Source organism: Pelodiscus sinensis, chromosome 3, assembly GCF_049634645.1.
Source record: "Pelodiscus sinensis isolate JC-2024 chromosome 3, ASM4963464v1, whole genome shotgun sequence".
Lineage (NCBI taxonomy): Eukaryota > Metazoa > Chordata > Testudines > Trionychidae > Pelodiscus > Pelodiscus sinensis.
In genome coordinates, this window is record NC_134713.1 from 8,232,785 (window position 1) to 8,486,018 (window position 253,234).

General features: G+C 49.3%; 5 protein-coding genes across 13 annotated transcripts; 4 read left to right on the forward strand and 1 right to left on the reverse strand.

Annotated features, from left to right (window-relative positions):
- The first annotated feature begins 15,211 nt into the window (after nucleotides 1-15,211).
- Nucleotides 15,212-38,710, forward strand: XKR5 (XK related 5). 3 transcript variants are annotated; one of them, XR_012902468.1, is made up of 8 exons: nucleotides 15,212-15,331; nucleotides 16,889-17,072; nucleotides 20,791-20,972; nucleotides 23,143-23,352; nucleotides 24,021-24,190; nucleotides 24,962-25,073; nucleotides 27,085-30,915; nucleotides 32,746-38,710. XR_012902468.1 is itself a non-coding variant. In XM_075923328.1 (7 exons), the coding sequence occupies exons 1-7, from the start codon at nucleotides 15,274-15,276 to the stop codon at nucleotides 28,386-28,388; spliced, it is 2,220 nt and encodes a 739-aa protein (XP_075779443.1). In that variant the 5' UTR covers nucleotides 15,212-15,273; the 3' UTR covers nucleotides 28,389-38,706. The 3 variants fall into 3 exon arrangements, 2 of the variants coding, with proteins under 2 accessions (XP_075779443.1, XP_075779444.1); XM_075923328.1 differs by having other exon boundaries at nucleotides 27,085-38,706; XM_075923329.1 differs by having other exon boundaries at nucleotides 15,269-15,399; nucleotides 27,085-38,707.
- Nucleotides 38,711-50,838: 12,128 nt separating this feature from the next.
- Nucleotides 50,839-105,687, forward strand: TRAM2 (translocation associated membrane protein 2). 3 transcript variants are annotated; one of them, XM_006137043.4, is made up of 11 exons: nucleotides 50,839-51,038; nucleotides 83,773-83,836; nucleotides 89,548-89,657; nucleotides 89,944-90,060; nucleotides 94,647-94,705; nucleotides 96,158-96,242; nucleotides 96,666-96,736; nucleotides 97,578-97,682; nucleotides 99,189-99,332; nucleotides 100,832-100,998; nucleotides 101,369-105,687. In XM_006137043.4, the coding sequence occupies exons 1-11, from the start codon at nucleotides 50,919-50,921 to the stop codon at nucleotides 101,440-101,442; spliced, it is 1,116 nt and encodes a 371-aa protein (XP_006137105.2). In that variant the 5' UTR covers nucleotides 50,839-50,918; the 3' UTR covers nucleotides 101,443-105,687. The 3 variants fall into 3 exon arrangements, with proteins under 3 accessions (XP_006137105.2, XP_075779451.1, XP_075779452.1); XM_075923336.1 differs by lacking the exon at nucleotides 50,839-51,038 and adding an exon at nucleotides 71,522-71,543; XM_075923337.1 differs by lacking the exons at nucleotides 50,839-51,038; nucleotides 83,773-83,836 and adding an exon at nucleotides 86,625-87,292.
- Nucleotides 105,688-106,202: 515 nt separating this feature from the next.
- On the reverse strand, nucleotides 106,203-177,478 carry PAQR8 (progestin and adipoQ receptor family member 8). Of its 5 annotated transcripts, none has more exons than XM_075923330.1 (11): nucleotides 172,803-172,965; nucleotides 123,769-123,990; nucleotides 121,513-121,800; nucleotides 119,317-119,466; nucleotides 118,330-118,522; nucleotides 117,518-117,738; nucleotides 114,037-114,177; nucleotides 111,773-111,986; nucleotides 110,706-110,853; nucleotides 108,126-108,339; nucleotides 106,203-107,116 (listed from the first exon to the last, which is right to left on the reverse strand). In XM_075923330.1, the coding sequence occupies exons 1-11, from the start codon at nucleotides 172,908-172,910 to the stop codon at nucleotides 107,045-107,047; spliced, it is 1,971 nt and encodes a 656-aa protein (XP_075779445.1). In that variant the 5' UTR covers nucleotides 172,911-172,965; the 3' UTR covers nucleotides 106,203-107,044. The 5 variants fall into 5 exon arrangements, with proteins under 5 accessions (XP_075779445.1, XP_075779446.1, XP_075779447.1 ...); XM_075923331.1 differs by lacking the exon at nucleotides 172,803-172,965 and adding an exon at nucleotides 126,396-126,536; XM_075923332.1 differs by lacking the exon at nucleotides 108,126-108,339 and having other exon boundaries at nucleotides 172,803-172,970.
- Nucleotides 177,479-192,615: 15,137 nt separating this feature from the next.
- MCM3 (minichromosome maintenance complex component 3) lies at nucleotides 192,616-212,714 on the forward strand. The gene is made up of 17 exons (XM_075923338.1): nucleotides 192,616-192,812; nucleotides 194,281-194,393; nucleotides 196,332-196,540; nucleotides 197,639-197,769; nucleotides 198,820-199,058; nucleotides 199,834-199,942; nucleotides 201,029-201,182; nucleotides 201,281-201,412; nucleotides 202,014-202,222; nucleotides 203,066-203,240; nucleotides 204,091-204,217; nucleotides 204,754-204,904; nucleotides 205,608-205,748; nucleotides 206,701-206,798; nucleotides 207,960-208,054; nucleotides 208,966-209,041; nucleotides 210,600-212,714. Exons 1-17 carry the CDS (start codon nucleotides 192,729-192,731, stop codon nucleotides 210,796-210,798), a joined length of 2,442 nt encoding a protein of 813 aa, XP_075779453.1. The 5' UTR covers nucleotides 192,616-192,728; the 3' UTR covers nucleotides 210,799-212,714.
- Nucleotides 212,715-239,177: 26,463 nt separating this feature from the next.
- On the forward strand, nucleotides 239,178-241,927 carry LOC102463706 (interleukin-17F). Its single transcript, XM_006137045.3, has 2 exons — nucleotides 239,178-239,709; nucleotides 241,487-241,927. Exons 1-2 carry the CDS (start codon nucleotides 239,411-239,413, stop codon nucleotides 241,722-241,724), a joined length of 537 nt encoding a protein of 178 aa, XP_006137107.1. The 5' UTR covers nucleotides 239,178-239,410; the 3' UTR covers nucleotides 241,725-241,927.
- Nucleotides 241,928-253,234: the final 11,307 nt, after the last annotated feature.

The window sequence follows — 253,234 nt, forward strand, 5'->3', positions numbered from 1 at the left end:
TGAGGCCAATCGGCTTTAAGGTCAAAGGCCTGATTCTCCTCCCTCTTACACTGACCAGCCTACAACAGGTGTAACTTTACAGAATCCATTGTCGTTACACGGGTTTAAAACTGGGGTAAGTGAGATCAAAAGCAAACACATGATTGTCCATAAAGAGAAAAGAACAATTTTACAAAAGGAAAAGGTTTTAGCCACATTTGGACCCACCTGGAAACTGAGCTCTGCCATTGGACTGTGCATCAGAAATGTCAGGCAATTTCTTTTGATGTGGGGGTGGAAGGTCTACCCAGGGCTGGCCTTACCATGAGATGAACTGAGGCGGCCGCCTCAGGTGCCAGACTGTGTGTGTGTGTGGGGGGGGAACACCACGAGGACCCAGAGTGTAGAAAATTGTGTCTGCTGCTGGTGCATATGTATTCTCACTGCTCTAGTTGCATGGAGATGGTGGAGTGCTGTGCTGGAGGAAGGAGGGCACAGGAGACATAACAGGCAGGCAGGAGAAAAGAGGGTATGGGGGCGTCATTTGAGCTCCCTGCCTTGGGTGCCAAAGTGTTGTGGGCCAGCCCTGGGTCTACCCCCTTAATTAATTAGGAAACCCCATTTTTATAATGGAGATTGCCCATTTCCTAGAACTGGAAGGGACCTTGAAAGATCATTGAGTCCAATCCCCTGTCTTCACAGCAGGACCAAGTACCATCCCTGATGAATTTTTGTCCTAAATGGCCTCCACAAGGATTAAACTCACAATCCTGAGTTTAGCAGGCCAATGCTCAAACCACTGAGCTATCCCTCCCCCCTAAACTGGGTTTATTGCCATGTCACTGAAGGTCAGCAGGTGGCACTCTGAGACAGCAGGTTCATGCTTGCCATCCTCGAGAGGTGCAAAGACAGATCCTTCCACCATGCCTGGCTTGTATTTCCACCTTACCTGTAGCAGCCCGGTACACCAAGAAGAAAAAAACAAGGAGCAGGTGGAGAATCCTCATAGCTGAAAGCTCTAAGGAGGCAGCACACTTGAGTGAGAGAAGGAGAGACTCTGTGTTTATAAAGTCCTGTTGGTTGTGACCTGTGGAGATGAGGAAATCTGACATATTAGGGTGCATTGCCAGCAGATCTAGAGAAGTGATTCATTCCCTTTATTCGGCATTGGTGAGGCCACATCTGGGCTACGTCTACACTGGCATGATTTTCCGAAAATGCTTTTAACGGAAAAGTTTTCCGGTAAAAGCATTTTCGGAAAAGCGTGTCTAGATTGGCAAGATGCTTTTCCGCAAAAGCACTTTTTGCGGAAAAGCGTCCGTGGCCAATCTAGACGCGGTTTTCCGCAAAAAAGCCCCGATCGCTTTTTTACGATCCGGGCTTTTTTGCGGAAAACAGTACTATGCTGTCTACACTGGCCCTTTTGCGCAAAAGTCTTTCGGAAAAAGACTTTTGCCCGAACAGGAGCAGCATAGTATTTCCGGAAAAACACTGATGATTTTACATGAGATCGTCAGTGCTTTCTTGGAAATTCAAGCGGCCAGTGTAGACAGCTGGCAAGTTTTTCCGCAAAAGCAGATGATTTTGCAGAAAAACTTGCCAGTCTAGACACAGCCCTGGAGTATTGCATCCAATTCTGGACCCCCCATTACAGAAAGGATGTGGACGCTTTGGAGAAAGTCCAGTGGAGGGCAACAAAAATGATTAGGGGGCTGGAGCACATGACATATGATATATGAGGAGAGGCAGAGGGAATTGGGCTTATTTAGTCTGCAGAAAAGTGAGGGGGGGGGATTTATAGCAGCCTTCAGTTACCTGAAGGGTGTTTCCAAAGAGGATGGAGAGGCTGTTCTGAGTGGTGACAGATGACAGAACGAGAAGCAACGGTCTCATGTTGCAGAGGGGGAGGTAGAAAAAACTATTTCACTAGGAGGGTGGTGAAGCACTGGAATGGATTACCTAGGGTGGTGGTAGAATCTCCATTCCTAGAGATTTTTAAGGCCTTGCTTGATAAAGCCCTGGCTTGATTGATTTAGTTGGGGGTTGGTCCTGCTTTGGGCAGGAGTCTGGACTCGATGATTCCTGAGATCTCTTCTAACCCTATGAAAAGTTGTTTGTATGAGTGTGTTAATGCTACTGTCCATCTTTCTATATACAGGCTTGGAGAAATAACAAAGATCAAGGACCACCGCCAAGCATGAGTTGATTTCTAAAAGCTTTGACAGTTTCCCTGATGAATTGAGACTTTATTTAACCAGCCCTTTTTTTTCCCCTCACGTGCAAGGTTTAGGTTAGGAATCTTTTTTCAAATATGTGTCCTGGGCAATGCCTGTTTTACCCGGACTGTGGGTATGTGTGTGGTATATAATTTTAAAATGACATTGAAAGCAAAATAACAAGACCACACACACAGAGCTACAGCCTCTGCTTGCATAAACTGGCACACGGTCTTGGCAAGTTGTGGAAAAAGGATTCCTGACAGCCTGTTGCTTACATGGGAAACTCGACTAACCAGATTCCTATAGCTTCAGGGGGTAGCTGAGTTAGTCTGTACAGAAAAAAACAACAAATGGTCTGGTACCACTTTATAGACTAACAAAACATGTAGGTGTATCATGAGCTTTTGTGGGCAAAGCCCACTTCTGCAGATGACCGGAGTGTTGGATGTCCAGGACCAAAATAAATAGGGGAGAAGGACGGGGGGGATGAAAGAAAGGAAAATGGGGGGAGAACAGGAAAAGGCAGTGGGTAAAAAATATATCAAGGGAAAGCCAAGAGTATAAGCACCTAAAGAATAGATAGTCAAAGGGGGCAATTTCCTTCTTCCACCCCCCTTCCCATCTCCCCTATTTATTTTGGACCTAGATATCCAACACTCCGGTCATCTGAAGAAGTGGGCTGTGCCCACAAAAGCTCATGATACACCTACATATGTTGTTAGTCTATAAAGAGCTACCAGACTATTTGTTGTTTTTTTCATTTTACCTGTACAAACTAAGACAGCTACCCCCTGCATATTTTGACAACAATTGTGTGGAATATTTTGTCACTGTTGTCATCTAGTGGTGATCTTTATGTTGGCCACTCTAATTTTGTAGGTTTATAATCCAGTGAGTTAGTTGAGACAGAGGCAATCCCTTCTTGTGTCGCTGGGAAGAACCTAGCATGCTGCAAACAAATAATAATCAGCCGACTGCACAGATGGCTCAAATCAGCATAGCTCCGTTGACTTCCACTTACGCCGGCTAAGAATCCGGCCCTAATGAGACACTGCAGCATTTAAAAGGAAGTCAAATATATTATTGAATGCAACACAAAATATCCATGTTCATTTTTTCAATAAATCCTTCTGGGTTTTAACTCAACTGCCGCTGTGGCTTCAGTCTGCTATGCTGGAGAAGTATAGAGTTCAGGTCAAGCTCACTATGGCACACATAGGGCATGGGTGATAGGATGAAGTATCATAACTAGCCATAACAGGGTGGAGTGCATCTCTGTGCAGAAGGTTTAAGAGAGATGTAGCTGGTGCCTAGACCTCTGCACAGAGGTGAGCTTCCTCCCCATGGATCGGGAATCCCTGTGCAAGTGTTCCGTACCGTTATCATCCCTGCTAAATCGGGGCTTTTGCTGCTGACCCAGGGGTGGGGACGCAGCGGCAGGTTCTAACACGGCGTCACAGCCAGGGCCTGATGTCACAGGGACCCGGCGGTGGAGGTTCCATGGCAGTTTGAGGCAGCCGGGAACGGCAGGCCATCCTGCCCCATGAAAGAGGCTGCTGACAAAAGCTCAAACAGACAGGGCCGTGGGTGCAATATTGCTGTGTGACTGCCGCTGCCCAACGCAGTGCAGCCTGTGCTCCGGTGAGTGCCTCTTGCTGCTGGATCCCCTGGAGACCCCCCCAAAAAATCTTGGGTCCTGTTAGACTGGACTTGGGGTAAAGGAACCAGGGAAAGGGGATCTGATGTTAATGAGATGAAGCCAAACAAAGAGGGGTGAATAGGAAAAAACCATTAGGCATGCCCCATCACTATGTTTCCCCTTTGAACCTCCACAATATCTTCCTTTCACCCTGCTTCGACCCCAAGTGCCCTGCTGGCTCCTTCAAAAAGCCCTAAACCTGTTTTGTGAAATAAATAAAACACATGTATTAGAAGATATAGAAGGATCTGTGGCTTACGCCTCCGCCCAAATGACGGTACATAAAACATGAAACCTGCGGAGGAAGGCTGGCCTGTAGATAAGACACAGAGACTAAATGTCTACACTGCAGTGAAAAGACCCCTAACTCCTGATTCTCAGAGCCTGGGTCAGTTAGGGTGTGTCTACACTGCACCCTTACCTTGAAGGAAGCTACCCAACCTGTGCTGCACAAATTGCATAGCTTATTTTCAGGTGATTTCGAAATAAAGCACTATTCCGACAAGTCCCTTAACCCTTGTGGGATATTTCGAAATAATGGGCTTGTTTAAAGATGCGGAATAACTATTTTGGGATACTTCTGGTATCCTGAAATAGCACTGCTGTCTAGACGTAGCCTTAAAGGGGATTGAGGGGTTCAGGGTGATGATCTAAATATAGTAGTGTAGACATTCAGATTTGGGGTGGTGTCTGGGCTGTGATCCCTTCCCCCACTTCCAAAGCCTGAGCTGCAACATCTACACTGCTGTATTTAGCATGGTTGTGCAAGCCCTATGTGCCTGAGGATGCTGACTTCAGAGACTTGCCATCACAGATTGTGGAGGTACTTGCTAGATGATACCCGGGGGAGTTGTGGGGGAGGAGGTTCAATTACCTTCTCTGTCATTCCCTGTGCAAACTACCTTTTGTTTCATCTTGTGTATTTGGAGATTAAGCTCTTTGGGGGCAAGGATTGCCTCTGTCCGGCTATGCCTACACAGCTGCATTATTTCAAAATAACACAGTATGCAACTGCACTGCCAGCCTTTGTTTCAAAACAATGGCGAACTGGAGGACTTCTTACTCCAAGTCCTGTAACCCTCATTTTCATCAGATGAGTTGGAGTGGAAATAACAGAAGCCAAGTTATATAGAAATATATAACAGCAAAAGCAGTTACCTGCCCTCACCTCTGATTGCCAGAAGCTGGGAAGGGGTGACAGGATGAATCACTCAATGGTTGACTGTTGTGTTCATTCCCTCTGAAACACCTGGCATTGGCTACTGCCAGAAGATAAGATAGTGGGCTAGTTGGACCTTTGGTCTAACCCAGTCTGGCCATTCAGCTGTTCTTACATAGACCTCTGCTGTAACCCATTGAACCCACTCCCGGCTCCCAAAGCTGGGATAGAACCCAGGAGTTCTGAGAGGGTCTCTCTCTCTCGCTCTCTCTGGGTATGCCTAGACTACAGGCTTTTGTCGACAGAAGTTTTACTGACAGAAGTTTTATTTTGTTGACAAAGGTTCTGTTGACAAAGAGCATCTAGACTACATCCAGTTCTGTCGACGAAGCAAGCCGCTTTCTCGACATGACAGTGTAGATGCAAAGGACAGTGTAGATGCAATAACGCCTTCTGTCGACAGAACTCTGTTGACAAAAGGCGTTATTCCTCGTAGAATGAGATTTACAGCCGTCGACAAAACTGCTGAGTTCTGTCGACGTTATGTCGACAGAACTCAGCGGCAGTGTAGAAGCAGGTATAGTTTTGTCAACAAAAGTCCACTTTTGTCAACAAAACCCTATAGTCTAGACACACCCTCTCTCTGCAGTTAGTAACCAAGTAAGGCTATCTATTAACATTCCCAGAAGCTTCAGGAGGTAGTCGAGTTAGTCTGTACAGAATAAACTTAAAAAACAACAAAAGGTCTGGTAGCACTTTATAGACTAACCAAACATGTTGGTGGTATCATGAGCTTTCATGGGCATAGCCCACTTATTTACATAACCAGAGTTATGAGGTTAGGCTGTTCAGACCCAAAATAAATAGGGTGGGGGGAGGAAACAAGGAGCAGAGGGAATGAAAATATCAAAGGGAAAAACAAGTAGGAAGAGCTGGTGCCTATAAGCACCTGAAGATTGGATAGTCCATTGTCCAGATTGAGGAGATGATCAGAGTGAGAACTGAATTTGTGGATGAATTGTAATTCCAGTGCCTCCCCGTGTATTTGACTAGAGGAGAACTGGTTTGTGACAGGACAGCCACCTGGAGATCTTTTAAAGAGTGATTGGGTACAATGGATGGCTGGGACATGCCCAACCTAACATTCAATGAAGGTCCCAACAGCTCTCTGTGTGGATTCTTGTTTTAGTTCCCTTTGATCCTTATCTTTTCGTTCCCCCTGCTCCTTGTTTCCTGCTCCCTTCTTTTTTTCCTCCCCCTCCCCTCCTTCTCCCTTCCCTCTATTTATTTTGGGTCTGCACATTCTAAATTCATAACTCTGGTCATCTGAAGAAGTGGGCTGTGCCTACGAAAGCTCATGATACCATCTGCATGTTTTGTTAGTCTATAAAGTGCTACCAGGCCTTTTGTTGTTTTTCAAGTTTATTAACTTTTTAACAATGTGCCTTAAGCGACTTGCCAAAAGAAGTCAGAATGTAATATGAGAGCTGAGTGGGTCTAATATTTATTTGACTTTTTTTTATATAGGGGTTAGATATAGAACTTCTGTCAATTAACAGATAAATTATCTGCCACGAAACGGTCTCGCATGATATTCTTATTGATAAACTAGGCAAATATAACTTAGATAGGGCCACGATAAGGTGGGTGCATAATTGGCTGGATAACCGTAGTCAGAGAGTTGTTGTTAACGGTTCTAAATCCTGCTGGAAAGGGATAACAAGTGGAGTTCCTCAAGGGTCTGTTTTGGGACCCGTACTGTTCAATATCTTCATCAATGATGTAGATATTGGGATCGAGAGTACACTTATTAAGTTTGCAGATGATACCAAACTGGGTGGGGTTGCGACTTCTTTGGAGGATAGGGACATAATTCAAAATGACCTTAGCAAGTTAGAGAAATGGTCAGAGGTAAACAGGATGAGGTTTAATAAAGAGAAATGCAAAGTGCTCCACTTAGGAAGGAACAATCAGTTCCATACATACAAGATGGGAAGCGACTGTCTAGGAAGGAGCATGGCGGAAAGGGATCTAGGGGTCATAGTGGATCACAAGTTGAATATGAGTCAACAGTGTGATGCTGTTGCAAAAAAAGCAAATATGATTCTAGGTTGTATCAACAGGTGTGTTGTAAGCAAAACTCGTGAAGTCATTCTGCCGCTCTACTCTGCACTAGTTAGGCCTCAGCTGGAGTACTGTGTCCAGTTCTGGGCGCCACATTTCAAGAAAGATGTGGAGAAATTGGAAAGGGTACAGAGAAGAGCGACAAGAATGATTAAAGATTTAGAGAACATGACCTATGAAGCCAGGCTTCATGAACTGGGCTTGTTTAGTTTGGAAAAAAGAAGATTAAGGGGGGACATGATAGCGGTTTTCAAATATCTAAAAGGGTGTCACAAGGAGGAAGGAGAAAATTTGTTCCTCTTGGTTACTGAGGACAGGACAAGGAGTAATGGGCTTAAAGTGCAGCAGGGGAGGTTTAGATTGGACATTAGGAAAAAATTTCTAACTGTCAGGGTGGTCAAATATTGGAATAAATTGCCAAGGGAGGTGGTGGAATCGCCCTCTCTGGAGATATTTAAGAACAGGTTAGATAGACATCTGTCAGGGATGGTGTAGACGGAGCTTGGTCCTGCCTTGAGGGCGGGGGGCTGGACTCGATGACCTCTCGAGGTCCCTTCCAGTCCTATTATTCTATGATTCTATGATTCTATGAAACTAGAGTTTTCACATGCCTAAGTAGCCCCTGGAACAGGGATGGGCAATAATTTTTGACAGGGGGCCACCCCAAGTTCTTGGAAAGTGGTAGAGGGCCGCACTCTTCTATGATATTAATGGAAGAGATGCGGGGTCTGGGATGGAGGTTGGATGCAGAAGGAAGCTTGGGGTAGGTGATTGGGGTGCAGGAGGGAGACTGGGGTCTGGGAGGGAGTTTGGGTGAAGAAGACAGTTGTGACCTAGGGCAGGGGAGTGGAGGGCAGGGGGTAGGAATGTGGCCTAGCGTAGATGGGGACTTTGATCTGGGGCAGGAGATTGGGGTGTCAGATCTGAGAGGGGATATGGGTGCAGAAGGAGGGCAGAGGGTTTGGGTATTGAGTGGGGGGCAGAAGGTTGGGGAAGGGAGGAGCTGGGGGAAGGGAGGAGTTGGGGTGCCAGAAGCGGGCTCTGGCCAGGAGACTTAAGAACCAGCAGCCAACCCATCCTGCCTGCCTGCAGAGCTAAGGCTTGCAGAGCATAAAACGTTTCCTTGCCAGCTAGACTGCCTGCCTGGACATGTGCCTGTGTGAATAACTGAGCTGAGGAGAGGGGACATGATTCTTCTTGGCTGCCTGTAATTCAAACAGGCAGCTCCCATTGGTCAGTTTCTGGACAGAAATCAGCCAGTGGGATTGTACTGGGACAGGGGCAGTTCTTGAAGCTTTTCCACCTCCCCTCTAGTTCTGAAACAGAAACGAGGCCTGGCAGCCGCATTTCTGAGCAGTGTGCAAGGCTGCAAGGCAAGCAGGGGAGCCTGCCTGGGACTCCCCGCTACCTCCACAGGCCGGATCCAGCCCAGATCTGGCCCACGGGATGTATTTTGCCCAGACCTGCCCTGGAATCATGGTTAAAGTTATCCTCCCACCCCTGCCATCAAAATCTGAAATGGTGCTGGAAGGGAGTGTGTGCGTGTGCGCTCTCAACGTTATTATACTACAGAATCTCCAGTTCATTCCACCTTTGCTTCTCTTCTCTCTAGTGAGGTGCCCGTCCCAGCAGAACTGCAGCCACCATGAAGGTCCTTTACCTTCTTTTTCTTGTTCTTTTCTTCTTCCGAGGCGCTTCAGGTAAGAAGGAACATGTCTTAGGACTGATGAAGAGCAGGGAGAAAGAGAACAATAAAATAATGATCCATCAAGGAACTGAATCCTGATCCTACACAAACCAATGGACGAGTTCTCCGCTGCCTGGCACCTTGGGCAGCGTTTACGCGACTGAGCCATGGGCATCGGAGACTACTATTTGTTGATCTAGGGCAGCGTTTCCCTCAGTAACAGTCCTTAGAAAAAAAATACCGGTCCTCAGAAAAAGTTTCATGCATGATTCTTGGGAGAGAGCCCACCACTGGGCGTGCTCCCAGGCAGCGGGGATAGATCCGGTGGGCACTAGGACCCAAGGAAAAGGCTGGGCGCCTTGTGCACTGACGCAGAACACCCAGCACCGGACGCAGCAGAGGGAGCCGGCACCAGCTGATAAAGCAAACGGGATTGGGTCCGGGGGTGGGGAGGCAGAACAACCCACCGGACAGGTAGGACCAGCGACATGCCCCGGGGCAGGGTGCAGCCCGCGGATTCTCCCACGAACGCAGGCGCGACTGGGGGAGAGGACACGGGACTACTCACCAGACCTCCAGGGCCCATACGAGCCAAGTCACCTGGCAGGCCTGAGAGGGACCTTCTAACCCAACCAGTCCCAAATGGGGATGAAGTAGATACCTCAGGGTTGGGGTCGGGAAACTGTTGGCACTGGGGGCTTTGGGAGGACCAAAACCAATGTATTTGCATATTCATCATTTGCTTAATGAATATGCAAATTAAAGTTACCAGTCCTCCAAAAGCTTATGAATGGGTTTACTGGTCCCCAGTATCAAAAAGATTGGGAACCACTGATCTAGGGAATTCTGATTTGTGGGCATTTTATACTCACTTTTCAGCAGTTCAAATTACTCCACAAAATGCCAGGTAATAGAGAATCAGGCTTATGTTAGCTCCTCAGCTAACATTTATTGGTTTGGCTCCATCAGCGTGAATGGAAATATACCAGCTTACCCATTTGAAGTTCTGTCCCAAATTATTTTTATCATGATTAAACCATGGGTAGATCGCAACTCACCAGCCGGGTTGGGTGAACCAGTTTGGCTAAATAACCTACCCACCCCTTCTCCCTAGGCCGATGGTCACAGCGCCTGTGCAATGGAAAAAGAGGATGTGGAAGGATTCAATGACAGGGAGTTAACTCCTTATGAAGTGGATGCAAGCAAATTAACAAATAGTACATGATCAGTGTTCCCTGTGAGCTGGGCTCTTGTGTGGCCGCTCAGGAGAGATTCTAATGCCCCCCCAGCTGATTAGCAGAATGCCCACTACTAGGTTTGTGTTGTTTTTCTTGTGGTGCACATTCAAACACACGTTGGTGCGCATAACAAAATTTATTCTACACACGGATGGAAAAGATTAGAGGGAACATTGAACATGATGGGTAGATGGCTTTAACTAGACATCCAGGTTAATCACCTAGGTTCCTCCCCGCTAGCTCCAGCCTTATCTTTATTAGCCCTAGCCCTGCCCCCTTTATTCTCATAAGAACTCCTCTGGAAAGGCCCATGTCCTTTATCCTTACAGAGTTTGAGTTTTGAATTTTTCCTTGTGTCTCTTTGCTTCCCTTATCCATTTTCTACAGTTCCTAACTTCTGATTTATATTCATTACTGTCCATTTCTCCTTCCTTCCATCTGGTATATGTTATTTTATAGCTGCTTTAATTTTCCCTCTAAAGCATGCTCTCTCTTTAACCAATATGGCCTTTCTTGATTGTGGTATTATGGCTTTATGGGCCCCTTATAAAATATTCTGAAATAATTCCCAATTATCATCAACATTTTTTCTGATTAAATTCTTCCTCCCAGCTGAATGGCTCATAGCTATGTTCATCTTTTTGAAACATGTCCTTTCAAAGGACCAAGTATATTTATTACTGGTCTGGACTTTGTTCAATTTACACATCATAAATGGAATCCCCTAAGTTACCATTCATTTTTAATTCTGTGGTCACTGAGCTGTCAAGATATTAAGAATATTAAGAGTCCATGCCTAACCCTGCCTTCCACCAAGCCTTCTCCTCCTCAAAATGGAGTATCCTTGTGGCCAGCCAGGGACCAGTTTCCTAATTCTCGACACATGTTCTGCCTCCCCAACTGAGAGTTAATATCGATGAGATGAGAATTCTGACACACGTGTTTCCATTCACAGGCACAGGACGATGCAGGAGACTGAATGGCGTGTGCCGACACACCCTGTGCCACCACATCGAAACATACGTTGGCCGATGCCATCACGGGATGGGAAACTGCTGTATTAATGATGACGATGATCTAAAGCAGAAACTGTAGAGGCCCTGCTGATGCGGGAAGCAAAGAAAAAGCAGAGGAGCAGTCCCAAGCAATGCTGGTGATTCTGTGCTTCCATTGTGCAGCAGGGTCAAAGCCTGGTGTTTCATTGTTCCTTTAATAAATGATCGTTCTATTAAGTATGCACTGGTATTTACCATGCCATGCTCTTCTAGGACAAAAGTTCAAGATCTGGGGGAGGAGGGTCTATAATTCTCTGGGGTTTGCAAAGAGGTGCCAGAAATTTCATCCAACCTCCCCTTCCCATACTAGTAAGGAGCAGGGTCTCAGCTAGATCCTAGCTAGATTGGAGAGAGGGCTAAGGAGATGTGTGTGACTCACTACCCAGAAAGGAAGGAGACTCCAGGGGTTAGGACTCTCACATGCCTTGGTTCACATAACAAAATTCATTCTGCACATGGAAGGAAAACACTAGAGGGCTTTGGGCTGCAGGTGGGGGAGAGAAATCTCTTCCAAAGCCTAGAAGCTGCCAGGGACCATGGAGAGGAGCCCTCCCCACCAGTTCCAACACTGCCATGGTCAGGAGAAAGCGGCCCCTCCTCGCTGATAAGATAAGCCTCAGCCCTACTCTCCTGCCCCACCTTGTGCCCCCCTCCCAGCTCTGAGCATCCTCCTGCACCCCAAACCCTCATCTCCAACCCCACCCCAAAGCCCACACCTGAAGGCCAGAGCCTTTGCCCCCCTCCTCCATACTAACCCCCCAGTCTTGAGTCCCTCTCCAATCCTGATACCCCCTTTCTGCCCCCCAAGGGACAACATGGACTGGTGAGCAGCTGTGACCCCTCAGTTCTCCAACCTGGGTGGTTTTTGTACATTGCTTTGCCGTGAGGGCGACTGCTCCTGGCCTGCTCTCCCACAGCCTCCAGTGTGCAAATTATTCCCTGCCAGGTTAGAAAGCAGCCCGAAGCCAGCGACTCCTGAATTATATTGCAGAGCGACCCCAGCAAATTCCCAGTCCCCTCTAATGTTTCCCATCCCTCAGCAGAATGAATTTTCTTATGTGCTCCAGTCTGGAGGAGACGTGCGACACGGAGGTGGAGTGTGACACATCACTTTCACGTTGGTGCACGTTACAAAATTCACGTGGCGGGAGTGAGGCCAAGGGGTTCTGAGTGTGGGAAAGTGTTCATTTTCATGTTGTTCCCTTTTTTGAACTTAAATGCTACTGTGGTGGCCTTCTTTGGTATTCTCCCCCCCCCCCCCCCCCACACACACACAAGGGTATTACATTTAACTACATTACGGTCGCTATAGTCAAGTGGTTCAGCTATATTCACCTCTTGGACCAGATCCTGTGCTCCGCTTAGTACTAAATCAATAATTGCCTTTCCCTTAAGAGTTCCAGGACTAGCAGCCCAAAGGAGCTGATTTGATCCCTTCTTTAATTATGGGACCATCAGTCATGGTACTTACTGCACTGCTGGAAGACACTATGGTGATGAGTGTAGTATAAGCAACTGTACAGACAGACCAAAGGAAAAAGCAACTCAACTCCTTGGTCTATTTCACCCCTGCTGGCAGTTTGGGACTCCATGCTTGCTTGTTGGCCAGGGGGGAATCCTGGGCGAATGAACAATCAAGAATATCCATCCATGTTTTAGACAATGATATAAAGAGCACCAATCTGTGATGGGTTGCAAGTGATTTGGAGGATAGGTTCAGAGGGGAGCCATGTTAGTCTGTATCTGGAAAAACTTAAAAAACAATGAATAGTCTAGTAGCACCTTAAAGACTAACAATCATGAGCTTTTGTGGTTATAACTCACTTCTTCAGATGACTGGAGTATTAAAAGTCCAGATCCAAGAATAAAAAAGGGAAGGGGTGGTGGGAAAGAGGAAAAAAAGAGAATAAAGATAGTGAATAGATTAAGCTTTTGAAGTAGTTACAAGAGGCTGATAAGAACAATTAGCACCTCCATTGTTTGGTTGGTTGGTTAAGTCATTCGGATGTGGAAGGTAGTGTGCAAGCCAGCCCATATCTCTGTTCATTCCGTTCTGATAAGAATTAAACTTGTAAATGAAGTTAAATTACAATCCTTCCCTGTGTATTTGGCTTGTGGAATTGGCCTGAACCAACACAGTGACTTGGAGATCCATTTTTTTTTGGAGGATAGAACTGAAAATGTCTGGATAAACAGGAGAAATTGGTGAATTAAATAGGATGAAATTCCATACAGACAAATACAAAGTACTACACTTAGGAACACAGGTGTTGGCTTCCTTTGTTCCCTAGGGCTATGTCTACACTACAGAGTTTTTGCACTCCCTCTCCTCCAAATTAAAAAAAAATCTCTAGTTTACTATTTTTTATTTATCTTTCCTTCAAGAAAAATCAACAAATATTATTAATTAGTACAGTAATGTAACAAAAATATATTTTCACTAATATTAGGAACATATCTTACATAGCTATTTTAAAAAATAACAATAAAATGTGATTCTTAACAAACAATAGTATATAAAACATATAATACATTACAAAACAATTCTAATACTTGTTATAAAGTTACTTTATGCACCTTTAGCGTGGCAAACTCATCAGTCATATCATTGAAATTTATTCTTTGGGATATTTTATGCTCAATAGAAAGAACTGATAGGCTTGATAACTTTGCTGGCCAATACTAGAATGTAAGTAATTTTTTGTAAGCTTTAGCTTACTGAAGCTTTGCTCATTGCTAACCATAGTTACTGGGAAAGCAAAGCATTTCCTAAGAGCAACTGATACATTTAGACATTACTCTACCAAGGAGTAGTCATATAATAATTATAAAAACTTAAAAAACAACAAATAGTCTAGTTGCACCTTAAAGACTAACAAAACATGTAGATGGTATCATGAGCTTTCGTGGGCACAGCCCATTTCTTCAGATGACTGGAGTAGCATCTGAAGAAGTGGCTTTTGCCCATGAAAGCTCACGATACCATCTACATGTTTTATTAATCTTTAAAGTGCTACTAGACTATTGGTTGTGTTTTAAGTTTTTCCTGTTACCAACCAACTCGGCTACCCCCTGAAGATAATAATTGTAGCATATTAAAATAAATTTGTAGTATATTAAAATTCAATGTGCGCTCACTGAAAAACTACTGCGTCCAATGTGAACTGGTTTCTGCATTCAACGTCGGTAATGCTGTAGACTCTCAACATGCCTAACGCTCCATAATAACTTTACAGTGGTCTCCAACCTTTTTAAGCACAAGATCACTTTTGGAATTTAAGTCAGTCCAAGATCTACCTCAAACCCAAATACCTGCTCCGCCCCTTCACCAAGGCTCCTCCCTCGTCACTCTGTGAAGGTGGGGTACAGGGTACAGAGTCAGAGTGACATCAATGCCCCTGCCTCTGTCTCCCCAACTCTGAACAAGCAGGAGGCTCTGAGGGGCAGCTCTGAGCAAGAGCAGCAGGGTAATGCAGGGAGGGGCAGCTAAATGCAGGCTCTTGATAGCCTCCCAGCCAAACCAGTCAGGATCACCTCTCAGAGGCTCCAAACTCTACTGGTAGATCCTGATTTACTGGTGGGTGACCCCTGATGTAAACGCAGCTTAAAGTGAAGCCTGACACCTTTCAGGAAAATGTGTCTACAGAGACTGGAGGAGCCTTTGGGCACATTCCTGCTCCGTTTAGTGTCAGGCTGGCGCACACTGGGACTTAGGTTAGCACTTGTCGGGCTCTTTACTTTGGCTGCTTATTGTTTGAACTTCTTGCATCTTTGCACCCCTGTTTATGATGCGCGCCCCGCTTGCCCCACCCTCCTTCCAAGGCTCCCCCTCTGATCCATGCACACAGGCTGGCTCCCCTGAGATGAATCCCCCCCCCTCCCTGCAGGAGGCTCACATTGCCTTTGCAGGGGCCAGGCAGCCCCACCAATGCACCCGCGCCTGCCGGTGCAAACTTGCGCAGCGTGGCGCGGGCGGGAGGCAAAGGCGGCGCGCGGCGCCAGCTGGCCCTTTAAGGGGTGGGCGGCGCGCGGCCGGGGCGGAGTCCTGCAGCCGGCTCCGTGTCTGGGCTGAGCCGCCGCCAGGCTCGCGCTGCCCTCGGGGGAAGGAGGAGGATGCGCGTGGCCTTCGCGGGACTCGGGTTCCTGCTGCTGGCGGCGGAGCAGAGCGCGCGTGAGTCTGCCAGGCGCGTGCCTGCCTTGCAGCCTCCCCCCGCGCGCCTGCACAGCGGCTGCCTGGAGGTGCGCCGCGCCGTGCACCCACCGCAGCTGCCTCCCCGCCCTGCAGCCTGCGCGCCGGGCTGCGCCCCTAGTGCGTGCAACTCGAGGGGGTGCAGCTCCCTCCGCCTCTCCCCCCCATGCAGCGCTGCCTGAAACTGAGCTGCGGGGGCAGCTGTGCCCGGTCCTGCCCCGCCGCCGGCTGGTTTGCACTGAGCAGTATTGGGGGGGCGGGCCGGGCTGAGCCGCTGCAAGGCGTGGGGATCGGGGCTGGCTCCCTCCCCGCGGAGCTGGACGGTGGGAAGAGCTGGTGGAGCGCGCCTAATTGTTTTTAAAATCCTTAACCCCTTGCGCGCCGGGCTTCTGGTGCTGCTGCCGCCTCCTCTGTCTGCGCCCTAGAGCAGCGGGGCTGGAACAATTCGTGTGAAACCACTTCAAATCGGGGGAGGGGGTGCTGTATCCCCCCCAGCTCCCCATTGCACATGGGAGAAGCGTCACCCTGTGCTGGGCGGGCTGATGCCCCTGGTTCAGGACTGCTGGCTGGGGAGGTTCCCAGACGCCCCTTCCTTCCCCCACTTACCCTCAGCTCATTTGCTGAGTTTTGTGGGTTAAAATGTGGTTTTGGTGCAGACCAGTCCCTACAGTCCTGGACTTGAGCAAGCCCAGAGTTTGGGACATTAGGATCTGGATTGGCCCGAGCCATTCCTGGGGATCTTGTGAGCTATTCTAGACCAGTGTTTCTCAAAGTGGTCCTCAGCCACTCTGAGAAACCTCGTAACTGGTTGCTCTGGGGTATTTATTTACCAGCTCTGCAGCCAAGGAGCCTCCTGGCTCCCGTTGGCTCAGTTTCACCATTTTCAGCCAAGGGGAGCTGCAGGAAGCAGCTTAGGCCAAGCATGAGTGCTTTAGGACCAGTCAACTTTACAACGCCTTGCCCCAGCCATTGGAAAGAAATACTCTTGTTCTCTGTTGTGTGTCCCTGTTATATGGCACAAGGTCTCTAAGATATTCACTAAGTCCAGGTCTTTATTGCAAAACCACCTCCCTTAGGTCAAATTTATAAGCGGAGCATCCACACTATCAGGCCACTTATTTCAAAATCTGTACTCCTGCTTTTTTTCGGGGAATAACGCTAATTTCAGAATAGTTATTTTGAAATAGCAGTAGTGTGGACGCTCCAGTGCTGCTATTTCGAAATAATTGCTCCCCAGAGTAATTCAAACGAATTACTCCCCAGTGCTTCCTGGGGCTCTAAGTCCACATTAACGGAGCCCCGCCCCCGGGTGCCCAGCGCATGAGTGGCCCCGCCCCCGGGTGCCCGGCAGCCCCAAAAGTTTGGGGATCACTGGTCTAGGGAGTTTTGCCCAGGCATAAGACATGTGGGAGAGAGAGTGACAGGGTTTGGGGGCAAATGTGATTTTGGGCCAGAAAAGTTGGTTGCACTGTTACGCCAAGGGGAAGAGGTCCCAGGTGTGTCATCGCTGATTGTATTGTTTGTTTTCCCTTTTTTCAGGGGTGTGCACCATCGTCCATTATCTTCTCTCTGGCCGGTATCTCTGGTGCTGGTTGACCATTGCCATACTTCTACCTAACTATGTAGCGCAGTTCCTCAGCGTCCTGTGGTTCCGGGCAGATGGGCATAAAAACTGCTGTTTGCTGGTGATGGTGCATATGCTGCAGCTGGGGATTTGGAAGCGGTGAGAAAACAACTCCTAGCCTTTGAAGAATTAGGAGGTTTGGGGTCTGACCTTATGGAAATACTTTACACGCAGTTTTCATATAATGTGGCAAAGAGAATTACTGGGATTATTTTAGATGTCTCTTTCTGCAGTGTAGGATCAGGATTTTCCTATGGTACGCTGAGATTTCAAGCCACAGAACTATGTGTAAACACTTTTTTGTAGAAAGTTGCTAGCTTACTTTCTAATTTACAGTAGAACCCTGATGTAATGGGCATTGGTCTCATGAATGACTGGTTATCTGAATCACTGTGCTGCCACTGTATGTGACTGATTCTTTAACCAACACTGAATTGTAGAAATGTCGGGCTGAAAGAGACCTCAGGAAACCTTCCAGTCCAGCTCACGGAACTGAGACAGGACCAAATAGGCCTACACTGTCTCTCACAGGTGTTTGTCCAACCTGTTCTTTAAAAGGTCCAATAGCAGGGATTCCACAACCTCCCTTAGAAGTCTATTCCAGGTCTTAATTACCCTTATAATTAAAATTTTCCTAATATCTAACCTAAATCTTCCTTGCTGAAAATAAAGCCCATGACATGTTGCCCTACCTTAAGTGGACCAAGAAAACAATTGATCACCATCCTCTTTATAACATCCCTTTACATATATGAAGACAGTCGGTTTTCCCCTGGAGTCGTCTTTCCAAAAGATTAAACAAACCCAGTTATCTTAGCTTTTCCTCATAGGTGAGGACATTATATTTCAGCTGAGATGTTACCAGTGCTGAGCAGAGAGGGAATTACCTCCTCATATTGACTCACTCATTTTGTGATGAGAGGGATGTAAAAAAAGTTTTTAAAAAGTGACCATATAACTGTTAAAAATCGAAAGTCTTTTTAAATTCTAACGATCCTGTCCTCCACAATCCTTGTAACCCTTCCCATGTTGGTGTCATCTGCATACTGTATAAGCATGTTCCCCATTCCACTACCCCAGACAGTCCTGGGTCCAGTCCTATTCAATAGTGAGACCCATAGAACCCTACTAGAAATGGCCTCTTCTTTTGACTGCAAATTATGATCACTACTCTTTGAGTGCAACTTTTCAACCAGTTGTGCACCCTCCTCATAGTAATTTAATCTAAACCACATTTCCTAGGTTTCAAAAAATTAAGATACTTGGTCGCAAAGATAAGATACGGTTGGTTCTCTCAAAGAAATCAAGCATACTGTATCTAGTTTAGGGATGTAAAATCCCATTTAGTTAGTTAATCAGTTAAATGTTATGTTTAACCAGTTAATTAAATGGGGACAGGTGGTAGAATCACCCAGGGCCTGACAGGTCTGCAGCAGTCCCCTGCCAGTGGCAGGCTGTAGACAGGGGGCTGCTCCGTGGTACCAGTTACTTGTTAACATCCCTAATCTAGTTACCATCGTTCATTATGTAAACTGTCTCTGAGTGCTTAACGAGTTCTCCTATGCACCACACCTACTGTAATCTTGAGTCTTCAGTTTTATTAACTCAATCTCCCAGAAAATAGGGCTAATCAGATAGGAGTTTTCCTATGTGGAGGAAGATGGGACCTGAGAGTAATATGACAGGAAAGCTGACATGTTCTGGCACTTGGGTGACATGCAAAGACACATCACTCCCTTAATGCTGTTGTTCATCTCGAGTGGTCCAGTATTATGAGACTACAGCCTCTCTCTGACTTACGAACCGGTTACGGACCAAGCAATTGGTCGTAACTCAATTTTTTCATAAGTCGGACCCCATAGAGTTACACACGACCGCACTGTTCGTAAGCGCGGATCGCGTTCATAACTTGGGGTCCACCATTTACGACCGTTTCGGTCGTAACTGCAAACGGTCATAAGTCGACCGTTCGCAACTCGGGGATCGGCTGTACTTGAGACAGCTTCTCTTTTTACAGGCAGTGGGGAATAAAGTCCTAGGGACTATCCATTATTCTTGTTGGAAGGAAGGCTTATTTGTCTGGAGGTTTTTTTGTTTGTTTGTTTTTTCTTTTTGTTTGTTTTTTGTTTTGTTCTAAAAATCCTTCTGATCTTATCCAGATTAAATTGAGAGGAGGGGAAGGGAAGTGGAAGATGCTTGATCAATGCTCGCAAAACTTTTTTGCACTTTATAGCATTAATCAGGAGTTACGTATAGGGACTTTTTAAATTCAATAATGTTTCCTCTTTTGGTTTGTGAAGCTCTTCTCTTGCTGTAAAGTGTACAATAGCACTATTCTACATGGATATCTCAAAGGACACATTGCGCTTCTCTTAAAGCAATTAGTCACTGTCAGACGTTTGAAACTGAAAGCTATCTCTATAACGGAATGTCTTATCTCTGCCCTTGAGCGCATACGGTTACATTTAATAATGCTAGCAGATGATTGGGGAGAAACTGTCACAGATTTCTTTTCAGACCAGGGTGGACTTTTTATCTCATCTGAGCTCCTGCATAGCACAGCCCCAGGAATCTCACCTGGCAATTCCAGCTGCTTGCTCATGCAGTTGAAGTAGGGCACTACCTGACAAATGACATCTAGCAGGGTGTGAAAGAAGATAGTGGAAGCAGCACTTGTTGGAGCTGTTTTCCAGCTAGACTAGACAAAGCACTGGAGAAAAAATTCCAGGGACTTTGCTGCACACTGCTAGAAGAATGGACTAAATGACCAAACAACATCTGTCTTACAACTACTTCATCTAGGGGGCTGATTACAAATATTCCGTTTTGTAATGCAAGGACCTAACCAGGGTCGCAGACCATACAAAAGCCTTGGAAAGGTCAGAATTTGGGGGCACTGTTAACAGTGACATTAGGATTATGTGAAAACAGCGTGGTGTACATACAGTGTTGCACCATTTTAACTGCATTAGTTTAATGTCTGACCTAGCGTTGTAACAGCAGCATTTTTGTATCTAGACAAGGCCTTGGTGAAACACAGTTGTAGAGTTGGCTGGTCTTAGTGTTGAGGAATTAGGGCTCTGTAATTGCACCCATTGTATGAACTTTTGCAAAACATGCTGTGGGAGGAAATATCATTGGACTTGTCAGGTTTTGCACTGTCATTGCATGATGGCCCTGAAGGGGTTATTAGTTTCTTTGGCACTCCTAATCCAGTATGTCTGTGAGGAATGTCTATATATGCCTGAAGTATAAAAGTAAACTGCCTTTGGCTAAGGGCCCATCTGCTAAGTGGCTGTATTTACTGTGTGCATAGGGTTTATTGCAAAACCCCAGTACCTACCTTAAGTAAACACCTGTAAAAGATTACAGGCTGTGAAATAAATTACATGGCTAGCTATCTGAGACAAGTCATTGATTAAAATTGTTTCAGTGTTAATGGCTTAGCTACAGTTATAGTGAACTTGATAATATAGTGGAGGTGGAGAGAGAGAGAGAGAAATAACTTGAGTTGTTTGTTTAGCATTAATAACATGCTAACTGCTTTACACAGAAGCATAAAGTCAAGGGGCCTGATTTTTTTTTTTCTGCTATGGATAGTAATTTAAATAGCATGGATCAAGATATTATCACTATACAAGGGGAAATGGCTGCCAGAGATTGAAGGGCCTGATTCTCCTCTGGATTACACCTGTGTACCTCAGAAGGTGCTGCTGAAAGCAGTCGAGTTCCACTGTAAAGAGGGTGGAAGTATGATCAGAATCAGGCACAGGTCCTTTGCCCCACATCGCCCTGATCACGGTTTTTGCTCTTTCAGGCACTGGGACACTCTGTGGACAGCTGCAAAAGCTAGAGGAAGCTCCATTGCTGGAGATCTCCTCATGCAGCAGGGTGACCTGTCAGTTCTGCGGCTCCTGGAAGCCCTGCTGCAGACTTTGCCCCACCTGTTGCTCCAGAGCTACGTTTTTGTAGCAGTGGAACCGACTGGCCTTGTCCCAGGTAAGTAGGGAGTCTTTAAATCTAGAGAAGGATGGTGATGTATATATGTGGTGGGTCCTTGCAGTGTTCCCTGTAAATTGAGCGCTTGGGCAGCCACCCAGGAGAGATTCAAACACTGCCCAGCTGATCAGCAGAGAGCTTACAGCCAGCAGCATGTGTTTCTCTGGTCATGCACATCTGCACGTCTCAGTGCACACAACAAAATTTATTCTGCACAAAGAAAAATTGGAGGGAACATTGGACCCTTGTTCTCTAATGTAGCCAGGAGTGGACTCTCTGGGTGAAGGACCATATTGCAGATGGACTGGAAAACAACATATTCAGAACTGTGTTTTTGGAAAAAAGCATCTTGAGCATCTTAGCAGCAAAAGGGGGTGTGTCTCCCTCTGTCTCCGGAGTTCTCCATCTTTTCCCAACCATTTTCTTGTGATCCCACATGGTGGCTGTGTCTTTTTCCAAGGGAGAACACCCAGAGTGTGCCTGCCTCTCTCCTTAGGACTGTCCCTGTGCTCAGCAGCCAGTTCATGCCAGCGCAGAGAGACTGGGAATCTAACTTGGGTTCTGTGCGTGGGCAAGTCAGAGGACAGTTGTGAAGCCCAGGGTTGTCTCCTCTCTGGAGGAAATAATCGCTAGGTTTGTGGGAGGGCTGATGACTCAAGGACTGGGCATTATAGACTTTTCGCCATTTTAGATGGAGTATCCTGTTCATCTCCTGTGATGGACATAGAACCTCTGTCCCTGTACAGAAGGGACATTCCTGCTCCCAGGCAGGGTTGAATCTGGCTCAGGTGCATGATGATAGCCTACCAAAAATCTCGGCAAGATAAAATTAGTGTTCTCGGCTGTTGGAGAGAAATCACTGTGCCTGACAGTAAGGGGCAGACTTACAAGAGAAGCCAAGGACTGAATGTGGGAGAAGAATGAATAACTATGGTGATTAACACTCTAGACCTGGACCTCTCTGATTGCTTTATAAAAGAGGTGATGAGTCAGATCTGTATTGCAAATAGGAAAACTGAGGCACAGAAACACAGTGAGTTGCCAGAGGTCTCCCTGCAATTCATTACTAGAAAGACCCAGCAAAAGGAAATGGTGGTTCCCCCAGACTAGGGGCTGGGAGGATGAGCTAAATTTGCCCTGCTGCTGCCTTTGCTATCCTTACCATATGTGCGTGTGGGAACAGAAGATTTAGCTGTCCAGGGCTATCAGTGCCACAAGTGCTAGGTGTTCCTCTTTCACTCACCTAAGGTTTTCCATAGATTTTTTTCTCATCAGTTACTGTGTGTAATGAAATGTGCTTTGGGGAAAGATTGCAACTGCATGTCGTATCTTTGGGAGCCATTGCATTAAATCAATGAATGGTTTCTGTGTGATTCATTGACTGTCAGGGCAAGTTGCTGAGAACAAACAGCTCTGGGAGGTTCCACCCACTGGGAACCAGGGGGGTTGCATCAGCTGGCTCAGGCTGAGTTTTCCAGACATTAGGGAACAAAGAAAGTGTGTCTTGGTGTACGAGAATGGGTCATAGGCTTCTTTCTGATCAGTAAAGGGCAAGGACTTGCTGTCCAATGGAAAGACTGGCTGAGAGAGCCATGTAAGATGGATGGAGGACCTTGGGTATGTATCATGTGTCTTTAAATGTATTTTTTTGTATTTTCTTTGCAGTGCTTTTACCTTAAGAATAAATGTACTTGCTCAGAAGGAGTTGGGTGGTAAGGGAGGGCAATAAACTGTTCCTCACCCTTGGAGGGAAAGCAACGCCCAGGCTGTTGGCCCAAGCAAGCCAGACTACCTGTCTCAGTTTTGGAACTGTACGTCCTAAAACCCCAACTCAGAAAGGAGTGGGCAGACAAGTGATGGCTGGAGGCCTGAGTAGGCACCCCTGGATTGGGTGGAGAGATGCAGGTGCAGTTCACCAGCACTGGTGTAGTTCTAGTGTAAGTAGACTAGGAAAGGGTGCTTGATGCACATGTGTGTATTGGCAGGAAAACACTTGTCAGTGGATTGATGAAAGGAGAGAAAGTGGGGTGAGGGTTTGGTGGAGCACCGGCAGGCAGAGGAACATGTGGTAAAGTGCTCCAGCTGGAATGAAAACTGCCTCTGCAGTGAAATACAGGTGCCGTGGATTTCTGACATCTCATGAATAACGTCCCTCCTGTTTCCTTTGTAGGCGTGAGTGCTGGACTGTCCTTACTCTCCCTTGCCTGGTCTTTGGTCTCCTATAGCCGCTTTACAGGCCTGATGAAACCCGGTCATCTCTACATGCCAGCGGCTGCCCTCCTGTGCCAGTTGCTGTGGAGGACAGGAATGCTGGGAACGAGGGTCATGGCCCTGGTGCTGTTTGCCAGAGTCTACCCTGTCTGGGTGTTTGTGGCAGCAGGTAAGATGACACTTCCTGTGCACACTTGTGCAGTCTGCTGTGTCGCCTGTTGTGAAAGGACACTAGGTGGCGCGCGTCTGTTTCTCTCACAGAGGAGAGAGATCCTTGCACTGCAAAGAAAGACCCATGAGGCTGAGTCTCAGAACCTGGGTCGGTAAATTCGGGGTACGGGGCTAAAAATAGGATAGACGGTCCCATTTGGGATGGCGATTGGACTCTGCAAGCTTCCCTCCTCGCTGGGTTTCAGAGCCCAGGCTCCAGCCCAAGCTGTAGTGCCTGCACAGATCTTAGCCCCGCAAGCACAAGTCTGTGACTTAGGCTCTGGGTCTCAGTGCTGAAGGCTTTTCGCTGCAGCGTAGACGTACCCTTGCTGTCGGTGAATCCAGGGCTCGTCTGTTCTTCTCAGTAAATGCAGAGCTCGTGAACAGTGTTGGCTTGCGGGTTGCAATTCCTCTCCCATCCAGGATTGGTCCAGCACAGGGAAAGGTTTCCTTGTGGACGTGATGTAAGGAAGAGAGTCTGTTCTTTTGCACATCGATCCCAGCGACGGTCTGACTTCTCCATCCACACCCAGGGTTTTTTGGCCCTGAGGCGTGAGAGTTGCTAGCTTCCCCCTCAGCTCATCATGGCCGCTAACTTGCTGTTTGTTCTCTGCCTTCCCCGCCTAGGTGCGCACTGGCTAGTGATGTCCTTCTGGCTGGTGTCTCAGCAAACCGACATCATTGCAAGCTCCTGCCACTGGAGGCTGTTCAACTGCCTAGTGGGAGCTGTGTACGTCTTCTGCTACATTAACTTCCAGGCTGGCCCCTCCAAGTACAGAGTGGCTGTGTTTTATGTGGTAAGTGACTGGTCTCTTCTTGGCTTGTATAGTCACAGTCGCTCACAATTTAAAAAAATTAGGAACTAATCTAATTGCAAGACGAGTGCAGTATGGGCCATGGCTGATTCTGTAAGTCCTACAATGTACCACATAGTCTGGCCATAATACACAGTAATAGGGGCTTAGAGCAGTGACCTTCATCTAATGCTCCAGGTGAGCCATTTCCCTATCTCCTACATCTCACAGCAGTGCTCCTGGGGTGGCACTTACTTCCTGACCCTTATGCTCAGTCTCTGCCCGGAGGCATGAGAGTGGGCTGTGCTTATTTTAGCCTGCATAGCTGCATTTATACATTGGCAACATCATTTCTACTTGAAAAATCCTGCTACAGTAAGCGGCATGAATCCACTTTTCTAGCGTCAAAGAGGTTATAAATATTTAAGTTAACTTAGTGCTCATGAAAGGTGCAGTTTGGCAGCCCTGGGAGGCTACTTCTGGGCTGAACCTGTTGGATGAGATGCTCGGGCACACAATGGTGCTATTCAAACTTGTAATCTGTTTTCACAAGCAAAGAGCCATGTTTCATTTCTATTCAAACCCTACATGAGGGGAGGCGGCCAGACTGACAGCAGGAGCTCGAAGCATGATAGCAAGTGAGAATAAAGTCAGTAGGTAAAGCTTAGAACTTATTCACATGTGTCATTTAACTCCCTCCCCAATAGGAGCCGTGTCTAAACCAGTTTGTGTTCATGCAGCTCTGGTGACAGCCATCTTTCCTTTGCCCTGCAGATAATGCTAATAGAGAACATCTTCCTTTTGGTGTTGGCCACAGACCTCCTGCAGGGGGTGCTGTGGGACAGCCTGTTTCTGGCAGGGGCTGTGATGTCTGGATTCCTGATTGGTAAGATCTATTGCTTTCTCATGCTGTGAATCAGAAGGTGCTTGTGTTAATTGCCACTGGGTGGATTCAAACCTGGGACCTCAGGAGCTTAGTATAGGAGCCTCAACAGCTTGACTATAAAGCCAGCTGGCTCTCAGCTTAGGCTGTAGAGCTCACCTGTTCTTATTTCTCACTGTACGTGGTCTAAGTGCCACTACTTGGGACAGTAAACCACACTAAGTGTGCAGGTTACACTTGGATACTGTGCTGATGAGAGCACTGCAAGAACCTGCCTAGATCATAGTGTTGCCAACTTTCACAAACTATGGTGAGGAAATTGTGTGTGTGTGTGTGTGTGTGTGTGTGTGTGTGTGTGTGTCTTTTTTTTTCCTCCTCTTCTCCCCCCCCCCCCCCCAAAAAAAAAAAAAGCTCTGGTTCCCAGGCCCTGTTGGGTCTAGAATGTGGCACGGTGGGATGCTGGATCTCTGATACTTCCTTGGTGCTGCCCAGGTGAGATGGGCAAAGCACCATCTCTCTGAGCTTGAAAGGAAGTTCTGTCAGAGCTCCGGCTTCCAGCCTGCTTCTGACCCTTCTTCCCTCCCTTCTTCCACCTGCGGGAGGCTGCTGACTCCCAATTCGCAAGGGCTGGGAGCTGGCTGAAGCAGCCACGGGCAGGGGACTGCTCCCAGGTAACAGTTAACCACTGCCCAGTGCGCATCACCCATTCACGTCCCTAGCAGTGACTGTGGGATTCTACCCAGGGTAGGGTAGAGACAGAACAGAGCTGGGGAGCAGCTGCTGATGGGTTGACTGGATTTCTCTTCCTGAGGCTATGGCTCCATAGTAGTGAACAATTAATGCATCTGCTCCCCTACCAGCCGCCATGGGCAGGAGCCTCTGGCTCTCCTTGTATCCACTCCTTCGTGGTGTGTGCGCGCGCGCGCACACACACACACACACACACGTACGTTGTGGTCTGGAACTGAGCAGATCCTGGGCCTTTTTTCCAGAGAAGTCTCCTTTGGGTGTGTCTATTCCTGGGCAGACAAGGAGCTGTTCTGCTAAAGGAGCTCTCTGACGCTGTGCAGTCACAGCACAGCTAATGCACCGTTCCTTCCAGCAGCTTGTGTGCTGAATGCCCTTTCCAGACACATAAGCCTGGACCCCAGCAGCTCCCATTCTTCACCGGCCTCTAACACGGCCTGTCTGCATGCAGAGCCCTGCAGAGTGTGAGGCACCCAGCTCTCTTTCCCGCCTCCCAGGGGCTGGGCCCTGATCCTGATGCAGACCCCTTTCTGGGCTGGCATTAGGCATGGTGGAAATTCTTATTTTTAAGCTGCTATTCCACCCTCCGCACCCTGTCTTCCTACATCCTGTGCTAACCACAAGCTCTCATCCTCAATCTGCCAGTGACAAAGCATGTTGGCGCCTAATAAAATGAGGAACGCCATGCAGCACCACAGGAAGGCTGGGACGCTGCGAGAGTTATCGAAGCCGTTGGGTATGATTTCTTTTTTTAAAAGTCATGAGTCAGCACCCAGGCATAATTTCCACTGGCAAGAAGGAAGTCTGTATAGAATTGAATGGTAAATATGGGCCTGCAAATGACTGGTGTCCCTTCTGATTAGTGGTGACGGTGCACAGATGCTGAGCTCTGCTCAACTCTCCTATTGGATCCTCATCTTAGGTTGCCCCAGCATATCACCTCCCAGTATTTAGGGGCTGCTTCTCTGCACTTGGACCCATCAAATGACTGGTCCAAGCAAGTAGAATTGATGCTCCCAGAAGCATTCTTCCTATACGTGCTGTGCAATCAGATTGCATCCAACCACTCTCTGATGCAGTTTTGGTTGCATCCCTTACATACCCAATTGAAAATGCTTAAATTGCAACACAGGCCTTACCTTGACACCTGTCTCAGTGGTACCCCTGCTTAGACACCGAACTACATCGATATTCCTAACTCTCATGTGATAGGCAACAATGAAGTGTTGGCAAAAGCATCACCTTATTCCTCTTTGCTTTCTTGCAGGCTCTGCAGCTCTGGTCATCTATTATAGCCTGCTGCACCCCAAATCCACAGAGATCTGGCAGAGTTTCCTGAAGAAGTCTTGCAGCATCGCGGCTGCAAAGGACAACGGGACAGAAGGATCCACTTTCCGGCCTGTAAGCAAAGCTGGGGGGAGCTTTGGAGTTTCCAGGCATGGGGACGTAGCATCTCTGAAGGCAGACGTCTCCGAGGTGGTGCATGCTGGGCCTGCTTCTGGAGCACCCAGTGAGACCTCACTCGGAGAGCACAACGGTCTTACTGCTGTGACGGATACCTGGGCGAACCATCATCACTGGCTATTGGTAAGGCTAGCCTTGAAAACTGGGGATGTGTCCAAGATCAACGCGGCCTTTGGAGACGGCGGCCTTGGGGAGCTGTATCCTGCAGGCTGGGTGGAAAGCCAACACTGCAGTGCCATGCTTGGGCCGAGGACCAAACCTGGGTTTTCTTCCACGGGGAAATGCCCTGAAACGTCGGCAGCCAGAGCAGCGGGACAGAGGCTTCAGGCAGAAGAGTCCGGCAGTGGACAAAGCCTGAGCAGGAAGGAGACTACTTACGTCACACTCACAAGCAGCAGCCGCAATGTGGTCTCAGTAAGCACACCGCCCACTGGGCCAGAGGAGCACAGGCCAACAGCAAAAGCCTCCCACCGCACCGGCTTGACGAGCAAGTGTGAAGCAGAGGCGGACAAAGCGGGGGGCGTGTTGGCTCCTCTTGCTCGAAAGAGCAGTGCCAATGGCAGCTCTGACTTGGAAACTATCATGGAGCCCCCAGAAGGGACTGCTCAGAGGCAGGGGAGCGCCACTCTATATTTCAGTGCCAATGCAGAGAGCGCGGCCTCTCGGAATGGAGGCGGGGGAGCCGCCAGCTGGGTGACTGACGGCCTTGTGGAGGACAGCAGCCTGGGGCCTTCACCAGACGACATTGTGAGTAAAGGAGGGGGCTTCTCCCTCGCCGTGGCCAATATCAGTCCAATCCTGGGCATGGGCGCTCATGGCTGTCTGCAGAGCGGTCCGTCCCTCTGCTGCACCCCTCAGTGCAGTGCGCTGAGTTTATCGGAGGAGACCTCGGCGCTCGCTGAGCAGTCGGGAGCCCGGAGGACGCGGGGCCGCCATTGGAACACCGCATCCATTGGGACTTGGGTGGCTGCGGTGAAGAGGCGACTGAGACCAGCTGAGGAGCCTTGCTACACGTCCACCCCCAAGGCTGATCCCTCCAGGCAGGACTGCTGGCTGAGGGAGGCAAAGGAGAGAACGAAACCGGCAGGGTTGATGGAGCAATTGTAACGGAGTGAGCGCACAGCTGGGGCCGGGAACTTGGTGTCCAATCCAGTTCTCTGATGTACTCTTATGCCTCCACAGCAGCGTACAGCTCCGGTTCTTATCTGTCTGGAGCTCTGACCTTTTCCTCCTGCTGGGAGTGTGCGGCTAGACCCCTCCTTCCTGCAGCACATACTGTGTCAGGCAGAGGAGCTCTCCAGTTGTGTGTTGTCTCTTAGCACTCCTGCTAGAGTTCAGCTGCCTGTGAACTGGCCGTGCTCTTCTCCGGTCTACCGCCACGACGGCGGGCATTGCACTGAACATTGCAAGCCGCAGAGCCTGCTTTCAGTATCAATGACTGGCTTAAGAGAGGTTGTACCACCAGTACTTGGTTAGGTTTGGGGGTCGGTGCGTGGGTGGGTGGCTGCCTGGTGGGTATTAGAGATGTAAAACTTCTAAAAATATTAACCGTGTAACCGATGACAATTTAAATCGGTTACACAGTTAAACAAGCAGCCCCACAGGCTGCTGGCCCGGCAGGATCCTGGCCGCACCAGCCCCCACCGACCTCATACTCCCGCGGGCCTCCAGCATTGCCAGCTTTCATCCCTCTGAGCCTCCAGCACAGCTGGCACCTGCAGCCTGCTGGCAGCCCACGGGAGTTTAACCATTAACTAAGGATGTTAAATAGCGACTAATTGACTAATCGAATAGTCGATGTATTTTTGCATTGATTAGTCGATAGGGTGATTCTGCCTGGCGAGGGCGAAAGGCGAAAGCGCTGCCTGGGGCTGGGAATCAGCTGGGGACTCCAGTTGATCCTGGACTCCCTGTGGCGCTGCCACATTGAAATGCCGTGGGTGGCCTGACACCGAACTTTCCATGGTGTTTCAAAGCCGCAGTGCCACGTGGAGCCCAGGATCAGCGGGAGAGTCCCCCGCTGGCCCTGGGCTGCATACGGCATTTAAAAGCGGCAGCACTGCATGGAGCCCAGGATCTGGCTTCAGGCAGTGCTGCCTCCTTGAAGTCTTCGCCCCCCCCAACCTCCTCCTCCCCCTTTTGCTGCCTCTTTCTGATAGAGGCAACAAGCGTGGGGGAAGCAACTAGTCCTGCACATCCCTACCACTAACCAGAACAGATAGGCATCAGCTTGTTGCTTAATTGGTGAACCGGTTAAACTTTCTCATCCCTAGCAGGGATGCTGCGTTATGACAGGCATTCCCTGGAGTGGGCAAGGGACTGTCCATCTCAGGTGACTGTCAACGGGCTACAAAATCTCCCACTTCTCTGGCACAAGAGCATTTCCAGCCCATGATTCTCAGCCACTCCTACAGCTTAAAAGTGCAGCAAAGCAAAAATGCAAACCTCTTTCTAATGCATTAACTACTTGGGAAAGGAGGGGTGAGGTGAAGGAAAACTGGCAGAGCACGCTCAGAACGCCAGCGGTGTGATAACTGCCAGAGACCCTGGTTCTGGGTCTAGCACTGGAGTAGTGCTGCAGACATAGGAAGGTGAACGGTTCTCTCCTCTAGGAGGGCCTAGCTCTGTTGTCTGCAGCACAGGGAAGATGCTGAGCTTTTTAGAGTAACCTTACTAAGCAACTAACGCAATGGTGCCTCTTACATATTTGTGATATCTTGAAACTTGGCCATTGGTGGCTCTTGCAGAGAGGTATTTCCCCGGCTGCTTGCTTCTCCCCAGCTTAGGGGAACAGCTGCTATTTTGGTGGCCAAGTGGCTTGTGTATTTGAACCTCTGCCCAAAGCAGGAGTCTCTCTTCCAGGACAAACATGAGTTCAAAGCAAAACACAAGTATCTTCCCTTCTATGGAGGGTCTGACCAATCCCTGCTGCAGGATTCAGGCCGTTCACCCCCACTTCCAGGTGGCACCATGAAGGAGCTCAGCTGCTCTTTCTACTGGGGCCCCTAGGGTATGTCTACACTGCAGCTGGGTTAGACTCCCAATCTGGGTAGGCAGACTTATCCTAGTTTGGCTGGAGCAAGGGCACTAGAAAAAGCAGTGTGGATGTTGTGGTGCTGGTGGAGACTGTGGGCTTGTCTTCACTAAGGGCTGGATCAACGGGCAATGATCCATCCAGCAGGGGTTGATTTTTCGCATCTAGTATCGATAACAATGTTAACGGTTACCCGATAAGTATCCCCTTTAGCAGGTGATGTTCACTGGTAACCAGTTAAGGAGGCCTGGAAGGGCTGGAGCAGCCCCTACCTGATACGGACAGGGTCTGTTCCAGCCCAGCTGGTCCCACTGCTCTACCCGGTGGGCAGGGTTGCTCCAACCAAGTCCACCATGTACGGTGCAGATGGCCCGGCTGGAGCAGCCTCCCACAGCGCAGTGTGGCAGGCCTGGCTGAGCTGGAGTGGCCCCCTGCCCGTGGGTTCCCAGTTAAATGGAGTGTTTAACCGGTTTAAATGGAACGTTAACTTTTTAAGCAGAATTTTACATCCCTAGTGTAGACACAACAGAGGGATAATCGCCGGGCGCTGTCCTGTCCACTCTGGCACGCTACCAAAACAAGCATGAGCGGACTCGATGGGTGAGTGAGCAATCGACTTCCCGCGGCAAAGGCCCTGCAGTTTGCAGACCTCAGTGCGTCAGCTGAAGCTGAAGCTGCCTGTAGACAAGCAAGGGCGCCATTTCGGGAGGGCAGCAGCTGCGCGCTCCAGGGCGTAGCTTTTCATCCCGTGCCCCAGATGCTAAGGGTGTGAAGGGAAAACGCTTGCATTCCATGCGTGCCTCTCGCACCTGGCTGGTAAAGGGAGTTTGCCTTATATAGTCCTGCTCCCCCGTTCCCACCAGGGCTGACTTCCAGCTTGTTTACGTGAACCCTGGGGGCGGGAATGCTGCCTTTAAAGGGGCTGAGTCCTGAAGCAGGGCTGGCTGGACCTATGCATGCCCATACGGACGCACTGCAGTATGGCTGGGAGGCTGCTGAGTGAGCCATTGACTCGGCACACACAATGGGTAGCGTGCCAGTCCCCAGTGCGCACATGGGTAACTCAGGGTGACTAAATGGCCTCTTCTCCCCACCCCCCATGTCTGTGCTATGTCTGAGCAGTCCACTAAAGCAGATGGTTCATCAGTCCCAGACAGTGACTCCAGGCCAGCAGGAACACAAAGCAGGATGGAATGGAGTTGAGCATTTCTTAAACAATGTTTGGAGTCATTTCATTCAAGCCCAGACAAATTTGTTTTCTTCCTCCTGTAACAAGAGAAGCGAAGCCACACTGGTATTTGAACAGTAACTGACTCCTATTGACTGCACCTGGCAGAATTGTCCTGCTGTGCCGCTAGCATGGCCTGCCGCCAGGCATCTGTCAATAACCCCATCAGCTCGGCAGAGGAAGAACGAGGAGGAGGAGGAGAGCCGTGCTCTACGCACTGGGCGAGCAATCAGCACAAGCTCCCTTCCCTGTTTTGATTGAGTGTTAACTGCTGGGGCATGCCTACTTGGGCATGTTTCACAAGACGGATTTTCATGTGTTTAACTAACAGTTGGGTGCTAATGTCACACTGAAATTAGTTTCCAATTTAACTAACTCTGAATTTGTATTTTGCTGACCATAAAATAGCATTTGGGATGTGCTCTGTATGGAAAGAGAGTTGTAGTGAGTTCTAATAGCCCTGCCCTCTACCCCAGCACGTTTATTATGAGGGCACAGTAGTGGCTTCATTCTTCAGCTTTTATTAAGGTTTTTATCTTTGACAGTATCTCAGACTGCTGCTATTAAAAACCCTGAGAAGTTTCAAATACTGTCTGAATTCATGGATGTGTTGTATTAACCGATTGGGCGCTCAGCGGTCAAAATATACCTCCTCCCAACAATGTAATTTGGGCAGCTCTGTCTTACCTTTGGGACCAAACCGCTGTGTAGCTTTACACCAAACGGCTAACGTTGGCTCTGATGCACATGCGCTAAAGTTCTGTTTCTGTTGTAGAAAAGGAGAAAAAAGTTATTTGTTCCTTAACACAAAGGAGTTGCACCTAGAATAGCCATTAGGAAAAGCTATTTCCCTAGGAGGGCGGTGAAGCACTGGGATGGGTTCCCCAGAAGGTGGTGGAATCTCCATCCCTACAGGTTTTTAAGTCTCAGCTTGACAAAGCCCTGGCTGGGTTGATTTAGTTGGGATTGGTCCTGCTTTGGGCAGCCGGCCATGACCTCCTGAGGTCTCTTCCAGCTCTGTGATTCTATGGAAGCTCCCTGCCTTGGTTCCGTCTGTCTTAATTCTGTTTAGAGCAGGCTCAAAAGCCAGAATCGCATTTTGAGACAATCTCAGGTTTTAGCCTCCACTTTAGGGTTGTCTGGTTTTGACATGGGCTGATTGGGTTTATGGTGTTCTACAAAACAACTTTCTTCTGTTTTAGAAATTCAGCAGTTCTTACAAGGCCGTTTCATGCCAGAAAAGGAAATGCCAAAGCGACCATGTTTGAACAGCTCAGCCAGGGTCACCTCAATGAGGAGAAAGAGAAGATTTCAAAGGCAGCTTTCCAGCTTCACACACCTTCCCCCCACCCCCACCCAGAACGGCTAATGAAATGGAGCAGCAATGGAAATGGCTGTGGCTGCAGGAGATGTGCCTAGGGAAACATGGCAGATCAGCTCAGTGGTTAGACCACTTGCATGGACTGGGGCTTGAGAGTTGGGTTCAGTTCTCTGCCACAGACTTTTTGTGTGACCTTAGGCAACTCACTTAGTGTCTCAGTTCCTCATCTGTAAATGGAATCTACCTCACGGGTTTGGGGAGGATAGATACCTTAGAAAAGTGCTTAGATACTCAAGTAAAGGGGGCCAGATGAGTACCTTAACAGAGCCAGCAGGGATGCGAACGGGTAACCCATGTGGGCTGGGAGCCAGCAGCTTCGTGCAGGGAGGGAGAGGCTGCTGGTTTCCCGCCCATGCAGGCTCACATGGGGTGGAAGTGGTGAGGAGGGAGAGCTGCTGGCTCTCAACCCACAAGCCCGCATGGGCTGGGAGCTGGCAGCCCTTCTCCCACCCCTTCCTGCCCCCCTGCTTCCACTTCCGCCCAGTGTGAGCCTGCTGACTCCCAGCCCACAAGCTTGTGCAGGCTGGAAGCCGGCAGCACACCCGCCTCTGCTGCTTCTGCTCCTTCCCCCATAGGCTTCCAGGGTGGGGGAGGGCTGCTCCCGCCCAGCGGGCTGGAACGGCCGCCTGCCCGCCTCCATGTAATCAGTTCACTGGTTAAACTAAATATTTAACCTGCTAACTACTTAAATGGGATTTTACTTCCCTGATTGCCAGAGGCCTGTGTTCCTCCCTGGGTGGGGAGCATTTTGCTGTAGTAGCAGGCAAAGCCAGTGTGGGTGCCTACAGCCAATGTGAAGGGAGCTTGGAGGTCAGCAAGGGGTAGGAAGGTGAGTGGGAACCTGTGGAAGTCACGTAGCCCTATTAGATTCCCATTTACATTGCTAGCGTATCTATTGCGTGGTGAGGATCCATCCTGTGCTTAAAACCCCTCCTGAAACGTGCAATCCAGTGAGTGTGTAACAATGCATGTGAGATCTGCTGTATTCCGAGCACAGCTGGACCTTCTATCAAAAGGCAAAGCCACAGTGTGTTGCAACGTTAACCATCCTCAGCTAGACCAGAGCCAGACATGCTGGAGGTAAGCTGGATTCTAGCTTTGTGCTGCTGTCTCTAAATAATGCAGCAGTGGATTAACTTTCTATGCAATGACTGCTGGACACCCTAGAGGGAGTTAATGCATAGGAGCCAATTTCATCCCAGCAGGGGGACTCTGAACCAGTGTTTACACCTTAGATCAGAATGTCCTGGCTTTCCTAGATAAGTCAATGCATTTTGTTTCAGCTTCATATATAGCTCCCTGTACCATAATGTCTGCCTTATGCTCTTTTAAGTATTTTTCTACACATCACTGCGCGGCAGGAGAGCACGGTGTCCCATGTTACAAGTGGGACACTGAGAGGTTACGTGACTTGACTAAGGTCACACATGCAGTCTGTGACAGAGCATGGATTCTGCTTTGTGTCAGGCTGGATTTCACTTCACCGGCATGTTGCTCCTTGGGAGGCTTTCAAAGGAACAGGTGGGAACTAGAGGCCCATCTCCCTCTGACTTGCAATAGGAGTGGGCTTCTTTGAAAATTCCCCCCCCCCCCCTTTTATTATGTCTTTGTATAACGGTAACATAGAAAGATCCCGTAGGGGTGTGCTTGGTGCTGTACAAATGTTGATTTAAAAGACCATCTGTCCCAAAGAACTTGCTGTCTAGGTTTCTGGCAAGTAAACCCAGGACTCGGGAAGGTGGAGGATGCTCATGAAGCTTAATCAGCCTGGTTTTAAAAGGGTGAAATGTTCAGCTGGGGGAAGCAAAATCCACCCCCTCCCCAGGCTGCAGCCTGGTCAGTTGGTAGGTTGGAGCTGAGGATGCAGCCCGTCTGTTGCACTAGTGTGGGAGCCCTGGGTCAGCTGGATCCTCTGAGAATTACAGCAAGAGCTCCTTGGAGCAGGGATTTTGCATGGTGTTGGTGCCAAATAAAAAGCTTCGCCCCTCTTCCCCCACACCAGCTCATGTGGGGCTAACATGGAGCCTGCTTTAACAGACCACCTGTCCACATGTTTCACCCACTGCCCCCTCTCTGCTGGGGGGCAAAAGTGGGACTTACATAGCACATGAAGGTCTTGCCTGAATCTTGCATCCCAGGGTAAATCTCATACTTAAATGGAATAAATACGGATAGTGAGCTGGAAAAGTAACAGGACCAGGCTTGTCTTCCTAGGTGTGCAGGGAACTCTCCCATTCATGAGCAGGGGTGAGTTGTCCCCTGTGGCTTAGTGTCCCCAGGATCATGGCTGTGTCACCGGTAAAGTGTTCAGTGCAATGTCACGGCTTCTCAAAGGAAACCTATACTGACCTTGCTGCAGTCTGTTTTGGAGTCTCATTGAAAGCCAGGCTGCCACATGAGATCTAAGTTTACACTTAGGCTTAAAGTGCAGCAGGGGAGGTTTAGATTGGACATTAGGAAAAAATTCCTAACTGTCAGGGTGGTCAAATATTGGAATAAATTGCCAAGGGAGGTGGTGGAATCTCCCTCTCTGGAGATATTTAAGAACAGGTTAGATAGACATCTGTCAGGGATGGTGTAGGTGGAGCTTGGTCCTGCCTTGAGGGCGGGGGGCTGGACTCGATGACCTCTCGAGGTCCCTTCCAGTCCTATTATTCTATGATTCTATGACTTCCCAGTCTTGTGCAAGAACATATGCAAATGAGACACAGCCTCATTTGCATATGTTCTTGCACAAGACTGGGCAGTGTAGACGTACCCCAGGGCTTTTCTTTTTCTGCCGGGTTGCTGGATATCAAAGGAAGCGTAAACACTTGTCGGCACTCCTGAGCAAAACCATGCTACGGAGGAGTTTGGTTTTCGGAAATGCCCTTTCTGCGTTGCTAGGGAGTTGCTGATGTCTCGGGTGTCGTCATCCATGCAGGCACCCAGCCGGCCCCATTTTGCAATTTCTTATCCCCCCGCCTGTTGCTTGTTACTGTGAAATGAATGGGGCCGCCTCTCAGTAGCATGCATTAGGTACTAACACCGTCCTCTCTGCTCATAGTAAGTAGCCCCCAATTTGGCTCTAGGCAGCAGTGCTTGCACAATTACACCGGCAGAAGGATCTCTTCATATCAACTGAACAGCCCCATGCACGTAGGGGATGGCAGCTTTGAAGGGGTGCTGCTGGCCTCTTCGGCCCAACCCCATTATACAGCTTCGTTGGAGCATGGCACTGCAGGGATGCTACAGCCAAGGCAGGGGAACCCAAATAAGGATGCTAAATCCCTTTTCATTGGTTAACCACTATGTTTAACCAATTAAAGAGGGGTGGGCAGGAAGCCACGGTTGGGCTGGAGTGGCCACCTCCCCCTACAGATGGGCTGCTCCGGACGGTCAGAGCAGCCCCTCCCTCGGGTGGGCTTGGTAGGGCTGGAGCAGCCCCGTGGCACAGTGGGTGGAAGCTGCTCCAGCCCCAACCGGTGAACTGGAGCCAGTAAGTCTCACCCGTTAAGGGGAAGGCTAAATGGTTAACCATTTACATCCCTATTCCTGAGCTAACTTTAATCCAGGTAGCTAGAGTGTGGGGGCAGCAGCAACAAGAACCAGGCTTGGGATCCTGGCGACTTCCTTGCATGGCTAGCTTGTGCCGAAGCGCATGCTGCTGCTGCTTTAATGCTAGCTCAGGTGTGTCCTCTCAGGTTGCACCTTTTGCTTGCAGTGGGGACATACCCTGTGCACAGCTGGCTTTGAATCAAGCTCTTGGAACCTAACTGCGCCATTTGAATTTAGGTCTGTCTGGATCTGGATTATAGAATCACCCAACACTAGAACTGGAAGGGTCCTCAAGAGGTCATCAAGTCCAGTCCCCTGCCCCTGTGGCAGAACCAAGCACCATCTAGACTATCCCTGATAGATGTCTATCCAACCTGCTCTTAAATATCTCCAGTGATAGAGATTCCACAACCTCCCTAGGCAATTTATTCCAGTGTTTAACCACCCTGACAGGAAGTTTTTTCCTAATGGCCAGCTTAAACCTCCCTTGCTGCAATTTAAGCCCATTGCTTCTTGTCTTATCCTCAGAGGCCATTTTTCTCCTTCCTCTTTGTAACACCCATTTATATGTGTGGTGATAGCCTTGTCATGCCTCAGGGCCCAGTGTGACTAGGCTCTGCACAAACAGAGCAAGAAAGCCAGTCCCTATATATTCACTCTGAAGGCCAGGTTTGGGCAGGATGATTTCCCAGCAGCGTATATGTACGTAGAGAAGTGGGGGTTGGAATTATCTTTTGGGCACAAAACGTTTTGTCTGTTCCTGACATTAATTGTTGTCTGTTGAAATCTATTAATCTGAAGGCGGTTTTAGCTTCTGTACATGCGGCTAGAGATCGCAGTAGGCACATGTTATAAACTGGACAAACAAGCAAGCTGCCTGCTGATCATCTTCCTATTTTGTCTCCGCATTGATTTTCTCCCACTGAAAAGTCTAAATGCAGCATGCCTTCCAGCCTAACAAAGGATGCATTGGATCCTAAAATCGCCAAACCAGTCCTCCTGACCCCTGGTGAATTTAAAGGAACAGGGTTGCTTTACAAACTGGGGGGTCTGATTTAATAGGTGGTCCTGCCCACTTCAGTAGGGGTTGGAGGTGCTCATTGCTTCTGGAGTTAGCCTCCTAAATTCCTTTTTGCAATTGCTGCTAGGGGCTTGTCTTAGAGTAATGGCACATGCTACAGCCTCATTGCTTTGCAGCCAGCCACTTCTGTATGGGGAGGGCTGGGGGTGCGGGCCAAGGCCTATAACAGGGGTGGGGAACCTAAGCCCTGGGAGCCAGAGGCGGCCCTTAGCTTGCCTGGAGCTGACCCCTGAGGCTTGGGGTTGTCCCCCCCAACATTGGGGAGCCTGCACTGGCACTCCTGCACCCCTGCTGCCCTACCACAGAGCTGAAGCACATATCTACTAGGTTAGGCCCCCTAGGCTCTGGTGGGGGAGGGCAATGTGGGGAGTGTTTCTTCTCAGGCGGGGGCCACGTGCATGATGGGACGGGGGGTTGGATTTTGGTTTGCTTCCCACTTGTGCGCGGCCCCTGACTGATTTTTTCTGTGGGTCAGCAGCCCCCAACCCAAAAAAGGTTCCCCGCCCCTGGTCCATCGCTCTCATCCTGGTTCTGATACACACAAAAACCCTTCTTGGGTCACAGAGTGGTGGTAAGGGAAAGATTTTTCATGCTGCCTTCTCTAGCCGTGAGAAGAAGCCGTTGTTCAAAGTCCCGAAGTGGAGCTGTTACAAAGCCTGAGCTCCGGCTACAGGGCAGGAGCTTGCCCTGGAATATGATACCATCCCACTCCTATGAACAGATGGGAGCCGAGGAAGGGAGGAGGTAGCCTCCGGGTAATGTGTACACAGGGCGATATGCCTAACACCTGCAGTCAGGGTGTGTTGTACCCTCACCTTTGAAACCTAGCGCTGGTAACTTCCTAACTGCCAGGGTGGTTAAACACGAATAAATTGCCCAGAGAGGTTGTGGGACCTCCAGCACTAGAGATAATTAAGAGCAGGTTGGATAGACCTCTATCAAGAATGATGGTGCTTGGTCCTGCTCTGGGTGCAGGGGACTGAATGCAATGATCTCTCAAGGTCCCTTCTAGTTCTAGGAGTCTATGATAAGGTTATGATGAAATTCTACATACTCACTGGATTCTGGAGTTATGGTGTCCCACTCCTGCATATGGGAATGTCTCCAGGCCCTGATTTGCTGGTTCTAAGGAGGTGGATGTCTCCTACCTTACTGCAGGGCTGTGTCTAAACTGCATCCCTTTTTCGTAAAAGAGATGCAAATTAGACACATCGCAATTGCAAATGAAGAGATGCAAATTAGACATATCGCAATTGCAAATTTAAATCTCCCCTGCTTCATTAGCATAAAAAGGGCTGCCGCTTTTTTTCGGCACGGAGCTTTGCCGGAAAAAAGCGCCAGTCTAGACGCGGATCTTTCGGAAAATAAAGCCTTTTCCAAAAGATCCCTTATCCCTCTTAAAATGAGTGCTCTTAAAATGAGGGATAAGGGATCTTTCGGAAAAGGCTTTATTTTCCGAAAGATCCGCGTCTAGACTGGCGCTTTTTTCCGGCAAAGCTCCGTGCCAAAAAAAGCGGCAGCCATTTTTATGCTAATGAAGTGGGGGAGATTTAAATCCCCGCTTCATTTGCAATTGCGATATGTCTAATTTGCATCCCTTTTACGAAAAAGGGATGCAGTCTAGATACAGCCCCGTTGATTATGGATTTTATGCCATTTTAAATATCCTGGTGCTCCGACTTGGTAAATCTAAGCACTAGGCTCTTGCATCGATGGCAATGAAACCAAAGGAAGACGTTGCCTACCCAAACAGACATGGGTGGCCTTTCCCACGCTCCATCCCATGTCAGGCTTCCTCCTACAGTGCTTGGTCCTGCCATGATAGCAGGAGACTGGATTCAGCTTCTTGAGGTCCGTTCTAGTGTTCTATGATTCTACCTGTGTGCAACAGGCTGCTCTGGGGCTGAAGAGGGGGGAGGAGGCCAGGGGTCAAGTCTAGGGGTATGTCTACACTGCAACATTTTTCCGAAAAAACTTCACTTATATTCACACTGCAATCGTATTCTTTCCAAAAAAAATCAAAAGAACAGAAGGGTTTTTCTGACATTGGTAAACCTCTTTCTACGAGGAAGGAGCCTTTTTGCAAAGGAGCTCTTTTGGAAAATGGCATGTGTTGATGGGGAAAAGGAGTTCTTTTGAAAGGAGAGGAAAGAGGAAAAAGCACAGGTGCCCTGGTGCCCATTCCATCCATAGTAATCACAGCTTAAATGCAAAAGAGTGTCCATTCAGTGTGGATGCTATCTTTTGAAAAAAAAATCACTTTTTCAATGCGCTTTGGCAGTGTGGATGCTCTTTTTTGGAAGATCTCTTCCGGAAAAGCTTCTTCTGAAAGAAGCCTGCAGTCTCTAACATAGCCTGGCAGCACAGCCTACGCTTCCTGCCCTTCCGACGCTCCTTTGCAGGCTTATCCAGTCACTGAGTCCTCTGCTGGGACTTTCAACAAGGAGACAGTACAGTAGAATCCTCTTACCCAACACACACTGGCAATCCACTCTATGGAAACAACCGATCCACAGCTGGGGCTAACCCGCATCACGCCAGCTGGCAGCTCCCCTATAAGCAGGGGTTCTGTAGAAACGGGATTTGCGCATTTCAGTTCAGTTAAACAATGTGGCACTTTCATTCTGCTCCTCTCTAGCCCAGTAAAGCAGAGACGGACTGAGGCCCTCTCCCCAAAAAGCAAAGGTGGTTCTTCCAGTGCTTGCTCATGTTACTCCAAGTAGGTATGTGCAGGCCGTATGCACAGTTGCTGGAAGACTTTTTTTTTCCCCTGGCAGTACCTGTCGGGTCAGTCCAACTGTCCCCTGGAGTCATGCCTCTATAGTGCCACATATAGGGCGCTGCCAACCTATTGTCCCTGCAGTTCTTTACTGCCTGTGAGGGTCCTTGCAACTGCATCTCTCTCTTGCTTTGGCAAGCAATCCCCTAGTGGACACTCCTGTTTCTCGTCTATACATAGTTAGAATAGGTGGATAAGGGCTTGTCTTCACTATGCTGGAGCAATCGAGCCACTGGCCATCGATTTATATCTGCTCAGACATGATAAATCGATATCCGAGCGCTTTCCCATGGATGCCGGTATTCCATCAGGATGAGAAGAGCAGATTAGATCGATGGCGGGGGTTAGTGTAGACTAGACCTCAGTTTTAATGTAGTGTTTGGGGGTGTCCCCACACTATCATGTCCTTTTCTCTGGAACTGAGAAAGACCCTTCCCACATTCCCCTCACCAGAGCTGGGGGGGGGCCAGGCTAGTAGATTTTGTGTGACCCATGGGGGGACAGCAGAGGCACCAAAATGCCAGTGCGGGCTCCCCAATGCTAGGGGAAGCCCCAAGGATTGGATCCAGGCAAGCTGAGGGCTGCGTCTAGTCCCTGGGCCTTAGGTTCCCTACCCCTGGTTTAAACTGTGGGGTTTGCCAAAAACCTATGTGCAAAAGTGTCCCTACCCCACACGCATCTCAGCTGCATCTAGACTGGCATGATTTTGCAGAAATACTTTTAACGGAAAAATGTTTCCGTTAAAAGTATTTCCGCAAAAGAGCGTCTAAGATTGGCACGGGTGCTTTTGCGCAAGAAGTGCTTTTGCTCAAAAGCATCTGTGCCCAGTATAGACGCGCTTTTGCCCAGGAAAGCTCCGATGGCCATTTTAGCCATCGGGCTTTCTTGCGCAAAAAATCAAGGTGCCTGTCTACACTGGCCCTCTTGTGCAAATATTCTTGCACAAGAGGGCTTATCTCTGAGCGGGAACGTCAAAGTATTTGTGCAAGAAGCACTGAATTCTTACATTAGAACGTCAGTGCTCTTGCACAAATTCAAGCGGCCAGTGTAGACAGCTGGCAAGTTTTTGCACAAAATCTTGCCAGTCTAGATGCACCCCTCCTGTTCAAAGTACCTGGGAAAATCCCCCCAAACGGACTATTGCAAGAACTGAAAGGGGTTTTGTCCCAGAACTACAAAAGAAAGGGCGTTCAGGTGGAAGCTGCTTCTCACGGAGTCAGCCTTCCGTCCTTGTCCAGTGCTGAGCCCGGTGGAATCGGCTCCCAGCACCTCGGCGTGGGGCATACCGCTCCAGGGGAGCTGCAGCACTGAGGAAGGACTCTGGGGCGAGTCCGCAGGGAGTGCAGCAACTCAGCTCCGTTTCTGCTCCCCAGCGCTGCACAAGAAATGGGAGAGAGGGCGGCACTCGCCCACTCGGAGAGGGGCTGAGCATTAATGGAGGCAAGGCCAGGCCATTTAGTGCCTTTTAAGCCTGAGACAGCACTGTCAACTCCGGGCCATCTTGTAGTTTCCCCTGCAAGGGAGGGCCATGTAGAGGATTTGGAGCTCCACTTCACTCCAGAGACTTTTGAGGCAGCTAGGAGTCTCACAGCACTGACCCGGGGGGCTATGTACAACAACCCATCCTTGCATGGGACTGTCAGCTGGTGCTTTGGAGACTAATGCAGCTCCCCTTTGAGCTCCTAGCGACAGGCTTGCTCCTCTACCTTTTGTGGGAGGTAGCATTCCTGGCAGTGATATTTTCAGACAGGAGAGGGTCTGAATTTAAGGTCCTGATATCTGAGCCTCCCTACGTGGTTTTCTATAAGGACAAAGTCCCACTACTGCCTCAACAAGCCTTTCCTCCAAAGGCAGCCTCATAATGTCACGTGAACCAGGATGCGTTTCTTGCAGTTTTCTACCCTAAGCCACGTGCCAACAGCTGGGAGCACAAGCTCCATTCTCTGAATGTTGGACCGGCGTTGGCTTTTTATATCGAAAGGACAAAACCATTTTGAAAATCTTTACCTCAGTAGCAGACAGGAGGAACAGGTCTTGGGGACCTGTGTCATTCCCAAGAATTTCATCCTGGATCACAGCCTGATTCTGCGCATGCTAGTGTAACCACCTGCAGGTGGATTTGAACCTGGGACCTTAGTATAAGAACCTCTACTAGGTGAGCTACAAAACCAGCTGGCTCGCAGCTTAGGCTGTAGAGCTCACTCATTCTTATCTCTCACCGTAAGTGGTCTAAGGGCCACTATATAGGACAGTGAACCATGCCCACTAGGTGTGCGGGTTACACTATGACTTGGCAGAGGGATTAGTCGCCGCACTGACCGCTGTTCCACCACAAGGGTCATTCTTAGCCACATTCCTGGCACAAGTCCCAATAGAGGAGCTCTGCAGGGCTGCAACATGGTTGTCAATCCACACCTTCACCTCATGCTGGGCCATTACTCAGTAGGCTGGGCACGATGCCACCTTTGACAGATTGGTGCTTCAATCTGCAGATCCATAAACTCCTGCTAGGGACTGCTTGGGAGTCACCTGCTTGGAATTAAAGGCGATACGAGCAAGCATGGAGGAAGAAAAGACGGTTACCTGGCTTTCATAACAGTTGTTCTTCAAGATGTGTTGCTCATGTCCATTTCAAGCCTTAACCACCTACCCCTCTGTCGGAGCCAGCCAGCAAGAAGGTACAGAAGATGCCGGTCGGGAGGGGCCTATATGCAGTGCCATGAAGGTGTGACTCCAGAGGGTGCTTGGACTGACCCAACAGTTGGTGCTGCTAGGGAAAAAGCCTTGGTCTGGTGTGCCAATGTTCGAACACCTTTTCAGTTTCGGAAAAACAGATTTCAAAAATCAGTGTTTATTAAGGGGCTTGATTTTTATCAACCAAAAAATGATCCGAGGAATTTTCGTGAAAACAGAAAAGCTGCAATTTTTTCGGTCTTTCCCAGGAACACTGATTGGTGTTTTTCAGCTAGCTCTGTCATTCATATGCATATTGCTGAGTACTCCCAATGTCTGGGCAGAGCTGGGGGGTTTTCCTGGGCTCACCTCTAGCTAGAACAGAGCGTCACCATATGCAAGTTCACTCTAAGCAGCTTCCACTCCATAGCAAGGAGGACACGTGTCCATAGGACTGGCCTGGATTGTCTTAGGTTTCTGAATAGTCCTGAGTCTGATTCACGTTCATTTGCTCCCTTCTATGCTTTCCCCAACCTTGTAACAGTGAGCGAATAACAGCCCTCTGGTTTCTTGGCGGCAGTTTCATTCCACTTTTAAAAAAAAAAGTTTAATGTTTTTGGCCGTTGGAAAGAAAACCCACCGCAACGGCTTTTCTTTTAAACAGCAAACTCTGCCCAGCTCCATATAGGGTCTGGCTCACACGCCATAGCCCAGGAATGCTGACTCTAACAGTGCAGCTGATTCGCCGGCTGACTCCCCTGCGAGTCCTTTCCGCCCACACTCCAGTTCCTATCCCCAGGCTGAGAGCAAAACATCAGCGATGGCCCCTAATCATAGGCCTGATCCTGGGAAACAAACCTGAGTTGAGGCATCTCAGATCCGGTCAGGATCTGGGTCTTGAGTCTCCTCTCATGTATTCCAGCATAACTCCGTGGACTTAGGGAGAGTCGGTCTTGTTCTGCAGATGTCAATGATTAGAAAATCAGTCCCTCCAGCCAGGTGCCTGTGGCTTCTCCTGTGAATCTGGGACACTAACAATTAGGGTGTATCTGACGGCCTGTTCTCGGACTCTCGTCAGCCTGTCTTGGATGGATGAGAGAAGAAATAAGGGCTGCATTAATGGGTCCATGTAGCCCATTATCCTGACTCTGCCAGTGCCAGATGCTTCAGGGAAAATGTACAAAACCAAGCAATATTAGAATGGTCCACCCCCTGTCTTCCTCTCCCATCTTCTGGTAGTCAGAGGTTTAGGGCCATCCCAAGCATGAAGTTACATCCCTGATTATCGTGGCTCATGGATATTGCTGGATTGATCTTCCATGAACTCAAGTTCTTTTTAGCCAAAAATATAACTGGGTTCAGTCCCATTATCCCATGGCTATGAGTTCCACAGGTTTATTGTGTGTGTCATGAAAAAATATTCCCGCTTGTTTCCCCTGCTCTAGGTTTTATACATGTTTTCCTGATACCCGCTCTAGACACCCCCCCTTTGTTAATTTAACCCCCCTCCCCCCATTACAACCCTTAGGGTCTGACCTACCAGTTCCTCTCCTCCTGTGATGGTGGCATCCTTCAGAATAGAGTGGCCTCCAGCCCCTCCGTTAGCAGTCACCTCGACACATTATTTTATTGTTTAGACTTACCTCCTACATTGGTCTCTCCAGCCGCCTCCATTTTTTCCTCTCTCTTTTCTAAGCAATGTCCAATCTGTCACTACCTTTCTGGCAAGGGAACTGCATCTTCCTGGCTGTTTGGACAGCCCTGTGTGGATTGCATGCCTGCATGGGGCTACTAGGCACTAACACAGCCCAGGTAACACATAGTGATACAGAATAGAACACAGTGGCTTGGGTGTGGCCAAGCAGGAGCTGATCAGGAAGGAACCATCAACTGTCTGCTTCACGGTGTGATGCTTGTGAGCATGTAGCCCCATCCCATGTAGCCAGGGATCTTTTACCAGGTCACATGTTTAATTCACTGCTGTCTACTTAAGGTACCCAGGTGATCCTCATTCCCATAGTATCTGAGCACCTCACCGTCTCTACTGTAGAACACCTACAAGTAGAAGAAGGGAATTGCAATTTCCCCCATTTAACAGATGGGGAACTGAGGCCCACTGCAGCTAAGTGACTTGTCCAGTGTCACACAGGAAGTCTGTGGCAGAGAACAGACTTGAATACAGGTCTCCCAAGTCCTACGCTAGTTCCGAGGATCCCTTTAGTCTGGTCTTTCTCAGCACTTGTGCTTCCCTAGTTTCTCCTTCCTACTGAGTCGAGGCATATCAACCTATCACCTCCTGTCTGACTAGTGTACCTGGAGCTCAAGCCTTTGTTACTAAGTCAGATGTCAGAGGTTAGCTCTTGATCCAAAGCCCACTACCGTCAATGGAAAGATTCCCATTGACTTCAGCGGGCTTCGCATTTGGCTCTTAAGATCAGGCTCTGAGCAGTATTGTAGCTATGCTGCTGTAGTGCAGACATGCATCGTGACAAAAGGTTTATCCCTCGCTGTAGAAAATCTATCCCCTGGAAAGGCAGTAACCAGCTTGAGCTAAGAATTCTTCTGTCAATCTCATTGAGTCTACAGAGGGGGTTATGTTGGGCATGACACTTTTCAGCACCCTGAGCAAGGTAGCTAGATTGACCTAAGTTTTAGGTGTAGACCAGGCCTTAGTGAAAGAAGTTTTGCTTTTCTCAGTTGTTTACTCTGAGCAGCATCTAGTGGTCTAAACAACACTAGGGCTGTGTCTACACTGGCCACTTATTCCGGAAAATCAGCTGCTTTTCCAAAATAACTTGCCAGCTGTCTACACTGGCCCCTTGAATTTCCGGAAAAGCACTGACGATCTACTGTAAAATCATCAGTGCTTTTCCGGAAAAACTATGCTGCTCCCGTTCGGGCAAAAGTCCTTTTCTGGAAAACTGTTCTGGAAAAGGGCCAGTGTAGACAGCACAGATTTCTTTTCCGCAAAAAAGCCCCGATCGCGAAAATGACGATCGGGGCTTTTTTGCGGAAAAGCGCATCTACATTGGCACAGATGCTTTTCCGGAAAAAGTGCTTTTCCAGAAAAGCATCCTGCCAATGTAGACGCGCTTTTTCCGGAAATACTTATAATGGAAAACTGTTCCGTTTTAAGCATTTCCGGAAAATCATGCCAGTGTAGACGTAGCCTAGGGGTTTTGTGTAGGAGAAAGTGCACACAGTGGCACCAGTTACTCAGGACCTTCCTAAGAGGGTTGCCTATGGGTGAGTCTACACGGCACCCTAAACTTGAAATAATATACATGCAATCTTATCTCAAACCTATTTCGAAATAGCTTATTTTGAAATTTGGCACCACATCTACACAGCACCAATTTTCAAAATCATAGAATCATAGAGCTGGAAGAGACCTCAGGAGGTCATCAAGTCCAGCCGCCTGCCCAAGGCAGGACCAAATCAACCCAGTCAGGGCTTTGTCAAGCCGAGACTTAAAAACCTCTAGGGATGGAGATTCCACCACCTCCCTAGAGAACCCATCCCAGTGCTTCCCCACCCTCCTAGGGAAATAGTTTTTCCTAATATCCAACCTAGACCTCCCCCACTGTAACTTGAGACCGTTGCACCTTTTTCTGCCATCTGTCACCACTGAGAACAGCCTCTCTCCATCCTCTTTGGAACCTCCCTTCAGGAAGTTGAAGGCTGCTCTCAAATCCCCCCTCACTCTTCTCTTCTGCAGACTAAACAAACCCAAATCCCTCAGCCTCTCCTCATAGGTCCTGCGCTCCAGCCTCTTAATCATTCGGGTCGCCCTCTGCTGGACCCTCTCCAATGCGTCCACAACCTTTCTATAGCGGGGACCCAGATCTGGATGCAGTACTCCAAATGTGGCCTCACCGGAGCCAAATAAAAGGGAATAATCACTTCTCTGAATCTGCTGGCAATGCTTCTCCTAATGCAACCTAATATGCCATTAGCCTTCTTGGCTACAAGGACACACTGTTGACTCATATCCAGCTTCTCATCCACTGTAATCCCCAGGTCCTTTTCTGCAGAACTGCTACTTAGCCATTCAGTCCCCAGCCTGCAGCAATGCTTGGGATTCTTCCGTCCCAAGTGCAGGACTCTACACTTGTCCTTGCTGAACCTCATCAGATTTCTTTTGGCTCAATCCTCTAATCTGTCCAGGTCACTCTGGACCCTATCGCTGCCCTCCAGCGTATCTAATGTGCTATTTCAAGCCATCCCTTAATCCTCGTGCAACGAGGATTACCAGGATGGTGAAATAGCAAACCCATTTTTTCTGGTATTCCGAAATAGCCGTGCAGTGTAGACGTGCCCTACTTGATTGGAACTTAAGGCCAGGAATCTATTCCCCGAGCTGTGTCTGGCTGGAGTGACTCTTAGAGCTCCAAGTGGCCAGTTTGAAACAGTGCAGCTCCTTCAAACGGGCTGGAGCTGTCAGTCCTTCATCCTTCTAACTGTCCTGGGACAGACGGGACCAGACCCTCCGCTGGTGTCAATCGGCATAGCTCCACTAAAGCCAATGAAGTGATGCTAGCTCACACCTGCCGAGGATTTGACCCAGTGTGTTTTAATGTATAGGTCTGTGAGATAACACCTTGAAAACAAAGTCTCTGTGTATTGTCAGCTTTTCTACTTGTAGTCATCTCTGTCTTCTACAGCAGTGGTTCTCAAAGGGTGGTCCAGGACAATCTTGCAGGTGGGCTGTGGGCTCAGAGCTTACTCCTCCCCTCCCACACAGCAGGAAGCCTGTGCTGGCACTGCAGCCCTGCACACACACCCCTGCAAAGTTGGCTTCCCACTGCAAGTGAGGGTGGGGAAGCCCCAAGCCTCATGGGCCAGATCCAGCTCGCAGGGGGAGGAAGTGGCTCCATATGCTGTCACTCCCTCTCCCCTCCCCAACCCACCCCCAGCTGGGGAAATGCCAGCACAGGAAACTGCACACCTGGAGGCTTTCCCCGCTGCTCCCATTGGGCAGGATCCTGGCTAGACCCCCACCTCAAGCACCCTCCTGCACCCAACCTCCCACCCAAACTCCCCAACCTTAGCCTGCTCCTGCACCCTACCTCCTGCACAGATCATCACCCTCATTTCACTCCTGCACCCAACTCCCAGCCACACCCTGCACCCCAACCCCATCCTGCACCCATTTTGTCATCATGGGTGGTTAGCTGGTCGTCCGTGGAAAGGTTTGTGTTGGGCAGGATGGGCCGCAGGCCAAAAAGTTTGAAATGCCACTGTTCTACAGATAGTGGCTAAGCAGCAGTTCGGCAGAAAAGGACCTGGGGATTACAATGGATGAGAAGCTGGATATGAGTCAACAGTGTGTCCTTGTAGCCAAGAAGGCTAATGGCATATTAGGTTGCATTAGGAGGAGCATTGCCAGCAGATCTAGAGAAGTGATTATTCCTCTTTATTCAGTTCTGGTGAGGCCACATCTGGAGTATTGTATCCAGTTCTGGGCCCCCCACTACAGAAAGGATGTGGACACATTGGAGAGGGTCTAGCAGAGGGCAACCAAAATGATGAGGGGGCTGGAGCACATGACTTATGAGGAGAGGCTGAGGGATTTGGGCTTTAGTCTGCAGAAGAGAAGAGTGAGGGGGGATTTGACAGCAGCCTTTAACTACTACCTGAAGGGAGGTTCCAAAGAGGACAGAGAAATACTGTTCTCAGAAGTGACTGAGGAGCAATGGTCTCAAATTGCAGTGGGGGAGGTGTAGGTTGGATATTAGGAAAAACTATTTCACTAGGAGGGTGGTGAAGCACTGGAATGGGTTCCCTAGGGAAGAGGTGGAACCTCCATCCCTAGAGGTTCGACAAAGGCCTGTCTGAGTTGATTTAGTTGGGGTTGGTCCTGCTTTGGGCAAGGGATTGGACCTGATGACCTTCTGAGGTCTCTTCCAGCTCTCTGGCACCTTAGAGACTAACAAAAATATATATGATATCATGAGCTCATCCAAAGAAGTGAGTTTTGTCCATGAAAGCTCATGATACTCTCTCTCTGTATATATGTATATTGTTAAGTCTTTAAGGTGCCACAAGACTACTCCTTGTTTTTAAAGTTACAGACTAACACAGCTACCCCTCTGAGACTTCTACAGATCTCTCCAATGACAGCATGACTTCAAGCTCATCTGCAAGGTCCCGCCCTGTCCACACTCAAGTTCCTCTTAAACTGGGGTTCTCAACCAGGGGATATGTGTACCCTTGGGGGTATGCAAAGGTCTCCCAAAGATCTTTAATTCATCTAAATATTTGCCTAGGTTTACAGCAGGCTACATAGAAAGCAATAGTGAAGTCGGTACAAACTAAAATGTCATACAGGCAAAATGAGAAAGTAAGGATTTTTTCAGGGGGGCTGTGTCTACACTGGGCCACTTATTCCGGAAAAGCAGCCGCTTTTCTGGAATAAGCTGCGAGCTGTCTACACTGGCCCCTTGAATTTCCGGAAAAGCACTGACAATCTACTGTAAGAAATCAGCTGCTTTTCCAGAAAAACTATGCTGATCCCACTTGGGCAAAAGTCCTTTTTCCAGAAAACTGTTCCGGAAAAGGGCCAGTGTAGACAGCCCAGTAGTCTTTTCTGCAAAAAAGCCCCGATCCCGAAAATGACGATGTAGACGCTCTTTTTCCAGAAATACGTATAACGGAAAACTGTTCCATTTTAAGCATTTCCGGAAAAAGGTGCCAGTGTAGACGTAGCCTAATACTGGGGACACATTTGTATTTTTATGTCTGACTTTGTAAGTCAGGTGAAACTTGGGGATTGAGAACCGCTGCTTTCAAAGAATTTCAGAGGGGCAGCCAAGTTACTCTGTAACTGGAAAAACTTAAAAAAACAACAAATAGTCTTGCAGCACTTTAGAGACTAACAAAACATGTAGATGGTATCATGACTTTTCATGGGCACCACTCAATAATTCCAGTCATCTGAAGAAGTGGGTGGTGCCCACAAAAGCTCCTGATGCCATCTACATGTTTTGTTAGTCTCTAAGGTGCTGGAGGACTATTTGTTGTTTTTAAAGTTTTTTTTCCAAGTACAGATCAACATGGCTACCTCTGAAACTTTTGCTTTCAAAGATGCGCTTTTGCCTTGCAGATTATAGTGAACTGACTTAACTTGTATGTAAATTGCCTATTGTTGATCCTCTCCCCTAACCTGTCAGCTTGTCAGTCTGTCCTTAGACAAGACCTTTAGACAGAGGCCTGTCTCCAGTGTTTGGAAAGTGCCTCAGACTTTGGGAGCGTGCCATCAATAAAAAAGAAGGGAGATGTATGAGCCTAGGGTACTTCACTGAAGAGTCCTTATTCTCGCTTGTCCTCTTTCTGCCTGGCTGCTGCTCTCCACCCCAGAAGCAGCTGCATTTGCGTGCTGCTCTGTGTGTAACTTGTGAAGCATTTTGAATCCCGGAGTCTGAAAGACGTTCAGAATGGGCTGCCTTCAGTAAGTGACCGAGCCTCCATGAGCAAGGGCTGCAGAAGTTGGTACGGTGTATTTCAAAGACTTCGGGAGTCAGTATAAAGAAGGCTTAGGAGGGAGGGGAAATAGGGTTTAGGAGGCAGTACAGCCTAGGGGCTACAGCGCTAGTTTACAACGCTGGAGACCTTGGTTCTGTTCCCAGCGCTTACCCCCCACCCCCTTTGCCGGCTGCTCCGTGCCTCAGTTTCCCCGCCTGTCCAGAGGGAGCTGGGTGGGGTGGTGTTGAACAGGACAGCGAGGGAGACGCCGAGAAGGGGCGGGGGGAGGCGATAGCGCGGCAGGGGGGAGCCAGGAGCCGGCTGCGGGGAGCCGGGCAGGGACGGGTTAAGCGGGCGGGGGCGGTCGGCCGGCGCAGGCGCTGCCGAAGTTGTCCGGGCTCCGGGCCGGCAGAAGTTTGCGGCGCTGGGCGGAGGCAGCGGCGGGCGCTCCGCTCCGGCCATGGCCTTCCGCCGGCGGGCCAAGAGCCACCCGCTCTTCAGCCAGGAGTTCCTGATCCACAACCACGCGGACATCGGCTTCTGCCTGGTGCTGTGCGTGCTCATCGCGCTCATGTTCGAGGTGAGAGCTCGGGGCCCCCCATTGCACATTGCACCCCATTGCACCCCGAGCCTGTGCACCCTGCTGCGCCCCTTCCCGCAGATGCACTCCTGGGGGGTGGAGCACTGCCCTGCTGCACCCCCTCCAATGGACTGTACTGCCCTCCGCCCTTTGGGGGGCCCCTCTGCAGCCCCCCCCCGTGCAATGCACCCCGAGGTTGGAGTTGGAGTCCCAGCGTAACTCCTTCCCACCAGCCTTGTGGAAGTCTCCGGGGGATCCTTCCCTCGCCAGTGGAAGCAGGCGCCAGCCTGCCCCCCTGGAGAGAGTGTGCCCTGGCAAGGCGTGTATGGGGAAGAAGGTGAGAAGGTGACCCCCACCTGGGGAAGGAGCCCCAGTGAACCTCCCACTCTGGCACTATCCCCACTGTGCCTATCTAGGGGAACGCAGTGCTCTGAGGCGCCCACCATCCTCCCCCCCCCCTTTGTGGGTTAGTGTCACTCCCCCAACACTGCATTTCATTTCCTTCCCCCTTTCATTTGCCAGGGATCCTTCCCATTTTTCCTGTCCTCTCCCACCCCCATATGCAGTCATCACCCTCCCTTCTCCCCCCCCCCCAGCTTCTTTTCCCCTCTTCCACACTCTCAGCTGCTTCCCCACTCTCTGTCCACACCAACAACTTGGGCTCCCCAACTTCCAGTCTCCCCCGTACATCCTTCCCCTTCCCTAGTGCTGTCTCCGTCTGCTCCTCTGGTTTGCAGTCTCCTTCCCTCCAGCCCCTTTCACACCCGGACCAGTGCCCACCAGGGACAAGATTTCTCTCTGGCCTCTAACTGCTGCCTTCCCTGGGTCTGGCTGAGTGTAGGTGGGTCTCGGGGGACACTGACTAGCCACTGTCAGGGCGTGGCGGTCCTCGTGGGACCTCTGGCCATGGTAGGATAATACTGCTGTGCCAGGAGGTTGGCAGAGTGGCATACCTCAGTCTCTGAGCTAGCATGATGATTGCCTTGCACTCTTCTAGTGGAGGATGCAGGGACAAGTGTTGGGGGAGTGTCTGCCTTTGCCAGAGTTTCGGGGAGGGGGTCAGCTGGCTCTGCTTTCCCTGGGGTTTGGGAATGAGCCATCAGATGCCATTGGTTTGTGCCCCAGAAGTTAGGGAAGCTGATAAGCGAGGAGGAGTTCTTCCCAATCTGCTCCGTTGTGTGTGGCCTGCGGAGAAGAGGGGTGGCTTTAAGGCAGGGAAGGTGTGATTGGCGGGGAGGGGATCACACAGTTTGGGGTTGGGCAGGAGACTCCTGCAGTATCGTGTCATGCTGTGGTTAGCGGGAGGGGTGGCAGTGATCCTGACACCTCCCTAGCTAAGCCGGGTGGACTAGGTCATTCCTTGGCTGGGAGACCTCTGAGCGGCTGCTAGCAGTGGTGATGGCAAGTCTGTGGCAATCTAGTGTCTAGCCTGATCCAGGGCTCCTGGATTCCCCCCTCTTTCAGGCCCATTGTGGCTGTGGATGCAAAGGTGAGGTGCATAACTGAGAAACCGACTGCTCCTGGCCATCTGTGACCTGTGGTACTTCCATCCTGGATAGGCTGTTGATCTTGGGGTGTTACGTTTATCTAGATTTTCCCCCTCCATTAAGTTCTGGGCTCTGTCACAGGGATCAGATTAAAAATCCTTAAAAAAAAAAAATCCCTTAGCTAGGTTACTGCTGGTACCTTTGATTACATATAAAAATCCACTCTTGGCCATTCACGCAGCTTCCTCTGAGTTTCCTGCAGCTTGGACTCCTTCCTTCTGCATTTCTTTACAGCCCCCTTTTCCTCTCTGGATTCTGGGGTGCCAGCACCCTGTTGCAGTGTTTGGGGTGCAAACTCTGCAGAGGCATATGTAAATCCAGATCAGAGTGAGGATTTTTAAAAGGAAATGGAAACATTTCTATAAATACAGTTCATTTAAAGAAGAAAAAAACAGCTTTGCCTGCTGGGGGAAGGGCAGTGTGGGTGGAGCGTGTCTGCCCTGTCCCTTTGCCTGGGAAGGGCTGCTCATGGTGGGCTGGCTGCCCCTTCTCTATACCCATGGACTAGGGCTGCCATCTCTTAGGTACAAAGACCCTGCAACCCGGCGGATGGTCCTGAGTGCGTTAGGCATGGCCAGCTGGCCAGTGTTTGGAGCCACCCTGTTGGATATCCAGGACAGCTCCCTCAAACAGGCACAATTCTGGGAGAATCTGGCCCGTTAGGCAAGGCTACTGTCAGGACACCAACACCTCCTTTTGCCAGGCCACACTGTCCTAGTGCCCGTCTCCCCAGCCTTCGGGCATCTCCCCCTCCACCAACCCCTGTGAGTGCAGCTTGGGGAGGGGAGTTATTTATCAACCTCCTCCCCCCTGCACATTTGATAGCAGTCCGACCCCTGGTAGGGAGAAGCAGCAAAACTTTTCGCCTCTCCCAAGCCTGACACCAGGGCTCTTCCTCCCTGCCTGTGCCTAGGGAAGAGAGAAGATTTCTTGCAGCCCCAGCGCTTTGCACAGAAATGTCAGGAATGTGGAGCTCTCCCGCCCCCCCCCCCCCCTTCCCAGCTTTCTCCTCTCTTTCCTCTCCTCTTTCAGGGGAGGAGACGGGACAGGGAAGGGGCTGAGGAACAACTCAGCCCTTCAGGCTTGCTCCAGAGGTGGAGTCTGGCCAGCCTGGTACCTGGGGGGGGGGTGTTTCTGAACTGCCTGTGTCTGATAGCACCCTGCCTCTCCCACCTCCCAGCCGAGTGCCACGTTTCAGCGTAAATAGAGATGAGACGGAAGGGGGGGGGCAGACTTTTCCCCAGCAAATCGGAGAAGGGGAAAATCCATTTCCTTAACTTAAAAAAAAATAAAAAAGACAGTTTCTCCCTCCCTTTCATTGAAATGCACTGAATGAACAAGTCATTTTCAGTGCTAAACTCTTAAAGTCTCTAAAGGGAGGTAGGGGGGGAGGGGAGGACGGGGAGGGGGGGAGGAGGAAACATCTAAATTAGAGCCAGGAAGGCCAGCTGGCTGGGGTATAAATTCCAAAACTACATGCAAATGCTGCAGAGTTGGGCACGCCGGCTGCAAGTTGCATAGTTGTACTTTGAAAACAAAAGGAAACAACTGATGACTTTTGAACTAGAGGGGGGAGGTTGTTTCCCACTAACACTGCGGGCGGGTTTGCCCTTTGCTGTTGCTGGTGGCAACTTTACCAAACTTTCCTTCTTTGTGTGTCTCCCCTAGCACTTTTGGCGAATTAACTTTGCCAGGGTGGGTAGCGCTATGTTGACGGGAGAGCATCTCCCCATGCGATTCTCCTTGGAGGTGATTTAATTAAATTATGTCCATTGGCATAGAGCAGCTCCGGGGGGCGGGAGAGGGTGTGTTGGGGAATTGTAGTGGCACAGCCACTTTGCTACAGCCATGTTGCTGTAAGTTCTCTAGTATAGATGTGGCCGTAACCGCAGGGCAGCGAGCAAAACAAACTCATATGGGCTCTCTTTAGAAAAAGCTGACTGCATGTTTTTCCCAGATGGAAGGTGTCTACTTGACAGCCCTACTGAAGTGATTTGTCTACACTGGTGGTGTCATTCATCTCCCACCCTTGCAGCTACACTAGTCAGGATCCTGATGTTGACAGGACCCTGTTGCCATCCAAACCTCAGGAGGGAAATTGTTAGGAAAACCTAAATGACTTGGGTGCTTTTGGGAGACAAGATGAATGAGGGTGTATTTCCCTCCCCTAAATTCTGACTTCCGGAGGGACAGTCTCCACTCACTGATATTTGCTTTATGTGACCAACTCTGGAAAGCTTTCCAGGGGTGATGTACCCAGATACTTGATTGCTAATATTCAAACAGTATCGTAAAATGTGCTCACCTAAGTCTCAGTTGTTGCTGATTATATACTATGGGTATCATATAAAAATAATGGGGAGTCCTGTGGTACCTTAGAGACTAAAAGATTTATTCGGATATAAACTTTCGTGGATAAAAGATGAAGTGGGTTTTACCCATGAAAGCTTATATCCTAATAAATCTGTTAGTCTCTAAGGCTGTGTCCAGACTCAGGGGTTTTCGAAAAAACCTCACCTGCGTCTAGACTGCAGCCGCGTTCTTTCGAAATTAAATTGAAAGAACGCGGCTTTTCTTTCGATGGCGGTAAACCTCATTTCACGAGGAAGAACACCTTCTTTCGAAAGTTCCTCTTTCGAAAGAAGGCGTTCTTCAATGTAAATAGGGCTTCTTCGAAAGAGAGCATCCAGACTCACTGGATGCTTTCTTTCGAAAAAGCAAGCCGCTTTTTCGAAAGTTCAACGTGCAGTCTAGACACTCTCTTTCGAAAGAGGCTTGCAGTCTAGACATAGCCTAAGAAGATGCCACAGGTTTCCTCATTCTTGCAGATACAGAATAACGTGGCTATCCCTCTGTGACTTATGTATATCATAGGACTCTTAAGTAAAACTTTTTTTGTAGATAATTGAAGCATGACAGCCAGATGTATAGAAACTTTTTCTCAACCTGTGTACTATGTACACTTTAGCTTCAGTCTTTTTTTTTTTTAAATCTGTTATTGGCCCAACTTCTCTTGGTGAGAGAGACAAGCTTTTGAACTATACGCCCTCCTCTTCAGGTCTGGGTAAGGTACTCTGAGAATCACAGCTAAATACATAGTATGAGAGGCCTTTTGAGCTCCTTTATAGTCTTGGCATTCACAGCATCCACTGGCAAAGAGTTCCACAGGTTGACGGTGTGTTGTGTGAGGAAGTACTGTGCATATTACAGTACAGGTTGGACCTCCCTGGTCCAGCAGCGTTGGAACCCGACTGGTCCTGAACAAGAGGATTTGCTGAATCAAGGGAAGTCTCCTGCCACCAGCCCCCAAGTCGATTGCCTACTGCTGGCAGGCTGCCCCAGCAGGCACCCTGCCTTGCCTCCTCCTCCATCCCCCCCCAACCTGTCTGGGCTGCTTGCCTAGCTGCTGCCAGCTTCCTGGGCATCACAGGCTTGGCTCCTCCCACAGGGCTCCGGCCCCACTTGCTGTGGGCTGCCATGGGACTCCAGCCCAGCCCTGTGCTCCCAGGGGCTGCCAGGGGGCTCTGGTCCAAGCCCCACACTGCACAGGCCTGCTGCAGGGCTGTGGCCCCGTGCTTCTGGGGGCTGCCGTGGGGCTTCTTCCCCATACCAACGCAGGTTGCTGGGCTGCCATTGGGCTCCGGCCTGGCCCCACGCTCCCAAGGGCTTCCACGGGGCCCCGGTCCCAGCCCCACTCTCCAGGGGTCTGCTCCAGCGTTGCTGGGGATTGCCAGGAGAATCCCGTCCCTCCCTGCATTCCCAGGAACTGCCGTGGGGCTCCGGCACAGGCTGATGGGGGACTCTGGCCTGGCTCCATGCTTTTGCGGGCTGTGGGGGGCTCTGGCCCCAGTCCCGTGCTTCCTCCAGCTGAGCTGACGACCCTGTTTTCCCCAGCCCCAGCTGTCCCTCCTGCCCTTAGGCTCCTGGGCTGTCTGGTCCAGGAGTACGGCTGTTGCTGGACCAGAGAATGCCGGTTTTCGGAGATACAGCGTGCCAATACAAGATGGAACAGATTGTGTAGCATCAGTGGTTAGCCCATATTCTAAGGGACCATTCGAGTTGAAGTAACCTGTTTACACATCAGCTGTCATAGCTCCAGAAACGGGGTTGGTGGGTTACACGTCACTGGAATCCATCGCAGATCCACCTATAACCCCATGGCCTGTCCCAGTGACTTCACTCTCCTGGTCTCCTTTCACTTCTTCTCTTTAACGTCTCCCATCATACCGCTGCTTTTCACAGTACAAGCAGGAGCCCTTGGGCTATGTCCGCATGTACCAGCAATGTGTAATCCCGTTTAATTAACTGGTTAACCATTGGGGGTGGGCAGGCTGGAGCGGTGCCTCCATTAAGGATGGGGTCTGGTCCGGCTGGGATGGAGCACCCACCTGCCGGTTAACCATAACCTGTAAGTACCTTACCGGGTGATGCATACCAGTTAACCAGTCACATTCCTAGTAGGGATGTGAATGGGTAACCAGTTAACTGGATACTCGGTAGCATCACCTTTCCTGGATGGTGCTTACCAGGTACTGGTTAACCGGTCGGTGCCCCACCAGTGGCATCCTGCTTAGTTGGTTAAACATTAACATTGAACTGATTAATATGGATTTTGCCTCCCTAGCGCATACAGCAGCATGCAGAGTACAGGCAGTGTGAGTATCAAATGTCACAATGAAAGGCTCCAGCAAGGGAGCTGCTAGGGACTTCCCCACGGTGGGGAAAGGCTGTGGCAGCAGGGAAAAATGTCTGGCAGTGGGAAAAAATAGCAGTGTGGGCGTGGGAGGCGCTGGGTGTGTGGTTAGACACCCTGGAGGTTCAGGCTTAGGCCGTGTCTCGCCATCTCCGCTCCTGTTTATAGTCCTGCTCACTGGAAGTGCGGAGTCAGTATTCTGCACGCTGCCGTAAGTGTAAATGTACTTGCAGAAAGTCATTTCTTAGCCCCGACTGCCTCGCCGTCTCCCTTGTACTCTTCGCGTCTGCCCCTTGAATGCACCATCCACAGATGGCACCTTCGTTTCTGCTCTTGCAGCCGGGATCCCCTGGCTCTCCATGGCTTGCTGGGCGTTGTTCCTGCCTGCCCGCACCCCCACTTGACTGCCTCTCCTTGAGCAATCTCATCAATCATTTTGCGGCCATGACTTCTCTACACTCCTGAACTGCCTCCCTCGCGCCTGCCCTGCATCTTAGGCTGTCTCTGACACTTCCAGTGTGTCTTGCTGTCACGGTGCACTTAGCGTGGCTAAGTGTGTTTGATCTCTTTCCAGACCCCTCTCTGTTCCTCTCCTCCTCCCCCCCACCCCCAGCCTTGATAATCGCCATTGCTCTGACCTGCAACCCAGGTATCCCCGTGAGGCCTGTTTTCCATGCTCACCCCATACAAGCATGGCCTGCCCCTTGCTGCTCCATAGCCCTTCTAAGATTTGGCCTATGGCTGCTAGAGTTGGAAATTGATTGCATGGTGGAGTCTCTTCACCAGGGAACGGGTGATTGCAGACTGTGGGGTCTGTGGGCCAGGCCTTAGACCTTCCTGAGGCTGGTGGGGCCTGTGGTGGAGCTCACAGAGCACCCCTTGCAGGATAGGCTGTAGTGATGGAGCTCAGCTCAAAGCACAGAATCTCAAGCTTTCTCCTAGGCGGCACTTCCCCATGTCATGTGGCTAGGCACGGGCTCAGGGATGGGCCACCTAGGCTAGTGAGTGGGCTGCATGAATGGTCCCCTTTATCTCTGTGGGTTGCAAGGTTGTCGTCACTAAGACGGTCTCCTGGGACAGGTAGTTTTGCTCACTGCACCTGCAGACCTAGGTGTAAGAGGCAGGGGAAGGCATTGGCTTCCCAAACTGCCAGCCCGGCCCCGCCCACACTCTGCCCTCCAGAATGGCCGACTGCTGCCCCTCAGCTCCCGCCCTCCCCTGTGCTCCAGGGCCATTTGCCACTTGCCCTTCCAATGGCTCTGGGGGGGCTGGGGAGGCTGGGGCTGCATACTGCCTGCCCTCCCCATGCTCTGGGGGGGGCACTGGGGAGGCTGGGGCTGCATACTGCCTGCCCTCCCCATGCTCTGGGGGGGGGGCACTGGGGAGGCTGGGGCTGCATACTGCCTGCCCTCCCCATGCTCTGGGGGGGGGCACTGGGGAGGCTGGGGCTGCATACTGCCTGCCCTCCCCATGCTCTTGGGGCAGGGAGGCTGAGGCCATGGCATGCTATCCTGCCTCCCCATGGTGGGGATGGGGAGGCATTTTGGCTCCTATGGGGGTGGGTCCTAAGCAGAAATGGGGGTGGGGGGCCTCCCCCAGCTCTTCCTTCACCCCACCCCCCATGTTTGCAGGGTGGGCCCACTGAACCATAGCTAGAGCCCTGCAAACCCACAGGCATCCGCATCTGTGGATGCAGATATCCATGGACCATTTTGCAGATGCGGATACAAACTTGGTTTCTGGCAGGGCTGTAACCATCGCAGCATGTTGATTGGCTGCAGAGGGAGCACCCGGTGCTCACAGTCAAACTGGCGTGCAATGAGGACGCGGCTCACTTCACGTGCCCTGGCTTTAAATGCGTGTCGCTTTAGTCATAGTGGCAGCGGAAAAATACGACATGGACGGAAACCAGCAGAATCTAGCAACCCTGCGCATGGGCGGCAGTAAACCCAATGTCTGGGGGGGGGCCACACATAGACCCCCCGATGGGCTGCAGGTTGCTAATCGCTGCACCAGATGCTGCCCTCAACTGGTGAAAGGTTTGGTGTTCCTGCTGTCTGGCAATACAGACTGGAGGAAGTGGCAGAACCTGCTTTACAATAGACCATTTCCTGTGGGGAAGGTACTCTCCAGCCGGCTGTGAATGTGTAGCTGTGATTTAACCATTGCTTTCCAAAGCTGCAGGCCGCTCCCGCTCCTGACCTAGGCAGACGTTGGGGTGTGTGTGCGCCAGGGCCTGCGGAGTTGTCTGCTCGCAGTGGGTGAGCTTTCATCCAGCCGCAGTCCTCGTGCATCTCTAAAGCTTGCTGGGTAGCTATGTGCTGATTAGGCCTTAGCCCAAGTGTTGTGTCCAGTTTCCGGGCGCTGCCTTTGAGAACAGATGTGGACAAATTAGAGAAAGTCCATAGGGGAGCAACAAAAATGACTAAAGGTCTAGAAAACGTGGCCTGTGAGGGAAGACTGAAAAAAAAAATTGGGTATGTTTAGTCTGGAGAAGAATGAGAGGGGACATGATAGCGGTTTTCAAGTACATAAAAGCTTGTTCCAAGGAGGCGGGAGAAAAATTGTTCCCCTTAACCTATGAAGGTAGGACAAACGTAAGAACATAAGAACGACCATACTGGGTCAGACCAAAGGTCCATCCAGCCCAGTACCCTGTTTGCCAACAGTGGCCAATACCAGGTGTCCCAGAGGGAGTGAATTGAACAGGTAACGATCAAGCGATCTCTCTCCCGCCATCCATCTCCACCCTCTGACAAACAGAGGCTAGGGACACCATTCCTTACGCATACTGGCTAATAGCCATTAATGGACTTAACCTTCATTAATTTATCTGGTTCTCTTTTAAACCCCGTTCTAGTCCTAGCCTTCACAACCTCCCCAAGCAAGGAGTTCCACAGATTGACTATGCGCTGTGTGAAGAAGAACTTCCTTTTATTTGTTTTAAACCTGCTGCCCATTAGTCAACAAAAGCAACAGGCTTAAATAGCAGCAAGGAAGGCTTAGGTGGAAAAACTTCCTACCTGGCCTGTGTGGTTGAGCACTGGAATAAATTGCCTGTGGAGGTTGTGGAATCCCCATTGTTGTCTAAAAACAATGGTCTTAAAAACTTCCACATACCTGTGAGGTATGGTCTAGTTGATACATAGTCCTGCCTTGAGTGCAGAGGACTGAAGTAAATGGTCTCTCAAATTCCCTTCCACTTATATCATAAAATCATAAAATATTAGAACTGGAAGGGATTTTGAGAGGTCATCAAGTACAGTCCCTTGCCCTTGTGGCAGGACCAAATACTGTCTAGATCATGGGTTCCCAAACTCGGGGTCATGAAGAAATTCTGGGGGGAGGGAGGGGAGGCAACCCAACCCCTCCCCCCTCCATCAAGTTTTGCTGCCCTGGTCAGGTGTGTGGTTTTTTTTTTTTTTTGTTGTTCAACAAGTTTTGCTGTTGGGGGGGGACGGGACGTGTGAGGGTTTTTTAAAAATCAGAAAGGGGGCATGATGCTGAAAAGTTTGGGAACTGCTGGTCTAGATCATCCCTGACAGATGTCTGTCTAACTGCTCTTAAATATCTCCAGTGATGGAGATTCCACAACCTCCCCAGGCAACTTATTCCAGTGTTTGACCACCCTAAGACGTTAGGAAGTTTTTCCTGATGTCCAACGTAAACCTCCCTTGCTGCAATTTAAGCCACGACGCTGTGAACATGGTGGCTAATGCGACACTGAACAACTGTATAGCATTTTACACTTCTCATGTACCATAAATATCAACTTCTTCTTCAGGCCTAATCCTGCCATCCCTCTTCACACCCATAGCGTCTATTGACTTGAGTGGGAATTCTGTGTGCAGAGAGCACTTTGTAACTGGGCTCTGTGTTGGCAGAGCTTTTATCCTGTCGGACAGGGGGCAGTTTCTGAATGGAGACAAAAGACAGTGCAGTGGTTGGGTCACTAGCCTAGGACTTTGCAGACCTGAGCTCACATCCTTGTGTGATGACAAGGATGGTATAAGTCACTTAACCTTTCTGGGCTTCTGTTTTCCATCTAAAATGGGAATAATGGCACTTCCAGAAGGGTTGTGAGGATAAACACAATGAAGATTGAGACTCTTGGAGATGGGAGTCTTGTAAGTACTTTAATAGGCTGATGCCTTTGAAACAGGACTGAAACAATGCCAGTGCGACTGTTGCTTTATCTCAAGGAGATGGAATATGTGAATTAGTATAGGCTTCTCCATCTGTAGCTTCTAGGGTAAAGGCTAACAGGATGGAAAAACATTATTTTTTTAATTGAACCCAGTGTCCGTCTCCCGTTAATTCAAGCTGTGCTGGATTTTTCTACAGTTCCTGGGCTCTCCGGTAAACAGTCTAAATGGGATTCTACTTCTGACCTGTCGGGGTCACTGGAGGAAGCCACAGGACAGACCATGCTGTGAAAAGGCATACTTGCTCATCATATGTATAGTAGGCGAAGGGCATGTATGGGAGGCGAAGGGGGGGCGGGGCGGTGACGTGCAGCATGACAGCAGCTCCAGGCCCCGCCCCCTGGCCGTGAACGTCACCGCCCCGCCCCCTTTCGCCTCCGGCCATGGCACTCGGCTGACTTCTGCGCTGCTCAGGCAGGCTGCCGCGTGGGAGCACGTGGCGCAAGCGACTGTTTGGGCTCTGCAGCACCCCTTATGCAGCACGGTGAGTGCGGAGCCCAAACGGCCATTTGGGCTACCCGGTCCCCCAAGTGAGAGGCAGGAGGGGGAGGAGAAGAGAAAGAGAGAGAGGGGGAGGCACTAGAAGGAGGAGAGAGAGACAGAGCGAGAGATCGGAGGCTCAGAAGAGAAGACCAACGTGGAGGAGAGACCTTAAAATCCCGTCTTATGACGGGCTAATTGGCTGGTTCTAATAGAAAGTCTAAGTGACAGCAGAAAATCACTTCCATTATTGTACTGATTAAAATTACCCCATAGTTGCATTAAAATATGTTCTCCACACCCCAGATTGCTTCTGTTTCACTTGGCATTTTACAACCTGTGTTGTAGCAACAAATGAAACTTGAAAAGGACTTGGCTTGCGATGCTACGATATGGATGATTGCTATCACGAGTTTCTTGAACCTTTTCAAAGCTTGGCCAACTGGATACTCTTAATAATACAAACTCTTACATGGTGTTTTTCATCCTGAGCTCAACAGAGTGATTCACCAAGAAGGTTAGTAGCATTATCCATGTTTATCAGATGGGGAAACTGAGGCACAAAGCCGTGACGTGACTTGCTCAAGGTTGCCCAGCAGGCCAGTGGTGAAGCTGGGAATCAACTTCATATCTCCTAAGTCCCAGTCAAGGGCCTTCTCTGCTGTTTTGAGTAGGAATCTCAGTTAATCAGTCAACCAATTAAGCAGAATCCCACTACCGCGCCACTCTCCCTGCATGTGGGGCTACTGCTCCTGGCTCCCCTGTGCTTGGAGCTGCCCTCTCCCAGCAGAGGCCGTCAGCCCCAAGCTTAGGGGGGCTAGCTTCTGCTTTTGACCCACGCACACTAGGGATGCAAGAGAGTAATCAAGTACTCAACACCCGGTAAGCCAAAGCTTATTTGGTAGTGGAGTCGAGTACTCAACTACTCATCCCCCCCCCCCGCCCCCACTTGCTGCCTCTGTATCAGAGGCAGCAAGGCGGGTGGGGAAACAGGAGCTGGTGCTGCCCACAGAAGTGAGGGAAGGATTCTGCAAAGCAGCCTGGGCCTAGGCTAGCCACAGGCCGAGGCTGCTCCAGCAGCAGCCCTTTTCCGCAGGGGGTTCCAGCTCCTTGCTGGGACCTCCCGTGGACAGGGGCTGCTGGACCCAGCATAAGCTGCTCAGTCCTGGCTCGTGCCCGTCCGGGACTGCTGGGCTCTGCCTTTTGAATGTAGTAAGAGCCATGTGTCCCCTTATCGACTAATCGTGTTCTCAATATAAATTGTGTCGAGTACACGATTAGTCACTTACCCGCTTCTTAACATCCTTACCGCACAGGTTGGGCAGCCAGTTTCTGCTCCCAGTGGGTTGTGGGTGTGGCGCTGGTCCCAGGTACTGATTAGCATCCCTAGTTTGAAGGAGCTGCCAACATTTATAGTAATAAAATCACGCCGACTTGTGTTCAGATTCCTCTTTGTCTCAAACAGTTGAGACAGGCTGCACACTGGAGACTTGCAGCAATGCTACTCGGTATGTCCTGTACTCACCAGCGTTGGAAACAGCCCCTACCCCGCCTGATCCTGCCTTGAAAGCAGGGTGGTTTTAGTGAGTCAAAACCACAAGCACATCTGGATGCTAGGGTCACGAGCCATTCTGCACGGTGGGGGGAGAAATGACTCTGTTTTACCCAGTAAAGTTGCTACGCTTTTTCTTGTATTCTTGCTCCCATCTTTGTTTGGAACATCCACTGCCTCCATGGTTCTGAATCACGATCTCCCAAATACGGGGCTATCACACTGCCAAAGGGAGAAGGCTGACAAATAGCGCCTGTTTTCAGACTAATACTAAATATACTCTGCCCTATGATCACATCCTCCTTGTAAAGCTCTTAACACACCATACAAGCTGTAACGAACAAAGCCTCATCATAGCTGTCTGTAGCAGGGAAATGCCATCTGTGTTGGATGGGACAGGGGGACCGGAGAGATGAAGTTGCAGAGTTTAGAACCGGGATTAGAATTTAGATTGCCTAGTGTGCTGGAAATTTAAAAAGGGAAATGCATGGGAGATGAACTCTAGTATGCTAAAATAGACAGGTATATTTGGACAGTGAATCTACCAGATGCTAAAAAAACCCCAACAAACCCAACCTACTTTTTATCCTGTTGGAGTCCAGTTTACATGCAGATCCTATTCTGGTGTATCTGGAATGTACTTCAGCGGAACAGGTTTTTATTTTTGTTTCGAGGGGTGTTGGAGCACAACATTGTGTGGAAAACTTCCTAATGTATATTTTTAAATTGTTTGACAAACCCCCAGTATGAGCAGAAATATTTTAATGCTGTCAGGAGGCTCTGGAATGTCTGTCTTTGGAGGTTTTTAAGAACAGGTAAGATAAATTCTGGGTCATGGACAATCTAGATACTAGTTAGTCCTGCTTCCGTGCATGGGACTGGACTTGACCATGAAAGTTCCCTTCCGGTCTTACGTTCCTGTGATTTATTTCTAAGAAATCTTCCCAGGCAGGGCAAAGCCAGGTGTACGCATTTCAAAGTGTTGTAAACCAAATACGGTTGTCAAAATTCTATCCGCACAAAACTGAACACCCTAGCCCCGCCCTTTCTCTGAGGCCCCGCCCCCACTCACTACATTCCTCCTCCCTCATTGGCTCACTCTCCTCCAGCCTCACTCACTTTTCCCTGGACTGGGTAGGGGGTGTGGGAGACAGCAAAATCTGTAAATGGGGGTGCAGGCTCTGGAGTGGGGCTGGGGATGAGGTGCAGGGGGTGGGGCCTTGGGATTCGGAATGCAAGAGGGGCTGTGGGTTGATGTACGGGCAGCATGAGGGGTTTGGGGAAGTTCAGGGCAAGGTGTTGGGGTCCAAAGGGGTGAGGGGTTCGGATGCAGGAGGGGGCTTCGGACTGGGGCAGGAGGTTGAGGCTTGGGCTTACTGTGGGCAACTCCCTGTCAGTGGGGTTAAAACAGGCTGCCTGCCTGTCCTGGCTTCATGCTACGCCCCAGAAGTGGCCGGCAGGCCTAGCTCCTAGGTGGTGGAACTGAACAATAGGCGTGCAGACTTGGTGCTCAGGGTGGGGACAGCATGTGGAGCCTACGGCCCCTCCACCTAGGCGCTGGACCTGCTGGCTGCTTTTCGGGTGCAGTGCGGTGCCTCAGGACAAGTAGGGACTAATCTGCCTCAGTTCCGCAGCACCAATGACCGGACTCTGAGTCCTTTTTCGATTGGGTGTTCTGGTCGAAAACCAAACACCTGCTCACCCTAAAGCCAAAGCCTGTAACTTTGTGTTGGCTGTGGACAGGCACACACCTGAAAGTGAAACTACCCAGTTTCTGGCTAGAAACACGTGTAAGTTTCACTTTTGATTTTGCTGCATGACCTGCAAAATGCCAGCAGCTTAAACAATGAACTACATGAGGTCAGGATTTTTGATTGCCCAACTAAGACCAATTAAAGGGGCCACTTTTTTGCAGGCAGTAGAGCCTTTCATCATTGAAGGCGGGTCAGTAACAGGGGCCAGGAAATATTGATACATTGGGCTGTACGTGCCCTAGATCTCTTCTTAAGGGGGACAAGATCACCCCAGCATTTATATGGGATAAGGCGCTCCCACACTACGAATTATAGTGGCTTCATATACTCTGCAGTCATAAGTAAACAGGTGGACTGTGCATTGTGATTGTCTTCCAATACTTATCATATTTGTGCTTTGTTCCTTTGATTATTGGCCCCTGTTATTTCATTTCCTAGTATGTACACCTGGATTATGAGACTCCGTTGTGTGGTTGTTTCTGCAGTCTAGATGTGTCCCTCTGTTACGTGCATCTAGCATAACCCTTGGTAAGGGGGCCGCTTGCTAGAAAAGCCTTCCACAGCTTCTGTGTCCAATGCAACAAGCAAATGTTGCAACGAATCAAAACCTCACGAGGATATCAGGCAAGGAGAAAAATCCAGGAAGAAGAGAGCTACATCACTTGTGGCAAATAGAGCGCTCCCAATAATAAAGAAACATCATACTGGTAACAGAGGGACACATCTGCCCTGCAGAAACAGTCTCACCACAGTGAGTCTCAGAATCCAGGTGCATGTCCTAGGGGTCATGCTGAAGGGCTTAAAAATAGCAGTGTAGACATCCCTGTTCAGGCTCTGAGACTCACCCCCAGGTCTCCGCTCCTGTCCAAGTGGGAACATGACACTGCTGTTTGCAGCCCTGTAGCACAAGCTTGAGCTTCTGTGTGTAGCTCAGGGGTGGGAAATCGTTTTTGGGTCAGAGGCCACTGACCCACAGAAGAATCAGTCCGGGCTGCACACAAGTGAGGAGCAAAAAAAAAAAAAAAAAACCCCTTTGGGGGCCAGATCCAGGCAAGACGGGGACCACATCCAGCCCCCAAGCCCTTGTATAGATCTAGGCTCTGGGGCCTACTGCCACAGGCTTTTTTTGCAGCGTAGCTGTACCCCGAGTGGCTGTTGGGTGCCAGCGTAGTACTAGAATCGGAGATTTTAATGCCACGGGGGTAGGCTGTCCTAGGATCAAGTGTCAGTATCTCATTCACTGCCTAGCCTGGAGCAGATTCCTGTTTGAGGAGTTGGGTTTTAATGAAATGCTCTGCACTGTCTCCCATCTGGCTAGTAACTGGAGTAGGGCAGGCGGGCTGTAATTTCCAGTGCCTTTAGGAAGCTTTATTCTGGCTCCTGCTCTCCCTGACCCTTGCAAACAGTTCTGTGCAAACAGTAGCTCCAACCCCTCCCACCCGCTTGCTCATTACTCATTCCCCTCGTCGGACTGTGCTCCACGTCACCAGCTGGCATTGCACTCGATGGATTCCAAACGCCAGCTGGTGCCAGGGTATTTATGCAGGCAGCAGCAGAGCCTGGCCAACGGCCCGTAGCCACGTTGCTGCACAGCTTTGCCGAGAGAGCAAGGTGAAGGGGTTTTGGAGATGAGACGCCCATGCAGTTATTCAGGAGGGGTCAGGATTACTGCCGTGGTGTCCTCACAGGGCTCTGGCTCCCTCGATGATGGTAACCAGAAGGCTGCTTGCGTGTGTGCTCGCTGATGTGTGCTGTGTCGACTTGTGCACTTAGTCTCCACAGCAGACCCCGAGAGGGCCCCCAAAGACCACAAACCAGGTAAGGATCAAAAGTGCCCGGCCCGGTTTATTAAGCGAAGTCCTGTAAGAGTTGTCAGTAGACTCTACAGAACCACTACACAGATGTACTCCGTAACAATGGATTGACTGAAGCAGTGGGAAATTTCCATTGCCCTCTAGGTCAGTGTTCCCCAATTTTATTTGGCCACAGAACCCCTAGGGTTGCTGCGTTTCATCAAGCGCAGAAAAAAAAAAAAACCCCTGCCACCACAGCTCTGTCTCTTTAAGACGGGACGGGGGGAGTGCTGGCTCTTCGCGGAACCCCAGGGTTCCACGGAGCACCAACTGGGAAACACTGCTTTAGGTCATCCAAAGACTGTCCCCCCAAGACAAACAATTTACACATCACTCCCGACATTGTCCGATTGCCACCGTCTGACATCAGGTCACCACCCATCACCCTGTACCTCGTGGTTTGATCATATCAGCTTTAGCCATCATGCTGTCATTTCAGACCTTTTCCTAAACCTGGGTCTGTATCTGCGGGGAGTGGGTACCAAGGTCTTTTTTTAATGAGCTGGTGGTACCATGTGCTTTCCACTTAGGTCCAGTACCAATGACTGTTCTACACCTGGGCCTATTACCAATTAGTGTTTTGCACTCTCAGCCCTGTTCGTGCAAAAGTTCTGTGAGCAGGGGCCTGCCTCCTCTTGCTCTCAGCTCAGCTTTGCTTTATGTTAGCCATGTTTTGTCTGTTGTTAGCTAGACCTCAGGCCTCAAACCAGGCCTGTGCTACATAGGCTTACGTTTTAGGCTGTCATAGTGTCTCTGAGGGTATGTCTACGCTACAAAGTTAGTTCGAACTAACAGACGTTAGTTCGAACTAAGTTTCATAGGCGCTATACTAGCGCTCCGTTAGTTCGAACTTAATTCGAACTAACGGAGCGCTTAGTTCGAACTAGGTAATCCTCATTCCACGAGGATTAAGCCTAGTTTGAATTTACTAGTTCGCATTAAGGGCTGTGTAGACCCTTAATTTGAACTAGTGGGAGGCTAGCCCTCCCCAGGTTTCCCTGGTGGCCACTTTGGCCAACACCAGGGAAACTCTACTGTCTCCCTCCCGGTCCCGGACCCCTTAAAGGGACACGGGCTGGCTACGGTGCCCGTGCCAGGTGCAAGCCTGCCAGCACCCAGCCAGCAGACCCTGCACCTGGCAAGGATCAAGTCACCCACCCGATGCCCCCCAGCCCTCCCCCTCTTCCCGGGACCAGGCTGGCGGCTCCCGGGAGCTTGCCCGGGACCGCAATAGACGGGCACCCGCCTGGGCTAGTGCAGACATCGTGGACCTTGTCCACGATCTCCGCACTAGGCCCAGGAAAGTGGCCAGCTAGGGCAGGAGAGCTGCCTGGCCACCCGGGAGCAGGTGTGCATGAAAATCAAGGGGGTCCACTGAGACCCCCGACCCTGAGCCCTGAGCTTACAATGGCCGTCCTGGGTCAGACCAAAGGTCCATCTAGCCCAGTAGCCTGTCTGCCGACAGCGGCCAACCCTAGGGACCCTGGAGGGGATGGACCGAAGACAGTGACCAAGCCATTTGTCTCGTGCCATCCATCTCCAGCCTTCCACAAACCTTGGGCAGGGACACCACTCCTACCCCCTGGCTAATAGCACTCTATGGACCCAACCTCCATGACTTGATCTCACTTCCCTTTAAACTCTGTTCTAGTTCTAGCCTTCACAGCCTCCTGCAGCAAGGAGTTCCACAGGTTGACTCTTTGCTTTGTGAAGAAGAACTTTCTGTTACTACTTTGAAGCCTGCTACCCATTCCTTTCCTTTGGTGTCCTCTAGTCCTTCTTTATGGGAACTAATGAAGAACTTTTCTGTATGCACCCTCTCCACCCAACTCCTGCTTTTAGAGACCTCTATCCTGTCCCCCCTCCGTCTCCTCTTTTCTAAGCTGAAAAGTCCCAGTCTCTTTAGCCTCTCTTCATATGGGACCTGTTCCCAACCCCTGGTCATTGTAGTTGCCCTCCCCTCTCCCACCCTCTCTCTTCCCCTCTCCCACCTCCTTTTCCCAGTCTCCCCCAGTTTTGTTCAATAAAGACAGATTCCATTTTTGAACACAATTGTCCTTTATTTTGTACATCAAGAAAAGGGGCTAGGGAAGGGTAAGTGGAAGGAGGTGAGGGAGGAATGGGGTACGAGCCCCCGATGGGGAGGACTGGGCTGGCTCTGTGGGCTTCTGGGTGTGGAAGCTCTCCTGCAGCCCCCCAATTGCCCCCTCTCCCCAGATGGCAGCCTGCGGCAAATGCAGCCGGGCTGATGGCCGAGTGGTGTGATGTGCCCAGTGTGGGTACTCAGGGCATTCCAAGCCAGGACTGCTTTGCAAGCGGTACACCCCTGAGAACTGTCTGTCCGAGGTGGTGGTCGGGACCCTTTAAGCGCAGCCCTCGGCTAGCCCGAGACAGCATCTCCACGCTCTAAGTCCTCCTCTGATGCCCTGCCGGCACTGCTTCCGGCCATCCTTAACCTAGGATCAGGGTCCACTTAATGTGGACATGCTAGTTCGAATTAGCAAAACGCTAATTCGAACTAGTTTTTAGTTCTAGACGCGTTAGTTCGAATTAGCTTAGTTCGAATTAACTAATTCGAACTAAGTTAGTTCAAATTAGCGCTGTAGTGTAGACGTACCCTGAGGAAGGTGAAACTGGGCTTCTCTTCACGGTGTCTTTGATTTTCTCACTGTGGTCCCAGGCTGCGGGTGGTGGTGAAGGTTTAACATCTAGGGTCTGGTGGTAGCATCTGATAGGATTGCCAGGTGTCCAGTTTTTGCCCGGACAGTCCAGTAATTGCATTTTCTGTCTGGTTTAAAAAAAAACAAAACACAATTTTTTCCCTTCCTTGTTCAGAAATTTTTGTGAAGGCAACCCTAGCATCTGGAAGCCAAAAAGCTGTAGTTATAGGTGCTGCACAGACCTACAGCACATGACCGTCGCTGTCCTAAGGCACTGACAACCAAAGGGTGACATTTCCAAAGGAGTGTAAGCGACTGCAGACAGAGGAGTCTTCTGGCTCGGGTAGATGTGCTTGTGCTTGCTTTTGTAACTGCCACCAGATGGATTTGAACCTGGGATCTCTAGAGCTTAATATAGGAGCCTCTACCCTTTGAGCTAAAACCCAGCGGGCTCTCAGCCCATGCTGTAGAGGTCTCTTGGTCTTATCTGTTGCTGTGGTCTAAGTGCCACTGCATGGGACAGTGAACCTCACTAGGGCTACGTCTACACTACAGGCTTCTTGCACAAGAACTATTTTACACAAGAGTTCTTGTGCAAAAGGTCTTCCACAAGAGTGCATCCACACTGCCATGTGCTTTTGCGCAAGAGTGTCCATGGCAGCGTGGATGCTCTCTTGCACAAGAAAGCTCTCATGGCCATTTTAGCCATAGGACTTTCTTGCGCAAGAAACCCCTGTTGGCTGTCTACACTGCCTTCTTGTGGAAGAGCTCTTGCGCAAGAGGGCTTATTCCTCGTGGGGAGAGGAATAACTCTTGTGCAAGACGCCCTGTTTTCCGACGCTTTACTGTACATTGACTTGCGCAAGAACGTGCGTGCAATGTAGATGCTTTGCAAGTTTTTGCGCAAGAACAAGTGTTCTTGCGCAAAAAGCCTGCAGTGTAGACATAGCCTAGGTGTTTGGGTTACACTTTCATCAGGCGTGTGCACTCAAAACAGTAGCCATGATGGCAGGGGCAGGAGTATGTGGCACCAGGCAGCTACAGGGGTCGCTCGCCCCCACCTCAGCAGCAGGAGCCGGAGTGACCCAGCAGCCTGCTCTGTTCCACCCCGTCCCCTCCCAAACTGCCGCCGTAGTGAAGCCAAGCACAGAGGACTGGAGGTGTGTGGGAGAGAAGCAGGCTCCCTCTTGCCTCTGTGGTGTGTGTAGGAGGGATAGCAACTGCTGCTGCTGGCCTGCACCAGGTCCCCTGGTAATTCCCTGTCTCGAGGGACTTCAGGCAAGGAGCAGGATGGGGCGGAGCATGTGGAATGGGGCAAGGTGGGACCTGCAGTGGGTCCAAGGTCCATTACTGGCCCTGTTGCAGCATAAGACAGAAGGACCCGCGTCAGCATTACTGCCCTAAATCTCTTGAGCCCTCAGGCCACGTAACCGTTGCTGCCTTAGCCCTGGGAGTCTCAGTTCCCCAATGGCCTGCCACATCTGTTTCCAAACCTGGCTGGTCATGAGACTTCAGACATTTAAAGCGGAATCATTCTGATGACTAACAGGCTTTTGATTTCTTTCCACTTGGGTTCAGACGTGGGTTTTTAGTGCTTGCTAATTGCTGTCTTGATTTGCCAAAGCTGGTAGAAAAACAGTGCGGTGTGCCATCTGAAACTTGGAACCCTGCTTTGCAATAGCACGAATCATTAATGTGAGCCATTCGTGAGATTGTCAGCTAAAATCATGTTGGAATTGACCAGCGCTCTGGAGGAGAATGGTAAGGATGTTGTGGTATTAAGGTATGAAATCTTGCAACCAGCATGGCTGGGCAGCCTTTGGTGGTCAGCATGAGTGCTTTAGAACCAGTAAACTTTACAAAGCCTTGCAGCAGCAACTAGAAAGAAATACTCTTGGGCTACGTGTACACTGTTTTGCACAAGAGTTCTTGTGCAAAAGGTCTTCCACAAGAGCGCGTCCACATTGCCATGTGCTTTTGCGCAAGAGCGTCCATGGCAGTGTGGACGCTCTCTTCCGCAAGAAAGCTCTGATGGCCATTTTAGCTATAGGGGTTTCTTGCACAAGAAAATCATGTTGCCTGTCTACACTGCCCTCTTGTGGAAGAGCTCTTGCACAAGAAGGCTTATTCCTCATGGGAGAGGAGTAACTCTGCTGGAAGAAGCCCTGTTTTCCGACGCTGTACTGTAAATTTACTTGTGCAAGAATGCGTGTGCAGTGTAGACACCCGGCAAGTTTTTGCACAAGAACAGCTGTTCTTGCGCAAGCAGCCTGCAGTGTAGATGTAGCCTTGTTCTTTTCTGTGTGTCACTATTATGTGGCACAAGGTCTCTGAGATACTCACTAATCCTTGGTCTACACTTAAGGCTTTGTTTCAAAACAACCCTCCTTAGGTCGAATTAATAAGTGGAACATCCACACTTCTAAGCCCATTATTTTGAAATCTGTACTCCTGCTTTCCTCGAGGAATAATACTAATTTCAAAATTCGTTATTTCAAAATAGTGGTAGTGTGCCACTTTTTCAAAATAACTGCTCCCCAGTGCCTCTAAGTCAAGGTAGTATCCTTATTCACGGAGCCTGCCTCGGACTAATTTCAAGAATTCCCTGGAGTGAGGACACGCTCTTTTGATTTTGTAAAATCAGGAGTTATTAAATCAATTTTAGTTATTTCTAAATGGTTTCCTAATGTAGACATGCCGTAAGGGTTTGGATTGCAGGTGGGGGTGGAACACCGGTCACCTGAATTCTGTTTCTGTCTCTGCTGCTGATGTGCTGATCATGGGCAAATACTTCAGTTCCTTATCTGTAAAAAAGAAAGCGTATAGGGCTCTTCTTTATGAAACTGTTTCAGACCTACAGATTACAGCAGTATATGCGTCAACCTATCACTAGTTAGCATTACCTGTTAAATGTTTCATGTAGGGCTTTTTAGATCACAACTGAAATGCAGCCCCCTCTGGGGTGGAGTGTGGTTGCCGGGTGAACAATTGTCATGCTGCACATGCTCAGTAGTTGGGTGGGAGAGAAGGGAATGTTTGGCAAAGATGGTGGGCAAATCCCTTGCTTATATTAAGTGCTACCGGACCTTTAACATCCCCACAGAATCTTTGTTTTGTTAAGGCCTTGTGTGAAAGACCGATAGATGCAGTGTTTTATAGATTGCCATCATCTAAATGGCTCGGGCTAACCTTTACTAAATGCAGTTTCTGTCTGTTTGTGTTGAAGCCGACAATGCATTAAAAGTCTTTGTTTCTAGACATCTGCACTAGCCTGAGCAGGAGGGAAGCTAAATGGCTCCTGTGGGGGGTGGATAGAAAACCTGTGTGTTGCCATCTGCTTGGAAACAAATTTTCCAGTGTTCTAGGTTTTGAGTCTCTGATTTCAATCCAGGTGATGCTGCTTGTCACGTTATGATATCAAATCAATGATATACAAATCAAGTACTGGCTGCTAATACTGCACTCTGCAGTGAAGGTGGTCTTTGCAAACAGTGAATTCCACCTCTCCCACCCCTGTAAGGTAGGGTAAATGCTCCCATTTTGCAGATGGGGAAACTGATACACAGATAAGTGTCTTGCCCAAGTTCACTTTGTCAATAGCAAAGTTCTGAAAATAGAACCCTAGTGGCTTGATTTCTGGTGCTCTGCTTTTTCCAGCAATAATAATAGCTAGCTCTTGTACCGTACTTTTCATTAGTAAATCTCAACTCTGTGTACAAAGCAGCTCAGCAGGATTATCCCCATTTTACAGTTGGGGAAACTGAGGCACAGGGGCATGCGACTAATCCGACGTTGCCTAGCAGGCCAGTGGCAGAGCTCCTTGGTGTCCAGATTCCCGGATCATTGCTCCATCAACTAGACAATACTGCCTTTACATTAAATGGCATCACTGGTAACCGATATTTATTATCTGAATTGTCTAATCACCTTTGTATGTGTATCTGTGTCTAGTGGAGATGGAAAAAAAATAAGTGGTTTAGAAAACTTGGCTTATGCGGAAAGGTTAAACCTGGGCATGTTTAGCCTTAAGAAAAAAAGACCTGGGTGGGACTCAACAACAATCTTCAAATCTGGTATGGGCTGTGTAACACAATGTGTCTCCTCACCATGGCGCCTCCTGCTGGTCACTCTGGGAATTAGCTTCTTGGTGCTGAAGCACCCCCTTCTGGCTGGTGTTCCCCCCTGTCTCTGCACTCTGGGAACCCCCAGCCCCCTCTGCCCTCCTTGCCTCAGTGATCCACTGCCAGTCTTCATCTAGCCCCTTACCTCAGGGGCAAACTGCTGTGTGACGTGGCCACTCACCATCGGCAAAGGGGTGTGTGGACCTGCTGCCTTCTCCTATTCTGCCTGCTTCTCTGCAGCTTTAGGACACTCAGGCCTTGCTTTAGGCCCTGCAGCCTGGGAGCTTGCCTGGCCGTCCCCAGCTCTGCCTGCCTTTTCCCTAGTCCTGCTCTCACTACAGCCCTAGTACCCTCAGACCTTGTCTCAGGCTTTGCAGCCTGGGAGTGAGGTCCAGCAGGAGCTCCTCAGCTTTGCCTGCCTTTCCCCAGCACTTCCCTGTCTCAGGAAGCTTCCAGGTCCCTCCTATTCCCCAGCAAGAGTGTGACTGTCTCCCCGCAGCCAGGAGCCTTTATTTATACAGCCCTCAGCTGGGCCCTGAATGGCTCCTACCAGCCACAGCTGCACTCCTTCAGCCCTCTCCCAGGGTTGGGTTGTAACCCGTAAAGGGCCAGTGCAGGGCAGATGCTCCATCACGGGCTGTTTTCTGGAGGACTGTGATCATGAGTGTCCGTGTCCCCTGAGGGTTGGACAAGAAGCAACAGGCTTGATCTACAGCAAGAGAGACCGAGGTTCGATATTAGGAAAACGTTCTAACTCTAAGGTTTTGACTGTACGACATGGTGTTTAGCAATACAACTGTTGTGAAAGTCGGGCAGTGTAAAAATGCTGTTTGTCGGCACTTTTGTTGATAAAATGCTTCCACCCTCTATGAGCAGCATTCGTGTTGTCGATGGGAGAGTGCTCCTGCTGACACAGGAACATAAGAATGGCCATACTGGGTCAGACAAAGGTCCATCTAGCCCAGTATCCTGTCTGCCAATAGTGGCCGATACCACATGCCCGAGAGGGAATGATCAAAATGGGTAATCATCAAGTGATCCGTCCCAGCTTCTGGCAAACAGTGGTGAAGGACACCATGCCTGCCTATCCTGGCTAATAGCCACTGATGGGCCTATCTTCCATAAATGTATCTAGTTCTTTTTCTAACCTTGTTATAGTCTGGGCCTTTGCATCATTCTCTGGCAAGGAGTTCCACCTGTTGTGCAGTGTGTGACGAAATACTACCATTTGTATTAAGCCTGCTGCCTGTTGATTTCATTTGATGACTCCTAGATCTTGTGTTGAGATGTAAATAGCACTTCCTTATATACTTTCTCTACAGCAGCCATGATCTTATAGACCTCAGTCACCCCCCCCCCCCCCCCCCCCAGTCACCTCTTTTCCAAGCCCAAAAGTCCCAGTTTTATTAATCTTGCCTCCTATGGAAGCTATTCCATACTCCTAATTATTTTTGTTGACCTTTTCTGAACATTTTCTAATCTTGGGGTGACCGTGTCCTCATGCAGTGTTCAAGATGTGGATGTATCAAGAATTTGTATAGAAGCAATATCATATTTTCTGTCTTATTCTCTATCCCTTTCTAGTGATTCCCAACTTACTGTTTGCTTTTTTTTTTTTTTTTTTAAACTCCTGCTGCACATTGAATGGATGTTTTCAGAGAACTATCCAGAGTGATTCCAAGATCTTTTTTTTTTTTTTTTTTTTTGTGTTAACAGCTAATTTAGACCTCATCATTTTATACGTATAGTTGGGATTGCGTTTTCCAATTCAGGATGTTAACTAGCGGTTAATTGACTAGTCGAGTAGTCAATGGAATTCCTCCTTTCAAATGTACAAGAGCCCCTGCTGAGTCCCCCGCTGACCTCGGGCTCCATGCTTCACTGCTGCTTTGAAGTGCCATGCTGAACCGGAATCAGCTGGGGACCGTGGGTTTCGCGCGGCATTTCCCCAGAGCCTGGGCATTTCAAAGCGGCAGCGCCACACAGCTGATCCTGGGCTCAGCTGTGCAGCGCTGCTGCTTTCACTGTTCTTCTCTCTCCCCTCCCTCCGTCCCCCTTTGCTGCCTCTATCTTGAATAGGCTTCCAAGAGAGGCTGTGGAGTCTCCAAGGCTATGTCTAGACTGCAAGCCTCTTTCGAAAGAGCCTCTTTCGAAATAAAGCGTCTCAACTGCACGGAGAAATTTCGAAAAAGCGGCTTGCTTTTTCGAAAGAAAGCATCCAGTGAGTCTGGATGCTCTCTTTCGAAGAAGCCCTATTTACATTGAAGAACGCCTTCTTTCGAAAGAGGAACTTTCGAAAGAAGGCGTTCTTCCTCGTAAATTGAGGTTTACCACCATCAAAAGAAAAGCCGCGTTCTTTCGAATTAATTTCGAAAGAACGCGGCTTGAGTCTGGACGTAGGGGAAGTTTTTTCGAAAAAAGGCTACTTTTTTCGAAAAAACCCCTGAGTCTGGACACAGCCCAACACTGGAGGGTTTTCAGGACAGGTTAAACTTGTCTGGGGTGGTCGAAGTATACTTTGTCCTGCCTTAGTGCAATGGGCTGGGTATACAGAGTAGAAAATGGGCGACGGGCTGGTGGTAACCCGCTGCCGGACTGGCCCACGCATGACCTTTTTTTTTTGTTCCCCCATCTGATAGTGCTGCTGCGGCGGCAGCATTTGGTTGCTCCTTTGGCCCAGAGCAAAGGGGCAGCAACATTAAGTGCTGCTGGGCCCTAGTGGCAGGGTGGCCGATAGCGGAAAAGGGGGGCAAAAGGAGCAGCTGCCCCAGGGCTCCCAGCTGCTGCTGGGTGGGGGGGAAGGGCGTCTGCCCCCAGCACCACCTCTTCTGCCCGATGTCCTGCTCCTTCTTGGGGCCCAGAGCCACCCCCTTTTGCTAAAGAAGTTGGGCCCAGTGCAGTGTGCACCTGTAATTCCCGGCGTCTATCGCCCCTGAGTATATGGCCTTGTGAGATCCTTTCCTGCCCTACATTTCTATGACTCTGCATGTAAACTAGCCTTTCCAGGAACCACACAACGCTCCCACGCTTTTGTCTTTCCCATCTCAGCAACTTTGCACTCTCATCCTTTCCCGTTGTTGATTCTTAATTTAGGAATGGCTTGATGGGATCAGCCCCATACTGTCTAGCTCTGTATTCTGTCTGACATTGGCCGGTGCTAGATGATTCAAAGTAAGGTAAAATAAACTGCTATCATGAGCTACCCTGCTCCCAAAGAAAGGCTCTTCCTGGCCTCTGTTAGTCATAGCTCAGAGTATTTAGGAGGCTTTCTCTCCTCTTATATCCTCTTGGAGGAAAACATGAAGTCATCACTGATAAATTTGATGCAAAAGTTGAGGGCGTGGTCTGTGACCAGGCTAGCTCACTGACTCAGAGTGATCCGGAGCGCTTGCTAAACTGGACGCAAGCAAACAGTGTGCATTCTCAGTGGGTTTTTTTGCGACGATACTGCCCGATACGCAGTACCAGCACCTCCAGACGCAGTACCAGCACCTCCAGTCAGAGCTCAACAGCTTTTCCTCTGGAGTACTAGCATTTTTTTTTTTTTATTACAAAAAAAGCACTGGTTGTAATGCCGCAAAATGTGAATATATACTCCTGGGAACAAGGAATGCAGGCCGGGGTGGATCCAGCCCATCATGATGCTCTGGGCCACCAACGTCCCATGGCCTAGCAGGAGCCTCAGGTAGGCTCCCTGTCTGTTGCGCCCCACACATCACTCAAAAGCGGCCAGCTGCTGGGACCAGCCTGTGTGTTTTTGCAAAGTGCATGCCTCATATGGGGACCTGCCCTCAGCACAATCCTCACAGCTCCCATTGGCCAAAAACCAGCCAGTGGGAGCTGCTGGGGCCGTGCTTGTGGGCACAAACAGCACATGAAGTCCTCCCTACCCAAGGGGCATGAGGCGCAGAGATGTATGTGGCCCCAGCAGCTGTGCCTCCAGGCCAGAGCCTGCACCTGGCTCTTCAGCCCGTCCCTCCCCCTAACTCCCTGCCCCAGGTCACAACCCAAATCTTCTGAACTCCTCCTGCACCCCTGCCTCTGGTCACAATGCCCTCCCAGACCCTGCACCCCTTCCTATACCCTTCCACCAGTCAGCATCCTCTCCTCCACCCATACCCCTTCCCGGACCTTGAACCCCCTCCACCTCAATCTCTTTCCCCAAGTCACAACCCCCTCCTTCGGCCAAACTCTCCTAGATCCCCCAACCCCTCCTGCACCTCAAACTCCTCCCCCGAGCTCTCTTCTTGCACCCAACCTGCATCCCAGACCCTGCACCTCCTCCATTAACATAAAAGTGTGTGGCCTTGGACCACCTACCAAATTGTTGGAGAGGTCCCTCATCAAAGATTATTGCCCACCCCTGATGTAGGCCATGAGTACAGGATGGAGACACTGTCCTGGGGAGCAGGGGCTTTGAAAAAAACTTTAGTCATGGTGGGTAATTGGCTGAACATGAACTCCCAGTGCAGCACAGGGGCCTGGAGGGTTAATGTGGTCGGGAGACGCATAATCAGGGAAATCTTGAGTAGGACAAGAGATGTTATTTTACTCTGTATTTGGCATTAATGCAGCAGCTGCTGAAAGACTGTGTCCCGTTTAGGAAGAATCAGAAAACAGGACAATGTAGCACTTTAAAGACTAACAAGATGGTTTATTAGATGACGAGCTTTCGTGGGCCAGACCCACTTCCTCAGATCAAATAGTGGAAAAAAATTGTCACAACCATATATACCAAAGGATACAATTTAAAAACATGAACACATATGAAAAGGACAAATCAAATTTCAGAACAAAAGGAGGAGGGGGGGGGGAGGTAAATGTCTGTGAGCTAATGATATTAGAGGTGATAATTGGGGAAGCTATTTTTGTAATGGGTAAGGTAATTAGATTCTTTATTCAAACTCAGGTGTAAAGTGTCGAATTTAAGCATGATTGACAGTTTAGGAAGGGTGTTGATAAATTGGAGAGGGTTCAAAGAAGAGCCCCAAGAATGATAAAAGGAGAAGTAAATATGCCACATAGTGATAAATTGAGGGAGTACCATCTATTTAACTTACCAGAGAGAAAGTGTAGGTATGGTTTGATACCAGTCTGTAAATGCTGACATGGAGAACTAATATTTGACCATGAACTCCTCCATCTGGATAAATTGCGGCTGGAAAGATGTACGTTTTTAACGGTGAAGGGAGTTCACCATTGGAACAACTTACTGAGGGTCATGGTGGATTCTCCATCACTGGCGATTTTTAAATCCAGACTGGATGATTCTAGCAGCTCTTTGGGTGGTACTCTGTCAGGCATAGCTGTGGCATTATTGAGGCAATAGTATGGGTGGTTTGCAGTGGCACATTATTGCTCTTTCTCTAGGATGTGCAGTTTCCAAGTGGTTAGAGCACAGGACAGGGATTCAGGAAACCTGGGTTCTAGTCCACTAACTTGCTTTGCCCCACGGCTCTGCGCCTCAGTTTCCCCATCTGTAAAGTGGGGATGTGAAACTGCCCTCCTTTGCGGAATGCTTTGAGATCTCCCAGTAAGGGCAGGATGATGGTGGTAATAGGGCCATGGAGCTGAATTGCACTGCGGGGTCCCCGTAGTCTTGGGGAGAAGATAGAATTGGGTTGTTGTGACATAGGAAGCCTGGTGGGGGTGCAAACCATGGGCAGTTCATGAATGTGTCTAGCGTGCTGCAGAGTCAATCCGCACGAACCCTCCTGTGCAACATGAGGCTCAGGTCTGGTGAGATGCAAAACTCTGGGAAGTGCCAATATCTAGAGGTTTTCAGGGGAACTGACACTGCAGGCTCTTCCCCAGCCAGCCAGTGTGTCTGTGAAGTGGGAGCAGGAAAAATCCTGTAGCTGCTGTTTACTTTTATACTAAGCAGCTGGTTTATTTAGCCAGGCCTGTGTGCTTTAACCTTTAGCACTGTACATACGTAGGAACCTTACTCAAAGTGATCCAACTTTCAGAGGTACAGAGCTCCTACAGCTCCCACTGAAAGGTCCTGTATGGTAATTAAGCAATCGCTTAGAAGGGATCTTGGGAAGAATTGGGTTTTAAAGTGGGATTAAATTATTATCGTTATTATAATGATCTTGTACAGCACTTTTCATCTGTGGTTTTCAAAGTGTTTTCCAAAGGCAGGATGGTTATCCCTATTTTACAGATGGGGAAACTGAGGCAGAGGGAGGCTAAAGTGACTTGCCCACAGTGAGCCAGCTGGCCAGTTGCAGAGCCAGGATTGGAACCCAGTCCTCTGAATCCCAGTCTTTCTCCATGCGCTATGCCCTACCTAATAACTCAGTCACCTAGGTCTGAAATTCCTGCCTTAACCGCTCAGTGCCTCAGTTTCTCTGTCTCCTCACTTGAGTCACTGGAGCAGTTAGAGACCCTCGGAGAGAAGGTGATCAGTCAAGCGTGTGCTTCTAATCAACTCCACCTTCTGATGAGGTCCGTTGAAATGCAGCGATCTCAGCCCTGGCAGCCTGCCCACACTCTCTGGCGGGCTTTACTGTCATCCACGCCATGTATGGAAGGCACAAAGCGCGCGAAGTGCTCGCTGTCCCTGCTGATTGGCAGGCCTGGGTAGCTAGGCTACATTCCTCTTTATGCTCTGCCAATAGCCTTTGATCCCTGTGATCCAAACGGCTGGAGCCTGGGAAGTCAACGCTCTGTCTTAGCCACTGGGGAATTGCTTTGTTTAATGCTGCCTTCTCCCAGGCATGCCCACCTTTCGTGATCTCCAAGTCCAGCTCCAGAGTGTTTGTGGCCCAAGCTTTGCTACGGGAGCGTGCACTTGGGGGCCTGTTCCCGTCCCGTACGGGGCCGTGTCTCTGGGATTGTGTTTGGCTTCGTTTCCTGGCACGCGACGGCTCGAGTCCTGTTACGCTCAGCGTCAGCACCACTGCTGTCTCGCCTCCCACGAGGGCCATTGTTCTCATGGGCCCTGCTCGCCCGGGGGCAGCTGGATCCATTTTGTGGCTGAACGCCGATGAAAACGCAGCCGTCGCGTTTGGCTCTGAATGGAGTTAGTGAGGAGAGCTGCACCGAGGAACTGGAGGCTAATACTCGCCTACGTCTCCTTCCTCCTTCCCACCCCTCGAAGGACTTCACGCTCACCTCAGCTGCCGTGCGCACCCCTCCCCACCTGAGCTCCCAGTGCAAACCGCCGCCGTTCTGGTTCTGGGCCCAAGAGTCTAACCAACTCCACCTAAGTGCAGGCCAGGGATGTTGCTCCACAGACTTCTGCATTGGGCAGCCCTTGCTCATCCCCAGCCTCAGGAGTCCGAAGGCCTGAAGAGCAGCCAGCTGACCACGCCGGATTTCAAGGAGCAAAGAGGCCACGCACCGGTGCTCAGTGCACCCTCGGGGTTGCCATGCGCAGTACGGACACGTGATTTCGGAATCTTCTAGCCCAGCTATCCTGGAGGCTTTGCGAGCAGGATTGACTCAACCCTGACGTGCTTTCCAGGCTCGCAGCCCGGAACACGGACTTCGCCGGGTGGATCCGTAGATGTGTGCCAGCTGCAACGGCTTCGGTTTGGTTCCCAGAGCTGCTTTTCCTCCCCGCCCTGGGAGTCGAACGAGCATCTGCCGCTCTCCTGGCATGGCTAATCCCTGTGTCTGTCACCACCAGTAGGAGGGATTAGTGGGAAGAACTGCTGCGTAAATCTGCTCGCAGTCTGCAGCGCTTTGCCCCCAGCTCGGGGAGATGATTCTGGGGAGCCTGGGCATCCGTTTGGGAGCCAAAGCCAGCTAGCATGCTGTGCTGGCATCCCTGCTTGGGATGCTAGGAGCCGCTTATAACCAATTGGTTTTCAAAGTCAAACGCTATTTATAACGCCTTAGCTCTCTGTGGTTCCTCTCCTTTTTGTGGGGGGGAGAGGCTGAGGGGAGTGTCCCCGAGCCTAAGGTATTGTTTTATCACACTGTGACTAGAACTCCTGGCTTCTCCTCGCAAGACTGTCTGTGAAGCGTCCTTAGAACGAACTGATCTTGCGTGATGCAGCTTGAACCTCTCTAATCCAGAACTCTAGTCCGGAAACATCCGTTGCCCGCTGAGCATGGGTGTGGCCAAGGTTCCTGCACTCCCGTCAAGTTTAACAGCCACCTCAGTATTCTCAGTGTTCTGTGCTGATCTTTAGCTCTAATTTACCCCTAAATGTCTTCCAACAGCCCAATAAGCAGTGGCCCCCGAGCGGGATGGAAGCGTCGGTAATGGTGCTAGACAATATTGACCTCCCGTGGTCCGGAGCGTTCTCCGGTTTGGAACCGGTCAGGTCCTGAGGGTGCCGGACTAGATTGGCTCAACCTGTAAGAGTGCTCAGGGGTGGAGGGAACATGCTTCATTGCCCACAGAAGTCGGGCAGCATAATTTCCCCTTGCACCATGCTGCCCTGCTGGTGTGCCTCAACTCTGATTGTGAGGGATCTCCTCTAGGCAGTGAGTTGCAAAGGTTAACAAGGGTGATAATAGTGCTACCAGACTTCACCTGCAAAATAGTCCCTAGAGGTTGGACTGAACTTCTTACCTTACCCAGGACACCAGCAAACTGTACTCTCCTCCCACCTCCTCTCATAAATCAGCGTAGGGGCTGTTGGACTGAAAAGCGAGTAGACCAGCAGTTTTCAAATTTTTTTTCTCATGACCTAGTTGAAGCAACTCATTGATGCCTACTGTGACGGCGCGTTGGGGGTCCCCCGTCTCCTGCACCCTGAAATGGCACAAACAGACTGCACCAGCCGGTGGAATAGAGGAAGTTTATTGCCTTTCCAGGATACAGCACAGATGTAATCTGGTCACAGAGCTGGGCTAGGATGCCTCAGGCCCCCTTGAGATGGGGGAGACTGGGCCCCTAAACTCCAGCCCCTTTTCCCTAGGCTGTCTCCTCCATGCTCTCAGACAGCAACTAACTAACCTTCTTCCAGCCCTGCCCCCCAGCCAGGGCAGCATTCCACCTTCCTTTGTTCCTCTCCATGGGGGGTGTCTGGCCCTACTGGTTTGCATAGTGACTCATCCTGTTTCGCTGGGTTGTGGTACCCACGGCAGCCAGTGGGGGTTACCCCAGAGCCAGCAGCATAGAAACCAGCCAGGTACCCCCACTACGTCACACCTACGGCCCAGCATAATTTAACTGGAGTGTGGGCTCCAGGATGGGCCTGAGGATGAGAGCTGTAGGGTGTAGTAGGGGGCTCCAGCTTTGGGGGTATCAGGGCAGTGACAGGAGGGCAGCTAAAGCAGCTTCCTGCCTCTCCTGGCACCGCAGACCATGCTGCATCAGAAGCAGCCAGCAGTAGGTTCTCAGCCAATGGGAGTACCCCTGTGCGCTCTCCCTTCCCCCACAACGTAGGGGCCAGTCCTGTTGCGGCCCCTTCTGGGGTGCAGCACACTCTGCAGTGCCAGGACAGGCAAGTAGCTGCCTTAGCCCCCCCTGCTGGGCACCTGATCCCTCTGCAGCAATGAGACCCGGTGCCTGGCATTCCACCACCCTGTAGTAGGTCACCACCTGTAGTTTGAAAACCACCCTGTGTAGATGATCTGGACTTAACCAGCGTGCACTGCAACGTGTTTGGGGATGGGACATGGGAAGTTGCTGACAGGACTGGACTTTGTCTCCTGCACAGAGTTCCTTGTGATTGGTTACTGAGCAGTCGGCTTTGCATAGCAAAGGCAGCTGCCTGGGAAGAGGCAGAGGGATACAAACAGATGTCACTGGCTCTAAATGTGGGACTCTTTGAGCCATACAGAGCTGGGATTTCAGAGGGAGCTGTGTCGTGCTGATTGGGATATGGGTGGTGATGGGAATCTGTACCTGATTCATTGGAAATACAGTAATTCACTTTAACCAGGTGTGTTTTTGTTTTTAACAGGCGACCGCCAAGACTGCCTTCTTATTCATCTTACCTCAGTACAACATTAGTGTGCCTACAGCAGGTAAGAGCATCCACGCCGTTGCAGCAGCCCTGCATAAAATCTTCCACAGGATCACAGCAGACTCTGCTCTCATCCTCATTACTAAGCAACCACGGCTGAATGGGATAGACTCACATGCCACGCACATACGTGGCATGGGGGATAGTCTCCTAGTAAAAAGCTACTAAAATAATATTTTAGCAGTGAGGGGGTAGCTCAGTTACAGTTTATCGGGGCTGTTAATCCTCATGCATCAGGGCATAAACTTCCCACTAGCGGGGTCAGGAAGAACATTTCTGTCATCACACATGGGGTAGTAGTAATGCCTCTTCTATCTTTCTTCCCCAAAACCAGTTGCCTAAACTAGGCGGGCCCATCGCAGCATAATCTTCCCAAACTATCTTAACATTCAGACAAAAAATAATTTCCTGGTTCTTTTGCACAGGGTATTTTTATTGTCTGCTAAGGAGCATTTGGTGGAAACATTGTGTTGGACTGCATGGGCTATTGGCGTGGTCTAGTTTGGCAATTCCTATAGCCTTTCATTCTTGCTGTAGTCCATTGCTGGGTGCTGATTATTTTCAGGAATAACGGCATTGCGCAATAGGGTTTTTCTTGCGAAAGAAGGGACAATATAGACCGCTCCTTCTGGCGCAAGAGCCTCTTCTGCAAAAAATGGCAGCTCATTAGGTATGCAAATGAGGCTCGGTGAGATTCCATGCTTAGCCTCATTTGCATATTTCTGGCGCAAGAACCCGCCAATGTAGACATAGCCTGAGAGTGTGGGTATAACGAAGGGTAATGAGATGAAAGGGGAAACAGCAGATAATCTTGATTTCACACAGAAGACAACACTGGTAACCATTTTCTCTAGTAAACTAAGTACAAGTTATTAGCAAAGAAAAAGAATTAGAATTATTGAGAGGTTAAAATAAGTAAAACCCATTAAAGGTGAGTCAAAGTTTGTAAATCCAAAATAATAGTGGAGGTGTAATGACCTGGAAGTTTTTCATATGCCTCTCAGGGTTACCCATAGTAACTTTGGGGCTCTTAGTCTTGCTTCTGGAGTACTTCTTTGTGAGTGAGTGTTAGGCAAGTGTTTGCATCACAGCAGGGACTTTATCTTTGTGGACCAAATACAAAGTGAGTTTGTGACTTTCCATTGTCCGGCACAAGGAACCATGCTTTGGAATTAGCAATCTCACATTTCCAAGGCTTCAATTTTGTGTGATGGGTAAATCTAACATAATCACAATGTGATAGCCAGAAACAGTTCTTCATTACTTTTCATGAAGGTTACCCTTTCTAATTTTAAGACATTTTATTCTAGGGTTATCTAATTATCAGTATATATAATGTAACAAGATAGTGACAGGTTATAGGTAAGTGAAGACAATAACATGCTGAACTGTCAGTGTTACAGTGACATTGTCCACTTCTGTTAGAGCTCAAACACCCAATTTAGTCTACATAACATGAATTCTGCCTGTTTAAAAGATTAGCACCTCATTTTTAAAGATACTTAAGTATTGCTTTTCTCAGCATCATAGTGCCTATGTGATTTAGAAGCCTAAATATTTTTTCAAACGGGATTTAGGCACTTAGTCTAAGTCACACCAACTGCTTTTTAAAATCCCTTTAGGTTCATATCTGCGTATTACTGCACCTAAATCCTTTTGGAAATTTGGCCGTAAATTTCCATTGAAGATGTACAGATTGAAGCCAACAGCACAAATGATTTTAGAACATAAGAACTTAAAAATGGCCATAAAGAGTCAGACCATTATGCCCCATATCCTGTCTTCCAAGAGTGACCAGTGCCAGGTGCTTCAAAGGGAAAAAGAAGAGCAAGACAATTATCAACTGATTCTGCCTTTGTCATCCATTCCCGGCATTTGGCAATCAGAAGGTTAGGGTGACCCGGGGGTTGCATCTTTGACCATTTTGGCTAATAACCTTTGATTGGCCTATCCTCCATAACTTTCTCTAATTCTTTTTTGAACACAGTTAATACTTTAGGCCTTGACAATATCCTCTAGCAGTGAGTTCCACAGGTCGACTGTGCATCTCCTGAAAAAGTACTTGATTTTGTTTGTTCCACCTATTAGTTTCTCTGGGTGATCCCTGGTTCTTGTGTCATGTGAAGGGATAAATAACCCTTGCTCACTTTCTCCATTCATGATTTCATAGAGCTTTACATTGCCTCTTAGCTGTCTCTTTGCCAAGCTGAACAGGCCTAGTCTTTTTAGTCTCTCCTCAGAGAGAAGCTATTCTACATTTTTTTTTAAAGCATTTTTGTTGCTTTTTTCTGTACCTTTTCAATTTCTAATGTATCTTTTTAGAGTTGGGGCAAGAAGGGCTGCATGAAGTATTCAAAGTGTGGGTTTACCATGGATTTATATAATGGCATGATAATTACTAACTTATTATCTACACCTTTTCTAATAGCTCATTACTTTGTTAGCTTTTTTTAACTGCTGCTGCACATTGAATGAATGTTTTCAGAGAACTTTCCACAATTACTCCCAAAACTTTCTTCAGTAGCAATAGCTAAGTTAGATCCCATCATTTTGAATGTATAGTTTGGATTCTGTTTATTTTCCCATGTGCATTGCTTTTATTGATCCACACTGGATTTCATCCCCCACTGTTTGCCTAGTCACTCAGTTTGAGATCCCTTTGTCATCAGCTTAACAGCTATCTTGAGTAATTTTTGTGTCATCTGCCAACTTTGCTACCTCATGGTTTTACCCTTTTTTTCCAGATCATTTATGAAGATGTTGATCTGCGCTGGTCCCTATACAGATTCCTTAGGGACATGACTGATTGCCTCTCTCCATTATGAAAATGGACTTTTTATTCTTACTGTTTGTTTCCTGTCTTTTAGCTAGTTACTGATTCATGAGAGAACTTTCTCTCTTATTCCATGACAGCGTACTTTGCTTAAGACCCTTTGGTGAGAGAGCTTTCCAAAGGCTTTCTGAAAGTCCAAGTACACCGTATCCACTGGATCACCCTTGTCCACATGCTTGTGTTATTCCCTCAAAGAAGTCTAATAGATTGGTGAGGCATCATTTCCCTTTACAGAAGTCACATTGGCTTATCCCCAACAAATCATGTTAATTTCTGTCTGATAATTCTGTTCTTTACTATAGTTTCAAAATGTACAAGGTTCTGAACTTAGGCTTACCAGTCTGTAGCTTCTAGGCTGCTCTCTGGAGCCCTTTTTTAAAAATTGGGATTGCATTATCTAGCCTCTTGTCATCTGGTACAGAGGCTGATTAAATTGATACCTTACTTGTCACGGTTTGTAGTTCCGCAGTTTCATATTTGAATTCTTTCAGAACTCTTCAGTGACTGCTGTCTGGTTGTGGGGACTTACTACTGTTTAATTTATCAGCTTGTTTCAAAACCTCCTTTATTGACACCTCCGCATGGGACCGTTCCTCAAAGCATCACCTAAAAGGAATGGCTCAGGTATAGGAATCTCCCTGAGGTCTCTTCTAACCCTGTAATTCTATGATTTAGGAAAGGGCACTCACAAGCCCCAAGGTTGCTAAGCATCTCTCTTCAGCCAAGTACCAAAGCATGATTTCAACCCTTTTCTTTAATACTTTGCTCAGTTAGGGCCCCTCCCAAGTGGTAAATGCAGGTTGCATTAACCAATACTGCAAAACCTGAACTAGAAGCAGTGTTGTGCTTTTCTCAGCATGAACCTGTTCCTCGTTTGGGAGTGTTCCGCACTATCATGCTGTAGTCCTGGTCTTCCCTGCTGATATCACCCCACCCAACAGGAACCTTTCTCTCTAACGCTGCTTTGGCTTTTCAGCACGTTAAATCCCACCCTGCTGAGTCGTGCCCATTTAGTCGTGGGTCGCATCTCATCAGCTGTGCTGCCAGGCCGGCCTGGCTCTAAACCAGGTTTCTTAATCAATAATTCTTAATCAATAATTTTTTTGTATGTGGAACACCAAGTATTTTTTTATTAAGCAAAAAAAAAAAAAAAAAAAGTCGCCTGCCCCTTTAAGGGTGGCCTTTTTGAACTCTTCTCCACAGCACCTCCTGACGGATTTTTTTCTGTGGGTCAGCAGCCCCCGACTCATAAATGGTTCCCCACCCTTAATCTAGGCTGAAGGCCTTTTTGAAAGGACCCAAAAAGAACTAATGCATTGAAGGCACCTGGAGTTGGCAGGGGATAGAATGGATAGCCGCGGAGAGCAGGATGTGAATGGTCCCTCTGTTTAAAGACACAGCCTGAAGCTTTGCGAGGGTGTAGACTCTTGGACTTACTCCCACCTGCAAGTACGACAGCAACTGTATATGGCAAATTCTTTAATACAGAAAAACCAGATCCGTCCTGCCAAGTCCAGGTTTTATACCTCCTCCAAGTGCTGATTCTTCAGCTGGGCAGCAAGCCAGCCATGGTCCTCATGCCATGCTAACTGGGTTTGGCTTTTTGGGTACTCAGAAGAAATGGGCTTTGGCCCTGTCCAGCTGCTCCCTTCTCCCTATCCGGTATTGTGAGCTGGTGACTCTCTTGTGGGGTGAGTGTAAGTTTAGTGGGGGGAGCCTGTGCGTCCCAGTGGGCCGTGTACTCTACTTACTAGCCCGGGGTTTGGGATAAATCGCCAGCAGGGGTGGGAAGAGGGACACAGTCACTTGGACTCTGACTAGTAAGAAGTCACTTCTCTCCCGCTCTTTGAACTGTGACAATCGTGAGCTGTGGAATTAAAACCCTCCCTTTTCAGAGTCCCTTGTCAGGTGTTTCTGACTGTCATGTGGGTGGTATTCCAGAAAACCTACCCCAGTAGCTGGGGGGCCACTCTGTCACCCAGTACGTCCTGGTCACCCACATCTATAATCCCAGCATTCCCTGGGAGAGGCGGTTGGGTCACTCAGCCACATTCTTTCATGACTGTTGCAACCTCCGTTGTAAGACTGGGTGTGGCGCCCGCATCCCCCCCTGTTTGATGATACTTAAAATAACCGAAGGACCAGTCTGGTGCTGGCTGACTTGTGGCCCTCGTTACTATAGTAACTGAGCATCCTTTTTTGATCACTTTTAATGCATTTATCCACCAGCGCCCCCTGTGGCAGCTGCCACCACCCTGCAGCACAGCGCCCCCTAGCACCACACTGAGGTATTAGCGTTAGCATTGACTCAGAAGGGAGAGTGCACCCAAAACCCCAGGAAGGCCTGGGCGATCTAGTGCCCTCGGGTGTGTTTCTAGTCCCATGCGGACAAGGGCACCATTAACAGGGCCTCAGTGTGACATCTCTCAAAAGGAAGGGTGGCCCAGTGGTTAGGCTGCTTGTCTGGGACTCAGGCGGTGGGCTCACATACTGGCTCTGCCAGGCTTCCTGTGTGTCCTTAAGTCACTAGGTCGCTCTGTGCCTCAGTTTCCCCATCAGTACAATGGGGGATAAAAGCCCTGCCCTGCCTCCCAGGGTGTTATGAGAATAAATCCATTGAAGACTGAGGCTGTAGGGAGCTGTACCCTGCCTCAGCTGTGTGTCAATATGGGAGCAGCTTTCCCCGCTGCTGTCCATGCTGGCCCCAGATGAACACAGCCTTCCAGGCTTGGCATCCAGCTTCTTTTTTTAAAAAAAAAATCCACTTGATCTCCCTGCGTGCCTTTAAAACTCAGCCCTGCCCCCCTCTTCGGCCTCGGAAGCCAGTGGCCTCTCCAACCCCAACAGGTGCAATCCGGATGCTTGTGTGTCTTCCCCAGATGGCGAGCTAGTTCACTACCGCTATGGGCTAAAGGACTTGATCACCATCCTCTTCTACGTCTTCATAGCCATCATCCTGCATGCGGTGGTGCAGGACTACGTCCTGGATGTAAGTTCTGCTTCTGCCCTGAGGTAAAAGCCCTGGTGGGCCTCCAGTTAGAGAGTCCTCCGGCCTGTATGTCGACCCTTTGTGGCCACAGCTGGCCTCTGTGTGCTAGCTGCCCTTTATGAGCTGGTTAGTTTGATCGGGGGCGGGGAGGGCGGATGGGGGCGTGTTTCCAGGATTGACATGGTGACTCTCACTTCATGAGGAGGAAGGAGTGGGGGCATTGGAGGGCCAGGAGGGTGAATTGCCCGCCTTGTGGCTTACGTCCTCTTCTTTATTTTTCCTCTAGAAAATCAACAGGCGGCTCCATCTCTCCAAAGTCAAACACAGCAAGTTCAACGAATCAGGGCAGCTGGTAGCATTCCATCTCACCTCCATGATCTGGTGCTTATATGTAGTGGTGACGGTAAGCTATGGCAGAAGGCCCCGCCGAGACTCGGCATGGTCTGGTTCAGGCTTCCCCGTACAGAGCGTGGACTTAGACTGAAGGAGTCTGCAGCAGATACCTGCCCTCATGGGTACTTCAGCATTCCCTCTGCTGGATAAGCGGCGAGGAGTCCTGTGGCACCTTATAGACTAACTGAAGTGTAGGAGCATAAGCTTTCGTGGGCAAAGACCCACTTCGTCAGATGTGCATCTGACGAAGTGGGTCTTTGCCCACGAAAGCTTATGCTCCTACACTTCAGTTAGTCTATAAGGTGCCACAGGACTCCTCGCCGCTTCTGCAGATTAACACAGCTACCCCTCTGATCCTCTGCTGGATGATATCCGTGCATGCTGGTTTGATGCAGGCACTGCCCATGCTTTCATTGGTAGGAATCACTTCCAAGTTACTGCCTGTGAAAGGTCAGGCAACCAGACTCCAGAGCAGCACGTACAGTGGAGGGTTTTCCTGTCTCTGTACTGCTTGGCAAGCTGGACTTAGTCTCGGTCAGAATTAGGGGGTGGCGCAGCAGACAGGAAACTTCTGTGTCCATTTCACTGAGCTGAAAACAGAGGCTCGAATGAGTTCAATTTGAGAGTGAACCATGTAGTCACCGTGGCAGCCCCTGTGCTGTTTGTTTTGGTTTTAAATTTGATTGATTTGAAGCCGTCTCCGGACTCGAAGTTGTCACTGTGACCTGACTCTGAATTGACAAGGCAAAAAAATCATGATGATAACTACTTGGCTCTTCTCTAGCACTTTGTGTGCATTGGGAGCTAGTCCTAATGAAGCTGCGCTGTAGAAGCTGCTGTAGGGAGCGTTGGAGGAATCTTGGCACCGAAGGCAGGCTAAGAGACCGTTTGGGATGAGCACACGAGCTGGGTGTTTCTGCAAAACCTGTCCGTAGCAAGGCACTACTGCTGCCATTTAAACTGTCACTTGGATTCACAGTCGGAACTGAAGTGAATGGGACAATTCTTCCCTCTCAGCTCCCGTTTCAGGCTGCCAGCGGATTCAGGCAGACGTCAGCACGTCCGTTTACACATGGTTCACATTTTCAAGAGGGTGTGTGGGTTTTTTTTTTTTTTTTTTTTTTTTTTTTTTTTTTTTTTTTTCAAGCAGGAAAGCTAAAGATAGAGGGTAAAGATTTGCCATGGGCTACAATGGCACCGGTTCTATGGCTTAGATTCTGGAGCAGAGTTCTGTGACGGGGGAGACTCGGGCAAAACCCGTGATCGTGGAATTGGATAGTACACTGGGCCAAACTTTACAATCCCTTGGCAGCCTGCTCTCTCCCCCTCTCTGGGAAGCCTGTTGTTCAGGCTTTCTGCCCTGTGAGGCCCCTTTATTCAAGAGGAGAAGGCTGGAAATGTTCAACCAATCGAGAAGTCAACACATGGCGCTGTATAGCCAACAAAGCTACTGCAGGGAGCAGCCAGGGGTAGGGCTGTCTGAGTGCATTTTCGCAAGAGCAGGTCTCTTAACCCAGGTTACCAAAGCCCTGGAATGAGCAGCGAGAAGGGGATAAACTCTGCTAAACGCTGTTAAGGTTGCTGAACTCCAGGCGTCTCGGTGCCAATTGCTATTCCACTCACATTCTGATTCTGAGCCGGGGGAGCAGCATAACATAAAAGACTGGAGCTGCCAGGAGACGTCAACATTCATGGAAATGTAAACTGTGACTTTCCATTGAATTTGGACCAGTGTGCTGGGGGAGGGGCTACATAGGGCCACGCTATTGTACAAGCATGCTGTAAAATGTGGGTCTAAAGCATTAACCAGTGCCCCACATCCGTGTCCTCCTTGCAGCTCCTCCTCCCCCCCCCCATCCCAAATGAAGCTTATGTAATTTCAGCTTCAGTGCCCGAGAACATAAAACGCAGTGGACAAAAGTCAGGCAAGGCAAAAGTTAAGGATTTTCCTGGCAAAGCTCACTCAGCTGTGTGTGTAGAGGGGAGGTGTTTCTGGATTGCTCTTAAATACGTGCGTTAATACATGTGCCGTATCGAAAGCTTCATGCAAAGAATTGAAAGGGCGCTAACACTTACTGCAGTGAATTACCGCTTTACTAGCTGTCTTTAAAACTCTCACGTTCCCAGAGGCTGGAGTGCCCCAGTGCTGGATAGTAACTGGCCATTCACTGTCATAAATGACATGTGACATCATCCCATCTGTGAATAATCCAACCCTCCATCTACAGCGCCTGCCCCAGCATCCACGCACCCACGTCCATCCCAGCTGGCCAACAGCTGTGTGTCGTCTTCCCTGCTGACTCTTGTCCCAACTCCACATCCAGCATGGAATTAGCTGTGTCACTCTTGTTTGAGTGCTTCATTGCTGCAGTCTACTCGTTCCCCATTCCCCAGCACCATCCTGCGTCTGACAGCTCAGCTAACCAGGAATAGCAGGAGGGTGGACCGGGAGAAGCCCCTGCATCTGGACCCTCCTCCCCAGCTGGAGCACCGGAGGGCGAGGCAAGCCCCTGACCCCTCTCCCTGGCAGGAGCGGTGGTGGGTGGGGCAAGCTGCTGACCCCCTCCACCCCACGAGTGCCAGGTGGGGCAAGTCCCTGTGCCCCAACCTCATTTCTCCAGCAGGAGTGTGGGGTGGGATGGGGGAACTGCAGGTGGAAGAGGGGAAGGACCCCCATTTGCTTTGGCCCAGAGCCCCATAAAATTGTGATCTGCCTCTGCCTGGAGGAACTGAAATGGGCCCCCAGACAGTCCTCCTATTCCTGGAGCTAGCTGCTTGCTCCCACCCACTGCCGAATCTCAATACATCCCCCTCACTCCTCCTCCTATTCCTCTGCCTCCCCCACCCCTCATCTGCAGAGAGATTCCGCCCTCCTACCTCTGACTGGGGGCTGCAGCCTCCTCTGTAAACATCCCGCTGCTGCTGTGCCAGGAAGCCCGGAGGGGCGGGCCAGCTGACTGAAAGAGGCTTCTGAGCTGTCTAGCTCTGTGCTTTGTCCCCCAGCCAGCCCCTCTCTCTGCCCGCAGCTCAGGATCCAGGGCAGTTTTGCAAAGAAGATGCTGTCACTGAGGGCGAATCAGGCCCTGGCTGCATGTTTCGCCTCCGGATCCCAACTTCAGATTGGCACCGTATGGAATCAGCACCGTGATGTTGGTCTGCAGGGTGCTGGGATGTACCGCTAGTCTCCTGAGCTCTCCTGAAGGGAGGGGGAGTTGTTGGAAGAAGCCTTCCCTTTTGTTTGGGAGTGTGGCCTTGTCTACACCGCGAGAAAGCTCAGAATAGTTAATGTGCACCAGCCACTCTGCCCTAACTCACGGGGTAGACACTCTTACTCCGCACTAACAGAGCCTCGGTGCACTTCAGCTTAATACACTTCCAAAATGCCTGGTAGGAGTGTCCGAGTGAGGTAGCTAGAGCACTTGTAAAATCACACCCTAGCTTAGGGCACACTAGGTAAACCTAAGTCAATGTGGATTCCGTGCAAAGGTGCTGCATTAAACGAGCACTTAAGTTTGCAGAGCAAAGCACTGAAAATCAATCTGAGAATGTCCAAGTGCTGGTTTCCTGCACAGCCGTGATTATGTATGTGTATATTCGTGGCGCCTCGGAGCCACAGTCAAGGGCCGGGAATCCGGACCCCGCTGGGCGAGGCACTGTGCAAACACAGATGGAAAAGAGGGTCCCTGTCCCAAAGTGCTTACAGTCGAAGACAAGTGACTATGGATGGATACAGGCAGGGAGGGGAGCACAAGGAAACGCTGAGATAAAACTCCCCTTATGGGCTTATGATGAGTTTTAATTACAGGGTCATATCCTGTCCTGTTACTTCTGCCAGGCCATTCAGCGTGCTGTCTGGATGGTGTGTAATGTTAACAGGCAGAATTGAACTTGGGACTTCTGGAGCTTAGTGCGTGAGCCTCTACCACATGAGCTAAAAGCCAGCTGGCTCTTGGCTAAGACCTCTCTGCAAGTGGTCTCAGTCCCAGGAGGTAGAACAGTGCACCACATCTACAAGGTGTGTGGGTAACAGGTGCAGGGAGTAGCCAGGAGTGGGTTGGCCGAGTGCCCTTTATGGCTTGGTGGAATCAAAATGCATTTTCACTGGATCCCAAAAGGGCAAATGTGACCGTCCTTGAACTCCCAGTTTTCTGCCCTTTCCCACAGAGAGAGAAGCAGGGGAAGGAGGCGGCAACAGTTTCGTAGCAACAGAAAACACCCCCGGGTTCAAAACTGGCCTCTCTCTCTCTCTCTCTCTCTCTCTCTCTGCTTGATCTTTTTTCAGTTCCTTTCAGATAGAGAGCAGACCTGGAAGGGTGCAGCCTCATTGTGGGGGCAAAATTGTAGTCAGCTGTGAGAGCCTAGTCGAAAGGCATTGTTTTCACAACCTTACCGCTGGCCGTATGTCATGCTCTTCAGCTTGGGATAGAATAATTACAGCAGCTCTGAGAGGATCCAGCCTCCGGGCCCCTTGGTTTCTTGTTGTTTACATGGCATTAACAGGCGTGGCTGAAATTAGTGTTGAAGTGGGTAACCCAAAAACCAACAAGTGCTGATGGTTTCCTTTGCTGAGAACTTGCCTCTCCTCTTCTCTTGCAGGAAGGATACTTATCAGACCCGAGGAGCTGGTGGGAAAATTACCCTCATGTTTTTCTCCCGTAAGCCTGCTGTTCTTCACCGGACCACTTCCGTCCTCTTTTTAGGTTTATGGGAGGACGTAGCTTGGGAGCCAGTGTCATGTGAATGGGCAGCATTTATCCTTCTGTGTGTTTTCAAAGCACTGGTGACCCCGCTTCCCTCTCCCCTGCTGGGCTTGCCAGTCAACCCTGCTTTCTACCAAGGTCGCAGCGGAGAGAGGGAGACATTTGAATTCAAAGAGTGAGGGGGGCATTTTGTGATCAGCGTGTGGCTGCCCTTCTGGCCTGGAACTTGAGCGGCCTGGGTTCGATCCCCAATGACTTTGGGCAAGTCATGTTACTGCTCTGTGCCTCAGTTTCCCATCTGTGAAATGAGGGGTGGTAATTCTTGTCTCCTCGTAGGGATGCTGGAATAATGACTTTGGGAAGGTGTGTGAGGCCCAGGCAGAAAGAGGGTGCTCCAGTCAGTGAATAGCCAATATCTGGTAACACGGGGCTCAGAAATTCAGGGGTGATCTGTACCCTCATTAGGAGGCTAAGTGGGGCAGAGGAGTTGGGGACCTGCCCAGCCAGGCAGGGGCAAAGCTGGACTTAGAAGTTACAAGGTTCCTGGCTCCCACTCCCGTGCTGAATCCCCTGTATGAGCTCTGTGGAGTTGCATGCGGGAATCCCTGGGTGGAATTTCCTGGCCTGTGCTACACAAGAGGTCGGCCCAGGAGACCACAATGGCCCTTCTAGCCTTGAAATCTGTGATTTTAGATTGTTCTAGCCCAGGAATCCTGGATCCGGTGAATGATTAAACCTGGATATTTGGCTCTTCCTTCCTAGATGCACACTCTGCGAGTGGGGTACCCCGTTCCTAATGTGAGCTGCAAAACAGTTGGGAGAGGAGTGCTCTGTAATGCAGCACAAATGGCATTCGTGCCAAATTCATAGTGCGTCTCAGTCAGCCAGACTTACCAGCAAACACCCAATGTTGCATTTTGGTTGCTGGCAAATTCTTCTCTCTTGTCCCGGGGGTGCCGCATCGATTATCTCTTGAAAAGCAGTAACCTCGGTACCTCTTTGCCTGAGGCTTTAGGCCAGATGCGTCTTTCCCAATCCTCAAAGAAGAGATTAAAAACCCGACCTTCATCTCCCCGATTGTCTGGGACCAGCTGCTCCTTGCAGGCTCTCTGGCTTGGCCCAAGGCATCCTTATCCCCGGGAAAATCAGCAGGGGACATGCCTCCTCCAGAGTTAATCTGAGTTAATTGGTGTAGGAGATCAGGCAGCATTCTCTTCCCCTCCCCCTGTCTGTACACCAGCTGGGACTGGGGTAGCTAGTTTGATTTCCAGGGGTCCTCTCTGGGCATGTGCTTTCTGCTCAGAGGAGGTGATGCCCTGTGGCAGGCCATGGTGGGGGAATATTTACACACAGTCTGGAGCTTGGTTTGCCCTCCACGCTTTCACCCGTCCTGTCCTTGCATTTCAGGTTCCAAGTGAAGTTTTTCTATCTTTGCCAGCTAGCATACTGGCTGCATGCGCTTCCCGAGCTGTACTTCCAGAAGGTGCGCAAGGTGAGTGCCCCCCGGCCATGCTGCAAGCTTTGCAAAGGGGGTCTTGTCTGGTGGACCCACCGCCGGTGGATTAGCAGTAGCTTTGAGAAGCAGAATGCCAGAGATGGCTGCGTATGTGGAACTTGGGGAGGATTGTGAGGCCAATGAAAGCCCCAGCAGCTTCATGTGCCCTTTCGACGTACCATCAGCGAGCTTGGAAGCTGGCATAGGGGTCCCTGCCATTACGTTGCCTTTACATTTGACCAATGAGGTGGAATCTTCACAGCCATGGGATGACTTGGCATGTCAATGGGGAACGCTCCACAAAATCCGCAGGAGCAGGGAGAGCCCTGGACTTCCTGTCATGCTTCGCTGCTCTATGTTGTGCACCACTCCGTCGGCCATGTGAAGAAGCTTAATGTGAAATCTTTGTTCCCTTGCCAGGAGGAGATTCCTCGTCAGCTGAAGTACATCAGCCTCTACCTGCTGCACATAGCTGCGGCATACCTCTTAAAGTGAGTCTTCCACACTTGCTCTACGGAGCCTACCAAGGTTCTCGGCAGCTGGAATAATGGGAAAATCCTGGTTTTCAGCAGGCGGGTGCTCGGTGCTTGCTGAAGATCAAGTCCCTGGAAGGGCGCTTGGGTTGGGCAGCCAAAATCATGAGGCATTCCAAAAATCTTGGCCCACACGCTGAGAGCTAAGTAAAGGTGATTTATGAGCCAACGATCAAGGCAACTGTTGATTAGCAGAACTGCCAGCTACACTGTGTTATTGAAGCCAACAGGTTCCAAATAGGAGAATAGCTATTTTTAGCAATGAGGCTATTGTCTAGTCACATCAGCTAGGACAGATGACATGTCAGCGCCTAATATTTCCAGAGCATCATGCAACACAAACATTAGCTGAAGCTGTCAGCCCGGGGCTGGGAGGGATGATCACCTTTGGTGTCAGGAAAGTTTCTCCAGGGCTGCTGTTGCAGTTAGGCAAACGTTCTAAAACTTTCATATACCCTCCTGGGAAGCATGCAGCTTATGTGAGAGGCAGCAAGTTCAGTGGTTAGCATGTTGGTCCACAATTCAAGAGACTTCTGTTTCTCTTCCCAGTTCTGCTACTGAGCTCTGCAGGGACAGTGGGCGCTGTGCCTCAGTTTCCCCTTAAGCAGTGTCTTATCTATTTGATTATAACCTGTTTGGGGCAGCTTCGTGTGGGTCCTAGGCCCAACACAACAGGGTCCTGATTTTGATTGGCGCGTGTAATCTGCAGAACAGACACTTAGTAGTAGTAATAAGGCAGGTCGCTGTCTGGAGCTCAGGTCTGTTCCAACACAGCAACGCCTGTCTTTTCTCTCCCTAGCCTAACCCGCCTGGGGCTCATCCTCTTGCTGCTGCAGTACTTTGCTGAATTCTTCTTCCACGTGGCCCAGCTCTTCTACTTCACGGACGAGAACAACCAGAAGCTGTAAGTGCATCGAGCTGAGGGGAAAGATTCCCCCGGCCGGCCAGGGCTGTCAGTACAAGGGGTTTAGGGGAGTGAGTCTGTCTTCTTCAGAATGGATCTGCAAGTGGAGCAGTCACCTGGGGTGGGGGACAATTGCAGGTGCTGCCGTTCCTGACTAGCCGGTTGAGGTGGGCAAGGAGATCCTCACAGCACAGGCATTCGAGGCCATGTTAACGTCCAGGCTTGATTTAGTGGACTTAGTAAGAATAACAGATTGGCGCAGCCTGCTAAAGGCCTGGGATCTTGTGTCTTCCTGTACTGTGGTGTGCAGTTGAGGAGGGAGTGTGGTCTAGTGGATAGAGCCCTGCCCTGTGCAACAAGAGACGTGGGTTCTCTTCTTTGCCCTGCTTCCTGAGAGCTATTGGGCTAATCACATCCTTTCCTGTGCCTCTGTTTACCTTCCCACCCTTTGTCTGTCCAGATTGTAAACTCATCAAGTCTGTCTCTCACAGAGGGTATGTCTAGATTACATGGCTCCGTCGACAGAGCCATGTAGATGAGTTTACTAGACATAGGGAAATGAAGCGGCATTTTAAATAATCGCTGCTTCATTTACATCAAAATGGCCGCCGCGCTGTGCCGATCAGCTGTTTGGCGGCACAGCGGGGCAGTCTGGATGCTCTGCGGCCGACAACGGAAGCCTTTGTCGACCGCTCCGTTATGCTTCGTGAAATGAGGCTTACTGGAGCGGTCAACAAAGGCTTCCGTTGTTGACGGCGGAGTGTCCACACTGCCCCGCTGTGCTGCCAAATAGCTGATCAGCACAGCGCGGCGGCTGTTTTGATGTAAATGAAGCAGTGATTATTTAAATCGCCGCTTCATTTTCCTACGTCTAGTAAACTCATCTACGTGGCTCTGTCGACGAAGCCATGTAGTCTAGACATACCCTGAGTGTACGTGCAGGTATAAAAAGCTACCGGGTTGGAATGCCCTTTTATGCTCCTGTTGCAGTGGGGTGAATGACCAGCAACAGGCATCAGAGAATCAGGCCCGGAGGCCCCTGGGCCTGGAATGATCTATTCCTTCGTGCCAGCTGTGGGCAAATGTGCTGAGACTGCACACAGGCACACAGTGAGGGGTTGCTCTGGAGTGGAAGGTGGACCTTGGAAGAACGTAGGGACTGAAGCTCTGTCCATCCCGTTCAGCACAGGCCCCAGCCGACCTGCCCCCATGTGACTTGCCGGGGCCATCTCACACGTGGCCTGTTCTGACCATGATATCCCTGCTGAGGCTCAGGAAGGGAGGTGGCTGGAACAGTGGTTTTCGTGGTGTAGGACTCTTAGACTGAAAGAACCCCTCTCCACCACAGTTAAACCCTGTGAAAAATGGGTCCCCAGGAACCACATGCTGCTCCTGGACATTGTGAGGCAGTTTTCTGGCCTGAGCATGTCTCCCGACCCCTGGGTGTGCACCCCCACCGCAGACGGAGGCTCGGCCCAGTGACACCCCCCATTTGAATTCACACAGGTTTAATGCCTGGGCCGTGGTGTTCGTGGTCGCCCGGCTCTTCACCCTCACCCTTTCCGTGCTGGTCATCGGCTTTGGGCTGTCTCGGGTGGAGAATCAGGTGTTCGAACCTGAGAAGGGAAACTTCAACAGTCTGCTTTTCAGGTAAGACATGGCCACATGCTGCTCCATCCCTTCCTCCCCGTAGGCTGAACTGCTCTGCGGAGTGGCTTAGCGTGTGCTCACGTAGTCAGGAAGGAGCCTGTCAAAATCAGAATACTAGGGCTGGAAGAGACCTCAGGAGTCATTGAGTCCAGCCCCCTGCCCAACTAAAGTCAACCCCAACTAAACCATCCCAGCCAGGGCTCTGTCAAGCCGAGACTTAAAAACCTGTAGCGATGGAAATTCCACCGCTTCCCTAGGGAACCCATTGCAGTGCTTCCCCACCCTCCTAGTGAAATAGTTTTTCCCAATATCCAACCTAGACCTCCCCCACTGTAACATGTGACCATTGCTCCTTGTTCTGCCATTCATCACTACCGAGAACAGCCTCGCTCCATCCTCTTTGGAGCCTCCCTTCAGGAAGTTGCAGGCTGCTATCAAATCCCCCCTCACTCTTCTCTTCTGCAGACTAAACAAACCCAAATCCCTCTCCTCATAGATCATGCGCTCCAGCCCTCTAATAATTTTGGTCGCCCTCTGCTGGACTCTCTCCAGTGCGTCCACAACCTTTCTATAGCGGGGGGCCAGAACTGGACACAATACCCCAGATAAAAGCGAAAGCAGTCGTCATGCCCGCGTTTGTGTTCTCAACCCCTGTGGTCCCATTTGGCTCCAAGGGTGTCAAAATCCATCTGTCTTCTGGTTGGGATTTCTCCTGTATCAAGGATTATGTAGATGCAGCACAGGCCTGGGTGAACAAGCTGGGTGCCCAGCTGCCTTGAGGCTAAGCAAAATCCTAGGCGCTGCACTGTGAAGACAAGAATAATCCTTGATATGAAGAGAGCCTCTGAGCAGATCTGTTCTTCAAGGAGGCATTGACATACAGTCCCTTTTCCATCGTACTTCTGTCTGGCCATGTCTTCCCTCCCATTGCCTGGGGAACATGGTTTTCTCTGCAGGTTTTCTCTGACATCTGGATGTCCTGAAGGATGCACTGTTGCTCAAAAAGCAGATTGGGGCTTGGTGCAGAACTGTTTGGGTGAGGTGGTTTGCTTGTGCGGTGCAGGAGTTCGGATGAGAAGACCCTAGCGGTCCCTCCTGGCCTGAGAGTGTCTGTCTGAATAACCACTGGGATTCTGGGAATGAGGGAAAAACCTTTCGGAGTTCAGTTTCCCTTTGCGCATTTGTCAGTGTTTTGTATGCCGCTGTGTCCCCTGCATAGCCCCCAGCCAGGACGGGCAGATGCTGCTTTGCGGAAGCGTGATTGTACCCAAACACAAACGGGCAGTGGCACTCAGGGCAGGGTTGGCACCTGGAACAGGTACTCCCACCCCTCAGGTGACCTCCCAGGACAGGTATGCCGGCTCTGCGGAGCATCGAGAAGGCTGTGGTCCTGGGGGGCAAAGAGCCGTTTACTGGGCGGGGGTTGGATTTGGGAGTGGCCGGTTTCAGCCTCTCAGCTCTGTTCTCAGCCTCCCGCCTCTCTGCCCTCTCCCTGCCAGGATGTTCGTGCTGCTCCTGGTGTGCCTCTTCCAGGCCTTGATGATGTGGCACTTCATCCGCTTCCAGCTGCGGCGCTGGCGGGAATACTGGAACGAGCAGAGCGCCAGGCAGAGAGCTGCTGCCGCCCTCCCCAAGCAGCAGTCCAAACCCATCAAAAGGGAGACAGGTGAGTGCCAGGGCAGGGCGCTGAGAGCGGGGCCGTGTGGGGCTGAGCTAGGGGGCAAGATGTAAGGGCCCAAGCTGCTGTCGGGTCCCTTGCTCTGCCTGAGGGGGAGCAGTAACAGCCAGGCGCCATCAGGGCCCCAGCCCTGTCCTGTCCAGCAGCATCGTGCCCCCAAAGTCGTGCTCAGGAGTAACTGACTGTTCTGCGACGCAGCCCCGGCCAAGTGGGACCACGGCACAAGGCGGAAGGCCTGCCGGGCACTCCCGTCCCCTGAGGGGATGGCAGTTCACAACCCTTGTGCTGAGCGGGGGCTAAGACCTCACGCTCTTCAAAGCCGGTCGGGTCCCTGACACGCTGTGCTCCCCGCCCCCAGGTTACCACGAAAACGGAGTGGTGAAAGCCGAGAACGGAACCTCCCCGCGCACCAAGAAGCTCAAGTCTCCCTAGGGCCGAAGGCTCTTCTGCCAGGGAGGAAGGCGAGAGACCAGGACTAAGCGCCAGCCCCTCCCTCCACCACCGCAGTGGCTTGGAAACGTTTCCTCTTCCCATGGTCTCTCCCCTTCCCCCGCCGAACCATTTGCAATAAAACCAAAAAAGCCCCGCGTCACACGGCCTGTAGGAGGCAGGCTCAAACCTCCCCCACCCCCCGGTCCGTTTTATCGTCAATCAGCGTGCAATGTTTTCCCCTGTTACAAATGCACTGTAGAAAGGTTCCAGCCAAAGGATCCCTTTTTCCTCTGCCCTCTTGGCACTGCTCTACATCGGTGGGGGGCAGGCAGCTGCTTTAAGGCGCTGCGTGCCCTAGGGCCTTGAGGGTAGAGGTTCGGGGAGCCGTGCTCTTTGTGTGGGGTGCCCTCTTGGCTGCCCAGGGTGGCTGTCGGGGGTGGTGTCCGTGGGTGGGTCCGCCACGCCTGGAGTTCTTGGGAGAATTGCAGGGCAACCTTGTAGCCAGCCTGCCCAATGGGATTTCAGAGGCGCATCCGTTCTGGATCAGGCCTGTCGCGTCAGGGCACAGGGAGGCGATCTCAGAGGTGCTGGGATTGTGGCAAGTGGCAGCCATGGTGGTCTGCGGTGAGAGGAAAGCTCTTCCCACGCTGGCGGATCGGCCCTGGTGGCTTTCGTGGCTTAGCCCAGTTCTGCCCACCTCTCTCTTGGCACCGTGACTGGGCCCTGTCTCTGGCCGGGTAATTCTTGGTGCCTTACTCACGATGCTGTCACCCGGCTCAGGCCAAGCTCAGCAGAGGAGGTGTGAGCCCTGAGACCCCACCTCCCCACTAGCAGGTCAGCCCTGGTCCCACGCCTCGCTGCTCCTGCGGGATGTGCCGCTTTACCTCACCCGACTGCTGGCTGACCCCTGTGGCGCTGTGCGCGGGTAGCACTCATGCTGCATGCAGGAGCGCAAACGCCCCGTCACCTGTCAGTAATGGGGCCTTTCACCTCAGGCCTCAACCCTGCCCTGGGCTGGCCCTGCTCCCTGTAGCCACCAGCTTCTGTCTCTCAGCTTCGCAGGCCTTGTACCTCCTAGGCGACGGGTTAGTTTGGGGATCCAGCCCCCTGCCTCCCTTCTTGGGCTGGGCGGGAATAGCAGAGAGCAGCCTGTGGAAGCGGGAGTGCCTCTCACCCGATCCATGCTACCCCCCCGCCCCAGCTGGTGGATGGGATCGTCTCCGATCTACCTCAGAGGCTGCCTCTCTCGTACGCCCAGGCTCCCTGGGGACCCCGTGTTGGCTGGAGGAGGAGACGTGGGGGGGATGGGTCGAGCACCTGAGAGCCCGCTGACTTTGTCCGCTGCCTGGGAACAGCATCCCCCACCCTCTTCCGAGTGGGTGAAGCCGTCCCACTTGCATTGCTGTTCCAATGCGGTCAGGACTGGCAGCAGAGGTATCCCTCTCTGTGGAAGGTCTCTATCGCCAGACTTTGCCCTTGGTGTGTTTCGGTGCAGTAAGGTGATTTAGCGCTTCCTTCCCGCTTCCCTCGCGGCAAAGCTGGCTCGGCTGATCGGTAGCATTTCCCTGTGGCTGAGCATGGAGAGGAGAGGCAGGGAGTCCCAGGGGTGAAGTGTCCTGGAATCCGGGCCCTTCCTTCCTAGCTGGGGTGAGAGGCACAGGCCAGAATAACCCAACCAGGATGTGCCCGGCTTGTGTTGTGCTGCTCTCTGTGATCTTTTTGGAAGGGACAGTGGCTCTTGCTCGCCTCCTGCCGGTTTGTTTGTTTTTTGAGTGGTGAGAGGAACTGGTGGCTATGCTGCTTGCACAGAAGTTGAGTCCTCTCTGCACCTGTTCTGTCTCCCCCACTGGTAGCCCGTGCTGGAGAGAGAAAACCTGGAGGCAGCTGGTCAGATCCTGTTCCTCCCTGTCCCCCATGAGCTTTGACTGTCAAATGAGGGTCACTAGCTGGCATCTCCCAATGATCCTCCTCCTGCTCTCCCAATATCTCGGAGCAGAGTACCAGGGAACTGCCCCTCCTTAGCCCTGGCTGGATAGGTGCCTAGCAAAGCCAGCACTTGGGCAGAGGGAGTTCTATGATCGGAGGAGCAGCAGGTCAGGTGGGAAAGGAAGATGAGCCCGGCGAGCGAGACAGCTGAGACATGAGCTCTTGGCACCTGGGCCTACCATCCTTCTCCCCGTCCTTGGCCACTCCCAGCCACCACGGGACGGCTGCGCCCGCCAGAGAGGGGCTGCTCCCAGATCTCTCCAGAGCGATCGCTGGCATCGCTCCTCTGACGTCCGTGACTTACTGCAGCCCAGGGGCTGAGCCTCCCCGTTACAAGGAGGCTGAGTAAGAGCCAAAGAAACCAGGGTGCTGAATGGTTCCTGCCCTGCTCCAGGCAGCCTTTCCTCTGGCACAAGCCTGCCAGGCCGTGAAAGGACTCAGTGTTCTCTGTGTACCAAGTGCCTTACGTTGCAGTATCGTCTGCGCTCTTCCCTGTGCACTGCCTCGCTGGCTCCGTGCTCTCTCGCGCTGTGTGTGCGAAGGCCCGATGCGCGTTACCGGTCTGCCCTGGCCTGTGGAGGCGCTGGGAAAAGGGACAGGTCACGATGAAAGTTACCCCACATGGTGCCTGCCTTACTGAGTTGCAGATTAGTTCCTTCCTTACTGGCTAATCTTCCCCCCACCCCCACTCCCCACCTTTCCTTTTTCTGCCTAGCTCAGTTGGCCCTGCAGTGAAGCCCCACTGGCTGCCGCACCACAGGCCTTGCGTGGGTCAATTGTCACTCGAAGGACTCTTCCCCTGCTCCTTCCCAGTACAGTAACTCTTGCTCCTCTCTGTTCCGGTGCACGTGCCGCTCCTGAGGCAGCTCTCCTTGCATTTCCTAGCAAACCAAAATGTCTTCTCTCTCCTGAAGAACCCCCTTCTGGTAGAGATGGGTTCTCTTCTTTCCCAGTCTCCAGTGTTAACTCTTTCATTGCCCAATCCACGTACGAAGGTGCAGAGGGCCAGGGAAAGGGAAGATCAACTTCTCAAAGGGGTCCTCTTCTTGGGCCCCATCTTGCAAAGTGCTGCACATCTTCTGCAACAGTTTGTGCCCCCCCCCCATTGGCTAGAGGGCTGAGGGTACCCAGGATCATGCAGAATTGGATTCAGTGTTATAACTACTCCACTCCCTACTGGGTTGTGCAATAACCCACCTGGATCACAGTCGCTCCTGTAGGGCTTGCATCCATCACCTAACCCTGGGAGGGGGTAGGTCCCTGAGATGAGGTCAAGTTGTAAGAATACTTGCATGGAGCACAGAATGCCTCCTAACCTGAGCTAGGGCAAAGTCTCTTGAGAATCAGCAGTTCTCCCTCTCTCCTTATCCCACAGGGATCTCAGAGAAGTGGATGTTGGGGGAGAATGTAGCATTTTGCAGATCAGTATCTTTTTAAAAGCTTGTTGAATGACTCTTCCTTGCTCAATGGGGCATTAAAGTTTGTATTTTTGTAGGATGACTTTTTCCTACCTATCATGCACAGGTGTCGTGAAGAAGGAATAGGTTTCTCCCTGGTTCTTATATTAAGTGTAGGATGGTCTCTCTCCAGAACTAGTCATGAAGTCTGTAAATGGGTTGTCTTCATTCCAGTGGACTGGTTACAGTTCTGTCTGGCTGTGGAGTAGTCCTGTCGATGGAATCTACAGCTAGAGCTGGCTTCTGTCTATAGCAGATGGTGCCTACAGTTGTCCGACTGCACAGCAATAATGGACTCTTTTTGAAACGTTTGAGTGCATAACATATGGCTTGAATTGGCCATCTTTATATTGACATTATAAACTGGGTCGCTCAGTCCCCCTAAGTTGTGTGTTTACTTCTTGCCAGACAGAGGAAAGAACAAAAGACACAAAATTTGGGTGGGTGCATGTATCTGTCTTTTTCACCTGTTTAAATTCTGTGGACCAAACTTCAACAAAGAAACTCAAGGAAAATTCTGTTCTTCCATATTTATGCTTTAGTGCAAATGTTTTCTCTTCCTTTTTCATGTGTGGTTTTTTAAATTTGTTTTGGTTGGGAGGGAGGGGTTTGAGTTGGATTTTTTTTTTTTTTTTGGATAACCATTTCAAACTTTTTCTCCCACATGTTTTTAGTCTTCCCTTATCGTTTAAAAACTAAACAATTTTGTATGGAATTTTTTTTTTGTTAAATGGCTTTTGTGAACAAACTTTCAACAAAGATATTTTCTGAAATAACTAAATAAAAGGCATAGAATCATCGACGAGGTGTGTGTTTCCTCCATTCATTAGTCCCTCAGCCCTATGGGTTGCTATGTGAGCGCTCCCAAAGCACGTCGGGACAGACCCACCAGGTATGGCAGAGGTAGGTGCCATTTGCTCCTCTCCCATACACGACACATCTGCAGGTGGCTAGCTCTGTGCATAGCTTGGACCTCTTATGTGCTTTGGGCTCAGGCCGGGTATGGGGGAAGTGTTTCCTGCCCATCATGCTGAGGGAGCAAATGAGGACCGAAGGGCAATTCAACAATCCTATGGCTCGCGGCACCAGTGCCCTATGCGAAAGGCCGCTGACGTCCGTGGAAAGGCCGTTGTGATGCCAATGGGCTGGGAATCGGGCTGTAGTGGTGAGGAGGGCTGGAAGCAGGTTTTAGAGGCTGAGGAGGAACGGAGGGAGCCCAGTGGTGGCCTGCTTGATGCTCGGAATAAGGAACATCACAGCTAGCCCCAGAAGGCGGTTGCCAAGGGCCTTTCAGCTGCTATCACGAAGTACACAGGAGCACAGAATGCTTTTTATTTAATCTAAAAGTAAGTAGTCCTGTGGCACCCCCGAGACTAACAAATAGAGAGAGAGAGTGTCATGAGCCTTCATGGGGAAAATCCACTTTGTCAGATGAGATGAGCAGAGTGGAGGAAAAAAAGGGGGACCCTCAGAATAAGAAAGGGGAGGGAAGGAAAAAAGCACCTGTCAATGGTAGTCCCGGTGCTAATGAGGCAAATTGAGCAGGCTGGAAGTGGCCTATACTCCGCTTTTGGTGTCAATGGGGTGTTAAATGTAAGGAAAGAAGGCTTTATAATATGTCATCCATTTAGTTGATCTGTCACTTGAGTCCTCAGCTTTTCAGGCCACTTGGTGTGTTCAGTTAAGGCAGGCACGCTGAGGTTGGGTGACTGCAGCAGCTTGCACAATGGGGTCCTGCTGCATGGCTAGGATTCTGCAGGTCCTTCTGCAGCAAAATAATAAACAAAAAAGGGGCCAAGTTGCTTTTGGCATCTCAGAACATGGAGTCCTCCTCTAACAGTCTGTAAGAAAGGCCTGGAGTGCTCACCCCAGCCAGACCACCCCTGCCCGCCTCAGAGCCCCGGAAGAGACAACCTGGAACTATGCAGATTCATTTCTTTAATACAAACGAAGCTTTGTCTACAGGCTCTGCTTGCAGACCCAGAGGTAGGGAAACTGAGCACCATGAGGCAGGAAGGGAAGCAGGGCAGAGATGAGGGGAACCTAGTGCTGAAGGGCCAAGCAGCACTCAGTGAAGAGAGAATCTAGAGGTACCACATTTGAATATCATTCAGCTGGGATGGCTGGGGCTGGTTTGGGTCTCCCCTTCCAGGGGCAGCTCAGCAGGAGAAAGCTCTGATGAAGTCCTGGTAACTGATCTTGTTCTCCCCATGTGAACACAGATTGATCAGCTGGAAAAGAAACAGCAATTTGAGAGAAGGAGAGATGCTACAGATACAGTCACGTTGCCCTAAAGTATCACTCCCATGAGCAGTTCTTGAAAGCCAGGGCAAAGTACCCCATTCCTCCCTTGGGGGAATAACCCATCTCTAGGAGAGGAAAAGTGTCCCTTGTAATAAATACCCCTATTCACCAGGAGTAACCTGACCCATGAAGTTTCAATCCAGTTTCCTCCTCAGTCTAGCGGGAAGAAGCCAAATGCTCCCCACCCTTAGCCTACAGCATTTTAGGCTGAGGAAACCCAAGTCACCCTCTGTCTTCCACTGTGTTCTGTTTCTTCCCCTCACGCGCACAGTTCTTTGGCCTGTTTCCTGCCAGGCAGCCTGTCATCTCAGCTGGCTTCTGCTCAAAGCCCCATAGCTGTATTGCCTTGACCCTTACTAGCTAAGCTGATTAGCAGAGGCCTGAGGCAGAGATGGTGGAGATGCCTTGCAGGCTCGAGATGACTGCACCTTCTCAGCAATTCAGCTGGCTGACGGTATGCAAAGGCAATTGGTGAGAAGAAGCATGTCTGTGGTGCTCGTACCAACATGCCCCTGGAGGAAGGCTAGTTGCTTGGCTACCATTGCTACCTATATGGGACTAGCTTTCTACTTTGGGCTTCTATTTACTACACACTGGGGTGAAGTCATGGTCAGCTCAGAGTTTGAAAGAATTCCTCCCACCTCTTGCGAGTCCCACTGCCCGACTGCATGTGTGGGTCTCTTCTATGCCTCTGGGGCCCGGAGCAGGGATGCTATAGGAGATGGGGGAGGAGGTGGCACACTGTCTTGTTCATGGCATTGCCCGGACATGGGGCACTGCCAGTGCTTAGTCTTGGCTGTAAACGGACAGGGACAATCCTTTGAAAGAGCTATGGCAAGCTAGAGAGAGCAGGGTTGTGAATAGAATTACGTGGCTCCCTGGTCCATGTTTCTGCTACAAGCCAAACTGTGCACGCTGACTGTGCGGCTTCCTGACCTTGTTCACCAGGGCGTTGTCGACTGGCAGGTTGAAGCGGTTGCAGAGGGCAAAGAACTCGGCCTTGTCGAGGTAGCCGGAGGCGTCCTTGTCGTGGTGAAGGAACGCCTCCCGCATGCTGCTGTTACTCAAGTAGTTATGGTGCTTCAGCTGCTCCTGAACCTGCTTCACTAGCTCCTCCAGCTCCTGCCTGCCCATCCCAGCGGCTGGCTGGCTGTGGAGGCAGGATGTGCAGGAGGAAATGACTGCATGCAGGAGTCACGCTTGCCACACCTGTGCTACTTCCTGCTCTCGTTTGCCCCACCCATTAAAATAGCTGGTGGCCAGTTATACCCTGAGCTGGCCAGGCATTATTCCTGAATGTGTGCACCACAGGCTTCCAAAACACTCTCCTTCAAATAACCAGCTCTGCTGATTGGTGGCAGGTCATTGGGTGGGTGCTGCCTCTTGCCTCTCTCTCTCTTCCCCCCTTTTGTCTGTCTTGTCTATTTGGAATGGAAGCTCTTGAGAGCAGAGACTATCTTGTTCTGTGTGTTCAGGCTGTGCCAAGTGGCCCTCTTCTTAGTTGGCACCTCTATGCCAAGGATGGGGACCCTAAGGCCCAGGGGCCGCATCTGGCCTCTGGCTTGCCTGGATCCAGGCCCTGAGACTCAGCGCTTTCCCCCCCTCCCCACAGCACTGGGGAGCCCATGCTGGTGTTCCAGCCTTCCTTCCCCCACCACTCCACTGAAGCACACAAAATCTACTAGCCTGGCTCCCCTAGGCCCTGGTGTGCAGGAGGAGGGGAATGGCAGGAGTGTCTTTCTGCTTCTCATTCAGGGGCCACATCAGTGAGGTGGGGTTTTTTTCTTTTGCATCTCACATGTGTGAGGCCCCTGACTGGTTTTTCTGTGAGTTAGCAGCCCCCAACCCAAAAAGAGCTCCCCATCCCTGCTCTATGCACTTAATGGCTGGAGCCCCAAACAGCTGGGGGTTGTGGCATGGTCTCCCAAGGGATGGGAGGGCAGCCCTGGTCTTGGGGAGGGAGGAAGTCTGGTCATAGAGCCTAGACAAAGCACCGAGAAAAGAGGGTAGGGGCCCATCTGTTGCAGACCAAGGCATGGCCCAAATGGCAGGAGAGCGATCACTCCGGTGTCTCTCGGCCACCATGCAATGGGAGGCCGGTGCTGGTACAATGCGCAGCCACTCTACCCGAGCGCTGCCGCCCTGCACCGAAGGACCATTTACTGCTGCTGCGCAGGGCTGAAAGGAAACCTTTGCTGTACTCTTCGGGGAAGAGCCAGCTCTCAAAGGGAGGCACCAGGTTCCTGGGCTGTGACAGCCCCAGCCCTGCATTTCTGGGCCCCTGGCGTGCACTGAATTCTCGGTGCCCCAAGGAGGGGTTCCCAGAGTGGAGCCATCAGCAAATCAGTCACGAGCCAGCAAGCACCAGAGTAACTGGCTAGAGCAAGGGAGGGCAAAAGCCTCTCGAGGGGCCAGATCCAGCCTGCGCGGCAGTTCCAGGCCCTGCCCCTTCGCACGTTGCCTGGGAGAAGGAGATGCACGAGCCCTTTTAAGTGCTTCAATTTAAAGTGCCTTCCCCACATATTGCCTGGCAGCCGCGGAGAAAGTACACGCCCTTTAAATAGAAGCACTTAAAAGGGCTCGCATGGGCCGGCTCCCTGGCAATGCGCTAGCAGCACTGGGAGCTGCGAGCCCTTTTAACTGCTTTTGTTTAAAGGGCCCGTGCCTGCTGGGCAGCTACATTGCCTGGCAGTCATCTGGCAGGCGCAAGCCCTTTAAAGAGAAGCAATTGAAAGGGCTCTCGGCTCCTGGCCCCATGCTAGCCCGTTGCCTGGGAGCCAGGGACTCTCAAACCCTTTCAATTGCTTCTATTTAAAGGCCTCATGCCTTCCCCATGGCTCTCAGGCAACAGCCCTGGGGAAGGGGCAAGCCCTTTAAACAAAAGCAATTGAAAGGGCTCTAGCATCCCAGCTACCAGGCAGTGGGCAGCGAGGCCTTGAAACAGCAGGAGGTGAAAGGGCTCACAGCTCCCATCCCCCGCTCACGTGATGCCTGGCAGCCACAGGGGAGGCATAACCCCTTTCAACTCCTGCTATTTATAGGTCCTGCCCCATCCACCCGAGGCTCCACCCCTTCTGCCTGAGGCCCTGCCCCTTGCGGGGCAGCCTGTGACCACTTCAAAAATGATTGCTCGCCCGTGGGCTAGAGAGCGGTATCAGCGGTTAATGATGCTAAATGTGAGGGGTTCTCAATCTTTTTCTTCCTGAGACCCACCCCCAACATGATCTAGAAACTCCACAACCCTCCTGCGCCACAATAAAAACCAGAGTCGACATTAGGGGCTAGCAGTTGGGGTGGGGCCCCCAGCTTCAGCCTGCATGGCGCAGCTCTGCCTTTCAGCCCTAAACTCCAGTGAGTCTAATGCTGGCCCTGCTTGATGGCCCTCCTAAAACTTGTTTGTGGCTCGTGCTGCACCAGAACGCACCGCAATAGAGGAGCTTGTGCAAACAGAGAATAGCCATTTGACCGGCTAAATGGTGAATGATTTCCTATCCCGCCGGCTCCATTGAAACCTACCTCTCAGCGGCCTGCACTGCTGCTCGGCGAGGGGCAAAGTGATCCCGCAGGGACTGCAGCGTTGCCGCGGGGACACTCTCGGCATTGCTCTCCATGTAATTCAAGACGTATTCGTCCGCATCGGTGATGATAAACCTGTGGCCAAACACTGGGCAAGCGCCACCAACCCAAATGTTATGGCCGTGTGCGGGCAAGTCCCATCGCAGATACACAAGGTCCCTGCCCTGAGGAACTTGCAATGTCAGAGCCAAGAAGTTCATGCAGTTTTCTTATTGTCTGGGGGTAGGAAACGTTCTTCTTGAATTCCATGGGCATTTTGTCTGTGTGAGAAGCCACTGAGGAAAGGACTCAGGGTTGGGCCCAAAGTAATATACATGTAGTACTGTCTAGTTTTTAACTTGCTTCAGTATCAGGGTTGTTTTCCCCTGTGCATGAACCGGTGGCCCATCCTGCCGGATTTCATCTGGCCAGTGCTCCAGCATTAATCCTTAAAATGCTGGTGTGCCCCAGCCCATCAGCTACACAAACTACACAAATCTGAAGGAGAACAGAGTGCTCGCTCTCCGTGTATAATAGAAGCCAGGTCCCCAGCTAAAATGAGTGGAATGGCTCCATTTTACACAAAGGGCTGCATTTTACACTAGATCCAGAACTGGCCAATTGTACATGGAAGATATGTGCAATATCCATGGGCGGTGGGTGAAGCCCTGTCCCAGCCCCGCCCCTTCTGGCCAGGAGCTAAGCCAACCCCCACCCCCACAGCACCATGGAGAGGGAGGAGGGCCTGTGGTCCCAGTTTCCCCAGCCCCAGAGCACGGGGAGGGCAGGTGCTTGGGGGCAGCAACACTCTGCCCCAGTACGCCTCCAGCAGGCATTCTGGGGGCGGAGTGTGGGCGGAGCCAGGCTGGTGGTTTGGGAAGGCAACGCCTTCCCATGCCTAGCATACCGGCCGCCCGTGGCAATATCTGTGCAAAAAAATAAGCCTCAGAGCTCTCACGTGTAGAACAAGGAGCCTGCACTAAAGAGGAGATGCTCTGGCAGCACCATCGAGCCTTGTCCCAACTTACCTTCAACCATAGCACCGATGGTGAGGTCTGCTGGCTCGTAGTAAACGGCGTTTTCCGTCGTGCTGCCTGGCTTGGGGACTTTGGTCTTTCCTAAGTATTTGCCTCCAATGATGCCTGAATTGCGGACCGGTGGTTCGTAGATGCTGATCATGTCGGTGGAGAGGAAATAGGAGAGGATGAACCGGCGCTTCCTTTCCTCTGGGTTTGGAGATTCCTAGGGGAGGGAAGGACCCGAGTGGGTCGTGTGGTTGGGAAACGTTGATTTGGATAAGTGACGCCAGCTGCTTTCCTTGACTGATCACGAATTACTCCTATCTGTTCCCCAGCACAGTGGTGGGCAACCTGTGGCCCGAGGGCCACATGGTGGTCCACTGGGGCTCCACCTGCAGCCTGCTGCCTCCCTGGCTGCCCCGCTTGTGCCTCACACACTGGGGCATCAGAGCCCCACATTTCTTATACCCCGCCCACAGCGCTTTAGGAGGAGCCATGAATCCCGATTTGTGCTCCATTCCTGCTGCCCCCCCCCCATTTCCCAGAGCTGGAATGCCACAAATCAGCTGTTGGCAACACTCCAGCTCTGGGCAGGAGAGGGAGGAGCAGGGAAGTGCAGGGCTCTGATGCCCCAGTGCGCGAGTGGCATGTGGGGATGGGGGAGACGTGGGGCTGCAGTTGGAACGCCAGTAGGCCACGGGCTGCTGGGGCCCACTGAGCTGAAGGAGGGCCACCCATGCAGCCCATGCATCTTTTGTGGTTGCCCATCCTGGTCCAAGCAGCTTTCATTTCTATATCTGTCTAAACCCCTACAGCACTTGGGCTGAACACCTGCCCAAATAAGGCCAGAGGAGAGACCAGCCTGCTGCACTGTAATAAAACCATGGACTGCGTTCAATATCCGGATATCAGTGGCTCATTAGCTTCCTCCCAACTCAAAGTACTGCTCGGCATGCCTAAAGGTGGAGAATCTCGTGCACAGCCCCCGAATCCACTCCGTACGTGTCTGTGCTCAGCACTCCAGGAGCAAAGCGGACCCTGGAGGAAGGTGATTCATCACACACAGATGGATTAGCGGTCAAATTAAAATCCATACCTCCGTAAGGTCTGGAAAGATTCCAGCTCCTAACCACAAGATACAACCCTCTAGGTTTACGTGCTTGGATTAAAATTAACTTTGATCTGAGCCCTAAGCTATGGCTGTTAGGAACAAATACAACAAAGGCGAGAGAACAGCCATAGCACTCTCGTTACAAGAGGGCTTCTCAACACACAGCCAGAGGGCCGCATGCGGCTCGTGGCCCATTTCTTTGTGGCCCGGGGTGTGGTTTGGGTTTACGCGGGGTTCAACATGTGGCTCACAGGTGGGAGCCAAAACAAAAAGTAGTTAAATTCCTGGACTATCATTGCTCATTAAAAGTGCTGTCATATGGGTGGAAATTGGGTAAATATTGCATTTTTATTAGTATCAGTAGAACTGACTTAAATGGGGCCTGCGTGTTGTGTAGTCTTGCCTTAATCTTTGTATTCATGCCTGTCAGTGTGAAAGAAGTGATTTGCATGTATATTTGGATGCCTATGCAACACACTTACGTTGTGGCCCTCGGCATGTGCTGTGAGTATCATTGTGGCTCCCGGGGCTTCCAAAGTTGAGTAGCCCTGCCTTAGAAGGTGGACGGCATCATCGTAAGAGCTACCACTGCCTTGCAGAGCCCAGGCACATGGCAGCTTGTGTGCAAAGAATGGAGATTCCAGCGGGGCTCCTCCCTCAGCTGTCCATCCTGCAAACTGCCTAGAGTTTGGTAGCGAAGTGTCCTGCTGGAACACACCACCGCTGGCTTGTAAAGCAGGGAGAGGGAGAGGGAGCAGTGTGCACAGGTGCCCTGGCCGGTGTTACTGGAAGATGATGAGGGACTAATGACCCTGGCATGGATGTGGGCAGGGTGAGGAGGGATGAACGAGTCTGGTTCAAGTGGCGATGCTGCTGGTGTGAGCATTGCTTCAACACCCACTGACGTCATTCCACTGATTTCAAAGGGGGAACGGAACAGGCTCTGGTCCTGCTTTAATTCTGCCTGACTCTCTCACTGCCAATCCGCAAGTCAATACTGGAACCCATCACAGGCCTGACGCAGAGGGCTGTTCTGCGGTTGCTGCTGCAGCTGACCATCGGCCAGCACTAGGGGGCAGCCATAGAGAATATGAGGATCCCCTAGCCCTTCCGATTATCAGAGTATAACCAGAGGGTGCTTGCTCAGGGACTGAGCTCTCACCAGGGTGACTTGATAGCGCAGCACCTTGTGGTCGTTCTCTAGCATCTTGAGATAGTTTTTCCTGGGGGGCTTGGGCAGCAGGGAGAAGCAGTTCTGCATGGAGTCGTCAAGGAAGCCGAAGCCGTTGTAGGGAGGAATGAACTGCACACAGAAGAGACAGGAAGCACAGGCGGTTACATCTACTGACAAGACGGGGGTCACGGCAACCATTCTCGGCAGCAAGAGTTGTGCCAAAGGCTGGACACCTTCCCCCAAGGCCGTGCCAGCTCTCCCAAAGCTGAGACGTACAGCCAGGCAGCAGGGGCCGAGTGCTCAGCTGCTGGCAGTGGGGCCAAGAGCCATGGCCGCAGGGCAAGGTGTGGGGGGAGGGGGCCAGATTCTCACCCCTGGAAGGGGTGGGGCCTCAGGCAGGAAGAAGGGGCGGGACCAGGGCAGCCAGCCCTCAGACGTCAGAGCCATACAGAATGACACTCCAGCAGCAATTCAAAAGGACCCTGGCCCCTTTGAATCTCCAGGCCCCAGGGGTAACTGCCCCTTTGCCCCCACCCCAATCGGCAGGCCTAGCTGCTGGAAATCAACAGGCCTCCCACAACTTCCATTACAGCAGCTGGCTCTACCTTTGGAAAAGTGGCTCTGGAAGAACAAGGCCAGAGTTCAAGACCAGGAGGAGAAGCAGGTCCCAGGGCTGCAGTGTGACCTCCTGTCTCCACTCAGTCCCCCTAGCCACGGCAACAACCAGCATTAGACCAAAGTATACTGGCCAGGCAGAGAATGGGAGGGGCTGAGATGTCCCAATCCCTGAAGGCCCCAGCAATGGCAGAGCATTGTGGGGCTTGAGGTTCATAAGAACAGCCATCCTGGGTCAGACCAAAGGTCCATCTAGCCCAGTATCCTGTCTGCCGACAGTGGCCAGCACCAGGTGCCCCAGAGAGGGTGGACCGAAGACAATGATCAAGCGATTTGTCTCCTGCCATCCCTCGCCAGCCTCTGACAAACAGAGGCCAAAGACACCATTTTATCCCGTGGCTAATAGCCTTTTATGGACCTAACCTCCATGAAATTATCTAGCTTCTCTTTAAACTCTATTATAGTCCTAGCCTTCACAGCCTCCTCTGGCAAGGAGTTCCACAGGTTGACTACACGCTGTGTGAAGAATACCTTTATTAGTTTTAAACCTGCTACCCATTAATTTCATTTGGTGTCCTCTAGTTCTTCTATTTAGGGAACTAATAAATAACTTTTCTTTATTCGCCCTCTCCACACCACTCATGATTTTATAGACCTCTATCATATCCCCCCTCAGTCTCCTCTTTTCTAAACTGAAAAGTCCCAGTTGCTTTAACCTCTCCTCATATGGGACCCGTTCCAAACCCCTAATCATTTTAGTTGCCCTTTTCTGAACCCTTTCCAAGGCCAAAATATCTTTTTTGTGGTGAGGAGACCACATCTGTACACAGTATTCAAGATGTGGGCGTACCATAGTTTTATACAGGGGCAGTAAGATTTTCTGAGTCTTATTTTCTATCCCTTTCTTAATAATTCCTAGCATCCTACTTGCCTTTTTGACCGCCGCTGCACACTGCGTGGAAGTTTTCAGAGAACTGTCCACGATAACTCCAAGATCTCTTTCCTGATTTGTCATAGCCAAATTAGCCCCCATCATACTGTACGTATAGTTGGGGTTATTTTTCCCGATGTGCATTACTTTACACTTATCCACATTAAATTTCAATTGCCATTTTGTTGCCCAATCACTCAGTTTGGTGAGATCTTCTTGGAGTCCCTCACAGTCTGCTTCTGTCTTGACTATCCTAAACAGTTTGGTATCATCTGCAACTTTACCACCTCACTGCTTACCCCTTTCTCCAGATCATTTATGAATAAGTTGAAAAGGATTGGTCCCAGGACTGACCCTTGGGGGACACCACTAGTTACCCCTCTCCATTCTGAAAATTTACCATTTATTCCTACCCTTTGTTTCCTGTCTTTTAACCAGTTCATTGTGACTGAATGTGCTCCAGCTAAAAGATGTTTGTTTTCCTAGTCCTGAGCCCTGCAAATTCAGCCTTGAGCTCGAGGATCAGTCTTCCCTTTCCAAGTATCAGGGCCAGGAGTTTTGCAGGCCTGGGGAAACCTGTGCAACCCTATTCTCAGCCAGGGGGTTGCCCAGCTGTAACTGATTGAAGCTAGCAAACCATTTCTGTTGACAATACAGATCCCGTGACTTAAGCTCCTAAATCACTTGGGCCCAGAGGGAATTAGGAGAGCAAAACACCTTTGAGGATCTGTGTATTAGGCATTTTGGAAAATGTCCCCTTTCCGAACTGCCACAAGAGTAGAGAACATTGCCAGACTGACCGACTTACCTATTCAACTTGGCTACCCTGCTGTGTGGTAGTAATCAAGCCATGCAGAATTTTTCTAGGTGAGCTATGACGTTAAGACTTTCCCCGCTGCTGGAATAGCATCCCAGAGAAAGTACTGACCTCTCTAGATCTGCCACAGTGGAACCATAATAACCCAGCTAACCCTGTGCTCCCCATGACTGGCCAATACTGAGCATTCCAGAAAAAGGCCCCATCTGCTATATTGTTCCTGCTCGTGTACAAGTCTACAGGGTATAAGTCTGCAATACTGTCTCCTAAACCCAGCTGCTCTGAAGCATGAGCGGTGAAAGCCCCTGTAATATTTAACCTCCTATAATCTTCTTGGTCCAAAGTCTGAGCTCTGTGTTCAGTTTTCATACAGTCTTTACTCGGGAATTTAGTAGGACTCTACTCCCATAGAGCCATGGAAATATAGGGCTAGAACGGACCTCAAATCCAAGCCCAGCACCTGAGACAGGACCAGGGAAACTCTAGACCCTCCCTGACCGTCATTTATCCAACCTGTTCTGAAAAACCTCCAGCAATGGCACCATGAGACTAACTGCTACTCTGTGAGTCCAGGCTGCAGAATTTGGCACCAAGTAAGGGCCTGTGGCAACTTATTCATATAAATATCTAATGAGGTTTATCGGTTTTTAAATCTCTGTGCTCAAAGCAAATTCCACAAATCCAATCAACACTGTGGAAAAGGCACAAGGTACTTTCCAGAGCATTAGCAGATGAATTTTACCGTCCAGCGACTGTGCCATTCAGCAATAGAATTCACCTCAGAAGTATCAGAGGGGTGAATATGCTCCTACACTTCAGTTAGTCTATAAGGTGCCACAGGACTCCTCGCCACCTCAGAAGTAGAAAGCTAGCCAGTACTTCACAGCTATATAGGCTAAGATTCACAGCCCTATTGCCCCTGGCTAACACGCTCTACTCTTTCCTTTCATCTGACTCACTTGAGCAACACCACAACAGTACGAGAAAGTATTTCTAAAAGGCTTATGGCAATGGCACCTAGGAGTCCAAAGGGTCTTGACCTTGTATAAGCTGATGGGTTTCTTTCACTCTCTCTCACCCTCACCCTGTGAATTTTCTCTCAGTACCTGTGGCACTTCCTCTGGTGGTGGTTTCCTTACATCCACCGACTGGAAGTCAGTGATGCCAAACTTCTCGTGGTAGAACTGTCGTGTGAACTCGTCACAGTCGTAGATAAAGAAGTTGCGCCCCAAGAGGGTGACGGGTTTGCCAACGGCGAAATCTCTGGCAGTGTACCACTCCAGCACCTCGTGATCGGAGACCTCCAGCACGCAGCGCGGGAAGGTTTCTGGGGAAGATCGGGGGTAGAGAAGGCAGTGCAGTGAGCTGGACAGTGGCTTTGATTGCTGCATGCAAAGCAAGGGACGAGAAAAACCCATCTGCACGTGAGAGGTATAAACAGTGTCAGGGGGCTAGTGGTGGAATGATGGAGAGGTGCCTCTTGTTGTGGCAAACCAGCAACAAAAGGTTACATGTTTTAAAACTCCTAGAGATTGTTTCTGTTGTCTGTGATGGAAAGAAATTCGAAACTCCAGAAAAGTTCCTGGGATAAATTCTCTAGTGGTTCCCAAACTTTTCGGCATCACGCCCCTTTTTGATTTTTTAGAAACCCTCATACCCCCCCCCCCCCCAGCAGCAAAACTTTTGAGCAAAAAAAAGGGGAGAGATTGCTGGGGAAGGGGTGGGTCACCTCGTGCCCCCCCCCCGAATTTCTTCACGCCCCCCCCCCCGGGGGCAGGCCCTCCAGTTTGGGAACCTATGTCTTGACTGTACATTTATAATATGATACAAGCACGTCTTGCACGCATCTGCCATCTATGCTCACACACACAATTCTTGCTAACAGAAAATGGCCGAACCCCAACACACAGACTCTTACTCATCTTGTCCACAAAGGCTTTGGGCAAGCGCTGGCGTCTGATCATTACTGGGAAAGGGTCTCTGCCGTCGTTGCGCTCGTGGATTTCCCGAACCTCCACTGTGTCGTCTGCCAGGTAGTAATGGATGATGAAAGACCGGTTCTCGCCAAACATGTTCTCCGTGTCGTCCCATATGGCATAGAACCGAAGGACCTGCATGAGTTGCGGAGTCAAGCAAGGGCCAGAAACCCAACATAAAATGAAAATGTGCCCTGTCCGGATAAAGCTGATGCAATTTGGGGTTGGTGAATGCAGAAGGATCCCACCTGGAGCACAGGGGTGCCAGTTGGACTGTATTAAGCACTGGTGTGAGATACTTTGGAATCCTACACTCATTTCTGGGTCAGTGAGGCTTAGAGGGAGACAGTGCAGAGAAGAGAAGCAGAACTGATTCAGCAGCAGGAAGGTTTTGACTAACAGACCCACACAAGAATAGCTGAGCTAGGCAGCAGCTGAGGGGAGAGAAGACTCAAGTACAACAATCACAAACACTAAGGAGGGACAGGAATTAGGGTACTTCAGGGGACAGGAGGAGGAAGTAAATGATCAAAGGGAACATTGGGGAAAATGTCCTAACAGTGAGACATATCAGTCACCAACAGCAGTTCAGCCTGGTAACTAGGCTGGACCTGGAGCAAGGAGGATCTAGTGTGTGGGCTGAGCAGTTCTGAAGGAGGAGCTCAGAAGCAGCCAAGCCTGGGGAGAAGGGGGGCTGAACTTCACATTCTCTTCTTATCAATTTGATTGTTAACAAAGTCAGACCATAGGGAAGGGGATAAATTGGGGGTCTGCACAGTGTGGAGATTGCATTTTCAGAGCAGCCAGGGGAAGGTACTTGCTCATGGGACCCACAGGCAATACATACAACCACTTTCCTGAACCATTCTGAATCACAGACATGCAGAAGGAACGACCCACCCAAGGCAAGGCACGTGCTCCCCTCTCACCTTCTTGTCAAAGGTCAGAAACTGTTTGAACTGGTCGAAGTCCGACGGCGTGACGTACATGCGAATGGGCATCTTCCGGAGCTCCGTGTATGAGTCAAAAATCATTTTCTCAGGAGGATTCAGTTCAATTCCTTGACTCTCCAGAAAGACCTAGGGAAGGTGTCTGGGCCATTAATGCTGTGATAGGATCTCAGGGTCAAGAGGCAAGGGAAGCTCTGGGCTGGGTTTGGCAAGGTGTTACCAGGGACTATAAGCTTGCACTGCTTGCAGTTGCACCTAGATGCTCTAGTCTTACTGTGCCAGGTGCTGTACAATAATCAGAGAATTAGCCACTTTAAGATCCAAAGGGATCATCATGATTTTATCATCATTCTCATTAATAAAGGTTCCATTGCCTCTGCATTTCCACAGCCCTTACTACAGGCCAGATGCCTGTCTTCCCTCGGGCAAACCTCCCATTGGCTCCACTTTTTGCCCAAGCAAAGACTGAAGAAGGACTTTGGGCCTTGTCCCTTTATGTGTCCATTACAAATCAAGCGGGCAAGTCTCTCTTTTTGGTAGAATTTGAGTTATCCCTGGAAAGTGCCAGCTCTGGAAAGCAGAGCCCTATTTCTAGACGCATGGCACTCAGCTGAGAGAGCCCCCGATGCCAATGGGACTGCTCGCTGGCCTGTCACCAAGATGTGGCCCAGAACACCTGCCGTTTGAGAAGCAGCAACACAAGCTGCTCCACTGGGGAACTGCCCCCCTGCGTTGGAGAGACCTCTGCTAGGGCTTAGAGCAGTGGTTTTCAAACTAGGGATCGTGGCCCAGCACTGGGTGGTGGCATGTCAGGCACTGGGTCTCAGTGGTGCAGGGGGAGCGGGTGACCAGTGGGGATGCTAAGGGGTTGCTAAGGCCCTGCACCCCAGAAGCAGTCGGTAGCAGGCCTGGCTCCTAGGTGGGGGTGGGGGAGCGCACAGGGAACTAGCTCTGTACTCTCATTGGCCGGGAGCCTGCTGCTGGCTGCTTCTGGGGCACAGCATGGTCTGCGGTGCCAGGAGAGGCAGGAATCTGCCTTAGCTCCCCCACTGCACCATTGACCGGGAGCTGCTCGAGGCAGGCTCCTCCTGCTACAGTCCTGACCTCCCAAAGCCAGAGCCCCCTCCTACAGCCCAAAGCTCTCATCCTCAGTCCCTACACTCCAGTCAAATTATGTTGGGTTGCAAGCGACAACTATTTTCTTCAACTGGGTCATGAGAAAAAAAGTTTGAAAACCGCTGGCTTAGTAGGATGGGTCAGGCTGAATGGCTTTGAATCACTGGCCTTGAGGAGGCCCATTTGTACTAAATGTAGTAACAAATTTGAGATGCAGCCACTTTGAAATGGGAACTGGATGGCTTCGTCAACTCATTGCATATAAGCTTCCAAACAACCGTAGGCTGCGTCTAGACTGGCATGATTTTGCGCAAATATTTTTAACGGAAAAGTTTTTCCGTTAAAAGTATTTGCACAAGAGAGCGTCTACACTGGCATGTGCCTTTGCACAAAAGATTTGCTTTTGCGCAAAAGCATCCGTGCCAGTGTAGAGGCTCTCTTGCGCAAGAAAGCACTGATGGCCATTTTAGCCATCGGGCTTTTTTGCGCAAGAAATTAACTTGGCTGTCTACACTGGCCCTTTTGCACAAGAATACTTGCGCAAGAGGGCTTATCCCTGAGTGGGAGCGTCAGAGTATTTGTGCAAGAACCACTGATTTTGTACAATACAAAGTCAGTGTTCTTGCGCAAATACTCACGGCCAGTGTAGACAGGCGGCGAGATTTTGCGCATGCTTTTGCGCAAAATCTTGCCAGTCTAGACGCACCCTTAGAGTGCTATCAGGGACTGGATTTACAGCCAGTGTAAACAGGCCAACTCCACTGACTTCAGTGGTCATTCAGTTCCAGTTTGCCCCAGCTCTGTCGCGTGTTCTCGATGTGTTGTTACAACCCTGGGGGGCAGAAGTATCAGAAATGGGCGTGAGGGGGTCAGGCATGACCACTACACCTTTCTCTTGGTCTTATGTGGCGAGGGGCCCAAGTACTGAAGAGACAGAATCCCTAATCTTACTCCTGTGCTGGAATTAGTGGGTTGGGAACAAAGCGGGGATTCTAGTTAGCCCATCGCTAACTCCTAGGATTCTCTTATTTGGCTTAATTCTCTGCATCCCTGATGCACCTGTGTGAACGGGTCGCAGTCGACTATGCGGAAAGTCTTGCCGTAGATGGTGATGTTCATGCCCCGATTCAGGTCTTTCCAGTGGTAATGGTCCCCACGGTCGTTCTTGGGTATCCGCTGGCGTTTGATGAGCTTGCCCTGAGGAATACCAGAGTTCTCCACAATGGGCTCCATGACAGACATGCTGTCATCCTCCAAGTAGTAATAAATGCCCACGTGGCGGACCCGGAAATGCTCTTCTGTGGAGATGGGAACATCTTCCTGGAAATAGGCATCAAACTTCAACACCTGCAGTGATGGGATGGACCCCGGAAGGAGAGAAGTGACCGACATTAGCGACAGCATTAATCAAACGTCATGTTTGGCAACATGGATCCCTAAGAGTAGTACTTGTCATACCATTGAGGGCCCCAGAGGCTGACCGGGGTGGACTGCAAGAGCATCATGGGAGTTCTCGCTGTGGATGGCTTTTCTAGAGCCCAATATTTTGTACATTTCCCCCTATGTGATGCACCTGGAGACCAAGTGTAAATGGCTGGAATAAACGTAGCATCTTCCCCACCCCCAAATGAACTCCAAGGCTTTCACACTCATGGGCCCCATTTTGCAAGTTCCCGTTTGACTCAGTTTACACAAGCTTCTTTCATACACTCAGCCCCAGAGAGGCCATGTGGCTGCCAGCTCCCAATGGGAGAAGCCATTCTCACCTTCTCTGGCTCTGGCCCGAATGGATTTTAGAATCTGCCTCGCTTGCCTGCAGTTGCAGCCAATGGTTGTTAGCTGGGCCGTCCGCGGCTGCTCAGGAGGGATGACTAGCTGACTAGCAGGGCACCCCCAGCGAGGTATTTTGTTTCAACGGGCAGTGCATATAACAATGACTCCGCATGTGGATGTGCACACGGATGTTCCCTGCCTGAGGGGTGAAAGTAAGGCAGCGTGGTGCGTCCCGATCTACCGCTCCGGTCCAAGCCGGCGGGGGCACGTGGCTGCAGGAGGAGGTGGCTTGCTTCCAGCCGGGCTCCTATAGCTGCCATGCTAACAAGCAGGCAGGTGAAAGGGGCTGATTGGGGATGCGCCTCACACCAGTCTGGAACTGCCCAATTCCCTGCAGGGTGCTATTAGGAAGGGGGGGAGAAGCCCCCCCAATTCCTACTGGAAGTGTTTGTTGCTTCTTTCACTGCTAGGGAGCAAGAGGAAAGGACAGTGCCCCTGCCTTCTTCTCCCTCCTACCTGATGTGGGGAGGGGGCAGAGGACTAACTGACCTACCCCGTGTGCTTTCCTCTCACTCCCGGGCAGTGACAGAAGGAGAACAGCAAGCCACAAGCAGCGTGGGTAGGAACCAGGGGAGGGGGGCTTTAGCCCCAATCTTCCCTAAAGGGTGCCCTTTCCCCTCCTGATCCCACTGCACACAGCAACCCCCTGCCTTAAGCCCCTCTGCACTTCCAGCCCCTGCCTTGATTCCTGCTACGCCCACGCATTCCACCCCTCTTCCTGGAGCCCCTCCTCACCCCCCCATCCCTGACTCCTGCACTCCCACCTCTCATGCCCAGTGCCTCCTGCACTCCACTCCATACTTAATTTCTTTCAGGTACTGTCATGGTACAACAGTACCTGTAAGAAACTCAAGTTACTTTCACCCCCTGCCTCCATGAGACCCAGGGTTACGCATTTCCCCCCAAAGGGTGTGGAGTAGCCTCTGAGCTGGCCAGTTATGCTCTAGGGAGCATAGCTTCTGCATTTCCCCTTGTGCTTTAGGAGCTCAGAGTGGGATTGAAGCTTGCTGAGGCATGCTTCCTCTTGAGCTCTGCATGGGTGGGTGCAGCAAGTGCGTCAAAAACACAATCTGGCCCTGAGCTGACATGCTGAACAGGCAGGAGGATGCTGTGGTGATGAGCATAGTATAACCTCCAGCTGACAGCTCAGCACACAAGAGGTGCCTGCTTTGCACAGGCCCTTGCAGGACCCTGAGAGGGTGGGACTTACAGGAAAATAATTATGACGTGAAGCAAGTAGAGTTCATCCAAGTTCTCTACTGCTGGAAATGTCCTTACGTAGAATGTTTTATAATGTTTATTTACTGTAATCCTCTTCCTGAGCAAAGAAAGGCTCTTTCAATCCAGCTGTCAGTTGCTGATGACTAAGGACTATGGCATCTGGAAAATACATTCTATGCTGTCTGGTCCCCAAACCTTGGAGTTCATGGCTCACAGCCCCGGGTTTGGCTAGCAACACTCCTGCAGTCAGGTTCTCTGTACCTTTTTGTCAAAAGCCACATGTGCTGGAATGAAGTCGGAAGGTGGGGCCTGCTTGGCTTGCCCGTAGGTCAGCGTGGGTCTCTTATTGGACAGTTCATCTAATTCAGCCTGCGACAGCTGGTTCACATAGAGTCGCTCCCTGCCTATCCCCACCGTTGGTAGCCGAGAATAGGCAAAGCCGTTCCTGTAGCCCAGTGTCTGGGAGCGATGGAAAGCCGATTTCTAAGGAAAGCAATTTAACCATTAAATACCGTTTGGCACTGCTAGAGCTCGCGACACAAAGCAAAATCTCTCACTGAAAAGCAGCACCAGGCATCAAATATCCTAAAAATCACAAAGCCTTGTGCTGTAATCGCTTGTAACAGATGGTTTGGGAAGCAGGTCTGGATTGGAAATCAGATGAGTGAAGCTAGAATTCAGATCTGGCTCCGAAAGCCCCTTAATCTAAAGGAGAATCTCAGTTTGTTCTCAGCAATATAGAGTATCTGACACACTGCTGAGAAGTTCTGCTTCCATGCCCCAGAAAGAGGTGGGAACCAGCACCTTACAATACTGGGAAAGAAAACTCCTTACCAGCCCCAAATCTGTGCTCAGTTTGTCTTGTGCGTGTGAACAAAGCTCCCAACAGTTAAACCTCTAAGTCTATTTATAGTCCCAAGGCACCGCTGACAATCCAAGCACTTGCCCATTTTTCCTTAAACCCAAATAGCCTGGCCTCTCCCAGCTCTGTGCAGGAAAGAGCAGCAGTGAAACGAGAGGGTTTATTTAAGGAAAGTTAATAGAAGGTTGCATCCTATAATCCCATCAAGGACTATTGAGGAAATCAGGTTCATTGCAAGACATTGAGTTTTGAAAGAGGTGTGGGAGTAACCAGTCAGTAGTACTGGGGTTATCAGGGGCACCAGTGAGTGTATCAAGACAGCATGGAGTCTACCCAGGGGAGCATGAGCTGCTTTCAGGACTGCTGGGCACCCAGGGCATGGGGGTATCCGCCCAGTATATTGGAAGGGGAGCTGGGGGACACCACAGCCCAATAGGAGGGTGCTGGGTTCCTATGAAGGTAGCAAGGAGGCAGGGGGTCACCCACTGTTTTGGAGTATCAGGCCCCATGGGGCACAGAGGTACCTTCCCTGGAGCGATCAGGTTCTCATGGGAGGTATCAGGAGGGCATGGGGTTCCTGTCTCTCCTAGCATGGAGGGGAGGGTATGACAAGAGCATGGGGCTGTTGGTTCCAAGAGCACCAGCAAGGCTCGGGGATCACTGGTCCGGGGTATCGGCTGCCATGGGGCTCCAAAGGGAGTTTTATGAAGACATAGGGATCCCTCTGACAAGGGTTTCAGGTGCTATAGGGGCCTTCGGGGGGCAGAGCAGTCCCTGTTCTGGGGTATGGGCCTGAGTTTATCCAGCCCAGGGGTCTCCCTGTCTTGGGGAAAGAGTGATTGGGTTGGGTGTATCAGGGCACAGAGCTCTGCTGCTGGTGGGATTGGTTTGGTGACATCAGGTCCTGGGGGAAAGAGGCAAAAGCGGTCAGAGGCAATATCAGGCAGACACAGGGACTGGGTCCAGAGTATCAGTCCCAGTATATTGGGTCCCAGGAAGAGGGAGGGCTATTGTCCTGGAGGTACTGGGAAGAGCACAGGGATCTGGTACTAGGGGGTATCAGGCCAGGGATTTGGGGTCAGGGGCGGAGTGAGAAATCCTGGTCCCAGGGGGCATTGGGAGGGCACAGGGCTCGAGTCCAAGCAGTATCAGTTAGAGGCTTTGGGGTCCTGCTTCAAGGGAGGTGGGGGGAGCTGGGAGGAATCAGACCCCAGGGTCAGATATTGAGTCCTGGGGGGAGGATTGGGTTCTGGGGAGAGGTGGGGTCAGATCCCAGAGAACATGCGGGGTAGCAGATCTCAAGGAAGGGGAATGATCGGGTCCCGGGAGGGGGGGGGGGCGGAAAGGGGAATTGTAGCAGCAGGAAGGGGGGTCGGGTTGGGGGGGAAGGAAAGGGAGAAGGGAGATTGCCATGGGAGGAAGGGGATCAGGTCCCAGAAGGGGAGAAGGGGGATTGGAGTGGGATGAGGGGAGTCGGATCCCGGGGAAAGGGGGGGTCAAGCGCGGGGGGGGGGAAAGGGCAATTGTAGTGGCAGAGGGGGGCAGTCAGGTCCCAGGGGCGGAGAGGGGGAATCGGAGTGGCAGGAAGGGGGGCGGGAGAGAAGGTGAATTGGAGCAGGAGGAAGGGGTCATGGGGGGGGGAATTAGAGCAGGAGGAAAGGGGTTGGGTCCCGGGGAGAGGGGGAGAAGGGGGATCGGGGCGGGGGGAGGAGGGCTGGGCCTCAGAGAGGGGGGGATTGAACCCGGGGGGGGGGAGAGAAGGGGGAGCGGGGCGGGGGGAGGAAGGCCGGGCCCCAGAGAGGGGGGTTGAGCCCTGGGGGGAGGAGAAGGGGGGGACCCCGGGGGGGCGGGGGAGAAGGGGGGAGGGGGCGGGGAGAGGGGGGCCGGGCCCCAGAGAGGGGGGTTGAGCCCTGGGGGGAGGAGAAGGGGGGAGGGGGGCGGGGGAGAAGGGGGATCGGGGCGGGGGGGGGAGGGCCGGGCCCCAGGGGGGCGGTCCCCGGGAACACCCCGGGGGGGGGGCGCTCACCGTGGGGTCGCTGAAGGCGGCGCCGGGCAGCAGGGGCAGCCCCTGGACGGGCCGGGCGCTCATGGCCAGGCGGCTCCTCCGGTCCCCAGCCTGCCCCGGCGCTAGGCAACGCCGTCTCCCTGGCAACCGTAAACATTCCAGGGGAGAGGTGCGAGGGATGCGCCGCCGCGGGGCATGCGCGGGCGGCCGAGGGGCTAGTCCGACGGGCCGAGCGCTTCCCAAGCCGGGGGGGGGGGGGGCACCTGGGCAGCTCCCTCTTGCCACCGTGCAGCGCAGCCAGCACCAAGCCCCTGCCCCACTGTCCCTGCGCTGGGGCCCTTTCCAATCACTGGGGCGGAGGTCACCCTCCCCCCCCAGGCTGGCCAGCTGCTCTGTCCTGTTGTCACCCCCCTCCAGGAGCCCATCCCTCGCCCATGATCATTGGGGTTTCCTGAAAGCTGCAGCTCCTGCAGTGGAGGGGACAGATGAGAGTTCATTGTTAAAGAAAGAGCAGCTTCTAGCCCCCTGTGGCTAGGGGACAGCTTCAAACAGTGGCCCCAGTGCATCCTAACTCAAGACCCCCTCTCACTCCAGACTGCACCCCCTACTCAGTTCTCTCACATGTGGAGGGAAGGTTAGACTTTATCAGGGTCCAGAGGTGCGGCGAGGCGGGGGCTAGCTCAGGCTGTAAATTGTGGTATGTGTGTGGGATGGGGGCCCATGCTACAAGTTTGTACTGGGCCCAAAAATTTTATGCTAGGGCCCTGCTGGGTGGGGCCATTGCCAGGTTGGGAGCCAGGGCCCAAGGCTAGGGTTGCAACTAGAGGCAGGTCTGGAACCGGGAGCAGGGCTGTGGTCTGGGATCAAGGTTAGAGCTGTGGCGAGGGTTGGGCTCAGAGCAAGGAATGAAGCTGCGGCCAGGAGTCAGGATGTTACGAAGCAGATAACTGTGTAATCGTGTAGTCGATAAGTGAAGGTGCTCAGAAGGAGATACCCCCACTGCAGCTCTGAAGTTTTCTGCAGCCCGGCTCCTACTACATTTAAACTGCAGAGCCACAGCGGGGGTAGCTCCTGGACCCGATGCAAGACAGGACTGAGGTGGGTTTCCTCAGTCCTGAAGTCCAGTGGCCCCTGGATTTCCACTGGGATCCCCTCCTGGACAGGGGCTGCTGCAGAGCAGCCTCTGTTAGCAGGCAGCCTGGGCCTCTGAGGACAGGGACTGCTGCTGGAGAAGCCTCTATTTGTGGTGACTGGGGCAAGCTGTGAACAGAGGCTGCTCTGGCAGCAGTCCTTGTTCATGGGAGGTCCCAGTGGGGAGTTGGGACCCTCTGCAGACAGGGGCTGCTGCCAGAGTAGCCTCCCCAGGCCCAGCAGCATGGGGTGGGGGGGCGGAGAGGCGGAGAGGACAAAGGGAAAACCAGCTTTTAAGCCGACTCCCTCCAGCACTGGCTCCTGCTTTCGAGGATGGGGGGAAATAGTGAACTCAACTACCTGATAAGCCTGGGCCACTCTTCTACCTCCCTTGCCAGGATCCCAGGCTAGTGCTGTGCCTGAGAGTGGAACTGGGGTCAAGAACTGCGGTGGCAGGGGAGGGACTGGAGCCTAGAGTGGAACTTCAGCCACAACCAGAGCACAGCTAGGGACAGGCTGGGGGGGAGGGATACAGGGGAGGGGCGTGTGCTCCTTCCCCACCACATGGAGGGCTGGGCCAGGCTCCGCTGTGCACTTCTGAACCATGTTCCCCAGAGTTTGGGGGCCCACTGCTCTAAAGGCTCAAAAAGCAGACGGCAAATAAAACCACCACACTGATTCTTTTTACATCATCTCATACTTTCTGGTGAGCCTGACAATGAGTTTTGAACATCTGGGCCTGGTAAGCCTGAGGGCCAGCCCAGAGCCTCCCCCGTTTCACCCACTCTTTTTGCCCCCTGTTCAAGGGTGACCAGCTCTTCAACTGGAAAAACAAGAACAGCTGCAGCATGGCTAGGGTCAAGGGGTGCACCCAGGAGGGGTTTATTATCTGGAACAACAGCCCTCCCTCACCCCCCCCCCCCCCCCCCACACACACACACAGTGAGGAAAGGGCAAGGCTGGCTTCAGGGACTCCTACAGAGGGGGTAGGAGCTGTTGGGAAAGGCATGGGAAGGTGGGCAGGGCCACATAACCTGCAACTGCTCTGCTTGGAAAGGTTCTGGGGAGCGTGCAGGCTCTCACCCTATGTCATTGTCACCATAGCAGTCCGCTGGTGGCTCCTGCAGGTGGCTGGGCTGCGATGGGTTAGACAGCTTGGACAAAATACAACAGGGACATCAGAACAGGCCTTGACCCCTGGGACATTCCTGATCTTCAAGGGCACAAGGTCACCTTCATGCTTTACCAGCAAAAGGTGCCCAAGCCCTTGCTCTAATAGCGCAAAGAAATAATAAAATGCAGACACACAACAAAATGCTTCTCACTGAGCTCCACTTGAAGCATCTGCTGGCAAAATCTTTGTTTACTGCCTCATCTCCTCACTTGAAACTCTACCCTGGCCTGTGGTTCAGGGACAGATCAAATGCTGCAATGGGAAGGATTTTCTGTGCTACAAAAATAAAACATTTTGGGAGGGAGGGGAAGGTTAGGTTGGCCTTTAAAAAACGAGCTGGCTCCTTTGTCTCTCATACCATTGTCCTTTAATTCTTTGGAAGGCAGAAGACCTTCACTTGCACTGCGTGCCATGGTTTTGTTTTTGTTTCGGGTTTTTTTTATTGCTTTTTGTTGTTTTGGGTTTTTTTTTCAGATCAAGGAAGCAGCAGGAGTTAGCTGGCTGTCCATCTTCCACAGGTGTTTCAAACGCAGCTATCCCCATGCTAGTTGGGCCTGGGACAATTAAAGGTAGCATTAAATGAGCAGGAAAGGACTCTGGTTTTCCCTTCCACCATTGCCTGCCCCTCTCCTTCCCCCTACCCTTTCTGCTTCTCCAGCTGCTCTTCTCCTCTCCAGTGACTTTTTTCTTTTCTGAGAACACTCAGATCCTCCTGCTCTCAAATCAGAAGTTCTACCTACCCCACAGGAGAATCTCCATTCACTGTTAGCACTATTGACTCTATGACACACAAGTGAGCAGTTCCAGTTGCCATTCTACAGCAGTAATACAGATACACAGTGACAGTTTCATGGAGATACACAGTAGCATGATGCCAGCAACGGGCAGAGCTGGTGACAGACTTCAATGGACCCTGATCAAGGGGGCTTCTTGCACAAGAGTTATTCCTCTCGCCACGAGGAATAAGCCTTTTTGCACAAGAAGGCAGTGGGACAGGCAACATGGATTTCTTGAGCAAGAAACCCCTATGGCTAAAAGGGCTTGCAAATGGACATCATAATATGCCAGGAACTAAACAACTTAACATTTCCTGAACCAGGCCTGGCTCTGTTCCTATGACAGACACTTGCAATCCTTCGCTTGGCTTCAAAGGAAGCAAGATCAGACTGTGGTGAATTTTAACTGTGCACTAATATTGGCCATTGGTTTGCATTTTATGCTGAGGTTTGGTCTCATCCTCTGCACATAATTTTATCTTCTTTGAAAAGATGCCATAACAAGGGAGCCAAGAGACCTTGAAGAAGATTGCTGTGAAGGAAGCACTCCTCACCTCCAAATCATTAAAGCGACAGATAGGATGTGAGAGGATCAGGCAGCTGGAGGAATTATTTTCCCATGGCCTTTTATCAGAATTTTAGAACAACGGCCATGCTGTAGGCATGGGAGTGGCAGTGGGATGCGGAGTTCTGCAAATGGAGGTCAGGCAGGGAGAGATGCAACCCTGGCTTTCGAGTGGGAGAGAGATAAAAAATGGGGTCTGATGAGCTTGGAAAGTAAAGTGACAGATTCAAGGCCAAACAGGGCTGGAAGAAATGGGATTAAAGAGAGGCACAACCAGCCACCAAGTCTAAGCTCTCATTAATGTACGTATCCAGCTCCCATTGCTGGGGGATCTGAGTGCCTCACAATCTCTAATGGATTTATCCTCACCACACCTCTGACTGGCAGGGCAGTGCTACTATCCCTACTGTACAGAGTGGGAACTGAGGCACAGAGAGACAAAGGCCTGGATCTTCAAAGGTATTTACACTCCTAGTGCCATTTAAGCCAACAGAAGTTAGAATCCCATGTACCTTTGAGGAGCTGGGCCTAACTCTCTCACCCCAGGCATACAGGAAGGCTGCAGAAGAATTAGGACTTGAGCCCAGCTGGTGGCAGATCAATTAATCCACATTCCTATCAGGTGTTCTGGAAGGAGTGGGATGTTCAGAAAAAAAAATTTAATGACTGCAGTAAAGCAGGGAGGAAAATTGGTCCTTTGAGTAAGGTACCAGCGTGGGATGCTGGAGAGCCGGGTCGGTTCCTACTTCTGCCCTTTGTGTCCTGAGCCAAGCTCCAATCCTCCGTCCCTCAGTACAGCTCTTTGGAGCAGTCTTGCAATGTGTCCTTACAGAACATAAGAACATAAGAACGGCTGTACTGGGTCAGACCAAAGGTCCATCTAGCCCAGTATTCTGTCTGCCGACAGTGGCCAGCACCAGGTGCCCCAGAGAGTGTGGACCGAAGACAATGATCAAGCGATTTGTCTCCTGCCATCCCTCTCCAGCCTCTGACAGAGGCCAAGGACACTATTTTATCCCCTGACTAATAGCCTTTTATGGACCTAACCTCCATGAAATTATCTAGCTTCTCTTTAAAATCTATTCTAGTCCTAGCCTTCACAGCCTCCTCTGGCAAGGAGTTCCACAGGTTGACTACAGAACCTAACACCCTGGGACACAGATCCTGCTCGGGGACACTAGCTCATCCTGTCACACCGATACTAACACTGAAAAGAGGACAAACCTTTGAACATTCAAGCCACAACACAAGGAAGTCAGCTTCCTACAGTAAGATGAAGGCCTAAAACGTAAGCCCATGTAACGCAGGCCTGGTCTGAGACCTCAGGGCTAGCTAACAACAGACAAAACATGACTAATATAAAGTAAAGCTAAGCTGTGAGCAAGAGGCAGCCCCCTGCTCACAACACTTGGCACAAACAAGGCTGAGAGAGCAAACTCATTAGAAAAGACCTTGGTACCCACTCCACACAGATACAGACGCAAGGTTCAGGAAAGAGTCTAAAATGACAACATGATGGATAGAGATGATCTAATCAAATCACGAGGTACAGGGTGATGAGTGGTAGCTAAGAAGCATGAGAGGGTGGTAACCTGACAACATCAGAGGGTGGTAACCTGACACTTCAGCAGTGATGTGTAACTTGTTTGTACCTATATATATAGTAGTGTCTTGGGGGGACAGTCTTTGTCCAGCTGGGGGGCCCTGGGAATTTCCCACTAGTTGTGCTGAGGCCATTGTTGTAAGTCCATGTGTGTAGTGATTCGGTAGTCTACGGACAGCTACGACTGTACTTTGCTTAACAATAAACCTGGCCGGGCACCTTTGATCCTTATCCGGTTTGTGGTCTTTGGGGGCTCTCTCGGGGTCTGCGGTGGTCACTGGGCCCACACCACTGAGCACACACGCAAGCCGCCTTCTGGTTATCATCACTGACAGAGCCAGAGACCTGTCCAGATACCACAGCAGTAAATCCTCCTGATTACACTTCCCACTATGTTCCGTTGCCTGGTGCTGTAGCCACCTTGTTTCAGGGGCATAGCCACGGGTGGGCCTGAGTGAGCCGTAGCCAACCCACTTTGCAGCCAGGCCTTTCCAGGGTCCTCCTCATGCCCCAGCACTTGTCCCGCTTCACCAGGAAGCAGGTCCGGGCGCACTGGAGCTCACCCTACTCCACCAGGTGCTGCAGTCAGGAAGCGAGGCTAGGGCACCAGGGTTTAACCCCCGCCTCTGTCTTTGCCCACCCACCTGAAGGCAGGGTGGGCCCTTCTGTCTCTGCCTTGTTTCCCCTCCTGTGAGCAAGTCCCTGCAAACCCAGGTATGATAGCAAGGTACTTGGAAAGGGTGACTTTTATACTTTCTTATTTATGTCTAGGGGGATTTTCTGTTGGAGTGATGGAAAGTTTCTCTTCTCCTCCTCTAGAACACAGTGAACAACTGTGAGGTATTAGACACTGGAGCTGGCTGCACTGTTTAAGACCACGAGGAAGGGTTTGGGGCCATAAGTTTCAGGTTCACAATGCTTATGGCCTGATTTCAGAGGCAATGAACATCCACAGCTGAGGTCAGTGGGAGCTCCAGGCAGCAATGAACATTACTCCAGCTGTGACACAGGAAATGAGATTTTTCTCCTTCCTTTAATGGGGTAGTTGGTTGTGTAAAACATCAAATGAAGCCTGCGTAATTTAAACCCATTTCCCAGCCTTTGGCCTATTTAATTCATGTTAATAATAAGCTTCAGGAATAAGACCAGATAATATTTTTGAGTCCTATCAGACACTCACTACCATAGTATCTGGGTGCCCCAGGGGGAAAAGTTACGCATTCAACAAAATCTTCCCTACCGCTATTAGCAGTGCAAGTAGTTACTTTAAAAAAAGAAAAAACTTTAAACTTCACTGTAATTTCCCCCTCCCCATACAGTTTTACTCTTTGTACTTCACTCAGTTTGACCTGGTCAGTTAAGTTCACTTTCTATTTAGTGTCAGTTTCAGGTTTTTGTGCACCTCTTTCTAATATCCTTAGGATGTATAAATTAAAAAATGATATCCTCCCCGCATCCCCAAATCCCTATAATTGGTTTTAAAAAAATCCCTACTCTTTTTTGTAGATTTTCCATCCCCAATTTTATATTTTACAAACATTTACACTTTGAAAGCCTAACCCACACATTTTAAAGGTTGCCTTTGTAATTTCCATGAGTGATAACACTTTAAAGAAAGGAATGCCTTGCACAGAAATACGTTCAATGAATAAAAAGTAGCCACACTGCACTGGCTTCATGCCTATTCAAAGTCAATCTTTTTTCTTTTCTTAGTTCTTTTAGAAGTTAGTTATGAAGACACAGCATTTATGGCAAGAAGCATACTTTCTGGTGCAGTGGATGAGAAAACCGTGCCATCTGGTGGAAGGAAATACAAACACAGCCCAGTATCCAGGGAGCACACACTGACCTACAAGTTGTAATTGTAACCCCCAAGGAGATTGCTTGGATTCCCGGGGCTTTGTCTGCTGGCAGCTCAGGGAGAGGCACTCTGAGTTTGCCTTGGCTCCCCCTCCCTACCAGGGCCAGAGTCTGCCCGGCAACCCACAGGGAGTGAGATGCCCCTCCCAGGGGGAAGGAGAGACCATTGTTGAGGGGAGTCTGGAGCCAGCCAGGAAAAGGGGAGGACTGAGTGTGTGGGAGCTAGTAAGCCCCAGGCCTGCATGCAGGGTTCCCCCTGAGAGCTAGCCTCTAGGGACCTGAAGGCAGGATCCCTCAGCTGGGTTTATGTCTCCACTGTTGATTCCCAGTTGTGGAGTTTGCTGGGAGGCTTCCCCAGCCAGGCTGAGTAGGCTCCAGCTCCCTGGGTGAGAGAGTCACTGCATGGTCAGCTGGGCTCTAGCAGCACGTTCAGGGCTGCTGCCTGCTGTGTGGGTCTGAATGCTGGGCTGGGAGGCTATAGTTTTGAATTTTGGTGCAGTTGTGTGGTCTGCATCTTGAGCCCTGCACCCCTTCACGGTGAGGGGAAATTCTGGGACCAAAGCAGCCTGGTTCCTGCTTGAAGAGGACCCCTGTGAGAAGAGAGCAGCCCCTTTGCAGAGACTGAGTCATCTCTCAACCTGAGGTCATTCATGGAGTGTGTGAGTGCACCAATTTTTAGTTAGTAAGTCAGGGAATTTGTTTGGGGATTTTATTACCTGCAGCCTATTAAACTGTGGAGGGATTTGCTGCCTTCTCCCATTTGTGAGTCCTTTGGGCTGTACTGGACCTAGTCAGCCCCACTGCTAAACCACTGCAGAGAAGGATTGTGTGGTCAACAGTCATCAAGGGCCCCAACAAAGTACGCGTACCAACAGGACACTAACTTCACAGTTGCAGGGCACCGGTGACCCTAAAAATAATGTTTTACCCTGTTCTGTTATAATTGTCTCCTGTTTAATATAATTGTGTTTATTATAGTGTATGTGTTTGTGTTATTTTCTGGGAGTCTCCAACTATCTGGCGAATACGTGGGGATTATCCTGGGCTAGAATTTTCCTCCCAAGCTGCCCTGGCAACCCTGCTAGGAAGGAGTGAGGGGGGTGGAGGCACCGCCAAGTACATTAATCAGAATAAAATTGAGTAGGTGGCGGGATCCAGAAGAACCCAGACCTATCCATCCGAACCTGAAAGGAGATTGGCTCTAAAAGAAGGTAACCAGGTGGAGAGGGGGCGCTACATTGGAGGCACCGCTGGGATCCCGTCTTTTAAACTCATACCTTATATACACTCCTGCTGTCTTCCTGGGATATTAAGTAAATTCCCAGTATGGATTATCAGAAGAGGCTTATAGCTTGGTGTGAGCTGGAGGGAGCTGACCCTGAACGCCACTTTCTGCTCACTAATGTACCCACTGAATGGGAAATTAGACAAATTGAAGATGAGATTGCTAATGTCAGAGAATGGGGAACCTGTGTGGTTCGGAGTCAGATGAAAGCACAAGGGGAAGCTACTTTATCTCTTCTTGTAGAGAGCAAGATTATACTGTCTACTGTAGTGACTCCCCATGTAATTCTGCCAGATGGAGAGAAGGACGGATGGAAGGTGACCATTCAAACACAATCACGTTTTCCCTCCCCATCTGCCCCACCATCTGAAACTAATGGTTTTCAGTCCAAATTGGGGAACTTCCTTATGCAGGAAGGGAAGACCATGACTGAATTAAGGACTCTTTTGGGAAGTAGTCCTGTGCCTCCTTCCAGTTCTACAGACCAAATAATTTTTGCTATGGGAAAAGCAATAGGGGAGTCCATAAAGACAGCATATGAATCAGGCCCTTACAGAAAACTGAAGTTCTTTTCAGGCATTAAACCTGTGCCTGTAGGGGAAGATGACTATGACACTTGGAGGCATCAACTAAATCAGGTGATGCAGGAATGGCAATGTAGTGAGGCTGAAAAGAGGAAACGTGTGGCAGAAAGCCTGCGAGGACCTGCAGGGAATGTAATCTGTGCATTAAAAGCCAGCAAGCCTGCTGCCACTGTTGATGACTATCTCTCGGCGATGGAGGATGCCTTTGGGAGCCTAGAGACTGGGGAAGACCTCTACTTTCAGTTTCGATCCTGTTACCAACATTCAGGTGAAAAACTATCTTCCTATCTTCACAGATTGGAACCATCCCTTCAACTGTGCATCCGCCGTAAAGGCACTGAAAGGAGCAAGGAACACCGAGTACGACTAGAACAGGTCATACGAGGTGCCATTTATGATGATTTTCTAATTATGAAATTGAAACTTGCAGACCGATTGGACAGTCCTCCAGAATTCCACCAACTGCTGCGAGAAGTCCGGGAGGAGGAGGAAAAGAGAACGGTTAGAGAGAGGAATAAGATCTCAGTGAGCCAGACCGTTGGTCCTCAGAAACTGAAGGATGACCTTTGTCTGCCTACCACTGAGGACCTCCATCAACAGCTCAAAACCCTGACAGCACAGCTCACTGAATTTATGACGAGTAAGATGCCTCAGGGGTCATCTAGCGATATTCTTCCACCAACTTTGACAGAAAGGAAGTACCCTCCTTTTCACCCAGGGAGAAGGGACCCCAACAGAGAACCTGTAAAGAAAACCTTGGTGACCCTCCCAAGGAACAAGAGATTCTGCTACCGATGTGGCGAGGATGGGCACATTTCCACCCAGTGTGACAACCCAAGGAATGAAGAGAAGGTAGCGCAACGAAAAAAGAAGCTACAGGGAAACTCCCAAGGATCCCAGTAATGGAGCATACTGGGAGCCATTACAGTCAGAGCTCCACTAAGTTGTGTTATGAACAGCCTTCCTGGAGCCCATTCCCAGAAGGATTGATAGGCCCAGCAGCGGTAGTTAATGTGATGGTAGAAGGGATTCCCTGTAGGGCCCTGCTGGACAGTGGATCTCAGGTCACCATCATTACTAGAGAATTCCATCGGCAATTCCTCCCTCAAGTGAAGATCCATCCTCTAGAAGGATTGGCAATATGGGGCCTTAGCAATGCTAGTTACCCATACGATGGATATGTACTAGTGACTTTACGTTTTCCTGCAGAACTGGCTGGATGTCTCCAGGATTGTGATACTCTGGCTTTGATTTGTCCTGAGACACAAAATTCTGATGGCATTCCCATATTGATTGGAACCAACAGCAACATGTTCCAATCTTTGGCCACACTTTGTGGTCGTTTGGGCCAGAAGACCCCAGATGTGGTTCGCCCTCCATGGAGAGAACTGACCCTGGGCTCATCCACAATGCCTTCTGACCATGATAGCTCTGACGATGAATCTCTAGGGAAAGTAGTAAGAGTATCCAAAGCTGTTCTGTCCATACCCCCACATGGTGAGATTGACTTGAGGGGAAAACTTGAGAAGCACAGTAGCAGCCTTCCTCATACAGTAATGATGGAGTCCTCTGATGGAGATAACCTCCCTAGTGGTCTGATGGTTCTGAGAGGTTTATTGTCCTTACCACAGCTGGAAGAAGCTGGCATTATGGTCAGAATACGAAATGAAACCAACCATCCCATAGCCATCAGGAGAGGAATGGTATTGGCACGATTGTATAGAGTAGAGAGTGTTATGAGCCCTGCAGCTGCAGCCAGAAAGCCCTGTAAGGCATTGGATCCTGATCTTTTTAATTTTGGTGATTCTCCTGTATCTCCCAGTTGGAAAGACCGGTTAAAAAAGCAGTTAAGCGAGAGACCTAATGTGTTCTCCACTGAAGAATGGGATGTGGGGTGTGCCCTTAACGTGGAACACACCATTCGTTTGGCAGATGACAGGCCTTTCAGGGAGAGGTCCCGAAGACTGGCACCTGCAGACATTGAGGATGTGAGAAAGCATATCCAAGAACTATTGGAAGCAGGAATAATTTCTGAATCCCGTAGCCCCTATGCATCCCCCATTATGGTGGTGCGGAAGAAAAATGGGACTGTGCGCATGTGTGTGGACTATCGCACACTGAATAAAAGGACCGTCCCAGATCAATACACTGTACCTAGGGTAGATGATGCCTTAGCTTGCCTAGCAGGAAGCAGATGGTTCTCTGTCTTAGATTTACGAAGCGGCTACTACCAGATCCCAATGAGCTCTGAAGACAAAGAGAAAACAGCTTTCATTTGTCCCTTGGGATTCTACCAGTTTGAGAGGATGCCCCAAGGTATCTCAGGAGCTCCTGCTACATTCCAGCGTTTGATGGAGAAGACAGTGGGGGATATGAATTTGTTAGAAGTGCTGGTGTATTTGGATGACTTAATTGTTTTTGGGAAAACTCTGGAAGAGCATGAAGCTCGACTAATGAAAGTGTTAGACCGCCTGGACGCTAGTGGGTTGAAACTGTCACTTGATAAATGTCAATTTTGTCAGACCAGAGTAAAATATGTAGGCCATATTGTGTCAGCAGAAGGTGTGGCGACTGATCCCGAGAAGATTGAGGCATTAACCACCTGGCCTGCACCCAAAGACCTGAAAGCTTTACAATCTTTCCTAGGCTTCTGTGGATATTACCGCCGATTTGTAAAAAATTACTCCTCCATTGTGAGACCGCTCACCAATTTGACAAGGGGATACCCCCCAACGTGGAAGAGATCACCCCAACATAAGCTTGCAAGTCCTAATGAGAGGTATTTCAAGGTGAATGAACCATTTGGAGACCGTTGGACTGAGGAATGCAACAGCGCTTTCCATGCCCTTATTGAGAAACTCACCACTGCACCAGTGTTAACCTTTGCAGACCCTACCAAGCCCTATGAACTACACGTAGATGCCAGTCTTGATGGATTAGGAGCAGTTCTCTATCAGAATTATGAGAATAAATGGAAACCTGTGGCGTTTGTCAGTCGAGGGTTGACTGCCTCTGAAAGACACTATCCCGTGCACAAACTTGAGTTTTTAGCTCTCAAATGGGCTGTTGTGGACAAACTTCATGATTATCTATACGGAGCGACCTTTGTAGTAAAAACAGATAATAACCCACTTACTTATGTGCAGACCACGGCTAAACTAGATGCTACTGGTCAGCGATGGATGGCTGCCTTGGCTGCTTATGACTTTAAGCTGCAGTACCGTTCGGGTCAAACCAATGCAGACGCAGATGCATTGTCCCGTCACCCTCATAACCCACTCGAGGAAGAGTCTGAGTGGATGGAGATACCATCTCCTGCTATTCGTGCCACCTGCAAGGCTGTAATAGGAAAAGTGCAGTCCCCTTATGTAAATGAGGAAAGATATGCTGACACACTGGGGTTGTCTGAGAAGGCTATACCTACCATTTATGCAAACCTCGTTGGGCTAAAGACTTTTGAATTGCCCCAGTTAACTCCGACTGAATTGAGAAGAGCTCAGTGGAAAGATTCAAATATTGGACCTGTGCTGGAAGCTGTAGAAAAGGGTGAAAAACCCATCTCTAAGGCTAACTTTTCCCCCGGCACAATTCTTCTCTTAAAAGAGTGGGATCGTTTAGTGATTAACAAAGGTTTGTTATTCCGGACCACCCAGACTGTAAGGGGCCATGTGCGGAAACAACTGGTCTTACCCCAAGAATACCAGGAGATGGTGTTGAAGTCTCTGCACGATGATCATGGTCACTTGGGGGTAGATAAGACTTTGGAACTGGTCAGAGATCGGTTTTATTGGCCCAAAATGACAGCATCTGTGGAAGACCACTGCAAATGGTGCTCTCGGTGTGTTAAGCGGAAGACTCTGCCAAAAAAGGCAGCGACTATGGTGAACATCGCTACAGATGCACCCATGCAATTGGTGTGCATTGACTTTTTGTCATTGGAGCCTGATAGAAAGAACCATTCCAGTATACTTGTAGTTACTGACCATTTTACAAGGTATTCCCAAGCATATCCCACAAAAGACCAAAAAGCCAGTACAGTGGCCAAAATTTTATGGGACAAATTCTTTGTACATTATGGTTTCCCGGCCCGAATCCATTCTGACCAGGGAAGAGATTTTGAAAGCAGACTAATTCGTGAACTTACAAAAACCCTGGGAATAAGGAAGTCCAGAACCACTCCTTACCATCCCCAGGGAGATCCACAACCGGAGAGATTCAACCGGACTTTGCTAAACATGTTGGGAACACTACATCCATCCCAAAAGACCAGATGGAGTGAGCATGTCAGTTACCTTGTGCATGCTTATAACTGCACTAAAAATGAGTCCACTGGGTTTTCGCCTTATTATTTAATGTTTGGCAGAGAAGCCAGGCTACCAATTGACTTATGTTTTGGGATATCCTCTGATGAAGCTAGCGAAACAACTTATCTCCAGTACATTCAGAGTCTCAGGCGTGACTTGCGGGAAGCTTACAGACTGGCCTCCCAAGCAGCCACAAAAAGCAACCTTGCTAACAAGCAGAGATATGATAGTCGGGTCCGTGAACAGGATCTGCAGGTAGGAGACAGAGTCTTAATCCGAAATCTAGGTCTCACTGGAAAACATAAATTAGCTGACCGGTGGAATGCAGACACCTACATAGTGGTTGATAAGCTACCAGACTTGCCTGTATATCGCCTTAGGATGGAAAATGGAAAAAATGTTTGTAAGACTATTCACCGAAACCACCTCTTGCCAGTGGGGCAGTTAATAGGTGAAGAGAAAAATAGTGAATGTGGTTCCTCCCGGCGACCCATTACTCGTTCAAGACTAAGGAAGAAAGTTCCTGCAGAAAGAACCCTTACTGCACAACTTGAATCTGCTGAGGAGGCAGACAGTGAGTCTTTAACCTCCTCTGGAGAAAATGATCCTCATTCACAGAGTAGCAGTGAAGAGGAATTCTTCCCCTATTATCCAATACCTCCTATGCTTCATGAGCAGCTATGTGAGGTAGAAACTGTTAGAGAGGGAGAATCTGAGCCTCCTCTAGCTCAAATACTTAACCCTGAAGCTGCACCCTTTGTACCCCCTCAGTCAACAATACAGCATGAAGAGGCAAGTGGTTTACCAGCTAGGATGGTTCCACCTGTAGAGGATGTGGGAGAAGCCATGCAACCTGCAGAGAGGGAAATCATTGATTGTCCTGCAGTCATTACTGCTGAGAACCCTGAGAATGAAGAAGCTCCTGTACTTCGACGTTCAGAACGAGAGCGAAAACCTGTACAGAAACTCACCTATGATGTCCCAGGGTCCTCCACCTCTGTCCCTCTGCATTTAGTAAATAGATGGGTGCGGGTGGCCTATTATTGTTTGTGTCTGATAGTTAACAATGGAGACTCCAAGGTTAAGTCATTTATTTAAATATAGTAAGAATGTTATTAATGTAAATTGAATAACAATTTAATGTTTAAATTAATATTGTATGTGGACACAGCAATACTTACTTATTGGCTAATGATATTTATTGTCAACTAAACAATGTATACTATTACCTGATGGAAAGGACCTTGCATGTTTGTGTTGTGGTTAAATGACCCTTGCCGAGGACGGCAAGAACTTTCGCACAGGGAGAGTGTAACCCCCAAGGAGATTGCTTGGATTCCCGGGGCTTTGTCTGCTGGCAGCTCAGGGAGAGGCACTCTGAGTTTGCCTTGGCTCCCCCTCCCTACCAGGGCCAGAGTCTGCCCGGCAACCCACAGGGAGTGAGATGCCCCTCCCAGGGGGAAGGAGAGACCATTGTTGAGGGGAGTCTGGAGCCAGCCAGGAAAAGGGGAGGACTGAGTGTGTGGGAGCTAGTAAGCCCCAGGCCTGCATGCAGGGTTCCCCCTGAGAGCTAGCCTCTAGGGACCTGAAGGCAGGATCCCTCAGCTGGGTTTATGTCTCCACTGTTGATTCCCAGTTGTGGAGTTTGCTGGGAGGCTTCCCCAGCCAGGCTGAGTAGGCTCCAGCTCCCTGGGTGAGAGGGTCACTGCATGGTCAGCGGGGCTCTAGCAGCACGTTCAGGGCTGCTGCCTGCTGTGTGGGTCTGAATGCTGGGCTGGGAGGCTATAGTTTTGAATTTTGGTGCAGTTGTGTGGTCTGCATCTTGAGCCCTGCACCCCTTCACGGTGAGGGGAAATTCTGGGACCAAAGCAGCCTGGTTCCTGCTTGAAGAGGACCCCTGTGAGAAGAGAGCAGCCCCTTTGCAGAGACTGAGTCATCTCTCAACCTGAGGTCATTCATGGAGTGTGTGAGTGCACCAATTTTTAGTTAGTAAGTCAGGGAATTTGTTTGGGGATTTTATTACCTGCAGCCTATTAAACTGTGGAGGGATTTGCTGCCTTCTCCCATTTGTGAGTCCTTTGGGCTGTACTGGACCTAGTCAGCCCCACTGCTAAACCACTGCAGAGAAGGATTGTGTGGTCAACAGTCATCAAGGGCCCCAACAAAGTACGCGTACCAACAGGACACTAACTTCACAGTTGCAGGGCACCGGTGACCCTAAAAATAATGTTTTACCCTGTTCTGTTATAATTGTCTCCTGTTTAATATAATTGTGTTTATTATAGTGTATGTGTTTGTGTTATTTTCTGGGAGTCTCCAACTATCTGGCGAATACGTGGGGATTATCCTGGGCTAGAATTTTCCTCCCAAGCTGCCCTGGCAACCCTGCTAGGAAGGAGTGAGGGGGGTGGAGGCACCGCCAAGTACATTAATCAGAATAAAATTGAGTAGGTGGCGGGATCCAGAAGAACCCAGACCTATCCATCCGAACCTGAAAGGAGATTGGCTCTAAAAGAAGGTAACCAGGTGGAGAGGGGGCGCTACATAATATATGAAGGATGGGGGGAAAAAAACCTTGGTTGTAGGAGGAGGAAACATTCCTATCCCAGATTAACCTGTAGGACTCAAGCTTTGCTCCTGAGTTTACAAGCTCTCTGGAAAACAGTGTGTAGTGGTAGATGGTCAGCTGGCTACGAGAACAAGGAGGAACAATGGCCAGGAGTTCTGGCCTCAACTCGGCAAAATTCTTAAGCGTATGTTAAACTTTAAGCATGTGAGTAGTCCCATTGACTGTCAAGAGGACGACTGTCCTGTGCTTAACTTTAAGCACACTTAAGCACTTTGCTGAATCAGGCTCTGTATTCAGAGCTTAGGTGCAGTCACAGTCTCTCCAGCTAATCACAAGTGAACCACTTTGTGCTTCTTCTGTACAAAGAAGGTAATACCTACCTGTGGTGAGGCTTGTAAACTGCTTTGAGATGAAAGACAAGCAAAGAATATTATATTATTAATTATTATTATTATTATTAATAATAACAATTCCGGGTCTTTAATGCCAAAACTTTTGGTTGAACAATTTATAACCATCCCATTCCCCCTCTTATTTGTGGATCTGTAGATTTCACGTTGTACCCATTGCCTTTGATCTATAGATTTTTATTACTAAGAATTTTGAACAACTATCAATACAGTATAAAATTTTCAGTGGTCTCTACAAAGTTAGGGGAGCCCAGGGGGATGGCTGGTGCATAATATTCAACCCCCACTCCCCAAGAGGAAATGCAAAACTCACTACTTATGTTTGGTAGAAAGCAATGCTTTTAAAACCCAGTCAGTACGAGTTTCATAAATACCAAGGCACATGAGTAGCCTTAAGCACACATCTCCGTTCTGTCACATGAAGTACTCCAAGGAAATTCATGGCTAACCGATCCCCTTCGCATTCCCCCTCGATGCCAAGTCTCGTGGTAACAATCAACCACTAAGTGTGATGTAATCATGAGGCTGCTGGTGGCAAAGTTGCTGCTTCTAACCTGCCAATTCGAAGAGTGAGGAGCTGGACATGCTGGGCCAGATCCCCAACTGGTGTTACTCAGCATGGTTCCAATGACGTCTCCATCTGAGGGGCACGCTCCCAAGAGCTTTGTAACCCTGTTCCCATGGCCACCCTGTTGAGGGTGATACACATAGCATCTTGGGACCAGGATGGCATCAGATGCCTTGCAAGCTGGGTGGCTTGCATCAGTTCTGAGCCTCTGACCAGACTGGGGGGCAGAACTGGCACAAAGGATTCTAGGAGTGGGAGGAAGACCAGTTGCAAACGGGAGTGTGGGAGCTGTGGAAGAAGTAATGAGCTGGTAGCCAAATGGGAAGGCATTTACATCCTCCTAGGACCAATCCTCAGTGAGTCAAAGCAAACTCTCAATGACTTCACTGGGATTAGAGTAGTACTGTCAGCGACCTGCTGGTTCCTAGGAGTGCACACATACAAGGTCTACAAGAAAAGTCTCCAACCAGATGTGTAAGGCACAAGGGCAAGACAACTTGGGAAGGGGTGGGGGTTCATCATCTGGCCTGAGAACAGACAATGGTTTAATTCCAGGGTTGGTTTAATTCCAGTGTTGATGGAGCACCCAGTGTCCTCAGGACGTTATCTGAAAAGCAGCGTTGGTCAGTAGACCCCTGCAACATCAGCCTCATCATTCCCCAAGGGGGTCAGTTACCGATCTGATTTGCAGAGGAGAACGGGAATAAATAGACTGAGTTACTGTGGGAATGTGGGGGGGGGGGGGAGAACAGGAGGAAAGGAAAAAATAAGCTGCTTTGTGACACCAGAAGGTGGCGATAAAGTGTCACAGAAAGCATTGGGTTGGGTCCTTTCATTACCATGAGTGATGCACGTTCTCATCCTCTGTGATTTGCAAACACTTGTGTTGAGATGGCATGGTTTTATGTTGCCTCCTCTGTTGGGACATAGTGTGGAGGCCACTTTAAACCCTTTGGGGCAGTGAAGGCTTGGGCCACACAAAGATTTTGTGGCAGCATATCAGAAAAATTAGGATAGGGGTGTGATTTTTTTTTACACTATACTTGTACAACTTCTAGTGTGGATGCAGTTATTTTGAACAAAGATGCCTTATACAGAATACTTTATTATTCACCATGATATCGAGAAACACATTCATACCACTCTAATTGTATCCACACTAGAGAGCTTTGTACTGCTTTAACCCCTTACAGTTACAGTGGTTCAACTGAAGCGTGTAGACCAGGCATAAGAAGAAAATCGGCTCTGATGGATTCTTCCCCCAAAACTGACCAGAGACCAAACAAGTAATTTTACAAAGGCTGCTGAGCAGCTGTCTCACACAAACATCTTACCATCAATGTTCCCTCTCATTTTCTCCACCCATGTGCTGGATACATTTTGTTATGTGCATCGGGGCACATGGAAACACACACAGCTGGCTGCGGACGCTCTGCTAATCAGCTAGGCGGCACCGAAATCTCTCTTGGGTGGCTGTCCAAGTGCACAGCTGACAGGGAACACTGTTTATCACCACTACCAACTTAGGCTAAATTTGAATGAAGAATGAAAAGTTTACAGCCTCTGCATCCTATTAGTGATCCCTTGAGCCAACCCCCCGCTGCTCCCATAAATGTATTTAACTCACCAGTAAGGCCAGTAGTTTCAGATTAAGGTGCCCATATGTAGGCTCCTTATCCACAAAAAGGCACCTAAATAAGTGGCTCGATTTTCAAAGCTGCCATTGTCCACTGCTCCCCTACACCAGAGAATCCTTTCCCTCCCTACCTGACCCTCCCCTGAGGAAAGGGTTTTCCAACATCAAAACAAAACGGAGCCTTTCTGAGAATGATAACACACCCAAAAGAGAGTTCAAAAATCCCACAAATACTAAAGCTCAGGATTGTAGTCACCGAGGCTCTAAGCCCCACCTCCAAGGTCAGTTTCAAATACATTCAGGTAATCCAGATTTTCTTGGATTTCATGGGCCTGATTCTCTACTGGAGTAAATCAGCATAGCGCTGCTGACGTTAGGTGAAGATCTGACCTGACTGCTGACCATCTGGGCATGAAGGTATCGCACAGGACACATGGGGAGTGCAGTGGTATAATCTACCACAAGGGAACTGAGGTTTAACACGGGGAGAGGGCAGAAGGGACAAGAAAAGAAGTCTTATAAATTAGGTGATAGAAATGTAGCCGTGTTAGTCTGGTGTAGCTGAAACAAAATACAGGACTATGTAGCACTTTAAAGACTAACAAGATGGTTTATTAGATGAAAACTTTGGGTATGATGTCCATCTAACAAACCATCTTGTTAGTCTTGAGGGGTGTGTCTAGATTACAGGGTTTTGTCGACAAAAGTGGACTTTTGTCGACAAAACTATACCTGTGTCTACACTGCCGCTGAGTTCTGTCGACATAACATCAACAGAACGCAGCAGTTTTGTCGATGGCGGTAAACCTCATTCTATGAGGAATAACACCTTTTGTCGACAGGGTTCTGTTGACAGAAGGCATTATTGCACCTACACTGTCCTTTGCGTCTACACTCTCATGTCGACAAAGCGGCTTGCTTTGTTGACAGAACTGGATGTAGTCTAGACGCTCTTTGTCGACAGAAGCTTTGTCGACAGTATCTGTTGACAAAACTTCTGTCGACAAAACCCTGTAGTCTAGACACACCCTAAAGTGCTACATAGTCCTGTATTTTATAAATTAGGTCTGTGAGGACTGCACAGAGCCAGAGCCTCCTAGACAGCTGATGTAAGGGGCATCAATTTCAGTGCAGCTATTCCAGTTCACACCAGCTGGAGAGCTGGCTCACAGCCTCCAACCTTCCCACTCAAGGAGACAAAGAAGGGACTTATCCAGTTGGTGAATTAGTTCTAAACCACCCAAACCTGTGTAATTCATTAGGGATGGTAGAAAGGAATGGCCCATAACCATCGGCAGGAAACATTTAACTGTTTCCTACCCCCGTTTCCATACTACAGCGCCAGGGTTAAACGCCGCCTTAGATCTGTACACAGTTGCACCCATAGCACAGGGCAAAGGCCTATTACACCATTTAGTCCCGGGGTTTTCAAACTCCCACCCAATGGGAGCTGCAGGAAGCTATGCAGACCGGGACACCACAGCTCCCATTGGCCAGGAATGGCGATCCACAGCCAATGGCCCGTTCCTGTGGAGGTGCAGGTAAACAAAGTGTCTTGTGCACAGCTAGCAGCTTACCCTTACAAGCCACGACCCAGAGTAGGAAACTCCCAAATCTAGCCCATTCCTCTGCCAGGGTAGGATTGTTTATTTTGGTATATCCACTCCACCGGCATCTCTTGGAGTAGAATATTCAAGAGAAATTTGCAGTGCAAATGGAAAAATAATTTTGCTCTGAGTACAACAGACTTTCAGGGACATCAGGCGGATAGTCAAAGGGAAAAGGAGTGTACATACCCCCCCTTGTTTTTTCCCCAATGACAATGTTTTAATTTCTAACTTTACTGAGCGTTGATGAAAGGTGGCAGACTCTCAACCTTGAAGACCTCTGTTTACCCTCATACGTTCAACCTTGGGTGTAGAAAGAACAAGCTTCCCCAAAATGCCCTACCTACCTGAAGCTGGAAGGGGACTGTCGCTACACTGAAGGCAGGACTGGATGGGGACTGTCACTACACTTTGTTCTCTTTTGCTCCAGCACTGACTGAGCTATGAGCACAAACTCATTTGATGCAATCACCCAACCAGTCACCTGCATCGCCACCGGTCCAGGCTGGATTGCAACAACTGATCTACTAGGGAAAGGCTCCATATCCCATTACCAGCCCCCGAGACAGTCCGCCTCACTGTTTTAAATTTCCATGAGCAGCTCTAGTACTGTATTTTTATCCACACCCACGGTGACGTCTTCCAGTAGCAGAAAAGGTAATTTCACTCATGTCACCGCTGTGCCAGGTGTTTTCTGGAGGAAAACCTGGGTCAAAGTCAAACAGTGAAGCAGAGATGGGTCTGAGACAGGAAATTCTGATCTGGTTTGGAACATCCCCCAAGTTTTGGGGTAGATGGATCTTGAGCTGTGGTCCCGATCCATCTATATAACCAAGATTTGGCAAAGTCACCCTAAGAAACTAGTCCGATTTATTTCAGGAGGGCAAAGCTGAGAGAACATGGGTCACGAGCAATGTACTCTCTAATCTTTTTCATCCACGTGTGGAATACATTTTATGTGCACCAAGGCATGTGTGAATGTGCACCATTCTGTGGGCGCTCTGCTAATCAGCTGGGTGCTATTTGTGTGGCCACACAAGCGCACAGCTTCCAGGGAACACTAGTCACCGAGACTCTAACCTGCGAATATATAAGACGTGTGCAGCTGTACGCTAGATACCACTGTGCCTCCCAGACTTCTGCAACTACTCCTCGAAAATTTAGATTTACATGGCCCAGTCCTGTTCCTACTGAAATGTTGCTATTGACTTTAATGGAAGCAGGACCAAACTCATGTAGAGCAGAGATGGAAGAAGATCTAGTAGGTCATCTTGTCCATTCCCCCTGCCAATGCAGGATTCATCCATGCTACACAGTCTACTGTGCTTTGTAAACTCTGAGATAGCTCTAGCCACGGTGTTTCCTCTACTTCCCCTGGGAGACTGCTTTACAGTTTAATGACCCTTAGGAAGGTTTCCCTGATATTTAATGTATTATTCCCTGCAGATTTACTAGCATAAAACTAGAAACCTCGGCCTAATCCAAGCAATCAAGCATCCTTGGTGAAGTGCCCCGATCTGGCTTAAAAAAACACCCCTGCATTGCAAGAGATGGTCACTCAAGTAAAAATGCATTAGACCAGGGCTGGGCAAAATGCAGCACAGGCGCTGTATGCAGCCCACCTAATACTTTGATCTGGCCAGCAGACTGGATCTGGCCACTTTCTATTTATATCCTGCTGGCCGTGCCACTGAATTTTTAGGTGGTGGCTCCAGAAGCAGGATCCTATTTAAATGGCTCCTGGTCACAGCGCTACCCTGGCAGGGACCAGAGCCACCAGCTCTTTAAATAGCCGCAGCAACCCTGGGCAGCTGCCATGCAACGTGGCAGCGGTGTGGCCGTGAGCCCTTTGCTGTGTTTTGGCTTCATAGCCTCTGGCCCCAGACGACTCTGGGGAAAGGCTCGTCCCCAGCCCCGCTCCTTCTGCTCCAGGTCCCACCCCTTCTGGGGTGAGGGAAGAGGTGCGAGCCAGCTCGTAACCAGTACCAAAATTCATTACATGCCTGCAAAAATTATTGCCCACCCCTGCTTTAGACAGAAGGGCTCTCACAGAGCGACTCCAGCCTGTGACCCATCCCTCAGTTATAAGTTAGACAAACTGTTATGCAAACAAACCAATCTGTTATGTCTCTATAAATTATCCTCTGCTGGTTTCCACCGAATCAGTAGCAGCCAGTCAGTGTCTCGTTAGTCTTCGCAAGGATCTCTCAGGACTCTTTTTTAGCCAGCGCTGCTTTGATCCTGCACTGCAGGTAGCGAGCAGTGATGGCACTACAGGCCACCAAGCCAAAGAAAGAGGCACAGGACAGGTAGATGGAGAGGGGACCGTGTCTACTCAGGAAAATGTCCCGCCTGATCTTGTAATCCAGGAAGATGGCCTCCAGCTGCGAGAGCGTGCAAAGGGCCAAGAACATGTGGAATATCTGATGGGCATGGCCGATGATATCACAGGCGCCTGGGAAATACTTCTCGGGTACGGGGCAGGAGAAGAAATAAGCACTGATTAGAAAGAACAGGATCTGGAAGGTATGGTACCAGGCAGCCTGCTCCTCACAGCCCCCTAAGTGGCACATGACCACCCGGTGTGCCACGGGGCTGATGTCCAAGACGAACGCCAGCCCTGCTGGGACCACCTGACATACCTTCCTCATGAGGGGATAGGGGCGCCGGTACCAGTACTTGGCGTAGCAGCAGCCCGCACAAGAAAGCCAGCCACAGAAGGCAGCGGCGGGGAGGAAGAAGAGCCAGAACTTGTCGTACCAGGCTTGGTCCGCGCTGTAGTAGAAATGGGCCAAGGCGCTGCCGTACTGGTAGGCGCTGACCCCGACATAGTCCACGAAGTAGAAGGTGTAGTGAGACAGTTCTGACTTGGATTGCAGCAGGTGGGCCAAGAGGCTGCAGGTGAGGTAGGTGACTGAGGACAGCACGAAGATGAACAACGGCAAGGAAGAGACGTCCAAGGAGAGCGCCTCCGCTTCCGCAAAGGCCTTGAACCGCAGCAACACTGCCAAGGCCGCCAGCAGGTGGCTCCAGACGTTGACCACCTCGTTGTGCTTCTGGAACAGGCTGAGGAAGTAATAGCGCCAGTCCTGGCCTGTGGGGCGGTACCCCGTCTGGATGTACGGCTCCCGGAAGAGCTGGGGCACCTCACAGTCTTCGACGGTGCAGGGCATCTTGGGGAAGCCTTCCTCCAGGAGTTTGGGGAGGCGCCGGAGCTGCTGCCCACTGATGGACAAGGTGCTGAGGCGCTCCAGGATGGCAGTCATCCCACTCCCCACAGAGGAGGGGAGCCCGCAGATGGGTACGGCCAAGCTCTCGCCCTGCAGAGAGGAGACAAATGGGAGTCAAGCCGGAAGGAAGCCAGGGAATGTGAATCCCACAGTCCCACAGGGCGTGCGGGGCACAGCCAAGAGGGAGCTCTTAGCTTACGCAAAGCCCCGTGCGCAAGAGGGGCACTACACAGCCTAGCAAGCCAAAACCCAGGCTGAAGTAACAGGGCAACACTCCACAGACAGGACTGTGCTGGCTGTTCCCCTTCCTCAGGGAGCGAAGGAAAAGCGCAGTCGGACTGGGGAGCGCAGGGGACACAGAAGCTGGGCACTTTGCTCTCGCTCCCAGATAGGGACAGGAGGGGGAAGAGCAAACAGCCCTGGTACAAATCTCAGCGGGGGAGAGGGTGTTAGCTGTCCTGCCCTCCCACTATACGCACACACATACAGAGTCCCAGATCCCCTCTTCATCTCCCAACCCTGACTCTTAGAACAAGAAGCAATGGGCTTAAACTGCAGCAAGGGAGGTTTAGGTTGGACATTAGGAAAAAGTTCCTAACTGTCAGGGCAGTCAAACACTGGAATAAATTGCCCAGGGAGGTTGTGGAATCTCCATCTCTGGAGATATTTAAGAGTAGGTTAGATAAATGTCTATAAGGGATGGTCTAGACAGTATTTGGTCCTGCCATGAGGGCAGGGGACTGGACTTGATGACCTCTCGAGGTCCCTTCTTTCTAGGACCTGCCTTGAAACACAGCATGTGGCTACGGTTGTTATAAGACCCAGTCGGACAGGCTTGGAGAGACATGGACTTGGACTTGTGGAAAGCTTTTAACAAGGTCCCTCGCCAAAGGCTCTTCAGCAAACTAAGGTTAAGTCTGCGCGGGCACTTTACAGCATTGTAAACCTGCTGGCTCGGGGTGTGACACCCTCTCCCTCCGTTCCCCAAGCGCAGCAAGTTACAGCGCTGTAATTAAGCGCCAGTGTGCACAAGGCTATGGCATTAGCGACTCCCTTCCTGGTGGCGGTTTACCTGGAACGCTGAGAGATCTCTCTCCTAGTGCTCGTGCTGTGGCTACACTTTCAGTTTAATGCGCTGCCGCAACTGTGCTTTAAGCCTACGGAGTCCAGGATAATTGGGAAGATGCTCTCATGGATCAATAACGGGATATAAGACAGGAAACAAGGGGTGGGAATAAATGGTCAGTGTTCACAAAGGAGGGAGGTAAATATCAGGGTTCCCCCCCGGGTCTGTCCCGGGAACTGTGCTGTTCAACCTGTACATAAAGGATCAGGAAAAAGGGATGAACAGCGGGGATGTTAAATTTCGATTAATCAGCTAATCGAGTAGTCGAGGGAATCGATAAGGGGGGTGCTCGCTCTCCCACTGCGCCTCTCCCTTTGAAATGTACACGAGCCGCCTGCAGCTCTTGTATAATTCAAAGGGCGAGAGCTAGAGGGAACCTGTGGCAGCAGGGAGCATATCAGTCCCCACTGGTGTGGGTTCCCTTCTGTGCCGCAGGAGGCTCTCGTACATTCCAAAGAGAGAGGAGCAGCAGTGGGACTGGCATGAGCTGGACTGTTTCAATCCCCGCTCGTGCTATTTCCCGCTGCCCCCTGCGAAGACGGTGCTGGGGGGGAGGTGGCTTTTAAGCCAGCTCCCCCCAGCACTGGGTCATGCTCCCCCCCTTGTTGCCTTTCTCTGATAGAGGCAGCGGGGGGGGGGGGGGGAGTAACGAGTCGAGTTCCTACTCGACTACCCGATAAGTATTCGCTTATCAGGTAGTCAACGAGCCGCTTCCATCCCTAGTGAACAGTGAAGTGGGAAAGTTTGCCAGTGATAAAATTACTCAAGGATAGTTACATCTAAAGCTGCCTGCACAGAGTTATAAAGAGAGCTCACTAAACTGGGTGACCAAGAAACAAAATGGCAGGTGAGTTTTAGTGATGATAATTGCAAAGCAATTGCACATTGGAAAGCAAACCCAAACAGACCCGATCCTACAAACACCCTAGGATTGTCATTAGTGAATCTGAGCACTCCCCCAATCTCATTACAGGCCTCTGATTACTCAAGTGTGTAAAGTGAAGCATGCACATCCATGTCTGCAGGGTCAGGGCCTCTCTCACTAGCTGGCATGCACTCAACAACCACTGTCATGGAGACAGTCCAAATACCAGTAAACACAGAGGAGGTTATGTTTGGGGGCGTGAGCTATTTCCTCCTTTCCCTGAAGCAACAAACGCTGGCTGTTGCATATAGGGCTACCAACATTATCATGCTTTAACCATACACTTCCCACAGGAGTGATGGAACCTCCCCCGCCAAGTCCTGCTTCTGCCCCACTTCCTCCTGCAAAGCCCTACTCTGCCTTTTCCCCCTAAGGCCCTGACCCCCTTCATCCCTCTTCCTCCATCCCAGGTCTGGAGGGATTTGCGTGTGGAGTGGGGGCTGAGAGCTGCAGTCACACTCATTAGGGGCTGGGGCAGGTGATGACCTGACGCCTTCCCGCCTCCAGCGACCAGACTTTGGGTGTCGGGTCAATGGATCTGACTGGATAATAAGGATGTGAGAGTATAAACGTGTAAATGGTTAACCAATAAGCACGGGCTTATTGGGTAACGTACACAGTTACGTGTAGACTCCCACCTCACTCCTGGGGAGCTGTCTGTCTCTGTGCACTGCTGCCTCTGTGTTAGCAGCATGTACCAGCTCTGGGAGCAGAATGCACCAGCTCCCGGGGGGCCAGGTGCATGTAACCGTGGAACTGCGGAGTTTTTCAGCTGTTACATGTTTACACAATTACTCACATCCCTACTGGGTATCGGTAAGTCCCCTTTTTCATCAGACTTTCTGGTAAAAAAATGAACATCGGGCAACCAGACAGTATACAGGACTTGGTGGATGCATAGTACGATTTGGTATGGAAGCACAATATGATAGCAGTCACATGCAGGAATCAATGGCACAGCATGGCTCATAATGGTGTTTCCTGAATGGCCTGTTTACTACTGGCTCCACGGAGTCTCCCAAAGGGTATGTCTACACTAGCCCCCTAGTTCGAAAAAGGGTGGCTAATGTAGGCATTCGAACTTGCAAATGAAGCCCGGGATTTAAATATCCCTGGCTTTATTTGTATGTTCCCGGGCGGGAGCCATTTTTAAATCCCCTTAGTTCAGCCGGGGATTTAAATATCCCAGGCTTCATTTGTATGTTCCCGGGTGGGTGCCATTTTTAAATCCCCTTAGTTCGAACTGATTGCCCATGGTTACACGCGGCAGTCGGAAGTTAATCCGAACTAAGTCCTTAATTCGGATTAACTGTTACACCTCATTGCAGGAGGAGTAACAGTTAATTCAAACTAAGGACTTAGTTCGGATTAACTTCTGACTGCTGTGTGTAGCTGCAGGCAGTCAGTTCGAACTAAGGGGATTTAAAAATGGCGCCCGCCCGGGAACATGCAAATGAAGCCTGGGATATTTAAATCCCCGGCCGAACTAAGGGGATTTAAAAATGGCGCCCGCCCGGGAACATGCAAATGAAACCTGGGATATTTAAATCCCGGGCTTCATTTGCAAGTTCGAATGCCTACATTAGCCACCCTAGTTCGAACTAGGGGGCTAGTGTAGACATACCCAAAGCGGCTTCCCTCAGACACAAAGGGAGATCAAGCAGCGAGTGGGAAACCATTGCAGGAAGAGAGCCACATTTGAAGCCAACGCTCTTGAACGGAGAAGACATGACGGTGCCAGAAATGAAGGTTCCGTGATGACGTGGGTTGTGCCCACGGAAGCTGCTGAGTCTCTCTATTTTTGTTAGTCTCTAAGGTGCCACAGGACTACTCATTGATTTTGCAATGCCTGGGCTTTCCCTGCTTCCTCCAAAAACCCAACCAGTTCGTAAAGAGAGATCTGAAGGGAACTTCCTGATTCCAGCAGGCACTGGCTGCCTTGTTAAGATTACATAAGAGTTCCTAGCAGAGCGCCCGGTTCTTTTGCTTTCTGAAAACAACGCCTCGTGGGGCTGTCAGCTGTCCTACCGGACAAGGGGGAACTTGCTTGGTGAGTGTGACTCAGTGCCCTTCGGTCACTGCAGGAGGGGACATTTACAAAATTCTCATCACAAGGCAGGTTCTTTTTGTGCTGTGTTTTACACAAGGCTATGTCCCCCCTCCCCCAAGAATAAAACCAAACCCCTTAAGCGCGAAAGCTCTTGTGGACAATACCCTTATGAAGAGCCACTGCCGTGGCAAGGTACTGAAAGAGAATTGGCTTAGGAGGGCTCAGAAGGGGTCACATGAGAGAGAATCCTTCTGTAAAACGAAAGCCATCACCACTGTTCTGGGTGGTGCAGTGCTGCTGTCATCTCGCACTGTTGCTCCCTTTCACCCGTGCACATTGTGCTCCAGATCCTGGCCTGTGGTTGAGCAGCATCGCAACATTTGGGTCCCATTCTCCCTCCCTATCCCCCATCCTGACGTCATGGAAGTGCTGGGCCATTCCCTGACGTAATGAGCAGCCGTTCCAGGCTACTCTGTTTTTTGCTGCCTTCGCACGCGGCTGTCCTGGCAGCCTCAGATCTTTGTGGCAAAAGGCCACCCCAGCCACACCCTTTTCTCCAGCTGTGCCAAATCAGTGGCTCTATGTCATGGGCGGACCGCATCCCCCCCGAACACCTGAATGAAAACCCTTCAGTTGCTCTGTCTATCAGAAGAGCACAAAGAAGATCTAACAGACTGGAGGATCTCTCAGGCTGTGTCTACACTGGGCCACTTATTCCGGAAAAGCAGCCGCTTTTCTGGAATAACCTGCCAGCTGTCTACACTGGCCACTTGCTTTTCCGGAAAAGCAATGACGATCTACTGTAAAATTGTTAGTGTTTTTCTGGAAAAACTATGTTGCTCCTGTTCGGGCAAAAGTCCTTTTCCGGAAAAACTGTTCTGGAAAAGGGCCAGTGTAGACACCACAGTAGTCTCTTCCGCAAAAAAGCCCCGATCGCAAAAATGACGATTGGGGCTTTTTTCCGGAAAAGCGCATCTACATTGGCCACAGACACTTTTCTGGAAAAAGTGCTTTTCCAGAAAAGCATCCTGCCAATGTAGACGCGCTTTTTCTGGAAATACTTATAACGGAAAACTGTTCCATTTTAAGCATTTCCGGAAAAGGGTGCCAGTGTAGACGTAGCCTCAGTGTTCAGATTAGGGATATTAAAAAAGGAGTAATCAGCTAACTGTGTAGTCGATAGACTTTCTATCAACTACACAATTAGTCAATAGAGGGAGCTACCCCCGCTGCGGCTCTGCAGTTTCACTGTAGTAAGAGCTGGGAATGCAGACAGCCCGTCTCCGCCTACATTGGACCCGGCACCAGCCGGTTCTGAACTGGGCTGGCTCACTCCCGGCTCGCGCTGGGCCCAGCAGCCCCTGTCCGTGCCCACTCCTGAGGGCAGCAAAACACGCTGGGCACGCCCGGCAAGGAGCGGCCCCAGGGTCCATCTTGTTTGGGAAGCAGCTTCCCAGCACGTCTCATTTAACCTCCCGCCACCCGCTTCCTGCCATCCTGTCTGCTCTCTGGCAGCATGGGGGGACCTCGGCAAGTGCCTGCCCGCCGCAGACAGCCCGGAGCCGGGGGAGGAACGCGCAAGGCCATGGCAACCCCAGGCAGGCTGGCTGGGCTCCGGGAAGGCAGCGCTGGGTCGGTAGAGGGACGTTTGACCTGCCTATTCGCGACTCCAGCTCCGCGGCATGAAGCCGAAGCCATTTTGGGGCCAGGCCTCGCCCCTGGTGGGGGCTGTGCACTGGCTGCCCGACGCACCGCGTAGCAGCACCCAGGCACTGTGCAGGCCGGGCAGGAGACGGGCAGAGCCTAGCTGGGAATCGCAGGGCCAGGGCGGGCGGAGAGTGGAGGCTGGGCTGCGTGACCCCCACTCGGCCGCTCACCCTGCTCTGCCCCTTGGGGTTGCAGCATGGCTGGGCTGAGCCACACAGTGCCCGCCTGGGACAAAGCCCAGGAGACAGGCAAGCCCCGGTCCTTGCCTGCAAGCCCAGCCACACCAGCTCAGCTTCCCCACCTGCTTCCCCACCGTGGCTGCTTCCCCACCTGCCGTACATGAGTGGGGCTCCCAGGAAAGTGGTGCCAGCCCGGCGCATGGGACAGGCAGAGAGCGGAGCTGCCGCCCCTACAGCACCTGGCTCATCCCGGGTCTTGAGTACTTGACTGACTGCTTATCGGTAGGGTTACCAGGTAGCTTCAGAAAAAATACTGGACACACTTGGAGGGAGGGGGGGGGGGAGAGAAGGGACCAGCTGGGAGGGGAGCAGGGCTGACTGGAGGGAAGGGGGATGGGAAGTAGGGCTGTAGCGGGGGTCGGGGCAGCGGGGCTGGCTGGGGGAGGTCGGGGGGAGCGGCCGGTGGGAAGCAGGGCTGGTTGGAGGAGGGGGTTCAGAGGCAGTGGGACTGGCAAGGAGAGATGGGGAGACGGCCGGTGGGAAGCAGGATTGGTTGGGGGGGGGTGAGGTCGGGGGCAGCAGGGCTGGCCGGGGGAGAGCAGGAGGAGGAGAACTGGCCAGAAGGAACCAGGGCAGGCCGGGGAGGGGGCCGGGGGGACCGGGGCTTGGCGGGGGAGAGCGGGGGGGAGAGAATCAGCCAGCAGGGAGCGAGACTGACCTGGGCACTTGCAGATCCCAGGGCGCTGCCTGTCCCACGCACGGTCCCGGCGAAGCACGAGGAGTCCAGCTACGGCTCCACAAGGCGCTTGAAGAGCGCTCAGGACCACGGATAGGGCTTCTCCTCCCCCCCCCCCCCAAGGCATCACTCCTACGTCCAACGCAACCAGAGGCTCCCAGCGCTGATCGTGTCCCGCTTCCCAGCCACGTCCCCCACACCCTTCAGGCTTCCATTGGGTGTCCAGACGGAAAATCAGAAAATACCGGACATGTCCAGTATTTTCTGAATTTATTTACTGGACAGAGGGACCAAAAAACGGACTGTGTGGTTGACACCTGGCAACCCTACTTATCATAGAATCATAGAATACTAGGACCGGAAGGGACCTCGAGAGGTCATCGAGTCCAGTCCCCTGCCCTCATGGCAGGACCAAATACTGTCTAGACCATCCCTGATAGACATTTATCTAACCTACTCTTAAATATCTCCACAGATGGAGATTCCACAACCTCCCTGGGCAATTTATCGGGTAGTCAATCAAGTACTCGACTACTCTCTTGGGGTATGTCTACACTACCCTCCTAGTTCAAACTAGGAGGGTAATGTAGGCATACCGCACTTGCAAATGAAGCCCGGGATTTGAATTTCCCGGGCTTCATTTGCATAAGCGGGGCGCCGCCATTTTTAAATCCCCGCTGGTTCGAACCCCGTGCAGCGCGGCTACACGGGGCTCGAACTAGGTAGTTCGGACTAGGTTCCTATTCCGAACTACCGTTACTCCTCGTGAAACGAGGTGTACCGGTAGTTCGGAATAGGCACCCTAGTCCGAACTACCTAGCTCGAGCCCCATGTAGCCGCGCTGCACGGGGTTCGAACCAGCGGGGATTTAAAAATGGCGGCTCCCCGCTTATGCAAATGAAGCCCGGGAAATTCAAATCCCGGGCTTCATTTGCAAGTGCGGTATGCCTACATTACCCTCCTAGTTCGAACTAGCGGGGTAGTGTAGACATACCCTTTCATCCCTAATTCAGATCCCTTCCCTATTTAGCTTTAACCTTCCCTGCTATCCCTTAAGGATACAGCCTTTTCCTGCGGCCGTATGGTAAGGCCTAAGGCCTTTGTCGGCAGCCATTTTAGGAGAGAAGCAGCTAGGAGCTAAAAAAATGCAGAATGTCACATCCTCACATTCCATCTAACTTACATTAAAACATCAGGCTGTGAAGAAGGCGATCCTGTCCTAACCATCCCCAGATAAAGAAACAGATCTTAAGACGGTTAAAGAAAACTTTGCGTGCTAGCATTCTGTCTGGCAAAAACCCAACAGTTGTGATTGTAATATCAATTTGTCTAGCATTGTGTCTTTGTGGTCCCCACTTCTCTATTGCGTTTCTGTCTGGTGTCCGTCTGGGTCTGTGTTTCTGTCTGTTGCATATCTCATTTTGCTAGGTGCAACTCAATCCAGGTGGTGAGCTATAACTGGCTAAAGAATTGTTTTACAATATATTAGAATTGGGTAGAGGAGTATATAGTGATATTTTAATAAAGTGATTGGTTAAGGCCACGTTTCTCAAACTGTGGATCCCAACCCCCGGGGGGTCACGAGCAACTTAGAGGGAGGTCGCGGTATCACAAAGTTTGAGAACTCCTGGGTTAAGGTGCCACTAAGCAGGACTCAAGTTTATACACACAAGGATCCAGACGGAAGTTCTCTGGAAGCAGCTCTGGGACACAGCCCCCTGATCAGAGCTGCCAGACCTCAGCACTCTGCTATCGCCACCCTGAAGGTGCTGGAGTTCCCCAGATGGCTTGATCCTGATTAGCTATCAAGAAAAGTTCATCTGCCGTACTGGGAGCGGTGAGTGCTGTATGCTTAGTGTGTGCATTCTGGCCTGCTGATTGTTAATAAACAGAGGTTAAGCACGGGTATGGGCTGTGTAAGGCTCTTTTACTGGTAATAGACCCCACAAATCCGCAGAGTGTCATATTATACCCTGAGCACCCTGAAGGGTAAAAGCTTTGTGCCCCAGAGTGTAAGGTTACGCCCTGACTCCTAGAAATGGGGTAAAGGTGGGAGCCCCTACAACAAGGGTGGGGATCCTTTTTTAGGCTGGGGGGCTACTGACCCACAGAAAAATCAGGCGGGGGCCACACACAAGTGAAAAGCAAAAAAACCCCAACCCTCACTGACATGGCCCCCAGACTGCCAACTGAGGAAAAAGACACTCTCCACATTCCCTTTGCACAGCAGAGCCTGGGGGGTCGAGGGGCTGCCTAGTAATTTTTGTGTGCTCCAACCCTGCAGTGGGGTAGCAGGAAGGCTGGGAAGCCAGCATGGGCTCCCCAACGCGTGGGGAGGGGCTTTGAGCCTTTGGGAGCTGGATCCAGGCAAGCCAGGGGCCACTTCTGGCCCCCGGGCCAGAGGTTCCCCACTCCTACCCTAGAACATGCAAGTGACAGAGAATTTTGTGCAGACAGCACCCGCTAGGATGCCGGAGCCGAGCTCAGTTGCACCAGTAAGGGTACGGAGATTGAAGCCAGACCAATGCTTCTCCTGCACAGGGAACAGCAGCACCCAGCTAGCACTGCCTGGCACAGAGTGAGTGATCTCATCCCTAGCAAACAGGGAGAAGCAAAGCATCACGGAGAAGGAGGGGCAGGAGGTTGGCAGGGGCAGTGGGTTAACAGTGCTAAGCAAAACTCACTCTGTTTGTCTCATAGTGCACTGGATACACCTAAAGAGCCTGATTCCAGAAGCTGCTGGACACCCACAAGTCCTACTGAAGTTCAGCTCAGCACCTGCCAGGATCTAGTCCAGAGTCTTCATACCAGGGCCTGTAAAACTCCCACTCCAGCAAGGCTGTCTCTGGCCCTGAGTGGGAGGTGCAAAAGCAGCTGCTTCTTCTTGCACTGCTCTGCCATGGCCATGCACAGTCACAAGCTGGACACTCACTCCTGTGCAAAAGGCCTAGGCACCCTTTACGCCTCCAAAACAGAGCTTGGTGTGGGAGTTAAGGATGCCTCAGCCTCATGCTGGCCTGCTGCATGAGGCGGGAGAGGGGAGGGTTTCACTGCGGTGATCCTTGTACTTAATGCTGGAAGGAAAACATGCTCAGGCATCCTGCAGACAGGATGGTCTCTACTGCAATTAGAGTTGCCAGGTGTCTGGTATTGAACCAGACAGTCCTGTATTTTCGCCTCCTGTCTGGTGAAAAAATTTAAGAAAATACTGGACACCTAAAATGTCCGGTATTTTCTGTTTTTTTCCCAGCCAGAAGATGAAAATCCCGGGCTGTTCGGCTCAATATGGAGGCAGCCTAGCAACCCTAGCGCTTACCGAGTTTCACAAGGGAGCTGTCCGGCCCGGCGCAGGGAGGCAAGATGGCAGGCGGCCACTGGCAGCCTGTTAGGGCCAAAAAGCCGCACTATGAGGTTTTTAAAGTTGTTGGTTTTTTGCTTAACAACTCTCGGGGGTCTTTTTTTTTTGTTCAACAAACTTTTTCCTGGCACGATTTTTGTTGTTGTTGTTGGGTATTTTTTCTGAAGCCATCGAGTAACCCTAACTGCAATGTTGAGAGCCCATTGTCTGGTGTCACCAGCTGACAACCAACAGTTCATGGGTTTGGCACTGACGGACTCTGCTGCACTGAACACCGCAGCTAGCTATACCCCCTAACCTTGCACACCCCACTGGGCTCCCAGCTCCTCCCCCGATACAGCCCTTTCTAATTATTATTGAGCTTTGATGCGGAAAACTCAAGGGAAGCATTTAACCCTCCCGGCAATGCCCTCCATTCCCATATGCAGGGAGCAGCCAAGCACCCCACTTCCCCATCGTTCCCGGAGCCTCAGGGCTCAGACGATTCAATTACAACAGGGGGTGAGTGCCCCAGTGGCAGTCTTCAATCTCACACGCCAGCATCAGTGGTTCCCAGCAAGATCCAGAAGCGAGAGTTGGCTGCTGGGCCCTGGATGTTGAAACCTGGCACTGGATGCCTTTTGTGGTTATGGGGAGAGAAGCAGTCACGGCACATAGGTCAATAAGACCCAAGTCACATGGAGAGATAACTGTGTAACAACTTCCTGCAGTAGCTGTACCTTTCGTGTGCAGGCACACAGGACAGGTTGAACCTCTCTAATCCGGCATCCTCAGGACCTGACCGGTGCCAAACCTGAGAATTTGCCAAACCACGGGAGATCAATATTGTCTAGCAGTATTGCCAGCACTTCCACTGCTCACTGGGCTCTTAGAAGACCTGTAGGGGTAAATTAAAGCTAAATAGCCACACAGAACACTGAGAGCCAGGACTGGTGGCTGTAAAACTTTATAGAACCATAGAACCTTTGGCCACATCTCTAGGGTTGCCAGGTGCCTGGTATTCTACTGGACAGTCCGGTTTTTGGGCTCTCTGTCCAGTAAAATTTTTTAGAAAATACCAGACATGTGGAATGTCCGGTATTTTCTGGTTTTCCGGCGGGGCGCTGGACGGAATTCTGGTGGGGGCTGGGAGGTGGGGCGCAGTTGGCACTGGGAGCCTCTGGTTTTGTCTGAGGAGGAGGGGAAGCCCTGTCCCTGCTCCTGAGCGCTGGTCAAGTGCGTGGTGGAGCCGCAGCCGGACTCGCTTTGCCGGGACCGTGCGCAGGATGGACAGCGCCCTGGAATCTGCATGAGCCCGGGTCAGTCCTCCCCTCCCCCCCGGCCAGCTCTGCTTCCTGACAGCCGCCCCTTCCCCGATCTCCACCGGCCAGCTCCGCTGCCCACAACCCCCCCCTCCCAGCCCTGTTCCTGCCGGCCGCCCCTCCCCCAATCTCCCCCAGCCAGCCCCGCTGCCCCAACCCTCCCCCCTGCCACCTCTGCTTCCTGTCCCCCCCTTCCTCCCGGCCAGCCCTGCTCCCTTCCCGGCCAGTCTCCCCTCCCTCCCGCCCCCGATCAAGTGTGTCTGGTATTTTTTTTGAGACTACATGGTAACCCTACACACCTATGCTAAGTGGACATCCAGCTAAATACAATCATGCCAGACCACGATGTTGCTGGAGCAGAGAGTGCTGGACTAGAGTTCAACCTATACTCCCCTTTCAGTGAAATCATTGCTGGGGGAACACCCACCGGCACATGGCAAGGGAGATGGTGTGTAACCAAGCATCGTGCTACCAATTCCCCAAGTCTCCTTTAAGCAAACAGTGGCCAAGAACTCAGCCCTATTACAGGTAGGGGAAAGCCAGGCCATCAGTGAGCATAGCTCATACCAGCACAGGGAGGACGGATGAGTGTCCTTAGCTTAAGTGACAACCCAAGGTCCCTATTAACCCTTTGGAGCCTGCACACCTGACGCTATACAATAGAAACCTGTTTACCAAAGACCTTGGGACCCAAACCTCCTGTGTGGCCCTGGAGGATCACTGCAGCTGCCTGCCCATTTTGCTCAAAGGCTGGGGGACACTGTGCAGAAGGGTTAGGTCAGGCCAGATGGATAAAGCATGTGCATGGGAACTATATAACCCTTGGAACTGCAAGCCACAGAGGGCATTCAGAGAAGCCTCTGCAACTCTTGGTAGACTCCACTCAGCGTCTGTATTAGACAGGTACTGGCTACCAAAGTGTAGGCTATCCAGAATTTATGGCGGGTCTGCTTTTCAAAGGTAATGAGCCCTCAAGCCCCCACTGACTTCAAGAGTAGCTGCCGATGTAACGCCAACAGGCGGAACCGAACCTGGGACCTCTGGAGCTTAATGCATGAATCTCTACCGCTTGAGCGAAAAGCCAGCTGGCTCTCCGTAAGGCCGCGGAACAGACTCATTATTCTGACATAAGTGGTCTTGGTGCCACTAGATGGGACCGTGCACCACACCCAGAAGGTGTGTGGATTACGCATAGAGATGTAATAGTGTAGTCAATTAACCGATTAACCGATAAGCAAAAGCCTATCTGTTAATGCTATAGACTACATGCACCCCTTCCCCCCCACCCCCCGCACCAGCTTGTGCTGGGTCTCGTAGCTCAGACCCCACCCAACCTGTATCAGAGGCAGCAGCATGGGGTGAAAGGCAGCCGGTCTGCAAAGAGAGATGGTTTTTACAATGCACCCCCACGCAGAGTGGCTGGGGGTTCCTCAGGAGTGGGGCAGAGCACATTGGCTGCCGGCCCCATCTCCGGGGACTATAGATCAATTATTCAATTGACCAATATTTAACATCCCTAGTTACTGATGGTAGACAGACACTCCAAGCAACTGTAGAGTTAACAGTATGAAAAGTGCTAATGTTGACAAGGATAAACCACAACTAGACATTTTTATAATAATAACTTAATATTACAAAAATATCACAAGAAACACACTTGAAACCAGTGGCTTATTTTAAACAAAGCTCACGACACTAGCGAGCAGGAACAAGTTGGCAATTTCTAGCAATCATGTGGTGAACAAAGCAACAAGCAATTAATGCTGCAGAGAAAAGAAATCCAAGGTCAGCACTGGCTGTTTCCCTTTCACAGAGCTTCTATTCTCTCCCTTTCACGGGGGCGTAGCATCAGCTGAAAGCTGCATTCATTTGTAAGGCATCTATTTCAGAACCTATCCTCACCCCGCTTACTGGAGGATTCAATTATTTTGGCTGCTCCCTAGCAGCGGCAACCAAGTATCATTTGTTTGGGATCTGAGAAAAGGGAAAAACGAGGGGACCACAGCCAAGTTGAGTCATTATAGGCCCACTAAAAATGTGCAAATTCAAGGAGAATGATCCTTTCCCATTTTCTTTCTCTTTTATTAATGCCACAGAACAGGTTTAAACAGTTAGCAAACCCAAACCATTTCCAGACCTTTACTTTTGGTCCAAGTCTGGTGGGGACGTTTGAATGAGGAAAATCTGATGCTATGTGACAATTCTCTATTTCCTCATCATTTTAGCCTCAGAACTGAGCAACAGAGATTGCATTGATCTGATATGTTTACTTGCAGTATAGTATTCAGGCATTAGATAACTTTGTATGAAGCTTGGTAAACAAGATGACAAAGCTAGAACTGGAGCTGAAAGGAAGTCTGTCTCTTTGTATCTGTACTTGAAATTGTTTTCTATCTCTCTTGTTGTTCTCTATAATATGATCTCCCCTTACCAAAGGCCTAGGTCACATTCCTATTTATGCAGTGGTAAAGCATGTTTACCACTTACGGCAAGATTCTAGTGCCATGGGCTACGAGGTTTTGATGAATTGCCTACAAGTTCTCATGAGGACTGACAGCTTGGCCCGTCAACAAAATCATTACAGATTGTTGACATTTTTGGAACTACCAAGTTTTTTAGTTGAAAAGCTGCCATTTAAAACACAATCCAAATATTTTTGCAACAACAATCAATGTTAGTTCATGGAGTTTTTTAAAGTATTTTTCACAGGCATCATTATGGAAACTTTTCATTTACAAAACAAGGTGTTCCATAAATATAAAGTTTGGGTAACGATCTCAGTTAACAAACATGTTGCCAAAAGTTTGTTAAAAATGGAAAACGGGCCCATTTTGAAGCCTGCACTAAAAACAACTGAGGAATTTGTCCTAAAGGTTTTCTCTCTGACTAGCTTGAGAATTGCTTCTCCTCAAAGGAACTCTACTTTCTCTCTTATCATCCTTCCTGTTCAGTGTGGATGTGAAGCCAATGTGGGGGGGAAGGGGACCACAAGTCATTTTGGGGCACAGGTTTAGTAGCTGACACTCAGCACGGTGCCTCCTCTGAATTAATGCCAGGGTCTGCTGGCTCATTACCTTCCCAGGACCTGGCTGAGAAAGTGCTCAAACCTGCCCAAGATATGCCTGGCGCTTGGTGACTGCGGGTAAAAGAGCAGGCAGGCTACCAGTTGAAAGGTCATCGCTACCAATTGTCATGACGGCTAATGGCCTCTGACCCTGCTGGAGGCCGCCTGCCTACATAGCAGAGGGAGCCAGGGCTTCCTTTCATTCCTTCCAGCTCTCTGTGGTTGGGTAGAAGTTGTGACCATGCCTCTCTAATATGGGCCAAGGTGGGCTGCCGGCAGCTGGCGTCCCAGGCGGAATGTGTGATCGGTGCCCCCGCGTCCACAGCCCTCAATGGCGTGATGTTATCACTGGGTGTCCATTTAACATGGCGCCCTGGGCGACGGCCTAGTCGGCCTATATGCACAGGCCACACCTGCCCACAATGCACCCCAATCCCAAGGCAAAAGCAGCCAGCAACATTTGGGTGTGGGGCGCGAGGGACTCTGGGAGGTGGCAACTTTGACTCGGGTCTTGCAATGCAGAGGCCAGTGCCCTAGTAGAGGTGCTAAATATAACACCGATACTCTAGCGCAGGGTTCCCTCACACGACTCGAGGTTTAAAACTAATAAAAGAAAGTTTTTCACACAGCGTGTAGTCAACCTGTGGAACTCCTTGCCAGAGGAGGCTGTGAAGGCTAGGACTATAATAGAGTTTAAAGAGAAGCTAGATAATTTCATGGAGGTTAGGTCCATAAAAGGCTATTAGCCAGGGGATAAAATGGTGTCCTTGGCCTCTGTCTGTCAGAGGCTGGAGAGGGATGGCAGGAGACAAATCGCTTGATCATTGTCTTCGGTCCACCCTCTCTGGGGCACCCGGTGCTGGCCACTGTCGGCAGACAGGATACTGGGCTAGATGGACCTTTGGTCTGACCCAGTGCGGCCGTTCTTATGTTCTTATGAACTGCCCCATCTCAGCAATGAAGACCAGTTCGGGGAGACTTGCTGTCGGTTCCCTGAGCTAGACATGCCCAGGCAATGATGGGGCTTTCTCTAGCGAGGAGACCCCTGCATCTTACCTGAAAGGCACTTACTAGGAACTAGACTGAGAGCACCGCATCCCACCAAACAGCCCCTGGATGATCATTTCTTTGGGTACCCACTGAGCTGGGCTTGGAAGGATGTAGCGAGGGATGCACTCACACTAGGATAGAGCCAGAGCCTGCTAAACCAGGAATCTCTTCACTCATTGCTCTGCATTTCTGATCAGGCCCACTGCTCGTTTGCATTCCCCAGCCAAACCATCTTAGAACAAACTCACTCCTCTACAGGTCGAGAAGCAAATAGCAGGGGGGAAATAATGGAATTTACTTTGAAAGAAGCAGCCTAACACGACTGTAAATATTTCTCAGCCCTGACACGTTTGCCCATTGGGCACTACCGCTACCCTTGGCTGCAAAACAGAGAGAACATAACATACTTGCTATAAGTAGCTCCCTGCACTCTCCTTTTCCTGTGGTACATAAACCTGTCACCTCCACATTTCCTGCCAACTGCTACAGCTTGAAAGTGGTAAATGCTGTGCGTTCAGAAAAATAAGGGCCAGATTTGGATTTCAGCCACCCCTGTGCAAACCCAGACTTCACTTGAGTTAGTCTGGATTTACACTCACGTGGCTGAGATCAGAATCGGTCTCTGTCTGCATAACAGCTTAGAAGATGTCAGAGTCAATGAATTTACACCAGGGATGAATTTTGTCAAAGTGGCAGTGAAGGACACAGTGATATTTTGATCATCAAAGCTCTCGCTGTCACACATGCTGAACACCCACTTCTCTCACAGATAAGAGCTGTAAAATCAGATCCCAGCTGTCCCATGTTGGGCATCTAAAAGCCAAGCACCAACACTAGAGGACACAATTGGGAATATGCTTCTTAACTTCTCCCTGCCTCAGTTTGTGACTATACAAATCGGGGCTAAGAATGCCTACCAGCTTCACGGAGGCATCCTTGCAGTGTGGTTTGAAATCTTTGGACAGAAGGTGCTCTAAGTGCTGTCATTCCATTCAACAGATACAATTTATGTCTATACAAAGGGTACCATCTGGGCCTCAGTAAAGTGAGTGGGAGTTTTGCTACTGATTTCAATGAGGCCAGGATTTCATCCAAACTCTATCAAACTCAAAGCGCCCCTGTGGGGAACTGAAGGGGTCAGGACATTAAAACAGGGGCTGTGGAACCTTTCACCTGTAGGTCACGCCCTAGGTAGAGGCCAAAAGAGGTTCCCACCTGACAGTTACTTGCTTCTCCATAGTAAAGTGGTGGGTCCCATCTTGTTTCCCCTACATGGCAACTGCCTCCACACCTGGGTCTCTCAGATGAGAGGGGAAGGACTAAAGAGGCACTTTTCATCAGCCCTAAGACTCAGGTGGGCCAAATGCTGTCACGTGGGGGATGTTAAGCGCTATACTAAAGTGTTTGGATTTCCAGAGTTGCTGGGTTCCACGTATCCTGCACCAAAGCCAACAGGAGCTTCAAGGCCTCAACAGCTCTGAAAATTAGGCTGCTTTTACTTAGGTGCCTCAATGTAGGCACTCATGCTGGAACATTTTAGCTTGGAGGCTTCAAAGAGAAAGGTGTGTTAATTAACACAAAGCGCCTCATATCTGACTTTATAACATCTCCGGTTATCACATCTGTAGCACTCGGCCTGAAGTGTGTGGGACGGGAACGGGTACTCCAGAATCCTGTGGCAACTCCCAGGTCCTTCACACCCTCTTTAGATTTGCTGCTTAGGTAGGAGCCGGGGTATGGCTGCTGTCGTACGTTCAGCCCTTAGGCTGGGAACTCAAACTGCACAGAGGGCTTGGGCTGGCAGCGTTTAAACCCTGAAAACACAACTCAAGTGGGACTGAACAAAACAGGGAGGCTACTGCAAATGGCAGGGGAGAAGGTTCTCACATCCATAGCAACAAGAGAGTGGGGCGTGAAGAGATGGGTGGAGGGAGCAGGAAGTGACAGCAAGAAAGAAGGTGCAAGAGAAAAGACTGGGGCAAGTCTGTGGATGATTATGAAGAAAGAAAACAGGCCTAGTTCTGCCCTCAGCCACGTACATACAGTTCCAAAGGGAGCTGAATACAGGGAGATGAAGGCAGGATTGGTCCCCATATGTATTAATCTGGGAATTGGCATCTCATAATGTATAAAGATTAGCCATCAAATATGACAAGAGTTGAAATCACCATTCAAATCCCAGGAGAGTCAAAGGAATGTCAGGTCTAGCTGTTTACTGGCCTGGTGACAGGCTCAGCTAGCAGCCAGTTTAGTTCTGCCTGAGACTGCCTCTCTCCACACTAACCCGGCATTGTCTGTGGGTTGCACAGTTTCCAGCGGATGAGAGCTGTGCATCTGGTCCAATGAATAGAGTGTTAGGGCTTTGAATGAGGGTCAGCTATGAGAGAACTGGGCAACGGCACTGCCAGACAAAAACACCAATGAAAGATCCCGGAGTTCCAGCACAGGCAAGGCAGCTTGCAAATTCCTGCCAATACAAGATGTGCTGGAGAATTAATTCTTTTGGGTGCCTGGGGGACAAGAGAAAGTAAGCAGACTGAACTCACTCACGGCTGTGGGTAAGGAACTGAGGTCTAGTCCTGGCTGATGGCTCTACCCTCTGGCCCCTGGGGAGTCACTGTGGCAGTTTTAACCCTGGATCCTTATGTTAGACATCTAAATACGCAGCCTGATTTGCAGCGGTACTGAGCACCCAGAGCAACTCTGAACTTGCTCAGCATCTAAAATTCAGGTTGTGGATTTAGGTGACCTAGGATAGATTTAGCTGCTTCACGTTAGGCAACTTAATTTGAAAACGTTGGCCAGAATCTTTGCGTCTGAAGACACTATAGCTCATTTGGACAGAACGGGGTGTAGTGCTAAACAATTCCAAGTTATCCAGGATCCCTCTTCACCTCCTGCCCCAAATCACTGTGCTGTAGTACTACATATCCCAGCGGTGGCTGCATTTCAGCACTGAAGCACATGTATACCCTGCAAAGTGATTTTGCAAGAGGCCATCACCACCACCCGTATCCCCTGGACAAGCCATGCATTTTCAGCATCAGCCAGTGGTTAGGCTGGGAATCCTGTGGAAATGAAGCAGACCAACATTGATTAGGGATACTCATTCCACCAGGTGTAAGCAAAGTTTGAGCGCAGGCTCAGCATTATGTATGCCTGCTGTGGTGGAAGTGAGTCACGGGAATTGGCCACAGCAAGCGTGAAAAGTCACAGATACGCTTCAGAGCAACCACAGCGAGGGACTGCCCTCCAAGCCCTCAGAGAGGTAGCCATGTAGTCTGTATCTGCAAAAACAACGAGGAGGCCTGTGGCACCTTAGAGACCAACAGATTTATTAGGGCACAAGCTTTCCTGGGTAAAACCTACTTCATCAGATGAAATGGAGTGGAAATTCCAGGAGACATAAGAACATTTATGAAAGCAACTCCCCCTCTTTGGATACCCTTCATCTGTCCATTTCCTCATTGCAGCCCCAAGGCCTTCGTCCTGAGTCAGTACAGGACCAATACCCCTGTAAAGGGAAGGGGATAACTATGCTGCTGGAGGGGTGTAGGTTTGCTATTGTAGATGCAGCAAAAGGAATCAGTCTACTTCCTCACACAACTAGATCCACTGACTTTGAGGCAATGACTCGTCTGACCATGGCCTACTCAGGCCCTCAGAGAAGTCATTTAATGACAGAAGAGAAAGTGCTCTGAGTTTTGCTACTCAGACCGGGGCACGGGGAGGGAAGGCGCCCACATTGGAGCCTGGGGTCAGCAGGGGACTCAGAGTCCCCCACTGACTCTGGGCTCCATGCAGCACTGCCACTTTGAAATGCCATGCGGAGCCTGGGATCAGACTCAGCTGACCCCGGGTTCCGTGGAAATACCATGCGGAGCCCAGGGTCAGATGAGGGCTGATCCCGAGCTCTGTGTGGTATTTCAAAGCAGCAGCGCTGCACGGAGCCTGGAATCAGCTGGGGACTCCCTGGCTGACTCCGGGTTCCGCGGAAATGCCATACGGAGCCCGGGATTAACTCCATGTGGCATTGTCGCTTTGAAACACTGCTGCGGTGTTTCAAAGGGGCAGCAATGCACGGAACTCAGGATCAGCTGTGTGGCGCTGCCCCTTTGAAACGCCGCCACAGCATTTCAAAGCGGCAGCACCGCACAGAACCTGTAAGTTGGGCTCTGTGCAGTGCTGCTGCTTTGAAGTACCACCTTTCCCCCCCTCTTTGCTGCCCCTATCTGATAGAGGCAGCAAGGGGTAGGGGGAAGCAACTAGTAAATGCTTATCAGATAGTCGACTAGTCCTTAACATCCTTACCTCTAATATGTGTTTGCATGCCCCTCCACCTCCTCCAAGAGTTACAACCCCAGGAAAAAAAGAACCTGGCTTAGAGATTCTTCAAGGGAACTCTTGGGGATTTATTAAACAACCATGAGTATAATAATTAAAAGGCCAGTAAAGGTTGCTGAGAGAGGGTTTCTGATAGAACTATAGCTAACCTTGTAAATTATTCAGAAACATTAGGTTGTGCACACAGCTCTTGTGCAACCACACAATACTGTCAGTTACTGTCAACCTCCCTCATTTTCTCCCTTGGTGTTTGTTCTGTTCTCTGGCTGTACAATGTTGCAATCTGACTGTAAATTCTTCAAGATAGGGCTCATATATCTGTTGTCTGCACAGCACCTACTGCAAAGGGGCCCTGATCCTGGTCAAAGTCATCAGGCAAAGCCTCAGTGGGTATATCAACTATTAAAGAAAAATAAATGTTGATAGGGTATTTTTAGAGGCTGAACATTCTTGCAATCACATGGGATTGGTGGGAACACCCTTTGCAAACAGGAGTAAATAAAGAATGTTTTTGTGGTTTGGCTTGATTTTTCTCTGTGTTTCTAGGAATTGCTGGACATCACCCAGGTAAAATTCACATTGTTGCCTAAAGCAGGAGCCCAACTTGTTTATCACCCACTATTATGTGTCTCTCCCATTTACAGACATATTTTCAGCCTGAATGATTTTTATACTAGATTTAAGAAAGCAATCAAACCAAAAAGAACAAAAGTGATGTAACCATGAGAAGGCAAAGCATGCCTTGTCTGTAACATGCCGCATTGAACAGCAGCTGCCTTCTAGGTAGGCAGCTGTGTTAGAAATGAAACGAGGCAGTGCATAGAAAACAATTAATACAAGCTACAGACAACACATTTACTTTGTATTGTGATTTTCCATAATTGTACAGCTTTGGTAAACAGCCTCTTTTTCAAACCCAGCGACCATATTGTCATGACTAATATTTTAAGCAGCTAGAATTCTTTTTCAGCGAAGTACTTCACAAAGGTATGTGAGAGTTACTGCCTCTATTTACATATGGGTAAACTAAGACATGCAGCAGTTAAGTGGACTGCTCAGGTAACTTTCAGCAGGGGATTTGATTCAATGACCTCGTAGGGTCTCTTCCAACCCAATGATTCTACTTAGGAGACAACGGCAAAGACAGGAATAGACCTTGAGTCTCCTGCTGACAATCCATTAGATCATCAATACAAATCACAGTAGCTCCCTGTGAGAAGTGGAGGGTGCAGGCCTGATTGCCGTTTAATTCAAATACATATTACATCTTAATCAGTCAGGGTGAAAAGTGCAATCTTTGGTTCTCAAACTGAAGTTTGCAAACTCAGGCTATGTTTTCACTGCAGAGTTAACTCAAATTATCTACCTCATGAGTGCGCCTAACTGAAGTCGTCTCTGGAAACCTCTCTGGACAAAACTTACTCAGAACCAAGCAGCAGAGGAAAGCAGTCTGTAGAATGAAATTAGTGATGGCAGAAGCCTTTTAGGTCAAATATCTGCTGCCCATCAGCATGTTTATACACTACACACAAACCAACGTACATGTTGTGTGTATAAATTACCATACAGAGGGCTGAGATTCTGTTTTCAAACCCACTGGGGTGATCCCCAAAGGAGTTACTCTGTGTTATCTCGTGTGTGACAGAGAGCAGAATGTGGCTAAGCAGTTTTAAGGAATGCTTAAGATGAGGTGGGAGGGAAGTCACAGACCCAGTGAAAAACTCCCAGTAGGATAGATATGAGGTGAAAAAAAAGTGTTTTGAGCAGAGTTGCTCTATGCACATTTCTTCCAGGCCAATGTCAGTACTGGCTACAGAAATTTAAATTATAAAAAGTACAAAGCCAGAGAAACGAGCCAAAGGCAGAAAAGCAAATGGCCTACACACAGGCTGGGCCACCTTGACTTTCATACCACTAGGATCAACACTTTCACAGTACAGGCTCTCCCTTTGGGTGCACATAAGGTGCCCCGCTGAGCAGATACCCATGTCTGGGTTGCACAGAGATGCATCCTTTGGGCATACAAGGGGTATTCAAACTCAGTGCTCAGCTGGAGGGGAGGAGGGCAGAGTGGTATCTATTTATCTATGTGGGTGTAGAAGGGGTGATCCTATCTGGGCTCTAAATGAGGGGGAGTAGACAGTGGGGCCATCTATCTGTGTTCCACTGTGGGCTGCCCACCTCTGGGTGGGCGCCTGGGGCATGCCCATCTATTTCTGTGCCATGGGGGGGGGGCATTCATCTGTGGGGGACAATGTGGGGTGCCATCTCTCAGGGGGTGCTGCCCATCTATTTCTATGATCACAATCTCTGGGAGGGTGGACAGCTCTGGGGGGCATTAGAGGGTGGCTGCTTTGAAGAGTGCCCATCATTTTTCTCAGACAGGGGATGCAATTTCTGAGGGGGGCACATCTCGGGGGGGGGTACCCAGGGTTTGCACAGCTGGGGACTCACTGGGGTGCCCATCTATTTCTGTGATGGGGGGGCAATCTCGGGGGGTGCACATCTTGGGGGGATGTCCAGGGACTGCACCGGTGGAGGGGGCACAGGCGTACCCATCTATTTCTGTGCCAGAGTTTCAATCTCTGGGAGAAGGCACATCTCGGGGAGGGCGCAAGGGATTCATCTGGAGAGGGGGACGCCCAGGGATTGCACAGCCGAGGGCGCACAGGGGTGCCCATCTATTTCTGTGCCAGGGATTCATCTCTGGGGGAGCATATCTCGGGGAGGGGCACCAGAGATTGCACAGCTGGGAGTGCACGGGGGTGCCCGTCTATTTCTGTGCCAGGGTTTCAATCTCTTGGGGGAGGCACCAAGGGATTCATCTCGGGGGAGGAGGGCACATCTCGGAGGGGGAGGGGGTGCGCAGGGATTGCACAGCCGAGGGCGCACAGGGGTGCCCGTCTATTTCTGTGCCAGGGATTCATCTCTGGGGGAGCATATCCGGGGGGGAGGGGCCAGGGATTGCACAGCCGGGAGCGCACGGGGGTGCCCGTCTATTTCTGTGCCAGGGTTTCAATCTTTCGGGGGAGGGACATCTCGGGGGAGGGGCGCCCAGGGATTGCACAGCCGAGGGCGCACGGGGGTGCCCGTCTATTTCTGTGCCAGGGTTTCAATCTCTTGGGTGGGGACATCTCGGGGGAGGGGCGCCCAGGGACTGCACAGCCGAGAGCGCACGGGGGTGCCCGTCTATTCCTGTGCCTGGGCGCACGGGAGCTCCCCGCGTACTGGCGGGGCTCTGCCCCCGGCCTGTCCCCAGCCCGGGTCGGTGTCGCTGCAGACTCACCGCGCCGCTAGCAGCAGCAGCTCCCCGCGATCCTGGAGCGCGGCAGCGGCAGCCACGGCCCTGGGGTGCCCGGGACGGAGCCGCCGGCCGGGCGGGCGGGCTGCGCATCTCCTGCCGGGCTTGTCTGCGGGCGGGCGGGGCTGGCGGGAGCCCTCCCCGCGCTGGCCCTGCCCCGGCGCCCGCCTCCCCGGCAGCCGCGGAACAGGCAGCGCAGCGCCCCGCCGCCTTCGCAACCAGCCCCGGCGCTGCGGGGGGGGCCCCGCGTGTCCCCGAACCGCCCGCCAGAGACCCCCCCCCCGCCTGGTGCATAGTGAGCCCCCGTGACCCCCCCCCCACCGCCTGGTGCATAGTGAGCCCCCGTGACCCCCCCGCCTGGTGCATAGTGAGCCCCCGTGACCCCCCCGCCTGGTGCATAGTGAGTCCCCGTGACCCCCCCCTCGCCTGGTGCATAGTGAGTCCCCGTGACCCCCCCCGCCTGGTGCATAGTGAGACCCCGTGACCCCCCCCACCGCCTGGTGCATAGTGAGCCCCCGTGACCCCCCCGCCTGGTGCATAGTGAGACCCCGTGACCCCCCCCACCGCCTGGTGCATAGTGAGCCCCCGTGACCCCCCCGCCTGGTGCATAGTGAATCCCCGTGACCCCCCCCCCGCCTGGTGCATAGTGAGCCCCCGTGGCCCCCCCCCCCCCCCGCCTGGTGCATAGTGAGACCCCGTGACCCCCCCCCCCCGCCTGGTGCATAGTGAATCCCCGTGACCCCCCCCGCCTGGTGCATAGTGAGCCCCCGTGACCCCCCCGCCTGGTGCATAGTGAGACCCCGTGACCCCCCCCCGCCTGGTGCATAGTGAGACCCCGTGACCCCCCCGCCTGGTGCATAGTGAGCCCCCGTGACCTCCCCCTCGCCTGGTGCATAGTGAGTCCCCGTGACCCCCCCCTCGCCTGGTGCATAGTGAGCCCCCGTGACCCCCCCCCCGCCTGGTGCATAGTGAGTCCCCGTGACCCCCCCCCGCCTGGTGCATAGTGAGACCCCGTGACCCCCCCCACCGCCTGGTGCATAGTGAGCCCCCGTGACCCCCCCGCCTGGTGCATAGTGAGACCCCGTGACCCCCCCCACCGCCTGGTGCATAGTGAGCCCCCGTGACCCCCCCGCCTGGTGCATAGTGAGACCCCGTGACCCCCCCACCGCCTGGTGCATAGTGAGCCCCCGTGACCCCCCCCGCCTGGTGCATAGTGAGCCCCCGTGACCCCCCACCGCCTGGTGCATAGTGAGCCCCACGGAACCCCCGTGACCCCCCCCGCCTGGTGCATAGTGAGCCCCACGGGAACCCCCGTGACCCCCCCCCACCGCCTGGTGCATAGTGAGCCCCACGGAACCCCCGTGACCTCCCCCGCCTGGGGCATAGTGAGACCCCGTGACCCCCCACCGCCTGGTTCATAGTGAGCCCCACAGAACCCCCGTGACCCCCCCCGCCTGGTGCATAGTGAGACCCCGTGACACCCCACCGCCTGGTGCATAGTGAGACCCTGTGACCCCCCCCCCCGCCTGGTGCATAGTGAGCCCCACGGGAACCCCCGTGACCCCCCCCGCCTGGTGCATAGTGAGCCCCACGGAACCTCCGTGACCCCCCCCGCCTCGTGCATAGTGAGCCCCACGGAACCCCCGTGACCCCCCACCGCCTGGTGCATAGTAAGCCCCACGGAACCCCCATGACCCCCCCACCTGGTGCATAGTGAGCCCCATGCGAACCCCCGTGATTCCCCCCCCCCCATCACCTGGTGCATAGTGAGCCCCAGGCAAACCCCCGTGACCTCCCCACTGCCTGGTGGATAGTGAGCCCCACGCAAACCCCTGTGACTCCCCTACCTCCTGGTGCATAGTGAACCCCATGTGAACCCCCGTGACTCCCCACTGCCTGGTACACACTGATCCCCACACTAAACCCCAATTCTCCCCCACACTGTATGGTGCACACCGACCCACACAGTAACCCCCAGCAACCTCCACACTAACACACAGTGCCCCCTTCAACCACCTGATACACCCCGCCCCCACACTTAACCCTCTGATCCCTCACAGCCTGGTACACACCGACTCCCCATCTAACTGCCAGTGACCCCTCTCCACTGCCGGATACTCACTGACCACAGTGACACCACAACCAGCTAGTGCACACCAACACCTCACACTAACCCCCTGTTACCTCCTCAGCTTGGTACTAATCTGCCCGCACAGTAATCCCTAGTTACCCCCACAGTCTGGTACACACTGACCCCCACACTAACCCTCAGGGATTCCCCCACCACCTGATATACACTAACCCCCAATAACTTCCCCACTGCCTGGTACACACTAACCCCCTGTGGGCCCCCACAGCACCCTGTACACACCAATCCCCCCAGGGACACCCCTCCCTCACTTGGTACTTACTGAACCCCCCACACTAACTCCAAGTGACACCCTCCCACTGCCTGATACATACTGAACCCCCATACTAATTCCCAGTGACCCCCCCATACCTCCTGGAACAAAGCGACCCTCATACTAACCCTCAGTAACCCCCCCCCCACCTAACGCACACTGGGCCCCACACTAAACCCCAGTGACCACCCCCTACCTGGTGCACACTAACCCCCAGTGACATACCCCCACCACATGGTACACACTGACCCCAACTTCCCAGTGACTCTCCCCCACCTCCTGGTTCACACACAGCCCAATCCCTTCAACATAGTGGCTCCTCCACACCCACTCATAGGCACACATAGCCTGATCGCTCCCACATACAGTGATCTCCCAACAAGCCTGTTTGTTACATGCACGGTCTAATCTCCCCACCCACTCAGAGGGTATGTCTACACTACAAAGTTAGTTCGAACTAGCGCTGTAGTGTAGACGTACCCATAGTGACCTCTCCATACACCCTCATATACAGCCTCCCCCTCAACACCCTAGTACACACAACACAATCCCTGCCTGCAGCAGTGACCCCTCCATTTCACCTGGCACACAAAGGGGCTCTCTATACTTCTCTGGTACACACACAGTGACTTCTCCACAACTGCTAGTTCACACACACAGTCTGATCTCCACACAGAGTGAGCTCTCCACACCCCGATTCATGCATATCCACTGTTGGAACACATATACAAACACAGTGCCCCTCAGCACGCCTGATACACACACTGCCTGATCCCCCAGTGATCTCCTTGCCACACACACTGCCTGACCCTCCTCCTCAGTGACTCCTTCACACACCCTGTTACACACACAGCCAGATCTGACACACATAGCACTCTCTGTCCTCATATCCACAAATATATTCTGAGCCCCCAACAGTGATACACATGCATGTAAACATACACGTTTTGACCCTGCCCTCACACCCTGGAATCACATTCACATAAACTCTTTAAAACACACACATATACACACACTGTCACAGAAATACGTGCAGTTTAACACACATGTGCACACACCCACAATGTTATATGAAGGCATGCACAAAATCACATCACATCCACATTTTCACACACTGCCACAGCCACATTCACAAACACACACTACCACATGGAGACATGCACAACTCACATAAATATACACAATTTAATACAGAAACACAGTCACCTGCATACATACACACCTGGTTACATGCATGCACATACTGACACAGGTGCACTCCAACCCCACTTTAAACCGTGCTCCCTGTATTTTGCCACAATATAATATACTTCATAAACCTTTACCTCTGCTGCCACCCCTCCTTTACTAGTCTACATTATTATCAATTGCTGACAAAAATCAGCTAGCCTCAGCTCTAGCAGCAGCAGCAGCAAAAAGCCTATTTGCATCCCCTGTGCAAAGGTTTGATCTCTTTTAGGTGATTGCATTTTCAGTAATATTTCCAGACCTGTGTATTACTGTTCTGGAAATGTATACAAATGATGACTTTGAAACACAGTGGTTTCTGGATAGGAAGAACTCACATGATCCTTGTTCTTTTCATCTTCCGAAATAGAATCTCTGAGTCACACGATATTGCAAAATCACAACAGCATTTCTGTGACTTTCCCAAATCCCAGGGTTCTGGCCCAGAACGAAACGTTAACTTCCGGACAGTAGTTTTATGGGACATGGAATAGATTCTATAAAAAATAGGCCTCTCCTGTCAATTTTGATGGGGCCAAGTGACAATCCAGAAAAATATCTTGCTCTTCTGTACCATTTAGGCTCCCAGGCCTGCACGTACTTGCATAAGGACTGCTACCTCTGCACTGATTTCAGTGGAGCTTCTTCATAGCGACTGTCCCGTCGACATCAGTGTGACTCCAGGCGGGTGCTTTACAAGAAGTTGGAGGATGAGAGCCTAAGGCTGTACTAATGCTAGGCTTTTCCCACTCAAATTCCACACTGTTGTTGCCTCTAGGAGTAGCCAGCAGCTGCTGCCATTTTAATCACCATGTCACTGAAACCTGTTCAGCCCAGGTCCAGTCTTGCAATTTATGCATATGCTGCATCCTGATTAATTTTCTTTGCTCACCATAGACCCCACATTCTGCCCTGCTCAATCCGAGGGATTTTGACTAGGGAGTGTAGGAGGGAAGATTCTTCTGCTTTAAAAGGGGAACTGGCTTGCAACCCCTTTGTAAATACAGTAGTTTGGCAAGTTAACTACTTTCACAGCTACTTCTCTATTAAGCCCCTTTCTGCTTCCTCCACTGAGCTGCTGTTTTGTCATTTCCGACCTGCAGAGACAATGTACTGTCTCAAAAAAGCCTGTTTCCTGGCATGACAGTACTCACACATGACTGGTTTCTTTTCTCTTTAGTGGCTAAGAGTACTGTCTCACGCTGGAGGAGAATAACTGAATATTCTACGCACCAGGGCATGGTTCTGAGAGGTGCTTAGTGCTCTCATTATCCAATGGAGTCAAGTGCTCAGCACCACACTGAGTCAGGCCCATAGTTTGGAAGGCAAACTTTTTTTGTGCCATGAATTCAAATCCATTCATCTTTCCAAGGGCAACAATAAACCGAGTTCTACTCAGTGCCCTGTGTGTGACCGCATAATGATTTCCTGTTTGAGCTCTATGTAGACAAAATAGCTGGGCTATTTCTTCTGTAGCCAAAATATTTAGGGTTGCCAGATGGTTTAACCAAAAATACCGAACACTCCTTCCCCCAAAATAAAACCACTGGTGAAAAAATTCTGTTCAGAAAAAAAGGGGGGGGGGGAGGGAGACCAAAGTTGTTGAGCATAAAAAAAAAAAGCACTGCGCCTTTAAATGGCTCTACGCTCCTCACTCCCATGCAAGCGAAAATTGTCCTTGCCAGGCTTCTGTCCAAGGGAAACAGGAAATACTGGACATTTTACATGTCTGGCATTTTCGGGATTTTTTACCAGACGGGGAATGCGAATACCGGACTGAATACCAGACACCTGGAAACCCTAAAAATATTACTTCAGCTCTCTTGTTCAGTGTTCTGTAGATTGGTCTCCTCAGAAGGGGGCCTTTATATAGTTCATAATCCTTTTTGAGAAGGGAGGTGAAATTTTAATGGCAGGTGCTCTTTGTTTAAAAAAAAAGAAAAAAAGAGCTGGATCCAGCATTTGTTCTTTCTACACTGATGGTCTGTCCCACAGAGGGCCATAAAATGCCCTCAGTCTATGGCTGCAGCCCCACCCTGGCTTAAGAGCAGCATAGATCTTATAAAGTGCAGGAGTAAAAGTGGGCATGGAACAAAATCCAGTACATATTAACTCCTGTGAATAGTCTGTGAGTACGTTTATCACTGCTCGCTGTACTGCAGTGCCAATTGCTTTCCTGGGAGGGGATAGTTTGTATTGTATGCTAGCTTCTGTTGATACTGAAAAATGAATCTTGTGGCAATGTTTAGTACATTTCATTATCTGATTTCAGCTGAATATCTCAGGTATGCTAGCACAGCTGCCATGCTACTGAGTGCTCCAGGTACAGCCCCATTGAACACACCTGCTCTGCTGCAGGTACATATGGAGAAAGTGCACCCCAAATCTGGCTGAACATGCAGACTTATGCCAGTGGAAAACCCCTGGGCTATGTCTACACTGGCAGTTTCTTGCACCAGAAATATGCAAATGAGGCTAAGCTTGGAATATCGCCTCATTTGCATACCTAATGAGCCGCCATTTTTTTCCGAAGAGGCTCTTGCGCCAGAAGGAGCATCTACATTGCCCCTTCTTGCGCAATGCCGCTACGCTGATTATTTTCAGGAATAATGGCATTGCACAAGAGGGTTTTTCTTGTGCAAGAAAGGGCAGTGTAGACTCTCCTTCTGTCGCAAGAGCCTCTTCTGAAAAAAATGGCAGCTCATCAGGTATGCAAATGAGGCTCGGCGATATTCCATGCTTAGCCTCATTTGGCATATTTCTGGCGCAAGAAGCCGCCAGTGTAGACATAGCCCTGCTGTGATGTTCGGTACTCTAGGTACTTTCAGGAAGATCACACCTGCTCTACTGACAGGAAGAATGGACCTGTCGTGATGCCAACTGTTAGAGGCACAGCGAGGTAGAATAAATCAGCTACTCTGCCAAACGCAATACCAAAGTATACCAGGTGACGAATGATCTAGAGCAACATTTCTCAACCTTTTTTTATAGAGTACCCATTTTAAAAAAATGTATAAGTACCTCCTTTTAAAAAAAAAGCATAAGTACCTGCAGTACCTACAGTTTTCAGACACACAGTTTTTTTCTACCATTGCAACACATTTGTTTAAACAACTTAACTTTAAACTTTGTGTGTGGGCAATGAAATTTTTGGGTGTAAAAAGTACAAAAATAATAACGCACTGTAAAACTTAAAACAAAAATTCAGTTGTCCCCAATTTTCCATTGTGGTGATGTACCCCCCCAGACTTTTCTCAAGGACCCCTCAGGATCCTCCTACCACTGGTTGAGAAACACTGATCTAGAGAAGGTAGATCTAGAACGTCTATTCACTTCCTCAGAAGTAGCTGGTGCTGTCTGTGACAGGATGCTAAATGAAGTAGATAGCATTAACTCCAACACACAGTCATCTCTCAGCACTTACATCATGAACTATGTTACTCTAAGGAGATAAGATTATCCAGGATAGTAATTATCATTCTTCAGGGGATTTGAACCTGGGCTCTCTGAAGTGTAATACAGGAGTCTCTACATCTTGATCTATAAACCAGCTGAGTCTCAGCTTAGGCTGTGGAGCTCCCTTGTTCTTAGTTCTAACTGTACGTGGTCTAAGTGTGGGACAGTGAACCACACTAGGTGTGTGGGCTACATAGACATCAAATATTTTTTGTTACTCTATAATTATTATTATGGCTTAAATTACCCACCCATATTTCTGAAATTTACCATATTTTCCAGTGCAGAAAAAGCTTGTGGAAATGGTGAGGGAGACCCCGCCCTCCCAGATTTCTCATAACTGCTGGGTGTGACCCTGGAACTGAAGCAGGCATAGGTTTTGATACAACCCAAAGAAAATCATGTTTTAAACACAGCTCAGTTATCTTTATCTTAAAGATGAGCCTTTGATTTTGAGAACTGAGCAAAAGCAAATGGAAATCATTATTTCAAACCTCAGAGGCTGCATATACATCAGTGAATCCTGGCAAAGGAACAGCCGTCAGAGCATGGAGGTGAAAAGTGATACATATTTTCCTAATTACGTGTCACCACTATCACATACATACACCCTCACATCTATCCTACTGGGAGTTTTTTTGATCCAACCACACCTCGGTTTCTGTTTGCTATGGTGGTGACTTTTTTTTTATAGGAGTTGCAATCTGTTTTATTTATTTTTTGTCCTAGATACCGTGGAAACAAAAAAGCAACAAGCCCAGCACAGCACAGCAGAATGTGGAGATAGCTCTCATTCTTTAGGAGCAGGGTTTGAACCAGAACAAGCCAGAATACAGGATGGCATTATAGTACCTGTGCATTTCCTCATACATTTTCGTACAGAAATACCGATACCAGTCTCCTGATGGTATTTTCTTTTCTTTCCAGTCTGTAGAGCAGTGGTCACCAACCAATAAATCGGGATCTACCGGTAGATCTTGGAGCCTCTGACAGGTGATCCTGACTGGTTTGGCCAGTCAATTGCCATCACAGTGCTGTGCGGCCTGCTCCAAGCCCTGATAAGGGCTGGCTAGGAGTTTTTTATGTTTCATTTTTTAAGTTTTTTCAGTTACAGACTAACATGGCTACCCCTCTGAAACTTTTACACGAAAAATGTTAGCAGTCTTTGGAAGGATGCATCAAATATTTCTCTTGTATACACAGATCCACCTGCAGTCATGGCTTTTCTTTTCTGTGTGTACAAGGCTTACTGGATCTCTTTTTGGAGCATTCTTACTGTTGCATGGCTGGAGACTGTTTGAAAGCTGCCAGACTCAGTGCTGTAAATCAGATTCGCCCGCTGCATGGTGACCATTTATCCCTTCTTCTTCTGCACATACTTGGATGTACATATTTTTATTTCTTAATGGAAACTCTTTGCCAAGCCTCCTAGGCCCCTTTTATTGCTCTTTAAGCTTTCCTGTTAATTATTAATAGCTCCAGACTACAAACCACACACCATCAGCTTGTTCTGATAAAGGTTCTGTTGGCTGGAAGGCTGCTATATTTTCACTCAAGAGCTTATTAGGGATCAAGGTTCAACACTCCAGCAGTAGCAGCCCATGTGAACCTGTAGAATCAAAGCCCCTTTTCCATGCTGCTCTAAGGCTTTGTCTACACTGCAACTTTTTGCGGCAGAAAATACGCTAATGAGGGACTCATTAGCATGAGTCGCGATGTCATTAGCATATTTTCTGCCGATTCTTTTTGCGCAAGGGGTTTTGGCACAAAAAGAAGCAGTGTAGCTGCTTCCGTTTTGCGCAAAAAAATCCTTTTGCGCAAGATCCTTATGCCCCTCGAATCAGCAGAAAATATGCTAATGACATTGCGACTCATGCTAATGAGTCCCTCATTAGCATATTTCGGCTGTAAAATGTTGCAGTGTAGACAAAGCCTAAAGGATGGAACACTCTCCCACAACCATTTTGCCACACTCCACTTACCTGATGTCCAGATCCCCTTTTAAAACTCATCTATGAGAATTAAAACAACCACCACAAAAAGGGATGTGTTCCTGACTTACCAACTCATGCATCTTATTATTGTACCCCCATTTAATTCTGTTTTTCTCTCAGTCTTCTGTGACCTTACCCTGAGTCACCATGTCTAAATCCTAGAACATAAGGCCACATTAAGTCAACCTAGCTCAATATCTTGTCTTCAGACAGTGGCTGGTTCCAGGTGCTTCAGAGAGAATAAACAAAGTAGGGCATTGTCTCTAGAGAGGTAACAACTGGGCGCTTCCGAAACCTACAGTATATTTGAGGCCTTTGCTTCCTCGGTGTGTGGGAATGGATCTGCAGGAAAATGCTGGTAGGTTTCACTAACACGTCACAAATGGCAGTCGAGTTATTCCTAAAGCTGCAAAGCGATGATGTCTGAGCAGCATTTGTACGACACAAGATGTCTTGTGACATTCATGGAGTTGCTGGCCACAGCGGAACGCTGCTTTTGGGCTCTGGAAACAAGCACCGAGTGGCGGTATCACATCGTCATGAAAATCTGGCATGATGTACAATGGCCACAGAACTTTCGGACGAGGAAAGCTTCTTTCATGGACTGTGTGCTGAGCTCGTCCCCACCCTGCAGCACAAGGATAAACAAATGAGAGCCGCCCTGCCCATGGAGAAGTGTGTGACGACTGCACTGTGGAAGCTGGCTACTTCAGACAATGACAACCACAGAACACATTCTCATAACTTCAGATGCATTGATGATATTCATAGTTTGATGGAACAATGAGTTTTAACAGACCATAACCTTTCCCCTGAGACTGCATGTGGCATGCTTAATATGCAATATCAAAATTATATGTAAATGAGGACTGTGGACATTACAGAGTGCTCCCTCATGGTTTAATATGTCACACACTTCATTTCATTGGGGCAGATTGTGTGGTTTTTACCATCTCCAACAAAGGCCAAAAAGAGCTGAAGGTGCAAGGAACCCTAAGGAAGTAGTGGCCAGATAATCTGTCCCCAGGGAAAAATTGCTTCCTGACTCCTAAATGTAGAGGTCAGTATAAACCTTTGTATCGAGCTTACATCCCTATACAAACTTTTTATTATTGACTGTAATGCTGAATTTTCTTGGTATCCATATAAATGTGCATCTTATAAAATCTTTCTAAACTCTTGGCCTCAAAACATCATGTGGCAGAGGGTTCCACAGGCAAACTGTGCCCCTCAGGGGAGTTTTGTGAAACTTTAATATTGTAGATGAACTAAGTTCTCCAAGATCTATGCATGATCAATGCTATACAAAGGCAACATATTATTAGTTATTTATTATTCTTATTAGACTGGATAGTCATTTAGTTTGTATGGTACCATAGTGATCTCTGAACTTCCTCCGGGATAAAAACACAAAGTAATAGAAGTCAATTCCATTATCCCTGCTCTCGCTGTCTCTTTCACTCCTAAGGATTGAATTGGTCAAATAAATTATTAATGCAACTGTTACAGTACCTGAGCTGCTGCCATGAATAACAACAAGCTGCTATTTTTAACCTTAACTTTTAAGGCCTGGAGCCATTCTGAGAGTCCTTTCTGACTTCTCAGATGCTCTACCTCTTGTGTACAAGGGAGAGAAAAAGTGTTAATATTTGTTCTTAAAGTCAGAACAAAACATAGTCACTAAAGCTACGTCTACACTGCAGGCTTTTTGCGCAAGAGCAGCTGTTCTTGTGCAAAAACTTGCCGGGTGTCTACACTGCATGCGCGTTCTTGCACAAGTAAATTTACAATACAGTGGCAGAAAACAGGGCTTCTTCCGGAAGAGTTATTCCTCTCCCCATGAGGAATAAGCCCTCTTGCACAAGAGCTCTTAGGGTACGTCTAAACTACATGCCTCCGTCGACGGAGGCATGTAGATTAGCCAGATCGGCAGAGGGAAATGAAGCCGCGATTAAAATAATCGCGGCTTCATTTCAATTTAAATGGCTGCCCCGCTCTGCCGATCAGCTGTTTGTCGGCAGATCGGGGCAGTCTGGACGCGACGCGCCGACAAAGAAGCCTTTCTTGATCGGCACAGGTAAACCTGGTTTCACGAGGCATACCTGTGCCGATCAAGAAAGGCTTCTTTGTCGGCGCGTCGCGTCCAGACTGCCCCGATCTGCCGACAAACAGCTGATCGGCAGAGCGGGGCAGCCATTTAAATTGAAATGAAGCCGCGATTATTTTAATCGCGGCTTCATTTCCCTCTGCCGATCTGGCTAATCTACATGCCTCCGTTGACGGAGGCATGTAGTTTAGACGTACCCTTACACAAGAAGGCAGTGTAGACAGGCAACATGAATTTCTTGCACAAGAAACCCTTATGGTTAAAATGGCCATCAGAGGTTTCTTGCACAAGAGAGCGTCCACACTGCCATGGATGCTCTTGTGCAAAAGCCCATCTCTTGCGCAAAAGCACATGGCAGTGTGGACATGATCTTGTGGAAGACATTTTGTGCAAGAACTCTTGCGCAAAACAGTTCTCGCACAAGAAGCCTGCAATGTAGACGTAGCCTAAGGGTATGTCTGCACAGCAGTGCTAAAATTGAATTAATTACTCAACTTGAGCTACATCAATTGCGTAGCTTAAGTCGAAATAGCTTAACTCAGCTTTTGGAGCTGTGTATGCAGCAAGACGTTGAAGGAAGAACAGTCTTCCTTCATCTTCCCTTACTCCTCGTAAGATGAGGGGTACCAGGAGTTGGAGTAAGAAGTCCTCCAGCTCACCATTATTTCAAATTAATGGCTTGTAGCATAGACGCGCTCTTCGTTATAATGCCAGTTATTCTGAAATAACACTGCTGTGTAGACAGCCTAAGGAAATTATAAGTTCACGCTGCTTCACACCACCACCTTTAACCTTTAATGTAACATCAAGGATAGATCTCAGGTCCTACTACTCTAAAAAGATAGGACTGTGCCATTTAAGCCAGAGGAGACTTTCCCTCAGCTAGCAGCAGTATAGGGCCTATGATGCTCAATAGTGCAGTTCTGAGTTAACCCACTAAAGGGGCAGTGGTGCTTAATCAGAATTTACACTAACAAATCAGTATCCTCCTCTCTCTCACACTGGTGGTAGCAGTTACACTCTGCACAGATGTAAATAACTACACATAAGATGCAAAGCCGTGGAGAACGAGGCTCATAACCTCTTGGGTGACATACGTTACAAATACATTTCTTGCTGGCAATTTACAGTGAGTTACTGGTGTCCATGGCTTGTTCTGGAATCAGATCCACAGGTGCACTGAGAGCTGGCTTCTCCTGAAACAAACAAGCAGTCGGATCTCTTTCTATTCCATCAAATGCTTCTATCTTTTCTAATATCCTTCCCTTCAGTGACCGCATGAGCTAGGACACTATGCCAGTGTTTCTCAAATGCCACCCTGGCCACTCGGGGCTTTTTTTGTGGCCACTGCCTCCTGGGCTGTGTGGGTGTGTGTTTAGGGAAAGAAGCCTGTGGCAGTCTCTCTCCTGCAGGGCCCTCCTTACCCATACGCAAAATACACGGCCACGTGGGGCACCATGAACTTTGGGGCACCAAATTGCCCCAACTTTCACAGGGCCCTATGCAGCTGGGGGCTGCCTATGGGCTCCAGCAGCCTCCATTCCCCCCACAGGCTGTCCTGGACCTCTGGTCGTCCCCAGCCGCTCCCCCTGGCTCAGCACCAGCTGGCTAGCCTCTCAGGGCTCAGTACCCAGCCCCTGCTCATAGGGTTGCCAGGTGTCCGGTTTTCACCCAGACTGTCCGTTATTCGGGTCCCCTGTCTAGTAAAAAAAAACAGAAAATACCGAACATTTCGGTATTTCCTGTCTCCCTCAGACAGAAGCCAGGTGGGGACAATTTTCCCCTGCCGCATCTGGCAGGGGTGGGGGGAGTGAGGAGGATTGCGGGGCCATTTAAAGGCGCAGTACCTCCCCCTTTTTTTTAATTCTAAAAGTTTGCTCTACCCTCCCCCCCCTCTTTTTTTTCTCAACAGAATTTTTTTCCAGTGTTTTTTGGGGGGAAGGGGAGGGACGGTTCGGTATTTTTTGTTAAACCATCTGGCAACACTACCTGCTCACCAAGCAGTGGCAAGTGGTGCTTGCGGGGCCAGAGGACACAGACGGAGCAGGGGGCAGCCACAGAGTGAGCAACTGGAGAGAATGAGCAGTTTCCCCTTAAAAGTACTGCTTCTCTCTGGCTGGCTATGTGACTGCCTGCTGGTCCTCCGGCCTGTGCCTCCCTCTCAGCCCTGCTCTGCTGCTGCCAGTTCTCCAAGACTGCACAAACTAGACACCATTGCAGTAAATGGCATCTAGATCGGGAAAACTGGCAACCCCTTTCAGCTTCATCCCCCTTCCCTGTGCAGAGTGGCCATTGGGGAAGTGCTGGTGTTGGGCTGCATATGGCACCAGCATCGGTAGGGATGGCCCTGTTCCCCCACCCTGGTGCTCGTGGTGGTTGCAGGGCTGTCAGTAGGGTTTGAGTGCTGCCCGCCTCTGGAGACAACTGAGGCACAACGCTGTAGGAGCAGGCAGGCAGTAAATTAGTTCCCTACCTTCCCAGCAGTGGTGGGGATCACGATTTGGGCTTCAGTCCAGAGAGGGGCAGGACTTTGGGCTCCATCCCTAAACTTTGACTACACAGCAGTAGTCCCAGGCTGCCTGCAGGGCTTAATTTGTGCCCAAGCTTGGTAGGGCTGATTATATCTGCTTGGAAAAGTGCTACTTGTGTGTTTGTTAATATCACTTTTCACAGCAGACTTACTAGCTAGCAATAAATAAATTACAATGATTTGGACGTACATATGTGCTTATTTATTTGCTTTTCCTGAAGCTAACTAAGTACAGCAAAACTCCAATAGTTCGGCATCCAATTGTACGGCACTCCTGATAGTCCGTCATCAAAATGGCAAGAGCCTAGTGAATGAGCTTCGGCAAACAACGAGTCACAAAGCAGCAGCGACAGCAGCTGAACCGAGCAAAAAGGGTAAAAAAGGGTTAAAAAAACTAAAACATTACAGAATACTGTATACAGCATGTACAATAAAAAGGGTTAAAAACACTTTATAGACAGTATATACTGTATACAGTGTATATATAATCATCTTATAGTATCTCCTGATAGTCCGGCATATCCAATAATCTGGCACCACCTAGGTAACAAAGGTTCCAAATTATTGGCAGTCTTCTGTATTTTAGTATTTCCCTTTGATATTTTGATACCCTCTGCTCCTTGTTTCCTGCCACCTTCCTTTTTTCCCCCTTCCCCTCTCTCCCTTCTCCCCTATTTATTTTGGGTCTAGACATCCTAAACTCCAAACTCCGGTCATCTGAAGAAGAGGGCTGTGCCCACAAAAGCTCATGATACCATCCCCAAGTTTTGTTAGTCTATAAAGTGCTACCAAACCATTTGTTGTTTTGTAAGTTTATCCTGTACAGGCTAATTTGGCTACTCCCTGAAGCTTAGGAAAAAGTGTGAGAGTGGCCAGCAGAAAGAGTTGGTGGCTTCACTTTGAGGCCACCAAAAGTTTTGTCCTGAGAACCCCTGTTCCACGCTGTCTATCACAGAGAGTGGAGAATATAAACCGTGCATTACCAAGAGAGGAAAGCTGCCCTAGAACTGATATTTAATGTAATGTCTGGATAACATTTCTAAGCAACTCCCCATGCCCTCTGTTATGATGGCTGAACCTGTAAGCCCAACTGCAGGTGTATGATTGGCTTGTCTGCTCCTACTCCATTCTAGCCTAAGCCTGTCCCCTGTGTTTACTGCACACACATTGGTTCATTCCAGTAACGGGGGCTGTTGTCTGCACACACATTAGCCAGCATATTCCTGGATGTTTCCATCCTGTGCCAAGCCCAACAAGCTTTTATTTTTCAACTCTACAAATATAAGGCTTGATCCTATCCTCATTCCCATCGACAGCAGAACTCCAAGAGTAAGTCCATAACCTTTCTTCTTCTGCTGCTTTTCTTCACCATGGCTTCATGGGACTATAAGGGTACATCTACACTACGGGACAAAGTCGAATTAAGATACACAACTTCAGCTATGTTAATTGCGTAGCTGAAGTAGAAGTAGCTTAACTCGGCTTTTGGTGCTGTCCACACTGCAGGAAGTTGAAGGGAGCACACTCTCTCCCTTCGACTTCCCTTGCTCCTCGTGAAAGCAGGGGTACTGGCATTGACCGGAGTGCCCCTCTCAGTTCGAATGAGCTGAATTAACTAGACCCACTAATGTGAACCCTGGAAGATTGACAGAGGCAGCTTCGATCTTCCTCTGTAGTGTAGATGTACCTTAAGGCTGTGTCTAGGCTGGCAAGTTTTTCCGCAAAATCAAATGATTTTGCGGAAAAACTTGCCAGCTGTCTACACTGGCCACTTGAATTTCCGCAAGAACACTGATGATCTCATGTAAGATTGTCAGTGTTCTTGGGGAAATACTGTGCTGCTCCCATTAGGGCAAAAGCCCTCTTGCGCAAATCATTTGTGCAAGAGGGCCAGTGTAAACAGCACAGTACTGTTTTCCGCAAAAAAACCTGGATCGCGAAAATGGCGATCGGGGCTTTTTTGTGGAAAACTGCGTCTAGATTGGCCACGGACGCTTTTCCGCAAAAAGTGCTTTTGCGGAAAAGCATCTTGCCAATCTAGACGTGCTTTTCCGAAAATGCTTTTAACGGAAAACTTTTCCGTTAAAAGCATTTTCGGAAAATCATGCCAGTGTAGACGTAGCCTAAGTGTGCATGGTGCTTTTCAGAGAAAATAAAGAGATGAGGCCAAATCTGCAGGTGACTCTGAGCCATGATTGATGCACCCCTATAGGAGACATAGATGGCTTTCTACACCTTTCCATCCCCTCTGATTTTGGAGGCTACCAAGAGCTAATTTGACCCCAAGCGTAGGTTAGATCATCCTCACCCTCAAAGATGCTGTAACTGGCACCAGCTGGAACATCTGGCCTTCTGCGCTTATTCTGCTAGTCTAGGAACCTGGGAATGCATTGTGCTTTGGCCATACTTCTTTATGGCTCCAACATACTTCCTTGTCTGTATAGAGTCAACTAGTCTAGTTTATGCCACCCAGAGATTCTCTTATCTGAGGGGAATCTCCAGCTTCATTAGGGATGCTTTCTGACTGCTTCGCGCCATCAGAAACACATGAAGCAGCCAGAGCAGGGACCAGAATCTGGTCAATGGGACATCATTCTCCACCATCCTGCATGTCTGCAGTGAGTTACCATCCTGACTGGGTAGCATTTTACACCTGCTCAGTGGATAATCAGGTCCAAAGTCACTGCTCCAAACATCTTCCAGCCTAGGTAATACACAAGATGAAATGCTGGAGGGAGACATAGCAGAGGGAGAGGCAGGATGCATGCAATATGATTATGCACTCGCTTGCATTGCAAGGATTATGTTACATTAGCCTAGAATTTATATTTACATTTGCCTAGAATGCCAAAGGTTAGTTTGGAGGTGTGAAACCGTGGGCACAAATCCACCCTTTCAGTTTCATTGTCCCAATTAAGTCACTACAGCTAAAAGGAGAATTTAGCTCATTCTAAGAGAGATTGCGAAAAGAGATAGATTTGAAGGACCAAGAGGCTGCTGAGAATACTGGATGAGGAAGGCTATTAGTGTAGGGGCCAGCACAGGAAGTAGCAAAATGGCCGTGAAGGGCAGCAGAATTGGTGGAACTGCAGGACTTGGGGAGGCCTAATTCTCCAGTCAGCAATTTTACACTAGTGAAGCTGTATTGACCCCAACCAAGTTTATTCCAAGAGGAGAGGAGAAAAGAGTGGGACCCGAAAAATGAGAAGCAAGGAAGGGGCAGAACTGTACTGTTTCAGTTGTGGAACCAGGGAAAGGATTAGAGGGGTAGGGTGATTATATTTGAACATTCAATATATCATCCTAATTCAATAACAACAGCTATTTAGCAGATTTCAGATATATAGGTGGAGCTGAGCCTGAGACCTAACCCTGTAAAGAGGAAATAGGGCACTTACTGATTATCTAGTCTCGTTTGTGCACACACAGAACAGTTAACTGTGTTCCATTGGAATCTGCTTCCCCCTAGTGGGACTGAATTGGAATGACTAAAGATTTTGATGTAGCATTTTACATAGGTCATAATCCTCTTCTCACTGCTTCAGGGAGTAGCCAAGTTCATCTGTATTGGATAAACTTAAAAAACAACACATAGTCTGGTAGCACTTAATAGACTAACAAAACATGTAGCCGTGGGGGAGGGATAGCTCAGTGGTTTGGGCATTGGCTTGCTAAGCCCAGGATTGTGAGTTCAATCCTTGCAGAGGCCATTTAGGACAAAAATTTGTTAGGGATGGTACTTGCTCCTGTTGTGAAAACAGGTGATTGAACTTGATCTTTCAAGGTCCCTTCCAGCTCTAGGAGATAGACAATCTCCATTAATTGAATACGAGGTTTTGTGGGCACAGCCCACTTCTTCAGATTACCAGAGAATTGAGTTTAGGATGTCCAGACCCAAAATAATAAATAGGGGAGAAGGATACAAGAAGCAGAGGGTTTGTAAATATCAAAGGCTATGTCTAGACTGCAGGCTTCTTTCGAAAGAGGCTCTTTCAAAAGCATCTTTCGAAAGAGCCTCTTTCGAAAGATCGCATCTAGACTGCAGGCGGATCTTTCAATAGAGGAAATCCACTTTTTCGAAAGAGAGCACCCAGCGAGTCTGGATGCTCTCTTTCGAAGACGGCCTCTTTACATTGTAGAACGCCTTCTTTCGAAAGAGGAACTTTCGAAAGAAGGCGTTCTTCCTCGTGAAACGAGGTTTACCACCATCGAAAGAAAAGCCGCGTTCTTTCGAAATAATTTCGAAAGAACGCAGCTTGAGTCTGGACGCAGGGGAAGTTTTTTCGGGAAAAGGCTACTTTTCCCGAAAAAACCCCTGAGTCTGGACATGGCCAAAGGGAAAACCAGAAAGGCAAAACTGGTAATCAGTAAGCTCCTAAAAATTGAATAGTAAAAAGAAGAAGATAAGGATCATAGGATAGCAATTAAGAGAGGAAAAGTACTACTACAAAAATCTACCCAGATAAAGAGCTGTTGGCACCTTCATTGTTTGTTTGATTGATAATGTCCCAGCCATCCATTATCTTGATTGAGGCCATAGGTGTGAGAATTAATTTGTAGATGAATTGTAATTCCAACCCTTCTCTGTGTAAAATTGGTCTGTAACAAGACAGCCATTTGGAGATCTGTGGATTGTGCCCACGAAAGCTCATGATATTATATATATATTTTTGCTTGTTGCTAAGGTGCTACAGGACCATTAGTTTTTAAAGTTCTTTCCATTTTAATTACTCATAAGTTTCTAGTGTAGAGGAAGTGGGGTGAGCTGCAGAAAAGCATTAAAATGTGATCCCAGTTCATCCTGTTCGTCCAGAAATATAATTTATTCCATCATGTGCCAACAGTGTCCTTCTGCTATGTATATTGGACAGACTTCTCAGACACTTCACCACAGAATTAATGCCTACAAATCAGACATCAGACATCTTCACAAGGAAAAACCAGTTGGTTTTCATTTCAACTTATCGGACATAGTCTTAACGACCTTACTACATGCATCTTACTTCAAAGAGACTTTAACACCAGATTACAGAGGGAAACTTCAGAACTTTCATTCATGCTTAAATTTGACACTTTACGAATGGGCCTTAAGATGCTAATTATCTTACCCATTACAAAGTTTCTCCACTTATCACCCCTAATTAGCCATTCATTGACTCATATATAGCTATCCCCTCCCTTCCTCTCCCTGGCCCCACCTTCTGTACTAAATCTGATTTGTCAGTTTAATAATGTGTTCACTTTTTTCATTGTATTCTTTTGGTATATATGGTCATGCCAATTCTCTTCCAGAATATGAGTTAAGGAAGTGGGTCTGGCCCAGGAAAGCTCATCACCTATTAACCAATCTTGTTAGTGTTACATAGTTTTCCCTTTTGTTTTAACAAGATCAGACTAACACCTCCCTATTTCTATCGTAAGGGCTGAACAACCAGAAAGCACATAGCACAACCTCTCCTCATTTATTATTATTACTAATCTCATAGGTTTGGGAAGGCTCGCTCATGGCTACGTAATACAGTGATATTAACACTGCAAGGGCATGTCTACACTATGTGGAAGACACTGCCATGGTAGATTTTTGGGGGTTCGATTTAGTGGGTTCATCCTCTAGATCGAACTGGAAGGGCAACCGGGTTGGCTCAGGTACTCCTGCTCCTCCCATTGGCTTCCCTCTGTGTGCAGAGCACAGAAATGCGATGTAAGAGACATAGCTGGAGTTGTGTATCTTACTTCGACCTTCCGATGTAGCAGAGACTAGGCCTAAATGCCTGACTTGCTATGGCTCAGAACTGACCCTAAAACATGCACCCGTGATGGACTACATGGCCCAGCATGCCTCTGGCAGGCATGCACCTCCCAGCATGCAATGCTCCCTTGGCCCCCACAGCGTCTAGTAGAAACTACACATCCCAGCATGCTCGAGGGCGGACTACAGCGTGAAGGACCGAACGTTCTCAGCCTCTCCCCCTGATTGGCTGAAGCTGTGGCCTCTTCTCCCGCTCTCTGGTATTGGCCGGCCGCTTCCCGGCTCAGTCAGAGGCTGGCCAATGGGAGACGGAGCCTTGGTGACCCCTGCGGTGGCGGGAAAACGCGGCCGGTTTTGGCGCCAGGGGCGGAGCCAGCGGCAGCGCGGGCGCCCCTGAGTCCAGCCTTTGCTCCACGGCGCCGGCCCCGCTCCCCAGCGCAGGCACCATGGCGGCCCCCGCGGCGGCGGGGCTGGAGGACGCGGAGCTGCGGGAGGCGCAGCGCGACTACCTCGATTTCCTGGACGACGAGGTGAGACTGGGCGAGCTCCGGGCCGGGGGGGGGCGGTATGGAGAGGACCCAGGCGTGGGGGGGGGGGGCTGTTGCTGGGTTTCCTGTCTCCCTCCCCAGCCCGGGGGGGGCTCCCCCCTCCCCGTGTCCAAGTTTGGCCTCTGGGGGGGAGGAGATCCCCGCCCCCCCTTGCAAACCACGCCCATTCCCGGGGGGGGGGCGGTCCTTGCAAGGTGGGGCTGCTGCCCTGCACCCCCCCATCTTGTGCACGGCCAGTCCCGTAGCTCCGCTCAGGCGCGGGGGGGGGGGGAGGTTTAAAAATCTCGTTTTAACGCTTTGCCCTGCACACCCCCCCCCCCCATCTTGTGCACGGCCAGTTGGGGAGCCCATGCTGGCACTGCCACCGCACTTGTGGGGCTGGGGCGCACAGAATCTACTAGCCTGCCCTCCCCCCCCTTTGGCTCTGGTGTGCAAGGGGAATGTGGGGAGTGTCTTTCTCTTTCGCAGCTTGAGTTGTAACTGACTATCTGCAAGAAGGCATAGGGTACTAAAAAGGAACGCAGTCTGTACTGAAAGCTGGGGGGGGGGTGATCCCCAAGTTGTTGTATCATGCAAGCAAGATAGTAACAAACTTCAACAGGCCTTTTATTTAACAAAGGTGAAACCTCTTTACAAAGCTGCTGCTGCTCCCCTCTGTAGCTCTCACTCAGGCCTGGCCCATCTCCTCCCCCCTCCTTCCTCTTTCCTGTGCTTCCAGATTCCCAACAGCCAGTGCTCCCAGTTCTAATAATTACAAGCAGCATCTAAAACACCGCACAGGTAGAGGATAAATTCTTGTGCTTGCTCTGATGGAGCTAGCATACCAAACATAGAAGGATGCTGTGTCAGCAAATGTCTGAGATCACATGCATATAAGTACATAATTTTGATGGTTAGTCCCTCCTGCTGGTTTGGTTACACTATTGGTTATGCTCTATATTTAGTGAGCCGTCTCAATCAGAGATGGTGAGAATAAGGGCTTGTCTTCACCATTGGCTCAGTGATCAATCCAGTTGGTGTTGATTTATCAAGTCTATTAAAGTCACGATAAATTGACCACAGATCACTCTCCCGTTGACTCTGGTACTTCACCTCAATGATAAGTGCAAGGGGAGTTGATGGGAGAGCACTGCCTGTCAGTGCACTGCGTCAAGCATGCTGCAGTAAGTAGATCTAAATATGCTGACCTCACCTATGGTAATTGCATAACTGAAGCTGCATAACTTAGATCCTATGTTTCTTCGAGGTGGGAACTGCATTTCCAACTCAAAGTGAAGGTGTTGACACTGCATTCCTCTATCTGGCCTTTCCTTGCAACAAAGATATCCAGCATGAATAACAGGAAGGGGGTGGGGGGGGATTTCCTGAGCCACTAAAGACAAATCAAATGGGCTGCATCTCGCCAGCTTAACTTTGTAAAAGGGAACCTTTCTCTCATGGCATGCTGCAGGAGGACCAGGGAGTTTACCAGAGCAAAGTCCGGGATATGATCCACGATAATCAGTATCGTCTGATTGTTAGCATCAATGAGCTGAGGAGGAAGAACGAGAAGAGAGCCAACCGGTAAGAGTAACCTGTGAAGGAACTCGACAAGAGTGTTTCTTCCAACTTGGCTCCTGCACAGCATGTAGTGAGTAGTATGAGAGGAGAGCCTGTACAGTTGTTGTTTCCATGTTGGCAAACTTTGCAGGCAGGTCAATGGGTTAAACTATTACTTTCTCTCTAAAGCTCTGTAGTAGAAAAGGTTTGTCCAGTGTACTAACACCAGCAAATCCTACTAAAGGAAATGTAGATTACACAGGTACCCTAAGCACTTTTGCTGCTATACCTTTTAGAGGGACTCTGAGCAAAATAAGATGTACCAGCCAAAATGCTTATGCTGGTATTGCAGCATCTACAGCAGGGCTTTTGTCAGTGTTGAAATGGTGCTGACCCTTCCCCCAAAAAAGAAATACTAACACACTTGTAAAAGTTTCTTGTGTAGACCTGTGCTAAGGTAATATCTTCACAACCAGAAAAGTGTGTGCTTTTTGTTTTATTATTGTTTGTTGTTGTTTTTGTTACAGCAAGATAACTATCATGCATTAGCCATCTTGATGCAAAATTATAGGAGATGAAGCACAGGTAGCATTTATCATGATGTAGCTCAGGCGTGGGGAATCTTTTTTTTTAGGTTGGTGGCCACTGACCCACAGAGAAAAAATCAGTTGGGGGCTAACCAAGTGAGAAGCAAAAAAATAAACCCTCCACAGTCCTCACTGACCTGGTCCCCAGTGAGAAGAAGGAAAAGAAGACCTTTCCCTCAAGCTCCAGTCCTGGAGATAGGGGAGGCTCTGAGGCTCAGGGGTTACACCACAGTGCTGGATTAACTCTTCTGGGGGCCCAGAGATACTCTCTGGAGTGGGGCCAAAAATGAGGGGTCCAGTGTGTGAGAGGGGGCAGTCGGGGAGAGGGCTAGGAGTATGGTTGTGGAGTCAGGGAGGGAGGGTTCAGGAATGGGTTAGACTGTATGGGGTCAGGGCAGGAGGGAGGTGGCAGAAGCATGGTGAGGATGCATGGTCTGGGAGGGAGGGTACAGGAGGAGGCTGGAGGTGAGGTGCAGGGTCTGGAAGGGAAGGAAGGAGCGTGCAGACATGAGGACTGAGCAGGGGATACAGGAGGGGGCAGTGGATATGGGGTACCTCTCACCCTGCCTTGGAAAGTCCATGGGGCCCAATCCAGCCTATGTCTTGCTTTGATTGGGCCCACAAGGCATAAGCCATGTGCTTCCCCCCTGCCTCATGGCTGGAGTGCCAGTGCTGGCTTGTGCTGCTGAGGGAGAGCAAGCCCCAAGCCTCGTGGGCCAGATTAAGTCAATGCAAACTCCCTTTTGTGCATTTTGGTTGGCATGAGACTCCATCTTATCTGCTGAGAACATCACATCTGCAAACTGGAATCTGGCAAGCAAGGTCCAGTCTCCTATTTTAGAGGGCATTCAATCCGTATGCAATTCTAAACCTGGGACTTGCCTTCTCCCCAGATTCAAGGACCAGCTGCGACCCTGTGTAGCATTCTAGCCTGTGTGCATTTGTGCTAAGAAAACCTGTTTGCTGCGATGTTTGCAGAAAGCCCATATGGGGGTTGGAACATTTTAAAAGCACCCAGTAATTTAGGAATCTTAATGAAGTTCAAGACTAGTCTTACTCAAATATTTCAGCACCTACAGATAGGCACCTAATGAGACTTTCAAAAGTGATATATTCAGTTTGGTTCCTAAATCCCATATACTTGCAGTAGAGTATCGATCCTGGTTAGGGACTTGATGTCCATAGTGCATTCACTTCTTGACTGAAATGAATCCTCACATGGGTGATGGGAAAACAATTGTCAGTGTTTGCACAGCTCTGCCGCTGTTCTGTGAGGGCACTAGGAATTGCCGTTCTGTAAAGAAAGGGTCTTCCTGCTGTGGATGTGCTAGCAAGACAGCTGAACTGATTGGAGTCCTGCTGCCTTTTGCTCTAGGCTCCTGAGTAGTGCCTTCGAGGAGCTGGTTGCCTTTCAGCGTGCCCTGAAGGACTTTGTCGCGTCCATCGATGCCACGTACGCTAAGCAATATGAGGAATTCTACATCGGGCTGGAGGGCAGCTTTGGCTCCAAGCATGTGACTCCCCGGACACTGACATCCTGTCTTTTGGGCTGCATGGTCTGTGTGGAGGGCATTGTAACAAAATGTGAGTGCAGGGGGGGGCTGAGATGTGCCATATGAATGCCCATATGGGATTGATAACTGCCTGTAGATACTAGACCAGTGAGAATGTCAGGGATGGCTAGGATGATCCAGGGTAGTGCTGCTTAAATTAGAGTCTCATAGACTTTAAGGTCAGAAGGGATCATTGTGATCATCTAGTCTGACCCCCTGCACAGTGCAGGCTACAGAATCTCACCCACCCCTCCCAGAATAATCCCCTCACCTATATCTCAGATATTGAAGCCTTCAAATACTTTGAAGACCTCAAGATGCAGAAAATCCTCTAGCTGTGATCTGTGCCCCATGCTACAGAGGAAGGCGAAAAACCTCCAGGGCCTCTGCCAATCTACCCTGGAGGAAAATTCCTTCCCGACCCCAAATATGGCGATCAGCTAAACCCTGAGCATGTGGGCAAGACTCATCAGCCAGACACCCAGAAAGTTCTCTAGTAATTCCTATCATCCCTCCATTGACCTATTTCCCAATGATACTGAATGGTCAATTAGTTACCAAGATCATGTTATCTCATCAAACAATCCCCTTCATAAACCCATCTAGTTTAATCTTGAAGCCAGATAGATCTTTTGCCCCCACTACTTCCCTTGGAAGGCCGTTTCAGAACCTCACTCCTCTAATGGTTCTTCTAATCCAGAAGAACAGGGATTTCCAGGACCCTACATCTGAATTCAGAGTTCCCTTCTGCACCCCAAACCCCTTGTCCCGCTTCACCCCATACAGCCAGAGCCCTCACCTCCACCTCCCCCTACCACACCTCAACCTCATATCCCAGCCTGGTGAAAGTGAGTGAGGCTGGGGAAGAGGAAGCCACAGAGGGTAGAGTGAGAAGAGGTGCTGCAATAGGGGGCGGGAAACAATTTTTTGTTAGAGAATCACTTTTCTAAGGTATATCTAGGAGTCCTGGAGTGAAAGGTAGCCAAGAAGTTTAAGTTTGCTGTCAGGGAACATGTCCGGAGACCTGTCTGTTGTGGAATGGTCTCCCAGTGAAACCTCATTGCTGGAGTCATGTCTACAGGGTTTCTTCTAACTTTTTTTCCTCCCACTAAACAAATGTTAAACACAGGCTCTCTGGTACGTCCGAAGATCGTCCGCAGTGTCCATTACTGCCCTGCTACCAAGAAGACCATTGAACGCCGATATACGGACCTGACGAGTCTTGATGCTTTTCCATCCAGCTCTGTCTACCCCACTAAGGTGAGCAAACAGAGGTAGTGTCAAACATTCACCAGAGGCCAGGGGAGGGAAGTGACTTGTGCAGGACTGTACATGAGTTCATCTGTGGACTGTGCATGTTGGTTTAAAGCAGCAGTAATATATAGGCCTAGCTACGGCAGAGGTGCTGATGCATTTGGGGCCTCTTCTAGTGTCCAGTCAAATGCCCTCCCAAGAAACAGACAGCAGCATCAGCTAACACCGTGTTAGTCCTGAAGGCAATAGCACAAAGGAGGTTGCTTATGAATCGCTTTGCAGTCTGTGCTGAATTTGCTAGAGTTCAAATCTAGGCTCCTGGTCAGACAGAAGCATCTACTAGATTGGATCGAGTGGTCTCTTAGGGTACGTCTAGACTACATGCCTCTGTCGCCAGAGGCATGTAGATTAGGCTACCAGACATAGGAAAATGAAGCGGCGATTTAAATAATCGCCGTTCATTTAAATGTACATGGCTGCCGCGCTGAGCCGACAAACAGCTAATCAGCTGTTTGTCGGCTCAGCGCGGCAGCCATGTAAATGTAAATGAAGCGGCAATTATTTAAATCGCCGCTTCATTTTCCTATGTCTGGTAGCCTAATCTACATGCCTCTGGCGACAGAGGCATGTAGTCTAGACGTACCCTTAGGCAGAGTGATCACTTGGTCTCTGGAGAACGTAGTGGATAATTTGGCTACCAGCGACCACATAATGCTCTTCCCACCAGAAAGTCTTGCTCATGCACAGGTGATCCATGACTGCTTGTCTGGGACAGCCAGCAGACCTCTCTATGACTACTGAGTCCATGCTAGTGCTTGGGTGGGCCGAAGGGGCTTGTGCCAAGTAGTGCAAGCTGTTAGTCGGGGAGCTGGAGAGCCTGGGTGAACCACAGGGTGTCTGTGCCCAGTAGCCTCAATAACGAAGCCCCTTGCAGCATAGTCCTGTCTCATTGCTACATCGGCCTTCCTTCTTGCTGTCCTGTTTTGGTGACCCCATCTGCCCTGGAGAGTCCCCTGCCATGCTTCTGTGAATGAGGAGTCTGTGTCGCTTGTCCAGGATGAAGAAAACAATCCCCTGGAAACAGAGTTTGGCCTCTCGGTCTACAAGGACCATCAAACCATCACCATCCAGGAGATGCCTGAGAAAGCCCCGGCTGGGCAGCTTCCTCGCTCTGTGGATATTGTTCTGGATGATGACCTGGTGGACAGAGTGAAGCCTGGGGATCGAATCCAGGTCATTGGGACGTACCGCTGTCTGCCTGGGAAGAAGGGGGGCTACACATCGGGGACGTTCAGGTGAGGAGCATAGTGTAATCCCCTTCCCTTCGGATGTCTGCTGTCACCCTGAATGCTTTATGCCTTTTCTAGGAGGTTTACGGCACCTCCCACTGAGTTGTAGCCACCTCTGGGGAGAGAGATAGTACAGGTTGAACCTCTCTAGTCCAGCACCCTCTGGTTTGGAAATATCCATGGTCCTGCATGATCGTGGTTAGTCAGATGTTCACTTATGGGTGTGGCTGAGCTTCATGCATTCCCATAAAGTTTGTGTACCACCACCGCCAACCTTTGAAGAGCCCAGTAAGCAGCAGAAGTGTTGGTAACGGTTCTAGACAATATTGACCTCCCATGGTTTGGCAAATTCTCTGGTTTGGCAATGGTCAGAGCCCAAGGTGCTGGATTAGAGAGGTTCAACCTGTAGCTGTCAAGCAGCAGCATAGTGTCCTAATTAGGCCAGAACACTGGGTCAAACACCCTGAATCTCTTGGAAGGACCAATTCCATCTCTAGTCACTATGGATGACTTTGCTCAAAGAAATGTCAGGGATTTGGTGCTGCAGACACAGATGAAGGGTAATGCAAGTCTTAAGAATGGTCTTGTTGCTCAGTTAATCAAGCAGACATGAGGCATCAAGAATATTCTCTTTTTGAGCTTTCCAGTCTCAAGACTTGAGGAGCTGGTCCTTTTGGAAGGAGGCCCTAGGTGATGGCTGTAATCTGTACGTCCTTGGATGGTTGGGCTGTCTGCAGGGTTTCTGTGTTCTAGACTTGACCAAGGTCCCTCTCCGTTCCAGAACCATTATGATCGCCTGCCATGTGAAGCAGATGAGCAAAGAAGTTCGGCCTCTCTATTCTGCCACTGATGTGGCCAAGATCAAGAGATTTAGCAAAAGTCGCTCAAAGGTATTAAGCTTTATTTTCAAATGCACCCTGTAGAAAATTGTATATGAGATGGGACTATAAACAGTATTCGTGTAGCCCATTTCCAGGGCTCAATGCAGGATTTTTCTGTATTTTTTTTCTAGTATTTTGCTAGGCTTTAAATAGCTCTCATGATATAGCTTGCGCCTTTTATCCTGTGCAGGGGTGAGAGACTTAGTCTACTGTCTCAGCATCATTGTATCATTTGTTTAGTTTCTTCTCCTTGCTTAGGCCCAATGTGAACAATTCCCTTGCTTCATGTTGATGCTCTTCAGATACTACTAGTTCACTGTCCGTGTGATCAGAGGTGTCTGTTGTGCATCTGCCGATCAAACTGGAATCCAGTCATGTTTGCTCTTTGAAGAATACTTATGTTTTCTCACTCTGAAACTCTACCTTTCTCCTTAGCTGGTCAAAGCTTGAGCTTTGCCAAGGCTCAGAGGATACAAGGCCAAATCCTACACTTACCTAAACTTATCAGCCCCGGTCTATGCCTCTCCTTACTGCAGTGCCTGCAGGTCTTTTCTTAACCAGAAAGTGCCAGCACGCTGACCTCTGTTAACAGAAGCTCAGAATCTTGTAAATAACTTTGATATAAGGTCTGGCCCAAAGTATGGAGGGAAAAAAAGGGGCGGGGGGGGGAGGGCCTTCCTTGGGTGTTTTTGTCACATAAAGGTGCATCCAACCAGATTGTAAAACCACATTGTAAAAATTCTTCCCTCTAGATTCCCTGCGAAAGGATTTCAAACCACCCCTTCTAACTTATCAGTTGTTGTTTACCTTTGTTCTCAGCTGGTTGAAGTACAGTTAGTTAGTTGAATCAGTGTTTCCCTTTAGTTCCCCAAGCTAGCCCCATGCTTCTGGGAGTGGTGGGGGGTAGTTCCTGTCTTTCCAGGAAATGTGCCTGAGGTGTAACAGTTGTCAGTGAAAGCTCCTTCCTTTCTCATTGATTCTAAGCTGATTCGTTAGACTAGCAAAGCCTGAACTAATTGATTGTTAAAGGGAAGCCATTCTTGCTAGTGGCTGGCTGGCTTTTTAATGTGATGCACCTTGTTTCCTTTGCCTTAGGATATCTTTGACCAGCTCTCGAGGTCTCTGGCCCCCAGTATCCACGGGCATGAGTATATCAAGAAGGCGATTCTCTGCATGCTGCTCGGAGGGGTTGAGAAGATCCTGGAGAATGGGAGCCGCATCCGAGGAGACATCAACATCCTGCTGATAGGTAGGATGGAGGGGAGTGGCTCTGGGATGCTATGGTAATGGGAGGGCAAAGCCTGTGGGATTGGACGCTTCATAATCCCTAGGACTCGTCCTTTTCAGGAGACCCTTCAGTTGCCAAATCTCAGCTGCTGCGTTATGTGCTCTCCACGGCTCCCCGGGCCATCCCTACCACCGGCAGGGGCTCCTCCGGGGTTGGTCTCACTGCTGCAGTCACCACAGACCAAGAAACAGGTAAGGAGCAACCTGGGGTCTAGTTGTAGTACTCTGCTAGCAGAAGATATTGGGAGGAAGGAACTAATGGGAATGGCTCTGTAGCATCTGTCTTTCCATCATCACGGGACCATTAGATGCTCTTGCTGGAAGCTTTTACGTGGTGGGGAACCTCTTCTCTGATACTAGAGCATTGTTGGTGGATGTCTGCTGGATTTAAGCTCTTTGCATCTTCTCATGCTGCATGTGCTCTGAGAAGAGCCAGCCTGGGCGGTTAGGTAGATGGTTCTCGGTTCTCCCTGGTCCTGTGTGGTGGGATCCCACTAGACAGCAGGTGTGGCATGTCCCTTCATCACTGGACAAATGCTCTTGACCTTCATGCTGCTGGAAATACCTGGGAGAGCTCATGTTCATAAGTTCTTTGAATAGATCTAGGTACTTTGCGCCTATATGCTGAGCGCTTGGGGCAGCTGCTCAGGAGAGATTTCACATACTCCTCAGCCACTGGGGCTTGAGGGAGTCTGAACCCCCAGTGCCAGGGTCCTGTCAAATCTCTGAATTTCAGAGCAAAGGGGAGGATGAGTATGTCGGCCTGTATGTAGTCGTGGACTCTTCCCCACAGGTGAACGCCGCTTGGAAGCAGGTGCCATGGTTCTGGCTGACCGGGGTGTGGTCTGCATTGATGAGTTTGACAAGATGTCCGACATCGACCGCACGGCCATCCATGAGGTGATGGAGCAGGGCCGCGTGACCATTGCCAAGGCAGGCATCCACGCCAGGCTCAACGCCCGCTGCAGCGTGCTGGCTGCTGCCAATCCCGTCTATGGCAGGGTGAGTTTGGGTGAACGCTGGCAATTGAGAGACGCTTTCTCTGGATCAGCTCTTCTTCTAGTAGCTAGTGAGAATTGGACATGGCCAAAAACACATTCCAGGAGAGGATCATCTGGTCTCCGGAGGGGTGAGCATCAGGCCCAGATGGAAATTCTAGATGGTAAAAAACCCTGATTTACACCAGGTGCTGGGTAGGTCTCTGCAGCTTCAGATGCCAAAAGCATACCTGGATGACCATGCTGCACCCAGACCAGTGTTCCTGTATGCTGAGCACCTTGGGCAACTGCTCAGGAGAGATTCAGGTGCTGCCTAGCTGATTAACAGAGTGGCTACAGGTGTTCACAGCCAGCAGCATGTCGTTCCTCTAGTGGTGCGCATACAACTTTTTCCACACATGGATGAAAACTTAGAGAGAACACTGGCCCAGACTCTACACTCCTGTCCAGTGTATTCCCCCCTTCTTGAAGTCAGTGAGCAGGAGATTGAAGGTCTCCTTTAGCCTGTTCTCTAGAGCTCAGCCCAAAATCTGTTACACTGAGCAGTTAAAGCAACACGTGGTTTTCAGATAGGATCTGGAAAGTGCCTGGCTTGGTGTCAGCTGTGTAAAATGTACCCGATTCCCTTTGTAAATGGGGCCACAATGTACAATGGGGCGGCGAGATGCTGCTGGGTTTGGTTTCCAGGGGCAATGTTCAGATCAGGATGGTGTGTTAGCATCTTCCTTCTTAAAGACTGCGACTGGAGGGTTCTCCCTAATTTGTTGAGCTCCCTTCAACAGCTAGGATGTCCAAGTGCTTCTGGTAGTTTTTGGGTCCCTGTAACTCGCTTCTGTCCCCCTTGCAGTATGATCAGTACAAAACTCCCATGGAGAACATCGGCCTTCAAGACTCCTTGCTATCCCGATTCGATTTGCTCTTCATCGTCTTGGATCAGATGGACCCAGAGCAGGACAGGGAGATCTCAGACCATGTCCTGCGAATGCACCGGTACCGAGGACCGGGCGAGCAGGATGGGGACGGTGAGTTCAGTCTTGTCTCCTTCCTCACGCCCCCCTAATTCCTGCGAGGGTGGACTGAAGACAATGATCAAGCGATTTGTCTCCTGCCATCTCTCTCCAGCCTCTGACAGAGGCCAAGGACACCATTTTATCCCCTGGCTAATATCCTTTTATGGACCTAACCTCCATGAAATTATCTAGCGTCTCTTTAAACTCTATTATAGTCCTAGCCTTCACAGCCTCCTCTGGCAAGGAGTTCCACAGGTTGACTACACGCTGTGTGAAGAAGAACTTTCTTTTATTAGTTTTAAACCTGCTAATAAGAGTAGTTCTCTACTCTCTCCCTCCCCAACTCCCCAGAAGATGCTCAGATCTTGCAGGGAATGAGGCCCCATCTCCACTTGTGGGAAGATCGATGCTGCAGTGGTCAGTCTTCCAGCATTTGATTTAGTAAGTCTGGTAAAGAGCCACTAAATTTGAATGGTGAGGGCACTCCCATCATGAGGCACAGGGGAAGTTGATGTAAGCTGTCAACCTCCAGCTGTGGAGATGGAGCCAAGCTCAGCTTAAGGTACATCTGCTCCAACTACATCATTTCGCTGGAAGAAGTCGATCTTCCAAGTGTAGTGTTGACCTGGCCTGAGTTTCCCTGATAGCTGGCCTACAATTCCTTTTGTTCAGTCACATTCCATTTCGCCTAGTTAAACACGTCCTGTTACCACTCTAGTCCTTGGCTCTCTAGTATTGGAGCTCGCCATCTGCAAGGGTTTCTGGGGTGATGTCTGTGACCTAGCCATGCTACGTTGTAGTCTCTTAAGGGTTGGACCTGGAGGAGGATGTGTAAATGGTGCTCTTCTAATGTGTCTCCCAGCCATGCCCCTGGGCAGCGCGATAGAAATCCTGGCTACAGATGATCCTAATGTGATGCAGGAGGAGGAGCAGGAGCTACAAGTGTATGAGAAACACGACAACCTTCTGCATGGCCCCAAGAGGCACAAGTGAGTGTCCCCATCTGTCCCTGGAGCAAAGTATCCATGGTGCTCTCAATGTAGAGGGCTGAGCCTAGGCCTGCCCCTCTGATCCTGGTTGTATCTTCAAGGAGTTTCATGGTACGACCGGTTGTAAACAGCCGGGGCTTCGGCATGACCAGCTCAGCTCCCTTGTGGGCTTGTCAAGGGAGTGGGAGAAATGATACCTGCAGCAGTACCCTGCCTTTATATAGTGCCATTCATGTGGAAGTGTCCTTTGAAGGGTCACTGATCCCACTACTGACAGGTGCCCAGGCCAGGTGTGGAACACTGCAGTCTGTTCCACAGCTGGCGCATAACACAAGTCTCCAAAGAGGGTCACGGAGAACACTGTATGTAACTGAGCTTCCCATGCTTGTACACATTCCATGTACAGCCCTGGGTGGTGCCTGTTCTTCGTGTGTTGCTCATATTTGGGGGGCTTCCTTTTGGAAGGGAGCAGCATGGTACAAATGGAGTTTCCTGGTCCCGTATCGTAACTTGTCATGTTTGCATGTCTGCTCCAGAGAGAAGATAGTTAGCATGGAGTTCATGAGAAAATACATCCACGTGGCCAAGATCATCAAGCCAGTGTTGACCCAAGAGTCAGCAAATTACATAGCGGAGGAGTACTCCCGCCTCCGCAGCCAAGATCAGATGAGCTCCGACATTGCCAGGGTGAGCAAATCTCTCGGATGGGGGGAGGCAGAAGGAGATGAGGGAAGAGGTCAGACTGGGTCAGCTCCATTCTTTTCTCTTCCCCCTGCTCTCATGGGCCAGGGAAGCTGAGTCACACATCCAGCCCAGAGATGTTCTCTCTGAGATGCCCTTGGGGGGGGGAGGGTGGTGAGGGGGGTTGATGCTTCAGAGAGGTGACTGCCTTTCTTTCTCCCAGGCCCTTGTTAATAATTCTCACGGGGAGGAAGTGACAGATATCAGCCTATTTCCCATGCCCCAATGTTGGCTTTAAGCAGTATCTCTTCCCTGGAGTCTGCTACTGCCTTCCAGAGCAGCACATTTTCCAATTCAGGGAACACATGTGGAGCCTTGGGTAAAGGTTCTCTCTGGCCTAGTGGACTGGGATGCTGAGCTCACATGAGGCTATAGCCCTGAGTATATACACGTACATAGTGCCAGTCATGGACTAGGATAGTATCTGTCAACTCTTCCACAGGTTTCCTTTGCACCCTAAGATGTAAGTAGGCTACAGCAAAGATGCATGTGACCAAGGCTTTGGAAGAATGATCTTGCTTGGTCCATGCTGGGATTCCACCTGCAGCTGTCCAGTATGGACCATAATAAATGTGTGGGCATGGCCACAACATAGTGCTGTTGGCTGATCCCTCAGTCACTGGGATTGTCTTCTGCTCTCCCCTCCCAGACATCCCCTGTCACAGCCCGTACTCTGGAGACGCTGATCAGACTTTCCACGGCCCACGCAAAGGCGAGGATGAACAAAACAATTGACTTACAGGATGCAGAAGCTGCTGTAGAGCTGGTGCATTTTGCCTACTTCAAAAAGGTGAGCGTGCAGCTGGGGTGTGTCTGGCAAGGGGGAGACCCTCCCTCCCTCCCTCACCCCAGCCCCATCCCAGGAATCAGGTGCCAAAGGATTAAATTAAAGGAGCAAACCCCTGTTGGAACTTTCAGGATCTGTTCTTTGCATGTCTCTGTCATCGAGCTGGCTGTTGCTGGAGTCCAGGCTGAGTGTTGGGGCTTTGCAGCTATAGAGCAGGGTACAGACCTCCTTTCTGTGAGCCACCTTCCAAGACCCAAGCTGCAATAGGCCCCTCTCTGTGTAATCTAAGAAGCAAGCCACCCTACTGTTGTTGCTGCTGGTGGTCTCAGTCTGGGGAGGGCAGAATTTGGACTTTCACTCTTTGTGTGTGTGTGTGTGTATGTATGTGGCAAGTTGACTTAATCCAGTATCATGATGCTTGGAGATTGTAGCAAGAGGTTTCTTAAGTATTGTAGTAATCTTGGAATACTGGCAGTGTTCCCTCTAACTTTTTTCCCCATCTGTGTGGAATAAATTTTATGTGCCCTTAGGCATGTGCAGATATGTGCATCAGTACAAACATCTTCTGGCTGTGGGCAACTCTGGGTGCTCTCCTAATCAGCTGTGGAGCACCTGAGTCTCTCCTGGGTGGCCGCCCAAGCACACAGCTTGCAGGAAACATTGAATATTGAGTGTAAGGGCTCCTGGTTCTATTTCTGGTTCTCCTCCTAACTGTGGGCAGGTGATTCAGTCTCTATGCATAAGTTTCCCTGTTTTGAAATGGGGATGATCGTCTACATCTTGAGCTGCTGAGGCTAATTAAGATACTCTAAGATCTGCACTGCTACGTAAAATACTTTCTATTCCCAGACCACTGCTGTGACCTCTCTTGTAGAAACTGAAATTATATTGAATGCCTGCTGTGTCGACTGTCCCATTAATCTGCTTGGGTTTGGTTGTTTGGCTCCCTTTGCAGGTGCTGGAAAAGAAGAAGAAACGCAAGAAGCAGGCAGACGGTGATACAGAGACTGAAGAGGAAGAGGAATCCGAGGGTGTGGAGAGAAGGAAAAAGAGGTGTGTTGGGAGGAGGTGCTAGCTGGGATTGGTGAACCCAGCTGGATGGGAGATACCGTGAAAATGACCGTCTGTGCAAAAGCAATGCCAGAAATGAATTTTCCTGGAGAGGTCAGACTGTATTTGTCATGTCTCCTTCCCCACTCTGGTATGATAAATACAGAAGTGGGGGCCAGCAAGTACCTCAAAACCTTATCTACCAGGCTTTGTTATAAAACTTCTCCCAAAATCTTTAAAAAAAACCTAGATTTTGTGAATAAAACTTCTGCTTCCACCACCCAAATTCATAAAACGGGAGAGACCATTTGGGGAAATCTCACCCCTAAAATAAAAACCCCAGGACACAAATAACTAGTACCAGGTTAATAAAAAGAAGAGAGAAAACTTTTATCATCACCAATATTCCTGTTGCAAGCATAATAGCTAGATGGAAAAGTAACCAATAATATACTCATGGAGAAACTCCATGGGCCTAGAACTTGGTTACAAAGAAAAGCCAAGACATCTTTTAAAAAGTGCACAGACAGCAGATCCCATATTCAAACCATAAAACAATAAAACCTACTGGATTTATCCAAACTTTACCCTACTTACAGAAAGTGAAGAAAGTCTGCAGAGGAACTCACAGAACAAAAGAGGGAAAAACCCAAATTCCTTTGTCCCAGTTTGAAAGTCCTACCTACATTCCTATTGGCCACTCCACCTGGCTAGGTGTAGTTAATCCCTTAGTCCCCAGGCTGCTGGCCATCTCTCATGATCAGTACAGAATTGAACAGAGGTGAATCCCCAGAGGCTGTTGGCTAGAGGCCATTTCACCAGTTAGCTGTCTGCTCGGATTTTCTGTATGGTAATTGGGGGTTGGTGGAGAAGCTTTGTGAAAATGTCACAAAAAAGTCACATTTTTGGGGGGATGGAAATTTGATTTTTTTTTAAACCTTGAAATGCTTTGCACAGCTTCACAGCTGCTGCTCGTTTGTTATCAGAACCAGCCGGGGTGTCTCCTTTCAGTGTCTGAACAGAAGCACTGAGTTCACCAGCAATCTGCAGGTGGCTCAGCTGTATCCCTACCCACAGGTTAGAGGTGTGCAGTGTTGCCCTGTGGCAGGGAGGCATATTGCCAAGAGTGGGGAGGGGTGGAAGTAACCTTCTGGTGTCCTGCAGGAGGAAGAAGGCACGCCCTGGGGATCAGGAAGCCAAGGAAGGGGAATCCTATGACCCCTATGACTTCAGTGACACGGAAGAGGAAATGCCTGAAGGTAAGTGGCTTTTTCCCCTCTCTTCTTGGGGCCTGTGTGCACAAGGGGCTGTATGCGGCTGTTGCTGCCTGATGGAGAAGGGCACTGGCGCTGGAAGAGTACCCTGGGTGGCGTGCTGCATTTCAAGCTGGCTGCAGACACAGCTTTCAGGGCAACAAAATGAACTGAGCTGTTCTCCTCACTGTAAGGTGGGAGTGAGACATCTTAGGCTTCATGGGTGGGAGCCACGGGATCCTTCCCTACAGCCTCGGTCCAGTTGTTGTAAGCAGGGGGCTTCCACCACATCTCCTGGGAGACCGGTCCAAGGTGCAGCAGCTCTTGCTGGTGGAAAACATTTACCACGATCGTTACATGTTGATGCCGCACTCTACGTTCACGTGGCACTTTACAAGGGCCCAGTTTCAAGGTGCTGCTGTTCTTGGCACTGGTGAAGACCCTGTGCCTGTCTCGACAGGTCTTCAGTTTTATCCATGATGGTGAGTGCTAGAGACTGAGTACCAGGATGGCACCCCACAAGGAGAAATGCCATGTCATTGTCACGTTCCCACTCCCCCCAAATATCTGACTGCAACAACTACAGAAATCAGATACAGCTGTGGATATCACCAGTGGCACTTTCTTCCGTGGCACTTGAGAGTAGATATTGATTATGGTAGGATCCCAGGTCCCGTTGTGCTAGACACCAAATTAGTAAGACTTAATAGAAGGTAAAACTGCATGGAAGGGGTAATATCATTGCTATGGAGAAGTTAGTGGCAGCCATGATCTTCTTAGCTTCTGTACAGATATAGACTAAAAGATGGTACTAATCTCCTGGTTGCTGCAGCACATGCTACTGTATCTCGTATGTTGGCAGGCATGACGTGTAGCTTTTAGTTTCCAGCTCTCTCATCCTTGCTTTCTGCTTCCAGTCCAGGCACATACCCCCAAAACCCCTGAACCTGCAGTGACTGGAGAGAGCAAGAAGATGGAACTGGCAGACACCAGGTGAGTGGCAGGCTGAAGAAACTGTTGGGAGTGGCTGTTGTACCTGAAAGGGGTCAGCTTTGTGGCTTAGCATCAAATACATTTATTCAAAAACAGTTATGGAAATCCTGGGGGATTTACCACTCCTTCTAAACTAATAGGCTACATCTACACTGGCCCCTATTACAGAATAGGCATGCTAATGTAGAACTTTGGAAAAGGCAAATGTGCGGGGGATTTAAATATCCCCCACGGCATTTTCATTTTCATGGCCGCCGCTTTTTTCTGGCTTGGAGATAAGCCGGAGGAAAGCGTCCAGACTGGTGCGATCCTCCGGAATGAAGCCCTATTCCGGAGGATCTCTTATTCCTACTTGCAAGTTACAAAGAATAAGAGATCCTCTGGAATAGGGCTTTATTCTGGAGTATTGCACCAGTCTGGACGCTTTTCTCCGGCTTATCTCCAAGCCGGAAAAAAGCGGCGACCATGAAAATGCAAATGCCGCGGGGGATATTTAAATCCCCCGCGCATTTGCCTTTTCCAAAGTTCTACATTAGCATGCCTATTCCGTAATAGGGGCCAGTGTAGACGTAGCCTAGTGAGCCAGTGCAACAGCCCTGCAGGCTGATGTCTGCAAAACTGGTGCAGCTCTGTAGTGGTCAATGTGAGCTGGCCCACCTGATGTTGCTTCTCTGCCTGTTCGGGGCGGGGGAAAGAGGGATATTCCAGACCTGCCTCTTCCTGCTGTGTGTATAGAAAGGCTGCCTTTGATGCAGACACTTAATTAGCCCCTGACTCACTTCATTTAGGCACCTTGGTGATGGTAGTTCCTGGCAATTCTTTTCTTGGCGGTAGCTGACTGGGGTGGATTTGAGTGAGTCACCTGTTGGTAATGGGTTCTTGTCTGGCTAGCAATATATGGAGGCTTTTTTGTGTGTGTGCTGAAGAAGGTGGCTTACATTGGAGATAAATCAGGACAGTTTGAACTAATATATGCAAGCCACTCCAAAGATGGTTCTTCTCTGGGGAAGTTTACAGTCGACTTGCCTTAATCACCCTCGTGTTTAGTTCTTGGAAGAGATTTGGTGGCCTTTCACTGGGAGTAGAAAACAGTTGTGCACAAACAGTTTGTACATTTAATACCATGTGGGTTGCAATAGCTGTCACGAGTTAGGGGACTTCAACCCCCATGAGCTGTCCAAATTCTGAAGTGGGGAGAATGCCACCTGAAGCTGAGCTGAAGTATTCTTTGCTACTTGTCCTCAACGGCATTTCCCAGGTTGACTGCAGCCATTCTATCTAGTTTATAAAACACTTTTTGGAATCCTAGGGCTTGGAAAGCGCTCTCAGATATCTGTTGCCATTGACCCTGCCTTGTATTTGGGGGCGGCGGGAGGCAGATAAGGCACAAAGGTGATTAAGCCCCTTAAAGATTCCCAAGATAGGTTGCAGGTGCTAGGGTTCTCAGTCTTTGGTCTTGTGCTGGGAGCTGTAACTGAGGGGAAGAACTAATGGCTGGAATGAAGAATGATTTGAGTCTAGCTTCTGGTTCTAATGGCCTTTCCTCTTGCTTGGCTAGGCTGAAAGCATTCAAGGCTGGCCTCCTGGAGGTGTTCAGAGCTGCCCATGCACAGTCTGTGGGTCTGAAGAGCCTGATGGAATCCATCAACCGCGACAGATCGGAGCCCTTCTCCTCAGACGAAGTCAAGGTGGCATTGGAGCGCATGCAGGACGACAACCAGATCATGATGTCCGATGAGATTATCTTCTTAATTTGAGATTCGGGTTTGGGAGAGTTCTCTTGAATTTAAATTGAAAGCTCTTCTGCTATGGGTCCGCAGACCTATCCTGAACGCTTTACTTAGCAGAACTGAACTGTGTGCCTCTTGAAGCCCAAGCTGGAATTGCTGAACTCTGTAGCTGTAGCTCTGTCCTGTCTCATGGAGCTTAGGAAGGAATAAAGAAGCTGGTTTCTAAAGGCCTGGGGATCCGAAGTCTGTTTTGGTTAGCTTGATTCCCAAAACCATTGGAACGTTTTTGTTGGAGTAGCAAAAAGCCTTTGGGTATAAATTACTTTGTCCTTTAGGTCAGTGTCAGCTGTATGCCGCCTATAAAGAGCTTCATTCAGGGCACAATAGTTGAGGTTGATTGGGTATATTTAGGTCCATGAGGAGTGCTCGGGATGCAAATTCTTGCCCCATACTTTCATGTAGCACAGATTTCTCATTCTGATGTGTTCCTTTTAAATACTCCTTCTGTTTTTAAATGTCTGCCTAAAGTGTAAAGTTTCCTTTTTACAGTGGCAGTGCACAAATTCACGATTTGCTGGTGACCGTTTAATAAATTCTCTCACTTCTTTTAGATGGGCTAATAACTTGCACTTAGTCAGGAAAGTGACTGTGAAAACGGCATTGGCTTGCATAATCTCTAGTGCTTGGAGACCTGCATCTCTAAGATGCTCCTTTTAAGAGTCAAGCTAATTTGTTCTTTCCCCTGAATATTTACACTGCAAACTCAAACCTCTACAGAGATCAGGTCTGCCAATGGGATGGGATGAGAAGGGGGCAAAAGAGGACAGCTGCCCATCCCAAGAGATTGAGGGGTCTGGGGCTCACAATCAGAGCCCCAGGTCCTTTAAATCATCACCAGTGTGCTGTGCCATGCTCCGATTGGTGCAGGGAGGGCTGGCTGCCTAAGGCCCTGCCCCTTCTGGGAGTGTGCAGCTCTCCCCACTCTTGTACAGGGTCCACAGAAGCTGTCTGCCTTCATGGCTGAGATGGAGCATTTTCAACAATGATTCTGCAATTGACTCTTAGTTGACATCCAGGAATAGGCAGGTCAGACTTGGCCAAATGTGATATAAAGGATCTTCCTGCTGTTCAATATTAGACTCAGGTGAGAGAAGCCAGGGAGGTGAGAAACTCAAAGCCCTATCTGCAATTCCAAAGTTAGATTGGGAGCTAGAGGATTGGAAGGCCTCGGAAATGCTGAGTTGGTAACATGTTTCCGTTCCAGGGTTCTACACCTCAAGGAATGTAAGGCTGCAGGGTTTCTAAGGGATACATTTAGTCCCGGATCTCTGTCCAGAGTTCGCACCCTCCTCAGTGACAATTGTCCCTGTAGAATGAGTAGAACAAGATGTGTGATAAGTTGAAAACCGTGTCTAATGGAGAGACAAAGTAAAGCTTCCTTGATGTGGCTGAGGTGTTCTTGAGCATAGATCCCATTCATTTTCAGAGGGTTTAAGCATTGTTCCATTGATTTAATGGGACTTGCATACTTTACCCAAAGACTCCACCAAGCACTGTCAGCTCAATTAGTGCCCATCCCTATCGCTGCTGTCCAGAGGCAAGCAGACAAGAATGCTAACTCCCTTTGGGCCAGTGATTTGTAAAATTGAACATTTGGGATTCTGGAATATGTGGTGTAATAAGCTTGTATACAAAACAATCCTCTATTCATAGAAGGCTCCAAACCTAGGAGACTAGTGTTATGTTTCAGATGACTTTTGTGTACAAGGGAGCCAGTCCTGAGTAACTTTCTCATGGTATCAGTGTTTGCCTCACAGTGTTGGTGCAAGGTTGATCAGAATTCTACTAGTGACTCTCTGTAAAGGGGGTCTGAGCAGCAGTGGCTGTGGAAAGTGGTCCTTGCTGTTTCATGCTATGTATAATAAATGCTGCTTTTTGCTTTGGGTAACTGTCATTTCAGTTTTGTGTTCAGTGATGGAGATATTACAATACTCATTCAAATAATAAAATGTCAAGGTCACACCTCTGCAGTGAGGTACCTTCATGTTGCAGGTGTTCTGTGGCATTGCCTTTTGCTCAGTAGAGGGTGTATTATGTGGCTCCATTAGGAAGCTCTGCACCCAACGTATTAGCTTCTGGATATGTTGGAACACTATGTTGCGATGGCTTAGAATGTGCCTTCCATTGGATTTCAGAGCAGGTATGTTTTGCATCGGGGCTTGGCAGCTTTTGCACGGATGCCAATGAGATCCACAATTATTACATGTAATGGGTAATTTTGAGGTACAATGTCTAACACCTGCTACTAACTGATGAGAGAGACTTCATTAACAATGGCTCCACTAGGCCCCAATTACTGTCCAATTACTTCTGAGCACTGATGAATGAAGGACTATATCATATGGTGCATGGTATGTGAATGACACTATAATATACCTCATGAGTAGTAGTTCAATTCTCAGTGGGCCAGATTTATGCTAACTAGTACCTTGACTTGCTATTTATTTAAACAATAGGTTAGAGTAATACCTACAGCAGAAACTGTAGGTGACCTGACACCCACATATGTGCTGTGTAAGAGTTCAGTGTTTGTGTGTGTCCTATCTCAAACTGTAACAAATCAGACCAGGCGTTTGGCCAAAAGGAAAGTCTGTTTTCTGGGATCTTTGCCATTAATCTCTTACCAAGGGGGGTGAACAAGTACTGTGTTCAAATTCCAAATGGCAGTTCTTTTTGTGCCCGTAGTTTTGTGTGAACAATTAGGGACTTGGTCGTGTTCTGGGTGAAGAATCATCACCTGTTACCCTGTAATCCTTAAGTGCCTTAACACGTTGCTTCAGTAGATTTCTGCTTGTCAATGCTTGCAGTCAGAAACCAACATCCATTTTATGTCTATGTAGTGGGAAGCCATGGTCTGATGTTTTCGATCCAGGAGTCTGCCTACAATACAGGAGACTTCCACTTGCCTTGGCATGGTGATCCCAACCTGAATTTTCCCAAAACCGTGTGATCTGCAACATCCAGTTCTCAGATCATTCAGTGAGATGAGTTTGAAAGTGCAAAGTACAAACGTGCCTGTCCTTTAAGCGTCCCTGTCACTGAGTTCGTTTATTGTAAAACAAGCTTAACAACAAAAGTATAGGTGAAGTAATGCCACGTAAAAGAAATAAAAGTAGAGATGGTCACAAATGTGAAAACATCTCAAAGTTGAAAACTTAATCCAAGGAGTTACAGGCTTTGTTCAAAATGCTTTTTCTTCGTTTTTGTCACACCTTTGCTTAGTTGCATTGTCAACAGCTAGGAAGGAAGGTTGCTATCCGGTGTTACAATGTTGACCTGTTACTTTGGCGTATGTTAACTTATTAGTTACTCTTTTGAAGGGGGAGTCGATAATTTTATCAATGTGCTGCTTGTGTCATTTGTACTCTCATACGGAGCTATGCTGCTCCCTTCTGCCCGTTCCCTCCCAATGGAGCTATTCTGCAGGATCTAGGTTCTCCAGAGCTGGGTTCTTCTCTCCCTAGAATCAGAAACTCTCCTGAGACCGTTCAAGGGCCACACACGCTAAGGGTGTGTCTAAACTACATGGCTCCGTCACGAGGCATACCTGCGCCGGTCGACAAAGGTTTCCTTGTCGACAGCGGTGCGTCCAGACTGCCCCAATCTGCCGACAAACAGCTGATCATCAGCTGGTCGGCAGAGCGCGGCAGCCATTTAAATTTAAATGAAGCCGCGATTATTTAAGTCGTGGCTTCATTTCTCTCTGCCGATCAGCCTACTCTACATGGCTCCATCGACGGAGCCATGTAGTTTAGACACACCCTAACAGAACATGTCCGAGAGGACTGGTTAATCAACACTCACAAGCTCACCTCTTATGTCCCTAGACTCAGTAGGCTGGATTCCACAGCAATGCCAAGCTGTGACTCTCTCATGCCCTTGAAATCAGTGAGCTGGGCTTAACAGCACTGTAAGATGCATCCTTCATATGCCCCCAGGCTCAGCATGTCCTTATTCCCACTTTCACATGATAACCGTTCTTCTAGTAACCCATGTAATGAGCAAACCCCATAGGATTTTTGGACGCTACTGGGATCTTTAGCTTAGGTACAAGGAGCATTGGTGCAGAATGAATGGGGAAACCAAAAATAACACCCATCTGCCCCTGAGTGAAGGGGAGTAAGAGAGAAGCAAACCGCTTAACCATGGAAGTTTTATTTATTTCCAGGTAGTAACCATGCAAGGGTAACCAAACAAACAACGTACAATATTAAATTTAACCAAAATCTGTTCACAAAGCTAGATCTAGCAAAGCATAACTCATCACATAAGGCAGAGATAGGATCCTGTATCTTGAGAGAGATCTCACCATGCAGTGAAGCATTAATCGATGGGGGTTCCCAGATGGTGATGGTAGCTGGGGGTCCAGAATAGTGGAGACAGTCAGGCTATGTGTAGACTGGCGCGATCTTGTGCCAGAAATATGCAAATGAGGCTCAGCATGGAATATCGCTGAGCCTCATTTGCATATATAATGTGCCGTCATTTTTGCGGAAGAGGGTCTTGCACAAGAAAGAGCATCTACACTGCCCCTTCTTGCGCAAGAAAAACCTCTTGAGCAAAGCTGTTCTTCCTGAAAAGTAATAGGAAGAACGGCTTTGCGCAAGAGGGTTTTTCTTGCGCAAGAAGGGGCAGTGTAGATGCTCCTTCTTGCTCAAGACCCTCTTCTGCAAAAATGGTGGCACATTATATATGCAAATGAGGCTCAGTAATATTCCACGCTGAGCCTCATTTGCATATTTCTGGTGCAAGATCGTGCCAGTCTAGACATAGCCTCAGAGCAGAGGCTCCAGCAAGATTAGTCAGTAGAAGATGGAATCCCGATGGCCGGCGGAGATGGGGGGGGACTGGCCGACGGGAAGCAGAGCTGGTTGGGGGGAGTGGGGCTGGCCGGGGGAGGGTGCTGTCCTGCAAAGCACTAGCAAGTCCAGACCCAGGGATTCCCTCCTGTCCCGGCCATGCCCCCCCCCCCCCCCCTTGTGTAGCTGCATGCTGCCTGGCTGGTAGATACTCACGCAGTGTGTCTACCAGCCAGGCAGTATGCAACTACATATTGATACACCGTATAATAATAAAACGTACCTAATTAGAAAATACCAGACATTTTATATGTCCGGTATTTTCTCAATTTGCTTCCCAGACAGAACCCTCAAATATTGGACTATCCGGTTCAAAACTGGACACCTGGCAACCCTATGTCCCAGGTTAGTAGATTTTGTGTGCTTCCTCAGATCAAATTGTGGAAGAAAATTGGCATCACCATATATACACCAAAATGTATCATATTTTTGTTCATCCAGAAATATACTTTATGCTATGTACCAACAGTGTCCGTCTGCTATGTCTATTGGACAAATTTCTCAGACACGTCGCCAAAGAATCAATGCACACAAAACAGACATCAGACAGTTTCACAAAGAAAAAACAGTTTCTTGCCATTTCAAACAGACTAGATATTGTCTCGACCTTATTACATACATCCTGCTTCAAAGAGACTTTAACACCAGACTACAAAGGGAAGCCTCAGAACTGTCATTCATGCTTAAATTTGACACTTTACGAATGGGCCTTAAGATGCTAATTATCTTACCCATTACAAAGATAGCTTCCCCAATTATCAGCCCAATAGCATTATCTCATAGACACTAACCTCCCCCCGCATCTCCTCTCTGTTCTAAAATCTGATTTCTCAGTTTTATGTGTTCACTTTTTTTGATTGTATCCCTTTGGTATATCTGGTCATGTCAATTGTCTTCCACAATTTGATCCGAGGAAGTGGGTCTGGCCCACGAAAGCTCATCACCAGGGCTTGCCAAGTGGTGGCAAGCCCTGTTGGCCAGCTTTGCGGAAGCGCACGCTGCGCATGCGCAGACCGTGCTGCGAGGCCCCGCCTGCTTAAAATCTACTCCCCATGGGCGAGTAGATTGAATCATTTGTCGAGCCATGGTCATCACCTAATAAACCATCCTGTTAGTCTTTAAAGTGCTGCTTAGTCCTGTCTTGTTTCAGCAAGATCAGACTAACACGGCTACATCTCTATTACTATTCTCCAGCAGATGACAGCAAAGACCAGTCGGTATGTAAATAAGGCACAACTGAGAACGGCAGTTGGTATTTAAGTCAGCTACACCCTCACTTAGTCAACTCTCGTAGCTGAGAGGACAGCAGACTGCACACTAAAGTATGTCACTTTTCTAGTACGCTTCAAGCCACGGGGCTTTAGAGTTGACCAAAATTTTTTTGCATGTTGATTTTTTTTGATGAATTGCTAAACTGTTGCAATGAAAATGTCTTTTCCAGTTTTCCTGCCAGTTGAACTGACCTGAATTTCTAAAAAAAAATATTTTGTACTTTTTTCAGCCAATTTTCCTTGAAACTCATTGTTATATACAGAAAAAATGGGAAGGAAAAGGACATATGGTGAAACTAGCCTAATGCTCCACTTTTCCAGACAGTTGGAGCAGGATGAAAAAAAATCTGTAATAAAGTAACTTTTGGGTCCCAAACGTAAAAAGATTCGCCATCGCTGGTGGAAAACATTTTGATCCCATCCTGCTATTTTTGGTGCACTAAACAAACAAGTCTAACACATTTTGCCTTGATCCCAGATGCAAGCCAGTATAATTATGGACTCCTGATGCACTTAGATGTATTCACTCACACAAATAGACGTATTGGCTTCAGTGAGATGATAGGGTTGCAAATGTAACTAACAATTCAAGCACAATCTAGACCTATGTCTTTTGTGTAGTCTCAGCAGTAGCACTAACTTCCATTTTCACCTTTGCTCTGGAGTCTTGTTATTTAGGGTTGCTCTGCACATAGAAGATCTACTGGTATCATAATCTTGGGCAGGGATATATATTTTTACCAGCATAGTTATACTAGTAAAAGCCCTAGCATAGACACTATTAGATCAGACTTCCCTTACATCTTGCAAGGAGAAGGAGTTCCGGTGTCAACAGGAATCATAGAATAATAGGACTGGAAGGGACCTCGAGAGGTCATCGAGTCCAGCCCCCTGCCCTCAAGGCAGGACCAAGCTCCGTCTACACCATCCCTGACAGATGGTGAACCCTCAGTGTTCAATTTAGCAGATCTTTACTAGACTTGCTAAATCAAACACCAGAAGGTCGACTGCCGCAGTGTTGATCTTTCAGGATGTGAAGATGTGGCCATACACCAAAACCGAATAAGCTGTATCACCATATGCCAGTTTTAGATCAGTATAACTGCATTTATAGTAGGCTCTTCCCTTGCCCCTTTATTTATACCGGCATAGCTAGCTTAGTTGAAAATCCCCAACTACATTTTTATTTTGTTAGTTTTCAAAACAGAATGATTTGTTGTTTAACATTTTCTGCACAAATGTTATTGCACATTGTTGTGGGGAAGATAGGCCCCCTCAGCAGGTGTACAGTCAATGGGGGCTTTACATCCATGTTGCTCGAGTCTCTGTCATGGCCTTAGCCACAAAACTGGGAGAGTGTGACCTAGTGGTCAGAGTTGGTTGAGCTACCCTTTCTCTCAGGGCAGTGTGACTTAGTGGTCAGAGTTCCTTGGGCCCATTACTCAGGGTCTTGGTCCTTCAAGACAGGTGGAGCATGAAACCAACTCGGTTTCAGGATTCCAGGCAGGGCACAGCAGCAAACAAATAATATAAGGTGCTCAGACCCTCAGGCACGGCAGAGCAGCAGACAACCTGTTGTCTTGGCTCTGGCAGACAACAACTAAACACAGGCCTCTTGGCCTAATGGGAGGAGGCTGCCACCTTAGTGATGGGGTTAGCAGCAAAGAGTAAGGGGTACCCTGCCCCACCCTATTCCAGTGGGTCCCAGCCCAAAGCCCTAACAGTGGCAGATGGTTCCACCACTTGGTCAGTAGAGATCCCGCTGCAACACACTGGCAGGTTTCCCAGTTCTATGGCTGGGGCAGTGTCTGTTTCTCCCGGGTCACTTCCTATGCTGTCTTTCGGTGCCGCAGGCCACGGGTTCTCTCTGTGCTTGTGGTCTTTGACTGGTGAGATTTTCAATGGGTCCATTCCTTCCTAGGTCTCTGCAGGCAGACCAAGGTCCACGTGGGGTTCAGCATGCCTACCTTTCCTGGACTGGGTGGGGCTCCCGCAGCTTGCTGGAGAGAACTTGCAATAAACATCCTTCTACCTTGTGGCCCGAATGAGCAGGACTACTTCCCTTTATACCGCCCAGGCTGAGTATGCCCAGTAGGGATGGAGGGGCGTGGCTTCCTCAGCTTGCAGTGCACAGTTAACTCTTGTGCCACCAGCAGGGGGCAGATGTACCTCGCCCCACACATTTCATTTTGAATGTGTTTTTTTAGTTTGAAAGAGAAGGCTTTCAAAACGACACTTTGATTTTGAAAGAAAACAAAACCAAAAAAATCCACCCATCAGTGAACAAGCCAGCAAAATTGATGACTGAACCAAAAAAAGAATGGCTGAACGAACACACACACACACACAAAGAAGGGAGGTATACTGAGAGCTGCTAAATACAGAATACAAAGGTTCAATGACAGCTGAACGCAAGGACAGTAGAAGAAAAAGCCCGACAAAGATGTTGGTGTGGGAGGTATAAATGTACAAGAAGAGCAAAGACTAAAAGGAAGATTGTGACTCTTTTTGTTCCATATTTGTACAGGGGCTAGCACAATGGTTTCCTGGTCCATGCTTGGTACTCCACAGTGCTACTGTAGTGCAAGTCAATCTAAACCATGCAATTTGAGTTACCTTAGTGTAACTCAAATCGATGTAGCTTAGATCTACTTACTGCAGGGTTCACACTTCAGGGAGTCGACAGGAAAAACTCTCTTGTAGACTCCCCTTACTTATTTCATTGTGATTGGCAGTCAGTTTAGTGGGTCTTTACTAGACTCTCTAAATTGACCACTGATAGATGGATTGTTGCAGAGCATCCTGTAGTGGAGACAAGCCCTTACTGGCTGTGCAAAAAGTTTTGTTTCTAAAGAAAAGTCATTTTTTACCTTTGCCATAAAAGACACTTTGCAAAATCCCACCAACTGTGTTTCCCCACATGCAAATATTTAGGGAAGCAAAAATAGATGAGTGAAATGTGCTCATCATAACATCGCCATGTTTTCTGAGCACTGGGATAGCACTTTTGCTATTCATTGAAAGACTACTTTTTCTTGGCATAGCTGTGATGGAATCCAGTAGGAGGTCTCTATTTCTAGGGCTTGTCATGGGGCAGTTATCGACCTGATACCCAAGTGTGCTTAGACAGTCCCATTGACTTGCTTGGTTAGAGTCCCCACATTGGGCCTACTGACAGATAAAATTTGAGGCTCTGCTGTGTAATATGCAAATACGGTGCTGTCATGAAAACAGTATAACCTAATTAAACCGCCCAAGCTTTCGATTCCCATCACATGAAGCGAGTTGCACTTGGTCGAGTCAGCAAAATTTTGGTTGTTTGGGTCAAGAGTGTTGCAATTTAAGGTGCACAGCTGGGATCAGAGTGTTCCTGTCCTACATTTAGGCTCCGACTTGGAGCTGCCTCTCTACCGTGTCTTGCTCTGTATTGTTGGCACAGACCCCATGCCTCCCCTTACTCAGATACAAATGCAGAGCATGGTCGGGAACCAACATCTCAAGTGATGGATCAAAGGAAAATAATAACAGCAAATGAGCCCCAAAAGCCAGGGTTAGGTTATGTCTGATTCTCTGTTCAGACAGCCCACAATCCCACAGAAGCTGGTGGTTCCTGCTGAAAACATCGGTAATAAAATGGTTAAAAATGTCGCTATTTAATTTTTCATAAGGCTTCCGAGTTATTCCTTCTCTATGACATGACCCAGGCAGTTCCCATCTCTCTTATGACTGGATCCTGGAAGCTTCTGAATGCACTCAGTTCAATTAAACTCTCTTTAATCAGCACTAATTTAGCTCTTAGGTGCCTGAATGCAGATGTTGTTGCTCAACGTTGAGCATCCAGCCCCCTAAATTCTAGGCCTAAAATGAGGTTCATGGCTTCAGACAGAACCAGTGGATAAAGATAGGAAACACTCAATACAGTGTTCACTTTCTATGGAGTCTTTTATACAAATAGTTTCCCCAAGCATCTTGCCCTATTCAAACATACTCACCCTTCGCACTCTCCAACTATTAATCTTCCACTGCTGGGGTGGGCACAGAATTGTTAAGAAGAAATGGGGAGATGCAACCAACGCTCACCCAATGAGGGAGCAGGGACTGGAAATTGGATCTTCCAGCTCTTATGCTATAGGCCTCAACCAACTGAGGTAATGAAATTTTCCTTTGCTTGATACTAGTAGTAGGGCCCTTATCCTCTCTGAGCCAGGCACCAGACATGCAGTGCTAGTTCCAGCCCAGTAGGAGTCAGAGTAAGGATTAGAACACGGACAAGGGGTGGGAGAGGATCCATGGTCTGCGAAGTTCTAGTTGTGATGAGCACCACAGCAGAGTCTGAGAGGGGGACCACCCCCCAGAGCTAAAGAGACAGGCTCCTGAGGCCGTGTGATTATGTTGGAATGTAATACCAAAGGGTTGTATCTAAACACTGTTCCACCCCCACCTGAAGTTGTGGCACGTAGATGCCGACAAGAGATTTCAGTGCAGAATACAGTCGGGAGAGGAACTACTGGGGCAGGTGAGAACTTTTCACAACGCTCCCAGCCTCTGATCAGTTGGAAAGTGAGACACTGGGCCCGAGGCTAAGATTTAGTTTTTTGCATGGTAGATTCGGATAGTTGCAACTAAGCTCAAGGGCCAGCCTGGTTTTTATGAGAGAGCCAACTCCACGACGTTTCACACAGCATCCTTTGCTTCCTCATTCTTGTGTGCACATAGCCCCTGGTGCACAGCTGTGACAGTAACACTGAGCCCTCTCTTCTGAAGCCTATTCTAAGCAATTCCCTGGTCCTACCTCATTTTCTCCAGCCTCGGGTTCCCTTCTTGTAGGGGCATTTCTCCTTGCTCCGCTGCATGGCTTTCTGGGGCTGTTCTATGAAACTGGACAGAGCCAGACAGCTGCAATCTTAGAGGCGGCCATTTTGTATTTAGCTGCTGTTTGCTGTATGCCCCACTCTTCCATTTGGTCAGTCCGTGCTATGTTTTTCTTGTTCTTACTGCTGAGGATGTTCTCTCAGCCCTACATGATAGTAATAATGCAGTTCCAGGGGTAAAATGAGGAGTCCTGTGGCACCTTAGGGTATGTCTACACTGAACGGCTCTTTCAGGATACCAGAGCTATCCCACATCTTCACAAGCCACCCGTTATTTTAAAATATTTTTTGAAATAACAGATGCACTATGTTGGCATCCCGGCAAACCTCACTCCATGAGGGTTAAGGACGACGGAGCCATGTAGATTAGGATTATAGGCAAAGGCAAATGAAGCCGCGATTTAAATGATCGCGGCTTCATTTACATTTACACGGCTGCCGCACTGAGCCGACAAACAGCTGATCAGCTGTTTGTCCGCTCAGCGCGCTAGTCTGGACGTTGCCCCTGCAGACATCAAAGCCCTTTGTCGGCAGCCCCATTATTCCTTGTGGGATGAGGTTTACCGGGGCTGCCGACAAAGGGCTTTGATGTCGGCAGGGGAGCGTCCAGACTAGCGCGCTGAGCGGACAAACAGCTGATCAGCTGTTTGTCGGCTCAGCGCGGCAGCCATGTAAATTTAAATGAAGCCGCGATCATTTAAATCGCGGCTTCATTTGCCTTTGCCAAAACAACAAATCTACATGGTTCCGTCGACGGAGCCATGTAGTTTAGACGTACCCCAGGTTAGCTATGCTTCTGCAAATGGCAGGGTGGTCAGGCAGAGCTATTATAAGCAGTAATATCCACTGATGCAGTTTATGTTTGCTTGAAACCGAGAGTACATTGCCTTAGAGCCTGTAGCGGCTTTGCCTGTCTACACTCAGGATTTGCACTGATCCAGCTACTCCAATGATTTGCTCCTGCTGGCAGCAACAAAGCAGATCCCCATGGTCTAAGCTGGTGAATGCATCTCTCACTTTTTTGCAATGTAGAATAGTAATAGAAATGTAGCCGTGTTAGTCTGGTGTAGCTGAAACAAAAAACAGGACTATGTAGCACTTTAAAGACTAACAAGATGGTTTATTAGCTCATCACCTAATAAACCATCTTGTTAGTCTTTAAAGTGCTACATAGTCCTGTTTTTTGTAATGGTTTTGCTCATTCCAGAAAGATCAGCAAATCCAAAAATGTTCTGCCCAGGTACTGCCCCATTAATGATCTGTGCGGGGATGGGCACTCGCTGAACTGGATGTTGGGGGGGGGGGGGTTCTAAAACACCCATCAATGTCACTGAAGAACCAAGACACATTTTGATATCGCTGCATAATTCAGGGCTCTTCTGCTGCTAAAAGTGAGGAAAAGAGGATTAGGAAGGTGACTTAGCTCCGTAGTGCCACATAGTATAAAAGGCCTTGTCTGAAAGTAAATCACCGAGTGCTAGTGCATAGAGAGCAAAACCACGCGGCCTCCTTCGAGGAAGAGCAGCTCAGTCAAAGACATGGCTGGATTTTCCCCAGAGTGTCTTTGATAATATGTTTACTAGAAGCTCTGTGAGTGGGTAGGTGTCAGATGGCAATGCTGAAAGTGGCAATCAGACTGAGAAAAACTCCCTACTCTGTAAAGCGCTGAGAAGCGCTTACACAACCACCACGTCCACTGAGATCTCTGGGAGTAGAGGAACAGTCAGCATCAATCTGGCACATGGAACATGGTGACCTGTGAGCGTAAGGATGTCAATTAACAATAACATCTCGCTCTTGCATAGCGCCTTCCATTAGTAGATCTCAAAGCACTTTACCCAGCAGCTCAGAATCAACACCCCCATTTGACTGATAGGGAAACTGAGGCATGAAGGCACAATGTGGCTTGTCAAACTAGTGGTCTGCTCTCAGACTAGTGGTCTGTCCACTAGGCAACATTGTCTCTACCAAGTAGCTCTTGCACTGCTCCAAACATATACTTCAATCATGAGACGTGTTATTTGTGTATTTTGTTATTTAAAAAAAATATAGTGGTGCAGCTACTGCTGCTTTACAAAGAGGTTTGTGAACAATTTTGAAATGGAAACATTTTGAAAAACGAGATGTTTTGATGTTGAAAACTCCAGTCCTGTGATTCTTAGAGTAATCAGTCGAAACTGGCAATGCCATTTTAGGTGGTGAGTGAATTTTTTTTTAAAAGTCTCAGTGTTGAGTACAAGGAATTAGATGCTACTGTTGTCTGCCCCAAAAGAGAATTTGCCAGTGCGCAGGCTGGGTGTCTTAACTAGTGGTTAGAGCATGGGGCTGGGAATCAGGCTTCCTGGAGCTATTCTGGGCATTGCCACTATGTGACCTTGGCGTAACCTCTCTGTGCTTCGCTCTACCCACAGTGTGAATCTGAGAGCGTAATTTTGTTCAGGGTGTGAAGATGCCCTGCAGAAGTAATAAAGGCAGGTGTGGTTTGCATTGCAACCCTAGAGGGCGCTCTATCCACACTACCCAGAAATCCCTCCTATTTGAAGACAGCTGCTTCTGATAATACAAGGGCTGAAGTACCAGTAAAGTGAATGTTAATAGCTCACGGAGAGGTTTTTTTGTGGACTTCAATGGGAGCTTTGAATGACTGAAGAAGTGGGCTGTGCCCAAGAAAGCTCATGATACCATCTACGCGTTTTGTTAGTCTTTAAAGTGCTACCAGACTATTCGTTGTTTTTTAAGTTTACCCTGCAGAGACTAACTTGGCTACCCTCTGAAGTTACTTAGTCATTGTCTTTCTCAGCCAGAATTTGTTCTTTTTAAATTGGGAAGCAGTTGCATTAAACTGATTTTCCTCCATGTTTCAGAACTGCAAGGAGTCTAACAAGTGCAGATGGCCATACACTAGGATAGCTTGTAGTAAAACCTACATGATGTTATTTTAGAGCAGTATTTCTTAAACTTTTTAACACCGAGGAACACCAAACAACTGTCAGCAAGATGTCAGCAAGTCACCAGGTCCTGATGAAATGCATCCCAGGATACTCAAGGAGCTGATAGAGGAGGTATCTGAGCCTTTAGCTATGATCTTTGAAAAATCATGGAAGACAGGGGAGATACCAGAAGACTGGAAAAGGGCAAATATTGTGCCCATCTATAAAAAGGGGAATAAGAACAACCCAGGAAACTACAGACCAGTCAGTTTAACGTCTGTCCCAGGGAAGATAATGGAGCAGGTAATTAAGGAAATCATATGCAAACACTTGGAAGGTAATAAAGTGATAGGGAATAGCCAGCATGGGTTTGTGAAGAACAAGTCATGCCAAACTAATCTGATAGCTTTCTTTGATAGGATAACGAGCCTTGTGGATAAGGGAGAAGCGGTGGATGTCATATACCTAGACTTTAGTAAGGCATTTGATACGGTCTCGCATGATATTCTTATTGATAAAACTAGGCAAATATAACTTAGATAGGGCCACGATAAGGTGGGTGCATAATTGGCTGGATAACCGTAGTCAGAGAGTTGTTGTTAACGGTGCTAAATCCTGCTGGAAAGGGATAACAAGTGGAGTTCCGCAAGGGTCTGTTTTGGGACCCGTACTGTTCAATATCTTCATCAATGATGTAGATATTGGGATAGAGAGTACGCTTATTAAGTTTGCAGATGATACCAAACTGGGTGGGGTTGCAACTTCTTTGGAGGATAGGGACATAATTGAAAATGACCTTAGCAAGTTAGAGAAATGGTCAGAGGTAAACAGGATGAAGTTTAATAAAGAGAAATGCAAAGTGCTCCACTTAGGAAGGAACAATCAGTTCCATACATACAAGATGGGAAGCAACTGTCTAGGAAGGAGCATGGCGGAAAGGGATCTAGGGGTCATAGTGGACCACATGTTGAATATGAGTCAACAGTGTGATGCTGTTGCAAAAAAAGCAAATATGATTCTAGGTTGTATCAACAGGTGTGTTGTAAGCAAAACTCGTGAAGTCATTCTGCCGCTCTACTCTGCACTAGTTAGGCCTCAGCTGGAGTAATGTGTCCAGTTCTGGGCGCCACAGTTCAAGAAAGATGTGGAGAAATTGGAAAGGGTACAGAGAAGAGCGACAAGAATGATTAAAGGTCTAGAGAACATGACCTATGAAGCCAGGCTTCATGAACTGGGCTTGTTTAGTTTGGAAAAAAGAAGATTAAGGGGGAACATGATAGCGGTTTTAAATATCTAAAAGGGTGTCACAAGGAGGAAGGAGAAAATTTGTTCCTCTTGGTTTCTGAGGACAGGACAAGGAGTAATGGACTTAAAGTGCAGCAAGGGAGATTTAGATTGGACATTAGGAAAAAATTCCTAACTGTCAGGGTGGTCAAATATTGGAATAAATTGCCAAGGGAGGTGGTGGAATCTCCCTCTCTGGAGATATTTAAGAACAGGTTAGATAGACATCTGTCAGGGATGGTGTAGACGGAGCTTGGTCCTGCCTTGAGGGCAGGGGGCTGGACTCGATGACCTCTCGAGGTCCCTTCCAGTCCTATGATTCTATGATTCTATGAATAATTTTTTAGTTCGGGGCGGAAAGGAAAAAAAGGATCAGGGAAAGTTATTGAGCAAGAAAAAAAAAAAAGTCACCTGCCCCTTTATGGGTGGCCATTTTGAATTCTGTTGTTCTCGGCCGTGCACCTCCAACTGCCTCACAGCACAGTGTGCCGTGGAACATAGTTTAAGAAATACTGTTTTAGAGAGTTTCGGGGAGTGAAGGAAAAGAAGCAGTGGGTAGAATAGTACAGATTCAGCCATAGTCAGTGGCGGCACATCTACACAGCAGGGCTAAAACCAAAATAAGCTGTGCAACTGGAGCTACGTCAAGTTAAAATAGCTTATTTCGGCTTTTGGTGCTGTCTACACAGCAGGAAGTCCGAGAAAGAGCACTCTTCCTTCCACTTCCCTTACTCCTCATAAAATGAGGGTTACAGGAGTTGGAGTAAGAAGTCCTGCAGCTTGACATTATTTGACATTATATTGAAATGACTGCTTGTAGTGTAGATGCGGACTATGTTATTTTGGAATAATGTCAGTTATTCCGAAATAATGTTGCTATGTAGACATAGGTTGGGTGAGGTGTATTACAGGTGGTATAGCAGAGTCGAGGAAAACAAAATATCTCAGAGTAAGAATTGCTTATTTGTATTAAAGTAGTGCCTGGTTGTATATACGTATACATAGTAAACAACACTCCTTGTCCTATAGAATGTATAATCTAAACCAGTGGTTCGCAACCTTTCCAGACTACAATCCCCCTTTCAGGACTCTTGATTTCTCTTGCATACTCCCCCTCCCCCCCCACTTCACCTCACTTAAAAACAACTTGCTTACAAAATCATACACAAAAATACACACGTGGCACATAGTCCACCATTACAGAACAATGGCTGGCATTCTCATTTTTACCGTAGAATTAGAAAATCAATCAATCGTAACATCGATGGTGCACTCACATATCAATGTACAGCAGTGACGGGCAACCAGGACTAGTGAGTGGGCCACATAAGTGGCCCTCCTTCATCTCAGTGGGCTGCAGAATTGCCCGTGGTGGGCAACCTGCAGTCCACACTCCACCAGGGTTCCACCTGCAGCCCGCGCATCCCCTCTCTGTCTCCTTCTCCCATGCCTCTCATACACTGGGGCACTGGAACACTGCAAACAACTGATTCGTGGCATTCAAGCTCAGGCGGGGGGGGGGGGGGGAGAGCAGAGATGGAGGGCGAATCAGCGGATTCATGGTGCTCCAAAAGTGCTGGGCGGGAGGGGCAGGAGTAGGGAGTGCAGGGCTTCAGTGCCCCGGAGTGCAGGGGGAGGGGGAGGAGAGGACAGGGGGTGCATGGGCTGCAAGTTGCTCACCACTGATGTACAGTATATAGAGCAGAATAAACAAGTGACTGTATGAAATTTTAGTCCGTACAGACTTTGCTAGTGCTTGTGATGCAGCCTGTTGTAAAACTAGGCAAACAGGTAGATGAGTGGCTGGACCGCTGTGTACCTACAGGACAGTGGGGGCGAGGGGCTGTGCATATCCTTGGTTGAAAACCCCTGGTCTAAACAGATATGGTGAAAAAAAGAAAGTACCATCGTCTCCATTTTACAGATGGAGAACTAGTGTACAGAGAGATTAAATGTCATATAAGGTATTGGTGTAAGAACTAGGCATTGACCCCAGGTCTCCTAGGCCAAAATACCTTCAGGATAAGACCATCACTAGAGTACAAGGATTGCTGAGGCCATGTCTACCCTGGAAAGCTTTCCCAGTATCTGTTTCACCAGCATACAACCCACCCCACCTCCCAGGAATCCCTTATCTGGCCTTCCTAATGGGGCAGCTGGGGGTGATATTCCCCTGGTGGGTGGAGTTTGAAACCACAACCTTGTGGTCCTAAGGCCAATGTCCTAATCCCTAGGCCAATGCAGAACCCACCCCGCTCTCCTGGTGTCCCTTATCCCGCCTTCCTGCAGTGTGGCTACTGAACAAAGGCAACGTGTGTGTGTGTGGGTGGGTGGGTGGGTGGGGGGGTGTTCACGTGCACCCCACAGGCAGGAGGGCCAGGACTGGCACGGGCCCTGCTTCACTCACTCACTGGCAGCGGGGAAGGTGCAGGCCAGTTGGCTCCAGCCTACTTGATGCCGCTTTTCGCCACTCCGGTGCATGCTGGGAAAAGATGGGCAGAGAGGGGTGGAACAAGAGTGGGGCAGGGGCGGAGCAAAGGGTGGGGAGGGGCAGGGCCAGTGCCCCTCCCTTCCCTTACCACCCATGGCCATGGCTACTGCACACACACAGGCAAATTTGGCTTCCTCAGCTCCTGCTATACATCCTTGCTAGAGGCTAACCATGAGGGTCTCGACATTCTCTGTGGGTCCGTGGAGCTAGCTGACATCAACAGAGGCTAGAGCCCAGCACCGACATGGCATAGTCCTGAAAGACAGTCCCAGTTGGCCTAAAATTTGGCTCTGCCACATTGTACAGCGAGTTTCTATTCTCAGCTCTGCCATCAGTACACTTGTGTGTGAGTTATCTATCTGGAAATGATACCTGCCTTGCTCAATAGGAAAGGTGGTTAACTGCAGAAAATCATTAATATCAGTAACTGGACTAGATGAGCCTTTGGGGCCCACGCGCCTATGCCAGGGTGTCTCAAAAGTACGTTTATCTCAGGAGGCTCAGTGGAACCTGTCAATAGGATGAAGTTTTTGAAGCCACCTATGGGAGTGCAGCATGAAAATCCAATGGAAATTTAATGGATGTTGATCATCTAACTCTGTAAAGTGCCATACAGACTTCAGCCAAAGGGTGCAATGAATTCCACTGTGAAAACAAAGATTTTCTTAATTGCAACTCAGTCAAATATTGGCTGATTCTGGTGACTCTAGTAAAAGTCACCTCTCGGACCTTTGCCCTACATCTCTGCCGAAGCTGGAGTTCCTGCTCCTATACCATGAAAGTTGTTCAAACAGTGACTGGAGATTTGTTTAATAATGTATTAAAATGTCACCTGGTTTTGGCTGATCTCAAAAGCAAGCACAACCTTTTTTGATTAATATGTCATTAAACATCAACCTGAGGCAAGCATGAGACATTTCCGCTCGAGAAGTTAGTATTTGCCGACGTTCCATGCCATCGAAAATAGGAGGTGAGAATGGAAAGTCTTAGGCAACCTTTAAAATGTCACTGTTGCGCTGTCTATACTCATTTCCATGTAATATGACAAATCTGCAAAATCTAGCCCGCTATACAACGCAACGTTTTGCTCTGCTCCTTTACCTCAAACAGTCAATTAGGAAGAAGAAAAGAAAATAGGTCAGTTGTTGACCTGTAAATGTGCAACGTTGGTAATTCTACTGTCACTCAGCCTTCTTCCACGTTCCATTTGTTGTCGTGTTTTTCTGTGGACGTAGGACGGACGACATTACTGGCAAACAGGAAGCAGTCAGAAGAGAAAATGTGTCATGAAAAGTTCTGTCATCCCAGGAGAGGAGTCTGTGTGCTGGTGACTGCAGTGACCTGAAATATCAAAACTTTGTGTGACGTGAGTGGCTGGTCTCCTTCGTGATTCTTAACAGGCAAGGATCCAGTTCCAAAAATCATGATGATGAGTGGCAATGACAGGAAGGGTCGATGGGTAAGATTCTCTGGCAGTGAGACCTCATGAGGCTGGGCACTGAGCAAAAAGTCTGCTTTTGCCCCACAGAGCATGCAGCCTAAGTATATGGCTAGCAGGGGAGCCAATAACCTTGTTGGGCCCCTGGGTGAGAAGGGTTGGGGCCGGAGGCAGCCAGCCCACAGAACTGCCCGGACTGCAATATTCTCCTTCCCCCATACTGCCTGGAGCACATGGTGAGTGCTCAGGCTGCTATTTAAAGGGCCCTGGGCTCTGTTGCTGCTGTAGTAGCTGTGGCGGCAGCCAGGAACCCTGGGCCCTTTTAATTGCTGGACCCCAGGCCCACTCTGAGAAATCTGATACTGGGCTGCTCTGGTTTGTTTACTTACCGGCTCTGCGGCCATGGAGCCTTGAAGCTCCCATCGGCTTTGCTTTGCTGTTTGCAGCCAAGGAGAGCTGCAAGAACCAGCCTGGCCCAGGCTGCCGCTTCCCACGGCTCCCCTTGGCTGCACATCACAGCCAATAGGATCCACGAGGCTCCGTGGCTGCAGAACCGGTAAGTAAACAAACCGGAGTAGCCTGGTAGCAGCTTTCTCAGAGTGGGCCCACAGCCCACTTTGAGAAACACTAGACTAGATGACCATAGTGGGCCAATCTGGCCTTAAAAATCTGACTATAATTGACTATAATATGACTATAATCGCTTTCTACACAGGTAGCATGGTCTGGCAGAACAAACACCACACTGAGATAGGACATCCTGTGTTTTCATCCACTGCCTCGGAATTTACCATGCAGCTTTGGGACAGTTGCTTCACCTTCTGCTTCAGGGCTCATCTACAGCTTGGCTGGAATAGCTATTCTGGAATTTCTCTCTGTGTGGACACTCCATTCTGGAGAAAAGAACACTTTTGTGGAGTTACTATTCTGGAATCAAGTGATTTTTATTCTGGAGTAGAGTGTCCACATAAGAAGCTATTTGCAACAGCTGTTATGGTCATCTTCCCCAGCCTAGTACTGCAATATGCTTACCCATCGGTCTCACAGAGATGTTGTCAGGGTTCTAAAATAATCTGTACAGTGTTGATCTCTGAGTGATCCCTGCTTATCACAATAATTGTAATGATCTCAATGCTTGATGCTCCTCCAATTATTTGTTGCATCTACCTCTGGTTTCTCATCTTATACTTAAATTGTAAACTGTTTGGGGGCAGGGATCATATTTTGTTATGTGTTTGGATAGTGTCTAGCAAAATGGACTGGGATCCCTTGATTGCTACCATACATTAATAACAAGAAAGTGCTCTGAATGTGTGAAGTGGTACACACATGCTAAAAGAATTAGATTGCAAATCACTTGCAAAAAAAGCCAACATGATTCTGGGATGCATTAACAGGAGTGTTGTGAGCAAGACACGAGAAGTCATTCATTTGCTCTACTCTGCACTGATTAGGCCTCAAATGGAGTATTGTGTCCAGTTCTGGGCACCACATTTCCAGAAAGATGTGGAGAAATTGGAGACCGTCTAGAGAAGAGCAACAAAAATTATAAAAGGTCTAGAAAACATGACCTATGAGGGAAGACTGAAAGAATTGAGCTTGTTTAGTTTAGAAAAGAGAAGACTGAGAGGGGACATGATAGCGGTTTTCAAGTATCTAAAAGGGTGTTTCAAGGAGGAGGGAGAAAAATTGTTCTCCTTGTCCTCTAAGGAATGCAATGGACTTCAATTGCAGCAAGGGAGGTTTAGGTTGGACATTAGGAAAAACTTCCTAACTGTCAAGGTGGTTCAACACTGGAATAAATTGCTTAAGGAGTTGTGGAATCTCCATCACTGGAGATATTTAAGAGCAGGTTAGACAGACACCTGTCAGGAATGATCTAGAGACAGTGCTTGGTCCTGCTGTGAAGGACTGGACTTGATACCCTCTCGATGTCCCTTCCTGTTCTATGATTCTTCTACACTAGTGTCCTGGTTACACCACCATAATATCTGACCACTCATCTAACCTAAGTTAAAAAGTGCTTACTGAGTTGGGTGCAGATCTTGTGCTGTGAATGATCATGGTTGCATGGAGCATTTACACCAGCTGAGCTGACCCTGGGTATCAAATCAGAGAAGCTAAGGGCAGCGGGGGCATAGAGTGAGAACTATTGCCCCATTCCTAGAAGTGGTTTCTCCATGGTTAAAACAAACAAAAGGAAGTTTTTCTTCACTCAGTGCATAGTCAACCTGTGGAACTCCTTGCCAGAGGATGTGGTGAAGACGAGGACTTTAACAGGGTTCAAAATTGAGCTTGATAAATTCATGGAGGTTATGTCCATCAATGGCTATTAGCCAGGTTGGGTAGGAATGGTGTCCCTAGTCTCTGTTTGTCTGGAAATGGGTAACAGGAGAGGGATCACATGGTGTGTTCCCTCCCTCGGGGCATCTGGTACTGGCCACTGTCAGCAGACAGGATGCTGGGCTGGATGGACCTTTGGTCTGACCCAGTACGGCCATTCTTATGTTCTTATGTCTTGGCAAGGGTGACTAAAGGCCAGCAAGAATTTAGGATCATGTTCTGTCAGGGCTGTATTTTCCCTCTCATGGCAGGGGAAGAGAGAAAAAACTGGCATCCAGGTCCTCGTTATAAGGAAAATGCCTGTGTAATTCTTGATTAAACATGGTTAATATGCCTGGTCTTGTTATACATATAAAAAAAAGACAGAGAATGGAATAGTGAAAAAGCGCAACGTTCTGAAACATTGTGCATGGCCATGGCCATGAGTGTGGTGGACTCTCCTCAAGCTAGAGCCTAGAGAGCACCATCACGCCGATCACTGATCTGCTTCCCGATGAGCTGCTCGAGGAAGGATGGCTGAGTGGACAGTGCTGGGTTGTGCACTATTGGCCACACATACTCAATTCCCTGCTTAGATGCAGATTGCTTGGGTGGCCTGGGGTAAGTGTGTTAATCTCCACGACACCTCAGTGTCCCAAATACTTCACAGGGGTGCTGTGGAGCCAAAGTCCATAATGGGATGCATGGGTGATAAGGGCCAGATATGTGTCTAGAAAGACGAAGGTTTAGAGGGGGTTAGAACATAGGAACATAAGAACGGCCGTACTGGGTCAGACCAAAGGTCCATCTAGCCTAGTAGCCTGTCTGCCGACAGTGGCCAGCACCAGGTGCCCCAGAGAGGGTGGACCGAAGACAATGATCAGGCGATTTGTCTCCTGCCATCCTTCTCCAGCCTCTGACAAACAGAGGCCAAGGACACCATTTTATCCCCTGGCTAATAGCCTTTTATAGACCTAACCTCCATGAAATTATCTAGCTTCTCTTTAAACTCTATTATAGTCCTAGCCTTCACAGCCTCCTCTAGCAAGGAGTTCCACAGGTTGACTACATTCCTGAGCACCAGAAATGAGGCACTTGTGAGGAGAGCTTGCACTGCCTGTGATATGTCAGAGGCCCTGATCTCCAGTGCAAATGTCCTTCCACCGACACCCAATTCACTAGCCAAGGAAAAATACAGTCAGTGGAGAGAACTCTGAACAAATCCGCTAGCTGATGTGACGGTGGCTGGTCTGAGATGAAACCTTGAGATAGGAGGACTGCTGACTGCTGTAGTTTCACTGCATGATGGTCTCTCACTTTCTCGCTTCCTTAGGGGACTGATTTTTTTTTTTTTTTGCTTGACCTTTCATTTCAAATCTGGGAAACCACCTTTCATTCAAAATCAGTGATCCAAATCCAGAGTTCTCTGGTAATTTTCCATGCTGCCAGCCCGTCATGGGTGGGTTTAATGTCATGTAAACAAGCATTGTTTTTCAGTATGTCCCAAATTGCAATTTTAAAAATATTGGTTTTAATAAAAGTATGTACAGCAATGCCAAGAGCAACTCTTGGGAAAAATGATCCCAAAGAAGGGGATTCATCCAGTAATGAGTGCTGGCCAGGCGGGAATGGAGTTCCATCCAGGGAGAGCTCATTACACAATTGGGCTTTGTCTACACCAAGTTTTTGCGGCAGAAAATATGCTAATGAGGGACTCATTAGCATAAGCTGCGATATCATTAGCATATTTTCTGCCGTTTCTTTTTGCACAAGGGGTTGTGCAAAAAGAAACAGCAGAAAATATGCTAATGAGATCATAACTTATGCTAATGAGTCCCCCATTAGCATGTTTTCTGCTGCAAAAACTCGTGGTGTAGACAAAGCCTTGATTTTTTGCAATATCCATGTTAAATTACATATAACAGCTGCCAAGATAAAAAATATAACAATAACAGCATTATTTAAGGTTGCCAAATCAAGCATTAAGAAGTTAGGAAATGCAAGAATTCAGGTTGCTTGTGCAAACAATCTGGTTCCCTTGTGCCTGTGCATTATGACAGAGATTTTAATTACGTGTTCACGTAGTATTTTTTCCCACAGACTCCTGCCCCATTTGGTGGGAGGATAGACGAGCAATCATTCAATATTCAATTTATTTGCATTGTTCAACGTGAACCCTACCCAGAAGACAGAATTACTAATTGCCTCCGGGGCTTTTCTATGGTGATCATCACAACAGCATCTGTGTGCTTCACACACATTAATTAATATATTTTCATATACCCCTCTGAGAAGGGGCTGGTATTACCCCAGGTATTAGCTGAGGAATTGAGATGGGAAATTAAGGTCAAAAGTAGACACCAACTTTGAATGCCAAGTTTGAGTTGCATTGGGACTTGCCTTTTCGCCCTCTAAATGGTCAAAACACAGTTGGCATTGATTTCATTTGCAGCTACGAGTACTCAGCCCTTCTGCAAATCAGGCTGCGGGGACTCAAGGCAGGCATCCAGAACATGAGGCACACACAATTAGTAACCACCTGTGAAGAGTTTGGTTTAAGTGACTTGCCCAGCACCACACAGGAACTCTGTGGCAGAGGGAGGGAATGACGTTAGTTCTCTGGCAGACCATCCTTTCTCTTCCTTCAGTCCCCTGCCTCATTCACTGCACACCTGCCAGCTTCCTTCCCTCCTCCATATTAGCACCCACTCCCAGACTTCTTCCACCTCAGCTTCTTGTCCCAATCTACTTCACGCACCCCCTCCTCCTCTGTCCAGACCTTGTCCCCTCTGCATTTGAGCCAGATTTCCTCTTCCACACTGCCTGGGTGGCAGCAGAGACGTTGCTGAGAGCATAAGAGAAGCAGGTTCCCTGCTTTCAGGTCTGCTTCCCAGCTCCACCCTGGCCTGGAGACAGCCATAAGAGGCCAAGTCCAACTTGGCCCATGTCACCCTTGGACCATGTTCAGCTGGTCAGCACTATAAGGACCTGAGAGAGGCTCCAACATGCTTTGGGAGGGTAGACTCCTCAGTGATTGTAACTGTTCAGCTCTGACAAGTCTCTGCTGAGCCTGTGGGGGGAATTGGAGTTTCAAAGTTTTTCAGACTTAATTAAAGGTGGGAAGATTTTCTTGGGAACACTTAAAAGCACCCCTCCCTCCTTGACACAAGACAAGTTTCAAGCCCTTGATCCCCTGCCAAGTTTCAAGCCCTTGATCCAAAATATAAGAGTCCAAGAGCTTTCCAAAGCAATTCTTGATCATGGGCAAAGCAACATATCATAGTAATAAGTCAGGAATATCAACTAGTCCCCCGTATCTTTAATCACAAGAGAACATCCTTCTTTTTCTGGTCGCCTGCTGCCCCAGGCATTGTCCAAAATGTGGTCGGGGATCTGTAGAGGAAATAACAAATGATCATCAAGTTTAAAGACTGTATCCTCATGCCGAGGTACTCAATTAAAGTGACACAAGCAATCTGACTTTGGAGTGCTTGACTTTGTGATCTTTATATTCTTTGATGCAGATTTTTGTATGCTGTATATCTGTATATCTACATAGGTATTTGTGGCATACGTGTGGAGCGAGACTTGACTAATATGATGACAGAAAAATGCTGACAACTCAAGTGCAAATATGGAGGGCACTGTTCTGCATCTCTTTCGGGCTATTTTCTCTCTTCTCTCTCGCTTTATCTGTGTGATCTGATCAGTTGGGCTGGGATTCCGATTCTGAGGTAGATGGTTGATTTCATGTACTTTTCCTCCTGCCTCCTGTGTCAGCTTGAGGATGTGGCACAGAAAAAGTCAGATGTCAGCTCCTCCTGACCCAGATCCACAAGTGAGGGCAGGAAAGCCTCCTCCTTGCTGCAGTGGAAATGATGGTTGTGATTGAACACCAGTATAAAAAGGAGCTGCGTCTGGGCTGACGGGTAGAGATTCAGGCTGAAAGAGCCAGCGACGGGTGCTCCCTCACTGCGTCTGACAGTCCCACTCTGCCGAAGAAGAGAGCTTGGAATGGCTTTTGCAAGACACCCCACACTGGTGAGTACTTTTAGCTAACTCAGCTGGCCGCCAGTCTCGCTCCTTCGGAAACCGAGAGTTTATGCTGATGCTACCTCTGAATGACTCCTCTTGCCGGCAGTGGGAGCTGCTCACACCAGCTCTCCTGCAGTGGAATGAGTTTGGGATTTTCTTTAAAGCTTTCAAAGTGGATGGAGTGCTGGGGAGAAGGGCTGGGTTAGAAGAGCTGGGGACTTACCGCTGCCATGTCTCCACCAGAGAGGGGCTACAGCACGGGCAGTGGGAGACGTACCCCCAGCCTGGTCTGAGAGGAGCCCTTCTGAGGGGGACAGGCCTGTGTGTTCTTGTTAGTTGGTTGTACTGACGGTGCCACTTACTGGTCCTGATTGGGGGTGGCACTGTATGAGTACACAGACAGAGACAGTACTGGGACACTACACGGGGACTCTGCGTTACAACAGAGAATTATTTCCTAGGTCCCTGGCTGGTGGATCTTGCTGGAATGCCCAGGGTCTAGTTGATCCCCATATCTGGAGCAGGGAAGGAATTTTCCTCTGGTCAGACTGGAAGAGAGTGGATGCTTTTTCACTTTCCTTTGCAGCATGGGGCATGGGTCACTTGCAGGTTCACACTACAGCTTCAACCTCTCTAGTCCGGCACTCTCTGGTCCGGCAACATCCGTGGTCCGGCATGATTTAAGTTAGCCGGATGTCCATTGATCATGGGTGTGGCTGAAATTTCCCGCAGCCCACTATGGCAGGTCAGGAGTGTGAGGCTGGAGCAGAGTAGCATGAAGGCCTGGGCTTGGCAGAGCTGGGATGTTACTTGTGAGTCGCAGCTGATGTGCTGTGGCAGAGAGCTGTGGAGGAGACCCCTGCCTCTCTGAAGCGTATTAACGCAGAGCATTTAAATTTGGCTGTCCCTGATTTTGTGGGGGTGCATGGCTCATCAGAGAATCTATGGATTTAAAAGCTGCACTCCCCTTTGGAAAGCCTCAGCCAAGAGCGACGGAGCAGCATTCCGCAGTGCCCAGGTGTGCTGTCACCTTCTAAGGTCTGATTAGATTGCCCCAATCTTCAGCCTTCAAGCTCATCCAAACCTGCTCACCCTGGCCCCATTTCACATCCTGGGTTATGGATCTGCAGCAAACCCTCCAGATCTGACGCCCCTGGACTTTGGGAACATTCTGATCCAGATCCGGATCCAAATCCAACCTTTGTGTAGCTGGTTCTCTCTGATCCTGTTTTTCTGCTTTCTAAGGACAGAGATTTGCTGTGGCTGACCCACCTCTCATCAGCTTGCTCCCTTTGCCTTAACCCTCCACCGTCGGATTAGCTTTGCTCCTGGTGATGGTGCACCCAGTGCCTCCTTGCTGGATTGCACCGTGCCCTTCTCCTCAGCATGTACAGAGAGAATGGGGATGAGGCACTGGACTTTGCATTGCAAAGGACTGTACCAGACGCAGTAAAAGAGAGTAGGGGACGGGGAGAAGTGTAAAAAAGGCTGTGACAATGGAAGTGGGCAGCAGCGGAAGCTTTCTGCACTGAGCTAGGGAGCCTGGGTTCCATTTCTACCGCCAGGTTCTGGGCAAGTCTCTGTCGCCAAAGTGTTCAAATGGTAGCATCTAAGAGGGGGATGAGAGGGATAGCTTAGTGGTTTCAGCATTGGCCTGCTGCATCCAGGGTTATGAGATCAATGCTTGAGAGGATGGTTTAGGGATCTGGGGCAGACCTGTAAGGGATGGTACTTGGTGCTGATGTGAGGGCAGGGGGATTGCACTCAATGATCTCTTAAGGTTCCTTCCATTTCTATTAGACAGGTATATCTCCATGTTTTTATCATCAGTATTTAGGCTCTGAAGTGGCCCGATTTTCCAGCTGTGCTAAGCATCTAGCTGCTTCTTTTCCATATCCAGCTTTGTGTCCTTTAGACTGATGATAATTAACCCAAGAGCAGGGCCTGTCATTGGTCTTAGAAGAGGCATCTCTGCTTTGCACATCTCTACATCACTGCTTTGTGCATCTCTGCTTTGTGCATTTGTGCGTCACTCCTTTGTGCATCTCTGCTTCTCTGCTTTTTGCATCTCTGCTGCTTTATGCATTTCTGCTTTCTGCATCTTTGCAGCTGTGCTTTGTGCATCTCTGCATCACTGCTTTGTACATCGCTGCTTTCGGCATCTTTGCAGCTCTGCTTCATGCATCTCTGCTTTGTACATCTCTCATTTATACATCTCTGTGTTGTGGATTTCTGCATCTCTGTTTTGTGAAAATATTATTTTTTTTAAACAGAAAGATAACCCTAAAAAAGATTTCCTTGAAAACATTGGGCTCTGTCCATCTTTGATTGTCTTCCATTGGAGGCAGCATAACCCTCTACTGCTACTTCGGCCAGTGTGTTATACCCAGCTAAACTAGAGTTGAGGGTGAATAGTAATCTGATCCAATTGGCCTTCATTTTAAAACACTCATCCTATGGAACTCCTTGCTAGAGAATGTTGTGAAGACCAGAACTTTACCTTAGATCTTAGTCTTTCCTGTGCTTTTCAGCACATTGGGCTGCCCACATTCTCCATGCTTGCTTATCAGATGCCATGTGATCTAAATCCTCCCATTTCAAATGATTTTGTTCTATGTCATCGATAATCATAGACTTTCAAGTCATCCTAGGTCTACCCTTCTTTCTTGTTGGATTTTCTGACTTCCAACTGAGATCCATAATTGGTAGTTGGTTACAATCCATTCATAACACATACCCTAGCGATTGGTGTCTTCTCTTACAAATTATTTGTGATGGAGACTTTGCTTTAGCCATATACAATTTTGACAGGGTTCAAAAAAGAGCTAGATACATTCATGGAGGTTAGGTCCATCAATGGCTATTAGCCAGGATGGGTAGGGATGGTGTCCCCTAGCCTCTGTTTGTCAGGGCTGGGAATGGGTGAAAGGGGATGGATCACGCCTTTGATCTGACCCAGTATGGTCCTTCTTACTTTCTTACTATTCACCATGCCTCACTTGTGCTTTGCTTTTCCATTCATGCTTCACAAGAGATTCTCGAGTGAGGCATCACTGGTGTTGTTTCGTGCCCTCGTGAATGCCAAACTCTGACCTGAACAGACTCAAGGAAGATGTTTCTCTCTTTCAGGTCAGGACCCTGCTGCTAGTGCTGATCCTGGTGCTCTCGGCTAAGAATTCAGCCCACGGAAAGGCTGTACGATCCAGACGCCATAAGGAGGGAGGTGCCGACGGGACAATGAACGATGGTTGTCCAATGCAAAAGAACTCCAGGTTCCCTCCAAGTGTGAAAGTCAACATACACATCAGCAGCCCCAATTATGTTACTAGAGTGGCTCATGATGTCAGGAACCGGTCTATTTCTCCTTGGGATTACAGGTAATATACACGTCCCCATTAGCTGGAAAGGCACTGGCCACACTGCATGGCCCAATTGTTTGTACATTCCCATCAGAAACTAGATCTTTGGTGGTGTTGGCATTTGCCAAGGGTACTGCCTCAGAGTGGGAGCTGTGTTAGTCTGTAAGTAAAAAAACTTAAAAAAGCAATTAATGATCCTGTTGCACCTTAGGGTATGTCTAGACTGCATCCGTCTGTTGGCAGAGGGATGCAGATTAGGCAGGTTGACATTGCAAATGAAGCAGGGATTTAAATATCCCTTCCTTAATTTGCATAAAAATGGCCACCACATTTTGCCAACTCAGCACTTTGTCGGCAAAAAGCGGCAGTCTAGAGGGGAATCTATCGAGAAAGAAAGCCTTTTTTGACAAATCCTGTAAACCTCCTTGCAGGAGGCATAAGGGATCTGTCGAAAAAGGCTTTCTTTCTCGACAGATCCCCCTCTAGACTGCCGCTTTTTGCCGACAAAGTGCTGAGTCGGCAAAACGTGGCAGCCATTTTATGCAAATTAGTCATGGGATATTTAAATCCCTGCCTCATTTGCAATGTCGACCTGCCTAATCTGCATCCCTCTGCCAACAGAGGGATGCAGTCTAGACATACCCTTAGAGACTAACCTAACAATATAAATAGTATCATGAGCTTTTGTGGGCACAACCTACTTCTTCAGATGACAAATATGGAACAAGAAGTCCAGGGGTACAAGTATATAGCAGAAAAGAGGAAAGAGAAGGAAGGGGAAAAACAAAGTGTCTGTGCTAAATGAAGCTAATAGAGTGGGTTGTGAGTTCCCGATACTTAGCTTTTGATGTCATTTGGATGTTGAATATAACGGCCCATCTGAGACTTGTCTTTGTTCAGACTTTGGGTTATATTTGCATATGAAGGCCCGATCCATAGAGTCTCTCTCCAGCTGGTTCCTAAGTGCATTTGCCAGGAGATTCCAGTAGGTATCCTCAGACAGAGCATGTCTGTATTTATCTGATACATCAGAATAAAAACACTCTGAATTTTTCAGCCATTTCTAGGAAATCTAAAAATACCTAACACGGGGAGGCTGTTTTTACCTGGTCTTCTGATGAGGATCAGTTGGCAGATAAAGGGATAAAAAGGATAAACATATAACATGAATAGAAGGTAGCCTCTTTTACACAGTGTATAATGCACCTAGGAAACTCACTGTGACAGAGTTTTCTATGCCTGTTGTAGACAGGATTGTGGATTAGAGAGACCATTGGTCTGATCTGTTCTGGTCATGCCAATATCCTTTGGGGAAAATTTCTAGTAAGCATAGCGAGGTATAGAACTAAGAAGATCATCTATCTTATTTATTAAGTAGAATAAAATTACGAGCCCTACCAAGTTTGTTTGCTTCAGGCTAAAACTTGATCACTAGCTTTGGCTTGTGAATTAACTGCAAGGTTGTGTACTGTGTGGTTATGAAGTTAAGTGCATCATCTGTATGCTTCCCCGGAAGCATCCTGCATCAATCTAATTTGGGAATAGGGTGGCCAGTTGTGTCTATTTTATAGGGACCATCCCAATATTCAGGGCTTTGTCTTATATAAGTGCTTATTGCTCCTCACCCCATCCCGATTTTTCACACTTGCTGTCTGGTCACCCCATTTGGAAATAGGTTTTTGGGTGAGAAAAAACATCATTTTGTTGAGTGATTCATGGACTTTGACGCTGCCGATCTGCATTGTCCTTCAAGGAATATTTCAGGATTCATTGTCTTTTGTGTCTTGATTCCTAGCATCACCAAGGATCCCAACCGGTTCCCTGAAGTGATCGCTGAAGCCAAGTGCCGTCATTACAGCTGTGTGACGGCCTTGGGGCAGGAGGACCACAGCATGAACTCAGTCCCCATCCAGCAGGAGATCCTCGTTCTCCGACGGGAGCAGAGAGGCTGCCAACACACCTACCGGCTGGAGAAACAACTCATCACGGTGGGCTGCACCTGTGCCGTGCCTGTTCTCCGATATCAGTCCTAAGAAGAGCTTGTGGGTCAGGACTGGGAAGGAACATGGACAGCTAACCAATGAGGGGTGTACACATTCGTGATTGGTCTCATTGGAGCCCCAAGTCTGTTGGATCCTCATGAAACTCAACCGGACTTTTCAATTTAAAATCTGGGTTTTTTTTTGGGGCGGTTGGGGGTGGGGTGGGCTTCCAGTGTGGATTATTATTATTGTTATTAATTAATATTTATATTATAGTAGGGCCTCCAGACTCTGAACACGGGCCCCATTGTACTAGGCACTGTATTGACATAAAAATAGAAGTGGACCATGTCCTGAAAGAAGACAAGCAGCATACAAGAGGAAGGAGAACAGGAGATGTAACTTATTTGTGAGAGAGCACAACTATACTCCCAAACCATTTTGTGTGTGTACGTCTGTATCTAAGAAAACTGACAATACATGTAAGACTAGCTCTACCCTAGAAAGAGTTTTCCAGGACACCCTCCTAATGCATTTGCCGGTATAGCTTATCTTGGTTTAGCAAGGGAAATAAACCATGCTGGCAAAAAGTCCCAATTAGTCTAAAACTTTAAAAGCAACGAGTAGTCCTGTGGCACCACTTCATCAGATGATGAGCTGGAGTGAAATAACAGAACCAAGTATTCATAACAGAGGGGGGAAAAGTACCTGTCACTTGGAGGGGGAATAATACCTGTCAATTGGAGGGCCAGTGCTAATGAGGCTAATTAAGTGGGCTGAAAGTGTCCTATTTGTAGCTTTTGATGTGAAAATCAGTTGTTAGAAGCAGGGGAGATTGGTTTTATAATGGGACATCCAGTTAATGTCTTTGTTCAAGCCTAGAGAAACAGTCACGCGAATAGCAATTCTGCACTCTCTCTCTGTAATTGGCTGGTGAAATGTTTTTGTATGCTGGCAAACATACCTTTATGCTAATATAAATGCACCAATACTCAGGTTTTTTCCTTATAGAAATATTTAAAAAAAAATCTCACCTCAAATTCACTTTGCTATACCCACAACTGTTTCTAGTGTGGCTCTGCTTAGGAGAGCGTGGGCCTGATTCCAATCTGTCTTGCACTGGTTTCAACCCATTATAAATCCATGTGATTTCACTGGCATCACTCCTGATATATATCCGTGTAAATGAGCGGCAAAGTGGAGTCACTGGCTTTTGCTGGAGTTTAGCAAGAAATACAACAGAGATGGAAAACCCCAGGAGAAATAGCAAAGAACTATTGAATGTTTATAGCTCTATTTATTATGATGTATTTATATGACTGTATTTATGGTCCTGTAAGTGCTCAGAGTTCAAGCTCATTGTAGCTCTTTATTTGTATTTATTCAGTAAAGACAAGAACAGACTCCTGTTGGCTTCTGTTTCCTTTCTTTTTAAAAGTGCTATTTTCCTGTCAGGGAAAGAAATCTAGCAATTACAAGTCATTAGTGTTGCAGTAGGGACTTTATCCCAGATAAAATCAGGGTGGTTAAACACTGGAATAAATTGCCTATGGAGGTTGTGGGATCTCCACCACTAGAGATATTTAAGAGCATGTTGCACAGACTTCTATCGATGATGATCTAGACAGTGTTTGGTCTTGCTGTGAGGTCAGGGGACTAGACTCGATGACCTCTCGAGGTCCCTTCCAGTTCTAGTGTTCTATGATTCTATGTGGACAAAGATGATCCAGTGGTTATAGTGAACTTAGATTTTCAGAAAATCTTTGACAAGGGCCCTCACCAAAAGCTCCTTTGCAAAGTATAAAGTCATGGGCTAAGAGGGAAGATCCTTTCATGGTTAAACTGGTTAAAAGGTAGGAAACAAAAAGTAGGAATAAATGATCAGAATGAAAAGAGGTAAACAATGGTGTCCCATAGGGACCTGTACTGGGATCAATCCCATTCAACATATTCATAAATGATCTGGAAAAAGGAGTAAATGGTGTGGTGACAAAGATTGCAGATGATGCTACAAAACTACTCAAGATAGTTAAGAACATAAGAACGGCACTACTAGATCAGCTTAAAGGTCCATCTATCCCAGTCTCCTGTTTTCCGACAGTGCCCCAAAGGGAATGAATACAACAGATAATCATCACATGATCTATTCTGTCTGCTCAGTCCAAAACAGTCTACAAAGAGGTTTGAAGAGCTCTCATGAACCTGGGTGACTGGGCAACAAAATAGATGAAATTCATTGTTGATAAATGTAAAGTAATGCACGTTAGAAAACATAATTCCAGCTATCCATATACAACAAGGGGGTCTAAATTAGCTGTTGCCACTCAAGAAGGAGATCTTGGAGTCATTGTGAGTAGTTCTCCAAAAATACTGGCTCAATATGTTCCCTTCACGGTAGATCTGATCTGGGAAAGAGATAGATAATAAGATGGTAAATATAATGCCACAATATAAATCCACAGCTCGAATACTGCACGTGGTTCTGGCTGTCCCATCTCAAAAACAGCAGCAAGAACCCAGAACTGGAAAAGGTACAGCAAAAAGCAACAAAAATGATGAAGGGGATTGGTAATTTGCAATGAAAGAGGTGCCAGGATTCAAGCAATTAGATATTGGGGCAATTTTTTATGTTCATAACTGATACAGTAAGATCACAGGCATCAGGGCTATGACCTGCCAAGCCAAGAGTTCCCCTGGCTCACAATCCCTGGCACAAATTAAGTCTGGTTTAGGGGCATGGAACAGCTCCTCTAGGAGGAGAGATTAAAAAGACTGGGACTATTCAGCGTGGAAGAGAAATGACCAGGGGGAGATATGATAGAGGCTATAAACAAGGTGCGGACTGGGGTGGGGACAATGTCATTTGCTCCTTCGCATAACGTAAGAGCCAGGAGTTAGCTAATAAAATGAATATGCAGCAGGTTAAAACCAAATGAAAGGAAGATCATCACTCACTGCCCAGTCAGCCTATGGAATTCACTGCCAGGTGACATGAAGACCAAAAATAAAACTGGGTTAAAATATGAATTAGATAAGTTCCTGGAAGATAGATCCATTCATGATAGTCAGGGATGCAACAGATTACTCTACAATAGCCTTATTCATTCCCTCAGAAGCATCTGGCACTCGCCACTGTCTGAAGACAGGATACTGGGCTAGATGGACTATTGGCTTTACCTGGGATGGCTGCTCCAATGTTCTCCCTAAACCTTTATATTTTTAGAGAATTTCTGTTGTGTGATGATGCTTATTCCAGCACATGGCCATGGGTGTGAAGCTGCCAGTTATAATGAGGGGGCTTAATCTTGACATGAGACCCAACTGTTTTAAGGGTCACATTGATCTGATTGCAAGTTTTGGGATACCATAGGTGCTGACTTCCCCTCTAGTCAGGGGGTGCTGGCCCCCTCTCCACTCCAGGCCCTGTCCCCACTCCACACCTTCTCCTAAGAAGCTGCCTCTGCCCTGCCTCTTCCCCCTGCTCTGCCCCTCCCTGCCCCTTTCCACCCCTTCTCCCAATCCCCTGCCCCCTCCCCACCGCTTCTAGCCTCCAGGCCATCTCCTCCCCTGAATGCATCCCATCCCTATTCTCCAGAGTTTCCTGAACACTGCATATTCCATCAGCTGTTAGCGATGCTCCAGATGCACTGGGAGAGCGGGGGAGGAATAGATCAGTGGGGCCACCAGCGGGAGAGAGGCGCAGGGTGGGGAGGGATGCAGCAAGTGGGGGGTTGGGTGCTAGTGCCAGCCCCAGAGCATCTACAGAGTCCTCACCTATGTGTATCACTATGTGTCCTACAGGGACTTGTGGCGATCCCCCTGACTCTTCAGTGGGGCGGTAGCACATTCAGATGTCCATGGCAATATACCTGCCTCCCAGACCTCTCTTTAGATTGCTACAGCCCCTTCATTTAGCCCTTCATTCATAGATTCTCAGGCGGGGGAGGGGAGGCGGTTTCATTGTGATCATCTTGTCTAGTCCTGTGTAACACAAGTCACAGGATTCCCTCAGTTCATTCCTGTTTGCAGTAGAGCCTTCAAAACGCCAGTTCTCATCTCTTGCTCTTCCCTGACTCATCTTCCTTTAGTGATGAAGCATTTTCACTCCAGTTTGGAGTCTGGAAATAATCTGGCAATTTGTCATTATTATTTTATTCGATTGTTGAGGGCTGCTGTTAAAAAAATGTTATTCTTTTTCTAGACATAGTGGGAGCTAGAATCTTCCCTGGTGTACATTAGTGCAGGTGTCACTTTGGTTTACATTAGCGGTGTACCTAGCCCTCTGTTTCTTTGTTCACACGGGGTAAATTGCACCGATTTTAAATGAAATCGGTTTTTAAACTGGTGTAAATCCCTGTGTGAATTCTCGTCTTTTGGTTGAGGACTAGTTAAACCAAAATAAGCCAAAATTCTTCTCAAGTGATTTAAATTAAGCCAGAGAGAGAGAGAGAGAGGGACAGAGTCAGAGACTCAAACCAAAAGAGTATCCACACAAGATTAAAACGAATTTAAATTCAGACTGGTGAAACTTGATTGTTCAGACAAACTCTGTCTTTTTTTCTAGTGTACTACCCTTTGTACTACAAAGGGTACAGAGAAGAGCGACAAGAATGATTGAAGGTCTAGAGAACATGACCTATGAAGCCAGGCTTCATGAACTGGGCTTGTTTAGTTTGGAAAAAAGAAGATTAAGGGGGGACATGATAGCGGTTTTCAAATATCTAAAAGGGTGTCACAAGGAGGAAGGAGAAAATGTGTTCCTCTTGGTTTCTGAGGACAGGACAAGGAATAATGGGCTTAAAGTGCAGCAAGGGAAGTTTAGATTGGACATTAGGAAAAAATTCCTAACTGTCAGGGTGGTCAAATATTGGAATAAATTGCCAAGGGAGGGGTGGAATCTCCCTCTCTGGAGATATCTAAGAACAGGTTAGATAAACATCTGTCAGGGATGGTGTAGACGGAGCTTGGTCCTGCCTTGAGGGCGGGGGGCTGGACTCGATGACCTCTCGAGGTCCCTTCCAGTCCTATGACTCTATGATTCTATGAGATCTGTGACCATGACCCAACCCCCTCGTGTTCTCCCAAATTGGAAGGGGGGGTAGGCTTGGGTGACTCTCTTAGCCCTTGTCTACTTTGCTGTGTGTTTCTCCTTCCTGTGGGTCATTGGGGTCTAGCCACACCAAGAAAACACACGACTTTGATGAAACTAGAGGGGAAACTTGTCTCATTCAGTTATAAAGTGAACCCTGGTCGTCTGTGACTACAAAGCAGTTTCTTTATGACTGCCGAGCCCTTCATGTGGCAAGGCACGTAAACATACCCAGGCTCTCTGGCGGCTCCCCACGTTATGAGTCCCTGTCTTACAGTAACCCTCTGAGAGGGAAGCGAGCAGCATGCTCTGCACCAGTTATTGTTACTTAAGGTGACCTAAATTCTCTGCCTCCTGATAAGCCCGTTCGTGGTTGCCACCCCTGCTAATTAGCTGCGCTGGAATCAACAGCCCGAGCCTTTGCTTTTACACAGAGTTAAACTGTTTTTTAAAATCCTTTTAGATAAATTGGTGCAGGCACCTGTCTAGACACAGTTAATTCAGATTAAACTCCCAATTTAGCACAAGCCAGAAAGAAATCGAATTTAGCTAAATTGATATACAGGCAGTCCCCGGGTTATGTACAAGATAGGGACTGTAGGTTTGTTCTTAAGCTGAATTTGTATGTAAGTCGGAACTGGTACATATTGTAGGGGAAACTGTAGCCAAACATTTCTCCAGAGCTCAGTTTTATTCTCCCACACCTCACTTCCCTCAGTCCTTTCTTCTCAAGCTGAGGTGTCTGCTGAGAAAAGCCGCTCCGCGTCTCCCTGGTCTGTGAAGGGGGGGGAGGGGCGCTAGCTTCACGTCTCCCTGGTCTACTGGGGGGAAGCAGCTAGTGCGGGGTTGCCTCACTCCGTTTGTAAGTAAGGATACGATGTAAGTCAGATCCATGTAACCCGGGGACTGCCTGTACACCAGGTAATTAAGAGCACGCTCACAGGGGGTTGGATTTGTCTTATTAGACTGGCTCAAAAGCACACCTTTCGCTAAATGAAACCAAACTTTTGTGTAGAATGGGCCTGAACAGAACCATAACCATGATCTGATTCATTCTAGAGACCATTTTCCTCGATAGTGTTGGATGTGCAATAGGGACATTTGCCTGTGAACAATGATTAAAAAAGAATATATATATATATATAGTCTCATGAGCTTTCATGGGCAAAACCCACTTCATTAGATGATGAGCTGGAGTAGAAGTAACAGAAACCAAATTAGTTATAACAGGAAAAGAAAAACTGTACCGGTCATTTGTCGGACTGGTGCTAATGGGGCTACTTAAGAGGGCTGCTTTTGATATAAAAATGCAGTTGTTAAAGGCAGGGGAGACTGGCTTTATAATGTAACATCCAGTTAGTGTCTTTGTTCAAGCCTAGAGAAACAGTCAAATTTGCAGATGAATGTCAATTCTACACTCTATAACTGGCTTGTGAAATTCCTTTGTAGATGAATGGCTACTTTTAAAACCATGATGAATGGCTACTTTTAAGACTCAGTAAATGTCAGAATTTGCAATGATCTATTTGAATGACTTTCACTGCCAGGAATCTAACAAACAAAATGGCAGACAAATTGGGCCTTGGCTCCCTGTCACGAGCATCATTTCAGTCACACCCAGTTCCAAAGAAATATCCTTGTTTTTAACTTGCATGCAGCCCATCTGATCTTGCAAACCTCCGCTCGATCCTGGTATGGGCTTTGGCTGCTTGTTGTGGGAACTGCTTGGAGTGGCCTCTTTGGTCATGGTCAGGACTTAGAAGGCTGTTGTGTGTTGTCTGAAAATTGCAGTCAGCCAGGGGTGAGATGGTATGGGTAGAGCATGACAGCTGATAGCTTTCCTGGAGGTTTCATCACATGACATCATCTATAATTCAAGCTTAATCTTTAATTCCTGGAGATTTCCTAATCCTGGAGGATTGGAAACCCTAAACCAGTTTCTTTATTCAGGCAGACTCACACATATATCAGAGATCTCTCTGAGTTCCCCCTGCAGATTTTGGCCTTGATTTTTCTTTCATATCTGTCCTCTGAAGTATGTAGCACATTTCCGCAGCCTAGCTCTTATCAATTGGAATGACATGATCTATCTAGCTATCTGTCTGTCTGACTCATTCTCATATCTGATAAGCTTCCTTTTTTAACTGGGACTAAAAATCACAATTATTTGCTTTTTGCTATGCCAATATAATCTCAGATCTTTCTTTCTGTTGGCCTTTAATCTTTTGTTTTTTTAAAATCACTTTTTCAGTTTAGCAGGGCTGCCGCCGACGTTTTACAAAGCCGACAGGAAACTCATGGAGCGGACCTGGAGGGAAAGCCAATGTTGCATGAACTGAGGCAACAATCAAATAGTCACAATTCCATCCTGTAAGTTTACCTCAGGGAGAAATTGAAGGTTTTGCAAAAGACGGTGGTGATCATTTATATTCCCAAAAGGAGGTGCTGGAGATGGATGTGCTTTTTTCACAGAATGGGCCTTGACAGAGGAACCTTTCTTTTCTCCCCACCCCGATCTTGAAAGGACCATTTCTAGGATAAAGAGGGTAGTTTAGCCTCCATCTCTTCCCAGGCCTTTGCTTCAGACAATGCCAACTATGGTCATAGAAATTTGACCATTGGGACCATGGGTGGTGGGTAATGTAGGCAAGGGAAGGCTTTGCAAATTGAAAATTGAGGCACAGAAAGATTAAGTGACTTGCCTGAGATCACATGGGAAGTCTGTGGCACTGCATGGTATTAAACCTGCATCTTCTAGCTAGCACTCTAACCACCAATCTGTCCTATCTCTAACCAGAACCAGTGCAACCTACACACCTTCTGAATGTGGTTCACTGTCCCATGTAGTGGCACTTAGACCACTTACAGAGAGAGAGAATGAGTCTACAGCCTTAGCTGAGATCCCATTAGGTGTTAGCTCAAGTTGTAAGGACTCATATACTAAGCTCCAGAGGTCCCTGTTTTACTTCCATTTTCCCCACTAGGGAAGATTTGTTCCTGTTTGTTGTCCAAAAAAAATTTTTTTTTCTAAAGCACTTGAGGGGTTTCAGTGCATAAGTCTCATTGACTTTTGATGCGATTTTGCTCCTAAATTCCTATGGTGCTTTGGAAACTCCCCCCCCCCCCAAATTCTTTTCAAGTATTTACATAACCAACCAGTTGCTAGGTCCACGCACCCCATCCTGACCTCTGCATCCTCTGCAGTTCTGTATTTTCTGCCATTTTCACAAATGAGATTTCAGTGGTGACAATCACAGACCACAAGCATTCCAGGAATGACAGCTTTCTGTAACACCTGGGACTTCTCAAGCCATCTAGGGTTTGAATTGTGAGACATTTTTGCCTCTTTTCTCCGCAAAATAGTGCTTTAAATAAACACAGACAGAGAGTGCTAACTTTCCAACCCACTATGTAGGCTTCATCGCAGCTGCTGTAGAAATGCTTTGTTAGCTTGCCCTATATTCCACTCCTCTGAAAAGAAATATTTAATGCCTTTATCCTTACAACCCCCAGGCAATTTATTAACCCCATTTTGCAGATGGTGAAAATGATGCTCTGAGATGATGTGACATGCTTAAGGTCACCCAGGAAGTCTGTAGCAGAGCAGGGAATCAAACATGGGTTTCTGAAGTCCTTAACTAGGACCGGATCACTAGAACATGAAAGAAAGGGTAAGAAAAGGAGGAGCAAAAAATCTAAAACACAATCAACTATGTTCTATATACATTTTTCTGGTTAAGAATTTCAATTAAAATGTTGAAAATAAAGTCACATTTCAATATGGAAATCATTGTGCGTGGCAACATTATGTGTAAAGTTATGACCATAAGCTAAAATTCTGACTGAACTGTCTTTACCACACCCGTCCGGGGAGGGGGGAAGCAAATTTGTTTCTCAAAGACAAAGGACAAGTTGACACCTCTAGTCAGGTGTCACCGAAGTGGATTGGCACTCACCAGTCAAGTGGCTCTTCTTGGACAATGAAATGGGGGCAGGAATGGGTCAAATTACATTTTAGCAAACAAGAACCTGGAACCTCTTTGACCTCAGGACTTCATGTCTCCATTCTGACAGCAGGGTGGAACTTTGTGTAGGGGCAACCCTCAGGAAAATGCAATTCAAAGGGGGATTGGACTATAAAAAGGAGGGGTAAAATACTCCAGGATCTCTCTTCCTTTATCTTTATATTCCTTGCTGTCTTTTACTGTCACCCGAGAAGAAAAAGGAAGCAGCCTTTTGACTTTGGGAAGGCCCCTGGCATGAATATTTCATTCGCAATGTTGCTAGGATCATGAGGTAACAATTGTACCATGACCCCAATCTAGTATGCTAAGTTTTAGCTACTAGAAAGTGTTTTATCTTTATTTCTCCTTAATGCCTTGTACCTGTACTTGCTTTAAAACTCTCTCTTTGTAGTTAAATAAACTTCCTTTATTTTTCATCAGAGCTAATCCAGTTCCATGTGTAAATTGAGCTGTTTGGCAATTCCATTTAAATTCACGGACTGTTGGATATTGACCCATCACAGGGACAATGGACCTATAATATTTGAATTTTTTTCCCTGCGTCACCCCCTTCCCCAACACCCCTGCTGCCTGCTGAGTTTCTTCTTGCGCCTCCCCTCCATTCCATACCCTCCCTGTGGGTTCCCCAGCCCTGCACCCCCCTCTTCTCCACACTCCTCCCCTCTGAGACCCTCCCACCTTCTGTGTCCCTCCTCATTCCCTCCTCAGTGAGACTACCACATCCCCCCTCTCCTCCACTTCCTCCCCTGCAAGGCTGCATATTGCAGGCAGGCAGCTAGGGTTAGTGGCCAAGGGTGTCTCTGACTAGTGCACGTGCCAGCCAGTGGCCTGTAATAGCTTGAGCCAGTGCTCTGGCTGGTCAGATGTTGCCTCTGTAGTGTAGACGTTCCCAGAACTCCTTTAAGGGACAGTAGTAGTAGAGACCTTATCCTTTCACTGGATCAGTCATTAGATGGCACATTGCTAACATACACAGAGACACAGTTTTAGCCCAGGGCTCTGTGCTCCCAGTGTAACACTTAGAATACCCACCTGTTTGAATGCTACTGGCATACAGGGCTAGATTCCATAATGCCCCTTTGTTTGGCTCAAGGATTCCCCAAATACCAGATTTTGGCTACAAATGTCCAGCAGAGAATTCTGAAGGCTCCATGGGCCAGCTGCTTTCCTGCCCCAGGGTAGGACGGGGTGGAGAGCAGGAAGTTCAGTTTAAGCCTTTGCAAGCTCTGACTCTTGAATCCTATAGCCAGGATCTCACGCACCAGTTCTGGGGTTTCTGTCTTGTTTGTTACACCTGGCATTATTGTTACCGTAGGCAACAATGTGTGAAACATTGTGTTGTGATGGTGTGGAAGGGGCTAAAGAGCTGCTCTGGGCTCCTACCTGCAAGAGATGCCCATGCTGGAGAAGGAGGTACAAGGAAACAACAGCTCACTTGGGGGTAGGGGCAGGCCAGGGAAGAGAACTCTCAGCTCCCAAGGAAGCCTTCTGAGGGAAGGTAGACTCTCGCCAATCCACAACTGTTGGAAGGTCCTTTCTTGCAGCAAGGGAGGGCCTCCTTCAGATACACTTTGAGAGAGAGGTGCTCCCTACTCCTCGCGTAAGGACCCAGTTTGTGTTAAATCCCTGCGTTTTGCCTGTGAACTATCCAAGCAGGGGAGAGATTTGGATCTGGCCTGGCTGAGGGCCAAACCACAGGAGGAGATAGTCACCACCCTGAGAGAGAGAGAGAGAGAAGGAGCTACTATGCCATACATGGCCACACTATGGTGACCAGACAGCAAGTGTGAAAATCGGGATGAGGTATAGTCCCTATATAAAACAAGGCCCCAAATATTGGGACTTGTCCTTATGAAATAGGGACGTCTATAATAATATGAAGATATATCTATCTCATAGAGCTGGAAGGGACCTTGAGAGGTCATTGAGTCTATTCCCCTGCCCTCACAGCAGGGCTGAGTACCATCCTCGTCAGATTTGCTCCTGATCCCTAAATGGCTCCCCTTCCTCTCTCTCTCTCTCTCCCTCTCAAGATTGAGCTTACAACCCTGTATTTAGTAGAGTAATGCTTAAACCACTGAACTACCTCTCCCTCCACTCCTTATGTCACAAGAAGGTGCTAAGAGGCAAGCTGACTCCTTGCATGTCTCCTTGCCACAGACAGCGAGGGCTGTCTTAATGTTCTTTGGCTGCCAGATCTTCAATAGCCCTTCCAGGATCCGGGGCCAGAACCTGGAGGGCACCAGGCTCACCTGCCAAGCAGTTCACAGGGCCTAAACCCTGACCACTAGGAAGCGCTCTCCACTGGCAAAGATCATCACAGAGGTAATAATATTAGCGGAGTCTGGATAAACAATTAGTTATTCCGGGCTCTGCCAGTGGCCAGGTGAGTGATATTGGATAAGGCATGTTACCACTCTGTTGTTCAGTTTCCCCATCTGTAAAAT

Bases quoted from the DNA above. Each gene is read 5' to 3' on its own strand.
- XKR5 (XM_075923328.1), top strand. From the start codon at position 15,274: ATGCGCGTGGCCTTCGCGGGACTCGGGTTCCTGCTGCTGGCGGCGGAG. The intron at 23,353-24,020 runs GTAAGATGACAC...TTCCCCGCCTAG, and splicing joins CTGGGTGTTTGTGGCAGCAG to GTGCGCACTGGCTAGTGATG. The intron at 24,191-24,961 runs GTAAGTGACTGG...TTTGCCCTGCAG, and splicing joins GAGTGGCTGTGTTTTATGTG to ATAATGCTAATAGAGAACAT.
- TRAM2 (XM_006137043.4), top strand. From the start codon at position 50,919: ATGGCCTTCCGCCGGCGGGCCAAGAGCCACCCGCTCTTCAGCCAGGAG. The intron at 94,706-96,157 runs GTAAGCCTGCTG...CTTGCATTTCAG, and splicing joins TACCCTCATGTTTTTCTCCC to GTTCCAAGTGAAGTTTTTCT. The intron at 100,999-101,368 runs GTGAGTGCCAGG...CCCCGCCCCCAG, and splicing joins ACCCATCAAAAGGGAGACAG to GTTACCACGAAAACGGAGTG.
- PAQR8 (XM_075923330.1), bottom strand. From the start codon at position 172,910: ATGCGCAGCCCGCCCGCCCGGCCGGCGGCTCCGTCCCGGGCACCCCAG. The intron at 119,467-121,512 runs GTGCATCAGGGA...CACCTTCCCTAG, and splicing joins ACTGCGACCCGTTCACACAG to GTCTTTCTGGAGAGTCAAGG. The intron at 114,178-117,517 runs GTACTGAGAGAA...TTCTGTGTGCAG, and splicing joins CACCAGAGGAAGTGCCACAG to TTCATTCCTCCCTACAACGG.
- MCM3 (XM_075923338.1), top strand. From the start codon at position 192,729: ATGGCGGCCCCCGCGGCGGCGGGGCTGGAGGACGCGGAGCTGCGGGAG. The intron at 199,943-201,028 runs GTATTAAGCTTT...CCTTTGCCTTAG, and splicing joins TTAGCAAAAGTCGCTCAAAG to GATATCTTTGACCAGCTCTC. The intron at 208,055-208,965 runs GTAAGTGGCTTT...TTCTGCTTCCAG, and splicing joins GGAAGAGGAAATGCCTGAAG to TCCAGGCACATACCCCCAAA.
- LOC102463706 (XM_006137045.3), top strand. From the start codon at position 239,411: ATGCCAAACTCTGACCTGAACAGACTCAAGGAAGATGTTTCTCTCTTT. The intron at 239,710-241,486 runs GTAATATACACG...CTTGATTCCTAG, and splicing joins ATTTCTCCTTGGGATTACAG to CATCACCAAGGATCCCAACC.